A 288,358-nucleotide genomic window follows, 5' to 3' on the forward strand; every position below is an offset into this window, starting at 1 on the left:
TGGTTAGAAACTAGCACTAGTCACAGTGGTTAACTAGCACCAGTCATAGTGGTTGTTAGTAACTAGCACCAGTAATAATGGTTAATAATTACCAGTAGTGATAGTGATTAGTAACTATCACCACTGATAGTGGTTAGTAACTAGCACCACTGATAGTGGTTAGTAACTAGCACCACTGATAGTAATTGTTAGTAACTAGCACCAGTAATAATGGTTAGTAATTACCACTAGTGATAGTAACTAGCACCACTGATAGTGGTTAGTGACTAGCACCAGTTACAGTGGTTAGAAACTAGCACCATAGTGGTTAACTAGCACCATAGTGGTTGCTAGTAACTAGCATCAGTAATAAGGATTTAGAGCTTCCCTTTTATAGTAAAAAATGAGAACAGTTTTCAGTCGTGCGTTAGTTTACTGAGGACTGCTGTTGCTATTCTGTTTTGGCTACTGTTGTTATGTTTAGGTTCCTGTTGATATTCTGTTTAGGCTTCTGTTGCTGTTTCATTTTATCTCCTGTTGCTGTGCTAATTTCTGTTTGACATCTGTTGGGTTCTGTCTATCCAGAACCTGCATTACTCCTCTTATCTAGTGCTTTGTTTCTCTTGTACTTTCATGTACTTCATTGTACTATGGGAATGGAAATTACTGTTGTTGCTAAACTGTGTGCGTGTGCGTGTGTGTGTGTGTGTGTGTGTGTGTGTGTGCCTGAGGTATGTAAGCATGTGTGAATGCATGCCTGTGTACACTTGAGTGTTTAATAAGAGGTCAGTGACCACCCATCACGGCCGACTGTCATTGTTGTAGCAACGACAGAGTTTCTTTGTTGCCCTCACGTTCATTTGTTGAATGTTCGTCTCCCTCCCTCTCGCTCTCTCTCTCTCTCTCTCTCTCTCTCTCTCTCTCTCTCTCTCTCTCTCTCTCTCTCTCTCGCTCTCTCGCTCGCTCGCTCGCTCACGCGCTCCCTTTCTGCTGTCTGAGTTTACTGTCTGGGAGGGTCTGTAAGAGTTGCAGTGGTTGGAGGTGATGTTTGAGAGTGAGAGAGTTACAGTGGTTGGACGTGGTGTGAGAGAGTTACAATAGTTGGGGGTGATATTTACGTGGTTGTAACTAGTCTGGGATCATAACATCACTAATAACAATCTCGCAGTACAATAATTGTTGTTCCTTTTAATCAAAACACTGGTCCTCCTTCCTTACACCATGTATCCTGACAGCATGTATCCTGACACCATGTATCCTGACAGCATGTATCCTGACAGCATGTATCCTGACAGCATGTATACACTGACACCTGTATGTCTCTCTCAGCGTATACATGCTGACAGTTTACTTTAATCCCTATTTTAGGGATTAAAGCATTCTTGACTGGTGGTGCAAAGATTATCTTGCAGCCTTCATGACGCTAGTGTAGTCGATAGGCGTGAAACCTCCCAGTAACCAGGCAGACCGTGTTCTTCTGACAGTGTTATACCATCAGCATACACCATTGTTCTGCCAAGTTCTTGTATACAATTGTTCTACCATGTTCTTGTACACCATTGTTCTACATGTCCCTGTTCACTCAGCAGTAAATAGGTACCTGGGTGTTAGTCGACTGGTGTAGATCGCATTCTGGGGACAAAACCTAATTTGCCCGAAATGTTCTGCAACGACTGATCTCAGACAGGGTGGCGGGGGGCGTTAACCCCCCCGAAACCCTGTCCAGGTATAACCAGAGCTTTCTATATAGTACGTTACTGATGTCAGCTAAGTCTGTATAAGTTGTATCATGTACTTGTAGAAATAAAGGTTGTTATTATTATTATTATTATATGATGGGATGTAAGAGAGTAAAGTAGCCAGGTACTCCTCTTACAACGTAGCTGTCACATAGCGTATTGTAGCTATTTAAAAGATATTGTGCATTAAGATATTGTGTGTGTGGTACAGGTGATCCACTGCTCCGGGTACCTGAAGATCAAGCATTATACTCTGGACATGGCCCCTTACGACAGCTGCTACCAGAACGTGGGTTTGGTGGCCGTGGGTCACTCTCTACCACCCTCCGCCATCACAGAGATCAAGATGCACTCCAATATGTTTATGTTCAGAGCCTCGCTCGACCTTAAACTCATCTTCCTCGACGCCAGGTCAGTCTCTTGACGCCTTTAAACGTTCGCTGTTCACTGTTGTTGCTATTGTGTTGTTTTTAAATGTTGAGAGGAGTGTAGCGTCTACCTTCCCTCCCATCTAGTGTGTTCCATCTCTTAAACACACTTTCTGTCTCTTGACAGAGTGGGAGTGCTTACAGGGTTCGAGCCTCAGGACCTGATAGAGAAGACACTGTACCAGTACATCCACGGCTGTGACATGATCCATATGAGGTTCTCACATCACATGTGTAAGTTGCAGCCTTCACCCATCTTCAAGATTTGCTCACATCCTCAATAAGTGTTCACTCATATTCAATAAGTGTTCACTCATATTCAATAAATGTTCACTCATATTCAGGAATTTTTTATTTTCTTAAGAATTGTCTACATATTCAATATAGGTTCAATGTGTTAGTTACCATTTGGTCCTAGGCACATGTCAATTAGACACTAGGCCTGTTATATGTGCGTGCATGTGTGTGTGTGTGTGTGTGTGTGAATATATATATATATATATATATATATATATATATATATATATATATATATATATACGTATACGTCGTACCGAATAGGTAAAACTTGCGAATCTGGCTTAAATACCAACGCTCTTGCCGAATAAGCCAAACGGAAATTTGTGTATGCAATAATTTCGCAAAAATCATTCTGAACCTAACAAAAATATATTTCGTTGTGTTTATTATTGTAAACTTATCTAAAATATATTTAGTTAGATTATGCTAAATTAAATTGCACTTGCTACAAAATTATTCATTTTTACATTAATTTAAATGAAAAAATCTTTAAACATATAAGAGAAAATTTATATATATATATATATATATATATATATATATATATATATATATATATATATATATATATATATATATATATATTTTAGATGACTGGTCAAAGAATATTTGGTTTAATGTGTTCACTCAGTTCATCTGTGTTCAGTGATAACATACGTTCAGTTGTTATGCTCGGTTTTTATTTGTTCATTGTTTGCGTTTGGAATTGTGCATTCATGCTTCAGTCACTGTGTGTGTGTGTGTGTGTGTGTGTGTGTGTGTGTGTGTGTGTGTGTGTGTGTGTGTGTGTGTGTGTGTGTGTGTGTACACGTTACCCCTCTCGTCCACCTACCCAAATACCCAACCACCTATATACCTACCATCTCCAAACCCACTTCATCTACCCATCTATCCACCTGCATATCCACCCACCTTCCTACATAACAACCACTACATAATTCACTTGTATGACGTTACAGTGCTGATGAAGGGACAGGTTACTACAAAATACTACAGGTTCCTGACGCGTGATGGAGGCTGGGTGTGGGTACAGACCTACGCCACAATAGTACATAATTCTCGCTCCTCCAGACCCCACTGTATTGTCGCTGTCAACTACGTCATCAGGTACGATCCTTGTAGTTATGTAGCCAGTTTGGCTACAGCAGCATTCTCAGGCTTTGGTATTTTGTATGTTACATAGTGGGAGTACCCGCAGTGTGCTGCTGTATTATTCAGTGTGATAGTTACTTAGTGGGAATAGCTAATTATGTTTTCAGTGTCATATTCCATCACACAGGATGGTGTTTCACTGTCATATTCCATCACACAGGATGGTGTTTCACTGTCATATTCCATCACACAGGATGGTGTTTCACTGTCATATTCCATCACACAGGATGGTGTTTCACTGTCATATTCCATCACACAGGATGGTGTTTCACTGTCATATTTCATCACACAGGATGGTGTTTCACTGTCATATTTCATCACACAGGATGGTGTTTCACTGTCATATTCCATCACACAGGATGGTGTTTCACTGTCATATTCCATCACACAGGATGGTGTTTCACTGTCATATTCCATCACACAGGATGGTGTTTCACTGTCATATTCCATCACACAGGATGGTGTTTCACTGTCATATTCCATCACACAGGATGGTGTTTCACTGTCATATTCCATCACACAGGATGGTGTTTCACTGTCATATTTCATCACACAGGATGGTGTTTCACTGTCATATTCCATCACACAGGATGGTGTTTCACTGTCATATTCCATCTCACAGGATGGTGTTTCACTGTCATATTCCATCACACAGGATGGTGTTTCACTGTCATATTCCATCACACAGGATGGTGTTTCACTGTCATATTCCATCACACAGGATGGTGTTTCATTTCATTAAGAAATCTGTCTAGGCTGGCAGACTTTAGCCAGGATTGCTAAGAAAGGGAATTGAGGAATGTAGAGAAGAATGAAGCAGTAGGGGACGGTGGAGAATATAGCCCTCTGGGAGGGGGTATAATTATAGCGGGTGAGGGAGGGGTATAATTCCAAGATGGCGGCACTGACTATTTTAATATATTGCTTTACTAAGATTTTTAATATCTCGCTCAAGTCTCCTCCAATTTTGAGGGAGAGGGAGGTCAATGCAATAATTTTTTATGTTCATATATATTTGCGTGGTTGTTTCTCACGTGATTGTTGAAGTAATTCTTGTGTTTAACTTATTTCTATCATTTATTATTACAGAGTTAATACTATAATGTGTTGTAATGTGTGTATATGTGCAGGTGTACTTGTGTACAGGGGTAGCGATGTGCAGGTCTAGTTGTGTACAGGTGTAGTGATGTGCAGGTCTAGTTGTGTACAGATGTAGTGATGTACATATGTAGTGATGTGCTAGTGAAGTGATGTGCAGGTGTAGTTGTGTACAGGTGTAGTGATGTGCAGGTTTAGCTGTGTACCGGTGTAGTGTACATGTGTAGTGATGTGCAGGTCTAGTTGTGTACAGGTGTAGTGATGTGCAGGTCTAGTTGTGTACAGGTGTAGTGATGTGCAGGTCTAGTTGTGTACAGGTGTAGTGATGTGCAGGTCTAGTTGTGTACAGATGTAGTGATGTGCTAGTGAAGTGATGTGCAGGTGTAGTTGTGTACAGGTGTAGTGATGTGCAGGTTTAGCTGTGTACCGGTGTAGTGTACATGTGTAGTGATGTGCTGGTGTAGTTGTGTACAGGTGTAGTGATGTGCAGGTCTAGTTGTGTACAGGTGTAGTGATGTGCATTTGTAGTGATGTGCTAGTGAAGTGATGTGCAGGTGTAGTTGTGTACAGGTGTAGTGATGTAGTAACATGTATACATTTGTAGCAACGTTTTGGAGTGTACAGGTGTAGTAACATACAGGTGTAGAGATGTATAAGTGTAGTAATTTGTGTATAGGTGCACTGTAGTAAGTTGCGTACATGTGTAATAACATGTGTACAGGTGTAGTAATTTGTATACAGGTGTAGGGATATAGAGGTGTAGTAATTTGTATACAGGTGTAGGGATGTACAGGTGTAATAACATGTATACAGGTGTAGATGTACAGGTGTAGGAATGTACAGGTATAGTGGTGCACATGTGTAATTACTAACAATGTTATGTACACACAGTGAGGTGGAGGTGAGGGAGGGTCGCTTGTCGTGGGAACAGGTGGGTGGGGGTCATGGGGAGGAGGGGGGCAGCTGGGGTGAAGCAGGGGGGATGAAAGGCATGGGTGGGGGGCGGTTAAAGTGCCGCACCTCCCCCTACCCCTCCCCCGCCCCCACTGACCCCCTCCATGAGGTGCTGGAGGGGCCAGGAGCTGCAGCCATCCATTACTCCCCCTCCCTGGGCCCCCCACCCCTGGCCGCACCCCCCACCCCCTACCCGGACCCCCGCCTGGCCTGCTACCCCCCCGCCTACGACGTCTACGACGAGAGGTACGTCAGAGGGGAGACCCAGCAGTATGCGGGCTGCAGCGCCCCCCTGGAGGGGTTGAGTGGGGGCGCCGCCCCCTCCTGCCACTACAAGAGCAACAGTGGGTACGAGGAACGACCCTGGAGTCAGGGGTCAGGCAGCAGCTCCGCTTCGGACGACCCCAGACACGACTATACTACACCTGCCAACACCACCACCCCTGCCACGCCCACCCTCACCACGCCCATGTACCCACTGCACGACTACTACGCCCACGACAAATTCTATGCCACTGACAAGCTGCAGTACGCCGCAGCTGCGGCTGCCGCAGCCGCAGACAAGACGCAGTACACAGATAAGCTTCAGTATTCAGATAAGCTTCAGTATGCGGGCGTGGGCGGCACGGGCGGCACGGGCGGTACGGGCGGCAGCTGTGTGAGGGGAGTATACAGCTACGTGGATGCCGCACTCAGCACGCCCACAGAAGCCGCAGCCGCAGCCATGACGAGCAAGACGCACGTCCTGCCGCAGCCTGGCTACACGTCAGTCATCGTAGACACGCAGCAGTACTACGCTCAAAACGAGTTTGTGCACTAGACACCTCCCCAACCATCCCCACACCTCCCCAACCATCCCCACACCTCCCGAACCTTCCCCACACCTCCCTAACCCATCTCACACCTCAAACCATCCTCACACCTCCCCAGCCCTTCCCACACCTCCCAAACCATCCCCACACCTCCCCACACCTCCCCAACCCTTCTACACCTCCCCAGCCCTTCCCACACCTCCCCAACCCTCCTCACACTCCTCCCAACCCTTCCCAGCCCTCCCTAACCCATCTCTCACTCCCCACACCTCCCCAACCCTTCTCACACCTCCCCAACCGTCCTCACCTTCCCACACCTCCCTAACCCTACTCCCACACTTCCCCAAACCTCCCCAACCCTCCTCACACACCTCCCAACCCTTCCCACACCTCCCCAACCCTTCTCACACCACCCCAACCCTTCCCACACCTCCCCAACCCTTCTCACACCTCCCCAACCATCTCCACACCTTCCCGTCTACGCACACACCTACTCAACCCTGCCCACAACTCCCCAACCATCCCCACACCTCTCCATCCTCAACCCTCTTCACAACTCCCCAACCATCCCCACACCTCTCCATCCTCAACCCTCTTCACAACTCCCCAACCATCCCCACACCTCCCTACGTACTTCGCCCAGTTCTCACAATCACCCTTGTCAGCCCTCTGTAACCAGTGTCACTACTGTAACAAATGTCACTGTTCTAACCAGCATCACTGTTGTTACCAGCGTCACTGCTGCAATTAGCACCAGAATGCTGTAATCAGAATCACTGCTGCAACTAGCGTCAGAATGCTGTAATCGTCAAAATGCTGTAAGTGGAGTCTGCTGTAACCAGTGTCACTGTTGTAACCAGTGTCACTGTTGTAACCAGCGTCACCGTTGTAACCAGCGTCACTGTTGCAACCAGCGTCACTGTTGTAACCAGTGTCACTGTTGTAACCAGCGTCGTCACGGTACAGTTTAATACACCTGTACCTCCAGCACGTGCAGAAGCAACTGTCAACATCCTCCACTGAATTATAAGTATCCTTCACTAAACTTTCAGTATCCTTCACTGAAGTAACTGTCGGCATTCTTCAGTGAGACAAACACGTGTGTTTGCTTGTCACTGCTGCTTGTTCGTAGACGGAGGTTCAAGCCTTCACCACTCCTTGCGGAAAATGAATCACACAGGCTCAGCTATTTATAAAATGCAACTTGTAATAGGAATTATAACTACTACGTGTCACCCCTCTTACTCAGAGAACACAATTTCCCACAAAAAAATGGGGAAAAGTTAAAGAAAACGGGAATTGGTTTACTAATAAGAGAAAACGGGAATTGGTGTAGTAATTAGTGGAAACGGGAGTTGGTGTACTAATCAGAGAAAACTAGAATTGCTGTACTAATGAAAGAGAAAACGGAATTAATGTACTAATCAAAGAGAAAACGGAATTGGTTTGCTAATCATAGAGAAAACAGGAATCTTTGTGCTGAGAGAAAAACTGGAATTTGTGTACTAATCAATGAAAGAAACCGGGAATGTGTCCTAATCAAGGAGAAAACGGGAATAAGTTCTTAATGAGAGATCGGGAATTGATGTGCTAATCAATGGGAAAGCGGGAATTGGTCGCTAATTAGAGAAATTTCACAGCAGTCTGTTTGCTAATCGTGTAACATCTTAGAATAAACAGAATTCTGTTGTATTCAATGTCTCAGAACACGGGAAACTGCCTGGTTTAGTTAGTAAGAAAATGGGAACTGGCATGTCGAAGGTAACTCAGGTTGCCACAACAACGTAGCAAAAACAACAGTTATCATGATCACAATAACCGGAAAACAAATGTGGTACAATTAATAAAAATGTGGACCAATGATAGAAAAAGTTGAACTCTCGTATCCAATTCACTGGATTATAAAACCTCCAATAATGGAAAATTTGAACCTCGTACCCAATTTATTTTAACTATAAAGAAAACTGAAAATTATTTTGAACGATAAATAAAGAAAATAAAAATGTACTAAATAAAGTGCATTGTGAAAATACGAGGAAGCGGTTCTGTTTTTTACCCATTTATGTTATTTTTAATTCAGTAATAAAATTAACTCTTATTGGCTGTGCCTTCCGCGCGGTTCTGAATGTTGATTAACTCTCATTCCACTCGTTATAATCTCTTGCATTATTATGGAGGGTAATTATCATCAATGCAGTGGTTATTTGCATATCACTGAGGCGCTGGTTGCCCTTCACAATGGACGGTGATGAGGCAGTTCCGCTCACAGAGGACGTGTTAAACTAGTCTAGTGCTTGTTGTACATCTGAGTGGTGATTCTCACTCATATTGGGTCTCTGAGTGGCGGTTATTATGTAGACTGGGCCTCTTGAGTGGTAACTCACTCTCATGCTGAACAAACTGAAATCCTGGTGGGTAGAATGTTCAAACACAGGACGATTTTGAAGCGTTTTACAAACACAAACTCCTAACTTATACCAGTGCTATATCTAGTCATGAAATTAATTATTACTTTAGTTCACCAATCACGACTCCGGTGTGATTTATTTGGTCAAGAAAACTGACGTGAGTGCCACTAACCACTCTGTCACAGATACGTCATTCAATCTCATTCCAGTTCACCAATTAGGCTTCAGACTTGCCTTGATGGAAAAGATGTAATAACCCATCACCAGTGTTGTTTACATACTTAACGAAATATTTTAGGCCAACGAAAAATATACTAGTCGACCTATTGGCCCATCTTATCACCACTGAAAACTTTCAACATTACGAGGCTAAATGAGACTGTTGAAGATCCATAACATTCAACATTGTTACTACGGTAAAGGAATACATGTGTTGATACTGACCTACGCAGTATATATACACTGAGAGGTGTATGTTTCTCAGTGTATATATACTGAGAGTTTAAATCCTATTTTAGGGAATGACAGTATTCTTGTCTGGTGGTGTAAAGTTGATGTGGTCTTAACCACAGTGTAGTCAATAGGCTTTAAACTCCTGTTGGTCAACCAACCAGTGGAGGATGTTGAAAATTATGGACAGTGGAGGACGTTGAAAATTATGAACAGTGGAGGACGTTGAAAATTATGAACAGTGGAGGACGTTGAAAATTATGAACAGTGGAGGACGTTGAAAATTATGAACAGTGGAGGACGTTGAAAATTATGAACAGTGGAGGACGTTGAAAATTATGAACAGTGGAGGACGTTGAAAATTATGAACAGTGGAGGACGTTGAAAATTATGAACAGTGGAGGACGTTGAAAATTATGAACAGTGGAGGACGTTGAAAATTATGAACAGTGGAGGACGTTGAAAATTATGAACAGTGGAGGATGTTGAAAATTATGAACAGTGGAGGACGTTGAAAATTATGAACAGTGGAGGACGTTGAAAATTATGAACAGTGGAGGATGTTGAAAATTATGAACAGTGGAACATTATTAACGGTGGAACATTCTTGAGTGTATTTGACAAATATCGTTTATGCAGATACAATTATCGTGTACCTACAGCAACTGTCGTGCATCTGCCAACTACGATCCTGTACGATATGGCAGTTATCGTACATAGACAGCAGATATTGTACGTCTGGCAATTATAACCCTATGCGACATGGCAGGTATCGTACAGTAGATCATTATCGTACATCACGGTGCACTATTTTGCATCTGTCAACTACGATCATGTACGATGTTGCAGTTATCGTACTTAAAATGTACATTATTCACATCGTGCATCAGGCAATGCCCAGGAGTACATCGTTTCAGCGGACACAAAATATCGTACATCCGGCAACATTCCCAATGTATTTTTCCCTTATGGTCCCTAAAATGCATACTTTTTATATAGTTTTGTATATGGATCTATGTATCTATAATGAAATCCTAAAACGGGCATTATATTTTGTCACTATTTTTTTTCCTCCCCAGACGCGAGTGTTGTATTGTTACCAAGTGAATCACACGATTTTTGTACATAACGATAAGCAGAAATTGTTTTTGACGTTAGTAACGAGTGAAGTTAATAGCGCGCGCGCGCGTGTGTGTGTGTGTGTGTGTGTGTGTGTGTGTGTGTGTGTGTGTGTGTGAGAGGGTCACTGGACCTTCCTGTGTCTTGTACAGTATCCACAAGTTGTATATATTGTAAAATATCAATGTCACATTAATAAAAAAAAATAACTTTTTTGGAAAAAATGTTAGTATGATTTTCCCTGCCTATTGAGTATATTAGAATTAGAGGCTCTGAGTTGGAGTCAAAGATATACAACAGAGGCATTAAGGAGCCTGCAGCGAGGTCAAACATCTTCAGGACCAAGTGTTTATAGTGAAACATATAGGTGAGCAGTAGATAAGGGCAAAGAGGTTTTTATAGCAATTATGGATTTGGAAAAGGCACATGACAGGGTGGACAGGGGGGGGGGGGGATGTGACAGATGTTGCAAATGTGTGGAATGGGAGGAAAGTTATTGAAAGCATTGAAAATTTTTTACGAAGATAATGAGGTTCAGGTTAGAGTATGTAGGAGAGGAGATTATTTCCCAGTAATAAAAGTAGGGTTTAGACAAGGCTGTGTGATGTCACCATGGTTGTTCAATATATTTATAGATGGGGTTGTAAGAGATGTGAATGCTCGGGTGTTGGCAAGAGGCGTGGGGTTCAAAGATAAAGAATAACACAGTGGGAGTTGTCACAGTTGCTCTTCGCTGATGACACTGTGCTTTTGGGAGATTCTGAAGAGAAGTTGCAGATGGTGGATGAGTTTGGTAGAGTATGTAAAAGAAAATTAAAAGTGAATATCGGAAAGAGTAAGGTGATGAGGATAAAATTAGGTAACGGAAGATTAGATATCAGATTGGAGGGAGAGTATGGAGGCGGTGAATGTATTCAGAGACGGGTCTATGAAGGGTGGGGTGAATCATAGAACTTACGAGGGAAAAAAGGTGAGTGGTGCACTAAGGAATCTGTGGAGACAAAGAACTTTGTACATGGAAGCATAGAGGGGGAATATATGAGAGTAAAGTTATACCAACGCTCTTATATGGGTGTGAAGCATGGGTGGTGAATGTTGCAACAAGGAAAAGGCTGGAGGCAATGAGCTGTCGTGTCTGAGTGCAATGTGTGGTGTGACTATAATGCAGAGAATTCGTTGTTTGAAAATTAGGAAGAGGTGTGGGATTATCAAAACTATTAACCCCTCCTCAGCCCTCTGGATAAGGTGGTTCGGACTTCGAGAGTGTATAAATCTGTAGTGGAGGGAAGGCGGGGTAGAGATCGGTCTAGAAAAGGTTGGAGGTAGGGGGTAAAGGTTTTGTGTGCGAGGGCCTTGTAATTCCAGCAATCATGCGTGAGCGTGTTAGGACCGAATGGAGACAAATGGTTTTTAGGACTTTACGGGCTGTTGGAGTGTGAGTAGGGTAATATTTATGAAAGGATTCAGGGAAACCGGCAGGTCGGACTTGAGTCCTGGAGATGGGAAGTGCAGTGACTGCACTCTGAAGGAGGGGTGTTACTGTTGCAGTTTCATAACTCTAGTGTAAGCGCGCCTCTGGTAAGAGTGATGGAGTGAATGATGGTGAAATCTTTTTTTTGGGAGGCCACCCTACCTTGGTGGAAACGGCCGATGTGTTATATATTATATTGTGCCGAATAGGTAAAACTCGATTTTGATTCAAATAGCAACGCTCTTCTTGCCGAATAAGGCAAGCGAAAATTTAGTGTATGCAATAATTTCGCAAAAATTACTCAACCTAACTAAAAAAAAAAAACCGTGTATTATTAAATGTTTGTAAACTTATCTAAAACATTGGATTAGGCTAAATTAAATTGCGCTTGTTATAATAAGGTTAGGCAAGTTTTCTAAAGTTCTTTTGGTACAAAATTATTTTTTCATTAACGTAAATGAAAGAAATATCTATAAACGTATAAGAGAAAATTTTAGAAAGTACTTAATTTTAAACGAGTTCTTGCTGATTGACCAGTTTTACCTAATATATGTACACAGTCACTAATGCACCCAGAGGTGTATTTCTCTCATTGTAATGACCTTAGTGTAAGAGAGGCTTTAAACCCCTTTAGCCAACCAATAATACTTAGTCTACTAGTAATTATTACTCGGGTTAACATATGGTTTAGTTATACAATTGTTATATATTAAACCTTCACGATAAGTTCCTTGATGCCGGTAAGGAGCTCTTGATCCAAGGAATTAATCTCCCCTTCCATGGATCGACTTATTTTTCTGGCACTGTGTGGCTCCTACGGATTTAGCGCTGATTATTCCTATTAAGAAAATTGGACACAGTAACGATGATAATTACCGTGTTAGACTAATAATTGAGCACTAGTAATTACTTTGCTGAAAATAACAGAAGACTACAATTATCTTATGTCAGTAATTATTAAACTAATAATTACAGACTTAAAATAACCGATGACCAGTGATGATAATAAGGTAATTGAATACAAATTTTCTACTCCGCTTTATCCTAGTAATTTATTCAAATTGGTCTAACTGACCCGTACGTTTTTAGCGCTTTTCATATTCAGCTTTAATATACTGGTGTTAATTTAACAATGTTGTATATTGCTGTAATAGTATTTATAATAAATTATAATATACATAAATGACAATATGACGGCATCAACACAAGATATATGTATATATATATACAGTACACTGTATATCTCGGTGTGTATACACCAAAGTATGTTTATCTCTAGGTGTATATACACCAAAGTATGTTTATCTCTAGGTGTATATACAAGCGGGCTCCGCTTTAGTGCTTTGCTAATACAGCGGTTTGCAATTATGCTCATTCTTCATTTAAGGTAAGTAATGTGTGTACTGCATATACATTTTTTTTAGGCCTAGCTATATTGCTCATTGAAGGTGATAGTGTGAACATGTTATCAGACATACGCATTTGACAAAAAAAAAAAGTTATGATTCACTTTACAGCAGCGATGTTTGCTTTACAGCAGCAGCCCGGCACTTAACCTGCTGTTTCAGTGGGGTCTTCCTGTATACACTGTCTCGGTGCAAACATACAAACGTATAATTTCAGACTTCAGTGTATATATACAGAGGTAGTTGTATCTGCTTATGTACAGAGTATGAACGTTAACAGTTCTACAAATGGTGCAGTCTTAATGACCCTCGTGTAGTTGGTAAGCTTCACACCCAATTAACCAACAAGGTAAACAAAACTCTTCCACTTCGCTTCAGAAAATAATACATTTTTTTCCATTCCATTATAATTGCCGTTGTTTAAAATTTGTGAGCCACGCAATTAAAGCAAAGGATCTTTTATTTATTTTACAATAAAAGGTCACATTGTATGTAAATCAATTTAATAATTTAAGTTTAAGTTTTCCGCGAATAGATATTCGCGCTATTGGTAACACGTAAAATATATACACGTTATTAACAAGTATTACTTTTAAATAGCCCCCCCCCCAAAAAAAAAAATGCAAAATACAAAATTATGACTTAGTATTACATTATCTTACGTAAAATGAAATATGAAATTTGTGCATATGCTGAAATTTTATTATACCTAATCTTAAAATATTCTTGTCCGATGGTCAAAGGTTATTTATGTACAGCCTAATAATGATTATGTAGTTTGTAAACCTGAAACTCCCATGAAGTAACCAACTGCCAGTGACATTAAGTTCAGTAATTATTTTCTAAGCGAAACATTGTTCTTAAAGATTTGTTGGGTCTGGATTATTAATCACGTGACATTTTCTCATAATTATGATTTGTAAACAGACGCTGTTTTTGGTAGTAATACGAGTAAGTTGAAACATTCGTATTAAATAGTTATTAACTACCAGTTACTGTTGTAGATACTATTCTAGTTACCAACTAGTTGGTATTGTAGATACTAAACACCCAGTTACTGTTCTAGATACCGACTTCCAGCTTGTTTACAAACTACCAGATTGTATCTAGAATAGCCTGGTGGTGGTACCCAGGCTAGGGTAGCAGCCTGGTGGTAGTACCCAGTATTACAGTTTTGGTAATCGGGCTTTCTAGGGGAATCTAAACCAATCGGCCTGTAGTATAATTAATGAACTAGCCTATTACCAAAACTTCAGTATGAATATAGTCCGGGAGTACAAAAACCACATACAGTATTTTTTAATCTTTACTAGTAAAGATTTTTTGCACGAAAAAATATTTGATTTGTAGCGAAACAAAATAGTATATTCTTTTGCATTGTTATCACTTTACAATAACTATATAGTTATAACCCTACCTACCCCGTGTCACAAGACCCTTTGTGTCTTAACAGGCCTTCTCTCACACGACACCCTTTTCTGTGTCATGATACTCCTGTCACAAGACTACCTTTTGTACAGGGTTATCCCCTCAAGGAAGGTTCCTTGATGTTGGTGAGGGGCTCTTGATTTAGAGAATTAGATCTGTGCTCCAGTTCCCCGAATTAAGCCTGAATGCCTTCCACATCCCCCCAGGCGCTGTATAATCCTCCGGGTTTAGCGCTTCCCCCTTGATTATAATAATAATGTACAGGGTTACACGACACCTTAGTAATGGCATGTGATTTGTGTTACACCTTTCACCTGTGTTATTACCGACAAACTCACGACACCACCTCGCCTGTGTCTCACACGTCGTGGGATAGCCAGCAGGAAACAAAAGTCCAGCCGGTGCGTGTCAAGCAGTAGTGAACAGTCTCTGCCTGAGGCCGTCAGGTGAACTTAGTGGACTCTCATGCAGTGGTGAAGACACACTTTCTGAGGCTGTCAGGCTCATTGAGCGGTGGTGAACACTCTGTGGTAAATACACTCTGACTGAGGCCAGCTGAGCAGCCCCCTACATTGGGCGTGCTGACGTCACACAGGGTACTGCCGACCGGTAACAACCATAGCAGCACCCAAGTGGTCAGCCAACCACCTCCCTTTATTAGTTTCTTTTCTGAGTTCACAACAACCCACCTGGTGGTGGTACTCATGTTAAACTAGCAGCTTGGTGGTGGTGCTCAGGCTAGGCTAGCAGCTTAGTGGTGGTGCTCAGGCTAGGCTAGCAGCTTAGTGGTGGTGCTCAGGCTAGGCTAGCAGCTTAGTGGTGGTGCTCAGGCTAGGCTAGCAGCTTAGTGGTGGTGCTCAGGCTAGGCTAGCAGCTTAGTGGTGGTGCTCAGGCTAGGCTAGCAGCTTAGTGGTGGTGCTCAGGCTAGGCTAGCAGCTACCAAGCTGCTAGGTTAGCACCCTGGTGGTCGTACTCAAGCTATGCTAGCAGCCTGGTGATAGTACTCAGGCTTGGCTAGGAGCCTGGTAGTGGTACCTATGCCAATCTAGCAGCCTGGTGGTGGTAGTAACCAGGCTGGGCTAGCAGTCTAGTGGTAGTACCCAGGCTAGGCTAGCAGTCTAGTGGTAGTACCCAGGCTAGGCTAGCAGTCTAGTGGTGGTAGTGCCCAGGCTAGGCTAACATCCTGGTGGTATAGTACCCAGGCTTGGCTACCAGCCTGGTGGTGGTACCTATGCCAAGCTAGCAGCCTGGTGGTGGTAGTAACCAGGCTGGGCTAGCAGTCTAGTGGTAGTACCCAGGCTAGGCTAGCAGTCTAGTGGTGGTAGTGCCCAGGCTAGGCTAGCAATCTAGTGGTAGAACCCAGGCTAGGCTAGCAACCTGGTGGTAGTACCCAGGCTAGGCTAGCAACCTGGTGGTAGTACCCAGGCTAGGCTAGCAGTCTAGTGGTGGTAGTACCCAGGCTAGGCTAGCAGTCTAGTGATGGTAGTACCCAGGCTAGGCTAGCAGTCTAGTGGTGGTAATACCCAAGCTAGGCTAGCAGTCTAGTGATGGTAGTACCCAGGCTAGGCTAGCAGTCTAGTGGTGGTAGTACCCAGGCTAGACTAGCAGTCTAGTGATGGTAGTACCCAGGCTAGGCTAGCAGTCTAGTGGTGGTAGTACCCAAGCTAGGCTAGCAGTCTAGTGATGGTAGTACCCAGGCTAGGCTAGCAGTCTAGTGGTGGTAGTACCCAGGCTAGGCTAGCAGTCTAGTGATGGTAGTACCCAGGCTAGGCTAGCAGTCTAGTGGTGGTGGTAGTACCCAAGCTAGGCTAGCAGTCTAGTGATGGTAGTACCAGGCTAGGCTAGCAGTCTAGTGATGGTAGTACCCAGGCTAGGCTAGCAGTCTAGTGATGGTAGTACCCAGGCTAGGCTAGCAGTCTAGTGATGGTAGTACCCAGGCTAGGCTAGCAGTCTAGTGATGGTAGTACCCAGGCTAGGCTAGCAGTCTAGTGGTGGTAGTACCCAAGCTAGGCTAGCAGTCGAGTGGTGGTAGTACCCAAGCTAGGCTAGCAGTCGAGTGGTGGTAGTACCCAAGCTAGGCTAGCAGTCTAGTGATGGTAGTACCCAAGCTAGGCTAGCAGTCTAGTGATGGTAGTACCCAGGCTAGGCTAGCAGTCTAGTGGTGGTAGTACCCAAGCTAGGCTAGCAGTCTAGTGATGATAGTACCCAGGCTAGGTTAGCAGTCTAGTGGTGGTAGTACCCAAGCTAGGCTAGCAGTCTAGTGATGATAGTACCCAGGCCCGGCCAGCTGCCTGGCAGGGCTGGCTGTCGTATCGACCGACCTTTTAATATAAAGGTGCAGTGATGATTCTCTCTCCCTGTCCACCGACTGTCCCGTCCTTCCTCCTTGTGGCTCATACACAAATTAAAACATATTTTGGTGGAACTTTCCTGTATATAAACAACTGCCAAAACCTCCAACCTAAAAGACCCAGTTATTTATCTGAAAGAAATCGAAATAAGTCTGAAGACATAACTATTTTCTGTTTACATTTTCTTGTGGCGTTAATGAGGCCGTCTGGCCTTGACTTTAGCCTGTTTTTTAATTGAGTAAAATTAGATTCATCAGTAGTGTACTGTTACCTTATTTTTTTTTTTGTGGCAATTACATAGTGGGAACAAGAGTGAGGAGTGTTTCACTGTTACATTCCATCACACAGGATGGTGTTTCACTGTTACATTCCATCACACAGGATGGTGTTTCACTGTTACATTCCATCACACAGGATGGTGTTTCACTGTTACATTCCATCACACAGGATGGTGTTTCACTGTCATATTCCATCACACAGGATGGTGTTTCACTGTCATATTCCATCACACAGGATGGTGTTTCACTGTCATATTCCATCACACAGGATGGTGTTTCACTGTCATATTCCATCACACAGGATGGTGTTTCACTGTCATATTCCATCACACAGGATGGTGTTTCACTGTTACATTCCATCACACAGGATGGTGTTTCACTGGCATATTCCATCACACAGGATGGTGTTTCACTGTTACATTCCATCACACAGGATGGTGTTTCACTGTCATATTCCATCACACAGGATGGTGTTTCACTGTCATATTCCATCACACAGGATGGTGTTTCACTGTTACATTCCATCACACAGGATGGTGTTTCACTGTCATATTCCATCACACAGGATGGTGTTTCACTGTTACATTCCATCACACAGGATGGTGTTTCACTGTCATATTCCATCACACAGGATGGTGTTTCACTGTTACATTCCATCACACAGGATGGTGTTTCACTGTCATATTCCATCACACAGGATGGTGTTTCACTGTTACATTCCATCACACAGGATGGTGTTTCACTGTCATATTCCATCACACAGGATGGTGTTTCACAGTTACATTCCATCACTGTTACATTCCCACATTGCCCAAATAGACTATAGCCCTTACGGGTCCAGTGCTTCCTCATAGATATAATGTGAGGATAAAGCTTTTCCTTTAGCAGTGTAAATATTTTACGTTACGAGATTGTGTAAAAGATTTACAAACTTTCTAAATGTTGTTGACGTTAGACGTTAGAGTATGTGTTATAGTTTACAAGAGAGAAGACTGTGTCAATTATACCTCGAGTTCATTTACAAATTTTATGAATATCATTTACGCTGGAGTGTCGTGTAAACAAAAGATTGTTTACAACAGAAGGTGAGAGAGTGAACTCTCTGCAGGTATATTTCACTTATATATTTTCTACATGCTTCAGATAAGATTTGTTGGGATTTTTAACCCCGGAGGGTTAGCCACCCATGATAACCCAAGGAAGTCAATGCGTCATCGAAGACTGTCTGATTTCCATCTTGTCCCCCAGGATGCCACCCACACCAGTGCATTAACACCCAGGTACCTACTTAGTGCTAGGTAAACAGGGACAGCCGGTGTAAGGAAACATGACCAACGTTTCCACCCGTGCCGTGGATCGAGCCACGGATAATGTGAGGCGAGTGCGTTGCCAACCGACCCACGGGACACCGTATGAATGTTAGAGTTTGCCGAGCGAAAGAAACTCGAGGATTTACTTTGGGATGTAAAAATAAATAAATCTGAGTGCCCTTGGTGACGGCAAGAAATAAAACTCTTCCAGAATTTTAGTAAACTTATTCATCAGGCCACAAAAAGCGAAGACTCAGAGCAGCAAATTATGAATCCTGACGTAGTGTTAGAACCCTTAGGGCACGCTACCCTCACGGCCGGACCGTACCCTCAACATGGACCTTATGCTAGAGGGGCTGTGAGGGGGAAATGTTTCGCGATTGTTAAGGGGAGGGTTATGCCCATCTTGCTCGGGTGGAGGGTTGGGTAACCATGGTAACAGCACGATGCATGGTAGGTGGCGGGGGGAGCATCAGGGGCCTCCTGTCACCCATCGAACTGTCAACAGTGTAACGGGGAAGTACGATGGTGCGTCCGTATCGTAGGTTCAACTATGTTCATCCCCGGAGATGGTAGGTTCAACTGTCTTCATCCCCGGAGATGGTAGGTTCAACTGTCTTCATCCACTGAGATGGTAGGTTCAACTGTCTTCATCCACTGAGATGGTAGGTTCAACTGTCTTCATCCACTGAGATGGTAGGTTCAACTGTCTTCATCCACTGAGATGGTACGTTCAACTGTGTTCATCCCTGGAGATGGTAGGTTCAACTGTCTTCATCCACCGAGATGGTAGGTTCAACTGTCTTCATCCACCGAGATGGTAGGTTCAACTGTCTTCATCCACTGAGATGGTAGGTTCAACTGTCTTCATCCACTGAGATGGTAGGTTCAACTGTCTTCATCCACTGAGATGGTAGGTTCAACTGTCTTCATCCACTGAGATGGTAGGTTCAACTGTCTTCATCCACTGAGATGGTAGGTTCAACTGTCTTCATCCACTGAGATGGTAGGTTCAACTGTCTTCATCTCTGGAGATGGTAGGTTCAGCTGTGTTCATCCACTGAGATGGTAGGTTCAACTGTCTTCATCCACTGATATGGTAGGTTCAACTGTCTTCATCTACTGATATGGTAGGTTCAACTGTTTTCATCCACTGAGATGGTAGGTTCAACTGTCTTCATCTCTGGAGATGGTAGGTTCAGCTGTGTTCATCTCTGGAGATGGTAGGTTCAGCTGTGTTCATCCCTGGAGATGGTAGGTTCAACTGTGTTTATCCCCGGAGATGGTAGGTTCAACTGTGTTTATCCCCGGAGATGGTAGGTTCAACTGTGTTCATCCCCGGAGATGGTAGGTTCAACTGTGTTCATCCCCGGAGATGGTAGGTTCAACTGTGTTCATCCCCGGAGATGGTAGGTTCAGCTGTGTTCATCCCTGGAGATGGTAGGTTCAACTGTGTTTATCCCCGGAGATGGTAGGTTCAACTGTGTTCATCCCCGGAGATGGTAGGTTCAACTGTGTTTATCCCCGGAGATGGTAGGTTCAGCTGTGTTCATCCCCGGAGATGGTAGGTTCAACTGTGTTTATCCCCGGAGATGGTAGGTTCAACTGTGTTCATCCCCGGAGATGGTAGGTTCAACTGTGTTCATCCCCGGAGATGGTAGGTTCAACTGTGTTCATCCCCGGAGATGGTAGGTTCAACTGTGTTCATCCCCGGAGATGGTAGGTTCAACTGTGTTCATCCCCGGAGATGGTAGGTTCAACTGTGTTCATCCCCGGAGATGGTAGGTTCAACTGTGTTCATCCCTGGAAATGGTAGATTCAACTGTGTTCATCCCTGGAGATGGTAGGTTCAACTGTGTTCATCCCCGGAGATGGTAGGTTCAACTGTGTTCATCCCCGGAGATGGTAGGTTCAACTGTGTTCATCCCCGGAGATGGTAGGTTCAACTGTGTTCATCCCCGGAGATGGTAGGTTCAACTGTGTTCATCCCCGGAGATGGTAGGTTCAACTGTGTTCATCCCCGGAGATGGTAGGTTCAACTGTGTTCATCCCCGGAGATGGTAGGTTCAACTGTGTTCATCCCCGGAGATGGTAGGTTCAACTGTGTTCATCCCTGGAGATGGTAGATTCATCTGTGTTCATCCCCGGAGATGGTAGGTTCAACTGTGTTCATCCCCGGAGATGGTAGGTTCAACTGTGTTCATCCCCGGAGATGGTAGGTTCAACTGTGTTCATCCCCGGAGATGGTAGGTTCAACTGTGTTCATCCCCGGAGATGGTAGGTTCAACTGTGTTCATCCCTGGAAATGGTAGATTCAACTGTGTTGATCCCTGGAGATGGTAGGTTCAACTGTGTTCATCCCCGGAGATGGTAGGTTCAACTGTGTTCATCCCCGGAGATGGTAGGTTCAACTGTGTTCATCCCCGGAGATGGTAGGTTCAACTGTGTTCATCCCCGGAGATGGTAGGTTCAACTGTGTTCATCCCCGGAGATGGTAGGTTCAACTGTGTTCATCCCCGGAGATGGTAGGTTCAACTGGTGATAAATAACTACAATATTTAACGGGTGATTCATCTTAGGGTCAGGATAGTAACTTGAAATCTTTGGAATCCCCGCCAACTGGAGAATGACTCGCCTGATCAGTTTCAAACCTTCATCACTGATGTGGTTTCCTGAACACAAGGCTCACGTTGTTTTTTTTTTTCAGTAAAAATGATTCTCCTAATTGAATTTAAAATATTATTAGCGCCACTTGTTATAACAAGGATGATAACCCATAAGTTTAGTGCGAATAGGTGGAAATTGGAAATTTTGAAATAGTTAAAAAAAAACTTGGAATATTTGGAACCAGATCAATTCCTGGAGAATGCCCTTTCTGGTCGGTTTCAAACTTAATCATTGATGAGCTTTTATTAAAACACAACTTGTCAGTGTGAATTTCGTTTTTGTATGTTATTTATCTGCATTTAGGAATTGTAATTAGAATGTTGACTTCCTTGGATCGAACCTAATTGCCTTCCATTCCCCTAAGAGCTGTTTGATCTCTACGGGTTAGCGCTCCACCTAAAAAACATGAATTTAATAATGTAACAGAGTATTGTGGTTAAGTAATTTTGCATTGGTGTAAGACATGGCATTTTTCAATGCTGCAGTGAGGTGGCGGCTGGAGGCAGTAGAGATGTGCTCCCAGGATAGTGGGTGGCATTAGTATTATACAAAGACTAAGAAGTGGGCAAATTAGGTTGATATGATGGGTACAAATCAGGAGACATAGGAGAGGCTGCCGAGATAGTTTATTAATTTAGACATGTCGAGGCAAGGTAGGATTTTGGAAGAAGCGTATAAATCTAGGGTGGATGGAAGGTGTTGGGGACCTCACATGAAGGGTTAAGAGGAGGATTTGCTAATCCTGCAGCATGTGTGTTGAGTGGAGACACGTAGTTGTGCTGCTGGACTGTGAGCAAGGTAACTTATATGAAGAGATTCAGGGGAACTGGTTAACCGAACTTGTGTTCTGGTGGTGGGATGTACAGTGTGGTGAGGCTACCTGGAGTATACCTGGAGGGTGTTCCGGGGGTCAACGCCCCCATGACCAGGCTGTGGTTTGGTGGATCATTTGCATTGTGATGTCTGTGCACTTCTGGAAAGACATCTATTGATTGACTGTGAGTGTTTCCTTCTTTGGACCAGCCTGTCTTGTTGGGAAACAGCTGATTTGTAACCCGACTCTCAAAAGTGATTTTGATTTCAAGCTTAATACTAAGATATTCAATGATATGGACCAGAATTACTTTGTTGAAAGTCTGGAGCCGAGACAAGTTTGACTCTACAATTCTCCTCTTTATATAATTATTATATTTAGTGTGCAGATTTCAAAATCTATATTGTGGTTACAGTCACGTATACGATGGAACACAGCACTGTTTTTATTACATGTTCCAACGTCTCTTGTAGTCTTGCACCACGTTATTAAAAATTTGACCCGTTTTTCACACTTCGAGAGCCTGCATGCAGGCTGGGAAGCACACACTTTTTTCTCAACGCTATTCTTGGCTTTAGGTTTGTCATCTTGCTAGTGTTATCAGTAAGCAACATCAGTGCCCACATTGATTCAAATCTTATATTTTAGTTTTTCATAACTAGCACGAAACATGTACTAAAATACTCCTTTAGGAGTCTAAACTGCATGATAAAAGATTTATGTGGTAGCAAAACAAGTTCTGAGGAAACATAGATAATAATACAACAAGACTAGCTTGGAAAGGTTTCTTTGACCTCATTTCTGGTAAAGAATTAACGTTGCAACTGATAAATTTCAATCTTATTAAGTTTAAACTATCCACTGCTATTGTCAGTGGAGTGTGTAGGTGCCAGTCTCCCAGTATGTGTCTTCTGGATGGCTTTGTAGGCTTTGTAGGCTTTGTAGGTACAAATTTCTTAACTTTCTTACCTAGTTAATAAACTTGAAATTGTTGGGTTCTGTACTATAGCTGAAGAACACAGCTTCTGGCTAGCTTAAGCTTTCAATAGTGATGTGTGTTACTCAAGCTTCGTCTTATATTAAATAGATTGTGTTCCATGAAATAAGTGCAGAATGTTTCCTGACAGGAAGTCAGTGAGACGTTATCGGATTATTTACATCACAGTGTAATTTTTATGTACCTGTGACATCTGCGTGTCCTCAAGGTCATTGCTGACACAGACTCCCTCTTCGACTTCTTGACACCAACAAATTTAAAACACAACCGTTGATTATACTTCCTTTAGCACTCCTCACCACCTGACAAACTCTACCCTTCAGCGTCGTGTGACCCTGAGGGGTTCAGCGCTTAGTTTTGATTATAACAGTAATCAAGGCCATTGTAACAATTTTCTATGTAGGTAACCAAAGCCTAAATAATAGTTACTGAACCTTTAATCGCTGGTCAGTCTTAGTTGGGAGTGATTTTGAGTTGTGTAGGTCACAAAATGTCATTTTTTATTGAAGAAAATAAAATAATTTAGATACTAGTTTTGATAAGCTAATTTGTGAGTTCATCTGATTGGCTTGAACCTAATAACTTGATAGTTCATTTTCCGAGTGTTCGAACTTAGTGTATTATGGGATACTGATCTATGCGAGATAACTACAGGATGCTTCTTCAGTTCGGCTTTGAACTTGTAAGGCTGGTCTTAATAATCAGCTCTGTATGACCCTGGTGGGTTTAGTGCTTAGTTTTGATTATAATAATCTTATAATAAATATAATACGCTCTTCATTTCAGTATGATACAAAGATTATTACTATTAAGAAAGATCACCTTTAGAAGTTCAAAGCTGAACTGAAGAGGCATTCTGTAGTTATCTTGCGTGTCAATATCCCGTAATATACTAAATTTGAAGACGCTTATGGAAAGTTTGAATTTGTGTTGGGCTGTGTTTGTCCTAAGTTGTCAATTTTTATTAAAGAAATTGGGATGTTTCTGTGATAACTTGTGGATGCCTCTAACTCTATCACTTGAAAACCTCAACGCTAATATTTAGCTGCATTATAAATTTACGCCACATTCCGCACTATACCTTATGCTCTAACCATACAATAGAACGGAAAAGTAATGTTAAGGACCCGGGAGTGATAATGTCAGATGATCTCGCCTTCAAAAACCACAACAATGTATCAACCTCATCCCCTAGGAAAATGATAGGATGGATAATGAGAACCTTCAAAACTAGAGACGCCAAGCCCATGATGATTCTCTTCAAATCGCTTGTACTCTCTAGGCTAGATGCTGGATAGCCCTTGTGGCTTAGCGCTTCTTTTTGATTATAATAATAATCTCTAGGCTAGAATACTGCTGTACACTAACGGCCCCCTTCAAGGCTGGTGACATTGCAGACCTGGAGAATGTACAAAGAGCTTTCACGGTACACAGTTGAAGGTCCTTGATCTGTATTCCCTGGAACGCAGGCGGAGATACATGATAACATACACTTGGAAGGTCCTGGAGGGATTGGCACCAAACGTGTAAAAGACTCGGCAGGAGATGCAACATTCCCCCGATGAAAAGCAGGGGCGCCATGAGTACATTGAGAGAGAACACAATAAGCGTCCGGGGCCCCCCGACTGTTCAGTTGCCCCCCAGCATACATAAGGGGGATTACCAATAGACCCCTGGGTGTCTTTAAGAAGGCACTGGACAGGCACCTAAAGTCAGTACCTGACCAACCGGGTTGTGGTTCGTACGTCAGCTTGCGTGCGGCCAGCAGTAACAGCCTGGTTGATCAGACCCTGATCCACCATAAGGCCTGATCTCAGACCGGGCCGCGGGGGCGTTGACCCCCGAAACCCTCTCCAGATAAACTCCAGGTATGAACTGAGGTAGAGGGGGCTCGGGTTATGCAGTAGGGGGATACTTTTGTTGCATCGTGTGTCGACTCAAATATGTCTAGTTTCTATGATTATACACAGGTGCATATCCCAGAGTATATATACAGAGGTGTATGTGTATCTACAAAGAGATGTATTTCTCTGTATATACAAAAAAGTGTATATGTGTATATACAAAGAAAAGCGTATGTCTTTGTACTTACAGAGAGATGTATGTCTGTGTATATACAAAAGGAGGTGCATGTGTATATCTAGAGAAGTGGATGTATCAGTATATGCACAGGGATGTATGTTTCAGTGTATAAACACAGGTGTGCTTCTCAGTGTTTATATAGAAGTGTGTTTTTCGATGTATATACACCGAGAGGTGTATGTTTCTATATACACACGTGTGCGTTTCTCGGTGTATATACAGTGAATTGTATATCTGTGTATATACAGAAAGGTGTCTGTTTATACAGAGAGGTATATGTCTGGGTATATAGTCTGCTGAGATGACTTTAATTTCTATTTTAAGTATTAAGACATTCCTGACTGGTGGTGAACAGGCTACATGCCTCATGTAGTAGATAGGTTTTAGAACCTATTTAAGAAAGGCAGGTCGTGTAATAGACTTCAAGCCTAAATAAGCGACTAACCTCAGTGGACCTGTCAGAAGAGTGAGAGTTTACTCGAAAAAATATTGGAATGTCAGCAGCCATGGCGTGGCGGCCAGCTGGGTGCAGCAGCGTGACGGGGGGAGCATCTCTCTGTGATTTCTGCACTCGGGGCACACTGCTGGCACTCTGACTGCACGCACTCGACAGCTTGATGGTTCAAGAAGCACTCGAGGGCGCCTCGCATTCGTATAACGTACAATAGAAGCCATGACGACACTATTAGTGGAGGATCTCTCACTGCAGCGTTGAAACACGAGGTTAGTCTTCCGTATTTTTTTTATACGCTCTCTTAATTTTACTGTGTGGCTCTGCCGGGTCTAGCGCTTTAGTTGATTACTGTATTACTGTATTATCTTGTGCTGTATAGTCCTTGTGGCTTAGCGCTTCTTTTTTATTATAATAATAATAATAATGTATTATCTTGTAATTTTGCGTGTGAATATCTTAAGCTTTGTAAAAAATATTTTACTAAGTTGAGGAGGATTGTTTACCCCTCAAGCTGTATAGCCCTTGTGGCTTAGCGCTTCTTTTTGATTATAATAATAATGTTTACCCCTCAAGGGAGGTCCCTTGATGCTGGTGAGGGGCTCTTGATCTAGGGAATTGGATCTGTGCTCCAATTCCCTGAATTGAGCCGGAATACCTTCCATGCCCCCACATGCGCTTTATAATCCTACGGGTTTAGCGCTCCCCATGATTATAATAATGAGGATTGTTTACAAGTGAAGTAATGTTGATAATTATTCCGTTTGTAAATGATATTCAAGTTAAATGTCAGAGCATTTACTCCCTCAACTTGTTTTCTCGAGTTAGTTTAGGTAAAAAGCCTAATATTGATAAATATTTGACTAAAATTAGGATATATAAGCCGTGAGGTGTGTGTGTATATGTATAATACGAATACGTATCTGCGTATATACACCATGAAGTATACATACATCTAAGTGTATGTACACCGTGAAGTATACATACATCTAAGTGTATATACACCGTGAAGTATACATACATCTAAGTGTATATACACCGTGAAGTATACATACATCTAAGCGTGTATACACCGTGAAGTATACATACATCTAAGTGTATATACACCGTGAAGTATACATACATCTAAGTGTATATACACCGTGAAGTATACATACATCTAAGCGTATATACACCGTGAAGTATACATACATCTAAGCGTATATACACAGTGAAGTATACATACATCTAAGTGTATATACACCGTGAAGTATACATACATCTAAGCGTGTATACACCGTGAAGTATACATACATCTAAGTGTATATACACCGTGAAGTATACATACATCTAAGTGTATATACACCGTGAAGTATACATACATCTAAGTGTATATACACCGTGAAGTATACATACATCTAAGCGTATATACACCGTGAAGTATACATACATCTAAGCGTATATACACCGTGAAGTATACATACATCTAAGCGTATATACACCGTGAAGTATACATACATCTAAGTGTATATACACCGTGAAGTATACATACATCTAAGCGTATATACACCGTGAAGTATACATACATCTAAGCGTATATACACCGTGAAGTATACATACATCTAAGCGTGTATACACCGTGAAGTATACATACATCTAAGCGTGTATACACCGTGAAGTATACATACATCTAAGTGTATATACACCGTGAAGTATACATACATCTAAGCGTATGTACACCGTGAAGTATACATACATCTAAGCGTATGTACACCGTGAAGTATACATACATCTAAGCGTATATACACCGAAAGGTGCGTTTATCTCGGCGCATGCACACATTTATGTACACTGAAAGGTGTACGTGTTTCGGTGTATGTACACGGAGAGTCTGTGACTGGGCAGGTGACCCTTAATGACCCTCGTGTAGTAGTACTCAAACCCAGTGAACTACCCAAGAACTCAACCGTGGGTGGGGGTGTATCATGGGCCAAACCGTCAGAACTGGTCTCAACACTACTGTTAAGGCTGGGGCACAGTGTTGAGGCTGGGGCACAGTGTTGAGGCTGCGGTACAGTGTTGAGGCTGCGGTACAGTGTTGAGGCTGGGGTACAGTGTTGAGGCTGGGGTACAGTGTTGAGGCTGGGGTACAGTGTTGAGGCTGCGGTACAGTGTTGAGGCTGCGGTACAGTGTTGAGGCTGGGGTACAGTGTTGAGGCTGGGGTACAGTGTTGAGGCTGGGGTACAGTGTTGAGGCTGGGGTAGTGTTGAGGCTGCGGTACAGTGTTGAGGCTGGGGTACAGTGTTGAGGCTGGGGTACAGTGTTGAGGCTGGGGTACAGTGTTGAGGCTGGGGTACAGTGTTGAGGCTGGGGTACAGTGTTGAGGCTGGGGTACAGTGTTGAGGCTGGGGTACAGTGTTGAGTCTGGGGTACAGTGTTGAGTCTGGGGTATAGTGTTGAGGCTGCGGTACAGTGTTGAGGCTGCGGTACAGTGTTGAGGCTGCGGTACAGTGTTGAGGCTGGGGTACAGTGTTGAGGCTGGGGTACAGTGTTGAGGCTGGGGTACAGTGTTGAGGCTGCGGTACAGTGTTGAGGCTGCGGTACAGTGTTGAGGCTGGGGTACAGTGTTGAGGCTGGGGTACAGTGTTGAGGCTGGGGTACAGTGTTGAGGCTGGGGTACAGTGTTGAGGCTGGGGTACAGTGTTGAGGCTGGGGTACAGTGTTGAGGCTGGGGTACAGTGTTGAGGCTGGGGTACAGTGTTGAGGCTGGGGTACAGTGTTGAGGCTGGGGTACAGTGTTGAGGCTGCGGTACAGTGTTGAGGCTGGGGTACAGTGTTGAGGCTGGGGTACAGTGTTGAGGCTGGGGTACAGTGTTGAGGCTGCGGTACAGTGTTGAGGCTGGGGTACAGTGTTGAGGCTGGGGTACAGTGTTGAGTCGGGTACAGTGTTGGGGCTGGGGTACAGTGTTGAGGCTGGGGTACAGTGTTGAGGCTGGGGTACAGTATTGAGGCGGGTACAGTGTTGAGTCTGGGGTATAGTGTTGAGGCTGGGGTGCAGTGTTGAGGCTGGGGTACAGTGTTGAGGCTGGGGTACAGTGTTGAGTCTGGGGTACAGTGTTGAGTCTGGGGTATAGTGTTGAGGCTGGGGTACAGTGTTGAGGCTGCGGTACAGTGTTGAGGCTGCGGTACAGTGTTGAGGCTGGGGTACAGTGTTGAGGCTGGGGTACAGTGTTGAGTCTGGGGTACAGTGTTGAGTCTGGGGTACAGTGTTGAGGCTGGGGTACAGTATTGAGGCTGGGGTACAGTGTTGAGTCTGGGGTACAGTGTTGAATCTGGGGTAAAGTGTTGAGGCTGGGGCACAGTGTTGAGGCTGGGGTACAGTGTTGAGGCTGGGGTACAGTGTTGAGGTGGGGCACAGTGTTGAGGCTGGGGTACAATGTTGAGGCTGGGTACAATATTGAGGCTGGGGTACAGTGTTGAGGCTGGGGTGCAGTGTTGAGGTGGGGTACAGTGTTGAGGCTGGGGTACAGTATTGAGGCTGGGGTACAGTGTTGAGGCTGGGGTACAGTGTTGAGGCTGGGGTACAGTGTTGAGGCTGGGGTACAGTGTTGAGGTTGGGGTCCAGTGTTGAGGTGGGGTACAGTGTTACTTACATATGAGGCTTTCTAATATATTGTACCAAGTGTGAATTTAGTTTTATACTTACACTAAGACGTAGAATTATATACGCAATAAGACTTATAACTATACACTCGCATTAAGATGTAGAGTTATACACGCACAAAGACGTATAACTATACACTAAGACGTAGACTTGCATATCAAAACGTAGAACTGGGGGAGATGTGAATGAAGTGAGTATACTTAGGGGAAACATGAATAACTAAAGGGGATGTAAATAGCGTGTTGAAAATATGGAGCCAAGACAGGACTCGGCAGTGGATTCAAGTTAGACAAATTTAGATTTAGGAAATATGTTGGGAAGTACCAGATTGGCACGTGACCCCTAGGGCTCTTGATCCAAGAAATTGCCATCATTCTCCCGTTCCCCGGAATAAATTAATATCGCATTCTTTATGACGCTTATGGGTTCAGCGATTTCCCTTGAATATATTACAGTAGGATAATATGTGAAAAGTTGAAGAGGAAATTGAAGAAAATAGTGGAGAAATGCAGACGAATAGAGGAAGAGGAGAAGAAAGATTAGTAGTGTAACTGGATAATGAAAATTAAGAGAGACCAAGAAGTGGGGAAAAAATAAATTGTGAGAATGATGAAGGGGAGACGGAGAGGAAGGAAGCAGGAAAGGGAAGGAGGGTGGAAGTAATGGAGGAAGCGAGGAAGGAAGAAAATGAAGGAAGGGAGGAAGAAAGACAGACACAGACAAGAGCTACAAAGGCAGCCAAGAGCAGTGTTCGATTTTCTCCCCTCGTTGGTGAGGATGATAAAGCACGTCGTGTGTGTGCCTACGTACGAATTTATTCCGTGTAACTTTCTTCCCCTCCAGTGCCTGACACTGGAGGGGGGGGTGCCTCATCATCCAGTACTATAGGAACTTACCCAGTGCTGCTTCTGTTAGTGGCACCGTGGTCTTAAGGTGTAAGTAGATCGCGTGGGAAAGTGCCACTTCCCTTACCATCATACCACTGGTCACTTTCCCTTTATTTGTGCAACCGGTCAGTCCCACAGCTACTTCCCTTAACGAGATGTTGGAGCTGTCTTGTTGCTTCTTTGACAGTAATTTTTTTCGGACTAAATAGCGGCCATATTTACTCAACCCCCCCCCTCCCCGAAGAATAGGTAAAAGACGAGTGTAAATCTCTTCTAGTAACTCGCTGAACGGAGCGGAGATCCAACCCAGGGCAGCCCAGACCTAAAACTATTAGGCTACACTGTCCAGTGCATTTAATAGTACTAATTGCAATGTGGTAACTGCTGCAACATTAACAGGGTACTGAACCATCTGACTGGAGCTGGTATGTCTGGTTGCTTTGGTGCTACTGGAGGCTGTACAGTACAGATCATGGAAGTGGTGATTGGTGTACAGCTTTCTGGGTTCTTTCATAGGTTAAATAAGCATCGTAGGTACTGTCGTAGGTGCTTCTGTTAATTCTGGGAATGCTATCCAGGGGCACTTGCCCTAGGTAGAAAAGTACGTGATTCCTGGGGAGGGGGGGAGGGGGGGAGGTGATACTGCTGGTTGTATAAAAGGAACACTTTGGCAACGTTGAGTAACTTTATCCACAATAAAGTTACCTCACGTTGCACAGCTGTCTTTTATACATTTGTATTCCTTGTATCACTGGTGGTGGTGGCGGCCGGGGTGTTGAAACTTAGCTTGCGGGCTACTGATTTTTCTTTTTATGGAATGTTCTCTTTCCATCTTTCCCTTCTATCCTATCACTTGTGTGACAGGATAGAAGGACCAACTTGGGAGTCTTAACTAAGTACTTATTATGGTAATGCTTAGTCAGCCTCTGTCAGGCAATATTTACCTTCAACCCGGCTATGGTGCTGATTCAGGATCCTTCTTCCCCGCCTTGCCTTACAGGAAGCCTTTTAAGCTGCCATAGATGATGAACCCTCACTGGAATGATTGACGATATCTTCATTGTCTTACTGAAGTTCCCCAGCTCAGGCTAACACATTTCAACAGCATGTATGTGATTTATCCTGTGATGGAATATGACAAGAAAAACATAAGCTTTTGCTCCCACTGTATAACTGTCAAATAAAGTAAGATAGCAGCAGATAGCCCGGTGGTGTGCTTTGCCTAATATTTACAGAAACGTTAATGTGAGAACTATTTTAGGTTGTGGTGAGATAGTTAATGCTTCCCTTCATGACAAATTACGGGACTCGGGTTGCCATAAATTTTAAGAGACATACCACAGAGAAAGAAGTAGGTTATAAATTTTTTGAGAGACATTTGAGGCAGAAAAGTATATTAGGCTGTTTACTGGCTTTGTAGGGGGTGAACAGACAGCGTACCGTTGTCGGCGTACCGGTGTCGGCGTACCGGTGCCTCTGGTGACACAAACATTAGTAAAGACATTAACGAGTCGTTTCTCCACGTTAGGTTAATAAACATCTTAGGAATAAGATCAAATTTGTAATTATCCGATGCTGAGACGTCCATGGTGACAGTGCGACCTGCCGACGCTGAGTCATCCATGATGACTGTGACCTCCCGACGCTGAGTCATCCAAGGTGACAGTGTGACCTCCCGACGCTGTCATATTGCGACTGGGTTTCTCCGATTTGACTCAGGAGATCGTATTAACAGGATTATAAACAAATGACAAAACGGGTAGTGCTTGAACCTACGGCAGGTGAATCTTAAAAATCACAGGCCAGTGCGCTAGCCTGTGTTTGTGGTCACAGTGGTGGTCCATGTTAACCTCCCTTTTGGTGTATAGAAATATACTTAGTTGGATGACCTCCAACAGTGTTTTTTTTTGTCTTAAAAGCTTAGTTTTTTCTTTTGTGGGATGTGAAATCTCATTCCATATCCTTATGTAATGTTTAAGGCGCCTGAAGTTTGAGCACCGGAGTGGTAAGTGCCAACTTCACCGAACACTTGTGTGTAGCTTGTGGTCCAAAATTAAACTGTGTCCATTCCCCTACGGGATTGCTACTTTATCACAGGGCAAGTTTGAGGAGATAGGAAGCGCACACGTGTAACTAGTTTCAAGAGGCGAGTAAGTAGGTGTTGTGCGATCTGACCTGCCTTATGCTGCATTTGTTTTCGCAAAGAATGAGTTTGGTGTGAGGCGGGTATGATGGTGCTTGACCTGTCCACTGTCTGTATCTAGCTAAGGTCAAACAAGTATTGCAGAATGGGCATCTTTATGGTCCTGCAGTTGCCACCAAACACTCGGATGGTTATTTTCATATACCTCTACATTAACCCTGGGGCCGTTACTATGTTTAGTGTCTCGATGGTCTTCGTTATGTCTGGAGCTAAGAGAAGCTAAACCTTTTGCACTCGACCACAAACTCGGCAGCACTTGGGTATTTGATCCTCCTCCTCCAACAGACATCATCATTTTGAGATGAACTGAGCATCAGGCACACCTCAACGATAGCCACTTGCTAGCAGGTGCTCCTGTCTTCTTGAGTAGCTTGTGACGTGCTAAACAAGTGTCTCAATCTTCAACTTGCTAGTTTTCAAAACCATTTTCATCGTATATTTTAACAGTTTACCCTCGGTTTAGACCTTTCCACCTGCGTTAATTATGACATTTTATTATATTTACCAAGGTTCCTAAAGGGTCCTCGGTGAACCTTACAATTACCGAGGTGCCATTATGGACCTCGGGGAAACTTTCAGGAGTGTCTTTTGACATTAATGAGGTGTTTAAATAATGTTGGTTATTTTAACTTGGTACAAGAACCTTTGTGTTAGTGTTCGTTGTTTTTATTTGTTAATTTTATCCGTTTGTGTAATGTATATAGTTCTATAGCAGTTAATGCTGAGTGGGCTACGTGGTCAAAGTGCTAGTATCACTAGTATTACCACCACATGACCACACGCAGTACTTTACTATGACTCAGGCTTCTTGTAGGTAGTAGGTTGGTAGACAGCAACCACCCAGGGAAGTACTACCGTCCTGCCAGATGACTGAAACAGAAACCTGTAACTGTTTTGCATGATGGTAGGATTGCTGGTTTCTTTTTCTGTCTCATAAACACGCTAGATAACAGGGATATCTTGCTACTCCTACTTACACTTTGGTCACACTTCACAGACACGCACATGCATATATATATACATACATCTAGGTTTTTCTCCTTTTTCTAAATAGCTCTTGTTCTTCTTTATTTCTTCTATTGTCCATGGGGAAGTGGAAAAGAATCTTTCCTCCGTAAGTCATGCGTGTCGTATGAGGCGACTAAAATGCCGGGAGCAATGGGCTAGTAACCCCTTCTCCTGTAGACATTTACTAAAAAAGAGAAGAAGAAAAACTTTATAAAACTGGGATGCTTAAATGTGCGTGGATGTAGTGCGGATGGCAAGAAACAGATGATTGCTGATGTTATGAATGAAAAGAAGTTGAATGTCCTGGCCCTAAGCGAAACAAAGCTGAAGGGGGTAGGGGAGTTTCAGTGGGGGGAAATAAATGGGATTAAATCTGGAGTATCTGAGAGAGTTAGAGCAAAGGAAGGGGTAGCAGTAATGTTGAATGATCAGTTATGGAAGGAGAAAAGAGAATATGAATGTGTAAATTCAAGAATTATGTGGATTAAAGTAAAGTTTGGATGCGAGAAGTGGGTTATAATAAGCGTGTATGCACCTGGAGAAGAGAGGAATGCAGAGGAGAGAGAGAGATTTTGGGAGATGTTAAGTGAATGTATAGGAGCCTTTGAACCAAGTGAGAGAGTGATTGTGGTAGGGGACATGAATGCTAAAGTAGGAGAAACTTTTAGAGAGGGTGTGGTAGGTAAGTTTGGGGTGCCAGGTGTAAATGATAATGGGAGCCCTTTGATTGAACTTTGTATAGAAAGGGGTTTAGTTATAGGTAATACATATTTTAAGAAAAAGAGGATAAATAAGTATACAAGATATGATGTAGGGCGAAATGACAGTAGTTTGTTGGATTATGTATTGGTAGATAAAAGACTGTTGAGTAGACTTCAGGATGTACATGTTTATAGAGGGGCCACATATATATATCAGATCACTTTCTAGTTGTAGCTACACTGAGAGTAAAAGGTAGATGGGATACAAGGAGAATAGAAGCATCAGGGAAGAGAGAGGTGAAGGTTTATAAACTAAAAGAGGAGGCAGTTAGGGTAAGATATAAACAGCTATTGGAGGATAGATGGGCTAATGAGAGCATAGGCAATGGGGTCGAAGAGGTATGGGGTAGGTTTAAAAATGTAGTGTTAGAGTGTTCAGCAGAAGTTTGTGGTTACAGGAAAGTGGGTGCAGGAGGGAAGAGGAGCGATTGGTGGAATGATGATGTAAAGAGAGTAGTAAGGGAGAAAAAGTTAGCATATGAGAAGTTTTTACAAAGTAGAAGTGATGCAAGGAGGGAAGAGTATATGGAGAAAAAGAGAGTGGTTAAGAGAGTGGTGAAGCAATGTAAAAAGAGAGCAAATGAGAGAGTGGGTGAGATGTTATCAGCAAATTTTGTTGAAAATAAGAAAAAATTTTGGAGTGAGATTAACAAGTTAAGAAAGCCTAGAGAACAAATGGATTTGTCAGTTAAAAATAGGAGAGGCGAGTTATTAAATGGAGAGTTAGAGGTATTGGGAAGATGGAGGGAATATTTTGAGGAATTGTTAAATGTTGATGAAGATAGGGAAGCTGTGATTTCGTGTATAGGACAAGGAGGAATAACATCTTGTAGGAGTGAGGAAGAGCCAGTTGTGAGTGTGGGGGAAGTTCGTGAGGCAGTAGGTAAAATGAAAGGGGGTAAGGCAGCCGGGATTGATGGGATAAAGATAGAAATGTTAAAAGCAGGTGGGGATATAGTTTTGGAGTGGTTGGTGCAATTATTTAATAAATGTATGGAAGAGGGTAAGGTACCTAGGGATTGGCAGAGAGCATGCATAGTTCCTTTGTATAAAGGCAAAGGGGATAAAAGAGAGTGCAAAAATTATAGGGGGATAAGTCTGCCGAGTATACCTGGTAAAGTGTATGGTAGAGTTATTATTGAAAGAATTAAGAGTAAGACGGAGAATAGGATAGCAGATGAACAAGGAGGCTTTAGGAAAGGTAGGGGGTGTGTGGACCAGGTGTTTACAGTGAAACATATAAGTGAACAGTATTTAGATAAGGCTAAAGAGGTCTTTGTGGCATTTATGGATTTGGAAAAGGCGTATGACAGGGTGGATAGGGGGGCAATGTGGCAGATGTTGCAAGTGTATGGTGTAGGAGGTAGGTTACTGAAAGCAGTGAAGAGTTTTTACGAGGATAGTGAGGCTCAAGTTAGAGTATGTAGGAAAGAGGGAAATTATTTCCCAGTAAAAGTAGGATTTAGACAAGGATGTGTGATGTCACCGTGGTTGTTTAATATATTTATAGATGGGGTTGTAAGAGAAGTAAATGCGAGGGTCTTGGCAAGAGGCGTGGAGTTAACAGATAAAGAATCACACACAAAGTGGGAGTTGTCACAGCTGCTCTTTGCTGATGACACTGTGCTCTTGGGAGATTCTGAAGAGAAGTTGCAGAGATTGGTGGATGAATTTGGTAGGGTGTGCAAAAGAAGAAAATTAAAGGTGAATACAGGAAAGAGTAAGGTTATGAGGATAACAAAAAGATTAGGTGATGAAAGATTGAATATCAGATTGGAGGGAGAGAGTATGGAGGAGGTGAATGTATTCAGATATTTGGGAGTGGACGTGTCAGCGGATGGGTCTATGAAAGATGAGGTGAATCATAGAATTGATGAGGGGAAAAGAGTGAGTGGTGCACTTAGGAGTCTGTGGAGACAAAGAACTTTGTCCTTGGAGGCAAAGAGGGGAATGTATGAGAGTATAGTTTTACCAACGCTCTTATATGGGTGTGAAGCATGGGTGATGAATGTTGCAGCGAGAAGAAGGCTGGAGGCAGTGGAGATGTCATGTCTGAGGGCAATGTGTGGTGTGAATATAATGCAGAGAATTCGTAGTTTGGAAGTTAGGAGGAGGTGCGGGATTACCAAAACTGTTGTCCAGAGGGCTGAGGAAGGGTTGTTGAGGTGGTTCGGACATGTAGAGAGAATGGAGCGAAACAGAATGACTTCAAGAGTGTATCAGTCTGTAGTGGAAGGAAGGCGGGGTAGGGGTCGGCCTAGGAAAGGTTGGAGGGAGGGGGTAAAGGAGGTTTTGTGTGCGAGGGGCTTGGACTTCCAGCAGGCATGCGTGAGCGTGTTTGATAGGAGTGAATGGAGACAAATGGTTTTTAATACTTGACGTGCTGTTGGAGTGTGAGCAAAGTAACATTTATGAAGGGGTTCAGGGAAACCGGCAGGCCGGACTTGAGTCCTGGAGATGGGAAGTACAGTGCCTGCACTCTGAAGGAGGGGTGTTAATGTTGCAGTTTAAAAACTGTAGTGTAAAGCACCCTTCTGGCAAGACAGTGATGGAGTGAATGATGGTGAAAGTTTTTCTTTTTCGGGCCACCCTGCCTTGGTGGGAATCGGCCAGTGTGATAAAAAAAAAATGATCACAAACAGTACTTTACTATGACTCAGGCTTCTGGTATCACCAGTATTACCACCACATGATCACAAACAGTACTTTACTATGACTCAGGCTTCTGGTATCGCCAGTATTACCACCACATGATCACAAACAGTACTTTACTATGACTCAGGCTTCTCCAGAAAGCTCACTGGCCAGTTGCAATACTCGGCAAACTGAGTCTCCCTCAGTGACTACGATCAACTCCTTCACTCTGTAGACAGTGTTGATATACGCCCCCTTCTCGACCTCCTCCTCCTCCTCATTGTAGGCCTAAGTTGTTTCTTTCCTCTTCCGTTTGAATATAGTTCTTTTACGTGACATTTTTGGACGGCAAACATGGTTCAAGCTCCATAGGCTTCAACTAAGTCAAGTTTGAGAACGTACTGGTTAACTAGTTGATAAAATTACCTTAGCTATCCTAACCTCACTTGATCCAGAAATTGTTTCCAAACTCTACACAGTGAACAAATACTTTAACATAAATATACACACACGTGCACAGTTAAAGACATTAATAAAATACGAGTTGTTGGGAATTTTAACCCGGAGAGTTAGGCGCCCAGGATAACACAAAAAGTCAGTGCGTCATCGAAGACTTGGCTTATTTCCATTGTGGTCCTTCAATCTTGTCCCCCAGGATGCTACCCACAACAGTTGACTAACACCCAGGTACCTACTTACTGCTAGGTGAACAGGGACAGCAGACGTAAAGACACATGCCAAATGTTTCTAGGAGGCTTATCGCCACTAGTGGCTTCAGTACTGTAAGAATTGTCTAGGTAATGATGATTAACTTGCAAAATGTAGGCAAGACCTTCATAGTTCTCGGACTTGATATGGTGCCTCATACCATAGCTCAGCGTCAGCCATCAACACTGTAAGAGGTAAACATCCATTATGAACCGGAACTTGAGAATCCTTCCATCGCTAGAGTACATATGTACGTTTGTCTGTCTAGTGGCTCTCAGGAAGATACGTGAGCAACGTTATGTTTAAGCTTGACGACCTCGAGATGCTTGACTGAGGGAACTCTTCTCAACTCAGGTGAGCTACCAGATACTAGTCTTCTCTATCACCTCGGGACTTTCTCCAGCTTGTGTATATGCTTGATCAAGTGTGTGTGTGTGTGTGTGTGTGTGTGTGTGTGTGTGTGTGTGTGTGTGTGTGTGTGTGTGTGTACACACACGGACGTGCGTGCTTGCCTGACTCCCGAGGGCTATCAGTGTCCATATGTAAACACGACCCTCCACTGGTACAAACATGCACCCACCCACCCATCAACCCCCCGACTCGCCATTCACCCCAACCCTCCCCAACACAATGACACAGTACAAGCTGGCTTCATACATGTCTTCAAGTGTAAATACCACACAGCTAATTCATAGCACTGACGAGACACTAGCCCAAAGTCAGTCTCTCTGTGTCTCTGTCTGTCTGTCTCTCTCTCTGTCTGTCTGTCTGTCTCTCTCTCTGTCTGTCTGTCTGTCTCTCTCTCTCTCTCTCTCTCTCTCTCTCTCTCTCTCTCTCTCTCTCTCTCTCTCTCTCTCTCTCTCTCTCTCTCTCTCTCAGCACATTCTGCACCTGATAAAGCATAATGTCTAGAAGTTCACAATAAGACTGGCACCGTGCATAAGGAAAATGTACTACTTGCAGACACTAGAATAACCAACTCGAACGACTTTGGGAAAGTGAAGGCTCGGAGGAGCTATGATGACAACGTAGGAGATACTTAAGAGAAAGTAACAAGCGGATATGAACACATATGGAGCAGTGGGACTTTAGAATGTACTTCATTAGAATGAGCTGCATGAGGAAATATTGAAAGCGAACTTAATACACAGCTTCAAGAAAAAATATAACAGGGTTCAGTGGGACGATCGATGGTAGGGGTTAAGGTGGTAAGACCAGGATAAGACTCGACCCCCGCATATACACACACGACTCGCGCAGCTAGGAGTGAAACCAGTAGCGGCCTGCAGAGGCGCAGGGCCAAGAACTGAGACTCTACCCTTGCATCAACAATAAGGCGAGTACAATTAGGAGAGTACACCGCTAGGAAGAGTGAATGAAGGTGAAAGTAAGGGGCGAGCCACCACACGAAGGTGGGGAGGGAGAGAGAGAGAGAGAGTACAGTGAAATTGGGAGAAAGTGAGAGAAGTAATTACCTTCAAGGATGTTTTAATGACGTTAGCGTCGTTAATTTCTGGCGCCATGATAGTCCGGTGAGGTGGGAAGATGCAGTAACATTGGCCACTCGCAAATTAAAGAGAAACTTAGCAGATTAAACTATAAATGACGTTTCGGTTCATTCTGCACTATTATCAAATCACAACTGTTTGTCATTGGTGACTTAAGAATGATCTGTTACAGCTACTGGGGAGGAGAGAGAGGGAAAGAGGGGGGGTGAGGCAAGCGACTACTAGGAAGACATACTAACAGGTGGGGAGACCGGCAGGTATGCGGCAGTTAGGAAGGCATGCTAACAGGCAGGCGGCAGCTAGGAAGACATTCTAACAGAAAGACAGGCAGGTGGCAGCTAGGAACGCATTCTAACAGGAAGACAGGCAGGCAGGAAGACATAAAGAGGCTGCAGACGCAAGCAGGCAGGCATGCAAAAAGGCAGGAAAAGGAAGACAGACGGGGAAAATACAGAGAGGTAGGAAGACAGATGCAGTCGGCAAATCAGTCTACCAAGGAGGTAGGCCTCACGATGCTGGCTTACCTCAACATAGTGTCTGGCTTATCTCTGAGTAGCGCTTCATGACTTTTCCGACTTAAATACCCGAGGTATTTCTCTTTTCTTCAAAATTTGCTTTTGGAAGAATTTGAAAAGGATCCCTTACTGGATCCTTTGTGTCGTTCCTGCCAGGTGCATTGCTGCAGTTAACTTCTCACCTTAAGGCGAGGTGAACATTCCAGTAGTGGAAGTACCGCTGGAGAGACTGCCTTCACAGACGCTGGTGGTGACTGCAGGTCCAAGACCCCAGTCATTCGTTCGGGTTTCCCATAACCCAGTATTAACTGAATGATATTTACAGTGCTGGTTCTTCCTCTCTAACAGGCCTTTTTGTTAATTTTTACTTGGGTAATACCGAGAAAGGTATACCATTGGTAGTGCAGTGTATGGTACTGGTGGTTTCTCAGGACGGTGGCACTGTTGGTTACGTTGCTAGGAACGTCGGAAATCTGTGATGGATTGTCATCACTTTTCATTACACTACAATGTGTTTCGGTCCCATTTTCTATCTTTTTACCATTTTTTTTTCAAGGATACGCAAGGGGAGCTTCCCCATCTGCAGGTCTCTCAGGTATAGTTAATACTACATCTGCCCCCACGACCCCTTTTAGAGACGTAGTTCATTAGACATGTGCAACCTCTGGGTATCTTTATTGTAGACGTTTCGCCATCCAGTGGCTTTGTCTTTGGTATATAGTTCTTCTGTAAGCCAGTTATGTCCTTGAATTTGTATTCATAAAGCCACTGGATGGCGAAACGTCTACAATAAAGATACCCAGATGTTGCATATGTCTGATTTTCACTTGGTTTGTTGTTTGGTGTCTTCCACAAAGGCGATGACAGCGTGGCTGTGTTAGTGTCCTCCGTGGCTTTTCTTTGTGGAAAATGGTTAGCGCGCACTATTCTCGATCTTGTATGCAGCCTATCTGCCCCCTCTCGCTCGCTTGCTCCTCATATATTGCTAGGTGGGGGTGATCACTTGTAACAATGTCAGGTAATGTTTCTGGGGTATAGTCCTTGAACTGCCACAGAGATGAACCTTCCCATCGTAATATAATTTAAAATTAATTTTTCAGTGTCATGTTGTGTAATCAACTGTGCACCGGTATCTGTGCTTATGTTATCATGTGGAGTAGATCACCTCTTCTGTGTAGAATACTGTGGCATGCTAAGAGTACGCTACATTTTATTCGGCATGTCACACACCCATATAGGCATACCCTCCTGACCAGCAAATTAGTTGGAGTATAGTGAGTGGGGCCTCCCTCATTATGTTAGCACCTTGGTTCACCCAGCCAATGACAAGGAAGCCCACCAAAGTCGTGAAGCGATGTGGTACATTCATGAATCAACTTTGGCAGACTTACCTTTAAATCTGGTCGAAGGCGGTTCTCACTGTCTCTTGCTTGCAATTTGCCCTTAATGTACATATCCTGTATAAATATTGTACATAATATTGATTGCTATTTAGTAAAGGATATAAGTATTTACTCTGCTGCCTCTTGCTGGTTCCTCGTTTCTTCCTTGGTTATAGTGCTACAACCAGGTGTACAGGTCACTAAACTACACATGTTCGTAATATAGGAGCCTGTCCTGAAGTCTTTGTTTCTGCATTGTCTCTGAGCCTGCCTACAGTATTGCGTTGCAAATCTGCAAAGTCATTGTGTGCTACTGCTTTGTGTTGCGTTGAGTGTATTGCAAAATTAGCGTTTGTTAGTGCTGGTAGGTTATGACATCGACTTGTGCTAGATGATTTGTCGCATTGGTGACTGAATATACCCTGCAAAACTTGCCCAGACTATCTCTACAGCGCTGTTGGCATATTTTTTTTTTTTATTTTATTTAAAATACAATACATAGCTTAACATAAAAACCCTTAAACTAGGGTTGATACACATTGTATATAAACACATTTTGAAAACAATCTCTCAGAACGTACAATAGCAAATAAACACAATATTAACAAACACAAGAGGTTACACAATTATACTAGAAAATATCGCTTGTGACAAAACATAACATTAAGAAAATGGGCAATCTTAACCCTATGTACACAAGAACAACAACAAGAACATAACATGTAGGTGACCCCTGTAGCAGGTTCAATAATATAAATAAAACCATAATCCCTTCGGTATACACTATTTACATAATATACTGGGACATTGCCAATGCACAATACAATACAATAAGAAGAATAGTATGATAAATATATAAATATATCGGTTACTCACAACCAACACAAATAATCTATAACCGAAAGAACCTACATCACAATCTCATGATAAAACAAAGTACATACTCGCCTTACCACAAGTCTTACGAGTCAGCCACAAAACTAGAAAAAGCCATAATCATTCCGCACTCATCTACAGGCTATACACATTATATAACATAGCAATAAAATGCTCGGTACAAACACACAAAACCCCGTTTGCCAGGCCATAGCCGAAAGGTACATCAAGTACTTCAACAAAGAAAGAAGGCAGTAGACTCTGACTTAAGACATCTATAACACATATAACTTCACCACCACATCCACTCACACAACCACATTTTCCTCAACCACGCATTACACAGATACACACAGTAAACCAGCCGTTGTGCATACCCAACCCCGGAGACAAGCCCGTTCCATCCCCTGAAATTCAATCCCCCCCCCCCCCTTTCACAACGTTAACAATGCTCTCACACTCATACTACGGTACCCTGCTGAAAAAGCCTGGTCCCAGCCACTTCCATATATTTCCCGATTATAACACAACGTTCTATAAATGGTCCCCGCCAACACCCTTTTGCGCACCTCCCAATCCCCATTCCTTCTCATTGCCCAGGATACAAAAACAAAATCCGCAATTATATACGTGATTGCACGTTGCACAGGCGCCTCGACGCCTCCCACGTCCAAACTTAACGCCCTCAATACTAATATCCCGCCTCCTCCCACTGTCCTCAGAACCTTACCCATCCATTCCCTGATACTCCCCAAATTATCACAAAAATACACTACATGAAACGCAGTCTCCTCATCCCCGCACACCCGACACGCGCCCTCCACCATCAACCCTCTTTCCTTAAGTGCAGCACCCGACGGCAGTATACCATGGAGAAAACGGAAAAATACCTCTCGCACATTTGGACGCACGCGCATCAACCGTAATCTTTCCCATATATCCTTCCACGCATACATAGGGTAGATACTCTCAGCCTTCACGACTACCTTCGTCCTTACAACACGCTCCAAAACACCCACTCGAACTTTATTAGGGTCCCGTACATGCAGCAACGCCCGCAACACGTCTTCACACACTTTCATCTCCGACCCTCCCCACCACATTCGCACCTCTTCATGCAAGCCATTCACGCCCCTCCCTGCATGACCCCGCACACGGCGTAACCCCCACTTCAAATAAATGCACTTGACTCTTAACCGTAAATCAATCAACCCCAATCCTCCTCTGTTGACCGGTAAAGTAACCACACTCCTACTCAACCATTCACACCCGGAACCCCAAAGAAAATGGAAAACCCTCTTTAACAGCCTCGTAACATCCGGACCTGCTAACGGATATACCGCAGCCACGTGCCAGACTTTACTGTATAACAACACATTCACAACAATCGCACGCTGATGTACTGTCAAATGAGTTGGTCTCAACCCATCCAATCGCCCCACCACTCGATCCACAACAAGTCCAGAATTAACCATCCTCGCCTCTCTCGCACTACGCATATACACTATTCCACACACTTTTATCCTGTCCACCATATTCCAACGTACATTCCTTCCCCAACTCTCTCTTCCCACCCAATCTCCTAAGACCAGTAATTTTGATTTTTCCACATTAACTCTTAACCCGGTAACCCCCGCGAAATTATCAATAACATCTCCAACCGCACGTAAACTCCTCTGCGTTCGCACGAGTATTGTCGTGTCATCCACATACCCTATTATTCCCTGCACTCCACTTCCTACTCCCCAATCCACCTCCATACACGCTTCCACCTTTCTATAGAAAGGGTCTGTTAAACAGGCAAACAACAATTGAGACAGGGGACAACCCTGCCTAATACCCCGACCCATGGATACCCACTTCCCCAATTTCCCATTTACTTGTACACACACTCCCACACCTGTATACAATGTCTCTGCCCAACGTACCACCTCCTCCCCAAAACCCTGCCTCCTTAATATATACCACAACACCTCACGTTCTACACTATCATACGCCGCCTGCCAATCTAACGCTAAGACACCCCCCCCCCTGCTCCCCTCCCGACCCTTCCACAAAATTCTTTATAATACTATGCCCGTCATACATCGTCCTCCCAGACACACCATATTGTCCTCTCGCAACCACTCTATCCACCACACACTTCATCCTATTTCCTAAAATTTTTGCAAAAATCTTATAATCAGCACACAGCAATGATATTATCCTAAAGTCCCGCACCGTGTCCTGTTTCTTACCTTTTGGCACTAAAACCACAACCGCAGTTCCTTGCAACCTGCCCATCCTCCCCTCCCTTTTCATCGTATTCATTAGTTCTACTAAGAAGGACTTCAACACATTCCAATGGCTCACATAAAACTCGCAGGGCAAGCCATCCAGACCTGGAGCCTTACCCCGTGCCATCCCCTCCAAAGCCCTCCACACCTCCCCTTCTTCAATATCCCCCCCCAACGCCATGCGATCACTGCTACTTAGCACACAAGATACATTCTCCCCCAACCTCCCGAAAGCCTCCCCATCCACTCCTACACTCAGTAAATTTTTTCCAAACCACCTATCAACGTAATCACTCATTGCCTCCGTTGTTCTTAACTCATGTCCCGCCCTATATCCACCTAAGTCCTCATGTACCACCAGCCTATCAATTTCCATAGCCATACGTCGCTGCCTCTGTCCCCTTAACACACAGGCCGATGGTCGGTCACCCCACACCGCCTCTTCAATTCCACCCTGCACTCTCACCGCATCAAATCTATCATTCTGCAAATCACGAATCCTTCCTTTTAACAACTCGATTTCCTCCATGGGATACTGCCCTGCCTGCACGCCCCTCTCATAACAACTTTGCAACCTACCCTCGAAATACTGCTGCAACCCGTACGTCATCCAACCCTGGTACTTTCCCCATCGCACATAAAACTGCCGGATCCTCTCCTTAGCTACCCCATCCCACCACCCCAGCAAGTCACCCACATCCCTACCCTCTCCCCACAAATTCTCCCACATTGTCCTAAAATCTAACCCCGCCTCCTCCACCCCAAGAAGTCTCACATTTAACTTCCAATACCCTGGATACCTCTTAGGTAAGCTGGCCCAAGTCAAGTCCGTATAAACAGCTCTATGATCCGTGTAAACAGCTTCCACCGTACGCACACACATCACTCGCACACTTCTCGTCACATATAACCTATCGAGCCTGGCCGCGTATCCCTGTCTATGAAACGTATGCTCAACCATTAGGTCCCCACCTCCAATAACATCCCTTAACCCCACGCCCAGCAAAAGATCCCTTAGGCTAACCAAAAAACACCCTGCCCCCCGTGGCTCCACATCCTTTCTACGTACTATACAATTCCAATCACCGCCCATGATTGTTACCGAGGGAAGAGATCTCAAATAATAAACCAAAACATCACGCACAAATTCATTCTTCACCCGTACATCACGCTCCGCCGGCGCATACACACAAACCACTGCCAGTCGCTCACCTCTCCACCATCCATCTACCCGGAGTACCCTACCCTCCTCCCCTCCCTCACATCTAATTACAACAAACGGGCTTGTCTCCCGAATCAGAATTCCAACCCCACCTTTCAAACGGTCCGAATATGCCACAAACACACGATATCCGTCCACATTCAAATCCCGACCCGCCTTAAAGTTATGCTCCTGCATGAATACAATATCTATGGCATGACGCCTCAGAAACCCCTGGAGCCACAAACGCTTCACATTCATACACAACCCATTTACATTCACAGTCATACACCTGAAACCTTCTTAAGGGGTTTTACACGCTGCCCTGTAACTCCTTTCATAGACACGTCACCAGCCTTCCTATTTTTCCCACCATGCTCACCACAGTGAGCTCTATTCCCTCCCCGGTCGAACACCTGACCGGACACACCTGTGGCGCCTCCACTCACCACATCAGCCCACGGTTTCTTCCCCGGTCTTTGCGCCGGGGTCAAGACATCATCGGAATCAGAGTGCGTTGCCGCCCTCTTCCGCCGAACACTCTCTGCATCCATGGTCTGGTCGGGGGATGCCTCACAATGCACCTCCGCCGCCACCTCGACCACGGTCACCATTCCCGTAGAAGAGGCACCTGCAGTCAGCTGGCTGTCTCTCCTCTCGTCCTCACTCTCCTCAGGTCCCACCACCGATTGTACATCATCTCCAGCTCTCTTCGTCTCCAAAAACTTTTCCGTCAACTGCTCCAGAGCCACATCCTCTGCTCGTTCTCCTCCACTCAACTTGGTCTCCCCTTCCACCAAAGCGGAGACTGTAGATTCTACAGGCATCGATGGGCTCGACCCCACCGTCGGGAACTCTCTCTCCACCTCCTCACTCCAAGACGAACTATGGCCCTTTACAGGCGTCCCGCTGGCAGGCCCCGCCTTCGGGTCAGGCCCTCGCTCCGTCCTTCTGTCTGCAACCTGTCGTTGCTGCTGCCTCTCACACTGTGCTGCCATATGGTCATAAGCACCACATAGCCTGCAGGTCTTGCGCTGCCCTGCGTAATACACCATCACTTGCGTCCTAAAGTCGTCCAGGATGACAAACGACGGGATGGGATGCCTCAGCGTCATCTTTAGGTTGAACGTACCCTCCGGCCAGCCGGCGTACGCCCCATCCACCCAGGTACCTGCCATTGCCAGATGCACAGTACCATAACGTTCAAAAACGTTCCGTATATCTGCCTCGTCAGCTTCGAAAGGCACGTTGCGTACCTTCACCCAAGTGTAGTGTCGCGACACGTCAATTAAACGAACTCGTATTGCCGAGTTTACGTCCACACAGCCATCTTGATACTGCTCCACCAGGCGCTCATACACTGCCGTCGATCGTAGCTTAACGAATATTCGGTAAGCCCCGTTGAGCGATACTCCATACAAATCTTGATCAGCAATGCCGTATGTGTCGCGAATAATCAAAGGTAGAAGCACCTGTGCGGACTGAGGCGTAATTACACCCCGCACTAAATCAAAGCACACAGTGTTGACGCGCCTTCTGACAGTCTGCGCCATCTTGTGAAAATCAATCTGCGCAGGAAGGCCTCTCAACCAGGAGCGTGTGCGCAGCACAACCTCACGGCAATAAAGCGATGAGGTCAATGTGCTGTTGGCATATTGCTCGTTCTATTGGTATAGAGTATCAACGAAGTCTTACTTCTGCACAGCTTCTTGAGTGTATACGCAACAAATTAAGGTTTGACTTGTGTAACATGACGTTCCATCTAGAGATTTCAACTGCTACAGGAACTATTTATCGCCAGTCCTCACTTTGGTACCTTCGTAATTGGGAAGGACAAACTCCGGAGCAACAGGGGCACTATCCACCTGGGGAAACCGTTGGCGAGTCAGTGTTGTAGCGCTTGAGTTGGCTAAACTCGATCTTGAACATACCAGGGAGCAACGTGCCTTTGCTAAGAAGGAATTTGATGGAAGGAGAGGAGACATATTCAGCATACTATGGATGACAGTTTCAGTGTTAAATCTGTGTAGCTAGTACCTCGGTTTTTCTGAGCCTGAACAATTTTTCGAGCCTTTCGAAAATCAGGCTCGATCTTTGCGATGGTCTCTCGTCTTATGCGTTGGGCATTACGGTTGCAACCGGATAACATATCCGTTTGTCATATTGCCGGCAAAGATAATGTGCTGGCCGACACCCTCTTCAGATTATAACTTCTTAGGATGATTTAGGGAAAAATGGGTAGTAAGCTCTTTTTTTTATTATTCCTTATTGCTATAAAGTAAAATTTGAGTAATAATGGCCGAAATGTTTTATTTTTTTAAGGTGGGGACACTTTCCTTCCGTTAGCAAGTATCTTGAACCTAGGTTAGCCCTACTGTCTGTTGTCTGACTCTAAGGTCGAGCCTGACTTGAAAGTCCCTTTCAGTTGAGCAATATCTGAAGCGATGTGGTACACTTGTCAATCAACTTTGGCAGACTTTCCTCCAAGTCTGGTCGAGAACGGTTCTTACCATGTCTCTTGCTTGAAATTTGCCTTTCTGTACGTATCCTCTGTAAATATTGTACATGTTATTAATTGCTCTTTGGTGAAGGAAATAAGTGTTTACTCTCTGCTACCTTTTGCTAATTTCTCGTTTCTTCCTTGGTTGTCCTACAACCAGATGTGCAAGCCACTAGACTACACCTATGTTCGTAATAAATATATTGCCCCTTCTATATGGAATACACCAATAGTGGAGCAATCAAGACAACAGACGTTGTATGACTTGTATTTCCTTCACCAAATAAGCAAGCTGGTATTTACAATATGTACACTATTTACAACATGTACAGTAATATAAGATAAAGTGTACAACATGGTGATTAAAGGAGGCAAAAAATGCGAAAGCCAGAGAAAGCACCGTGATCGACCAGCAGCCCAGACTCTCTACAGCATTGCTGGCGAATTTCTCGTTCCATTGGTATAGAATATCAACGAACTCCTGCTGCTGCACAGCTTCGTGAAATTATTCGTAACAAATAGAGGTTGAAGCGAGTAGCATGGCGTACCAAACTGAGGTTGCTTTTGCTACAGGGGCTATCACCGCTTCGGCTCCTTCGTAATATGGGAGGGCTGACACCGGAGCAACCAGACCAGCTTGCTTATTTGGTGAGGGGAATACAAGTAATATAACTTCTGTTGTCTTTTGATTGCTCCACTAGTGATCTCATTACGACAAGGTGCGCAGTGTTAGTAATAGTACATCCCGTCACGCAGGATGGTTTTTCAGTGTCATATTCCATCACACAGGATGGTGTTTCACTGTCATATTCCATCACACAGGATGGTCCATACCCCCGGCCGGGATTGAACCCGCGGTCATAGAGTCTCAAAACTCCAGCCCGTCGCGCTAACCACTAGACCAGCTAGCCACAATAAGATTCATCCAACTAGTTGGATGAATCTTATTGTGGCTAGCTGGTCTAGTGGTTAGCGCGACGGGCTGGAGTTTTGAGACTCTATGACCGCGGGTTCAATCCCGGCCGGGGGTATGGTTTATTTGCAATCGTGTCATTACGATTTCTTAAGTCACACAGGATGGTGTTTCACTGTCATATTCCATCACACAGGATGGTGTTTCACTGTCATATTCCATCACACAGGATGGTGTTTCACTGTCATATTCCATCACACAGGGTGGGTCAGACTGTTAAGATGTGTCAGTCAGAGGTGGCAGACTTCAGTAGGTCAGTGAGGATATCGTCAAGTATTTCATTAAAGGTTCAGCTACGACACCTTCAAGGGTTTCCTTCCGGCACAGCTGCAGTGACTATCACTTGGCAACTACCATCTATCACCGTGGTCTATCCCAAACAGGAGAAATGGAGTTGTTGGTAGTTATGGTGATGATGGTAGTTATGGTGGTAGTCGTGGTGATGGTGGTACTCGTGGTGATGGTGGTAGTTATGGTGGTAGTCGTTTTGGTGGTGGTCGTTATGGTGGTAGTTGTGGTGATGGTGAATCCTGGTAACTGTGGCAACAATGACCACCTCAGGTTACTAACCGTTGAAATTCAACTTGCATTATCCTCAATTCATCGTAAATTAATTCAAGAGGTCGCCTAGGCGCGTGACCTGAGTTGAACCCACTCCATCGACCAATCATAACCCCCCCACCACCCCTCTCTCGTGCCGACGGTGACGTCACTTCACTGCCAACCACTTAGCTGTTGAGAACGACGTCACGTCAGCGACGACTGACCAGTCGGAAGCAAGGACGAGCGCGGCGTCACCCTGCAGGGGGCCAATGAGCATCGTGTGCGGGAACGTGCTGTGTGCGGGGAACGTGCCTTGGCAGGGAGCACTGCGGCGGCGGCGGCGACGGTGGCGGCGTGTTCGGGACTGCGGCGGGGAGCTAAGACGTGACAAAGTTGGGGTGTGGTGGGCCGCGCGTGCCCCGACACCAGAATAAGGGACCACGGCCAGAATTTAGCTGTTAAAGTGACCTTGAACCACCAGATAAGGGTCACCAAGGCCATACTTAAACATTCAACTTCTATAAACTTCTATGACAAATAGTTTCCTTAATACCTTAATGTTTACTTTACCTTTTTTTTGTTTAAATCGTCAAGTTACCTTGTTTGTTGTTTTAATGAGGAAGAATGACCCATTCTGGTTTGGTTACTTGTTTTTACGCTACACAACTTACTTTAGCAGTAACAAAATTTTAACATGGAAATGTAATATTGTCAACTTAGTAACTGTGTCAGGTTAAGTACTTGTTGGTGTTGCTAGTCATTGTCTGGGTGACCACCTGCCTTCATCTACACTCTACACTAAACCATTAATATTAGTATCTCAACAACAGAATATATTGTTTTAAATGGTAATTTTTAATACAGTATTTCCACATTAAAATATACGGTAAGACCGCAGCTTCAACACCTGGTAATTGTTACTTATTATCGTGTTTCTTTCGTCTCCATTTTTCCCTCGTCAACAATGTATATATACGGAGATTGTCTGATTCTTTTATTTGTATACCGGGACCATTGACAGTTTTCCGGGTGAGCGCCTGCGTGTGAACGCCTGCGTGTGAGCACCTGCGTGTGAACGCCTGCGTGCGAGCGCCTGCGTGTGAGCACCTGCGTGTGAGCACCTGCGTGTGAGCGCCTGCGTGTGAACGTCTGCGTGTGAGCACCTGCTTGTGAACGTCTGCGTGTGAGCACCTGCGTGTGGGCGCCTGCGTGTGGGCGCCTGCGTGTGAACGCCTGCGTGTGAGCGCCTGCGTGTGAGCGCCGGCGTGAACGCCTGCGTGAGCGCCTGCGTGTGAACGTCTGCGTGTGAGCACCTGCGTGTGAGCGCCTGTGTGTGAACGCCTGCGTGTGAGCACCTGCGTGTGAACGCCTGCGTGTGAGCACCTGCGTGTGAGCGCCTGCGTGTGAACGCCTGCGTGTGAGCGCCTGCGTGTGAACGCCTGCGTGTGAGCGCCTGCGTGTGAGCGCCTGCGTGTGAACGCCTGCGTGTGAACGCCTGCACGTGAACGTCTGCGTGTGAGCACCTGCGTGTGAGCGCCTGCGTGTGAACGCCTGCGTGTGAACGCCTGCGTGTGAGCACCTGCGTGTGAGCACCTGCGTGTGAACGCCTGCGTGTGAGCACCTGCGTGCGAGTGCCTGCGTGCGAGCACCTGCGTGTGGGCGCCTGCGTGCGAGTACCTGCGTGTGAGCACCTGCGTGTGAGTACCTGCGTGTGAACGCCTGCGTGTCAGCGCCTGCGTGTGAACGCCTGCGTGTGAGCACCTGCATGTGGGCGCCTGCGTGTGAACGCCTGCGTGTGAGCGCCTGCGTGTGAGCACCTGCGTGTGAGCGCCTGCGTGTGAGCACCTGCGTGTGAGCGCCTGCGTGTGAGCGCCTGCGTGTGAACGCCTGCGTGTGAGCACCTGCGTGTGAACGCCTGCGTGTGAACGCCTGCGTGTGAGCGCCTGCGTGTGAACGTCTGCGTGTGAGCACCTGCGTGTGAACGCCTGCGTGTGAGCACCTGCGTGTGAGCGCCTGCGTATGAACGTCTGCGTGTGAGCACCTGCTTGTGAACGTCTGCGTGTGAGCACCTGCATGTGAGCGCCTGCGTGTGAGCGCCTGCGTGTGAGCACCTGCGTGTGAGCGCCTGCGTGTGAACGCCTGCGTGTGAGCGCCTGCGTGTGAGCGCCTGCGTGTGAACGCCTGCGTGTGAACGCCTGCGTGTGAACGCCTGCGTGTGAACGTCTGCGTGTGAGCACCTGCGTGTGAGCACCTGCGTGTGAGCGCCTGCGTGTGAACGCCTGCGTGTGAGCACCTGCGTGTGAGCACCTGCGTGTGAACGCCTGCGTGTGAGCACCTGCGTGCGAGCGCCTGCGTGTGAGCACCTGCGTGTGGGCGCCTGCGTGTGAGTACCTGCGTGTGAGCGCCTGCGTGTGAGTACCTGCGTGTGAACGCCTGCGTGTCAGTGCCTGCGTGTGAACGCCTGCGTGTGAGCACCTGCGTGTTGGCGCCTGCGTGTGAACGCCTGCGTGTGAACGCCTGCGTGTGAGCGCCTGCGTGTGAACGTCTGCGTGTGAGCACCTGCGTGTGAGCGCCTGCGTGTGAGCACCTGCGTGTGAGCGCCTGCGTGTGAGCGCCTGCGTGTGAACGCCTGCGTGTGAAAGTCTGCGTGTGAGCACCTGCGTGTGAGCACCTGCGTGTGAGCACCTGCGTGTGAACGCCTGCGTGTGAGCGTCTGCGTGTGAGCACCTGCGTGTGAGCGCCTGTGTTGGCTACCATCATCTTAGTTCTTCATATATTTTTAAAGCTACCTTAATTTGTGTATTTTATCCTGTCAATTTAAATCTAATTATACTCTAATTCTTGTAAACAACTTATATAAGACCTTAGTGCAATTACAATTGAGAGTCTTGTTCCTTTATTATATTAGATTAATCACAGTTTTACTCTAGCTCATTCTAGCTCAATACATAGTCAATACCAAATTCACTATACTAGACCGTAGTGCAATTACTAGTGAGAGACTGGTGCTATTTGTAATTTGTATTTTTATATTATTAGACTAAACCTAGTTGTACTATAGCTCTTTCTAGCTCAATACATAGTCAATACCAAATTCACTATATTAGACCATAGTGCAATTACTAGTGAAAGACTGGTGCTATTTTTAATCTGTATTTTTATATTATTAGATGAAATTCAGTTGTACCATAGCTCATTCTAACTCGGTACATAGTCAATACCAAATTCACAATATTAGACCATAATGCAATTACTAGTGAGAGACTAGTGCTATTTTTAATTTGTATTTTTATATTATTAGATTAAACCTATTGTACTATAGCTCATTCTAGCTCAAAACATAGACTCCACAAAAGTCATTATTAGACCTTAGTGCAATTACAAGTGAGAGTCTTGTTCTATTTTGAATTTGTATTTTTATATTACTAGTTTATACCTAGTTGTACTTTAGTTCGTTCCAGCACAACACATAGACAACATCAACTTCATTATGTGTAGTAGTGACTATACCCTACATGACCAAAATACTCTAGCTATATACTTGTCCAAACTTCCTACCACTACAGATATCAGTACTAGAACTCAACACACAACTCAGGATATAAATAACCATAATTTAAACCTAGAAGATGATTGATCACGTTGACCCTGATCTAAACCTCCATAATCTGACACCCAATCAAAATCAATTGGAAAGTAACTGCCTTTATTACACAGCATCACAAGCCACCACTATCCTAAACAATGCTAAAAGTCTATCAGTACTTAACTACAACATCAGGTCCTTAAGCAAACACTATGATGACCTCCTAGCACTCCTTGAATCACTAAAGACACCCTTCTCCTGCATTATTCTTACTGAGACCTGGCTTAAGCAGAACACAATAGATATCTACCCTCTACCAGTCTACCAGGATACACAGCAATTCACAACTGCAGACCAAACCAAGTTGGGGGTGGTATTGCAATCTATTACTCTAACCAATTATCTTGTCTTAGCACCACTTGCTTTAGTGATGAATATGGGGAATACATTTTTGCTAATTTTACTGTAAAAAACCTTAAGACGCCTATAACAATCGGTGCCATTTACCGGATACCTCACACAAACATCCCAAATTTCAGTGAAAAATTAAAGTCACTAATAACAGACAAATGAATAAGCACCACCTTCTCTTAGCTGGAGACTTCAACATCAACCTTGGCTTACTAGATGATCAGCCTGTAACTGATTTCATCAACAATATGAACAACACACTTCTCATACCAACAATAACTAAACCAACCAGGCTCACTGAGACAAGTGCAACCATAATAGACCACATATGGACCAATATACTAGCCCCCCTTAAATCAGGGATAATCACAGATAGCACTACAGACCACTACCCTACCTTCCTCCTGACAAACATTAGTAAACCACCACTTGAATACAAAGTCTCATTTAGACTCCATGACGAGGCCTCAGTAAGGAAGTTCACAGCTGACCTAGAGACTGTTGATTGGCCTACAGAATTCTCCAAGGCCAATGGTATTGATGACTGGACAGACATTTTTCTTAACAAATTACTTAGACTATACAACAAACATTGTCCTATAAAAACAAAACAGATCACAAACAAACGGCTTGGTTGCCCATGGCTAACCAGCACCATTCTGAAATCCATTGACAAGAAACACCAATATGAAAAGCAATATAGACAGGGCTTAATACACAAAGATATTCTTAAACACTATTCATCAGCTCTCACCAAAGTAATAAAGAAAGCCAAACAACTATACTACTCCAGCAGATTCACAGACACTAGAGGAGATATAAAAAAGACCTGGAAAACACTCTCTCAGATTCTAGGGACCCACAAACTGAGAAAAACCAAGAATATTGTCCTAACTAAACCTAATGAAACACCACTACATCCCACTGACACAGCTAACAAGATAAACGACTTCTTCTCAACCATAGGATCTAATCTCGCCAGTAAAATCCCACATACCAATGCCCATGCCGGGGACTACCTAGATGGGAATTTCCCTAATTCCTTCTATCTTGCACCAACTGAGCCCACGGAAGTCACTGAGATTATAAAGTCACTTAAAAATAACTCGGGGAATCTGTCTCATGTCCCACCATTACTGTACAAGCGAGCGGCCCATGTCCTTTCGCATGCTATTTCATTACTTTTTAACAAGTCACTAGAGACTAGCACCTTCCCGAAACTACTCAAGATGGCAAGGGTTACACCAATACATAAAGGTGGTGACCCTACAGACTTAAACAACTATAGGCCAATATCTAACTTACCATTGCTATCCAAAATCTTTGAGAAACTCGTGCACAGGAGACTGTATTCATTTATAACGGCTCAAAACATACTCAACCCCTGCCAATTTGGATTCAGGAAAAATAAAAGCACTAATGATGCAATCATAAAAATGCTAGATCTGCTTTACACAGCATTGGAAAATAAGGAATATCCACTAGGAATTTTTATTGACCTAAGAAAAGCTTTTGACACAGTAGACCACGACATCCTACTCCACAAACTTGATCATTACGGTATAAGAGGCCATGCGCTTGCTTATATCAAATCTTACATTACTAATAGGTATCAGTACGTCACCATTAAAGACACAGCATCAGCAACACGGCCACTTGATACTGGAGTTCCGCAGGGAAGTGTCCTTGGTCCCCTGCTCTTCCTCATATACATCAATGACCTTCCAAACGTATCCCAACACCTGATGACACGACTTATGTCATCTCTCACCCTAATCTTGCCACCCTCAACACCATTGTGAATGAGGAGCTGATTAAAATATCGACTTGGATGACAGCCAATAAACTTACGCTTAACACTGACTAAACCTACTATATTATGTTTGGTAGCAGAGCAGGAGATGCACAAATTAACATTAAGATTGACAACACTCTAATTACCAGAAATAATGGGGGCAAATTCCTAGGCTTATACCTTGACAACAACCTGAATTTCAGCACCCATATCCAGCATATAACCAAAAAAGTATCCAAAACGGTTGGGATCCTCTCCAAGATACGATACTACCTGCCGCAAAATGCCCTTCTCACGCTATACCACTCACTTATTTATCCATACCTCACCTATGCTATTTGTGCTTAGGGATCAACTGCAGCAACACACCTAAAGCCAATAATAACCCAACAAAAAGCTGCAGTAAGAATAATCACTAAATCCCATCCCTGGCAACACACCCCCCCACTCTTCATAGACCTAAACTTACTCCCAGTTCAGTACATCCACACTTACTACGGTGCAATCTACATCTACAGGGCCTTAAACTCTAATATCAACCTTGACCTAAAACGCTTTCTTGATAGTTGTGACAGAACCCACAGGCATAACACCAGACACAAACATCTCTACGACATTCCCCGTGTCCGACTAAACCTTTACAAAAATTCAATGTATGTCAAAGGCCCTAAAATCTGGAATACCCTACCTGAGAACTCTAGAACTGCAGACACATTCATCACCTTCAAAACTACCATTAGAAAACATCTTATCTCCCTGATACACCCCGTCAACTAACTACACGAATACCACCTGGTGGTTCACACTTACACTCACTCACTCATTTGACCATAAAGAGAAATATTAATCTCAATCTTAAAATAATGAATCCTGTGATACTCCAATACTGAAACTATGTACTGTGCCAAAACAAAAGCATTCACATTGCTAAACTCACAAACTAGTATTTAGTCACTTAGCCATAATACCAACTTACCTCATAATTTGTAATATTTTACAATTAAGAATAAAACTAAGTCTGCCCGAAATGCCTAGCCATGCTAAGCGTTCTAGTGGTACACTCTGTAATCACAATTTTACTACATGTAAACCACACAATAACCAAATTTCTGTAAACTCAGCATTGTAATCCTTATAGAGAATAAACTTTGTAGCCACAACAACGTGACGCTCCAGCAGTACCTTCCACTTGGCTACACTAGCACTGTAAGTTTCCTTTCGTCGCGAATGGTACCTTGATGCATGCGTGCGCGTGTTTGTATACGCAATTAACAATTGTAGCTACAGAATTAAAGCTATGTTCCGAAATTCGTCAACCACTTTGTGAAGAAAAGTCTTGTATCCTTTCTGCTCATTTTTTTTTTTTTTTTGTATTTACAAGTGTGGCCTCTTGTTGTCGTAGTTGCAGGAACTAAGTCTTCTTGATCTACTCTTTCATGTTTTTAATGACCGCAAGTACGTTTATCACGTCTCTTCTCATCCTGTTATCAGCCAGCATGGACGGCTTTAATAATCTTTCAGCATCTCATTTTCAGCTCTGACAGCCATTATGTAAATTTTCTTTGATCTTTTTGTTAATATTTTCACTTTTTTAGGTGTGGGCAGTACACAACTGCTACTTATTCCACTTTTGGCCTAACATATTTTAAATAGTTTTTAACATTTATGCATATATATATATTTGAAAAGTATTTTATAGTGAGCCAGCGTAGTATACGAGTTTCACAATTTCGTGTATATGATCTTCCGGTGATAATTTTTCATTAACTTGTAGGTCCCTCTATGAAATATTTTCAATATTTGGTCAGTCTGTATTCTTCATATGGCTTGATTTCACTTTCTCTCATTTCCATTACATGGCATTTATCTAAATTAATCTAGTCAGTTTATTAAAGCCATCTTCTAATTTAATAAATTTTGTTTATTTTACTTAACATTTTTGCAGCATCCATAAACATTTATTTTTGTTATATTCATTCTGGCAAGCACAATTATCATGCAGGGTAACATTTGTAAATTATCCGGGATAACCCCAAAAAATCATTGACTTCCATTCAAGTCCTTGTATTTTTTCCCTTGGCAATAATGTCAGGCTAGATATTTACTTTAATCTACACTTCATCCTGTACAGTGTATATCATTCTACAGTCCATACTCTTAATAAACAGAGGATATCACTGTTACTAAGACAGTCAAATAGGTGACTGTTTAACAAGTATTAAACAGTGTTAGAACAGTCATCATCTGACTTAGATATTTTTACTGTTTTTATTGTTAACGTATTTTAAGTTTTTATGACCTTTATTTTGTATTTCATTTATTGGCGTTGTGGTATGTTATAATTTGGTTAATTATTATTGACAAATGACAGTCTAACCTTACCTTACTTAACCTAATTAACTTAAGTAGAGGAAGTTGCTGTAAACCGTATGTGAAAAATCCGTTTAGAATTTGCGAGGATGGGTTGCCCTCTACTACGTTATGGTAGTGTTGATTAGTAACTTGGCCTTAATGTATTTATAATATGGAGATTTATTGCTTCCTCGGTTGTAGAGTAGATTTATGGTGCTAGGAGGTGTTCCCAGTAGTTTACGAAGTTGTTCTCTGGGCATGAGCAAACAAATCTTTGCGTGCTGGCTGTGACTTGAAAGCACTGAGTGCTTATCCGGTATAAATAACGATATTAGCTAATGAACATCTTGAGCCACTACACAGAGCTTTTAACAGTTATACAACAAACAGGTTTTACAGTGACTAGCAATTGTTTTTTTTTAACACCTTGCCCGGAATGCTCAGCATATCAGCGGCTTTCCATGGGTACTATTAAATGTTATCCAGTCTTGTAAAAGTATATACTGTATCTTGTGGAAATAAGTTTGTTTAGCATAGTTCTCTGACGAGGGTCGTAATGTGATCTGTGTATATACACAACTTTGATGTGTAATGTTATACGATATTAACACGATACACACGAATACAGCTATATGGAACCATTATTATTAACGTTTTTCCAACACCGTGGGCTTTGTCAAGTCACGAACAGATGAACCTGGTAGGAGGTGAGGAAATATTGTAGCAGTGAGGTGAAGAACATGTGATGCGAGTCAGGTCTTATTGATTCCCCAGCATTAAGTATTTTTCTGGCAAGAGGTTCACCTAAGTTGTAGAAACCGTTGTTCTGGTTGACAGTGTTGAAAATAGTAGAGTGTAGAATTCTATTTTCGAGTGCCATCATTGTTGACAACAGGTTGTGAACCTGTCCAGTTTAACAGGTGGTAGTGTGAATTACGGTGTGTTCCGCAGGTGTTATCGTGACTCACGAAATGGTAATAACACGATTGGAGCCCATGCTAACCTTACAGTATATAAAAATACCTAGTTGGATGAATCTTATTAGCGTCAGCTGGCCCTGTGGTTAACGCACTGGCCTGCAAGTTTTATGACTCTCTTGCAATGGGTTCAAACACCACCCGTTCCGTGTTTCTTTTATTTTTTATGCAGGCGTTTTTAAGGTTATTTTGCTGGCATATTGATGTTCTCAAATGCATTAGTGAAGTTTTTCGGAAGTCGCACCTACGTAGATTGTCAACATTGGTTGCCTGGGATTGTGTATACTCCTGCAATAATTATCCTGGTTGTATCCTCGAGTCTGTACTCAACATCTTCACTGTGAACCAAGAACAACGGTTTCTGTAACCTAGCAGAATCTCTTGCCTGAAAACTAATACTGAGGGAATCAGTGTGACCTGACTTGTCTCACTTGCTACCCCGTCACTGCTACTCACATTATTGCTACTCGCTACATATTTTATTCGCCTTATACCGGATTTGTTTGTTTGCTAGTTGATAGTCCTCTGTGGGTTTTTTTTTTTTTGTTACCATATAAACAGACTTTAATTTTTGTATTGAAATTCAGTTTTTTTTTGTTTTTTTGTTTTTATTATTGTGGAGTCGATAGTGTAGCTTTAATGATTCCCGTGCAGTCGACAGGCTTGAAACTTCAATGTGTCCCGGGGTGGTACACGAAGCGTCACCTTCGTTCAGTGCCAGAGTGGCGTATATCGGGTAAGCTCGCTCGCTGCCTTCTGTTAATCCCCTTTACTTCACAGATAAAGAGCGGTGGCAGCGGCAGCAGCTTTCCTGCCTGTGACACTGCACACAGGAAATAAAATCTCGAATGGCGCTCGAGTTTTGGTGTTTCATGTTGGAAGTCTTCATGAATCAGTTCTTGTGTGTGTGTGTGTGTGTGTGTGTGTGTGTGTGTGTGTGTGTGTGTGTGTGTGTATGTGTGTGTGTGTTGGTGGGTGTCTGGGTGGGTTGAGAGGGAGCCAAGGTATGGTACATGTACACCAAACATACTAGGTTTTGAAATAAGAAATGGTATAAAACTCTTAACTTAAAGTTTTGACTATTTTTTTTATTTTAGCGTTAGTCAAAAATTTAAGTTGTATATTGGAACTTCTATAAAGGAACACACAATAAGAGACATACTGGATATATACCGTCAGGCTCGACGACATGGTAAACAGTCAATAGCTTGTATGTATGTATGTATATATATATATATATATATATATATATATATATATATATATATATATATATATATATATATATATATATATATATATATATATATATATATATATATATATATATATATATATATATATATATATATATATATATATATATATATATATATATATATATATATATATATATATATATATATATATATATATATATATATATATATATTATATATATATAATATAGTAGCTGACAGTGGCCAGGTAACAGCAATATTGTTGAACACTCCTGCATATAAATGGACTTAGAAGAATACAGTAGGTAGGTAACAACGATGGGACTCAACACATGCAAGTATTAACTAACTAGTTAGATGTCAAGGTTACTAGGAAAAAAAATGTCTCCTCTTCGTGCTGTTATGTAACACACTGAACGAGGAGATCCAGGGGGCTCTGATCTGTAGTACCTAGCTGGATGCTGGTTGGAGGTTAGCTAGGTTCCTAGCTGGATGCTGGTTGCAGGTTAGCTAGGTTCCTAGCTGGATGCTGGTTGGAGGTTAGCTAGGTTCCTAGCTGGATGCTGGTTGCAGGTTAGCTAGGTTCCTAGCTGGATGCTGGTTGGAGGTTAGCTAGGTTCCTAGCTGGATGCTGGTTGGAGGTTAGCTAAGTTCCTAGCTGGATGCTGGTTGGAGGTTAGCTAAGTTCCTAGCTGGATGCTGGCTGGAGGTTAGCTAGGTTCCTAGCTGGATGCTGGCTGGAGGTTAGCTGGGTTCCTAACTGGATGCTGGTTGGAGGTTAGCTAAGTTCCTAGCTGGATGCTGGTTGGAGGTTAGCTAAGTTCCTAGCTGGATGCTGGCTGGAGGTTAGCTAGGTTCCTAGCTGGATGCTGGCTGGAGGTTAGCTGGGTTCCTAACTGGATGCTGGTTGGAGGTTAGCTAAGTTCCTAGCTGGATGTTGGTTGGAGGTTAGCTAAGTTCCTAGCTGGATGCTGGCTGGAGGTTAGCTGGGTTCCTAGCTGGATGCTGGCTGGAGGTTAGCTAGGTTCCTAGCTGGATGCTGGTTGGAGGTTAGCTAAGTTCCTAGCTGGATGCTGGCTGGAGGTTAGCTGGGTTCCTAGCTGGATGCTGGCTGGAGGTTAGCTAGGTTCCTAGCTGGATGCTGGTTGGAGGTTAGCTAGGTTCCTAGCTGGATGCTGGCTGGAGGTTAGCTAGGTTCCTAGCTGGATGTTGGCTGGAGGTTAGCTAGGTTCCTAGCTGGATGCTGGCTGGAGGTTAGCTAAGTTCCTAGCTGGGTGCTGGCTGGAGGTTAGCTAGGTTCCTAGCTGGATGCTGGTTGGAGGTTAGTTAGGTTCCTAGCTGGATGCTGGTTGGAGGTTAGCTAGGTTCCTAGCTGGATGCTGGCTGGAGGTTAGCTAGGTTCCTAGCTGGATGTTGGCTGGAGGTTAGCTAGGTTCCTAGCAGGATGCTGGCTGGAGGTTAGCTAAGTTCCTAGCTGGGTGCTGGCTGGAGGTTAGCTAGGTTCCTAGCTGGTTGGAGGTTAGTTAGGTTCCTAGCTGGATGCTGGTTGGAGGTTAGCTAAGTTCCTAGCTGGATGCTGGCTGGAGGTTAGCTAGGTTCCTAGCTGGATGCTGGCTGGAGGTTAGCTAGGTTCCTAGCTGGATGCTGGCTGGAGGTTAGCTAGGTTCCTAGCTGGAGGTTAGCTAGGTTCCTAGCTGGATGCTGGCTGGAGGTTAGCTAGGTTCATAGCTGGATGCTGGCTGGAGGTTAGCTAGGTTCCTAGCTGGATGCTGGCTGGAGGTTAGCTAGGTTCCTAGCTGGATGCTTGGTAAGGTGCTAGCTAGATGCTAACGTGGATGTTTGGTAGGTTGCTAGCTGGATGTTTGGTAGGTTGCTAGCTGGATGTTTGGTAGGTTGCTAGCTGGATGTTTGGTAGGTTGCTAGCTAGATGCTAGCTTGGACGCTAGCTAGGTTGCTAGCTGGAAGCTAGCTAGGTTGAGTCCTCTACCTATTCTCCTGGACGGTGCCTGAGGTATGACTGTAGACTGTCATGGGGGACATGTAAGTGCCGGTAACTTGCAATAGTATTTATGTCGAGTGCTCATTCTCATTACTTTTCAAGTACGTCAGTTATATGTTTGTTATTGTGTGTTATGTATATGCATGGGTTTGAGCGTTGAATGACTTGCACGGTCTCCGTGATCTCTCCGTGCTTGTCACATCTATTGCACTGCTGTCCTCGGTACGGACGCCTGTTGATGACTCTAGCTGATTTTCTTGAAGCAGCATTTGGTTTATGCTTTAAGGATCAGTATGCAAGTGTATCACAGTAGTGTATTACGTAAGTGTATCATATGTATCACTAGAGTGTGGCACTGGTGTTAAGGTGGCTGAAATGTGCTAGTGTGTAGTGTCACTTGTGTTCTGTGATGTGTGTTCACACCTGGTGCTGACCAATGTTGGCAGTCTTTGACACCTGAACCACTGTGATGTTGGCAGGGCCCTGACACCTGGACCACAGTGATGTTGGCAGTCTTGACACCTGTACTTGATAAAGCTCTGCACAGTGAAATAAAGCTTAATAAAGCTTTACAACGGTTAAACGTTACACAGCTTTGTACGGGAGAAAAGTTGCTTGGTAAGGCTCTACACAGCGAAATATTCTCTATAAACGCTTATTCTGCAGCATTTTTTCAATTAATATTGTCGGCAGTACGACATATGGCAGTTCGAGATCAACCGAGATTATTGTGCGAATGAGAGAATGTAGGAAGTCGAGGAGGAGGAAGAGGTCGAGGAGGAGGGGGTCGAGGAGGAGGAGGAGGAGGTCGAGGAGGAGGAGGAGGTGGAGGTGGAGGTGGAGGAGGAGGAGGAGGTCGAGGAGGAGGAGGAGGAGGAGGAGGAGGAGAAGGAGAAGGAGAAGGTCGAGGACGAGGACGAGCACGAGCATAGTGTGGTGGGAGTGGGACCTGTTGGTTGTGTCAGGAAAAGTGACCGGATGGTAGACACAGCAGTCAATATGCCTCCGTTGTCAACATGTACACCAGAATAAGAACAACCTATGTGTGTGTGTGTGTGTGTGTGTGTGTGTGTGTGTGTGTGTGTGTGTGTGTGTGTGTGTGTGTGTGAGAGAGAGAGAGAGAGAGAGAGAGAGAGAGAGAGAGAGGGATAGATATCTCCTAGCTTGTAAATAAAGTTAGGAATGCTTAACCTAACTTTGTGTCAAAAAAGACAGAGAGCAAGAGCAAGGAAGGTCTCCTTCAAGATAATATGAGAGGATAAGTAAGGATAGCAGTATGACCTTTGGTTCTCTTGTCTTCCAGGGTTGTGTAGTTTAGTTCCTAAGTTCCACAGTAGCAACAAGTTGATGAATAAGACATGCGCAACACCTAGGGTTATTGGGGAAATCTTTCGCTAGCGCAGCAGACTTTTTAGTTGAATGCAAAGACATTTCTGCAATAAAGATAACCAAGTGTGTGTGTGTGTGTGTGTGTGTGTGTGTGTGTGTGTGTGTGTGTGTGTGTGTGTGTGTGTATGTGTGTAGTCTTCCTTAGTCAATTTCCTTTACTTCTACGGATGACCTTTAAGAGGTTCCCTTATTGTTTTTTCTTCCAGCTTTTCGATTTTATTTCATAACTCTCGAACACCATTACCTTTAATTTCCGAGAGTTTTTCAAAAATTTCAACATTAGTTCACGTTAACGAGGACCAAGTTCTTGGACTAAATGAAATGTTCAAGTCGCTTATAACCAAAGTTGTTGAACTCATTCGCAGCATCCAGGAATGCCTCAGATAACTTCCAAAATCCTCAGTGGCTGAGCTCACCTCCACAAAAGGTGCCAAAAATTTCACCGACGGTGGAGAGTGAAATTCAGCAGTGTTGGTGCAGATCTGACTATTCTGTGTGTGAAATAGTGTGAAAATTTCGTCCCCTTTTAAATTACGTTAAATAATTTTTAATTTGTCTTCTGAATGACTGTAATATTTAATGGGTGATGCGTCTTATCGTCAGGATAGTAACTATTAAGTCTGGTTTGCTTGCAGCCACATTTGTTGACCTAGTGAAGTAGTAGCGAAAAACTTGGAATCTTTGGAATCGTCGCCATAACTGGGGAATGACTCGTTGGATCGGCTTCAGATTTTCACCACTTGTGTAGTTTCCTGAACACAAGACTCACTGCTACTTGGTGTCATAAGTCCCAGTTTTATTGAACAGTGATATTTAGTTTATACTCAATAAACATGCTTCCTCTGACTTCAAAGAATTATTGACGATACTTTCTACAAGAATGATGATAACTACAAGAATGATGATAACTACAAGAATGATGATAACTACAAGAATGATGATAACTACAAGAATGATGATAACTACAAGAATGATGATAACTACAAGAATGATGATAACTACAAGAATGATGATAACTACAAGAATGATGATAACTACAAGAATGATAACTACAAGAAGGATGATAACTACAAGAATGATGATAGCTACAAGAATGATGATAACTACAAGAATGATGATAACTACAAGAATGATGATAACTACAAGAATGATGATAGCTACAAGAATGATGATAACTACAAGAATGATGATAACTACAAGAATGATAACTACAAGAATGATGATAACTACAAGAATGATGATAACTACAAGAATGATAACTACAAGAAGGATGATAACTACAAGAATGATGATAACTACAAGAATGATGATAACTACAAGAATGATGATAACTACAAGAATGATGATAGCTACAAGAATGATGATTACAAGAATGATGATAACTACAAGAATGATAACTACAAGAAGGATGATAACTACAAGAATGATGATAACTACAAGAATGATGATAGCTACAAGAATGATGATAACTACAAGAATGATGATAACTACAAGAATGATGATAACTACAAGAATGATGATAACTACAAGAATAATGATAACTACAAGAATGATGATAACTACAAGAATGATGATAACTACAAGAATGATGATAACTACAAGAAGGATGATAACTACAAGAATGATGATAACTACAAGAATGATGATAACTACAAGAATGATGATAACTACAAGAATGATGATAACTACAAGAATGATGATAACTACAAGAATGATGATAACTACAAGAATGATGATTACAAGAATGATGATAACTACAAGAATGATGATAACTACAAGAATGATGATAGCTACAAGAATGATGATAACTACAAGAATGATGATAACTACAAGAATGATGATAACTACAAGAATGATAACTACAAGAAGGATGATAACTACAAGAAGGATGATAACTACAAGAATGATGATTACAAGAATGATGATAACTACAAGAAGGATAACTGCAAGAATGATGATAACTACAAGAATGATAACTACAAGAATGATAACTACAAGAATGATGATAACTACAAGAAGGATAACTGCAAGAATGATAACTACAAGAAGGATGATAACTACAAGAAGGATGATAACTACAAGAAGGATAACTGCAAGAATGATGATAACTACAAGAATGATAACTACAAGAATGATAACTACAAGAATGATGATAACTACAAGAAGGATAACTGCAAGAATGATAACTACAAGAATGATGATAACTACAAGAAGGATAACTACAAGAAGGATAACTACAAGAAGGATGATAACTACAAGAAGGATGATAACTACAAGAAGGATGATAACTACAAGAAGGATGATAACTACAAGAAGGATGATAACTACAAGAAGGATGATAACTACAAGAATGATGATAACTACAAGAAGGATAACTGCAAGAATGATGATAACTACAAGAATGATAACTACAAGAATGATAACTACAAGGATGATAACTCTACAAGGATGATAACTCATAAGTTTAGTGCAAGTAGCTACAAATTAGAAATTGCACTGAATAGTTAAAAAAAACAAATTGGAATTGTTGTAATCAGATCAATTACTGGAGAATGCCCTTTCAGGTCGGCTTCAACCTTTCACCCTCGGTGGACTATTAAAATACAATCTGTCACTCACTTTGAAGTGAGTAAATTTTAATTTACAAGTTTTATTAAGCAAATCATTTCTCATGTAATAACTAGAGAAAGTCTCTTCTGATGGATCGGCTTCAAACCCTAAATGCTGGTGTATCTAACAGGAAGTATTTTTGTATTTTGTGCTGTGCGGGGAACTATTTTAAAATTTTATGAAATTGTAATTTCTGCAGAATTATAGAGAATTTTATATATACTGTAAGAAAAGAAAACGGGAAAATAATTAAAATCTTCTATTTTATGTTAATTTTAAGTTAACGATGTGAGACTTTTTCTGTCTTTCGGAACATTCTCAGCCACATTTGTGTTTTTCACATTCTGGTTTATTACTCGAGAACGCCTTATTCGATCGACTTCAAATTTACAACACTTCTGTAATGTATCTTGAACAATATTCCACTGTGTATCTCAGTAGTACAGACGATCAACCTGAGTGTCGTTATTCCCTACGTACACGAAAGGTATTGAGAAATCCTCAAGTATCATTTGTAACTACCAATTCAGATTTGCCTCAAATACAGCATGAGTTAGCCAGTGCAACAGAGTTTGATCCTCCCAGAGATGACACCCATTCTGCATATGTCAATCTCACCCTAGCAGAGTTGGGGTTAAATGTAAATAACCTGTACAGATGAATAATTACAGTATCAACTTATCAGTATTCAAGAAATTTTTTTTTGTGTTCACGTTCTCTCCGAATTCTGAGATTTAAGTCTAGATTTGAGTGCACCGAATCTGCCTTTCTGTTAAACATTTCTTTCTTTGTATATATTTCTTCCTCAGAATCCGTAGATCACATAAATACAGATCGATCGATCAATTTTTTTTATCACTTCTATTGTGTAATCCCAACGTTGAGTTTCATTCGATGAGTTGTGCTATATTATACCTTATAATGCATTACAGTTTCAATTATGTAAGCTTCCATTCCAATATTCTACTTATGTATGTTATAATGTTCAATTGTTGTGTACTTTGACATTGTATAGAATCAGCCCAAGCCGTACAACTGCCGTCTCTAGTTTGTAGTAGCTGTATGTTGGGACGACATACGTTAGCGTCGCCGAGCTCTCAGTAGTACCAGTTACCAGTAACCAGTTACCAGTAGATGACTCACTACCAACCGTCTGTGTGAATCACTGACTGTTATTCATGTTGCTGCTGACCATAGCATATTTTTGAATGCCTTACCCGCTAGGCACTAGTGGGTCAGTCTGAGATAGGGAACAGAGAGAGGCAGGTCGGCTGTTGGCGCTTCTCATACTTTCCGTTATGTATTATACGTACTACCAGCCTACGTGAGTATTTTTACCCCATCCACGTTATCGAACCCACATGACATGTATAGGTCACGTAGGTGTACGTAACACTGACCTATACGTAGGTCATTCCAATATTTTGTTTCCTTGTGACAGGTAGAGACAGACTCCTGGCATCACCTTCAGAATTTCAACACTGGTGTAACCTACTGAGGAAGTTGCTATATTTAATGTGATGATCGCATTTTACCACTTTTAATATTGCACTGTTTGCCTTGATGGTGATGAGCTCTTGATCCGAGGAACTGCATTTATCTTCTCTTTGCTTGGATCCAATTTGGATTAGGGTTAGCGCTTTCCATTGATTAAAATATATGAATGAATAAGTGAATGGTATCAATCTTTAATGGCTGATACATCGTATGAAATGGAATATTTCGTGGGTTTAGGCTGTGTAGGCACAAATTTTGTTCGATTTTGTAAAATAACTGGAAAATGCATCTTCTGGTTTGTGTGAAATAATTAAAGAATGTTTTTCAGATCAGAAATCTTACTTTATTTGGTTATCCTAAGTTAAATCAACTTAATGTTCTGTAGTGTGTATAACATTTGTGTCCTCAAGACCAGTGTTAACAATTGTTAGTTATATATATTAAGCTTTCTTATAATTTACTTTATTAAAAGTCGTTACGTCTTAGAGAAAAGTTTGGATTAATTTTGGTTGCGTAGAACAACTGAAAATTGAAATACTATTTTGAAACGATAATTTCTGAGTGTCGCATCTGATTACTTCAAGCTTTCTAATAACTTGGTAATGCAACTTCTGAGCGGCTTCAAGTTTGATTTGCTTGTGTGTGTTAGCATATTGGTTTCTGAATTAAATTTGGGCTGTGCTAATTTACAATTTTTTTACAGAACAAATTTGAACATAACTTTCCGTATGAGAATTTATGAATACCTCTTCTGATTCCCCTCAGATCGTCAATGTAAATATTAAACTGCATTATCAACTGACGCCGCACTCTGCACTATTCCAATCGCCTGCACTGATGCGCAGGGGAGTATGATTATGTAACACGGGGATACCTTTCTCGGATGTCGCAGCGGCCGATATACAATCTAGTTGGTGTTACTGTTATTTTTTATTTAAAAACCATTAGAACAGAAACTGATGGTTCGTGTGTTGTTTTTTTCAGACTTATTACATCTGCATAACGTGTTGAGCAATGTGTTAGTGGTTTCCTTGACCTGTACCAGCACTGTGTATACACTATCTTCCTGACTCCAACTTGGGCATACCTAATACAACTTAACTTTGAAGTTACTTTGGCTTGGTGAAGGTATTTTATTTATCATTATAATTCGTTTTATTGTTATTGTGAATAAATATGGAATCACAATTCCATGTTTATTACTTTAAATAATAATAATGTAGTTAACTGAAATCCCGACAGTAAGAAAATACAGGATGGAACTTTTGAAATATTCAGACTGGTAGATTTACTGAAGCATTAATATATATTTTTTGGAGATTTATCTTTTTCCAGAACCCATCGTTAAATATACTCGTATATTTGTAGTTAAGACCACAGGTTTAATATATGAAGCACCGAGGTTAGCTAGGCATCACTCCAAAATATTAAAGACCCCAGGAGACCGACCACCGTCCATGGTTGATTTGCGACTGAACCCTCCCTGCGAAATAATGGGCGTGGCTTAACTCCCGTGGGAGGAGTTTGCTCCCTGCTCGAGTGGTGATTGGCTGCTCCGCAGGCCCGTCTCCTAACTCTGGCGATGATTGGCTGGCCCGCAGCGCATCTCCCAGCCCACCAATTAAGTCAACAAGAGGGGAGCATCACACACAGTTCTGGTTTCCTATTGGCGCTCCAGAATTTACCCGCGAGTTTTTTTTGGGTGCCAAAGACTAAGTCCTAAATTCCTATTGGTTGCTGACGATTTACCCGCCAGTTTTTCCGCACTCAATCTCTGAACTGTTTGTTAAAGTGCTGTTCGCTCTTCATTCTTTTGACCAGCGGTGGACTTATTAAAGATGCTACATAATGACCACGCTGATGAATTTCTCAAAATTTTGCCATTATGGTAGGTTTAGTCCAGCCTGGATAGTGTGTGTGCGCGCGCATGTGTATATAGAGGGATAATGTGTATGTGGAGTACGTATTTATATGTATTGGGAGTAGAGGTTGGTGTGTGGTGGGAGGACAAACTAAATAACCTTTCTCTGACATTCAGTTTGAACTGAGGTGAAGAGAAAGTTTGCGGTAGAGGCGAGAGGTGGGTGAATGGTGACTCCGGGTAGATGGATGACACGACCACGCCAGGAGTGGATGATGTCTCCGGGGAGGTGGATGACATTACCACGCCAGGAGTGGATGATGTCTCCGGGGAGATGGATGACACGACCACGCCAGGAGTGGATGATGTCTCCGGGGAGATGGATGACATGACCACGCCAGGAGTGGATGATGTCTCCGGGGAGATGGGTGACATGACCACGCCAGGAGTGGATGATGTCTCCGGGGAGATGGGTGACATGACCACGCCAGGAGTGGATGATGTCTCCGGGGAGATGGATGACACGACCACGCCAGGAGTGGATGATGTCTCCGGGGAGATGGATGACACGACCACGCCAGGAGTGGATGATGTCTCCGGGGAGATGGATGACACGACCACGCCAGGAGTGGATGATGTCTCCGGGGAGATGGATGACACGACCACGCCAGGAGTGGATGATGTCTCCGGGGAGATGGATGACACGACCACGCCAGGAGTGGATGATGTCTCCGGGGAGATGGATGACACGACCACGCCAGGAGTGGATGATGTCTCCGGGGAGATGGATGACACGACCACGCCAGGAGTGGATGATGTCTCCGGGGAGATGGGTGACATGACCACGCCAGGAGTGGATGATGTCTCCGGGGAGGTGGATGACATTACCACGCCAAGAGTGGATGATGTCTCCGGGGAGATGGGTGACATGACCACGCCAGGAGTGGATGATGTCTCCGGGGAGGTGGATGACATGACCACGCCAGGAGTGGATGATGTCTCCGGGGAGGTGGATGACATGACCACCACGCCAGGAGTGGATGATGACTCCAGGGAGATGGATGACATGACCACGCTAGGGATGGAGGAGGCAGCATGTAAACAACAGGATGACATGACCACGCCAGGGGTAAATGATGACTCCAGGGAGATGGATGACACGACCACGCCAGGAGTGGATGAGGCAGCATGTAAACACCAGGATGACATGACCACGCCAGGGGTGGATGATCCCTGGGAGATGGATGACATAACCACGTAAGGGGTGGACGACGTCTCGAGAGATGGCTGACATGACCACGCTAGGGGCGGCTGAGGCAGCGTGTAAACACTATGACGTGACCACCCCAAGGGTGGATGAGTCGGCGTATAAACATTGGATGACATGACCACGCCAGATGTGGATGAGCCGGTGTTTAAACAATGCATGATGAAAGGTGGATGCTCAAAGTGGGTTACATGTACACAGTGTCTAGGATCATGGGGGAGGTGGATGGGGAGTGGATGAAGTGGTAAACATTAGACGGGTGAACAAGTAACGATGCACATGGAAGATGGATGAAATAGTCGAGAATTAAGAGGATGACTGAAATACGAATGTGAGTGGATGAAGTAATACAAAGAATAAAGGAGGATAGGGGAAATGTGGATGTGAAGTAGTGGTGGTGTAGGAGACTGTGTTGGTCTCGGTCTCACATTTGAAACCCGGGTCTCAGAAATTGGAAACCCAAGATGCAGATATTGTTTTAGATATGTTTAGCGCCGACAGTGGTATTAAAATTAGTGTCTGAGATATACAAGAACTCCTCTTCAGTTTGAATTCAAAGCACGTGTTTCTTAGTGTAACTTTTGAATTGGTTTTGGACTGCGGTCCTGGATGTGGTGGAGTGCGCACGACTGCTGAACCCTGCCTTGAGTATCGCTGGAAATTATACCCGTTTTGTTCCTGGCAGGCTTGTCTCCCTCATACACAGCTTGCTGGGTCAGGACGCCATAACTCAGATCTCTATTTTTTTCGCTCTGTGGGTTTCTAAGGCCTCGGGAAAGCCTGTTGCTGACTTAAGTGTAAGCATCTGGGTGTGTTGGGGTTCAGACGTGGGGTCTACCTGACCTGACTAGGAACCTTTCGTTCCCTGTGTTGTTCCCGAAGGGAATTCTTGTTCCTTTATAATTCCCTCCAAGCTTTGGATACTATTCCTTCCTCAGAAACTGGGCACTACTATTTCCCGGAAACTGTTAGTGACCTTCAAAACCACCAGCAACACAACCGCAACCTTGCGCATAGCTCTTCTCTGCGGCGTTTAAACAGTGGTTGTAGGAGAGTAGATGCCTTGACCATCATTCTTGAATTCATCCACCCCGTTTTCTTTCCCTGGAACTTTTGTCCTCATCCTGCACTGGGTATGCAGAGTCACCAGTTGGAAGATATCCAGGCCGACCACACCGGGGAACCGCATCATATCATACACTGGCCACTGTTGGGCAATTGTTAGTGCATGTTGACTCGCATGGCGAGGTGTGGGGGACCTCTGGCTTTGTCGAGGTTTAAACAAGGAGCTTAACTAGATCTAATTGGGAACTTACTGATTCGTGTTTCTATCCCCGGCATGGCTGGACATGTTTCCTTACACCTGTTGCCCCTGTTCACCTAGCAGAAAGTAGGTACCTGAGTGTTAATCGAATGTCGTGGGTGGCATCCCCGTCCGTGGTATGGTTTGTTTGCAATCGTGTCATTACGGTTTCGTGAGTCATGTTAACGGCTTTGAGGGGACTTGAGCTAGAGTTCGTCACGGCCACGCTAGCTGGAGATTCGTCTGTAAAAACTTGCATTTGTGGTCACAGTGGTGCCTATGCTAACCTTCCTATAGTGTATAAATATACCTAGTTGGACGAATCTTATTGTGGCTAGCTGGTCTAGTGGCTAACGCGACGGTCTGGAGTTTTGAGACTCTCTGATCGCGGGTTCTATCCCCATCCGTGGTATGGTTTATTTGCAATCGTGTCATTACGATTTCGTGAGTCACACACTGACTTAATTGGGTTATGCTGGGTAGCTAACCCTACCCCGAGTTAAAAATGTGAGCAAAATCTTATTCTCTCATAGTTGTCGCCTGAGAGGTTAGTTTACTGTGCACCCGCAGCTCATGTGAGCGGTAGCACAGAAAACAGAGTTACAGAGGTCACAGTGTGTCTTTGTCAGACTCAAACTGTGCATTGCTAGAAAGGAATGTTAGTCATTTCGCATTTTACAGTTACTTCATATAGTTGTTGTATACAGTACAGTAAAGAATACAATATCAAAGTTATTTCCTATTGCCATTAAAAAATTGATCATAGCTGGGTTGCAATCGCTATAAAGGCAATATGTTCATTTAGTCGATGCAGAATGTAGATACAACTTCAACATTTCAGATACCTTGTCATTAACAATGAGGTGTTTTGCCATATACTTTAAGGTTTGCATCACGGTGTCCCCTCAGGGAAGGTTTCTTGATGTTGGTGAGGGGCTCTTGATTTAGGGAATTGGATCTGTGCTCCAGTTCCCCGAATTAAGCCCGAATGCCTTCCACATCCCCCCCCCAGGCGCTGTATAATCCTACGGGTTTAGCGCTTCCCCCTTGATTATAATAATGCACCAAGGTGTCTGAAAGGTAGGATGTTTAAATATTATGATATAATGCTCCAGTGTATGGCCCTGTCTCTGTCCACACACTATATTTTTTTTTTTTTGTCATTGACATCTCCATACAAACCGTATTGGCAGAGATACTTATAGCCTAAACTTAGTGTAGCAGCAACAGCTGCTTGCAGTCCACTGATCTTGTTACTTTCTTGACACATTTCATTATGATGGGTAATGGATTTGTTAGTTTCTATCTGTACATGAACGGTATACATTACCGACAAGTTGAAAAATTAGACACATGTGCAACATCTGGGTATCTTTATTGTAGACGTTTCAAAACATGTCTTAGAATTTGTGTTGATAAAGCCACTGGTTGGCGAAACGTCTACAATAAAGATACCCAGATGTTGCACATGTGTCTAATTTTTCATCTAGTTTCTATCTGTACTGTTCTACTTCAGGCTCGTTTGCAGTTTCTTTCTGATAAATAACGAAAAAAGGGCACAGTACCGTGACTGGAACAATATACAACCCGCACATAGAGAGATGAGCTTACGACGACGTTTCGGTCCGACTTGGACCATTTACAAAGTCACACTAACAAAAAGGAGATAACGAGGGAGTATATATATATAGTATATAAGGGGCTTAACCTTTAATTTTCATACAGTCCACACTATTTTATAATTTACGATTATTGGTATTAATGTTTAATATTGTAATTATTAATTTTAGGTCAAACTTTTTTGTGAGTAGTAAAGGGACGGGCATTGAAGGAGTGACAGTTCCGTTACCTACTCTAAGTCCCATTTACCTCACCCAAATTATTTACATGTAATAATTCAGGTAATACCCTGTAAACCTCATGCAGGTATTTTCTCACATTGTTTTGATCACCAGGCAGCAGCATCAGTCCTATTATGACGTTAATTTCATGTATTCAATCAACACTTCCACATATATTTAGTATTTTAGTAGTTATAGTGTGACAAAGTCACACTAACACTAAAGGAGAGGAGGGAGTATATATAGGCCAGCAGACATTGACAGGAGCAAGATAGTGGTGGTGGTAGTAGTAGTAGTAGTAGTAGTAGTAGTAGTAGTAGTAGAGTCAGTCAAATACTAAGAGGAGCACTGTAAGGGAGCTAGGGGCCCACAGAGGGTAGGAGCAAGAACACAGAGGGGGAGGGAATAATAAAGGACAAATACCCAAGGCAGAAGAAAGAAAACCCAGAGGAGAAAGAGGAAAGGGGAAGAGGGAGAAAGGTAAAAAGAATCAAGTTAGGTTACGGGTGTTCTGAAGTTTGGAGCATTTTACAATGTCATGGGAAAGGAAGGCATCAACAGAGATAAAGCCAGGACTAAGATTCATACAAGGAAAGTTGTGTATAAGGGAGGATTCAACCCTACTTCTAACTTTCACAGTCGCTGTCTGGTTGAATCCTCCCTTATACACAACTTTCCTTGAATATCATCAGCGGGCAGCAGTAACAGCCTGAATGAACATTAAAATGGTATAAAATACCGACAGGTTGTTAGGTAAGACATATATGCAACAGTTAGGTATCTTTATTTCGAAACGTTTCGCCTACGCAGTAGGCTTCTTCAGTCGAGTACAGAAAAGTTGATAGAAGCAGAAGATACTTGAAGACGATGTAATCAGTCCATCACCCTTGAAGTTTTGAGGTGGTCAGTCCCTCAGTCTGGGGAAGAATATTGTTCCATAGACTGAAACAATGGAACAATACTCTTCTCCAGACTGAGGGACTGACCACCTCAAAACTTCAAGGGTGACGGACTGATTACATCGTCTTCAAGTATCTTCTGCTTCTATCAACTTTTCTGTACTCGACTGAAGAAGCCTACTGTGTAGGCGAAACGTTTCGAAATAAAGATACCTAACTGTTGCATATGTGTCTTACCTAACAGTAACAGCCTGGTTGATCAGGCTCTGATCCACCACGAGGCCTGGTCACGGACCGGGCTGCAGGGGCATTGACCCCTGAAACCCTCTTCCAGGTATACTCTAGCGTAGCTGATTGTAATAGTGCTAGGGGTATCTGGTAGGCATACTATCAAAGATAAGGTACTACGTTCCACAATCAGCTCTCCTGGCACTGTATCATACACTCATATACCCTTATCTTACATATGGAATTTGTGCATGGGGATCAACAACATCCAGTCACCTAAAATCCCTCATAACCCAGCAAAAGGCAGCAGTAAGAATGATAACGAATTCCCACTCCCGCCAGCATACTCCACCAATTTTCAAAAGTCTGAATCTGCTCACCATTAAGAACATCCATACTTACTCATGTGCCTATTACATACACAGAACAATACACGCAAATATAAACCCTCCACTCAAACTTCTCCTCGCCAACTTAAACAGGACACATGACCACAACACAAGACACAGATCTCTTTTTGATATATCTCGTGTCCATATCACACTGTGTAAAAACTATGCACATAAAGGGCCCTAAAATATGGAATTCAATACCAGAATATATTAAAGTAACCCAGTCTGAAAATCAGTTTAAGACTTCTCAAAAGCCACTTAATCACCCTAGACTAAATGCTAAATACTCAGTACACACATACTCACCTATGTACTCCCACATCATAACTTCAACAATCACTTTGAGCTGTATAGTCCTTGTGGCTTAGCGCTTCTTTTTTGATTATAACAATCACTTTGAACCTTTTATCCATTGTTGACAGGAATATAATTGAACCATTGTTTTCACAAAAAAGCATTTTAGACTGTATGAATATATCCTTTGTCTTATACAAATTTAATTCACTTATAATTAATAATCTACTGTTCAACTATGAAACAATTACTGTCCTACTGTACAACTATGATAAAATCCTTAGTGTTAAGTAGTCTATAAGCCAATAATGTTAAGTTGGCCCATAATGTCTAGGCATAATAGAGGCTCTCTTTGCATTGCAACCCACTATTGTAAATATAAAATCTCAATGTACTGTTTGCAAAGACGTAAAATAAATAAATAAAAATAAATAGATTTAAGTAGGGCGTTGACTCTTAACATTTTTCCCTGGAAAGAATAAAAATACACAGTACCGTAACTGGAATAATACACAAATAGTTACTGGTCCAAGTCGGAACGAAACGTCGTCATAAGTTTCATATAATATTCCAATGTGTGGGTTATTTGTGTATTTTTCACCCGGAGTCTCGGGAGGCATGGCTCAGTGAGGCGCAAGTTTTAGTGGCCCGTAACAACTCAAGACTTAGAGCCGGCGTACTGTTGCTAGATTAAGCTACAAGTAATGATGATGTTGGTGAGGGGCTCTTGATTTAGGGAATTGGATCTGTGCTCCAGTTCCCCGAATTAAGCCTGAATGCCTTCCACAACCCCCCCCCCCCAGGCGCTGTATAATCCTCCGGGTTTAGCGCTTCCCCCTTGATTATAATAATAATAATACAAGTAATGAATTGGTTGGACCTTTGCTGTGAAATATTGCGCTTCGATGCTCACTACATTTTGGGTTAATTTAAAATAGATTTAGGCTACTCTTGAAATAATTGTTACTTTTTGCTTTCTGAGTTACATCCGGTTTCAGGAAGCTGCATTGAGAACATCAGCTTATCTAGACGCCTTCAAACTGATAAATGTTGGGAAAACCTCTCCAACTGATACCTCTAGCAGGAAGACGGTGGCTATTAAGAAGTTACAGCCTTAAGAGAATCTTATGTTTTCAGACTGTAGCTCGATTTCTAGAGCGCTCATCTCGCATATTGAGGTCCGTGGTTTGATCCCCGGTACGAGTGGAAACATTGGGACGTGTTGCCTTAAGACACCTGCTGTCCCTATTCACCTGTCAGTAACATAGCTACCTGGGTTTTAGTCTACTGGTGTGGGTCGCATTGTTATTCTCATAAGTAGTAGTAGGTACGTCATTGATGTTGGCTAGGCCTGTATACCTTGTATATGTACTTGTAGAAATTAAAATTATTATTTTTATACATTATCTTGTGATAAATGCATATCTAGAGAGCTTTATGCAATGTAGTCTGACCATGCCAGTGAACTATATTTTACGAAGCTAGTCCTGAGTGAATTTGAAAAGAGGAATATGCTTTTTCTCAGAAGCAGTAGAGCTTTGCAATTTGCTTAGAAAAAATCTGTTCACTGAAAGTGTAAGCCCTAAGTAAGTAATTTCTCCTGTTTGCGGATTGTCAGGCAGAAATAAATACATGATATGAATCACAAAGGTCTACTTTATATATGAGAGTCAATTAATCCAATACAGTGTGCTCTCACCACTATTCCACATGGGTGAAAGCTTTAGTAATGGTCTCAAGCGAGGATAGTTCAGGTGCAGCAGCATCGTCTGGCAATTCTCCCAAGAAGAAATTCAAAATTGAGCAGAAATACAAGAGATCCTGGGAATCTGAGCCAGACTTCGAAGGATGGCTCAAGTCCACCTCAAAAGGGTCGCCGCTGTTAGAATATTGTAGTGCTTGCAATGGTAATATTTCTGTTAGTTCTGGAAAAAAAAGAGGCACAAACATTCAGTTGGAAGAAAATATATTCAAAACTGCTGCACTGAAAATATAACCTACTTTGCTTAACATGCCTTCAGTAAGTGGCAGAAAGAAAAGGATGATGTCCTGAAAGAATGTAATAAAGTTGGTAGAATTACCGACAATATGTAAAGTAAAAGGACACAAGTGCAACTAATGTGACATTTTTATTGTGGCAACGTTTTGCTCTCCAGGAGCTTTATCAAGCCGTTACAAACAGTACATGTATGTATGTATAATGTTCGCCAAGACCAGGGTCCTGGCACGGGTCTTAATCTTGAAATGACCCGTCTCTGGCTCCTGAAGAATTGATTCTTCACTGTTGCAGCATATGCTGCTCAAGCACTGTTCCGGACAGTTCAGCTAGTGTGCCTCATAAGAGACTGAGGTTACTCCATCTCAGCTGTTTCCTGAGCTGGGGACTGGGCTCTGTCCGCTCTGATAATCTGCAGATTCATGGCATCCAATGTTTCCTGCTCTGTCAGTAAGCACACCCTCAGGAGTGTGCTGATCATCTGCCAGAACATGCTCTGTTGTTCCGTGGAGGTGATTGTGTTGCAGATAATATCCGTGAATGCCTTGATGAGTGTTAAGAGATCCTCTCTGTTGAGGGCCTGCGTTGTCGGTGGGTTCGAAGCAGTGGATATTATCTGGGCTGTTGTAATCCGTGGGGACTGCTGAGGGTTGTATTTCTTCACTGTGCACACCGTGGCCTGTTGCTGTATGCCAAGTTGTGTACCCGGCATCTGCTGATGAAGTGCAGCCACAGCCCGCATAGTGGCTGTGCCTGGCAAGGAGGCCGGTGGGGGCTCGTGAAGTGCTGTCTACTGATTGCATTGCCCAGATGTTTCCTGTTGGCGCCGCTTGTTCCTAATGTTTTTGTTTCTTCGTTGCGGTAGTGGGGGAGGATACTTCTGTTCATGACGCCTGGTTGAGTCTTCAAGGGCCGGAAATTCCTGGGCATTGAGTTGGGTTGCCTGCAGTATGGCAGGATTCTCTGCACCCATCGTCTGCTGAGGGTGATGCTCTGCTGTAGCCTGCTGTCTCGTCGTTGGTGTCTTCCAGGCCTCACGAATTCTAGTGAGCCTCTCAGAGCATCGAGAGTTTCAGGCATGGTGTTTCTGCCTGCAATTCGGGCATCGTGGAGTGGGTGGCAATGCATTCTTCAGCTTGGTGATGCATTCCTCTGTAGGGTGGGGCTGGCTGCAGACACCGCAGATTACTCTGTTCGGACAGAGTGCACCCAGGTGTCCGTAACGCTGGCACTTGAAACAGCGAACTGGTTCTGCCGTGAAGGTCCTGACATCGTACCTGCCCCAAGAACCGAGGTCCAGCTGGGATGGCAGTGGTCCTACATGCTGAGTGAGGACCTGCCGGGTTGGTGCGTTGCCTGCCGATTTTGCCTTGAGACGCTGAGCTGACACGACACTGGGGTGAGCTGCTACTGCCTCGATGGGCATCATCAGTGGGTATCGCATCACTACACCCTTGGTGACCTTCTGCCGAGAATCCAGTTCCTCCAGGGGGAAGGAGCGGTCTGTCTCCATGACTTTCTTCAAGGTGATATGCATTTCCCTGTTGATAGGAGTCAGTATTGGTTCTCCCCTCAGGTTGAACCATATCTTGAACCTCAGTTTGTGCCATGTTTCCAGGTGTGTAACCACGCCATAGAGGGTTTTGTGTTCCCCATAAGCCTTTACCTTGAATCTGGAAGGTGATTTGAGCTGGTTTACCTGCTCCTTGGAGGGACGGCGTGCCTTACTGTTCACATTGATCCATCCTCCGTATTCTCTGGCTGCATGGTTAGGCTTGTCAGAACTGGAGACTTTTCCTCTGATGGCACGGAGTGGTCTCGCAACTTCTTCGCTAGGACTGCGCTCCACATTTCTAAATCCGAGTCATCCGTCGTGTCCCTAGAACATTGTGACCTCTTCCTTTCGGCAGAAGCCATGTGTCTGTCCACGTGGTGCTGGACTGTGATGCTGGTACAAACAGTACATGGACACAGAGGGTATATATAGGCTCAGAGTGAGGTGCAATAATAGTGGTAGTAGTAGTGAGATAAGTTGTAGTAGTAGTAGTAATACAATATGTAGAACAATTTACTCGCATAAGAGTAAAAGGATATAAAAGCTGTAACTTGGGTAACAAAAATAACTGTTTCTAATACAATTAAACAAAAAGGCAGCTTCACCATCTCTGAAGTCTTAGCAAGAATCCTCCTGAAAACAGTAAACCCTGCCATCACATAGTCTCTCCTGTTAATAATACACATAACACATTAAATTAAAACAGGCCTTCTCTATCCAGCCTCCAATAGAAATATTTGTCTAACCTATTTTTATGTTCCCCAAGTTATAGCTTTTATATCCTTTTACTCTTGTGCGAGTCACTGTGTGGCGAAACGTTTCCTCAATAAAGATACCCAGGAGTTGCACATGTGTCTAATTTATCAACATGTCGGTTCTCTGAACCATTCATCTACGAGTCAATTGTTCTACATATTGTATTACTACTACTACTACTACTTATCTCACTACTACTACTACTACTACTACTACTACTACCACTAGTATTGCACCTCACTCTGAGCCTATATATATCCTCTGTGTCCATGTACTGTTTGTAACGGCTTGATAAAGCTCCTGGAGAGCGAAACGTTGCCACAATAAAAATGTCACATTAGTTGCACTTGTGTCCTTTTACTTTACATACGTCCTGAAAGAAAGTGACATTAGATTGGCAGCATTTATCTATTAGCACTGCATGACCCTTGTCGGTTTAGCGCTTTATTATTTGATTATAATTATTATCTTTTAGCATGATTTATCTATAGAACTGTTGAACACATACTTGAACTCATCCGAGCAATATGTGTGGAAAATACTGTATATATTTTCCGGAAATACGGTAATTTATAGGTAAATAGATGGCCTATACTATATTTAATAATATTTGTCATAGAAAACGGAAAGCCTGCGTCTGGGCAGGAGACTCGCCATCTTGGTTTTGAATTTTGTACAAACGTTGGTGTAATGGGAAGAATTTTTCGTGCTCTAGAGGTTAAAATTGTGTTGACACCTCTCAAATAGGAGGCGAAATTGGTGGATGTGCATTCCTGCATAACTTGAGATATCAGACGACTGGACAAGACAGCTCCAGAACGTCAGATAAGCTCTCTAGATTTGTGTGTAATTCTGGCCAGCATTATTTTCATAGATTTAGTTAGAGTGAGGTTTTCTGAGTATGATACACATTAATCTCCAGTCAAATTGGTGAGTGATATTAAGATATATTTTCCTTCTGTTATGTAATTGTGTATATATATAACCATTTATTATTTTTAATATAGAGTCCACAAATTTATATATTTACCAGTATTCCTGGTGTATGTATATTTCATTTAATTAATAGGTTCAGAGCAACTTGTGGTTATGACAGTGGTAGGTATCGAAGGGGGACATTTTTTGCGACCTAAGTGTCCCAAATTCCTACTTGTGTATGTAACATTGATAAATAATAATTATCTTTGTTATCATTTACTGTTATATACATAATTAGTTACATTCAGATAAATGCAATTTTCCACAATATGTCCAGATTCTGAAATTGCAAATAATTTGAAGTGTGCATGCATCATAATGCTGCTTATAACAGATAATAAATTTTATTCGGTATAAGGACATTTTGGTGTCTCATGGTTCGGTCGGCAATGCACTCACCTCATGTTCAGTCCCCGGTGTTTACCTGGAGTTTACCTGGAGAGAGTTCCGGGGGTCAACGCCCCCGCGGCCCGGTCTGAGACCAGGCCTCCTGGTGGATCAGAGCCTGATCAACCAGGCTGTTGCTGCTGGCTGCACGCAAACCAACATACGAGCCACAGCCCGGCTGATCCGGAACTGACTTTAGGTGCTTGTCCAGTGCCAGCTTGAAGACTGCCAGGGGTCTGTTGGTAATCCCCCTTATGTGTGCTGGGAGGCAGTTGAACAGTCTCGGGCCCCTGACACTTATTGTATGGTCTCTTAACGTGCTAGTGACACCCCTGCTTTTCATTGGGGGGATGGTGCATCGTCTGCCAAGTCTTTTGCTTTCGTAGTGGGTGATTTTCGTGTGCAAGTTCGGTACTAGTCCCTCTAGGATTTTCCAGGTGTATATAATCATGTATCTCTCCCTCCTGCGTTCCAGGGAATACAGGTTTAGGAACCTCAAGCGCTCCCAATAATTGAGGTGTTTTATCTCCGTTATGCGCGCCGTGAAAGTTCTCTGTACATTTTCTAGGTCGGCAATTTCACCTGCCTTGAAAGGTGCTGTTAGTGTGCAGCAATATTCCAGCCTAGATAGAACAAGTGACCTGAAGAGTGTCATCATGGGCTTGGCCTCCCTAGTTTTGAAGGTTCTCATTATCCATCCTGTCATTTTTCTAGCAGATGCGATTGATACAATGTTATGGTCCTTGAAGGTGAGATCCTCCGACATGATCACTCCCAGGTCTTTGACGTTGGTGTTTCGCTCTATTTTGTGGCCAGAATTTGTTTTGTACTCTGATGAAGATTTAATTTCCTCATGTTTACCATATCTGAGTAATTGAAATTTCTCATCGTTGAACTTCATATTGTTTTCTGCAGCCCACTGAAAGATTTGGTTGATGTCTGCCTGGAGCTTTGCAGTGTCTGCAATGGAAGACACTGTCATGCAGATTCGGGTGTCATCTGCAAAGGAAGACACGGTGCTGTGGCTGACATCCTTGTCTATGTCGGATATAAGGATGAGGAACAAGATGGGAGCGAGTACTGTGCCTTGTGGAACAGAGCTTTTCACCGTAGCTGCCTCGGACTTTACTCTGTTGACGACTACTCTCTGTGTTCTGTTAGTGAGGAAATTATAGATCCATCGACCGACTTTTCCTGTTATTCCTTTAGCACGCATTTTGTGCGCTATTACGCCATGGTCACACTTGTCGAAGGCTTTTGCAAAGTCTGTATATATTACATCTGCATTCTTTTTGTCTTCTAGTGCATTTAGGACCTTGTCGTAGTGGTCCAATAGTTGAGACAGACAGGAGCGACCTGTTCTAAACCCATGTTGCCCTGGGTTGTGTAACTGATGGGTTTCTAGATGCGTGGTCCCTAAAGTTCCAGAGGACAGATCCAGCATGGCCGTATGGGATGGCTGAGCTGGATGGCCCTTATACCCCACCCAAACAAATAGCATTCTCTCTCGTTGGCATGGATTGTTGGTAAGGTTATTTAATTTATAGATTTACTCTTCAGGGAAGGAGTAGGTAGTTTTGCTGGTAGTACACTAATATTAGGATTATTGAGACAACTGTAGATAATAATAATGTAGACCTAAGACCTTAACATAGGTAGTAATAGGCCGATAATGTAGGCAAACACTAGGATAAGTTAGCTAGGGAGAACTGGCAGCCCTAGCTTGAATGACGAGGCGCAGGTCACAAAGACAGAATAGCGTCCTTCTTAAGACAGACACCAACTGGACAAGACGTGCCATGATCAGCAGACGGCGCCCCCCACGTGTCTTCACATCTGAGACCTGGGGAAATCTGGTAGAGGCACCTCGATGTACCGTAAATGACCTCCGTCAGGCCCATACAGTAAGACAAGACCTCCACTTTTATCTCGTAGATTTCTGGCCAGTGTCTGGGGAGATTGTGAGTGAGTTGATCTGTGGGCCTGTGTTGCAGCTGGCAGAGCATGCCCAGTAAGTACCAGTGTCTCAGAGCAGTCTGGAAGCTAGTGTCTGAGTCTGCATAGTTATACTAGGGGATACATACCCTCTTGGATATAGGAATTTCTGAGGTGCAGGCAGGACACTAATTAGGATTGAATATTGCAGGAATTAAGGCACCCGGTTGCATGTGGTTTCTGAGGGGAAGTCCAAAGGGGCTAAGGCTAAGCTTAGGGAAGTGAAGATCAGGATATATGCTGCAACACCAAGTAAGTTAGTCCTTTATACGTGCATGCAGGCGAGTTTTCTTGTAACATCAATCATTTGTGAAAATCTGTCCTATAAGCCACTTGTGAGGCTGAGGTACCGACCTCAGAGCTCGGTGTCAACAGAGTTTGCCAGGGTAGGCGACTCACTTGGAGGCAGTCCACACAAATTTTCACAAAAGTGGTCCTTCGAAAACCGTGATGTGGAATAGCTAGGTTAAACTGTCATAGCTAGGCCACAGTTAGGAACCAGTTTAAAAGTTAGGTTAAGTTAGCACACCCAGGCCCAAAGTTACACAGAGGCTAGGCCAAGCTGACTATACACAGAAGTTGTTATTTGCAGTAATTTACAGGCAGGCCAGGTAGGCTAGAGAAGCTTGTGAATTTAATTATTTACAGTGATTACAAGTAATCCAGAGTAGGAGACTTGTGTGTCAATTACTTACAGTGGATTTGCAAGGTAGCCACAGTTAGGCTAGGCTTGTACAATATTTACAACAGTTATAGTAGCTAGGACAGATTTAACCTAGTTATTATTTACAGGGATTTCTAAAGCTAGGTTAAATTAAGCTATAGCACACTAGTTAGGTTAGGATTTACCTTATCCAACCATCCACGCTAGACAGAGTAAATTGGGCAGTTAGGCCAAGCTATTTACATACATTATTCATTTACTGTTTCACAAGTTGAATTGTTGAATTTACTTGTGTTTACCAAGTGATTTTAATTTGTATACTGCATTTTTATTGTGTGATTTTCATTGTCTTTGATTCATTTTAATGTGGGATTTGTGAATTGTACCTGAGACTAGGTTAAGTCCTGTAATTATTTGCTTACATTGTACAGGAAATTGCTAGGTTAAGCTTTCACATCGATACACATTTCAATTGGGATTTGAGAGCTAACAGTGTACATTTTTTATTCAGAGTAGAGTCAATATAATAAAGGGAGTTGTTAAGCTTGTTGAGAAGCCTTAAGACTCGTTCATTCTTGCCTAATACCGTTCGTGCTGTGGGGTGGGCTAATTGAAGTACAAATTAGTACCGTGATCTTAACTAAACCGCAACTATGGTAGGTGAAGATGAAGTACCAGCTGTCCCTGCTCTAAGTCAATTAAAGCGGTCTATGGGAGCCTATAAGGGGCGCCTGAGCAAAGCATGTGAGGAGTGTCGTACGGTCAGGCAAGATCAGGACGTAGACTGGGAGGAACTAGATAGTTGCCTGAAACCTTTGGAGCAAAGACTGGAGGCCTTTGAGAGATCATTTATCCTTTATGAGACAGAGGCCTATACTACAGGTGAGTCTGAATATACAGTCGAAGTAGCACGGACGGACTATGACGAATGAAGGGCAGAGTGTAAAGCAGAGATGAGACTCTGCAGGCAGTTAAAGACTTTGAAGGTCGGTACAGCAGGGGCAGCAAATGTTTCAAGGAACATGAACAACAGCACGCCTGTTAATGTGTTGCCCAGATTGCCCCAGTTGAATTTACCAACGTTCGACGGAACCTTAACAGAGTACATTGCTTTCTGGGATCAGTTTAAAGCCCAGATAGATGACAGAGACGATTTGTCAGATGCCGTCAAATTACAATATTTACGTTCACAGCTCAAGGGTAAAGCCTTGGACTTGGTCCGGCATTACCAAACCACCGACACCAATTACCAACATGCTAAAGACCAAATAAAGGACACGTTTGGCAACACTGAGGAGATAAAGGTAGCTATACTTTATCGGTTGTTGGATCTAGAGGCTTGTCGCCATGATCGTCAGAGCCTAGAGAAGTTCCGAATCGAAGTTATGAGTTTGACGAATAGTCTTAAAGATTTACGTGATTGGGGTAAGTCGGAATGGTTCATCAGTCAGGTGATTCAGAGGAAACTGGCTGGCACTACAGTGCATGAGTTACACTTAAAATATCTTACGAATAGGTTCACGATACAACAAATCGTTGAGGGGTTGGGAGATTTCGTTTCTCATTTGAGTATAGGTGTGAGAGAAGAGTCACCACCATCGCCACATAAAAACCCAGACAGTCACTCAAAGATCTCAAGAGATCAGTCTAAAGCTCGTACGACTAACGTTGGAGTGTGCTATGGTAAAGAGGTGTCTAAGGTAAGAACCTCTAAGCAGAACCTTAGAGGCACTCATGCCAGAATATGCGTGTGTTCTGCGAAGGCGAACACTCTAGCACGAGTTGCCCGGAGTATACAACACTGAGCAGTAGGCAACAGAGACTAAGGGAGTTGAGACTCTGCTTCAAGTGTTGTGGGGAACACTATGCGAGAAGACTGTGGCACCCAGCTCAGTGAGTGTCGAGTCTGTTGCAAAGGTAAGCACCATACTGCACTATGTCCCAATAATTTAAGGGAACCCCAAGCTAGTAGGGATATCTCTCAGGTAGAGATAGAAAGTGAGTCCGAGCCTGAAATGGTAGCCAGCGTGATTAGTGGGAGTGAAGTCTCTAATCCGAGTGAGAATCATGGAGGTGCTGCCCTACCTACAGTCATGGCAAAGGTTGTGAGTGGGCACAGGTCCGAAACAACCCGATTATTCTTTGACCCAGGAGCACAAGTATCCTTGATAACAAAGAAGTTGGTGGCTAAATTAAAGTTGAAGGCCACAAAGAAAGTTAGTATGATGTTGGGAGGGGCTGTAAGTCAGGTCCCACCCAAATCTTATGATGTGGTGGATGTCACAGTCAAATTAGGTGGACATCGCAGAGACATTACAGCCTTGGTGGTAGAGACATTACCCAGGGCAATTACAGCGAGAGGTCTTGCTGCAGCAGCTAGGCGATTGAAAGACCTTGACGTGAAGCTGGCAGACCAGGGAATTACCACTGACACAGTCAGAGATGTAGGTATCCTGGTGGGAGCCAATCATATAGATGACTTCCTGTCTACACGACGGACGTTTAAGGAAGGAATTGGTTTATACAGATCCCCAGTAGGATACATCATAGGCGGCAGGATTCCACCTGAATTCCCTGCCACGCCAGATAGAGGAGAAGCTGTCCCCATGATAGCTGGGGGAGTAGTGATAATGAATACCAGTATACACTATGAACCGCCAGGGAGGCTGAACCAGGTAGGTAGTGACGAACACTCGGCCACCTTGGGAAAACACTTTTACAAGGTACGTAAAGAGGGAGATAGATTGCTATTAAATCCAGGGAACCTCGTAACAGTGGGAGGAAAGGCTACCAAGGCATGTGGGCCACTGGGTGGGAAAGTACGGAGCCACTCAGTCAAAGCTAGACATACGAAAGACGCTAAAGTTAAAGGAAAGGGTGCTAAGACCACTGGAACCAACAAGTTTACACCCCCAGAGGTCCACACGGGAAACTGGACGGTTGAAGTTAGACCGGAGTCTGCTCGACGAGAGTGGCCGGACAGCACTCGTGTCCAGGGTCCGCTGTGGGGGCCCGTGGAAGGTGAACTTGATTTAGACTTAGCACCTACCTTCGCCGGCGGGAGGATGTGGAAATTTATTTGGTCCCTAAAGTTCCACAGGACAGATCCAGCATGGCCGTACAGGACGGCTGAGCTGGATGACCCTTATACCCCACCCAAACAAATAGCATTCTCTCTCGTTGGCATGGATTGTTGGTAAGGTTATTTAATTTATAGATTTACTCTTCAGGGAAGGAGTAGGTAGTTTTACTGGTAGTACACTAATATTAGGATTATTGAGACAACTGTAGATAGTAATAATGTTGACCTAAGACCTTAACATAGGTAGTAATAGGCCGATAATGTAGGCAAACACTAGGATAAGTTAGCTAGGGAGAACTGGCAGCCCTAGCTTGAATGACGAGGCGCAGGTCACAAAGACAGAATAGCGTCCTTCTTAAGACAGACACCAACTGGACAAGACGTGCCGTGATCAGCAGACGGCGCCCCCCATGTGTCTTCACATCTGAGACCTGGGGAAATCTGGTAGAGGCACCTCGATGTACCGTAGATGACCTCCGTCAGGCCCATACAGTAAGACAAGACCTCCACTTTTATCTCGTAGATTTCTGGCCAGTGTCTGGGGAGATTGTGAGTGAGTTGATCTGTGGGCCTGTGTTGCAGCTGGCAGAGCATGCCCAGTAAGTACCTGTGTCTCAGAGCAGTCTGGAAGCTAGTGTCTTGAGTCTGCATAGTTATACTAGGGGATACATACCCTCTTGGATATAGGAATTTCTGAGGTGCAGGCAGGACACTAATTACGATTGAATATTGCAGTAATTAAGGCTCCCGGTTGCACGTGGTTTCTGAGGGGAAGTCCAAAGGGGCTAAGGCTAAGCTTAGGGAAGTGAAGATCAGGATATATGCTGCAACACCAAGTAAGTGCAGGCGACACCAAGTAAGTTAGTCCTTTATACGTGCATGCAGGCGAGTTTTCTTGCAATCAACCCGGGCCCTCAATCATTTGTGAAAATCTGTCCTATAAGCCACTTGTGAGGCTGAGGTACCGACCTCAGAGCTCGGTGTCAACAGAGTTTGCCAGGGTAGGCGACTCACTTGGAGGCAGTCCACACAAATTTTCACACCCGGCATGGGTGGAAACTGAATATGTTTCCTTACACCTGCTGTCCCTGTTTACCTAGCAGTAAGTAGGTACCCAGGTGTTAACTGTTGTGGGTGGCATCCTGGGGGACAAGATTGAAAGACCACAATAGAAATAGGAGTGACAAGACAGTCACTGATGAAGCACTGACTATACTAGGTTATCCTGGGTGGCTAACTTTAATGTTGGGTTAAAAATCCGAAAAAAAAAATCTTAAATTATTGTACTTCGAGTTATACGTAATTTGCATCAGTATCATCTAGCAACACAACCCCTCAAGGAAGGTTCCTTGATGTTGGTGAGGGGCTCTTTATTATTATTATTATAATCAAGGGGGAAGCGCTAAACCCGGAGGATTATACAGCGCCTAGGGGGGGATGTGGAAGGCATTCAGGCTTAATTCGGGGAACTGGAGCACAGATCCAATTCCCTAAATCAAGAGCCCCTCACCAACATCAAGGAACCTTCCTTGAGGGGGAGGGGCTCTTGATTTAGGGAATTGGATCTGTGCTCCAGTTCCCCGAATTAAGCCCGAATGCCTTCCACATCCCCCCCTAGGCGCTGTATAATCCTTCGGGTTTAGCGCTTCCCCTTGATTATAATAATAATGGCAACACTGAGAGTGTCCTGACTCCTGGTGTTCAGGTCTGGAGTCCACCAAAACTAAGTTGGGGAATTAATGTTCCTCTTTCTCTTGGCCTGGCTGGCGAAGCTTTCGCTTCACACGCTGAGGGTCCGGGTTCGATTTCCGGCAGGGTGGAAACATTCGACGCTTTTCATTACACCTGTTGTCCTGATCACCTAGCAACTAGGTACCTGGGTGTTAGTGGACTGGTGTGGGTCGCATCCTGGAGGACAAGATTGAGGACCCCAGTGGAAACAAGTCCTCGATGACGTACTGCCTTTTTTTTTTGGGTTATCCTGGATGGCTAACCCTCCGGGGTTAAAAATCCGACCAAAATCTGTTCTCATTCTCGACTATATTTGGGGAATATTTTTCCCCCGAACTCCGGTTTGGAAGGGCTCAATAAAGCGTCATTTTTGGTGGCCCAGAATAACCGTAAAAACAAGCACTAGGACCTCCACCTCGCGCCTCCGGAGATTGTTCTCTCTCTCGTAGTTGTTAAGTGTGTGACTGGTTGTCATATGGGGTTAATAAGGAGGTAAGGTCACCTGTTAATACTACACCTGGGTGTGTAGACACGGTGTGCTGGGAAGCATGGCTACCCAACAAGGACACCAATGGAAATAAGTCACTTTTTGAAATTTTAGGGGTTATCCTAGGTAATTTACACGGTAGGACAATTGTACTTGTGCCTAAATATGCTGTATAGCCCTTGTGGTTGAGCGCTTCTTTTTTATTATAATAATGATGTGCCTAAATAAATTTACTAACCCCATCGACCACAGTGGAAGTATATTTAGGTACAAGTACACACCAGTACGGGTTTAGCACCTCCCCCTTGATTATAATCATAGATACAATTAGGTTAAGATAAGAGATAAAATTTTGTTGGGATTTTTAACCCTGGGGTAAGGTTAGCCACCCAGGATAACCCAAGAAAGTCAGTGTGTTATCCAGCACTATCTTGTCTTATTTCCATTGTAATCCTTCAGTCTTGCCCCCCAGGATGCCACCCACACCAGTGGACTAAGACCCAGGTACGTACTTACTGCTAGATGAACAGAGAAACTGGTATTAAGAAACATGCCCATTGTTTCCACCTGTGCTGGGGATTGAACCATGGACACTTGGTGTATGAGGAGAGTGCGGTGCCCATCCCGTTAGGGGTTCTTGACTTTCTTGGGTTATCCTAGGTTACTATGCATGATAATTGCAATCTAAATTTGTATAACTACTTATGTGTACCTGTACCTGAAAAAACTTCCTGGGAGTGTCTGCATGGTTGCAATTCTTATGTAACAAATTGCCAGCAATAACCCCCAACAAGTCAATGATTTATTTTCATTGGGGTCCTTGTACCTCCATGGGGCTCCTTGGTGCTGGTGAGGGAGTCTAGAGGGACCTTATTAATAAGGTAAAGTATTGAATAATTAAAATTTACCACCCAATAACCCATGTCTAGTTTTAAGTAGTCTAAGCATTAGGAATGCCCCGGCATGTTAGTGGCTTCCTTTGTACTTAACAACACTTTATAAAATGTAAATCACACATTGTAACCTTTGCAAAGAAATAAAATTTTGTTTTGGTTTGAAGTAGGATTTTGGTCAGTTTCCTTGGATCAAACTGGGTTGCCTTCCACTCACCCAGTGCTGAATGATCCCTTGTGGGTTTAGGGCTCCCACAAGTTTGTAATACAAATATGTATACTAAATTTGCTGTGGAATTAGGTCAGTTTTAACATATAATCAGTGGGGAAGTGTTAAATACTGAAGGGTCATACAGCATCTGGGGAATGGGAAATCAGGTTTGATCCAAGGAAGAGGGGGATAGGTCCTGGTCCTTGGATAACAAGACTTTCACTGGCTTTGAGGCACATATCAAACCTTTCAGAGGTTTTATTGTGATAATAATAATTAATATTTTCACTTCAAATCAACATACAAACATAATTTGAAAGCCCCATAGTATACACAGCATTTTGGGCTTAAGTGGGTAGTATTATACCTACCTTGTAAGTTTATTTAGGTACAGGTACATGTAAGTACAATTATCATACATAGTTTAGCATATGTGCAAATTACATAGGATAACCCCCAAAAATTAGGTCTTTATGCTGAAGTGACTAAGTGGAAGCAGCTTTGGCCACAGTTGAAGGACCCAGATTTGATCCTGGGACAAGTAGAAGCTTTTGGTATGTTTCCTTACACTTGTCACCCCTGTTTACTTAGCAGAACAGTAAGTAGGTGCCTGGGTGTTAGCAGACTCTTGTGATTCCCATCGTAGGGAAGTGGCTTTCTTGGGTTATCCAAGCTACTAATTTGAATAGTCTTATTTTTGACATATTTCATACTGACATCTTCAGGAAGACTTATACAAAGCCTCCTTACACCTGACTGCATAGCAGTCAGGCTCATAGCTTGAGCAAATTTACAGATAATGTGGAGGCTACACCTAGAGTAGGCTATCAGTTATTAGCTTAGGTATAGGTTTAATTTATAAGCATAAGTAGTACAGCACCACTTGAATGGTGTACCATATGGGTTATATAATGCTTGGGGAATGAGAGGCTTTCAGGGATGAGAGGAAAAGTCCAGTTCCTTGGACCAAGATCCTCTTACTTGCATCAAGGTGCTCCTCTAGATGTGGGGGGGGGGATGTTTCCTAATCATCATTTATATACACAGCAGCATGACTGATTATTTTGCTTCTTAAAACCCCTTCAAAAATCTTGATAATGTAGCATGATTGATTATTTTGCTTCTTAAAACCCCTTCAAAAATCTTGATAATGTAGGATGTTAGGGTTGTTAGTCTATAAATTTTGCATTGCTTACTACCACCTTTGTGGAGTGGGGCAGTATCAGTGGTTTTTAATATCTAGGATGACTCCATTGTCTAGGCTTCTCCATAGCATATGATAGGCATTTCATGCAGTTCTTGACAAATACTGAGCTCTACAAGTCTGGACCTGGGGCAGAATGCATGGGCATACAGTCTGGCTTCTTCAAAGTCAAGTGGGGTTAGTTACATCAGAAATTAGGGAGATGTATGCAGCATTTTATGTCTCATTCGTGAAGAACTAGTTTAGGTCATCAATTTTTAGGCTGATTAGTGGCTCATTGAACACTGAATCATACTTAGACTTAAGTATTTCACTCAGTTCTTTATTGCCATTGGTGTATGTTTCATCTCCTTTAATTAAAGGCCCAATACTAGATGTTTTTGACCTGGATTTTGCATACAAGAAGTATTTTGGATTTCTCTCACTTTCACTTATGACTAAAATTTTAGTCCCTGTTTCTGATGGATTCTGTGATGATTTGAAATCAACATTTTCTAATTCTCTAGCCAGTGTTTCTTTTTGTTCTTCAGAGTGTCTGCTGCCTTTTCTTTTTCTTACACAAATAAATTTTACAGGCTAAGAGCTGTTATCCTACCTCAGCTCATTTCAAAGCCCAGCCCTATCTAAGGTACACTACCACCCCCCAGGATGTGACCTTAATCAGTTGGCTAACACCCAGGTACATACCTGTTTATTGGTAGGCGAACATGGACAGCAGGTGCAGTGAAACATGCCCAATGTTTCCATCAGGCCAGAAATCGAACCCCGGACACTCAGTGTGAGTTGAGTGCGCTGCCAACTGAGCCACAGGACACCTTTGAGGAGCTTTGTTACTCATTATCTTTGCTGATTATGACTAGTGGGTATGCATGTCTGAATTTCTTTTAGGTTGTAGTCTGAGTTTACTGTCTTTGACACTTCATAGTCCCAAACCAGGTCTTCATAATTAGTGAATATAAGGTCTAAAGTACAGGTGCCATCCGACTTATGACCAAGTTCGGTTCTGAGAAACCGTTCGCAAGTCAAAATGGACATAAGTCGAGCTTTACTACTGAATATCAACATCACATTTTTGTAATGACTTTATTTTATTGTTTTATTTTGGTATTTCATGTTTTACTTTACTTTTTATGCTGCTAGTGCTGTATTTTATACTGTAAGGTTTAGGATAAACACTGTGTACAACACAAATAGTTGTTTATTTCCCAGAAATTTGACTCCTGAGTCACATGATTTCATCGTCTACCCGTCCTCATCATAAGTAGAGGTTGTTTTGATAAAGACCTGCCTCGCATCAGCCAGTAGACCGTCTACAGTGTTCCTCCATTCTTATGTTCTTATGACATTCCTCAGGTCACGTGCGTCACATCTCGCTCTCCGCATATGTATATAATGTCTTTCTACCTCTGTATGTTAGAAGTGATCAAGGTCCCAGGACCGAAACGTTTTCTAATAAATATGTTATAGTGTTTGCTTACATGTCTTTCTAAACCAACTTGTCGGTATTTATTACCAAGGTTTATACCATTCCTATCTATAACATGCTCACGCATGCTTGCTGGAAGCCCAAGCACCTTGCCCACAAAGTTTCCTCTAACCCCTCCCTCCAGCCTTCCTTCCCCTACAGATTTATATGTTCTCCAAATCATTTTACTTTGTTCCAGTCTCTAAATGACTAAACCATCTCAACAGCCCCTCTTCAGCCCTCTGACTAACACTTTTAGTAACTCCACACCTCCTCCTAATTTCCACACTACGAATTCTCTGCATAATATTTACACCACACATTACCCTTAGACAGGACATCCCCACTGCCTCCAGCTGCCTCCTTACTGCAGCATTTACAGCCCATGCTTCACACCCGTATAAAAGTGTTGGTACCACTATACTCTTGTACATTCCCTTCTTTGCCTCCATGGAATAATGATTTTCATCTCCACAGATACCCCAATGCACAACTCGCCTTTTTTCCTTCATCAGTTCTTTAGTTAGCCTCATTCTTCATAAACCCATCTGCTGACAAGTCAACTCCCAAATACAGTGGACCCCTGGTTAATGATATTTTTTCACTCCGGAAGTATGTTCAGGTGCCAGTACTGACCGAATTTGTTCCCATAAGGAATATTGTGAAGTAGATTAGTCCATTTCAGAGCCCCAAACATACACGTACAAATGCACTTACATAAATACACTTACATAATTGGTCGCATTCGGAGGTGATCGTTATGCGGGGGTCCACTGTATCTGAAAACATTCATTTCTTCCATACTCCCTCCCTCCAATGTGATATCCAGTTTTTCTTTATCTAAATTGTTTGATACCCTCATCACCTTACTCTTATCTATGTTCACTCTCAACTTTCTAGCTTTACACACCCTCCTAAACTTGTCCACTAGCCTTTGTAACTTTTCTTTAGAATCCCCCAAAAGCACAGTATAATCAGCAGAAAGTAACTGTGTCAATGCCCATTTTGTATTTGATTCCCTATAATTTAATCCCACCCCTTTCCCCAACACCCTAGCATTTACTTTTTACAACCCCATCTATAAATATGTTAAACAACCATGGTGACATTACACATCCCTGTCTAAGACCTACTTTTGTAGATGAATGGTTCAGAGAACCGACAAGTTGATAAATTGGACACATATGCAACACTTGGGTATCTTTAATGAAGAAATGTTTTGCTACACAGTGGCTTCATCAGTCCATACAAAGGAGAATCGTGAAGAACAGGAGGAGTTTGAGGTAATCAGTCCCTCAGCCTTGAGTCGATGTAATCAGTCCATCAATCTTGAAAAGAATACAGCATATGTGTGAAGACGTGGCTTATATACTGTAGGCAGATGATGAGATGCAGCGGTCGTAGGTGGTAACACATTTGTCCAGTGTGGAAGTAGGTCTTGCCCAAGGGTTAGGCAAGTGAAGAATTCCCAAGTATTAAGATCCCAACAAGTTACAGTGTCAGACAGGATTGTAGATGAATGGTTCAGAGAACTGACAAGTTGACAAATTAGACACATGTGCAACACTTGCGTATCTTTAATGAGGAAACGTTTCGCCACACCCAAGTGTTGCACATGTCTTAATTTATCAACTTGTCGGTTCTCTGAATCATTCATCTACAGTCCTGTCTGACACTGCAACTTGTTGGGATCTTAATACTTGGGAATTCTTCACTTGCCTAACCCTTGGGCAAAACCTACTTCCACATTGGACAAATGTGTTACCACCTACGACTGCTGCACCTCATCATCTGCCTACAATATATAAGCCACTTCTTCACACATGTGCTGTATTCTTTTCAAGATTGATGGACTGATTACATCGACTCAAGGCTGAGGGACTGATTACCTCAAACTCCTCCAGTTCTTCACGATTCTCCTTTGTATGGACTGATGAAGCCACTGTGTGGTGCAACATTTCCTCATTAAAGATACCCAAGTGTTGCACATGTGTCTAATTTATCAAGACCTACTTTTACCGAGAAGTAATCTCCCTCTCTCCTACACACCCTAACCTGAGCCTCACTATCCTCATAAAAATTCTTTACAGCATTTAGTAACTTACTACTGTACCTATTCCATATACTTGCAACATCTGCCAAATTGCTTCCCTATCCACTCTATCATATGCCTTTTCTAAATCCATAAATGCAATGCATAAAAAAAAATCAACAATATTGAAAGGAATTTTATCCTGGAATTCAAGTAAATGTGCAGTTCAGATGTTTGGAACTGCTTTATGTATATAGCACACAATTTATTTGACAATGAAATTCACTTTGTTTTACCTTCAAAACTTATTTCTATCTTCAAAATGCCCATATTCTGAACTCTGCCAAATAATTTTTTTTTTTTTTAATTTGGAATCTCAGAAATTTGGAATTGTTTTTACTATTGGTAAAAATTTGATTATGTATTTAAGAAAATACACTATTTTTAATAATGTTACCCTCCATCTCCCCAAAAAAAAGGTTGTTAAATAAAATGTTGAATTAGGCACATTTAAAAAAAATGATTGCAATTTACCTGGGTTTGTTTTTTAATTTTTTTAGTTCTGCTCTTTCAGAGGAGCCTTAGGACAAGCTTTTCTGGTAACTGTATAATCACTCTACTGTATTTACAGGTGGCCATGATGAAAAGACAGTTTTCAACAGCGGTATCAGACTTTGTACTGGCCCTTTCTGCCTTGTGGGGATTTCGAATGTTACATGAGGATCCTCACTCCGAACATCAATTTGGCAAATGGTGGTTCATGCTTGTGACAATGGCATCTGTCCTTGGTGTGGTGAGATTTGGTGCATGTGAGTATAGTTGTGCATAGATTTTTTGAATGTATTTTTAGGCTTGCTGTAAGAATACTAATTTTTTTATAAAGTAAGCCACAGTAAGAGCAAAGCTGGTCACTCAGTAGTATTAGGCTCCTGTCTAAAGTCATTGTCTTCTTTGGGAGTAGATATGATTTTCTGGGCCCCCTCTGTTTGCAGTCTCTTGATAAATTGATGAGAATTGTAGTACAGAAAAAAAAGAAAAGATGTTATTCATTTCACATTTCTCACACACTATAAGCTCTCAGGAAAAGAAGCTAATTGAAACCCCTCAACTTGTCTTTGTCATGATGGGAAATGAAATGCATAAGATTGTTTTTTAGTGAGTTTATGGTAAATCTTAAGTTTTAGTTATTAATCTACTGTATTTTAAGAACTAGGAAGTCAAGAAAAGGAAGTGAGCTGTGTATGGAAGAGTCAGCAGAGTTAACATTTTCTGAGGTTTTTAAAATTGAATTTTCTTGGTTTAGTAAAGAGGATGTTGTTCACTGTGTTGCTGGAATGATGTCAGACAAATATCTCACAGGAACTTTATGTAGAGGTTTGCAAATACTATAGCACTTTTGGGGACCCCTGTTGCCATGGCAAAGTTGTTTATAACAGATAATGTTATAATAGATCTAGGTAGTAGGTTGGTAGACAGCAACCGCCCAGGGAGGTATTACCGTCCTGCCAAGTGAGTGTGAAACAAAAGCCTGTAATTGTTTTACATGATGGTAGGATTGCTGGTGTCCATTTTACTGTCTCGTGCACATGCAAGGTTTCAGGTACGTCTTGCTACTTCTACTTACACTTAGGTCACACTACACATACATGTACAAGCATAATATACATACCCTTCTGGGTTTTCTTCTATTTTCTTTCTAGTTCTTGTTTATTTCCCCTTATCTCCATGGGTAAGTGGAACAGAATTCTTCCTCTGTAAGCCATGCATGTCGTAAGAGGCAACTAAAATGCCGGGAGCAAGGGGCTAGTAACCCCTTCTCCCATATAAATTACTAAATTTAAAAAGAGAAACTTTCGTTTTTCTTTTTGGGCCACCCTGTGTTGGTGGGATACTGCCGGTTTGTTGAAAAAAAAAAATTATAAGAGAATAGTAAACCCTCAGTTTAACCCTTAAACGGTCCAGACAGATTGACGTTCAAATCCATAGTGCTCCAAACGTAGATCTACGTTTTTTTTTTACATATTTTCGAACATAACAAAAAAACAAACGTAGGTAAAAGTTTTTTTTACACATTTTCAAATGAAAAAAAAAAAAGGTGATCTACATTTTTTTACATACTTTCAAATGTTGAAAAAATGTATATATACGTTTGGACCATTTAAGGGTTAATAATTTTGGAAATGCGGGACAAAACCTGCCGGGTTATTTAATTGAAAAACGATGGACGAAGTCGACTTATTACTGACATCTCTTATGATCACAGCAAAAGAATTCTGTCACTTCACTACTGTCACCATTGTTGGTCACCTTCTCCCTTTTGTTAGTCAGTTAAATTAAGGGTTTACTGTACAGTAATTGAAATTTGAGAAGAGTTTGGAGAGGTTTATAAAAATAAGGGAAGAGCCATAGCTGGTCTCAATTTTTTTTTTGGGGGGGGGGGGGGCGGAAGGGGGGAGTAAATCTGTGGCGTAGTCTGTAGGGACGTTAGTACATAGTGATGTGTTGCTGAGTTTGGCATGTTTCATGCTTGTGTTGATGTTTCTAACCCTGTTAAGCAGGTAATGCTGAAGGTGAGTATTTTTGATGGTGTCCAGTAGTTTGAACATGTGCTTGGATAGAGTACCTGCTAGGCTCTGTGGAGCACTGCCAATACTAGATGTTGTGTTAGTTTCATAGGAATGTTCACTTCATGGGTTTTAGATTGTTCATACATTTTGTATGGTCTAGGATCAGGAATAAGGTAGAACAGAATCTTTCTCTGTTTAGACCATTTTGTATGTTTTTTACAACTTGGTTTGTGTGATTCACGAAATCTTAATGACAGCATTGTGAACAACTTGTCAAACAGATGAATACTATTATTAATCCAGCATGGTACATTGAAGGATGCAGTGCCCTTCTAGTTTTAGAACTGGGTTGCCATGGGTTCAAATTCTCTGTTCGGTGAATCAGTGTGTGTGACTTGTTCATGTGTGTTGTGACTGTCTAGAAGTTTCTGCATTGTTTGTATGTAGCTTGTGCTCAAGATTACTTTCTCCTTCCTTATTTGCATTGTGATCTTGATGTCTGTGTCCTCAGTGAGTATCTCAAACTCTAGAATGTAGACAAGCACATATCCAAACTGCTGGTCATCATCAGCAATGCTCACCTTCAGCATTCTGGTGATTTTATCCGAGTTAGAAATGGCAGCGTAAGAAACCATTAACTCGCCAGTCTCAACTTCACATCACTCTTTACAAACATCCCCACAGACCAGGCCATAGATTTTCTCCAAAGAAAATCAAGACCAGATGTGGATCTGCCATGACAAACTTTTATAGACCTCGCCAGACTTTAAATTTCAACTACATTACCCGTTTTTATCATATGTTGCAGGCAGACATTTGGCATAGGAATGGGGTCCCCAGTATGTACCATACTTGTGAACTTGTGTAAATTCTCTGGAGACAGTTTTCTTTCTGTTTTTCTCCTATCAGTCGTCACTTGGCTATGCTATGTGGATGATGTCCTCCTTGTTATGCCTAGAGGATCCAGCTTTGTAAACCTCAGGAATTGTCTTCACTCTGTTGAACATTCCATAAAGTTCACTATTGAAGAAGAGAGAAACACACTTCCCTTTCTAGACATCCTGCTTATTTAAACAGATCAGCAACTAAATTTAAGGTTTACTGTATACCAATTGAAAAATGATTTTATATGCTTCTTCCACCATGACATGTAGACAAAATGAATGGTCTTAATTGATTTGTTTTTGAGAGTTTGTGGTGTGTGCAGCCCAATTTTTTTAGAGGACTGTGACACCACCTTACACGCTGTTTCCATCATAGTTCGTCCAAGAAAGAAATCTTGGATGAACTATGATATTTCAGGCCAAGAAAAATCTGTCTACCCCCAAGGAAGACTTTGACTTCGATAGGCTCCTTTTATTTCTAATGGGAAACACCCTAGATCTACTCATCTAGTCATTGAAGAGAAATGATACATCAAAAACCATTTGCAACATTATCAGACCTAGATACACAACCAAACAGTAGCAGTGCTGGTGCATATACCATTCCATGTGCACTGATAAACAAGACAGGAGAAAGTCGGAGAACTTAGACACCAGAATTCAGAAACACCACTATGTTTCAACCGTAATGCAAACATGCAAATCTTTTGGTGTGGAAAGTTGCCAAGCTTAGAAAGAGCCAAAATGAAAAGATGGTGTTATAAGACCCTTGGCATTCAATAATTTGCATGGGAAACACTTGGCTAATAATCTGACTTCAAGCCTAATTAATGGACCAATAGGCCAGTTGCAGTCCTACACCACCCACATCATCACTCGATATATAATTTTTGCAACACATTAAACAAGTATAAATATACATGTATATATATGTTTTTTAACAACCGGCTGTATCCCGCCGAGGCAGTGTGACCTAAAAAGAAAACCAGAAGTTTTCTTTTTAAAGTTTGTAATGCAAGTATATATGTACATGTAAAAAAAAAAAAAAACATTCCTCTGATGAATATTTAACTCGGGTCAACCCCGAATGAAATGTAATCATAATGACATGCTTGGTCTGCTGACTGTCTTCATAATCATACTTCTCGGCATTACTCCTTTATGTCCTGTATAAATATTTATAACTTTATTCAGCTTATAGAATATATAAACTTTTTAACAGCAATGTTTTATAATATAAACTCGATTATACATTGTCCAGTAATTTTAAGCTATTGTATGGCTGCCCAAAATACTCAGAATATCATGTTGTCTATTCCTACACCAAATGTATACTGTCTCATAAACATGCTGGATAACAGGGATATCTTGATACTTCTACTTACACTTAGGTCTCGCTACACAGGCATGCACATGCATATATATATATACATGTATACATCTAGGTTTTTCTTCTTTTTTCTAAATAGCTCTTGTTATTCTCATTTTGTCTGTTGTCTGTGAGGAAGTGGAAAATAATTTTTCCTCCGTAAGCCATGCGTGTCGTATGAGGCGACTAAAATGCCGGGAGCAATGGGCTAGTAACCCCTTCTCCTGTAAACATTTACTAAAAAAGAGAAGAAGAAAAACTTTATAAAACTGGGATGCTTGAATATGCGTGGATGTAGTGCGGATGACAAGAAAGAGACGATTGCTGATGTTATGAATGAAAAGAAGTTGGATGTCCTGGCCCTGAGCGAAACAAAGCTGAAGGGGGTAGGGGAGTTTTGGTTGGGAGAAATAAATGGGATTAAGTCAGGAGTATCTGAGAGAGTTAGAGCTAAGGAAGGGGTAGCAATAATGTTGAAGGATCAGTTATGGAAGAAGAGGAGAATATAAATGTGTAAATTCAAGGATTATGAGGATTAAAATAAAGGTTGGATGCAAAAAGTGGGTCATAATAAGTATGTATGCACCTAGAGAAGAGAGGAGTGTAGAGGAGAGAGAGAGATTTTTGGAGATGTTAAGTGATTGTATAGGAACCTTTGAACCAAGTGAGAGAGTAATTGTGGTAGGGAACCTAAATGCTAAAGTAGGATAAACATTTAGAGAGGGTGTGGTAGGTAAGTTTAGGGTGCCAGGTGTAAATGATAATGGGAGCCCTTTGATTGAACTTTGTATAGAAAGGGGTTTAGTTATAGGTAATACATATTTTAAGAAAAAGAGGCTAAATAAGTATACAAGATATGATGCAGGGCATAATGACAGTAGTTTGTTGGACTGTAGTGGTAGATAGAAGACTGTTGAGTAGACTTCAGGATGTACATGTTTATAGAGGGGCCACAGATATATCAGATCACTTTTTAGTTGTAGCTACAGTGAGAGTAAAAGGTAGATGGGATACAAGGAAAACAGAAGCATCAGGTAAAAGAGAGGTGAAGGTTTATAAATTAAAAGAGGAGGCAGTTAGAGTAAGATATAAACAACTATTGGAGGATAGATGGGCTAGTGAGAGTATAGGCAATGGGGTCGAAGATGTATGTTAGAGTGTTCAGCAGAAGCTTGTGGTTACAGGAAAGTGGGTGCGGGAAGGAAGAGGAGTGATTGGTGAAATGATGATGTAAAGGGATGATGTAAGGGAGAAAAAGTTAGCATATGAGAGGTTTATACAAAGTAGAAGTGATGCAAGGAGGGAAGATTATATGGAGAAGAAAAGAGAGGTTAAGAGAGTGGTGAAGCAATGTAAAAAGAGAGCAAATGAGAGAGTGGGTGAGACGTTATCAACAAATTTTGTTGAAAATAAGAAAAAGTTTTGGAGTGAGATTAACAAGTTGTGGAAGCCTAGGGAACAAACGGATTTGTCAGTTAAAAATAGGAGAGGAGAGTTATTAACCCTTTCAGGGTCGCCAGGCCCTCTCCGAGACTTGTTCTCAGGGTCACCAAATTTTCAAAAAAAAAAACTATTTTTTCTTTTGAAAAGATAGAGAATCTTTTCCCGATCATAATAACACCAAAAGTATGAAATTTGATGGAAAACTTATGGAATTATTCCCTAGCGAAGTTAGCAGTCTCGACAGTGTTTACGCATTGGCGATTTTGCCCACTTTGAGCCCTATTTTCGGCCAATTCCAGTGTACTTGTTGACAAAAATCGTAACTATTTCGCTAGAACCCCATTTTTTCTATTGGATGAGTACAAGAAACCACCCATTTACCGTTTTCAACTATCCAATAAAGTGGTCAGAATTTAGCAATTTTGCCAATTTCACACAAATTTCAGAAGATGTCAATTTCCGAATAGGGTCCAGAATAAACAAGAAAGACATTCCTGGCACTAAAATAACATTTCCTCTGTTCATTAGTCACGTCCCCAGGCCCCTCTTACATTTCTTTTGCTTTCCACTTTGAATTTTTATTCTCACAAAAAATAGAAGATTTACTGTTATGCAGACTATTGCATTAGTGTAGAAATGGTATAAATAATATCAGCGCACTTGTGAGAGAATATTAGACTCACCAGTTGGCGTGTATTGGACGCGTAGCATGATTTGTTTACTTTTGAACTTTGGTAAAAATCGAACATTTCTGCTACTTTGAGCTCAATTTCAAGGTACTTTTCATTGTAAAACCAGTCAAAATCATCTCAATTTCTGTAATATGTCTTCCATTCTATAAAGTGAGACCAGGAAAACTAAAATACAACAATAAATACCATATGAAAATACAGTGCAAAATCGCTGTTTTAATCCAAAAACACGGTCAAAGTTTTTTTTATCTCATTACGCACTGTGTGCTGCAGGATTTTTTTTATACTGCGCACACTGGCCACATAGACCCATTCTTTCATATGTAGGCCTACCAGCTTTCTCTCACTAGATTTGAGGGCGCTAGAATTTAGGCGTACTAGTACGTCAAAAACCCTGGTGCGTAACCCATACTAGTACTTCCGAAACTCTGAAAGGGTTAAATGTTGAGTTAGAGATATCGGGAAGATGGAGGGAATATTTTGAGGAATTATTAAATGTTGATGAAGATAGGTAGGCTGTGATTTCGTGTATAGATCAAGGAGGAATAACATCTTGTAGGAGTGAGGAAGAGCCAGTTGTGAGTGTGGGGGAAGTTCGTGAGGCAGTGGGTAGAATGAAAGGGGGTAAGGCAGCTGAGATTGATGAGATAAAGATAGAAATGTTAAAAGCAGGTGGGGATATAGTTTTGGAGTGGTTGGTGCTATTATTTAATAAATGTATGGAAGAGGGTTAGGTACCTAGGGATGGCAGAGAGCATGCATACTTCCTTTGTATAAAGGTAAAGGGGACAAAAGAGAGTGCAAAAATTATAGGGGGATAAGTCTGTTGAGTATACCTGGTAAAGCGTATGGTAGAGTTATTATTGAAAGAATTAAGAGTAAGAAGAAGAGTAGGATAGCAGATGAACAAGGATACTTTAGGAAAGGTAGGGAGTGTGTAGACCAAGTGTTTACAGTGAAACATATAAGTGAACAGTATTTAGATAAGACTAAAGAGGTTTTTGTGGCATTTTTATGGATTTGGAAAAGGCGTATGACAGGGTGGATAGGGGGGCAATGTGGCAGATGTTGCAGCTGTATGGTATAGGAGGTAGGTTACTGAAAACAGTGAAGAGTTTTTACGAGGACAGTGAGGCTCAAGTTAGAGTATGTAGGAAAGAGGGAGATTATTTCCCAGTAAAAGTAGGCCTTAGACAAGGATGTGTGATGTCACTGTGGTTGTTCAGTATATTTATAGATGGGGTTGTAAGAGAAGTGAATGCAAGGGTCTTGGCAAGAGGCATGGAGTTAAAAGATAAAGAATCAAACATAAAATGGGAGTTGTCACAGTTGCTTTTTGCTGATGACACTGTGCTCTTGGGAGATTCTGAAGAGAAGTTGCAGAGGTTGGTGGATGAATTTGGTAGGGTATGTAAAAGAAGAAAATTAAAAGTGAATATAGGAAAGAGTAAGGTTATGAGGATAAAAAGATTAGTTGATGAAAGATTGGATATCAGATTGGAGGGAGAGAGTATGGAGGAGGTGAATGTATTCAGATATTTGGGAGTGGATATGTCAGTGGATGGGTCTATGAAAGATGAGGTGAATCATAGAATTAATGAGGGGAAAAGGGTGAGTGTGAGCAAAGTAACATTTATGAAGGGGTTCAGGGAAACCGGCAGGCCGGACTTGAGTCCTGGAGATGGGAAGTACAGTGCCTGCACTCTGAAGGAGGGGTGTTAATGTTGCAGTTTAAAAACTGTAGTGTAAAGCACCCTTCTGGCAAGAGAGTGATGGAGTGAATGATGGTGAAAGTTTTTCTATTTCGGGCCACCCTGCCTTGGTGGGAATCGGCTAGTGTGATAATAATAATAATAAAAAGGGTGAGTGGTGCACTTAGGAGTCTGTGGAGACAAAGAACTTTGTCCTTGGAAGCAAAGAGGGCAGTGTATGAGAGTATAGTTTTACCAATGCTCTTATATGGGTGTGAAGCATGGGTGATGAATGTTGCAGCGAGGAGAAGGCTAGAGGCAGTGGATATGTCTTGTCTGAGGGCAATGTGTGGTGTGAATATAATGCAGAGAATTTGTAGTTTGGAAGTTAGGAGGATGTGTGGGATTGCCAAAACTGTTGTCCAGAGGGCTGAGGAAGGGTTGTTGAGGTGGTTCGGACATGTAGAGAGAATGGAACGAAACAGAATGACTTCGGGAGTGTATAAATCTGTAGTGGAGGGAAGGTGGGGTAGGGGTCGGCCTAGGAAAGCTTGGAGGGAGGGGGTAAAGGAGGTTTTGCATGCAGGGGGCTTGGACTTCAGCAAGCATGCGTGAGCGTATTTGATAGGAGTGAATGGGGACAAATGGTTTTTAATACTTGATGTGCTGTTGAAGTGTGAGCAAAGTAACATTTATGAAGGGATTCAGGGAAACTGGCAGGCCAGACATGAGTCCTGGAGATGGGAAGTACAGTGTCTGCACTCTGAAGGAGGGGTGTTAATGTTGCAGTTTTATAAACTGTAGTGTAAAGCACCCCTCTGACAAGACAATGATGGAGTGAATGATGATGAAAGTTTTTCTTTTTCAGGCTACCCTGCCTTGGTGGGAATCGGCCGATATGTTAATAAAAAAAAAATAAATAATAAAAAAAATGATTTTAATCAAGCTGAATTATATGCTGTATAGTGAAACAGTTGAATAATTACCATTTTTTCCTTCCTTCAGTGCTGCCAAGTTATCGGGCCACAGTAGTAAGGTATCACACCAATTTTTCATGGCTGTGTAGGGCCATCGGTATTCCCTGCCTGGCAGCTGAAATCTGTCGTACTTATAAATTCGTCACTGCTAGCCAGGTGAGTGTTCTTTTCTGTGATTGCTGTTTTTGGATTAGTAATAATGGTAAAATTATCAACAAAATGTTAGGAAAATGGACACAGATGCAATTAATGTGACATTGTGGCAACATTTTGCTCTCCATAGCTTTGGTAGGTAAGACACATAGGCAACAGTTAGGCAACTTTATTCCGAAATGTTTCGCCTACACAGTAGGCTTCTTCAGTCGAATACAGAAAGTAGGCAGGAACAGTAGAGATGTTCCTGCCTACTTTCTGTATTCGACTGAAGAAGCCTACTCTGTAGGCGAAACGTTTCGGAATAAAGTTGTCTAACTGTTGCCTATGTGTCTTACCTACCAACCTGTCGGTATTGTATACCATTTTGATATTCATCCTGTCAGACACTGCAACACAATGGCATCTTGCTACAGAAAACACCTTGGACAACTTCTACAAGTGAGAATTGTTAGATTTGAGAGGGACCTGACCTCTCAGTGGCTACATTCTCACTACTACTACTCTGCACCTCTCCTTCCGACAGTATTTAAGTCTCTGCACTGTTGCTTGATCTTCAGATAGTTCCTGACCATCGAACTGAACTTCTCCAGGCTGAGGGACTGACAACCTCAAATCTACGACTTCAAGGGTGATGGACTGATTACATCGTCTTCACATCTCTACTGTTCCTGCCTACTTTCTGTATTCGACTGAAGAAGCCTACTGTGTAGGCGAAACGTTTCGGAATAAAGTTGCCTAACTGTTGCCTATGTGTCTTACCTACCAACCTGTCGGTATTGTATACCATTTTGATATTCTCCATAGCTTTGTAACGTGTGACAGAACTCTGGAGAGCAAAACATTGCCACAATAAAATGTCACTATAGTTGTATCTGTGTCCATTTACCTAATATTTTTGGATTGTAAGAGTGATTATAGAATGAGTTTGCTTGGAAATAAGAGTTGATGTAAGTTAGGCTGACACAGAGTTGACTAATGGACAGTTTGAAGGTACTACAGCCTCTCTTCACTTAATGATGGAGTTCCATTCCTAAGACTACATTGGTAAATGAATTTGTTGCTAAGCAAGGAGCATAATATAATGGTAGTGCATTTGTCAACCATCTTTGATATTTTAATGTCACCTTTGCACAATTTATAACATTTTTAGTATATTTTTAAATGTTTATACAGTAGTGTACTGTATATTGTAATACACAGAATAGAGGAAATCAGCTCTAATATTTAGGTATGCATACTGGTCAGAGATCCCATCGTAAGTCTGAGTTGTTGGTAAATGAGCACGTCGCTAAGTGAGGAGATACTGTACTCTTTGTGATCAGTGAAACTGCTTATACTTTTATAGTATATGTTGCTTTTTTTTTCAACTTTGTTGAAACACGGGTTGCCATAACTTGTACATATTATGTCCATACACACCTCTCTCCTGTATACTCCTTGATTGCATTCATTGACCGGTACATTGGTGTAGTAACTGACGGTTTTCTTTACACAGCAAATTGTTATTCACTCTAATAGCTCTGCACTTGTCTCCTCTTCATAAGTGCTGGCAGTATTCCTTGTATCCATATTTGTTTCACTGCCTGAGATTTGTGGTTCACTTTATAGGCTGGAGAATGTAGATTGTCTATTTCTTGGTTGTGTCTGGAATGTTAATTTGATTAGTCCCAGTGGATGAGAAGTATATGTTGAGCTTATTTACTGTATCAATAACTGTGAGTGAAGGGTCAGTGTTTTAAAAGTAGGATATGTTTATTCTTTGGTACCTTATTTGATCTTGGGATATTGGAGTTTTTCAAGCTGCATGCCTTTTGTTAACTGTTTATTAGATTTTTTTTTTCCAGTTAGACTGGAAAGTGTTGCAGTTTTTTTTTTTAATTTAACCCTTTGACTGTTTCGGTTGTATATATACGTCTTACGAGCCACCGTGTTTGACGTATATATACTCAAAAATTTTAGCGGCTTCAAATTGAGCAGGAGAAAGCTGGTAGGCCCACATGTGAGAGAATGGGTTTGTGTAGTCAGTGTGCACCATATAAGAAAAATCCTGCAGCATGCAGTGCATAATGAAAAAAAAAACTCCGACCGTTTTTTTGGATTAAAACGCCGACTTTGTGATGCATTTTTGTATAGTATTTATGATTGTATTTTCGTTTTCTTGATCTCATTTGATAGAATGGAAAACATATTATAGAAGTAGAGTGGTTTTGATTGGTTTTACTATGAAAAGAACCTTGAAATGGAGCTCAAAGTAGGGGACATGTTTGATTTTTGCCGATGTTCAAAAGTTAACAAATGATGTCATTGTCCAATAAATGTCCAACTAGCCATTCTTATATGCAGTCATGAATGGGTTGACATTATTTATACAATTATTACAATATTGCAATAGTCTGCATAACAGTAAATCTTCTATTTTTTGTTTGAATAAAAATTCAAAATAGAAATCAAGAGTAATATCAGAGGGGCCTGGAGACATGACTGATAAACAAAGAAAATATTATTTTAGAGCCAGAAATGTCTGCATTGTTCATTCTAGATCCTATTTTGAAATTGGCATATTTTTTAATTTGCGTGAAATTGGCCAAATTGCAAATTTCTGACCACGTTACTGGGCAGTTGAAATCAGTAAATGGGCAGTTTCTTGTACTCAATTGATAGAACAAATGGAGTTCTAAAGAACTAGCTATGAGTTTGGTCGACTGGAACAATGGAATTAGCCAAAAATAGGGCTCAAAGTGGGCGAAATCGCCGATTTGTAAATATCGCCGAGGTCACTAACTTCGCAGGAGCGTAATTCTGTAAGTTTCCCATCAAATTTCGTTCTTTTGGTGTCATCACCATTGGGAAAGGATTCTCTTATCATTTCATAATTTTTTTTTTTTCTTCAAAAATTTTTCGACACCAGGAGACACCTCAGGATTTGGGGTTTCGACAGTCAAGGGGTTAAGACTAGCCTTAGCCTATACTTAGTATCATAGTCATGTTTCTGGTTGATTCATCTAAATGTGCCTTTAGTGAGCCATCGGTTCCTTTGGCATTTGGTGTGATGGCTTTGGTTGTCAAAAACAGTATTATGCATTGTTATTGTTGACTTTCATTGAGAAAGTTATTTGATCTTACACAACACAAATAACCCACACATAAGAAAATGAAACTTAGGATTACGTTTTGGTCAAACTTGGACTATTACTAGTCATGCAAAAGTGTGAAAGGGAAGGAGTTACAAAGTTAATTCATTCCAGAAGGCTGGTCAAGTGCCGATACCAAACGAATTTGTTCCCATAAGAAATAATGTAAATTAGATTAGTCTGTTTCAGACCCCCAAACATACACTTACAAAAGCACTTAAAAAATACACTCAAATAATTGTTTGAGTTGGGAGCTGTTTGAAACTCAAGGTACCACTGTATTAGTATTGTTCACTTCTTTCTCATCTACAGAAAAAAGTGGACACCATTCTCAGATTTCAAACCTGCATAAAATCTGTTGTAATACATAAATTCCTGTGGTACCAGCATCCATTACGTGTATAGCATTTCTAGTGCGATTGCCCATCAGTCAGCCTCCTGGCACTGGCTCCTTTCTTCCTATTTTCTTCCCAATAATTGTTTCATATATGCTGGATCAGTAATGATAATCATACTCAATATACACCACCTCTGTAATGCTCATTTCATTTTGGAAAAAAAGTTTTTAGTGTATATCACAAATGAAATCAATGTCTACAAACTAATTCATGGTGTCAGGATATATTTCTGGTCACTTATTTTTCCATTTATTTGATGTGCTGGATCAAGAGTTTAACTAAACAGTACTCAGTATGTAAGTTTCCCAGTGATACTCATTACAAAACAAGTTTATATTAATTGTCTTAATCAGTGTCTGTTCACAAACTTCTTCATGGTATTGTATCGCTGAAGCAGGTTTGGTTTCCTTATTTACGGTCTGTCTTTATTTGGTCTCTGCCCATAGGATCATTTACTTTCTCTGATTCTTATTGTTGAAGGGTACCCTAATTACTGTATTTCAGCTTTGCTCCTCAATTCTTTACTGGCATTAATCAAAATTAGTTTACAATATAAAGTACAGTGGTCCCCCGCTTTTCGTAGTTCCCGGCAATCGTAAAATTCGCCAATCATAGGGGTATTTTCGTATAAACATGGACTCGCTTTTCATAGGTTGACTCGCGAGTCGTAGTTCGTCCGGGACGCGTACCCACAGCGTGAGCCAGGGCGGCAGCCAGTCTGGCATTGTTTACCAGTGAGCGAAGGTCCCCTCACGTGCTCCAGCAAAATATTTTATAATATTCCATTTATTTTAGTGCTTGAAAGTACTAAATAAGCTACCATGGCTCCAAAGAAAGCTCCTAGTGCCAAGCCTGTGGTAAAGAAGGTGAGAAATACGATTGAATTTAAGAAAACCATCATTGAACAATATGAAAGTGGTACAAGTGTGGCCGAACTGTCCAGGATGTATAAGAAACCCTACACAACCTTATGTTCCATAGTGGCCAAGAAAAATGAAATAAAGGATGCTGTTGTTGCAAAGGGAGTAACTATGCTGACAAAAATGAGATCACCAGTACTGGAAGAGGTTGAGAAGTTATTATTGGTGTGGATAAATGAGAAACAATTAGCAGGAGATACTCTTATGACTTCGTTTATTTGTGAAAAGGCTAGGCAGTTGCATGAAGATTTGGTAAAGAAATTGCCTGCAAATAATGGTGAAGTGAGTGAATTTAAGGCCAGCAAAGGCTGGTTTGAGAAATTTAAGAACCGTACTGGCATACACAGTGTGGTAAGGCATGGTGAGGCTGCCAGTTTGGACCACAAGGCGGTGAAAAATATGTGCATGAATTCCAGGAGTACATAGAGGCTGAAGGACTGAAACCTGAACAAAGTGTTCAATTGTGACGAAACAGGCCTCTTTTGGAAGAAAATGCCAAAGAGGACCTTCATTACACAAGAGGAAAAGGTAATGCCAGGACACAAGCCTATGAAAGACAGGCTGACGCTAATGTTCTGTGCTAATGAAAATCCCAGAGTGTTCAGGAAAAACAATGTTATGAAAAGTAAATTGTTTGTGTTTTGGAAATCTAATAGTAAGGCATGGGTCACGAGGGAAATTTTCGTCGAGTGGTTCAATGAAGTGTTTGGCCCTAGTGTGAAGGAGTATCTCCTGGAAAAGAAATTGGATCTCAAGTGCCTGCTAGTAATGGACAATGCACCTGCTCATCCTCCAAACTTGGATGACCTAATTTTCGAGGAGTTTGGGTTCATCACAGTAAAGTTCTTGCCCCCGAATACCACTCCTCTCCTCCAACCCATGGACCAGCAGGTTATTGCAAACTTTAAAAAACTCTACACAAAAGCAATGTTTCACAGGTGCTTGACTGTGACCACAGACACTCACTTGACCCTAAGGGAATTTTGGAGAGAACACTTCAGCATCCTCCACTGCATAACCCTTATAGGTATGGCTTGGGAGGGAGTGACTACCAGGACTTTGAACTCTGCCTGGAGAAAATTGTGGCCAGATTGTGTCAACAAGAGGGATTTTGAAGAATTTGGGACTGACCCTAATGAGCCTTTGTCTGTTGTAAAATCAATTGTGGCACTGGGAGTTCCATGGGGTTGGATGTGAGTTTGGAGGATGTGGAAGAATTGGTGGAAGACCACAATGAAGAGCTCACCACTGAGGAGCTGCAAGAGCTTCAGCAGGAAGAGCAACACATTGCAGCTCAGAATCTTGCTGCAGAGGAGGAGGAAGAGAGATGGAAGAAGGTGCCTTCTTCAGAAATTAAAGAGATTTTTACTATGTGGGGTAAGATGGAAAGCTTTATGGAGAAACATCACCCTAACAAGGTTGTTGCAAGCCAGGTTGGCAACATGTACAGTGACAAAGTCTTGGGCCATTTTAGGGAAGTGTTAAAGAGACGCCAGAAACAGAGCTCTCTCCACAGTTATTTTGTGAGACAGGACTCCAGTGACTCTCAAGGTGGTCCTAGTGGCATTAAGAAACAGAGAAGAGAAGCAACCCCAGAAAAGCAAATGGTACCTGAGGTGTTGATGGAAGGGGATTCCCCTTCCAAACTATAAACAATCCACTCTCTCTCCTCCTCCAGTCTCCCATACACTAAGAAGAATCTCCAATAAAGGTAAGTGTTATGCTGTTAATGTTTCATTCATCATTTCCCATTGTATTGTTTATGTACTACATGTATATTTCATGTTAAAAATTTTTTTGCTTTAATACTTCTGGGTGTCAGGAACGGATTAATTGTATTTACATTATTTCTTATGGGGAAAATTGATTCGTAAATCGTAAATTTCGTTTATAGTAATGGCTCCAGGAACGGATTAATTACGAACAACGAGGGACCACTGAATAATAAAAAATAACAGATCTTCAGACCTGCACACTACATGTAAGCAACTTTCAATGTTATATTTTATATTTATAACTGATGTGCCCTAGGTAGTAGGTTGGTAGACAGCAACCACCCAGGGAGGTACTACTGTCCTGCCAAGTGAGTGTAAAACGAAAGCCTGTAATTGTTTTACATGATGGTAGGATTGCTGGTGTCCTTTTTTCTGTCTCATAAACATGCAAGATTTCAGGTAAGTCTTGCTGCTTCTACTTGCACTTGGTCACACTACACATACATGTACAAGCTTATATATACACACACCCCTCTGGGTTTTCTTCTATTTTCTTTCTAGTTCTTGTTCTTGTTGTTTATTTCCTCTTATCTCCATGGGGAAGTGGAACAGAATTCTTCCTCCGTAAGCCATGCATGTTGCAAGAGGCGACTAAAATGCTGGGAGCAAGGGGCTAGTAACCCCTTCTCTCAAATAAATTACTAAATTTAAAAAGAGAAACTTTCGTTTTTCCTTTTGGGCCACCCCGCCTCGGTAGGATACGGCCGATGTGTTGAAAGAAAGAACTGATGTGCATTTTTTTTTTTTTAACATGCTTATCTCCCACTGAGGCAGGGTGACCTGAAAAAGGAAATGAAAGTTAAAGAATAAAATGGCACAATACAGTGACTGGAACAACACACAAACGACTCGTAAATGGTCCAAGTCAGACCACAGCATGGTTGTGGGCTCCTCTCTCTTATGTGCGGGTTGTTTGTGTGAAATGAAAGTTTTCCTTCTTTTTACATTCGTAATTTATACATAAGGGATTATTAGCCCCTTGCTCCTGGCATTTTAATTGCCTTTTATGACATGAATGACTTATGGAGGAACACACAAACAAAAACTTTTTTCTACAAGATGGAGTGTAGTATTTTATGCAAAAGAGGTGATTGACATATAGAAACCCTCTCGTTATGCAAAGCATTGCAGGTGAAGGGCACTTCATTTCCTTGAGGAGAATATAAATATTGTTTATCAAAGTTTTACCATGTGCTGGGGCTACTTTATTGATTGTTTCTCAAACTGGTTGTTTATTAAATAATTTTTCATAATGTTTTGAGAGAACATTAGCCTCAAATTTATTTTAGCAATGCAACAAAATGTTTACCAAGTCACCACACATGACACCTGTAGTCACATGCCGGAATATTTGTTGATCATCTGAAAAAAATTAACAGTGCAGAATATGGTATTTTAAAATCTCTATGGTTTTGGGGAAATTCTAGTACATTTTTGAGTGTTTAGTGTGTTGACATTTCTAAAGAGTTTATTTATTTGTTTGTATGCTATTTCTATTTTTTCTTTTACATTAAGTCACTTAGACTGCCACTCATTTCTAATAATTTTCATTAAATGTGTTCATCCATTCTGAACCCTTTAAAAGTGAGCAATGATTAATTTTACAGTACTATTAACACTAGCTAAGTTTTTCTTATTGTCTTTCTTCACAGTTATTCCTGTTAAGTGCAGTGACAACTTTTATAAACTCATCATTAAAGAGTCGCCATAAAGACCAGCTAACAGATATGGTCAGCACTGCCTCTGTGGTAGCTATACTTGCATTATCTGTGACAGGTATGTACTCTTTGTCATGCAGGGGTCACTTGTAACTATTATAATAGTTGTTCATAACAAGTGTGCACTAAATCTTATTGTGAGAAATTTTAAAACATTATCTTCATCATAATTTGTACCTCATGTGCTTTAGTATAGATTAAGATTTTAAGGCCAATTTGTTCGGTAACTGTAGCAAAGCACAGAGAGAAAGAGGAACACAGCAGTACAACTTGCTGTGCACATCAGGTCATACTCTCCTACTTGGTATATTCATCTACATCAAGTGCTGTACAACTATGAAATAATTACTGTCCTACTGTACAACTATGATACACTCCTTAGTATTAAGTAGACTGTAAGCCAATAATGTTAAGTTGGCCCATAATGCCTAGGCATAATAGATGCTCTCTTTGCATTGCAACCCACTATTGTAAATACAAAATCTCAATGTACTGTTTGCAAAGACATAAAATAAATAAATAAAGTAAATGCTTTACTTCTCTTATAAGAACAAAAAGGAAAGAAGAGCAGTGTCTACTGGACCATGCTGTCCTCTTCCAAGTCTCTCGTTCTCCTTTCCACTCTTCGTTGTATTTTTCTTGCACATTGGTGATTAATCAAATGTAGAGAACGTCAACTCTGTTTATATTCTGTAATACAAGTTATAAATATTTTACTCATGTGATTTGAAAGACCCATTTAAAGCTAGCTGTAGGTTTATTATATATTATTTTTTGTAAGATTTTTATGAGACTTGTGATGACTTGTACATTAAACTTTCTTATTGTGTGACACTACACAAAAAAAATTTGTGTGAACTCGATTGAAAGGTTAATTTTCTGTACAGTGCTTGAAAAAGCCTTGATAATATGCTCTGTAAATATCAAAGCATCAAGTGCTCAAACTTTGGGCCCAATTTGGGCCCTGTCACCCATGCCACCTTGCCTTGTAGGGTGTTAATCAGAAAATTTTATTTATTCTCATCACCCTATCTCATCTCTGGATATCAACCATGGCACCCAAGAGGAATATTAGTGTTAGAGATGTCAAGAAGAGGAAGAGTGACAGATGATATCAAAGTGTTAATTTAGATACATTTAGTACTTTTGAGTTGGTGCATGTGTGATGAAGACTGCACTCACTTTTGGTGTAAGAAAGTTCAACTTATGTACTATTAATGACAATGAAAAGAGAATAAGAACTTATGCAATGAGTACTGCAGATTTTGACTGGGTGAAAAGATTTTGAGGTCAATACAGAAGTGTAAAGCAGATTGAGATGCATTACAGTACACCCATCACCTACTGATACCTCTGCATCCACATCAACACGAGACCTGCACCCATCTGCTGCAGCCCGGTAGAATCATATCAATCTTCACACACTTCCATGTCAATAAGCAACAATAACTTGAATGTAAGGTAAGATAAGTTGTATTAACCCTTTGACTGTCGCAAGCCCCTTTCTGAAACTATCGTTCTGTGTCGAAAAATATTTAAAAAAAAAAAAAAAAAAATTCTTGTGAAATGATAGAGAACTTTTTCCCGATGGTAATGATACCAAAAGTATGAAATTTGTTCGAAAACTTACAGAATTTTGCTCCCGCGAAGTTAGCAATCTTGACGATATATACGCATCGGCCGTTTCGCCGATTTTGAGCCCTATTTTCGGCCAGTTCCATTGTTCCAGTCGACCAGACTCATAGCAGTTTCTTTAGAACTCCATTTTTCTATCAACTGAGCAAAAGAAACTGCCCATTTACCAATTTTAACTACCCAATAAAGTAGTCAGAAATTGGCAATTTGGCCAATTTTACACAAATTAAAAAAGATGCCAATTTCAAAATAGGGTCCAAAATAAACAATGCAGACATTCTAGGCACCAAAATAACATATCCTCTGTTCATTAGTCATGTGTCCAGGCCCCTCTTATATTACTCTTGCTTTCTATTTTGATTTTTTATTCACACAAAAAATAGAAGATTTACTGTATTGCAGACTACTGCATTATTGTAAAAATGGTATAAATAATATCAGTGCACTAGTGAAAGAATATTAGACTCCCCAGTTGACATGTATTGGACATGTGGTGTGATTTGTTTACTCTCGAACATTGGAAAAATCGAACATTTCTGCTACTTAGAGCTCAATTTCAAGGTCACTTTTGTTGTGAAACTAATAAAAATCACCACTATTTCTGTAATATGTTTTTCATTCTATCAATGAGACCATGAAAACGAGAATGCAACCATAAATGCTATACGAAAATACACCTCAAAGTCAGCGTTTTAATTAAAAAACAGTCAGTTTTTTTTTCTCATTATGCACTGCGTGCTGCAGGATTTTTTTTATACAATGCGCACTGACCACACAGACCCATTCTCTCACATGTGGGCCTACCAGCTTTCTCCTGCTTGATTTGAAGCCAATAGAATTATTGAGTATATACAGTGGACCCCCACCTTACGATGACATCACGTTACGTTACATCCGCCTTATGATGGCATCACATTACGTTAAATCTGCCATACGATACATTTGAACGCAAAAATTTTGCCTTGCCTCACGCGATTCGTCCAGGACACGTCCCACGTGTGGCCTCAGCTGCCCCGTGGGTGCCAGTGTTTACGAGCCAGCCAGTGCGGTCGCATCCACCCATACATTTGGTACATTTCATATTATCACAGTGTTTTTAGTGACTGTAGCTGCAAAATAAGTCACCATGGGCCCCAAGAAAGCTTCTAGTGCCAACCCTGCGGTAAAAAGGGTGAAAATTACTATGGAAATGAAGAAAGAGATAATTGCTAAGTACGAAAGTGGAGTGCGTGTCTCGGAGCTGGCCAGGTTGTATACCAAACCCCAATCAACCATCGCTACTATCGTGGCCAACAAAACGACAGTCAAGGAAGCTGTTCTTGCAAAAGGTGCAAGTTTGTTTTCAAAACAGAGATCGCAAGTACTCGAAGATGTTGAGAGACTGTTATTGGTGTGGATAAACGAAAAACAGATGGCAGGAGATAGCATCTCTCAAGCAATCATATGTGAAAAGGCTAGGAAGTTGCATGACGATTTACTTAGAAAAATGCCTGCAACTAGTGGTGATGTGAGTGAATTTAAGGCCAGCAAAGGTTGGTTTGAGAGATTTAAGAATCATAGTGGCATACATAGTGTGGTGAGGCACGATGAGGCTGCCAGTTCGGACCAAAAAGTGGCTGAAAAATATGTGAAGGAATTCAAGGAGTACATAGACAGTGAAGGACTGAAACCTGAACAAGTGTTTAATTGTGACGAAACAGGCCTGTTTTGGAAGAAAATGCCAACAGGACCCACATTACTCAGGAGGAAAAGGCACTCCCAGGACATAAGCCTATGAAAGATAGGCTTACTTTCTTGATGTGTGCTAATGCTAGTGGTGATTGCAAAGTGAAGCCTTTATTGGTGTATCACTCTGAAACTCCCAGAGCGTTCAGGCAAAACAATGTCCTCAAGGCTAATTTGTGTGTGCTGTGGAGGGCAAACAGTAAGGCATGGGTCACTAGGGACTTTTTCTATGACTGGTTACACCATGCATTTGCTCCCACTGTGAAAAATTACCTAATGGAAAATAAATTGGACCTTAAGTGCCTCCTGGTATTAGACAATGCTCTTGGTCATCTTTCAGACTTGGCAGAGCGACTTTCTGGGGACATGAGCTTCATTAAGGTCAAGTTTTTGCCTCCTAATACCACTCCTCTCCTGCAGCCCATGGACTAGCAGGTCATTTCAAACTTCAAAAATACACAAAAGCTATATTTCAAAAGTGCTTTGAAGTGACCTCAGACACTCGATTGACTCTAAGAGAGTTTTGGAGAGATCACTTTAACATCCTCATTTGTGTAAACCTTATAGGTAAGGCTTTGGAGGGAGTGACTAAGAGGACCTTGAACTCTGCTTGGAAGAAACTATGGCCAGAATGTGTAGACAAAAGGGATTTTGAAGGGTTTGAGGCTAACCCTGAGAAGCGTATGCCAGTTGTGGAATGAATTGTGGCATTGGGGAAGGCCTTGGGGTTGGAGGTTAGTGGGGAGGATGTGGAAGAGTTGGTGGAGGAGGACAATGAAGAACTAACCACTGATGAGCTGCAAGAGCATCTTCAACAGCAAGAGGCCAGACCTGAGGAAACTGCTTCGGAGGAGGGGAGAGAGAAATTGAAGAAGTTGTCTACTTCAAAGATTAAGGAAATGTGTGCAAAGTGGCTTGAAGTGCAAACCTTTATGGATGAAAATCACCCTCACACAGCTATTGCAAGCCATGCTGGTGACTATTACAAGGACAATGTTGTGAACCACTTTAGACAAATCATAAAGGAATGAGAGGTACAGAGCACTATGGACAGATATGTTGTGTGACAGAGGTCCAGTGACTCTCAAGCTGGTCCTAGTGGCATTAAAAGAAGAAGGAAAGTAACCCTGAAGAAGGACTTGCTACCTAAAGTCCTAATGGAAGGGGATTCCCCTTCTAAACACTAACAACTTCCACACTCTCCCCTCCTCCCATCCCATTAATCATCACCAGATCTTCAATAAAGGTAAGTGTCATGTATTCTATTCTTAGTAGAATATTAACTGTGCATGTCTTCAGTTTGTGTCTATTAAAATTAATATTTCATGTGGTAAAAAAAAAAAAATTTCATTGTTTGGGGTGTCAGGAACGAATTAATTTGATTTCCAATATTTCTTATGGGGAAAATTAATTCGCCTTACGATAATTTCGGCTTATGATGAGCTCTCAGGAACGGATTAATATCATAAGGCGGGGGTCCACTGTATACGTCCGAAACACTGGCTCGTAAGACATATATATACGGCCGAAACAGTCAAAGGGTCAATCTCTACCTGGTAGAATTAAAAAGAAAGTAGTTTGCAAATACAGTATTGATGTCTGTGGAACATAACCCTATTTTTTCCTGTATATTTCACTTCTTATAAAACCATTTTCCATAACATGGTGATTTTTGGGAGGACATCACCCACATTGAGTGGGTTTCCTTTATATAGCAAGATTTTATTTGTATTATTTTCAAGGCTTTATTTCATTTATTATCTGTAAGTTGCTCTGGTTATTATAAATTTTATCTGTGCTTTTGGGAGATTCTTAAGAAAAGTTACAAAGGTTAGTGGATGTGTTTGGGAGGGTGTGTAAAGGTAGAAAGTTGAAGGTGAGCCTAGATAAGAGGTGATGAGGGTATCAAACGATTTAGATAAAGAAAAATTGGATATTGCATTGGAGGGAAGGCGTATGGAAGAAGTGGATACGTTCAGATATTTGGGAGTTGACTTGTCAGCTGATGGGTTTATAAAGGATTAGGTTAACCATAGAATTGATGAAGCAAAAAAGGTGAGTGGTGCATTAAGGTATGTGGAGACAAAAATAAAAGTTGTCTGTGGAGGCAAAGCAAGGAATGTACAAGAGTATAGTGGTACCAAAACTCTTATGTGGGTGTGAAGCATGGGTTGTAAATACTGCAGCAAAGAGGAGGCTGGAGGCAGTGGAGATGTTGTGTCTAAGGGCACTGTGTGGTGTAAACATTATGCAGAGAATTCGTAGTGTGGAAATTAGGAAGAGGTGTGGAGTTACTAAAAGTATTAGTCAGAGGGCTGAATGGGGTTATTGAGGTGGTTTGGTCATTTAGAGAGAATGAAACAAAGTAGAATGACTTGGAGAGCATATAAATCTGTAGAGGAAGGAAGGCAGGGTAGGGGTTGTCCTAGGAAAGGTTGGAGGGAGGGGGTAAAGGAGGTTTTATGGGTGAGGGCCTTGGACTTCCAGCAAGCGTGCTTGCTGGAAGGAGTGAATGGAGATGAATGTTTTTTGGGGCCTGACAAGCTGTTGGAGTGTGAGCAGGGTAATATTTTGTGAAGAGATTCATGGAAACCAGTTAGCCCGACTTGAGTCCTGGAGGTGGAAAGTACAATGCCTGCACTTTAAAGGAGGGGTTTGGATATTGGCTGTTTGGAGTGGTATCTAAACTCTCATATCTGGGCCCCTCTACAGAGACAGATTATGTGAGTGATGGTCAAAGTTTATCTTATTTTTGGGTCACCCTGCCTTAGTGGGAGATGGCTGTTGTGTTAAAAAAAAAATTGAGATGGGACATACCTACTATTGTTTTAGTCATGAAGCAGCAAAGTAGGAGACATCTAGTGTGCAGTAGAGGCACATCATGAATGGAATTCAACTCCCTTGAAAGTATTATCTATGAATACTCTTTTATTTTTTGCATAAAAATTAAGTCTTAAATTCTTGACCTATACTCATTAGCATATTTTCTTGATAGTGGCTAAAATGATTTTTTTTTTTTTTTTTTTTTTTTTTTTATTATCACACTGGCCGATTCCCACCAAGGCAGGGTGGCCCGAAAAAGAAAAACTTTCACCATCATTCACTCCATCACTGTCTTGCCAGAAGGGTGCTTTACACTACAGTTTTTAAACTGCAACATTAACACCCCTCCTTCAGAGTGCAGGCACTGTACTTCTCATCTCCAGGACTCAAGTCCGGCCTGCCGGTTTCCCTGAACCCCTTCATAAATGTTACTTTGCTCACACTCCAACAGCACGTCAAGTATTAAAAACCATTTGTCTCCATTCACTCCTATCAAACACGCTCATGCATACCTGCTGGAAGTCCAAGCCCCTCGCACACAAAACCTCCTTTACCCCCTCTCTCCAACCTTTCCTAGGCCGACCCCTACCCCGCCTTCCTTCCACTACAGACTGATACACTCTTGAAGTCATTCTGTTTCGCTCCATTCTCTCTACATGTCCGAACCACCTCAACAACCCTTCCTCAGCCCTCTGGACAACAGTTTTGGTAATCCCGCACCTCCTCCTAACTTCCAAACTACGAATTCTCTGCATTATATTCACACCACACATTGCCCTCAGACATGACATCTCCACTGCCTCCAGCCTTCTCCTCGCTGCAACATTCATCACCCATGCTTCACACCCATATAAGAGCGTTGGTAAAACTATACTCTCATACATTCCCCTCTTTGCCTCCAAGGACAAAGTTCTTTGTCTCCACAGACTCCTAAGTGCACCACTCACTCTTTTTCCCTCATCAATTCTATGATTCACCTCATCTTTCATAGACCCATCCGCTGACACGTCCACTCCCAAATATCTGAATACATTCACCTCCTCCATACTCTCTCCCTCCAATCTGATATTCAATCTTTCATCACCTAATCTTTTTGTTATCCTCATAACCTTACTCTTTCCTGTATTCACCTTTAATTTTCTTCTTTTGCACACCCTACCAAATTCATCCACCAATCTCTGCAACTTCTCTTCAGAATCTCCCAAGAGCACAGTGTCATCAGCAAAGAGCAGCTGTGACAACTCCCACTTTGTGTGTGATTCTTTATCTTTTAACTCCACGCCTCTTGTCAAGACCCTCGCATTTACTTCTCTTACAACCCCATCTATAAATATATTAAACAACCACGGTGACATCACACATCCTTGTCTAAGGCCTACTTTTACTGGGAAATAATTTCCCTCTTTCCTACGTACTCTAACTTGAGCCTCACTATCCTCGTAAAAACTCTTCACTGCTTTCAGTAACCTACCTCCTACACCATACACTTGCAACATCTGCCACATTGCCCCCCTATCCACCCTGTCATACGCCTTTTCCAAATCCATAAATGCCACAAAGACCTCTTTAGCCTTATCTAAATACTGTTCACTTATATGTTTCACTGCAAACACCTGGTCCACACACCCCCTACCTTTCCTAAAGCCTCCTTGTTCATCTGCTATCCTATTCTCCGTCTTACTCTTAATTCTTTCAATAATAACTCTACCATACACTTTACCAGGTATACTCAGCAGACTTATCCCCCTATAATTTTTGCACTCTCTTTTATCCCCTTTGCCTTTATACAAAGGAACTATGCATGCTCTCTGCCAATCCCTAGGTACCTTACCCTCTTCCATACATTTATTAAATAATTGCACCAACCACTCCAAAACTATATCCCCACCTGCTTTTAACATTTCTATCTTTATCCCATCAATCCCGGCTGCCTTACCCCCTTTCATTTTACCTACTGCCTCACGAACTTCCCCCACACTCACAACTGGCTCTTCCTCACTCCTACAAGATGTTATTCCTCCTTGCCCTATACACGAAATCACAGCTTCCCTATCTTCATCAACATTTAACAATTCCTCAAAATATTCCCTCCATCTTCCCAATACCTCTAACTCTCCATTTAATAACTCTCCTCTCCTATTTTTAACTGACAAATCCATTTGTTCTCTCGGCTTTCTTAACCCTTTGAGGGTCGACAGGAACTCTCCGAAACTCGTTCTCAGGGTCGGCCAAATTTAAAAAAAAAAAATAATTATTTTCTCTTATGAAAAGATAGAGAATCTTTTCCCGATCATAAAGACACCAAAAGTTTGAAATTTGATAGAAAACTTACGGAATTATGCTCTCGCAAAGTTAGCGGTCTCGGCGATGTTTACGCATCGGCGATTTTGCCCACTTTGAGCCCCATTTTCGGCCAATTTCACTGTACTAGTCGACAAAAAACATGAATATTTCGCTAGAACTCCATTTTTTCTATCGAATGGGTGCAAGAAACCACCCATTTATAAATTCAACTATCCAGTACAGTGGTCAGAATTTAGCAATTTTGCCAATTTCACACAAATTTCAAAAGATGCCAATTTCCGAATAGGGTCCAGAATAAACAAGAAAGACATTCCTGGCACTAAAATGACATTTCCTCTAGTCATTAGTCACGTCTCAAGGCCCCTCTTATATTCTTTTGCTTTCCACTTTGAATTTTTATTCTCACAAAAAATATAAGATTTACTGTTATGCAGACTACTGCATTAGTGTAAAAAATGGTATAAATATTATTGGTGCACTTGTGAAAGAATATTAGACTCACCAGTTGACGTGTATTGCACACTTGGCACGATTTGTTTACTTTTGAAGTTTGGTAAAAATCGAACATTTCTGCTACTTTGAGCTCAATTTCAAGGCACCTTTCATTGTAAAACCAGTCAAAATCATCTCAATTTCTGTAATATGTCTTCCATTCTATAAAATGAGACCAAGAAAACTAGAATACAACAACAAATACCATACGAAAATATACTGCAAAGTCGCTGATTTATTAAAAAAAATAGTCAAAGTTTTTTTTTCTCATTATGCACTGTGTGCTGCAGGATTTTTTTTAGACTGTGCACACTGACCACATAGACCCATTCTTTCATATGAAGGCCTACCAGCTTTCTCCCACTAGATTTGAGGCCGCTAGAATTTATGAGTACTAGTACGTCAAAACCCCCTACGCGTAAAACGTACTAGTACGACCAAAACCCTCAAAGGGTTAACTTGTTAATCTCACTGCAAAACTTTTTCTTATTTTCAACAAAATTTCTTGATAACATCTCACCCACTCTCTCATTTGCTCTCTTTTTACATTGCTTCACCACTCTCTTAACCTCTCTCTTTTTCTCCATATACTCTTCCCTCCTTGCATCACTTCTACTTTGTAAAAACTTCTCATATGCTAACTTTTTCTCCCTTACTACTCTCTTTACATCATCATTCCACCAATCGCTCCTCTTCCCTCCCGCACCCACTTTCCTGTAACCACAAACTTCTGCTGAACACTCTAACACTACATTTTTAAACCTACCCCATACCTCTTCGACCCCATTGCCTATGCTCTCATTAGCCCATCTATCCTCCAATAGCTGTTTATATCTTACCCTAACTGCCTCCTCTTTTAGTTTATAAACCTTCACCTCTCTCTTCCCTGATGCTTCTATTCTCCTTGTATCCCATCTACCTTTTACTCTCAGTGTAGCTACAACTAGAAAGTGATCTGATATATCTGTGGCCCCTCTATAAACATGTACATCCTGAAGTCTACTCAACAGTCTTTTATCTACCAATACATAATCCAACAAACTACTGTCATTTCGCCCTACATCATATCTTGTATACTTATTTATCCTCTTTTTCTTAAAATATGTATTACCTATAACTAAACCCCTTTCTATACAAAGTTCAATCAAAGGGCTCCCATTATCATTTACACCTGGCACCCCAAACTTACCTACCACACCCTCTCTAAAAGTTTCTCCTACTTTAGCATTCAGGTCCCCTACCACAATTACTCTCTCACTTGGTTCAAAGGCTCCTATACATTCACTTAACATCTCCCAAAATCTCTCTCTCTCCTCTGCATTCCTCTCTTCTCCAGGTGCATACACGCTTATTATGACCCACTTTTCGCATCCAACCTTTACTTTAATCCACATAATTCTTGAATTTACACATTCATATTCTCTTTTCTCCTTCTATAACTGATCATTTAACATTACTGCTACCCCTTCCTTTGCTCTAACTCTCTCAGATACTCCAGATTTAATCCCATTTATTTCCCCCCACTGAAACTCTCCTACCCCCTTCAGCTTTGTTTCGCTTAGGGCCAGGACATCCAACTTCTTTTCATTCATAACATCAGCAATCATCTGTTTCTTGTCATCCGCACTACATCCACGCACATTTAAGCATCCCAGTTTTATAAAGTTTTTCTTCTTCTCTTTTTTAGTAAGTGTCTACAGGAGAAGGGGTTACTAGCCCATTGCTCCCGGCATTTTAGTCGCCTCATACGACACGCATGGCTTACGGAGGAAAGATTCTTTTCCACTTCCCCATGGACAATAGAAGAAATAAAGAGGAACAAGAGCTATTTAGAAAAAGGAGAAAAACCTAGATTTTTTTTTTTTTTTTTTTTCAACAAGTCGGCCGTCTCCCACCGAGGCAGGGTGACCCAAAAAAGAAAGAAAATCCCCAAAAAGAAAATACTTTCATCATCATTCAACACTTTCACCACACTCGCACATTATCACTGTTTTTGCAGAGGTGCTCAGAATACAACAGTCTAGAAGCATAAACATATAAAGATACACAACATATCCCTCCAAACTGCCAATATCCCAAACCCCTCCTTTAAAGTGCAGGCATTGTACTTCCCATTTCCAGGACTCAAGTCCGACTATATGAAAATAACCGGTTTCCCTGAATCCCTTCACTAAATATTACCCTGCTCACACTCCAACAGATCGTCAGGTCCCAAGTACCATTCGTCTCCATTCACTCCTATCTAACACGCTCACGCACGCTTGCTGGAAGTCCAAGCCCCTTACCCACAAAACCTCCTTTACCCCCTCTCTCCAACCCTTTCGAGGACGACCCCTACCCCGCCTTCCTTCCCCTATAGATTTATATGCTTTCCATGTCATTCTACTGTGATCCATTCTCTCTAAATGACCAAACCACCTCAACAACCCCTCTTCTGCCCTCTGACTAATACTTTTATTAACTCCACACCTTCTCCTAATTTCCACACTCCGAATTTTCTGCATAATATTTACACCACACATTGCCCTTAAACAGGACATCTCCGCTGCCTCCAACCGTCTCCTCGCTGCTGCATTTACCACCCAAGCTTCACACCCATATAAGAGTGTTGGTACTACTATACTTTCATACATTCCCTTCTTTGCCTCCATAGATAACGTTTTTTGACTCCACATATACCTCAACGCACCACTCACCTTTTTTCCCTCATCAATTCTATGATTAACCTCATCCTTCATAAATCCATCCGCCGACACGTCAACTCCCAAGTATCTGAAAACATTCACTTCTTCCATACTCCTCCTCCCCAATTTGATATCCAATTTTTCTTTATCTAAATCATTTGACACCCTCATCACCTTACTCTTTTCTATGTTCACTTTCAACTTTCTACCTTTACACACATTCCCAAACTCATCCACTAACCTTTGCAATTTTTCTTTAGAATCTCCCATAAGCACAGTATCATCAGCAAAAAGTAACTGTGTCAATTCCCATTTTGAATTTGATGAATTAGATGTATGTATATATATATATGCATGTGCGTGTCTGTGAAGTGTGACCAAAGTGTATCTGGAGTTTATCTGGACAGAGTTCCGGGGGTCAACGCCCCCGTGGCCCGGTCTGTGACCAGGCCTCCTTAGGTCAGTGTCCCAGGATGCGACCCACACCAGTCGACTAACACCCAGGTACCCATTTTACTGATGGGGAACATAGACAACAGGTGGAAAGAAACACGTCCAATGTTTCTACTCTGGCTGGGAATCGAACCCAGGCCCTCGCCGTGTGAAGCGAGAGCGTTAACCACCAGGCCACCAGAGGAGTAGCAAGATATCCCTGTTATCTAGCGTGTTTATGAGACAGAAAAAGAAACCAGCAATCCTACCATCATGCAAAACAGTTACAGGTTTCTGTTTCACAGTCATCTGGCAGGACGGTAGTACTTCCCTGGGTGGTTGCTGTCTACCAACCTACTGATTTAGCTTCCAAAATTGGTGTATGAATTTTTGGGGGGAAGGATCATGGTAACAAATTTGGAAACTGACAGTTTACTTGATATATTTTTTTATATAAATTTCTTAATTCATCATGCCTGTGGCATGCAGAGTACGTAACCTTTATTCGGCGCATGTACACACCCTCATTGAAAGGCTATCTCCCCCAACCAGCAAACCAGGTACTAGGGTTGATGATGGGGCCCTGTCGTTTAATCAGTACCCAGGTTCCAGCCAATGAGAAGATGGTTTTGGCAATCGCAGAGGTGATGTGGGTACCACTCACCTGTCTGCCCTTGTCATTCCCATTCTAGAGCTGGTTCAAGTACGGTCTGCTCTCGAGTGGCTTCTATTCTGCCTTGCTTACCGTGGAGTGCACTAATACCTGTTGTTGTACGTAGTGTATATAGTGTACATACTTCTGTTCTAAATTGGTGAAGGATAATACAAGTCAAAAGTTTTTCTTTTATGTTTATTTTGCTCCCTTTACACCCAGGATAACAGGCCTTTGGGACTCCTGGGTTGTAATATGGGTAGCCTGTCCGGGATCTGGAGCTGGACTTAAAGCATGGGTTGAGCCTAGGGTGATGCTGGAAGCAGGAACATTGTGCAGCTTGCTGTCTAGCATTGCATTAGCTTTGCCCACGCTTTACAAACTTTGCATGTCAATTGCCTTGCTATGGTCAGCCTTGCTATTGTATGATTGTTCTACAGCTCACTACTAGCTTGTTCGGTGTGCTCGCTTTGCTACGGTCAATCTTGTGTGAAGATTTTGCAGTCAGCTTTGCTATTGTGTATCACCTTGCAAGCATATGTGCGTATTCTGCAGTTTTATTTTGCATAGCTAAGCATATCCTGCAAATAACGTGTTACGTTTGGGTACAAGTATTCTGCAGTCGTACTGTGCATAGCTAAGCGTGTTCTGCAAATAACGTGTTACATTGGGGTATTCTGCAATCGTACTGTGCATAGCAAATAACTTATACATTGGGGTATGCCACCTAGACGAGTCAGACGTCTGGTGTCGGCATATACTTTATTTAACTTGCCTAAATTGTCCCTACAGTGTTGTTGGCAAATTGCTCGTTCTATTGGCATCGATTACGAACGCAATCTCACAGCTGTGCAACTGCGTTCACTGATCACCGACAAACTTCAGGAAGAGGAGATGGCACATCAGATTCCTCCCTCTACGGGAGCCAGGAATAAAACCCCGATGTTCTCGCCGGAGGAAAATGATACATCAATGGAGCAAAATCGTCAGTCTCGTGCAACAGGGTTGTCTGAAAGTGAATCAGCTGCGTTGGCACTTGAGTTGGAGAAAATCAATCTTGAGCAGACAAGGAAACAGAGGGCATTTGCCAAGGAAAAGTTTGATAGGGAAAAAGAAAGAAGGCAGCTTTTACAAGTTGTAAATGACTTTAGTTTACAGATAGTAGTACAGCTTGTTCTGCTTCAATGAGGCAGAACCAGAACAATTTTTTGAAACTTTCAAAAATCAGGCTCGAGCCATGAGGTGGCCAGAACAGCACTGGGCGTCGTTGGTTCACACAGCATTGTTTGGTAAGGCACAGGAATTTACGTCAGTGTTAAATGACACTGATTTTTCTGATTATAAAGTAGTAAAGACCACAGTTTTGGGAGCATATACATGTATCCCAGCTAAGTACAGAAAGTCATTTAAATTAGGCAGATGACAGCTTGGTCAATCCCTGGTTGCTTTTGTGCGACAGCGGACCAAAGCATTTACCAGCTGGTATAAAGCAAGTGGTGTTGCTACTTTCGATGATCTCCTGCAGCTTATTCTGGTTGACAACCTGCTGGAGTCTGGGACCAGAGGTTAGTCTTTCTGCAGGATCGTGACTTAACCACTGCATTGGAGGTAGCCAGGTTGGCTGATACCTCTGAAACTAACCGCTCCTTGTCCAGGCGGTCCCATCTCCCTTTTCAACAGTCTGGCATGAGCAGAGATCATCAACATTGGAGGATGAAGTGCCAGCTGGAGGGAGAACGTCTACGTCAGCCAACTAAATCACCTGGTGAGCCACACTACTCAACTTATGGTCCACCTGGTGAGAGACAAACCACTCAACATGGTGCAACTCGGCAACAATATCCAGAGAGACACCAGCCAGAGCAACACCAGTTGCAACGTCAGCAGGGAGTTAAGGGCAAGCCTGTCATCTGCTTCCTCTGTAATAAAGTAGGTCACATCCGTCCCAACTGCCCCCACAAACCCCAACCTATTGGGAAAATCTATAATATCCCTAGTAACATGTCCCTGAAAGAAGTAGAGAAAGGGATGGCCCCTTATTACTTCAGGAAGACTCAAAAACAACTGAAGTCAGAACCTTTAGAGATACTGGAGCATATTGCTCTCTTATAAGAGAGGGAGTACTTCCCCTTTCCAAGAACACCTCCCTGCAATCCTCTGTTTTGCTGGAGCCATTCGGAGGAGCAATATTTTCTGTCCCCTTGCTTAGAATTTATGTACAGTGCAAGTATTACACTGGATACTTGACTGTATCCGAGGGATTCCCCCATGAAAGATGCCTTGTTATTACTGGGTAATAACATTACCACTGCTAGTGTATGTCCTGAACCCATAATGATTAACCCTTAAACTGTCCAAACAAATTTACGTTCGCATGTGTAGTACTCCAAAAGTAGATCTTCGTTTTTTTTACATGTTTTCAAATGTAAAAAAAAAAAAAGAGATCTACGTTTTTTTACATACTTTCAAATGTTGAAAAAACGTAGATCTACATATGGACAGTTTAAGGGTTAATTCTTCTCCGGTGTTGGCCATAACTCGGGCAACATCCCAAGGGTTGTCTGTTGAAAATGCTGACCTATCCTTGGACGACTCTGATCTTGGAATAGCCAATTTGTTTTACGAGGAAAACTGGCCAGGGCCTCGTAAATTAAGTGAACAGACCCAGATCAAGCCTTCCTATTCCAGGGTTGCAGGATTGCCAGATATCTCTGTTTCCATGCCCGAGGGACTGTTCTTCCGGGAGGAACAACAAAAGGATCCTTCTTTGAATTTCACTTTTCAGGCAGCCATGGGTAAATCCTTTTCACATCATCTGGTCAAGTATGAACTTAAAAACTACTATTTGATCTGCACTGAGACTGGTAAGGAGATAGAGGGCTGGCAACTGTCAGACAGGTTAGTGGTTCCAACAAAGTTTAGACCTCAAATATTGAATATAGCTCATTATACTTCATTAGGAGGTCACCTAGGAATTACTAAAACATTATGTAGAATCACAAAAGAATTTTATTGGCCAAAATTAAGGCAGGATGTGAAGAATCATATCCGGTGTTGCCGAGAATGTCAGCAAGTTGGGAAACCTGGACATTCCATTAAACCTGCACCTCTCCAGCCTATACCTGCTGATGGAGAACCTTTTGCAGATTTAATTATAGATTGTGTAGATCCACTACCTAGGTCAAAGTGTGGAAATCAGAACTTATTTACCATTATGGATAGAGTAACTAGATATCCTGAAGCAATTCCCATGCCCAGTATTAACCCCTTCAGGGTCCAAGGCCAAAATCTGAAGTGGTGCTCCAGTGTCCAAGAAATTTAAAAAAAAAAAAATGATTTTTTCTTACAGAATTAACCCTTAAACGGTCCAAACTTATATATACGTTCACGCGCGTAGCGCCCCAAACGTATATATACGTTTTCTTTGCCATTCATTCAACATTGCAACAATAAGCCTGAGTCACCTAGACATGAGAGAATGGGTGTGTGCACTCACTGTGTTCCATATTAAAATGATTGGGGATGCCTGGGTACCATATGCTCTTTTTTCCTTTTAAAAGAAAAGATTTTTTTTTCCTCAAAAAATTTGGGGCGCTACGCGAGTGAACGTATATATACGTTTGGACCGTTTAAGGGTTAAAGAGCATATTTTTGTGAAGGTAATAAGACAAAAAAAAAATTCTGATCAGTACTTACCGAGATACAGTGCCGAGAAGTTTGTCCAAATTGAGCTGGTGGCGGCAACATCAACGATTTCCACATACGCGCATTACTTTATTTAGCAGTTTTTGTAGTTTTTTCTTTTCTTTTCCAATTTCTTCCTTTTCCTACTAACATTTGGGGCCTGAGAGACCAATACTGTATATAATGTATATATATAAACTCACTGTATTGAACACAATAACCGCACTAAAGTTATTATCATATTATTGTTTACCACTGTTGTTTATTACAATAAACATGCACAAATCTTGTATAATACTAATGTTCTATCATATATTTACAATCACTGGACATGGTTTTAGAACTGCTGGAGCTTGTGGAACTCCTTGAAACAAGGCACCATGCACAGAGGCACCTTACATTCCTCACACATAAACCGAGTGTCTTTGCGTCTTTGTTGCCGTCGTTTTGTTTGTGCACAGACGATGCAACTCTTCTGAGCAAATTTCTTCTGAGTTGAAGGAAGCTGTATTATGAAATGATCACCTTCCCTCCTCAAACACTTGGGTATACCCTGAGGAGTTCGAGAACCTTGTTGTATAGCAGGTGTTCTTACCTGGTACTTCATTATGAGTTGTCTGACAACAGACAAACAGAATTCACCATACGGTGGTCTGTTACCAGTCTTCATTTGGTACATATTATATGCATTGAGCATTGAAATATCCATGAGATGGAAGAAAAGTTTCATGTACCACTTGTGTAACTTTTTTTCGAACACAATCAACAAAACCAATCTGCATGTCACATTTGTCAACCAAGCGCATGTTTTGTGTATAATCAATCACTGTCACTGGTTTTCGAATATGTTCATTAGTCACTCGATCAACTTTGCCACTGTCTTGCATTTCATTACGGTGAATGGTTGTCAACAATGTGACATCTTGTTTGTCATGCCACCATAATGCCATGATGTCATTGGCAGTAAACACCTGCATGTCATTACCACGAGCACCTGCGTTGAGCCTGGGCATATGTTTATGATTAGAACGCACTGTGCCTCACACATCTGTCTTGTTCACTCGCAAGAAATCACTGAGTAATGGGCTTGTGTACCAGTTATTGGTATATAATGTATGCCCCTTACCAAGATAAGGTGCCATCACAACTATAGGCCAATATCAAACTTACCATTGCTATCCAGAATCTTTGAGAAACTCGTGTACAGGAGACTGTATTCATTTATAACGTCACAAAACATACTCAACCCCTGCCAATTTGGATTCAGGAAAAATAAAAGCACTAACGATGCAATCATAAAAATGCTAGATCTGCTTTACACAGCATTGGAAAATAAGGAATATCCACTAGGAATTTTTATTGACCTAAGAAAAGCTTTTGACACAGTAGACCACAGCATCCTACTCCACAAACTTGACCATTATGGTATAAGAGGCCATGCGCTTGCATATTTCAAATCTTACCTTACTAATAGGTATCAGTATGTCACCATTAAAGACACAGCATCAACAATACAGCCACTTGATACTGGAGTTCCGCAGGGAAGTGTCCTTGGTCCCCTGCTCTTCCTCATATACATCAATGATCTTCCAAACATATCTCGACACCTGAACCCCATTCTCTTTGCTGACGACACGACTTATGTCATCTCTCACCCTAATCTTGCCACCCTCAACACCATTGTTAATGAGGAGCTGATCAAAATATCGACTTGGATGACAGCCAATAAACTTATGCTTAACGTTGACAAAACCTACTACATTATGTTTGGTAGCAGAGCAGGAGATGCGCAAATTAACATTAAGATCGACAACACTCTAATTGCCAGGCATAATGAGGGCAAATTCCTAGGCCTATACCTTGACAACAACCTGAACTTCAGCACCCATATCCAACACATAACCAAAAAAGTATCCAAAATGGTTGGGATCCTCTCCAAGATACGATACTACGTGCCGCAAACTGCCCTTCTCACACTATACCATTCACTTATATATCCATACCTCACCTATGCTATCTGTGCTTGGGGTTCAACTGCAGCAACACACCTAAAGCCAATAATAACCCAACAAAAAGCCGCAGTAAGAATAATCACTAAATCCCATCCCTGGCAACACACCCCCCCCACTCTTCATAGATCTAAACTTACTCCCTGTTCAGTACATCCACACTTACTACTGTGCAATCTACATCTTCAGGACCTTAAATTCCAATATTAACCTTGACCTAAAATGCTTTCTTGATAGTTGTGACAGAACCCACAGGCATAACACCAGACACAAACATCTCTACGACATTCCCCGTGTCCGACTAAACCTTTACAAAAATTCAATGTATGTCAAAGGCCCTAAAATCTGGAACACCCTACCTGAAAATTCCAAAACTGCAGACACATTCATCACCTTCAAAACTACCATCAGAAAACATCTTATCTCCCTGATACACCCTGTCAACTAATAATACGAATACCACCTGGTGGTTCACACTTACACTCACTCACCCATTTGACCATAAACAGAAATATCAATCTCAATCTCAAAATAATGAATCTTAACTAGTCATAAGTTGGCCTGTGATACTCCAATACTGAAACTATGTATAGTGCCAAAACAGGGGAGACATGATAACGACATACAAGATACTGCGGGGAATAGACAAGGTGGACAGAGATAGGATGTTCCAGAGAGGGGACACAGGGACAAGGGGTCACAACTGGAAGCTGAAGACTCAGACGAGTCACAGGGACGTTAGGAAGTATTTCTTCAGTCATAGAGTTGTCAGCAAGTGGAATAGCCTAGCAAGTGAAGTAGTTAAGGCAGGAACCATACATAGTTTTAAGAAGAGGTATGACAAAGCTCAGGAAGCAGAGAGAGAGAGAATCCAGTAGCAATCAGTGAAGAGGCGGGGCCAGGAGCTGAGTCTCGACCCCTGCAACCACAAATAGGTGAGTACATTGCTAAACTCACAACTAGTATTTAGTCAGCCATAATACCAACTTACCTCATAATTTTGTAATATTTTAAACTTAAGATTTAATATAAGTCTGCCCGAAATGCCTAGCCATGCTAGGTGTTCTAGTGGTACACTCTGTAATTATTATTTTACTACATGTAAACCACACAATAACCAAATTCTGTAAACTCAGCATTGTAATCCTTATAGAGAATAAACTTTGAATCATGCTTCTCACTACATCACCTGAGATACCCAATAACATCTTGGTATCTTTCAATGTTTTACTTCCCGTGTATACAACAATATCCAATACCAGGCCACTGTCACAGTCACAGAGTACAAACAGTTTTATACCAAAGCGTTTCCTCTTGCTCGGTATATACTGCTTGATTGACAGCTTACCTTTGAACAAAATCAAAGACTCGTCAATTACAAGATTCTTGAATGGATAAAAGTATATGCTGAACTTTTGTTTGAGATACATAAAAACATTTCTAATCTTGTATAACCTGTCACTTCTGTCAGGCCTGGTTTTGTCAGAGAAGTGCAGCATACGTAACAGTAAGATAAACCTGTTCACTGGGATGATTTCACTGAAGACTGGGGTAGAAATTAGCCGATCTGTGGACCAGTATGCTTTTATATTATGCTTATAGACATGAGACATAAGCATTATTGTTGCAAAAAGCAAATACATTTCTGCAACAGTCGTCTCTTTCCACCGGTGTAGTCTTGACTGTGGTGATATGATCGTATTTGCCGTACTCAAAATACTTATTACTTTCCCTGACAATAGTTTCCATCAGTGGCTGGTCAAAGAATAATTCAAAGAATTCCAGTTCATTGGCCGTGGTTCCAAGGGGACAAGTAGGTAGAATTCCACTTTGAGAGTTATCATAGTGGTGGGGCTTGGGAACAAAATTGGGATTTTGCTGCCAATCCCAGATACGGTTTGCTGGTGGATACTGGACATCATAGGCTGGTTGTGAGGTTAGTTGTGGTTGTGGTGGGCTGGTGGCTGACGCTCCACTTTGTCCTTGAACTGAGGAGTCAGCAACGTGGGTCCCAGCCTGGGCTGGTGAGTCACGCATGGCCGTGCCACTACCATCACCACTACCACCATCTGCTGATGCCTGTGGTCTATCCATGCCAAGTGTAGCCACATCATCCTCACTATCACTATCTAAACCTGGTGTAGGGCCACGGGATGTACTCCGTCCCCTGGGCACAGCATAGGGTACACTACCTGAGCGCATGCGGCGGCGTACATACCGACGCTTCACTGGTGAATATGATTCCTCGCTATCACTACTTGAATGATCGTCAAGAGCAATAAAATCACAATCCATCATCATTACTGAAGTCAGAGGCCTGGCCACGCGAAAATAATAGTTTTCTCTTGCGTTGAGGTACAACTGACCATGACTGAGGAGTGCCCACACCAGAGGTAGAAGGTTGAGGATCGTCAGGGTTTTCTGCACTATTATGAATATCCTGGTCATTCCTTTTGGTCACTAACTGATCAAAGCCAAAGAATTCGTCTTCATTTCCACTTCCATCAGTGTCAGAACTATCAGATAGGAAGAGGAGAGTCCCAATTTTCCGTGGAGTGAGAGCTGCCTTGCGACGAGGCATGGTGAACAAAGGTAACTGAGCCGGTGTTCCCACAATGCTATGCGGGCGCCTAGATTTTTTGTTTATGGCGCGCACCCACCACGCAGACCCGTTCTCTCACATGTAGGCCTATGAGCGCTTTCGCGCTAAATTTGACGGCACTAGAATTTTGGCATAGATCTACGGTTTGGACACTCAATGTGAAGCCGTAGATCTATGGGACGGACCCTGAAAGGGTTAATACTAAAGCTATTCTCAAGGCTTTAACTAGATTTATTTCTTGTTTTGGCATTCCTAAAACTATTCAAGGTGATCAAGGTACTAACTTCACTGCCAAAGCATTCCAGGAAGCATTAACTAGGTTAGGGATAATCCACAACTTATCCACTGCCTATCATCCTCAGTCCCAAGGCACCTTGGAAAGATTCCATCAGACGTTAAAAACCACGATGAGAACTTTTTGTATGCATTTTCCTACAGACTGGGATGAATCACTACCTTTGTTGCTGTTTTCAATAAGAGAAATTGTGCAGGAGTCTACTGAGTATAGTCCGTTTGTGCTGATCTTTGGGGACAATGTACGAGGTCCTCTTAGGGTGCTCAGAGAAGGATGGATGGGAGAAGGCGTTAGCTCAACACTCTACAACCCGTCTTCAAGGTTGCAGGTGGCACATCAGTTAGCCAAGGCTAACCTAAAGGCAGCTCAAAATAAGATGAAACAGAGGTATGACAAAAATGCACAATTCCGCTCCTTCCATCCAGGAGACAAGGTGTTGGTGCAGGAGCCTTTACCTGGCTACACCTTGAAAACTAGATTTATGGGACCTATGCAAATTTTAAGTAAATTATCTGATGTAAATTATGTGGTATCTCCCCTTGATAAGACCTCAAAAACTAAAACTAACCACATTAATCAATTAAAATCTTTTCATACACCAGATAAAGTCCCAGTAATGACTCTGTCCTCTACCTCTGAGGACAACTCTGACTCTTTGCACTCTATTTCTGAAATTAATGTCAAGCTTCCAAACTCTGTCCTCCTCAAGGACCCTAGCCCTTTAATGGTGGGGCTATCTGAAACTCGAGCAACAAGTTTAACTGCGCTTCTACAGTCATACCCTGATATTTTTTCGGATGTGCCGAAAAAATGTACGTTAGGTTATCATGACGTAGATGTGGGAAACTCTAAACCTGTTAAACTCTTCCCCTACAGAGCTAATCCTGAAAAGCAGAAGCTACTTCAGCAGGAGGTAGAATTTCTGTTAGAGCATGGGTTAGTGGAGGAGTCATCTAGTCCATGGGCTTCACCATGCATCCTTGTTAAAAAAGCTGATGGAGGTTTTCGTATGTGTACAGTCTACCGTAAGGTGAATGAGGTCACAATCACAGATGCTTACCCTCTTCCTTTTGACTGACTGTATGTGGAAAGCATATAATGTGTATTCATTGTAAATTATCCAAAGTTTTTGTAGATCAACAGAAGTGGCCTAAAAGTGTATTGTAACAAAGACCCATCATTTTATTGTACGAAAGCTGTTTTTTTTCCTTGAGTGTACCAGCCATTTATTTATTTATTTATTTGTTTAATGTCTTTGCAAACAGTACATTGAGATTGTGTATATACAATAGTGGGTTGCAATACAAAGAGAGCCTCTTTTATGCCTAGGCATTATGGGCCAACTTAACATTATTGGCTTACATTCTACTTAATACTAAGGAGTAGTACATCATAGTTGTACAGTAGGAAAGTAATTATTTCATAGTTGTACAGTAGAATATTAATTATAAATGAACCAAAATTTGTATAATACAAAGATATACATATTTTTATTCTAAAATGCTTTTGTGAAAAACAATGATTCAATTATATTCCTGTCAACAATGGATAAAAGCTTCAATGTGATTGTTACAGTTATGATGTGGGAGTACATAGGTGAGTAAATGTATACTGAGTATTTAGCATTTAGTCTAGGGTGATTAAGTGACTTTTGAGGAGTCTTAAATTGATTTTCAGACTGGGCTACTTTAATATCCTCTGGTAATGAATTCCATATTTCGGGGCCCTTTATGTGCATAGAGTTTTTACACAGTGTGATATGGACACGAGGTATATCAAAAAGAGATCTGTCTTGTGTTGTGGTCGTGTGTCCTGTTTAGGTTGGTGAGGAAAAGTTTGAGTGGGGGGTTTATATTTGCGTGTATTGTTCTGTGTATGTAGTAGGCACATGAATAAGTATGGATGTTCTTAATGGTAAGCAGATTCAGACTTTTGAAAATTGGTGGAGTATGCTGGCGGGAGTGGGAATTTATTATTCTTACTGCTGCCTTGTGCTGGGTTATTATGGAGAAGACCCGGGCCGGAAGTACCGGCGAACCTCTAATGAATGAATTAATGGTGATTGGATGTTGTTGATCCCCATGCACAAATTCCATATGTAAGATAAGGGTATATGAGTGAATGGTACAGTGCCAGGAGAGCTGATTGTGGAACGTAGTACCTTATCTTTGATAGTATGCCTACAGTCTTGGAGATTTTCTTGGTGATTTGTTGTATGTGTGTCCGGAACTTAAGGCTACTGTCAGGGTGGATACCTAGGAATTTTCCCTCTCTGAGTCTTGTGACTGATGATCCATTTAGCGTAATGTTAATTGGATCATTTGCAGCTTTGTTTCCAAACTGAATGAAATAGGTTTTATCAGTGTTCAGGGTAAGTTTGTTAGTCATCATCCAGGCAGATATTTTCTGTAATTCAGCATTGACTGTGTTTGCTAGTATGACTGCGTTTGGGTGGGAAAAGACATATGTAGTGTCATCTGCAAATAATATGGGTTTGAGTAGCTGTGATGCATTCGGTAGATCATTGATGTAGATGAGAAAGAGGAGTGGTCCAAGGACGCTTCCTTGTGGGACTCCTACTGTGATTGGTTGGGTGGAGGAGTTTGCATCATTTGCATACACATATTGAGTTCTGTTACTAAGGTATGACTTTAGGTAGTTGAGGGAGTGGCCTCTGATACCATAGTGCATTAATTTGGAGTACAGTAGTTCATGGTCGACTGTATCGAAAGGTTTACGTAAATCAATGAAAATGCCCAGCGGGACTTCTTTCTTTTCAAGTGCAGTATATATTAGTTCTAGCATGTGTATGATAGCGTCATTTGTGCTTTTATTATTCCTGAATCCAAACTGACAAGGGTTTAATGTGTTGTGTGGAACGAGGTAGGAATAGATCCGTCTATGAATTAATTTTTCAAAGATTTTAGAGAGCATTGGTAAGTTAGATATTGGTCTATAGTTATTCAAGTCAGCTTGGTCACCTCCTTTATGGATCGGAGTGACCCTCGCTATTTTGAGGATTGTTGGGAAGGTAGATGATTCACTGGATTTGTTGAAGAGTGTTGCAATAATTGGTGACAATACTTGAGAAGCTTTTTTGTACTTAAAAGAAGGCAAGCTGTTTATGTCTCCTGCCTTGTTTTTAAGAGTGTTTATGATGAGCATAACTTCAGTGGGGTTGGTTGGAGCTAGGAATAGCGTATTTGGGTAGGTTCCTATGAGGCAGTCTGATGGACGGGCGTTTGTGCTTGGTACGTATTTTGTTTGCTAGATTTTTTCCTTTGGTGGAGAAGAAAACATTAAGTCTGTTTGCTGTTTCAGTTGGAGTGAGTAGGGGTTCTTCTGATTTTGTTAGTTTGATTGCTTTGTTTTTGGATAACATTTTAGTTCCAAGAATTTCAGATAGAGTTTTCCAGGTTTTTTTCATATCTTTGATATTATGTAATCTATTTTCATAATACAATTTTTTTGACCTTATCAGGCTGGTAAGTGCTGACGAGTAATTTTTTGACTGTTCTCTAGTTATTTGACCCATTCTATACTGTTTTTCATATTTGTGCTTTGTGTTAATGGATTTGAGGATGCTTGGTGTTAGCCAGGGATTGTTCAGTCTCTTTGCTGTGATCTGTTTAGTTTTTCTGGGGCAATGTCTGTTATAGAGGCATTGGGCTTTTTTTAGAAAATTATTTATATTCATTCATATTGCCAATCGATGTTATTTATAGCTGCTATAAAGTTGTTAATTGCTGTCTCGTTATGTAGTCTGAAGGTTACTTTAGTAATGTCTTGTGGTAGTTTGCCCAGATTAGTTATGAGAAAGGTTGGGTAGTGGTCTGTAGTGTTGTCTGCGATTATGCTGTCTTTCGTGGCTTCCCAATCTTGGTGGGAGATAGCCAGTGCCTTAAAGAAATTTTGTTCTGACTTATTCAATTCAATTCAAGTTTATTCTCTATAAGAGTTACAATGTGGGGTTTACAGGATTTGGATATTGTGTGGTTTACATGTTGTAAAATACTAATTACAGATGGGGCCACAAGGACACCTAGCATGGCTAGGCATTTCAGGCAGACTTAGATTAATTCTTAACATTAAATCCTTACAGATTATGGTGACTACATTATAATTTGTGAGTTTAGCAATGTGGATGTTTTTGTTTTAGCACAATACAAAGTGTCTATATTGGAGTATCATAGCCAAACTTATGACTAGTTAGAATTCATTATTTTAAGATTAAGATTAGTATTTCTGTGTTTATAGTCAGTGGGTGAGTGAGTGTAATTGTGAACCACCAGGTGGTTATCATGTAGTTAGTTGTCAGGGTGTATCAGGGAGATAATATGTTTTCTAACTGTAGTTTTGAAAGTGATGAGTGTGTCTGCAGTTCTAGAGTTTTCAGGTAGGGTGTTCCAGATTTTAGGTCCTTTGAAATACAATGAATTTTTGTAAAGGTTTAGTCGGACACGGGGAATGTCATAGAGATGTTTGTGTCTGGTGTTATGCCTGTGGATCCTGTCACAACTATCAAGAAAGCATTTTAGGTCAAGGTTAATATTGGAATTTAAGGTCCTGTAGATATAGATTGCACAGTAGTAAGTGTGGATGTTCTGAACAGGGAGTAAGTTTAGATCTATGAAGAGTGGGGGAGGGGGGTGTTGCCAGGGATAGGATTTAGTGATTATTCTTACTGCGGCTTTTTGTTGGGTTATTATTGGCTTTAGGTGTGTTGCTGCAGTTGAGCCCCAAGCACAGATAGCATAGGTGAGGTATGGATATGTAAGTGAATGGTATAGTGTGAGAAGGGCAGTTTGCGGCATGTAGTATCATATCTTGGAGAGGATCCCCACCGTTTTGGATACTTTTTTTGTTATGTGTTGGATATGGGTGCTGAAATTTAGGTTGTTGTCAAGGTATAGGCCAAGGAATTTGCCCTCATTATGTCTAGCAATTATAGTGTTGTCGAACTTAATGTTAAGTTGCGCAACACCTGCTCTGCTACCAAACATAATATAGTAGGTTTTGTCAGTGTTAAGTGTAAGTTTATTGGCTGTCATCCAAGTCGATATTTTGAGCAGCTCCTCGTTAACAATGGTGTTGAGGGTGGCAAGATTAGGGTGGGAGATGACATAAGTCGTGTCATCAGCAAAGAGAATGGGTTTCAGGTGTTGGGATATGTTTGGAAGATCATTGATGTAAATGAGGAAGAGCAGGGGTCCAAGGATACTTCCCTGCGGAACTCCAGTATCAAGTGGCTGTATTGATGAGGCTGTCTTAATTGGTGACATACTGATACCTATTAGAAAGGTAGGATTTGAAATATGCAAGCGCATGGCCTCTTATACCATAGTGGTCAAGTTTGTGGAGCAGGATGCCGTGGTCAACTGTGTCAAACGCTTTTCTTAGGTCAGTAAAAATTCCTAGTGGATATTCCTTATTTTCCAATGCTGTGTAAAGCAGGTCTAGCATTTTTATAATTGCATCATTAGTGCTTTTATTTTTCCTGAATCCAAATTGGCAAGGGTTGAGTATGTTTTGTGCCGTTATAAATGAATACGGTCTCCTGTGCACGAGTTTCTCGAATATTTTGGATAGCAATGGTAAGTTTGATATTGGCCTATAGTTGTTTACATCTGTAGAGTCACCACCTTTATGTATTGGCGTAACCCTTGCTGTCTTGAGTAGTGTCGGGAAAGTGCTAGTTTCTAGTGACGTTAAAAAGTAATGTAATAGCATGTGAAAGGACATGGGCCGCTCGCTTGTACAATAATGGTGGGATGTGAGACAGATTCCCCGAGTTATTTTTAAGTGACTTTATGATCGCGGTGACTTCCGTGGGCTCAGTTGGTACAAGATAGAAGGAATTTGGGAAATTCCCATCTAGGTAGTCCCCGGAACGGGCATTGGTACATGGGATTTTATTGGCAAGATTAGATCCTGTGTTTGAGAAGAAGTCGTTTATCTTGTTAGCTGTATCAGTGGGATGCAGTGGTGTTTCATGAGGTTTAGTTAGGACAATATTCATGTTTTTTTCAGTTTGTGGGTCCCCAGAATCTGGGAAAGTGTTTTCCAGGTTTTTTTTATATCTCCTCTTGTGTCAGTGAATCTGCTGGAGTAGTACAGTTGTTTGGCTTTCTTTATTTCTTTGGTGAGAACTGATGAATAGTGTTTAAGAATATCTTTGTGTATTAAGCCCTGTCGATATTGCTTTTCATATTGGTGTTTCTTATCAATGGATTTCAGAATGCTGCTGGTTAGCCATGGGCAACTGAGCCGTTTATTTGTGATCTGTTTTGTTTTTATGGGACAATGTTTGTTGTATAGTCTAAGTATTTTGTTAAGAAAAATGTCTGCCCAATCGTCAATACCATTGGCATTGGAGAATTCTGTAGGCCAGTCAACAGCCTCTAGGTCTGCTGTGAAATTCCTTATTGAGGCCTCGTCATGGAGTCTAAATGAAACTTTGTTGTATTCGAGTGGAGGCTTACTAATGTTTGTTAAGAGGAAAGTTGGGTAATGGTCAGTAGTGCTGTCTGTGATTATCCCTGATTTAAGGGGGGCTAGTATATTGGTCCACATGTGTATTCCCCATATTCATCACTAAAGCAATTGGTGCTAATACAAGATAGTTGGTTAGAGTAATAGATTGCAGTACCACCCCCAACTTGGTATGGTCTACAGTTGTGGATTACCGTGTATCCTGGTAATGGGTAGATATCTATTGCGTCCTGCTTAAGCCAGGTCTCAGTAAGAATAATGCAGGAGAAGGGTGTCTTTAGTGACTCAAGGAGTGCCAGGAGGTCATCATAGTGTTTGCTTAAGGACCTGATGTTGTAGTTAAGAACTGATAGACTTTGAGAAGTGTTCAGGATAGTGCTGGCTTGTGATGCTGTGAGATATAAGCGACTATTGGCAGAAAGGTGGGCTAGTGCAAAGATGAGTAGTGGGGGGGTTGAAGAGGGTTGGAATAGTTTTAAAAATGCAGTATTAGAATGTGGGGCAGAAGTTTGTGGTTATAGGAGGGTGGGGGCAGGAGGAAGGAGGAGTGATTGGTGGAATGATGAAGTAAAGGGTGTGATAAAAGAGAAAAAGGTAGCTTATGAGAGGTTTTTACAAAGCAGAAGTGTTATAAGAAGAGCAGAGTATATGGAGAGTAAAAGAAAGGTAAAGAGAGTGGTGAGAGAGTGCAAAAGGAGAGCAGATGATAGAGTGGGAGAGGCACTGTCAAGAAATTTTAATGAAAATAAGAAAAAATTTTGGAGTGAGTTAAACAAGTTAAGAAAGCCTAGGGAAAATATGGATTTGTCAGTTAAAAACAGAGTAGGGGAGTTAGTAGATGGGGAGATGGAGGTATTGGGTAGATGGCGAGAATATTTTGAGGAACTTTTAAATGTTAAGGAAGAAACAGAGGCAGTAATTTCATGCACTGGTCAGGGAGGTATACCATCTTTTAGGAGTGAAGAAGAGCAGAATGTAAGTGTGGGGGAGGTACGTGAGGCATTACGTAAAATGAAAGGGGGTAAAGCAGCTGGAACTGATGGGATCATGATAGAAATGTTAAAAGCAGGGGGGGATATAGTGTTGGAGTGGTTGGTACTTTTGTTTAATAAATGTAAGAAAGAGGGGAAGGTACCTAGGGATTGGCAGAGAGCATGTATAGTCCCTTTATATAAAGGGAAAGGGGACAAAAGAGACTGTAAAAATTATAGAGGAATAAGCTTACTGAGTATACCAGGAAAAGTGTACGGTAGGGTTATAATTGAAAGAATTAGAGGTAAGACAGAATGTTGGATTGTGGATGAGCAAGGAGGTTTTAGAGTGGGTAGGGGATGTGTAGATCAGGTGTTTACATTGAAGCATATATGTGAACAGTATTTAGATAAAGATAGGGAAGTTTTTATTGCATTTATGGATTTAGAAAAGGCATATGATAGAGTGGATAGAGGAGCAATGTGGCAGATGTTGCAAGTATATGGAATAGGTGGTAAGTTATTAAATGCTGTAAAGAGTTTTTATGAGGATAGTGAGGCTCAGGTTAGGGTGTGTAGAAGAGAGGGAGACTACTTCCCGGTAAAAGTAGGTCTTAGACAGGGATGTGTAATGTCACCATGGTGGTTTAATATATTTATAGATGGGGTTGTAAAGGAAGTAAATGCTAAGGTGTTTGGGAGAGGGGTGGGATTAAATTATGGGGAATCAAATTCAAAATGGGAATTGACACAGTTACTTTTTGCTGATGATACTGTGCTTATGGGAGATTCTAAAGAAAAATTGCAAAGGTTAGTGGATGAGTTTGGGAATGTGTGTAAAGGTAGAAAGTTGAAAGTGAACATAGAAAAGAGTAAGGTGATGAGGGTGTCAAATGATTTAGATAAAGAAAAATTGGATATCAAATTGGGGAGGAGGAGTATGGAAGAAGTGAATGTTTTCAGATACTTGGGAGTTGACGTGTCGGCGGATGGATTTATGAAGGATGAGGTTAATCATAGAATTGATGAGGGAAAAAAGGTGAGTGGTGCGTTGAGGTATATGTGGAGTCAAAAAACGTTATCTATGGAGGCAAAGAAGGGAATGTATGAAAGTATAGTAGTACCAACACTCTTATATGGGTGTGAAGCTTGGGTGGTAAATGCAGCAGCGAGGAGACGGTTGGAGGCAGTGGAGATGTCCTGTTTAAGGGCAATGTGTGGTGTAAATATTATGCAGAAAATTCAGAGTGTGGAAATTAGGAGAAGGTGTGGAGTTAATAAAAGTATTAGTCAGAGGGCAGAAGAGGGGTTGTTGAGGTGGTTTGGTCATTTAGAGAGAATGGATCAAAGTAGAATGACATGGAAAGCATATAAATCTATAGGGGAAGGAAGGCGGGGTAGGGGTCGTCCTCGAAAGGGTTGGAGAGAGGGGGTAAAGGAGGTTTTGTGGGTAAGGGGCTTGGACTTCCAGCAAGCGTGCGTGAGCGTGTTAGATAGGAGTGAATGGAGACGAATGGTACTTGGGACCTGACGATCTGTTGGAGTGTGAGCAGGGTAATATTTAGTGAAGGGATTCAGGGAAACCGGTTATTTTCATATAGTCGGACTTGAGTCCTGGAAATGGGAAGTACAATGCCTGCACTTTAAAGGAGGGGTTTGGGATATTGGCAGTTTGGAGGGATATGTTGTGTATCTTTATATGTGTATGCTTCTAGACTGTTGTATTCTGAGCACCTCTGCAAAAACAGTGATAATGTGCGAGTGTGGTGAAAGTGTTGAATGATGATGAAAGTATTTTCTTTTTGGGGATTTTCTTTCTTTTTTTGGGTCACCCTGCCTCGGTGGGAGACGGCCGACTTGTTGAAAAAAAAAAAAAAAAAAAAAAAACTTTCCAATAGGTTTTGATTGTGTGTTAGATTATGGAGGTTTAGATCAGGGTCAATGTGATCATTCATCTTTTAAGTTTAAATAGTGGTTATTTATATTTTGTATTATGTGGCGAGTTTTAATACTGATTTCTGTAGTGGTGGGAGGTTTGGACAAGTATATAGCTAAAGCACTTTGGTCATATAGAGTATAGTCACTAATAAACATAATGAAGTTGATATTGTCTGTGTGTTGTGCTAGAATGAGCTAAAGTACAACTAGGTGTAAACTAATACTATAAAAAAAAAATTACAAATGGCACCAGACTCGCTCTTGTAATTGCACTAAGGTCTAATATAATGAATTTGGTGTTGTCTATGTATTGAGCTAGAATGAGCTTAAGTACAACTAGGTATAAACTTATAATATAAAAATACAAAATAAAATGATACTTGCAATTGCACTAAGGTCTGATAAAGTTGTTAACAAGAACAAGAGTATAACTAGATATAAATTGACAAAATAAAATTGACAAATTAAAGTACCAAAAGAATAATAAATAAAAAATAAAAATGGCAATGACTTGGTTATAATATGATAGTAAGATGGTAGACAGGTACACAGGTACAAAGGATAATATTAAGGTTGGATTTGAATATACAAACTTGAAAGTTTGGCAACAAAAGGTTAAGAAAAGTATAAAATAATGATTAATGCACAAAAGTAAAATTGACTGGTAGTAAATATGGTGTTTAAAAAAAAAATTAGCAAGTAATAATGATTACAAAAACGATTAATTAATAAAAATAAAATGAAAAAGTAATGTTTATTTCAAGTATTAAATTTTAAGAACAGTTATTTGGATTCAATATTGCACTGGTAGTTATACTAGAGGTTATTTGGCAGTACAAGGTATTTAAGAGTACTCTAAGATAGTAAATGTGGTATTAAAACAGGTTATGGTAATTAGACAAGTAATGGTAATTAAATGATGTCAAAAATGTTAAGAGTAAATTGTACCGATAGTAAAAATGGTATTTGATTATTAATTTTAGTAAGTAATATCAATTAATAATATTTAAAGGTAGTAATATGGATAGAGTAAGTATCAATTCAGCTAATATTTAAGCAAACAATAGTAAATAAGAAAATTACATAAGGTGACTTATGCTTACAAGTAAAATCACATAATGAGGTAGTTGATTATTTAATTACTAAGAGATTGTACTAAGACATTTAAACAATAATGGTGCAAAACTTACACTACACTACGTAGGCTTTTAGGTTGGACATTGTTTAGTTATTCTCTGTAAGATTAGTATCCCTGAGAAATCGTGATAGATCATTCTCGTTCGTGATTGTGTACAGTTGACCTACATTTGTTTTCCTAACTAGAATTTTCCCATCCCGTGTGAAGCATTGGTGTATTGCGTCATTATTCTCCCGCTTCAGTTTTCTGACTATACAAAAGGTTCTGACGTTTTTTGGTAAGACACTCGTTTATGTATACCTCTTTCTTTACTTTAATAGATGCAATTATTAAGTCTTTTTTCCTGTCATGTGAGTGGAATCTAAGCATAACACTTTTTCTACCATGGGATCCTAATAACCTGGCTTCCTTTATTTCTGACTCTGGTACTGTAACTTTTGTTTGGTCCTCTATGATCTGGAGAGTAATTTCTTTACTGTTTGTTTGGTTCATATCACTGGGAAAAAGTGGACTGTTAACTATTACTGTGTCCGATAGTTTATCTTGCTCAGTTTTATCTTCTTGGAGAGCAGTCACTGAACTGGTTATCTAAGTTGTTCTTCCATTCTTTTACTGCTTCTTCAACCTTTGTATGGCTATCTATGACTGTTTGGATGGTCTTGCCATAGTTAGTCATTCCTGGTGTTGATAACTTTTGTTCAAGACTGAGGATTTTGTTCTCGAGTTGTGTCATCCTGGTGTCTTGTTTTGTTAGCGTCTCTCGAAGATTCATATTTTCAATAACTAAGGTGGAGATGCATGACTTTAGGGTATCTAGATCGTTGGTCATATCTGAGAGACTACTTGGTAGGTTGAATCCGGGGAAGAGAGAAGTGGTTGGGGTGGAGGCAGCCATGTTTGTTGGTATTGTTATGGTGTCGCCTTGAGCGGTGGTGAGAGGGGTGGTAGGTGAGCCGGCGTCGTCCTGGGTACACTTGTTAATTAAATACAGTGGAACCTCAAAAATCGAACTGCTCTCAACACGACCAATTATGTAAGTGTATTTTTGTAAGTGCTTTTATAAGTGTATTTTTGAGGGTCTGAAATGGAATAATCTAATTTACATTATTCCTGATGGGAATAAATTCATTCGGTAAAGGCACTCGAACAGCCTTCTGGACCGAAGAAAGTTCGATATTTGAGGTTCCACTGTAGTTGATTTTTCAGTGTTTTCTTGCTGGCCTTGGTGCTGTTTCCTCTGAGATTTCGCCTCATAATACTACAGGAATTGTTGTAGTTAAGAAGAGGTTGTAGTTATACAAAGCTTAGGGTTACGTTGTTCGGCTGGCAGCGGGGTGTTGCTTTGGGTTTGAGGGCAGTCTTCCTTCCTTCCTTCAAACTACTACTACTTTCAGCAAATCGGCCTTTCACCACCGATGCAGGGTGGCCCAAAAAGAAAAACAAGTTTCTCTATTTAACTTTAGTAATGTATACAGGAGAAGGGGTTACTAGCTCCTTGCTCCCGGAATTTTAGCCGCCTCTTATGACACGCGTGGCTTACGGTGGAAGAATTCTACTCCACTTCCTCATGGAGATAAGAGGAAATAAACAAGAACAAGAACCAGTAAGAAAATAGAAGAAAACACAGAGGGGTGTGTGTATATATATATGCTTGTACACGCATGTGTAGTGTGACCTAAGTGTAAGTAGAAGCAGCAAGACGTACCTGAAATCTTGCATATTTATGAGACAGAAAGAAGACACAGCAATCCTACCATCATGTAAAACAATTACAGGCTTTTGTTTTACACTCACTTGGCAGGATGGTACTACCTCTAATATTCAAACTTATGCCTTTTTAATTATTGTTAAAAATATATAGTCTGTTTTTTATTTTAATAATTTGGTCTCTCTTAGTTGTAGTGCAGTATAATCACTTGTGTAATATACTTGTGTCTTTACAGGTGGCAATACTATGCATATAGCAGCTGGAATTTTCTTCATAATGTCAGCACTGGTGGGATCCGAGGGATATCTTCACCTGCTTAACTTGCCATGTGTAGATGTGTTTCATTACTTGTTGGTGGCTGTCAACTACTGTGTGGCTTGGGGCTTCAAAACTGAAGTGTAATTTAAGACTTCAAGAAGACCTCTTATGACACATTGCCAGATGTTGAAACTTGTCACTACTGCCTCGACTGTGGAAGATAAGACTATTGCAAAGTTTGATTTTTTTCAATGTTCATCAATCAATAGTTATTGTTTCAACTTTTAGATTGGCTATACTTAAAGATACAGTTTCTTTTTAGAGGTTTGTTCATGGATGCTTCTTGGGAATATAAGACCAAAAGTAAATATATATTGCATTTATAGGAATCAACTTACATGAGTAAGAGAGAGGAAAAATTTGATCTGTATATGGTAGTCTTGATTAATGTGCAAGTTACTTTCCTGAAAATTGGCATGTAATGTAAGCTCGCAATAGTTAGAATGAGGAACATATACAAAAAATGGGTTATGTTCTCTGGATCACAAAAAAAAAGCAAAGCTGTTATTTTTTATTGGGTTAAAAATTCAAAAAGGAGACATTTCATCTTAAATTTGGGTTGCTGTTGCTTGTTAATATGCAAAATGTGTGGAGAGGTTTGGTATGGCCCAGCACAATACCTGTACGAACAAATGGCAGGCAGTATGAGGTACCAACATTGTTAAAAATAAGCCAGATGTCCTTACCAAAACTTACATTAATGTGCCAGACCTGTACCAAACAAATATATACTAAAGATGAATGCATTTCAGAAAGTAATAACCAAGAGAATCCCAGTGCTGTAATAGAAACGTGTCATGGTTGTTGTTTTTTAAGAGCTGCGATGGCTTCAGCCAATTGTCATTCTTCTAGTAGTGTAGAGGGGCAATAGGACTCATTACAGTAAGCTGTAGTGGCCCAACTTGGGGTAAATAGAAATGCTTTTCATGGTTGTGTCTCAAATTAAAACATCTTTCATGTCTGTACTGCAGTCAAGATCACACCTTCAGTATATAACTTGGTCGTTTATTACATTTTTTCATTAATATTAGTCACTAACTTGTTCAACAATTTTTTAAGTAGGATTAGAGTAATTCCATGGTCGTTAAAGACATGGAAATGTGTAATTACAAGGTTATGAGTTACGAGCCTTTCTGCACCACCTCGGAGTTTTTTTTTTTTTCTCAAAATTTACATAGTGAACGATCATTCACAGTTCTACACTTTGTACTTTGGTGTAATAATTCATTTGTACTTTATTGGATTCTACTGCATTTAGATGTCAGTCTGAGGTCCTCTTCAGCAAAAGAGGACTTTAGACAGAGGTTTAAATCATCATCATCATTCAATGCACTGGCTGTATTCCACCGAGGCGAGTTGACCCAAAAGGAAAAACGAATCCTTCTCCTTTTGCATTTAGTAACGTATAAAGGAGAAAAGGTTAAGAGGTTTAAACCTACAGAAGAATTTTTTCCTAGCTTTGTCTCGATGAAGGTTGATTCATGCTATTGGTAATTGTTCATAACAAACCATACCATGGGTGGGGCTTGAACCTGCGGTCAGAGAATCGTAAAACTCCAGACCGACACGTTATCCGTTGGGCCAGGTGGGTACAATAAGATTCATCCAGTTAGGTATATTTATACACCATAGGAAGGTTAGCATAGGAACCACTGTGACCACAAATGCAAGTTTTTACAGATGGATCTCTTGCCAGCATGACCATAACAAACTCTAGCTCAAGTCCCCTCAAAGCCATCAGCACATCAGTCTGGAGTTTTATGACTCTGACTGCGGGTTCATGTCCCACCCATGGTATGGTTTATTTGCAATCGTGTCACTACGATTTCATGAGTCATGTTCATAACACTTTGATGCTCCACAGTATATTGACTTGCTCACATGAAAATTTAAATATTGAAAAATGAAGCTCAAATCAAGGAGATAAGTTAAAATTTGAAATTTTTTGAAAAATATAATGCAGTGAAAATGTAATTATTCATTAGTATTTTCATGTTTCAGAAGTTAGTAATGAAGTACAGTTTTATGTGACTTTTGTGGTGCACCTTGGAATGTTTTCTGCATCAATGTTCAGTGTTTTTGTCGAAATGCGTGTTCATTAATTTTTTTCTTGTTCGTGGGAAATGATCCAACACATGTGTACAGTGAATGTAAAGACACATGAGTGAGCTCAGAGAGAGCTAGAATTTAGCTTTAAGTAAAACCTGGTTTTGAGCAGACATGTGTTTTCATAGTAGTGTTGGTACAGTAGCCCCTTCTTTAGCATAGGGGCTATTTTACTAAAAAATTGACCTGTAAAATAAAAATGTGTTAAATACAGTGAAAAAAAATAGTTTGTTACAAGCATCTCAGTTATGTCCCCATTCCTTCCTTCATCTTGTCAGTAACATTATTAATCAATGTGGCATGCTGTTAACTAAGTACAAGCTTGCTAATAAGTGGTTCGGCCCATGGTACAAGTAAATGCATTCTTCTTCTTCTTTCAACGTACCAGCCGTATCCCACCGAGGTGGGGTGGCCCAAAAGGAAAAACGAAAGTTTCTCCTTTCAAATTTAGTAATATATACAGGAGAAGGGGTTACTAGCCCCTTGCTCCCTGCATTTTAGTCACCTCTTATGACACGCATGGCTTACGGAGGAGGAATTCTCTTCCACTTCCCCATGGAGATAAGAGGAAATAAACAAGAACAAGAACTTGAAAGAAAATAGAAGAAAACCCAGAGGGGTGTGTATATATATGCTTGTACATGTATGTGTAGCGTGACCTAAGTGTAAGTAGAAGTAGCAAGATGTACCTGAAATCTTGCACATTTCTTTCTTTCTTTCAACACATCAGCCATATCCCACAGAGGCGGGGTGGCCCAAAAGATAAAACGAAAGTTTCTCCTTTTACATTTAGTAATATATACAGGAGAAGGGGTTACTAGCCCCTTGCTTCTGGCATTTTAGTCGCCTCTTACAACACGCATGGCTTATGGAGGAAGAATTCTGATCCACTTCCCCATGGAGATAAGAGGAAATAGACAAGAACAAGAACTAGAAAGAAAATAAAAGAAAACCCAGAGGGGTATGTATATATATGCTTGTACATGTATGTGCAGTGTGACCTAAGTGTAAGTAGAAGTAGCAAGACGTACCTGAAATCTTGCATGTTTATGAAGCAGAAAAAAGGACACCAGCAATCCTACCATCATGTAAAACAAGTACAGGCTTTCGTTTTACACTCACTTGGCAGGACAGTAGTACCTCCCTGGGCGGTTGCTGTCTACCAACCTACTACCTAGGGTAAATGCATTCATAATTGTAAAATCCACATTTATTGCTGAAATTTTACCCCACAAATAGGAACCTACCTTCACCAAATAAGCGTATACTAAAGATAAATGTATTTTATAAAGTAATGGGGAAAACTGTTTAGGGTCATGTCTGGGAGGCTGGTGAGGGCTCATGCCTCTTAACTTCCACCCCAGGAAATATTTGAGACTTTGTAGAATGTGCTCTCCAACATGACAGTACAAGTGTAAATTGTTTGTATAGGTTTAATTTGTGATCTGTACATAAGGCGCTAATAATACCATGTTAACCTGTAAATGGTCCAAACGTATATATACGTTCACTACCCCAGTGCCCCAAATATTTTGGAAAATAAAAAAATAATTTTTTTATAGAAATAAGGAGCACATTTTTCTAAGTGTTACAAGATAAAAAAAAAAATTTAGGGTCAGTACTTACCCGGATATGAGGGCATGAAGTTGGCACTTGGTGATCACCTGACTACAATATGGAGTCCTGCTGCTTTCAGAAGTGTTGACGATATACCTTTTTTTCTGGTTTTCATATTATATTTTATAATTTTTTTGTTCTCATAATTACAATTTATAGTAGTTCTTGTCATTTCATGACCAATCATTGTTCTGACACTAACATTAGGTACTGAAATTGTACTCACATTGTCATAAACACATTGACTGGTGAACATTTACACCTGCCTTGGTCATTCACTATTGTCTAGGAATATATATAAAATATTTATAGGTCCCAGCAATGTTTTGGATACATGAGAGTATAAAAGAAGAAGGAGGAAGAAGAAAGAAGAAATTCCCTTGAAGCATGATGTCAGTGACAAGCATCCGGGAGGACATCGATAAGAGTTTGATAAGGGATGACGTTTGATGAGCATCGGCATCTCTGTCTCTGCTTATCTGTCTCTCTCTCAGAGAGAGCCACTGTGAACCAACAGGTATTCTTATGCATTATATCTACTAGCACAGTATAGCACTTCGGATAATTGTATTTGTGTGTACCTGTGAGACAGAGATAAGAAGAGATAGGCAGAGACAGAGATGGGTAGACAGACAGGTAGACAGAGACAGGTAGAGACAGATAGACATATAGACAAAGATAGACAGTGACAAATACAGATAGACAGACACTAAACTTAAGGTTAATATGACATTACATCAGTGAATCCTTGGTGTTTGCCGCACTGTTTGCTTTAGCTGGTGCTCATTTTAACTGGCGCTCCTACAAGGTACTAAGTGGTCCCAGAATTTTTTGATATGGTACATAGCGAGTGTAAAGACCCATTCTATGCTGACCAGGCATCTCAGACCAATCGTGCCAAACTTGGAGGCAGGAAAAATAAAACATATAAGTTTGGGGCACTAGCGGTAAGAACGTATATATACATTTGGACCATTTACAGGTTAAAGAAAGTGAGGAGGAATTAGACTGCACCACATGCTCGTGTATGTGCCCATCTGTCTGTACTCGCCTATTTGTGGTTGCAGGGGTCAAGTCATAGCTCTTCTCTCACCTGGGTTTTTGCCCATGTGTGTGTGTATGCTTGCCTGTGTCTGAATCAGAGTCCAGGCCCCTGGTCTAAAACTCGTCCACAGGGTCCAAGAATTAACCCTTTCAGGGTCCACAGGCCCTCTCAGACTTGTTCTCAGGGTCCCCCAAATTTAAAAAAAAAAAAAAAAATATTTTTTCTTATGAAAAGATAGAGAATCTTTTCCCGATCATAATGACACCAAAAGTATGAAAACTTACGGAATTATGCTCTCGCGAAGTTAGCGGTCTCGACGATGCTTACGCATCGGTGATTTTGCCCACTTTGAGCCCTATTTTTGGCCAATTCCAATGTACTAGTCGACAAAAATCATAACTATTTCGCTAGAACTCCATTTTTTCTATCGAATAAGTACAAGAAACCACCAATTTACTGATTTCAACTATCCAATACAGTGGTCATAATTTAGCAATTTTGCCAATTTCACACAAATTTCAAAAGATGCCATTTCCAAATAGGGTCCAGAATAAACAAGAAAGACATTCCTGGCACTAAAATAACATTTTCTCTGTTCATTAGCCACGTCCCCACGCCCCTCTTACATTCTATTGCTTTCCATTTTGAATTTTTATTTTCACAAATAATAGAAGATTTACTGTTATGCAGACATGCTATAAATAATATCGGTGCACTTGTGAAAGAATATTAGACTCACCAGTTGATGTGTATTGGACGCTTGGCATGATTTGTTTACTTTTGAACTTTGGTAAAAATTGAACATTTCTGCTACTTTGAGCTCAATTTCAAGGTACTTTTCATTGTAAAACCAGTCAAAATCATTTCAGTTTCTGTAATATGTCTTCCATTCTATACAATGAGACCAGGAAAACTAGAATACAACAATAAATACCATACGAAAATACAGTGCAAAGTCGCTGTTTTAATCCAAAAACATTGTCAAAGTTTTTTTTTCTCATTACGCACTGTGTGCTGCAGGATTTTTTTTATACTGCGCACACTGACCACATAGACCCATTCTTTCATATGTAGGCCTACCAGCTTTCTCTCACAAGATTTGAAGGCGCTAGAATTTATGAGTACTAGTACGTCATGGACCCTGGTGCGTAAGCCGTACTAGTACGGCCGAAACCCTGAAAGGGTTAAAAAAAAAATACATGTATATTTTTTCTTGTGAAATGGCAGAGAATCTTTTTCTGAAGGTAATGAAACAAAACTACGAAATTTGATGGAAAATTGATGAAATTATGCTATTTTGAATTTTGTTGCATCAGCGATATTTACACATTGGCGATTCTGCCCACTTTGAGTCCTATTTTAGGCCAGTTACATTGTTCCAATAAACCAAATTCTTAGCTATTTCGCTAATACACCTTCCATTTTAGCAGCCGAGCACAAGAAACTGCCCAGTCAACTATTTCAACTACCCAAAAAAGTGATCAGAAATTGGTAATCTGTCCCTTTTCACACATTTCAGAATATTTCAATTTCAGAATAGGTCCAGCTACGTTTCCAGGCTTTACACATGAATTCCATTTTGATTTTTTATTCACACAAGAAAATAGAAGATTTACTATTATGCAATATTGTAATTATTGAATAAATAATATCAGTGCCTTTGTGAATGCATATTATAACCCCCAGTTGACACATTGGACGTATGATGTGATTTGTTTACTCTTGAACGTTGGCAGAAATTGAACCTTCCCTTACTTTTAGCTCAATTTTGAGCTATTTTCAATTCTAAAATTAATCAAAATCATTTCTACTTCTGTAATATATCTTTCATTTTATCAAATGAGACCAAGAAACCGTAAATGAAACCATAAAAACAATATGAAAATAAACTGCAAAGCTGCTGTTTTAAACCAAAAACATGGTCACAGGTTTTTTCATTATTCACTGCATGCTGCAGGATTGTTTTTACGTGGTCCACACTTACCACATAGACACATTCTCTCGTATCTAGGCCCAAATTTACCGCTCACAGCTTATCTGAGTGAGCTGAGCTCATGCTGTAGAACAATGGCACAGACCCTCAAGTGGTTAACTGTGCTATATTATCACCCTCGTGCATATTATTAATATAATATTTTCGTGGGAAAGCTAAATCTGTAAATGTCATACAACATTTAGTTAAAGGAAGATAATCAAGTTTGATTCAAGAAAGGAGATGGTACCTACATTGCCTCGAGTTCTTCGCCATCATCAAGGCCGCTCCTCATAGGGCCCTTATGCTTAGATCATAATAAATGAAATTTTTAAGGTAAATTTTGATATATAGTGCAGTGTTGAATAGTGAAAAGTATGAGGTCTCACATTGTCTCTGCAGTTGGTCATCAGCTGAGCTTCAGTATAGTGAATTGTGGGTGCTGGGGGGCCATCATTAACCCTTTCAGGGTCGGCAGGCCCTCTCCTAAACTTGTTCTCTGGGTTGGAAATTTTTCGAAAAAAAAAATTATTTTTTCTTATGAAATGATAGAGAATCTTTTCCTGATCATAATGACACCAAAAGTATGAAATTGATGAAAAACTTAGGGAATTATGCTCTCGCGAAGTTAGCGGTCTCGACGATGTTTACGCATCGGCGATTTCGCCCACTTTGAGCCCTATTTTCGGCCAATTCCAATGTACCAGTCAACAAAAATCATACCTATTTTGCTAGAACTCCAGTTTTTCTATCAATTGAGTACAAGAAACTACCCATTTACCGATTTCAACTATCCAATAAAGTGGTCAGAAATTGGCAATTTTTCCAATTTCACACAAATTTCAAAAGATGCCAATTTCCAAATAGGGTCCAGAATAAACAAGACAGATGTTCCTGGCACTAAAATAACATTTCCTCTGTTCATTAGTTATGTCCCCAGGCCTCTGTTATATTTCTTTTGTTTTCCACCTTGAATTTTTATTCTCGCAAAAAATAGAAGATTTACTGTTACGCAGACTACTGCATTAGTGTAGAAATGGTATAAATAATATCAGCTCACTTGTAAAAGAATATTAGACTCACCAGTTGACGTGTATTGGACACATAGCATGATTTGTTTACTTTTGAACTTTGGCAAAAATCGAACATTTCTGCTATTTTAAACTCAATTTCAAGGTACTTTTCATTGTGAAACCAATCAAAATCATCTCAATTTCCGTAATATGTCTTCCATTCTATAAAATGAGACCAGGAAAACTAGAATACAACCATAAATACCATACGAAAATAAACTGCCAAGTCACTGTTTTAAACCCAAAACACGGTCAGAGTTTTTTTTTCTCTCATTATGCACTGCGTGCTGCAGGAATTTTTTTTATACCGCTCACACTGACCACGTAAACCCATTCTTTCATATGTAGGCCTACCAGCTTTCTCTTGTTAGATTTGAAGGTGCTAGAATTTATGTGTACTAGTACGGCACCAACCCTGAAAGGGCTAACTATTGCTAGGTAAAGAGCAGTAGCAGCAACAGCACCAGCTGTAACAAGACTTATCCATATGTAAAGTCTAGTTTTCTTAGACCACCTGTGAAGGGTAAGAACTATTTTTTCATCATCAGCTCAGGAATTCTCTAGATATAAATGTATATCTAAGTGTTGAGCAGTCACCTGCCTGGATGAAAGACAAGCTACTTAAGTCATTCATTCTACCATGATCTTTCATCTGTCTTGACACAGGTGTTTTATGCAGTTTAAGCTTCATGTGATAAAACATTTTGGGGAAATAATAAAATGCACATTATAGCAAAGGGTACAGTAAATTAATACTGTTTTTAATAAATGCATAAATTCAAGAATCTTCTATAGTCAGGTTTGTTCCAATACATCCTTCACCTTTATATAAACTTTTTCTCTTTTTAATCAATCCCCAGTATATATGACCATTGTAGATTTACTGCCTGAAAACACGCACAGTCATACAAGGCATGTTGCAGTTTTTGAACTGTGCTATTGGCATGCCTCTGGCAAGACAGTGATGGAGTGAGTGATGATGAGTGTTTCTTCTTTTTTGTGTCACCCTGTGCAATTGTGAATTCTAGGTTAAAATGTTCATGTGCACTGAATTTTCTTTATCAAGTATTCTGATACACTACAGGAGTTCTGGAAAACATTAGTTAGGTTGAGAGATGTGTGTGTAGGACTTGGCTAGGATATGGGAAGTGGAGGTGGGCCACCACTTGTGACCATCCCTCTGTATGGCAGCCACATACATGTTGTACCAAAGCTTTTGATTTTTATTTTCTTGAGAAATTTTCATGTGCAATATAGTACTGCAATTTCTTCACATTAAGGGTTTGTTGGTTACTTTTTATGGAAATTGAATAACAAATTGTTATTTAGTATATTCCTGCTTATTCATAATAGAAAAAGTCCAAGGTGGCTTTTGTATGTAGAAGCCATGCTATTTTTTTCTGTATTTAACTCAAAATAGCCAACCTGCTGTTGTCAGCTGTCTCACTTGGTGAAATTGGTGTCTACCCCATGCAATGTTATGAAAATATGAATGAGCCAAATCTTCTGCTGTGAACAGGACAAAAATATTGCCACATTTCATAATCGATAGTATTTTTAGTATTTCACATTAACTTTATTGATATATAAATTCTGTCCTGGTTGGAAAATGGACTGATGTAAATGATCCAGTGATTAGATACTTTTTACACATAACTGACGTCTTGTAGTCTGAAGAAAGGTCGGGATACTGTAACAGGAACAATTTACTTTTAACCTGCAATTTGGAGAGTAAACTCAAGATGGCATTTCAGTCTGTCACAATTGAGAGAAAATTGGTAAAAGTTGGAAGACTTGTCAGATGAAGAGAGGAAGAGAAACTGAAGAGAGATCTGGTGGAGGGAAGGAGTGAAGAGAACAGAAATGTATCGTATAAAGGTGAGGGAGAGGATGGAAGATAGGTTAGTTGAAGAGAAGAAAGAGGTGGAGGAAAAGCTAGGATGGTGGCAGACTTGGAATGGAACACATTCCTCACATGTACTGTAGTGGGTCAGTTGGTGTGAGTTTGAGTTTGGGTTTTGTAGGCTCTCTTTATCTTATTCTTGAAGGGAAAGATAAACAACTTTATAAAAAAATTGTCTTTGGTACAAACTGGTGCATATTGCATTCATTTATTACTATGCTTAACAAAATTAAGAAGTTATCAGAGTAGTTTGTATGTTTCTGTATAGACAACCCAACCATGTAGCTATTGGCAAGGCTTCTTTGTGCATCCCTTATTTGTGTGTTCCTGTGGGTAACTCAATCTATGCAATTGCTTTTTGTTACTAACTCTTCTCCATGAATCCCTAATTTCTCTTATGTCACAGCTTTAGGTGCTGTATTGAAATCTAAGTTACAGTATCAGTTTCTCCATTAATATGGTAAATATTACATTGTCAGGTAAAGGGAAATGATGGAGGTTTCATCCTCCTTGAACTAATCACTGGGCAAGCTGCCCATTCATCTTTACATATGTTAAACAATGGGGATATCTTTTGTTTTTTGTTAACATATTCCTTTTGCTGCATCATTAGGTAAGCATTGTGCAACACTTGTTACAAATTTATGTATTAATGAATCTCAAAACTTGACTGTTAAATTGCCTAAAGTAAGTTAACTAGTCTCAGAGGAGAGGTTTGTATATTACACTGGTCCCCAGAATTAAGTAATAATCGGATTAAGTAACGTTTTTGCTTCAAAATATTGGCTCGGTTAACGACACTGAACTCGGTAAGTTATTCGTCCCGAATGTGTCCGCGTGCTGTGAGCGCCCCGGACACTCCATTCCCAGCCAGTGAGGACGATTCCACGCGTACATGCGATAAATTTTGTATTATTCAGTTGTTTTTAGTGCTTGTAACTGCTAAATAAGCCTCCATGGGCCCAAAGAAAGCTTCTAATGCTAGCCCTCTGGTAAAGAGGGTGAGAAACACTATTGAATTCAAGAAAGAGATCATCGCAAAATACGAAAGTGGAGTGCGTGTCTCCGAGCTGGCCAGGTTGTATAACAAACCCCATACAACCATCTTGGTCAAGAAAAAGGCAATCAAGGAAGCTGTTGTTGCGAAAGGTGCAAATGTGCTTACAAAACAGAGATCGCAAATACTCAAAGATGTGGAGACTTTGTTATTGGTGTGGATCAACGAGAAACAATTATCAGGAGATGGTGTTATGCAGTCAGTTATATGTGAAAAGGCAAGGCAGTTGCATGATGATCTCATCAAGAAAATGCCTGGAACTAATGCTGATATTGGTGAATTTAAGGCCAGCAAAGGCTGGTTTGAGAGATTTAAGAATTGTAGTGGCATACACAGTGTGATAAGGGATGGTGAGGGTGCCAGTTCTGACAAAAAAGCGGCTGAAACATGTGTTCAGGAATTTAAGGGGTACATAGGGGCTGAAAAATTAAAACCCCAATAAATGTTCAATTGTGACAAAACAGGCCTTTTTTTTTGGAAGAAAATGCCAAAAAAGGACCTACATTACTCACGAGGAAAAAGCACTCCCAGGACACAAACCTAAGGAAGACAGGCTAACTCTCGTGTTTTGTAGTAATGCTAGTGGGAATTTGAAAGTGAAGCCTTTACTGGTGTATCACTCTGAAACTCCCAGAGTGTTCAAGAAAAACAGTGTCATCAAGAGTAAATTGTGTGTGATGTGGAGGGCAAACAGTAAGGCATGGGTCATGAGGGACATGTTCCTTGATTGGTTCCATGAGGTGTTTGGCCCCAGTGTGAAAAAATACCTCCTGGAAAATAAATTGGAACTCGAGTGCCTCCTGGTAATGGACAATGCTCCTCCTCGTCCTCTAGACTTAGAAGAGCGAATGGTGCCGGAGTTTCGTTTTATCAAAGTGAAGTTTTTGCCTCCTAATACCACTCCTCTCCTCCAGCCCATGGACTAGCAGGTCATTTCAAATTTCAAAAAACTGTACACCAAAGCAGTGTTTCAAAAGTGCTTTGAGGTGATCTCAGACACTGAATTGACCCTAAAAGAGTTCTGGAAAGATGACTGCAGTATCCTCAGTTGCATAAACCTTATAGGTAATGCTTGGGAGGGAGTGACTTGCAGGACTTTGAACTCTGCTTGGAGAAAATTGTGGCCAGAATGTGCACAAGAGAGGGATTTTGATGAGTTTGGGGCTGACCCTGAGGAGCCTATGCCAGTTGTGGAATCTATTGTGGCATTGGGGAATAACATGGGGTTGGATGTGAGTTTGGAGGATGTGGAAGAGTTGGTGGAGGACAACGATGAAGAGCTAACCACTACAGAGCTGCAAGACCTTCAGGTGCAACAGCAACAGACCACAGCTCAGGAATTTCCTTTAGAGGTGGAGGGAGAGAGATGGAGGAAGGTGCCTTCTTCAACGGTTAAGGACATTTGTACAATGTGGACAAAGGTGCAGGCATTTATGGGTGAACATCACCCTGACACAGCTGTTGCAAGCTGTGCTGGCAGCATCTACAATGACAATATTGTGTCCCATTTTAGGGAAATCTTAAGACACCCCAGAAACAGAGCTCTCTGGACAGATATTTTGTGCGACAGGGCTCCAGTGACTCTCAAGCTGGTCCTAACGGCATTAAAAAACAAAGGGAAGTAACCCAGGAAAAGGAGTTATTACCTGAAGTCTTTATGGAAGGGGATTCCCCTTCCAAACAATAGTACACCTCCTCCTGTCTCATCAATCATCAATAAGTCTTCAATAAAGGTAAGTGTTATTTTAGTAATGTTTTACACAGCATGTCTCGTTGTTTTCTGTGTAGGAAATGTATGTTTCATGTAAAAAAATGATTTTGTTTAATACTTTTGGGTGTCTGGAATGGATTAATTGGATTTCCATTATTTCTTATGGGGAAAATTGATTCGGATTAAGTCAGATTCGGTATAAGACACTCTCTGGAACGGATTAATTACGTCATCCCGGGGTCCACTGTATGTGTATACAGCCAATGTGCATTTTACTTTAACTCTTTCAGGGTCAACAGGCCCTCTCAGAGACTTGTTCTCAGGGTCGGCCAAATTTAAAAAAAAAAAAAAAAATTCATATGAAAAGATAGAGAACCTTTTCCCGATCATAATGACACCAAAAGTATGAAATTTGATGGAAAACTTACGGAATTATGCTCTCGCGAGGTTAGCGGTCTCGACGATGTTTACGCATCGGCGATTTTGCCCACTTTGAGCCCTATTTTCGGCCAATTCCAGTGTACTTGTCGACAAAAATCTTAACTATTTCACTAGAACTCCATTTTTTCTATCGAATGAGTACAAGAAAACACCAATTTACCGATTTCAACTATCCAATACAGTGGTCAGAATTTAGCAATTTTGAAAATTTCACACAAATTTCAAAAGATGCCAATTTCCGAATAGGGTCCAGAATAAACAAGAAAGACTTTCCTGGCACTAAAATAACATTTCCTCTGTTCATTAGTCACGTCCCCACGCCCCTCTTACATTCTTTGGCTTTCCACTTTGAATTTTTATTCTCACAAAAAAATAGAAGATTTACTGTTATGCAGACTACTGCATTAGTGTAGAAATGCTATAAATAATATCATCGCATTTGTGAAAGAATATTAGACTCACCGGTATTGGATGCATAGCATGATTTGTTTACTTTTGAACTTTGGTAAAAGTCGAACATTTCTGCTACTTTGAGCTCAATTTCAAGGTACTTTTCTTTGTAAAACCAATGTCTTCCATTCTATAAAATGAGACCAGGAAAACTAGAATACAACAATAAATACCATACGAAAATACAGTGCAAAGTCTCTGTTTTAATCCAAAAACACGGTCAAAGTTTTTTTTTTTCTCATTACGCACTGTGTGCTGCAGGATTTTTTTTATACCGCGCACACTGACCACATAGACCTATTCTTTCATATGTAGGCCTACCAGCTCTCTCACTAGATTTAAGGGCGCTAGAATTAGGCGTACTAGTACTTCAAAAACCCTGGTGCGTAAGCCGTACTAGTACGGCCGAAACCCTGAAAGGGTTAAACAAGAATTTGATCATTTATACAGTACTTACCAGCACTGTATGCTGCAAACCATAATATTGAATTATTGTTTATGCATATTCAGTGATGCATACTTTTTAAGCATTTATTGTTCCGGTGTTAAAATATACTTTTAGGACACCATTTTTCTGTAATTTATGTTATGACGACCAGTATGACTTGAAAACATAAATGGAGTCTGATACTATGTAAAGAACATAATGTTTATTTAACCACTGTATGGGTGGGGTTAGAACCTATGACAAGTGAATTGTAAAACTCCAGGTCAGAGAATGGGTACTAACACCACCCATATAGTGGTTTGTCAGCAATCTTATTGGTAATAACATAAGTTATTTTGCTCTGAGTTTAATGAAGTATGTAATTGTATCATTCTCTGAAGTAAAATTTAGGTACAGTAGACCCTTATATTATTATACGGTAGTTACATTCCTGAAAATGCCATGTTAGATAAACTGAAGAACTTATGGGGAAAATAGGGTTACGTTCCTGGGAGCCCCCCAAAAAGCCAAACAACTGTATTTTTAAACCTCCAGATCTTACAAAAATTAACCCTTTCAGGGTTGGTGCCATACAAGTATAGCTTGCACGCTTGAGTTAGTGCCGTACTAGTACGCATAAATTCTAGCGCCTTCAAATCTAGTGAGAGAAAGCTGGTAGGCCTACATATGAAAGAATCGTTCTGTGTGGTCAGTGTGTGCAGTATAAAAAAGTTCATGCAGCACAGTGCATAATGAGAGAAAAAAACTTTGACCGTGTTTTTGGTTTAAAACAGCGACTTTGCAGTGAATTTTTGCATGGTATTTATGGTTGTATTTTAGTTTTCCTGGTCTCATTTTCTAGAATGGAAGAAATATTACAGAAATTGAAATGATTTTGATTGGTTTCACAATGAAAAGTACCTTGAAATTGAGTTCAAAGTAGCAGAAATGTTCGATTTTTGCCAAAGTTCAGTAGTAAACAAATCATGCCACGCGTCCAATACATGTCAACTGGTGAGTCTAATGTTCTTTCACAAGTTTCTGGAGTTTATCTGGAGAGAGTTCCGGGGGTCAACGCCCCCGCGGCCCGGTCTGTGACCAGGCCTCCTTAGGTCAGTGTCCCAGGATGCGACCCACACCAGTCGACTAACATCCAGGTACCCATTTTACTGATGGAGAACATAGACAACAGGTGGAAAGAAACACGTCCAATGTTTCTACTCTGGCTGGGAATCGAACCCAGGCCCTCACCGTGTGAAGCGAGAGCGTTAACCACCAGGCCACCAGAGCCCAAGTGCGCTGATATTATTTATATGATTTCTACACCATTTCTACGCTAATGCAGTAGTAGTCTGCATAACAGGAAATTTTCTATTTTTTGTAAGAATAAAAATTCAAAGTGGAAAGCAAAAGAAATATAACAGAGGCCTGGGGACATGACTAATGAACAGAGGAAATGTTATTTATGTGCCAGAAATGTCTGTCTTGTTTATTGTGGACCCTATTTGGAAATTGGCATCTTTTGAAATTTGTGTGGAATTGGAAAAATTACCAATTTCTGACCACTTTATTGGATAGTTAAAATTGGTGAATGGGTAGTTTCGTGTACTCATATGATAGAAAAAATAGAGTTCTAGCAAAATAAGTATAATTTTTGCCGACTGGTACATTGGAATTGGCCGAAAATAGGGCTCAAAGTGGGCGAAATCTCTAGCTTTGCAAGAGCATAATTCCGTATGTTTTCCATCAAATTTCATACTTTTGGTGTCATTTTGATTGGGAAAAGATTCTCTATAATTTCATTAGATTTTTTTTTTTTTTTTTTTTTGAAAAATTTCTGACCCTGAGAACAGGTTTAGGAGAGGGCCTGCCAACCCTGGAAGGGTTGAAGTGAATATGTAATTGTAGTTCATTGTCATGATGTATTATGTTGTTTTTACTGCTTAAGACTACAAATGCAAAAGAAATAACAATATTTCTTACCGTAAATTGTGGGTGCTGGTGTTTGTGGATGATTGTGAAGAGAGTGGAGAGTTATGTTGTGGTCCTACTGGGCTGAGGTGGATGGTAGAGGTTCTGGTACTGAAGTCCATGGTTGTACTGGAGTGTGCATATATTCTGTAATGGATTTTCTGGGCTATTTTACCCTGCAGTACATTATACAGCTGACAGTAAGGCATCAGCTGCTCTAAACACCATATCAGAGCACAGCTTCTAGATTTGTCAGGGTCCTCTTCTGTGAAAAAGTGTAACTTTAAGTCAGTCAAGTCAGTTATTCATCACACAAACTCCTATATTTATCTCACTTTTTAATTGTACAAACTTGCACTTCGTTAACCCTTTCAGGGTCCAGAGGCCGAATTTCAAAAGGTGCACCAGTGTCCAAGAATTTTCAAAAAAATTATTTTTTTTATTTTTTCTTACAAAATGGTAGAGAATCTTTTTCTGAAGGTAATAAAACAAAAAGTACGAAATTTGGTGGAAAACTGACGAAATTGTGCTCTTGCGAATTTTAGTGTGTCTGCGATATTTACGCATTGGCGATTTTGCCAACTTTGACTCTGTTCATTAGTTACGTTTTCAGGCTTTACAAATGAATTCCATTTTGATTTTTATTCACATAATGAATTTTTATTCAAACCAAAAAATAGAAGATTTACTGTTATGCAATATTGTAATGTATAAATAATATCGCCACATTTGTGAACGTATATTAGACCCACCAGCTGGTGTGCATTAGATGTGTGAGGTCATTTGTTTACTCTTGAACATCGACAAAAATTTAACATTTTCACTACTTTGAGCTCAATTTCAAGCCATTTCCAATAGTAAAACCAATCAAAATCATCTCTATTTTTGTAATATATCTTCCATTCTATCAAATGAGACCAAGAAATTGCAAATACAACTATAAAAAACATACAAAAAACACTGCGAAGTCGCTGTTTTAATCGAAAATTATGGTCTAAGTTTTTTCCTCTCATTTTGCAGTGTGTGTTGCAGGATTTGTTTTATGTGGTGCACACATACCACATAGATGTATTATCTCATATCTAGGCCCAAATTTACTTCTCACAGCTTATCAGAGTGAGCTGAGCTCAAGGCGTAGATCTACAGTTTGGGCCCTCAACGTAAAGCCGTAGATCTACGGCACAGACCCTGAAAGGGTTAAGGCCATAAGGCTATATCCACCACACATGAGTCACTCAGGCTTGTCGAATATTTTGATTTTCTTTGTAACTCCAAGACTTAAATGCTTAACCCTTTTCTTGCCACTTTCAGCCACCAATCCTCCTCAGAACCTGAAATCACTTCTGTAGACAATAACTTGTGTAAACCAAGTTACTGACTTTGTCTGCCCCATTTTAACCTCTGACCTCCATATGACCTTGACTTAGGAACTAACTTCTCCAATGATGATTCACGGATCATCTTCGTGCCAAAAGGCAGAGCATCTCCAAACCCAGAGAATGGCAGATAAGTGATGAAACTGAATTTCCGCAAACATCCCAATCACATTAGGAAGAACGAAGAACAACCTCTTCCACTAATGGAGTCTCCCAAACACAACAATGTAAAGATTTTTTTTCATTACAATGACTCCCTATGCATATCTGTGACCACAGGCTAGTACAAGAAATTGTGACCCATATTGGCCAAGACATCTACCTCCACCCTCTAAGAAGTGGGATGTGCATTCAGTTAATTATACTGTACAGTTCACCCAGTACAGTGGACCCCCGGTTCACGTCATTAATCCGTTTCTGAGAGCTCATCGTAAAGCAAAATTATCGGAAAGCGAATCAATTTTCCCCATAAGAAATAATGGAAATCAAATTAATCCGTGCAAGACACCCAAAAGTATGAAAAAAAAACTTTTACCACATGAAATATTAAGTTTAATGCAATAGAATAATTATATTAGCAATAATAAAAATAGAATAAACACAATAGAATAATTGACACTTACCTTTAATGAAGATCTGGTGATGATTGATGGGATGGGAGGAGGGGAGAGTGGCAAAGTTTTTAATGTTTAGAAGGGGAATCCCCCTCCATTAGGACTTGAGGTTGCAAGTCCTTTTCCGGGTGTTACTTCCCTTCTTCTTTTAATGCCACTAGGACCAGCTTGAGTCACTGGACTTCTGTCGCACAACATAACTGTCCATAGTGGCCTGTACCTCTCGTTCCTTTATGACTTTCCTAAAGTGGTTCACAACATTGTCAGTGTACAGGTTGCCAACACGGATTGCAGTAGCTGTGTCAGGGTGATTTTCATCAAAAAAGGTTTGCACTTCAAGCCACTTTGCACACATTTCCTTAATCTTTGAAGTAGGCAACTTCCTCACTTTCTCCATCCCCTCCTCCGAAGCAGTCTCCTCAGGTCTGGCCTCTTGCTGTTGAAGATGATCTAGCAGCTCATCAGTGGTTAGTTCGTCATTGTCCTCCTCCACCAACTCTTCCACATCCTCCCCGCTAACCTCCAACCCCAAGGACTTTCCCAATGCCACAATGGATTCCTCAACTGGCATAGGGTTAGCCTCAAACCCTTCAAAATCCCTTTTGTCCACATATTCTGGCCACAGTTTCTTCCAAGCAGAGTTCAAGGTCCTCTTAGTCACTCCCTCCCAAGCCTTACCTATAAGGTTTACACAATTGAGGATATTAAAGTGATCCTTCCAAAACTCCTTTAGAGTCAATAGAGTTTCTGTGGTCACTTCAAAGCACCTTTCATACATAGCTTTTGTGTAGTTTCTTGAAGTTGGAAATGACCTGCTGGTCCATGGGCTGCAGGAGAGGAGTGGTATTAGGAGGCAAAAACTTGACCTTAATGAAGCTCATGTCCCCACAAAGTCGCTCTGACAAGTCTGTAGGATGACCAGGGGCATTGTCTAACACCAGGAGGCACTTAAGGTTTAATTTCTTTTCAATTACCTGGAGACCTGGAGAGAGTTTCGGGGGTCAACGCCCCCATGCAAATGCATGGTGTAACCAGTCATAGAAAAAGTCCCTAGTGACCCATGCCTTAGTGTTTGCTCTCCACAGCACACACAAATTAGCCTTCAGGATATTCTTTTGCCTGAACGCTCTGGGAGTTTCTGAGTGATACACCAATAAAGGCTTCACTTTGCAATCACCTCTAGCATTGGCACACATCAGAAGAGTAAGCCTGTCTTTCATAGGCTTATGTCCTGGGAGTGCCTTTTCCTCCTGAGTAATATAGGTCCTGCTTGGCAATTTCTTCCAAAACAGGCCTGTTTCCTCACAATTAAACACTTGTTCAGGTTTCAATCCTTCAGCCTCTATGTACTCCTTGAATTCATGCACATATTTTTCAGCCGCCTTCTGGTCTGAACTGGCAGCCTCACCATGCCTAATCACACTATGTATGCCACTATGTATTCTGGCCTTAAATTCACTCACATCACCACTAGTTGCAGGCATTTTTTCTAATTAAATCCTCATACAACTGCCTAGCCTTTTCACAAATGATCGCTTGAGAGATGCTGTCTCCAGCTATCTGTTTTTCATTTATCCACACCAGTAACAGTCTCACAACATTTTCTAACACTTGCGATCGCTATTTTGTAATCACAGTTGCACCTTTTGCAAGAACAGCTTCCTTGATTGCCGTTTTCCTGCTCACTATAGTAGAGATGGTTGATTGGGATTTACTATACAACTTGGCCAGGTCCGACACACGCACTCCACTTTCATACTTTGCAATTATCTCTTTCTTCATTTCAATAGTCATTAGCACCCTTTGTCTCGAAGGGTTGGCACTAGAAGCTTTCTTGGGGCCCATGGTGACTTATTTTGCAGAAACAAGCAACAGAAACAGTGATAATATGGATAATATGGAATGTACTGAATGTATCCTTAGATGCGCGCACACTGGCTGGCTTGTAAACACTGGCACACACGGGGCAGTTCAGGCCACATGTGGACACGTCTCGTACGAATCGTATCGCGTACCGGGTTTTGTTACGGGAACCAGGGCAGTTTTTTGGCGATATAATGCTTCAGATACCGGATTTATCAGTTACCGGTGACTTTGCGAACTGGGGGTCCACAGTATATATTAAATATGGTTTGTATTTTTTGTAGGTCAGTCTTAAATTGCTCAACCAAGACATGTTTCAGGTCCTGGAGGTGTTGGTTTTTCAGTGGTAGACCTTCACTTCAACACAGTCCTCAGTAATACTACAGAATTATTCCAGACACTACAGTACATGTATATATTGCTAACTTGAGTTAGGTATAATTTATTGCATCCAGTTGAAGAAAATACGAAACAAGAATATTTGTAGGATGTGAAATTATGTATCTATCAGTCTATTTAAACTATTCAGCTTTCCCAAAATTGTATAAATCCATATATGTAGGAATGTATAGTTTGTTTTATATAATCTGCCTATTTTCACATTTTATAAACCATAAAGGTAGTTATTACGACTATTGCATTTTTTTTCCTTAGATATGAGAATTACCGCAGCAATGTCTTTGGATGATGCATTAGTCAAGTATTTTTGTTTTATATATATTTTTTTTTTCAACAAGTCGGCCGTCTCCCACCGAGGCAGGGTGACCCAAAAAAGAAAGAAAATCCCCAAAAAGAAAATACTTTCATCATCATTCAACACTTTCACAACACTCACACATTATCACTGTTTTTGAAGAGGTGCTCAGAATACAACAGTTTAGAAGCATATACGTATCTGGAGTTTATCTGGAGAGAGTTCCGGGGATCAACGCCCCCGCGGCCCGGTCTGTGACCAGGCCTCCTTAGGTCAGTGTCCCAGGATGCGACCCACACCAGTCGACTAACACCCAGGTACCCATTTTGCTGATGGGGAACATAGACAACAGGTGGAAAGAAACACGTCCAATGTTTCTACTCTGGCTGGGAATCGAACCCAGGCCCTCACCGTGTGAAGCGAGAGCGTTAACCACCAGGCCACCAGATACACAACATATCCCTTCAAACTGCCAATATCCCAAACCCCTCCTTTAAAGTGCAGGCATTGTACTTTCCATTTCCAGGACTCAAGTCCGACTATATGAAAATAACCGGTTTCCCTGAATCCCTTCACTAAATATTACCCTGCTCACACTCCAACAGATCGTCAGGTCCCAAGTACCATTCGTCTCCATTCACTCCTATCTAACACGCTCACGCACGCTTGCTGGAAGTCCAAGCCCCTCGCCCACAAAACCTCCGTTACCCCCTCTCTCCAACCCTTTCGAGGACGACCCCTACCCCGCCTTCCTTCCCCTATAGATTTATATGCTTTCCATGTCATTCTACTTTGATCCATTCTCTCTAAATGATCAAACCACCTCAACAACCCCTCTTCTGCCCTCTGACTAATACTTTTATTAACTTCACACCTTCTCCTAATTTCCACACTCCGAATTTTCTGCATAATATTTACACCACACATTGCCCTTAGACAGGACATCTCCACTGCCTCCAACCGTCTCCTCGCTGCTGCATTTACCACCCAAGCTTCACATCCATATAAGAGTGTTGGTACTACTATACTTTCATACATTCCCTTCTTTGCCTCCATAGATAACGTTTTTTGACTCCACATATACCTCAACGCACCACTCACCTTTTTTCCCTCATCAATTCTATGATTAACCTCATCCTTCATAAATCCATCTGCCGACACGTCAACTCCCAAGTATCTGAAAACACTCACTTCTTCCATACTCCTCCTCCCCAATTTGATATCCAATTTTTCTTTATCTAAATCATTTGATACCCTCATCACCTTACTCTTTTCTATGTTCACTTTCAACTTTCTACCTTTACACACATTCCCAAACTCATCCACTAACCTTTGCAATTTTTCTTTAGAATCTCCCATAAGCACAGTATCATCAGCAAAAAGTAACTGTGTCAATTCCCATTTTGAATTTGATTCCCCATAATTTAATCCCACCCCTCTCCTGAACACCCTAGCATTTACTTCTTTTACAACCCCATCTATAAATATATTAAACAACCATGGTGACATTACACATCCCTGTCTAAGACCTACTTTTACCGGGAAGTATTCTCCCTCTCTTCTACACACCCTAACCTGAGCCTCACTATCCTTATAAAAACTCTTAACAGCATTTAGTAACTTACCACCTATTCCATATACTTGCAACATCTGCCACATTGCTCCTCTATCCACTCTATCATATGCCTTTTCTAAATCCATAAGTGCAATAAAAACTTCCCTACCTTTATCTAAATACTGTTCACATATATGCTTCAATGTAAACACTTGATCTACACATCCCCTACCCACTCTGAAACCTCCTTGCTCATCCGCAATCCTACATTCTGTCTTACCTCTAATTCTTTCAATTATAACCCTACCGTACACTTTTCCTGGTATACTCAGTAAACTTATTCCTCTATAATTTTTACAATCTCTTTTGTCCCCTTTCCCTTTATATAAAGGGACTATACATGCTCTCCGCCAATCCCTAGGTACCTACCCCTCTTTCATACATTTATTAAACAAAAGTACCAACCACTCCAACACTATATCCCCCCCTGCTTTTAACATTTCTGTCATGATCCCATCAGTTCCAGCTGCCTTACCCCCTTTCATTCTACGTAATGCCTCGCGTACCTCCCACACACTTATATTCTGCTCTTCTTCACTCCTAAAAGATGGTATACCTCCCTGGCCCATGCATGAAATTACCGCCTCCCTTTCTTCCTCAACATTTAAAAGTTCCTCAAAATATTCTCGCCATCTACCTAATACCTCCATCTCCCCATCTACTAACTCCCCAACTAAGTTTTTAACTGACAAATCCATACTTTCCCTAGGCTTTCTGAACTTGTTTAACTCACTCCAAAATTTTTTCTTATTTTCATTAAAATTTCTTGACAGTGCCTCTCCCACTCTTTCATCTGCTCTCCTTTTGCACTCTCTCACCACTCTCTTCACCTTTCTTTTACTCTCCATATACTCTGCTCTTCTTATAACACTTCTGCTTTGTAAAAACCTCTCATAAGCTACCTTTTTTTCTTTTATCACACCCTTTACTTCATTCCACCAATCACTCCTCTTTCCTCCTGCCCCCACCCTCCTATAACCACAAACTTCTGCCCCACATTCTAATACTGCATTTTTAAAACTACTCCAACACGCTTCAACCCCCCCCCCCCCCCACTACTCATCTTTGCACTAGCCCACCTTTCTGCCAATAGTCGCTTATATCTCACCCGAACTTCCTCCTCCCTTAGTTTATACACTTTCACCTCCCTCTTACTTGTTGTTGCCACCTTCCTCTTTTCCCATCTACCTCTTACTCTAACTGTAGCTACAACTAAATAATGATCCGATATATCAGTTGCCTCTCTATAAACATGTACATCCTGGAGCCTACCCATCAACCTTTTATCCACCAATACATAATCTAACAAACTACTTTCATTACGTGCTACATCATACCTTGTATATTTATTTATCCTCTTCTTCATAAAATATGTATTACTTATTACCAAATCTCTTTCTACACATAGCTCAATTAAAGGCTCCCCATTTACATTTACCCCTGGCACCCCAAATTTACCTACTACTCCCTCCATAACATTTTTACCCACTTTAGCATTGAAATCCCCAACCACCATTACTCTCACACTTGATTCAAAACTCCCCATGCATTCACTCAACATTCCCCAAAATCTCTCTCTCTCCTCTACACTTCTCTCTTCTCCAGGTGCATACACGCTTACTATAACCCACTTTTCACATCCAATCTTTATTTTACTCCACATAATCCTTGAATTAATACATTTGTAGTCCCTCTTTTCCTGCCATAGCTTATCCTTCAACATTATTGCTACTCCTTCTTTAGCTCTAACTCTATTTGAAACCCCTGACCTAATCCCATTTATTCCTCTCCATTGAAACTCTCCCACCCCTTTCAGCTTTGTTTCACTTAAAGCCAGGACATCCAGCTTCTTCTCATTCATAACATCCACAATCATCTCTTTCTTATCATTTGCACAACATCCACGCACATTCAGACTTCCCACTTTGACAATTTTCTTCTTCTTATTCTTTTTAGTAATCTTTACAGGAAAAGGGGTTACTAGCCCATTGTTCCCGGCATTTTAGTTGACTTTTACAACACGCATGGCTTACGGAGGAAAGATTCTTATTCCACTTCCCCATGGATATAAAAGGAAAAGTAATAAGACCAAGAACTATTAAGATAAAATCAAAGAAAACTCAGATGAGTGTGTATAAATAAACGTGTACATGTATGTGTAGTGTGACCTAAGTGTAAGTAGAAGTAGCAAGACATACCTGTAATCTTGCATATTTATGAGACAGACAAAAGACACCAGCAATCCTACCATCATGTAAAACAATTACAGGCTTTCGTTTTACACTCACTTGGCAGGACGGTAGTACCTCCCTGGGTGGTTGCTGTCTACCAACCTACTACCTATGTTTTATATATACGTATGTACAGTATAATAAAAACACGCCTTGGCACGTCTGATGTGACGTGAAAACCCACTTCAAATCAAACATAAAAACCACACCAGTTCTGTGCTTTGCAATCACATTATACTTTTTTGAGTCAAACTATCCATATACAAGTCCACTACTCACCCTAACTCTCCCTCTGCAAGTGTGTTAAAGGAAGGAGTCGGCTTGAAAGATGCTTCTCATTGGTGAATCTGATATAAAGCGAGTTATCAGAGTTAATTTTTCTTGATGCAGTGCTTCTGGGAGATTTTGAAGAGAGATTGCAAAGGGTGGAGGAGTTTAGAAGGAAATTAAATGTGAACATAAAAAAAAAGCTGGTAAATGTAACAGCCTAGGTTATGAAAGATTAGACATCGGGTATAGGCGTGAATGTGTTTAGGCATTACAGAGTCGATGTGCTGTTAGATGGGGGTATGAAACGTGGTGAATCTGATTAAATGAGGGGGGAAAAGTTTAGAGGTTGAGATGTCTTTTGGAGTTCATCAGTGGAGGTAAAACAGGAATGTACCAGGGTAAAGTGATGGTTGTGGGGCATAATCTTTCAACACTTCAGCAAGGAGTCAGTCTTCTTCTTCTGTTGGGTTTCAGGGCCACTGACAGCATACGCCATACTGAGTGTCTGTGGTTCGATCCTAGCACGGGTGGAAATGTTGGGCATGTTTCCTTAAACATGCTGCTCCTGTTCACCTAGCAGTAAGTAGGTACCTTGGTGTTAGTTGACTGTTGTGGGATACATCATAAGGGGTGGTAGTAACCTTATACTCTATTTTTTACACTGATGTGTAAAAAATAGAGAAGTTTGCCATCCCAGTGGAGTGTTGCCTGAGGCTGTTACAACTTCGTTAATGCTGTGGCATCAGAGTGGTAAGGCATCTGGATTTTCATGATAATTCAGTTCAGGGCCAGGTTGGTGCTAGTGTTTGTCTTGTCCAGGAGGCTGGCAAACTAGGAAGATGAGGATCAGTTTGTGGCTAGAAATCTCAGGGGTTGCTTGAAGAAACAGTATATTTGGATCTACTGGCAATGGGCTCTTGATCTAAAGAAATGGACCTATTCTCCTCTTCCTTTGATTAAATCTGATTGTCTCCTATTCCACAGGTGCTTTATAACCAATACAGGTTTAGCAGTTATCCCTAAATGCAACATAATATACTATATGGGCTTCCCTGAGAAGAGAGGCTTCTCATCCTGATAAGGAATGCTATTACTGCCAGAGGATGACTTTGCAGTCTCCACAGTGTCCATCTCGGCTATTGATTTCCATGTAACTACAGGTACCATCCGACTTACGATCGAGTTCGGTTCCGAGAAACTGGTTGTAAGTCGAAATGGACGTAAGTCGAACCTTACTACTGAATATCAACATCACATTTTTGTAATGACTTTATTTTATTGTTTTATTTTGGTATTTCATTTTTTACTTTACTTTTTATGCTGTTAGTACTGTATTTTATACTGTAAGGTTTAGGATAAACACTGTGTACAACACAAACAGTTGTTTATTTCCCAGAAATTTGGCGTAGAAAACAAAGTCGTAAGTCGAATGGTCGTATGTCGAGAAGGTCGTAAATCGGATGATAGGTGTATTTACCTAGCAATACAGCTAGCTGGTTAAGTAGGTATTTTCATATTTTGTTAGCCTTATACATGTACAGTAGGGCCCCACTTATACGGTGGGTTAGGTTCCAGGCTGTTGCTGGAAAGCAGACATCGCCGGAAGGCAGAACTCCATATTTTTCCATTTATAAATGCATATAAATGCCAGACAACAAGTTTACACTAAATTATATTAAGTTAGTAATAGAACTAGGCATTAAAAACACACAAGGTAAAATACAGTCACAGTAAATTCATTACTTATCTTAAAGTATTTGTAATCTTAATGTAGGGAGAGAGGTGAGTAGTGCTTATTTGTAGGAAGTCAGGTGCAGGTAGCCCAGGTGTAGGTAGCCCTGGCTCCCCGTCTCATACTTAATATACAATATTTAAAACATCCCAGAGAGGTAAAATGCACAAACAGTACACTCATTATTTACCTTAAAATATGTGTAGTCTTAATATAGGAAGAGAGGTGAGTAGTATTTATTTGTATAAAGTCAGTGTAGGTAGCCGGTAGGTGTAGCCCACCTGGGCTACACCTACCGGCTACCTACACTGTGGCCCAGAGCCATATTATTAACATCGACATGCCTTGTTCACTGAATTTAATCATTTCTAGCAACTACCTTTAGATGCCATCATAAACGAAGGTAGAAGTAATGAATAATTCATGCCGAAAATTGTAAACAAAAGCGGAGTGAGGGAGTGGCTGGGCCAAACGCAGATTCATACACGTTTTCTCTGATGGCTGAGCAGAGGAAACGTAATGTTGTCCCTCCACCCGGCTACCACACAGCTCCACAAGTATTATTATCAGAGCACACATAAAATATGCAATAAATGCCAGACAACAAGTTTACACTAACTTATATTAAGTTAGCAATAGAAATAGGCATTAAAAACACAATAAAAGGTAAGATACACACAGAGTACACTTATTACTTACCTTAAAATATTAATATTAATGTGTGAGAGGTGAGTGGCAGGGTGTTTATTGAATAAAATCAGAATGGCACACCATCATCCTCTAACTTGGCACTTAAAGCAAGAGGCTTATGACTTCTCTTTTTATCACAGCTAACCTTAGACGCCATCGTCAATGAGAGCCAACTAGTTAACGAAAGAGTAAATGAGAGAGAGAACGAGATACAGAGTTGAGACAATGTAAGAACACAAACTGAACAGGTAGTGGACGATCACTTGGTCAGGCGAAATAAATGCGTATTAATATGTGTCTACTTTTAGTTCATTCACGTCCATTTGTAAGAGTTTGTAAAACATTTACCTCAATATTTTTTTATTTTAATAATAATTACCTCACAATACAAATACTCTTACATTGTGTACAAGTTGTACAAATTAGTTCAGAATAAACAAACAGCAACACACCATTTTTAGAGTGAATGAAGATAATAATATTAATAATAATAATATTATTATTTATATTAATAATAATAATAATAATAATAATTATTATTATTATTATTATAAAAAGCACTAAACCCACAAGGGTCGTGAATTGCTATACATAGAGTAAAGGCATCCAAAAAGAATATATTGATGTAAAATAAGACATTTAGTGTGCCCAAGAGTGATTATTATTACGTAGTATTGGAGTCATGAGTAGAGAGAGACTTAGCGATTTTAATGTGTACCTGCACACCAGCACAGTGTGTAAGTATATTTAGGTACAGGTACACATAATTATAATTATCAGAGTACATATAAAATATGCAGTAACTTTAAAACACTTGAAATTTTGGAAAGTTTCCTGACATAATAGATGTGGTCACGGAAAATATAAACAAACCGGGTGGGGGGCGCCGTATTTGAAAGACCGCTTGCCATATAGCAAATTTTGGTCATAATTTGACATCACTGTAAGGTGAAACGCCGTAAAGCGGGGCCTTGCTGTATATCTACTAATTATAATCCCTGTGGGTTCAGCACTCTCCCCATAATAATGAGATCTGCTAATCTGCTAGCTTTATAGTATTCCAGTGTTTAATACACCAGGGCTTAATACACAAAGATATTCTTAAACACTATTCATCAGTTCTCACCAAAGTAATAAAAAAAGCCAAACAACTATACTACTCCAGTAGATTCACAGACACTAGAGGAGATATAAAAAAGACCTGGAAAACACTCTCTCAGATTCTAGGGACCCACAAACTGAAAAAAAAACAAGAATATTGTCCTAACTAAACCTAATGAAACACCACTACATCCCACTGACACAGCTAACAAGATAAACGACTTCTTCTCAACCATAGGATCTAATCTCGCCAATAAAATCCCACATACCAATGCCCATGCCGGGGACTACCTAGATGGGAATTTCCCAAATTCCTTTTATCTTGCACCAACTGAGCCCACGGAAGTCACCAAGATTATAAAGTCACTTAAAAATAACTCAGGGAATCTGTCTCATGTCCCACCATTACTGTACAAGCGAGCGGCCCATGTCCTTTCGCATGCTATTTCATTACTTTTTAACAAGTCACTAGAAACTAGCACCTTCCCGAAACTACTCAAGATGGCAAGGGTTACACCAATACATAAAAGTGGTGACCCTACAGACTTAAACATCTATAGGCCAATATCAGACTTACCATTGCTATCCAAAATCTTTGAGAAACTCGTGCACAGGAGACTATATTCATTTATAACGACACAAAACATACTCAACCCCTGCCAATTTGGATTCAGGAAAAATAAAAGCACTAATGATGCAATCATAAAAATGCTAGATCTGCTTTACATAGCATTGGAAAATAAGGAATATCCACTAGGAATTTTTATTGACCTAAGAAAAGCTTTTGACACAGTAGACCACGACATCCTACTCCACAAACTTGACCATTACGGTATAAGAGGCCATGCGCTTGCATATTTCAAATCTTACCTTACTAATAGGTATCAGTATGTCACCATTAAAGACACAGCATCAACAACACGGCCACTTGATACTGGAGTTCCGCAGGGAAGTGTCCTTGGTCCCCTGCTCTTCCTTATATACAGTGGACCCTTAACCAGCGATGGCATCGATTAACGATAAATCTGACTAGCGATACATTTAAACGCAAAAATTTTGCCTCAACTAGCGCTTAAAAACCCGACCAGTGCTATTCGTTCCATACCATACGCGTCCACTTTGGCCTGAGCGCGCCTCACTTGTCCCTTGGGTGACAGTGTTTACAAGCCAGCCAGCCACCGCGGTCGCTTCCAAACATACAACACCTGGAACATTTTATATTATCACAGCCTTTGTAGTGATTGTACCTGCAAAATAAGTCACCATGGGCCCCAAGAAAGCTTCTAGTGCCAACCCTACAGCAAAAAGGGTGAGAATTACTATGGAGATGAAGAAAGAGATCATTGCTAAGTATGAAAGTGGAGTGCGTGTCTCTGAGCTGGTCAGGTTGTATAATAAACCCCAATCAACCATCGCTACTATTGTGGGTAAGAAAACGGCAATCAAGGAAGCTGTTCTTGCCAAAGGTGCAGCTGCTGCTGCACCACAGTCAGCTGTTGTTGTTGCTGCACCACCATCAGCTGTATTACTCGAAGATGTGGAGAGAGTGTTGTTGGTGTGGCTTAACGTGAAACAATTACCGAGAAACCATTAACCCCGGAGGGTTAGTCACCCAGGATAACCCAAGAAAGTCAGTGCATCATCGAGGACTGTCTAACTTATTTCCATTGGGGGTCCTTAATCTTGTTCCCCAGGATGCGACCCACAACAGTTGACTAACACCCAGGTGAACAGGAAAAAATGCCTGGAACTAGTGCTCATATTGGTGAGGGTAGTGGGGAGGATGTGGAAGAGTTGGTGGAGGAGGACAATGAGGAACAAACCACTGATGAGCTGCAAGATCATCTTCAACAGTAAGAGACCACACCTGAGGAAACTGCTTCGGAGGAGGGGAGAGAGAAATTGAAGAAGTTGCCTACTTCAAAGATTAAGGAAATGTGTGCAATGTGGCTTAAAGTGCAAACCTTTTTTGATGAAAATCACCCTCACACAGCTATTGCAAGCCGTGCTGGTGACTATTACACTGACAATGTTGTGAAACACTTTAGGATAAAGGAATGAGAGGTACAGGCCTCTATGGGCAGATATGTTGTGCGACAGAAGTCCAGTGACTCTGAAGCTGGTCCTAGTGGCATTAAAAGAACAAGGGAAGTAACCCCAGAAAAAGACTTGCTACCTCAAGTACTAATGGAAGGGGATTCCCCTTCTAAACACTAACAAGATCAACGGTCTCCCCTCCTTCCATCCCATCAATCATCACCAGATCTTCAATAAAGGTAAGTGTCATGTAACTGTGCTTGTCTTCTTCAGTTTGTGTGTATTAAAATTAATATTTCATGTGGTAAATTTTTTTTTTTCAATACTTTGGGGTGTCTTGCACGGATTAATTTGATTTCCATTATTTCTTATGGGGAAAGTTAACTTGACTAACGATTATTTTGATTAACGATGAGCTCTCAGGAACGGATTAATATCGCTGGTTGAGGGTCCACTGTACATCAGTGATCTTCCAAACGTATCCCAACACCTGAAACCCATTCTCTTTGCTGACGACACGACTTATGTCATCTCTCACCCTAATCTTGCCACCCTCAACACCATTGTTAATGATGAGCTGATCAAAATATCGACTTGGATGACAGCCAATAAACTTACTACTATTATGTTTGGTAGCAGAGCAGGAGATGCACAAATTAACATTAAGATCGACAACACTCTAATTACCAGACATAATGAGGGCCTATACCTTGACAACAACCTGAATTTCAGCACTCATATCCAACACAACCAAAAAAGTATCCAAAACGGTTGGGATCCTCTCCAAGATACGATACTACGTGCCGCAAAATGCCCTTCTCACACTATACCACTCACTTATTTATCCATACCTCACCTATGCTATTTGTGCTTGGGGATCAACTGCAGCAACACACGTAAAGCCAATAATAACCCAACAAAAAGCTGCAGTAAGAATAATCACTAAATCCCATCCCTGGCAACACCCCCCCCCCCCCCCACTTTTCATAGATCTAAACTTACTCCCTGTTCAGTACATCCACACTTACTACTGTGCAATCTACATTTACAGGACCTTGAACTCCAATATCAACCTTGACCTAAAACGCTTTCTTGATAGTTGACAGAACCCACGGGCATAACACCAGACACAAACATCTCTACGACATTCCCCGTTTCCGACTAAACCTTTACAAAAATTCAATGTATGTCAAAGGCCCTAAAATCTGGAACACCCTACCTGAGAACTCATGAACTGCACACACATTCATCACCTTCAAAACTACCATTAGAAAACATCTTATCTCCCTGATGCACCCCGTCAACTAACTACACGAATACCACCTGGTGGTTCACGCTTACACTCACTCACCCATTTGACCATAAACAGAAATATTAATCTCAATCTTAAAATAATGAATCCTGTGATACTCCAATACTGAAACTATGTACTGTGCCAAAACAAAAGCATTCACATTGCTAAACTCACAATCTAGTATTTAGTCACTTAGCCATAATACCAACTTACCTCATAATTTGTAATACAGTGGACCCCCGCATACCGATTTTAATCCATGCAAGAGGGGTCATTGTTATGTGAAATAATCGGTATGCGAATGAATTTTCCCCATGAGAAATAATGGAAATCAAATTAATCCGTGCAAGACACCCAAAAGTATGAAAAAAAAAATTTTTTTACCACATGAAATGTTAATTTTAATACACACAAACTGAAAAAGGCATGCACACTTACATGACACTTACTTTTATTGAAGATCTGGTGATGATTGATGAGATGGGAGGAGGGGAGAGAGAGTGTTAGTGTTTAGAAGGGGAATCCCCTTCCATTAAGACTTGAGGTGTCGAGTCCTTTTCTGGGGTTACTTCCCTTCTTCTTTTAATGCCACTAGGACCAGCTTCAGAGCCACTGGACTTCTTTCGCACAACATATCTGTCCATAGTGGCCTGTACCTCTCGTTCCTTTATGACTTCCCTAAAGTGTTTCACAACATTGTCAGTGTAATAATCACCAGCACGGCTTGCAATAGCTGTGTGAGGGTGATTTTCATCAAAAAAGGTTTGCACTTCAAGCCACTTTGCACACATTTCCTTAATCTTTGTAGTAGGCAACTTCTTCAATTTCTCTCTCCCCTCCTCTGAACCAGTTTTCTCAGGTCTGGCCTCTTGCTCTTGAAGTTGATCTATCAGCTCATCAGTGGTTAGTTCTTCATTGTCCTCCTCCACCAACTCTTCCACATCCTCCCCACTAACCTCCAACCCCAAGGACTTTCCCAATGCCACAATGGATTCCTCAACTGGCATAATCCTCTCAGGGTTAGCCTCAAACCCTTCAAAATCCCTTTTGTCTACACATTCTGGCCACAGTTTCTTCCAAGCAGAGTTCAAGATCTTCTTAGTCACTCCCTCCCAAGCCTTACCTATAAGGTTTACACAATTGAGGATATTAAAGTGCTCTCTCCAAAACTCTCTTAGAGTCAGTTGAGTTTCTGAGGTCACTACAAAGCACCTTTCAAACAGAGCTTTTGTGTACAGTTTTTTGAAGTTTGCAATAACCTGCTTGTCCATGGGCTGCAGGAGAGGAGTGGTATTAGGAGGCAAAAATTTCACCTTAATGAATTTCATGTCCCCATAAAGTCGCTCTACCACGTCTGTAGGATGACCAGGGGCATTGTCTAACACCAGGAGGCACTTAAGTTCTAATTTCTTTTCAGTTAGGTAATCTTTCACATTGGGGGCAAATGCATGGTGTAACCAGTCATAGAAAAAGTCCCTAGTGACCCATGCCTTACTGTTTGCCCTCCACAGCACACACAAGTTCTCCTTGAGGACATTCTTTTGCCTGAACGGTCTGGGAGTTTCAGAGTGATACACTAATAAAGGCTTAACTTTGCAATCACCAGTAGCATTGGAACACATCAACAAAGTAAGCCTGTCTTTCATAGGCTTATGTCCTGGGAGTGCCTTTTCCTCCTGAGTAATCTAGGTCCTGCTTGGCATTTTCTTCCAAAACAGGCCTGTTTCATCACAATTAAACACTTGTTCAGGTTTCAGTCCTTCAGTCTCTATGTACTCCTTGAATTCCTGCACATATTTTTCAGCCGCTTTGTGGTCCGAACTGGCAGCCTCACCATGCCTTATCACACTATGTATGCCACTACGCTTCTTAAATCTCTCAAACCAACCTTTGCTGGCCTTAAATTCACTCACATCAGCACTAGTTGCAGGCATTTTTTTAATTAAATCCTCATGCAACTTCCTAGCCTTTTCGCTTATGATCGCTTGAGAGATGCTATCTCCTGCTAGCTGTTTTTCATTTATCCACACCAATAAGAGTCTCTCAACATCTTCCATCACTTGCGATCTTTGTTTCGAAAACACAGTTAAACCTTTGGCAAGAACAGCTTCCTTGATTGCCTTTCTGGTGCCCACAATAGTAGCGATGGTTGATTGGGGTTTCTTGTACAACCTGACCAGGTCGGCGATACGCACTCCACTTTCATACTTATCAATGATCTCTTTCTTCATTTCTATTGGAATTCTCACCCTTATTGGTGTAGGGTTGGCACTAGAAGCTTTCTTGGGGCCCATGGTCACTTATTTTCCAGAAACAGCACCGAAAACACTGTAATAATACGAAATATTCCGATTGTATGCTTGGATGTTACCGCGGAGGCTGGCTGGTAAACAATGGCACGGGCGGCACATGTGAGGCTGGCTGAGGGCGCACATTGGACGCGTCTCGGACGAAAATCGGTGAGCGGGTTTTTAAGCGGTATGCGAGGCAAAATTTTTGCGATTAAAGCAAGCGGTATGCGGATTAATCGTTATGTGGTGCCATCGGTATGCGGGGGTCCACTGTATTTTAAAATTAAGAATTAAACTAAGTCTGCCCAAAATGCCTAGCCATGCTAAGTGTTCTAGTGGTACACTCTGTAATCATTATTTTACTACATGTAAACCACACACTTACCAAATTCTGTAAACTCAGCATTGTAATCCTTATAGAGAATAAACTTTGAATTTGAATTGAATTGAATTGAATTTAGTTCACTTACTGTACCAAATAATTGACATAAATTTTTATCTAAAAAATGGGGACAAAAGTTTTGCTAAGGTAAACACTTCATGTTTAATAATAATTAAAGATACGTACTGCATAGGAGAATGTTGTAATTTATATATATACTTTAAGAATACCTGTATTTGAATAAATTTGAAGTTGAATGAGAGAGCAACTTTAAGAAATAAATGATACTTAAATTTATAGAAATTAACTACTTACAAACTTTAAAAACGTTAAACATTTGAAGTTCACAGTATCAATAGTGTATCATAAATACTGCAGCACTGTATAACCCTAGTGGGTTTAGCACTTAGTTATGATTGTAATAAATAATCTTTAATGCTAACTAAATTAAATCCAAATGTTGGTTGGACTTTCACAGCCTTTTACAGGTCTGTGATGGCTACTTGGGTCATCACATGAATATAGTTTCTGTAACGAACCAGCAGTCCTGGTATAGATATCAAAAAGAGGATAATTGGAGACCTACATAGTAACCCAAGTAAGGAAATGTCCTTTACTTTTATTAATTTTTTCCAGAGAGAGAGTCAGTGTACTCTAGTGACAGAGCTCAAGTGGCCTTGTCTGAGAGTAAGATCATTCCTTAAGTGGATCAGCAGTCCCCCACACAACCATCTCGGATTTACCTTAGATTTTACTAAAATATGCAATACAGACACAGAGGCAGGTAGGCAGAATTGATGGACAGTTGGACTACAGAGAGACCTGGACAGGCTGCAGGCCTGGTCCAGCAACTGGCTCCTGGAGTTCAACCCCACCAAGTGCAAAAGTCATGAAGGTCAGGGAAGGGCTAAGAAGACTGCAGAGTACAGTCTAGGGGCCAAAGACTACAAACCTCACTCAAGGAAAAGGATCTTGGAGTGTGTATAATACCGAGCACATCTCCTAAGGTGACCATCAACCAAATAACTGCTGCAGCATACGGGCGACTGGTGAACCTAAGAATAGCGCTCCGACATCTTGGCAAGGAGCCATTCTGGACTCTGTACATTAGGCCCATATTAGAGTAGGCAGCCCCATTTTAGAACCCTCACCTGGCCATGCACATCAGGAAACTAGATAAAGTGCAAAGGTTTGTAATGAGACTAGTCCCAGAGCTATGGGGGATGTCCTATAAGGAGAGGTTAAGAAACCCTAAAAAGACATATGATAAAGCTTATGGAGCAGGTAAAGAGTGGACCTAGTGGCAACCAGTGAAGAGGCAGGGTCCAGGAGCTATGACTCGACCCCTGCAACCACAATTAGGTTAGTTCACCCCACCATCCCACAACATAATTTGATTGGTACAAAGAAAGCCACTATCATGCCAAGGCATTTTGGGCAGACTTAACCTAATGCTTATAGATTACTTAAGTCTAGACTGGTGATGAGTGGTAGATTTCAAATATTCAGTATTTTACTACTTTATTAATATGAGTAAGTACAATTTATGATAGAAACATACATTTTTAAGTTTACTCTATTATTAATATGAGGTAGTCATTACATACATTTTTAAGTTTGTAATAATGGCTTAATAGTTAAGGGACAATAAAATATTTGGGCAAGTTGCTTTAAATTTGGTTAGAGTTTAGCATAGTATGGGTATGGTGGTTATTGAGAGATGAGGTGATTTTTGAGTATGTGTAGTCCTAAATTGATTTGTGGGGGACCTCTTGCTATTATGAGCAAAGAGTTCTAGATCTTCAGGACCTTTATGTGCATTGCATTTTTGCACAGTGTGAGACAGACACAAGGGATGCCAGAAAGTGTTTTGTGCCTCGTGTTATGCCTGTGTGTGCTGTTAAGGCTGTCTAGGAGAAGTCTGAGTGGAGAGTTGATATTGGAGTTGAATGTTCTGTATATATAGTAGGCACAATAATAAGTGTTTACCTGGAGAGAGTTCCGGGGGTCAATGCCCCCACGGCCCGGTCTGTGACCAGGCCTCCTGGTGGATCAGAGCCTGATCAACTAGGCTGTTACTGCTGGCTGCACGCAAACCGATGTACAAGCCACAGCCCGGCTGGTCAGGTACCGACTTTAGGTGCTTGTCCAGTGCCAGCTTGAAGACTGCCAGGGGTCTATTGGTAATCCCCCTTATGTATGCTGGGAGGCAGTTGAACAGTCTCGGGCTCCTGACACTTATTGTATGGTCTCTTAACGTGCTAGTGACACCCCTGCTTTTCATTGGGGGGATGTTGCATCGTCTGCCAAGTCTTTTGCTTTCGTTGTGAGTGATGTTCGGTACTAATCCCTCTAGGATTTTCCAGGTGTATATAATCATGTATCTCTCCCGCCTGCGTTCCAGGGAATACAGGTTCAGGAACTTCAAGCGCTCCCAGTAATTGAGGTGTTTTATCTCCGTTATGTGCACCGTGAAGGTTCTCTGTACATTTTCTAGGTCAGCAATTTCACCTGCCTTGAAAGGTGCTGTTAGTGTGCAGCAGTATTCCAGCCTAGATAGAACAAGTGACCTGAAGAGTGTCATCATGGGCTTGGCATCCCTAGTTTTGAAGGTTCTCATTATCCATCCTGTCATTTTTCTAGCAGCTGCAATTGATACAATGTTATGGTCCTTGAAGGTGAGATCCTCCGACATGATCACTCCCATGTCTTTGACGTTGGTGTTTCACTCTATTTTGTGGCCAGAATTTGTTTTGTACTCTGATGAAGTTTTAATTTCCTCGTGTTTACCATATCTGAGTAATTGAAATTTCTCATCGTTGAATTTCATATTGTTTTCTGCAGCCCATTGAAAGATTTGGTTGATGTCCACCTGGAGCCTTGCAGTGTCTGCAATGGAAGACACTGTCATGCAGATTCGGGTGTCATCTGCAAAGGAAGACACAGTACTGTGGCTGACATCCTTGTCTATGTCAGATATGAGGATGAGAAACAAGATGGGAGCGAGTACTGTGCCTTGTGGAACAGAGCTTTTCACCGCAGCTGCCTCAGATTTTACTCTGTTGACTACTATTCTTTGTGTTCTGTTTGTGAGGAAATTATAGATCCATCTACCAACTTTTCCTGTTATTCCTTTAGCACGCATTTTGTGCACTATTACGCCATGGTCACACTTGTTGAAGGCTTTTGCAAAGTCTGTATATATTACATCTGCATTCTTTTTGTCTTCTAGTGCATCTAGGACCTTGTCGTAGTGATCCAATAGTTGAGACAGACAGGAGCGACCTGTTCTAAACCCATGTTGCCCTGGGTTGTGTAATTGATGGGTGGCAATCTTGCTTCTTAGGATCCTTTCAAAGATTTTTATGATATGGGATGTTAGTGCTATCGGTCTGTAGTTCTTTGCTATTGCTTTACTGCCCCCTTTGTGGAGTGGGGCTATGTCTGTTGTTTTTAGTAACTGTGGGACAACCCCTGTGTCCATGCTCCCTCTCCATAGGATGGTAAAAGCTCGTGATAGGGGCTTCTTGCAGTTCTTGATGAACACGGAGTTCCATGAGTCTGGCCCTGGGGCAGAGTGCATGGGCATGTCATTTATCGCCTGTTAAAAGTCATTTGGCGTCAGGATAACATCAGATAGGCTTGTGTTAACCAAATTCTGTGGCTCTCATAAAAAATTCATTTTGATCTTTGACTCTCAGTCTGGTTAGCGGCTTGCTAAAAACTGAGTCATATTGGGACTTGCTCACTCATTTCCTTGCTGTCATCTGTGTAGGAGCCATCTTGTTTAAGTAGGGGCCCAATACTGGACGTTGTTCTCGACTTTGATTTGGCATACTAAAAGAAATACTTTGGGTTTCTTTCGATTTCATTTATGGCTTTTAGTTCTTCCCGCGATTCCTGACTCCTATAAGATTCCTTTAGCTTAAGTTCGATGTTTGCTATTTCTCTGACCAGTGACTCCCTACGCATTTCAGATATACAGTGGACCCCCGGTATTCGATGGCATCGGTATTCGATAAATCCGGTATTCGATGCATCTTAACGCAAAAATTTTGCCTCGGTATCCAATTGAAAACCCGGTATTCGATACGATTCGTACGAGACGTGTCCACGTGTGGCCTGAACTGCCCTGTGTGTGCCAGTGTTTACAAGCCAGCCAGTGTGCGCGCATCTAAGGATACATTTGGTACATTCCATATTATCACTGTTTTTGGTGCTTGTTTCTGCAAAATAAGTCACCATGGGCCCCAAGAAAGCTTCTAGTGCCAACCCTGTGGTAAAAAGGGTGAGAATTAGTATGGAAATTAAGAAAGATTTTGAAGGGTTTGGGGCTAACCCTGAGAAGCCTATACCAGTTGTGGAATCCATTGTGCCTACTTCAAAAATTAAGGAAATGTGTGCACAGTGGGTTGAACTGCAAACCTTTATGGATGAAAATCACTCTAACACAGCTATTGCAAGCCGTGCTGGTGACTATTACAATGACAATGTTGTGGCCCATTTTAGACAAATCATAAAGGAATGGGAGGTACAGAGCTCTATGGACAGATTTGTTGTGTGACAGAGGTCCAGTGACTCTCAAGCTGGTCCTAGTGGCATTAAAAGAAGTAGGGAAGTAACCCCGGAAAAGGACTTGCTACCTCAAGTCCTAATGGAAGGGGATTCCCCTTCTAAAGACTAATACCATCCACACTCTCCCCTCCTCCCATCCCATCAATCATCACCAGATCTTCAATAAAGGTGTCATGTAACTGTGCATGTCTTCTTCAGTTTGTGTGTATTAAAATTAATATTTCATGTGGTAAAAAAAAATTTTTTCATACTTTTGGGTGTCTTGCACAGATTAATTTGATTTCCATTATTTTTTATGGGGAAAATTGATTCGCTTTTCAATATTTTCGGTATTCGATGAGCTCTCAGAAACGGATTAATATCGAATACCGGGGGCCCACTGTATTGGCCTCTTTTAGCCGCTCTGTTATTCTTTTCCGTCACCTGTAAAGGGAGCACCTGTCTCTTTCTATTTTACATCTACTCCTCCTTTTTCTTAGAGGAATAAGCCTTGTGCATACATAGAGTGCCACCGAGTTAATCTGTTCTAGGCATAAGTTGGGGTCTGTGTTGCTTAGTCTATCTTCCCAGCATATATCGGTTAGGACTTGGTTTACTTGGTCCCACTTTATGTTTTTGTTATTGAAGTTGAATTTGGTGAATGCTCCCTCGTGACTAATCTCATTATGTCAGTCTGGGGCTCCGCGCATACATGTCTGAACCTCGATTATGTTGTGATCTGAGTATATTGTTTTTGATATGGTGACATTTCGTATCAGATCATCATTGTTAGTAAAGATGATGTCTAGTGTATTCTCCAGTCTAGTAGGCTCAATTATTTGCTGGTTTAAATTGAATTTTGTGCAGAGATTTAAAAGCTCGTGTGAGTGTGAGTTCTCGTCAGAGATGCCTCCTGGTGTTATCACTGAACAACATTATTTGCTATATTCCTCCATTTTAGGTGCCTTAAGTTGAAATCCCCCAGGAGCAAGATGTTGGGGGCAGGAGCTGGCAGATTTTCCAGACAGTGGTCAATTTTTAACAGCTGTTCCTGGAACTGCTGGGACGTTGCATCCGGAGGCTTGTAGACTACCACAATGACTAGGTTTTGGTTCTTGATCGTTACTGCTAAAACTTCCACTACATCATTTGAGGCATTAAGCAGTTCTGTGCAAACAAGTGACTGCAATGTACAGGCCAACCCCCCCCCCCTTTTGCCTGTTCACTCTGTTGCATCTGTATAGGTTGTAACCTGGGATCCATATTTCGTTGTCCAAGTGATAACTTATGTGGGTCTCTGTGAAAGCCGCGAACATTGCATTTGCCTCTGCAAGCAGTCCACGGATGAAAGGTATTTTGTTGTTCGTTGCTGGCTTTAGACCCTGTATATTTGCAAAGAAGAATGTCATCGGACTGGTGGTATTGTTCGTACTGGGGGGGGGGACTTTTTTTCCGGCATTAGTATCTGTATCTGTTGGTTTGGAGTGGAGGCCATCGACTGTGGTTCCACTCCAGGAATGACTGGATTTGGTGTATGATTTCCGCCATTTCCTGCCAGTTTTTTTTTCCTTCTTGGCACTAAAAAACCTCTTCTCTTGAGTGGCTGTGGCTACCCAGGTTTTCCCATGGCCTGGATGTTTTGTATCTTTTTGTCCCCTTTAGGTGGTGTGCCTGGCAATTTAAGTTATAGCACCGTCTTTCCTGTACTGAAGAGGGACACATTTCAGGGTGAAAAAGCTTACAGGAAGGGACTTTGCATTTTCCTGTTGTCATATGGGCACGGCATTTTCTAGGGTGGTCATAGTTGCACATCCCATCTGTTTTTCCAGATTTCCCATGCCTGCAGATACCAAGTGCATAGTATGTGCACAGGCTTGGTTTCCGTTTGCCTTGGGTTTCTGTGACTGTATTCCCTGTTGGTGCATGTTTACCTGTGTCGTTCCTATCCTCACTAGCACTAACAATGGAGCTCTCACCAGTTGTTTTTGTATATTCATAGTTTGGAAACGACAAGGAGGTGCGGGATCACCAAAACTATTATTCAGAGGGCTGAGGAGGTTGTTGAAGTGGTTCAGACATGTAGAGAGGATGGAAGGAAATAGAATGACTTTGAGAGTGTATAAATCTGTAGTGGAGGGAAGGTGGGGTAGGGGTAGGCCTAGGAAAGGTTTGAGGGAGGGGGTAAAGGAGGCTTTGTGTACAAGGGACTTGGATTTCCAGCAAGCATGCATGATACTGTTGGAGTGTGACCAAGGTAACATTTACGAAGGAATTCAGGGAAACCAGCAGACCAGACTTGAGTCCTAAAGATAGGAAGTACAGTGTCTGCACTCTGAAGGAGGGGTGTTAATGTTGCAGTTTTGTAACTGTAGTGTAAGTGCACCTCTGGCAAGACAGTGATGGAGTGAATGATGCAAGTTTTTCTTTTTTTGGGATACCTTGCCTTGGTGGGAGATGGCTGATATGTTAATAATATGTAATAAAAAATAATTTTGTATACAGTGGACCCCCGGTATTCGATATTAATCCGTTCCTGAGAGCTCATCGAATACCGAAAATATCGAAAACCGAATCAATTTTCCTCATAAGAAATAATGGAAATCAAATTAATCCGTGCAAGACACCCAAAAGTATGAAAAAAAAAATTTTACTACATGAAATATTAAGTTTAATGCAATAGAATAATTACAATAACAATAAAATAATTGACACTTACCTTTAATGAAGATCTGGTGATGATTGATGGGATGGGAGGAGGGGAGAGGTGTTAGTGTTTAGAAGGGGAATCCCTCTCCATTAGGACTTGAGGTAGCAAGTCCTTTTCTGGGGTTACTTCCCTTCTTCTTTTAATGCCACTAGGACCAGCTTGAGTCACTGGATTTCTGTCACACAACATATCTGTCCATAGTGGCCTGTACCTCCCGTTCCTTTATGACATTCCTAAAGTGTTTCACAACATTGTCAGTGTAATAGTCACCAGCACGGCTTGCAATAGCTGTGTTAGGGTGATTGTCATCAAAAAAGCTTTGCACTTTAAGCCATATTGCACACATTTCCTTAATCTTTGAAGTAGGCAACTTCTTCAATTTCTCTATCCCCTCCTCTGAAGCAGTTTCCTCAAGTGTGGCCTCTTGCTGTTGAAGATGATCTATCAGCTCATCAGTGGTTAGTTCTTCACTGTCCTCCTCCACCAACTCTTCCACATCCTCCCCACTAACCTCCAACCCCAAGGACTTCCCCAATGCCACAATGGATTCCTCAACTGGCATAGGATTCTCAGGGTTAGCCTCAAATCCTTCAAAATCCCTTTTGTCTACACATTCTGGGCACAGTTTTTTCCAAGCAGAGTTCAAGGTCCTCTTAATCACTCCCTCCCAAGCCGTACCTAAGGTTTATGCAATTGAGGATATTAAAGTGATCCTTCCAAAACTCTCTTAGAGTCAGCTGAGTTTTTGTGGTCACTATAAAGCACTTTTGAAACATAGCTTTTGTGTACAGTTTCTTGAAGTTTGCAATAACCTGCTGGTCCATGGGCTGCAGGAGAGAAGTGATATTAGGAGGCAAAAACTTGACCTTAATGAAGCTCATGTCCCCACAAAGTTGCTCTGACAAGTCTGTAGGATGACCAGGGGCATTGTCTAATACCAGGAGGCACTTAAGGTTCAATATCTTTTCCATTAGGTAATTTTTCACAGTGGGGGCAAATGCTTGGTGTAACCAGTCATGGAAAAAGTCCCTAGTGACCCATGCCTTACTGTTTGCCCTCCACAGCACACACAAATTAGCCTTGAGGACATTGTTTTTCATGAACACTCTGGGAGTTTCAGAGTGATACACCAATAAAGGCTTCACTTTGCAATCACCACTAGCATTGGCACACATGAGAAGAGTAAGCCTATCTTTCATAGGCTTATGTCCTGGGAGTGCCTTTTCCTCCTGAGTAATGTAGGTCCAGCTTGGCATTTTCTTCCAAAACAGGCCTGTTTTGTCGCAATTAAACACTTGTTCAGGTTTCAAGTCTTCACTGTCTATGTAATCCTTGAATTCCTTCACATATTTTTCAGCTGCTTTTTGGTCTGAACTGGCAGCCTCACCATGGCAAATCACACTATGTATGCCACTACGATTCTTAAATCTTTCAAACCAACCTTTGCTGGCCTTAAAATTCACTCACATCACCACTAGTTGCAGGCAATTTTCACAAATGATCGCTTGAGAGATGCTACCTCCTGCTATCTGTTTTTCATTTATCCACACCAATAACAATCTCTCAACATTTTCTAACACTTGCAGTCGCTGTTTCGTAATCACAGTTGCACCTTTTGCAAGAACAGCTTCCTTGATTCCCGTTTTCCTGGTCACTATAGTAGAGATGGTTGATTGGGGTTTGTTATACAACCTAACCAGCTCCGACACACGCACTCCACTTTCGTACTTTGCAATTATCTCTTTCTTCATTTCATAAGTCATTAGCGACTTTTTTCTCGAAGGGTTGGCACTAGAAGCTTTCTTGGGGCCCATGGTGACATATTTTGTAGAAACAAGCACCAAACACAGTTATAATATGGATAATATGGAATGTACCGAATGTATCCTTAGATGCGCGCACACTGGCTGGCTTGTAAACACTGGCACACACAGGGCAGTTCAGGCCACACGTGGACACGTCTCGTACGAACCGTATCGAATACCGGGTTTTCAATTGAATACCGAGGAAAATTTTTTGCGATATAATGCATCGAATACCGGATTTATCGAATACCGATGCCATCGAATACTGGGGGTCCACTGTATTAACCCTTTCAGGGTCCAAGGCCCAAATCTGGAGTCACGCACCAGTGTCCAAGAATTTAAAAAAAAAAAATTTGTTATTTTTTCTTATGAAATCGTAGAGAATCTTTTTGTGAAGGTAATAAAACAAAAAGTACGAAATTTGGTGGAAAATTGACGAAATTATGCTCTCGCGAATTTTGATGTGTCAGCGATATTTACGAATCGGCGATTTTGCCGACTTTGACTCCCATTTTAGGCCAATTACATTATTCCAATCAACCAAATTCTTAGCTATTTCACTAGTATTACTTTATTCTATCGATTGAGCACAAGAAATCGCCAAGTCAACTGTTTCAACTACAAAATAAAGTGATCGGAAATTGTTAATTTGGCCAATTTAACACAAAGTTCAAAATATTCCAATTTCAAAATAGGGTCCAGAATGAACAATGTAGGCATTCCTGGCACTAAACTAACATTTCCTCTGTTCATTAGTTATGTTTTGAGGCTTTACAAATAAATTCCATTTTGATTTTTTATTCACATAATGAATTTTTATTCACACCAAAAAATAGAAGATTTACTGTTATGCAATACTGTAATAATTGTATAAATATCATCACCATATTTGTGAATGTATATTAGACCCACCAGCTGACGTGTATTAGACGTGTGAGGTCGTTTGTTTACTCTTGAATATCGGCAAAAATTTAACATTTCCGCTACTTTGAGCTCAGTTTCAAGCCATTTCTAATGCTAAAACCAATCAAAATCATTTCTATTTCTGTAATATGTCTTCCTTTCTATCAAATGAGACCAAGAAATCGCAAATACAACTATAAAAAACATACGAAAAAACACTGCAAAGTTGCTGTTTTAATCGAAAAATCATGATTTCATTTTTTGTCTCTCATTATACACAGTGTGCTGCAGGATCTGTTTTATGTGGTGCACACATACCACATAGATGTATTCTCTCATATATAGGCCCAAATGTACCACTCACAGTTTATCAGAGTGAGCTGAGCTCATGGCGTAGATCTACGGTTAGGACCCTGAACGTAAAGCCGTAGATCTACGGGACGGACCCTGAAAGGGTTAAGTAAGTTCAAGCTTTTAATGAGTGGTGGGGTGTGTTGTCTGGTGCAGGAGTTTGTGATCATCTGCATCACTGATCTTTGTTGGGTTATTAACCCTTTGACTGTCGTGGCTGTATATATACGTCTTACGAGGTACCGTGTTTGACGTATATATACTCATAAATTCTAGCGGCTTCAAATCAAGCAGGAGAAAGCTGGTAGGACCACATTTGAGAGAATGGGTCTGTGTGGTCAGTGTGCACCATATAAAAATCCTGGAGCACGCAGTGCATAATGAGAAAAAAAAAACTCCGACCGTTTTTTTTAATTAAAATGCCGACTATGTGGTCTATTTTCATATAGTATTTATGGCTGTATTCTCGTTTTCTTGGTCTAATTTGATAGAATGGAAAACATATTATAGAAATAGAGGTGATTTTGATTGATTTTACTATAAAAAGAACCTGGAAATGGAACTCAAAGTAGGGAAAATGTTTGATTTTTGCCATGTTCAAAAGTAAACAAATGATGTCATTGTCCAATAAATGTCCAACTAGCCATTCTAATATGCAGTCATGAATGGGTTGATGTTATTTATACAATTACAGTGGACCCCCGGTTAACAATATTTTTTCACTCCAGAAGTATGTTCAGGTGCCAGTACTGACCGAATTTGTTCCCATAAGGAATATTGTGAAGTAGATTAGTCCATTTCAGACCCCCAAACATACATGTACAAACGCACTTACATAAATACACTTACATAATTGGTCGCATTCGGAGGTAATCGTTATGCGGGGGTCCACTGTATTACAGTATTGCAGTAGTCTGCATAATAGTAAGTCTTCTATTTTTTGTTTGAATAAAAATTCAAAATAGAAAGCAAGAGTAATATCAGAGGGGCCTGAAGACATGACTGATGAACAAAGAAAATGTTATTTTAGAGCCAGGAATGTCTGCATTGTTCATTCTGGACCTTATTTTGAAATTGTCATATTTTTTAATTTTCGTGAAATTGGCCAAATTGCAAATTTCTGACCACATTATTGGGTAGTTGAAATCGGTAAATGGGCAGTTTCTTGTACTCATTCGATAGAAAAAATGGAGTTCTAAAGAAATAGCTATGAGTTTGGTCAACTGGAACAACAGAATTAGCCGAAAATAGGGCTCAAAGTGGGCGAAATCACTGATTTGTAAATATCGCCGAGGTCGCTAACTTCGCGAGAGCATAATTCCGTCAGTTTTCCATCAAATTTCGTTTTTTTGGTGTCATTACAATCGGGAAAAGATTCTCTATCATTTCATAAGAAAAAATAATTTTTTTTTTAACCCTTTGACTGTCGCAACCCCCAATCCTGAGGTGTCTCCTGGTGTCGCAAAATTTAAAAAAAAAAAATTATTTTTTCTTATGAAATGATAGAGAATCTTTTCCCGATTATAATGACGCCAAAAAAAACGAAATTTGATGGAAAACTGACGGAATTATGCTCTCGCGAAGTTAGCGACCTCGGCGATATTTTCAAATCGGCGATTTCGCCCACTTTGAGCCCTATTTTCAGCTAATTCCATTGTTCCAGTCGACCAAACTCATAGCTATTTCTTTAGAACTCCATTTTTTCTATCGATTGAGTACAAGAAACTGCCCATTTACCGATTTCAATTACCCAATAATGTGGTCAGAAATTTGCAATTTGGCCAATTTCACGAAAACTAAAAAATATGACAATTTCAAAATAAGGTCCAGAATGAACAATGCAGACATTCCTGGCTCTAAAATAACATTTTCATCGTTCATCAGTCATATCTCCAGGTCCCTCTGATATTACTCTTGCTTTCTATTTTGAATTTTTATTCAAACAAAAAATAGAAGACTTACTATTATGCAGACTACTGCAATACTGTAATAATTGTATAAATAACATCAACCCATTCATGACTGCATGTTAGAATGGCTAGTTGGACATTTATTGGACAATGATATCATTTGTTTACTTTTGAACATTGGCAAAAATCAAACATTTTTCCTACTTTGAGCTCCATTTCCAGGTTCTTTTTATAGTAAAATCAATCAAAATCACCTCTACTTCTGTAATATGTTTTCCATTCTATCAAATGAGACCAAGAAAATGAGAATACAACCATAAATACTATACGAAAATAGACCACAAAGTCGGCATTTTAATTAAAAAAAAACGGTCAGTTTTTTTTTCTCATTATGCACTGCGTGCTCCAGGATTTTTTTTATATGGCGCACACTGACCACACAGACCCATTCTCTCACATGTGGGCCTACCAGCTTTCTCCTGCTTGATTTGAAGCCGCTAGAATTTATGAGTATATACGTCAAACACGGTACCTCGTAAGACGTATATATACGGCCGCGACAGTCAGAGGGTTAAATTTTGCGACACCAGGAGACACCTCAGGATTGGGGGTTGCAACAGCCAAGGGGTTAACTCTTTCAGGGTCGGTGTCATACTAGTACGGCTTACACGCCAGGGTTGGTGCCGTACTAGTACGTGTAAATTCTAGCGCCTTCAAATCTAGCGAGAGAAAGCTGGTAGGCTTAAACATGAAAGAATGGGTCTATGTGGTTAGTGTGCACAGTATAAAAATCCTACAGCACACAGTGCATAATGAGAAAAAAAAAAACTCCGACTGTGTATTTTGGTTTAAAACAGTGACTTTGCAGTGCATTTTGTATGGTATTTATGGTTGTACGTATTCTCATTTTGTTGGTCTCATTTTATAGAATGGAAAAGTACCTTGAAATTGAGCTCAAAGTAGCAGAAATGTTCGATTTTTGCTAATGTTCAAAAGTAAACAGATCATGCCAAGCGTCCAATACACGTCAACTGGCGAGTCTGATATTCTTTTACGAGTGCGGTGATATTATTTATACCATTGTGACACTAATGCAGTAGTCTGCATAGCAGTAAATCTTCTATTTTTTGTGAGAATAAAAATTCAAAGTGGAATGCAAAAGAAATGTAAGAGGGGCCTGGGGACATAACTAATGATCAGAGAAAATGTTAATTTAGTGCCAGGAATGTCTGTCTTGTTTATTCTGGACCCTATCTGGAAATTGGCACCTTGAAATTGGCAAAATTGCCAATTTCTGACCACTTTATTGGATAGTTGAAATCGGTAAATGAGCAGTTTCTTGTACTCATTCGATAGAACAAATGGAGTTCTAGCAAAATAGTCATGATTTTTGTCGACTGGTACATTGGAATTGACCGAAAATAGGGCTCAAAGTGGGCGAAATCACTGATGTGTAAACATCATCGAGATCGCTAACTTTGCGAGAGCATAATTCCATAAGTTTTCAATCAAATTTCATAATTTTGGTGTCATTGTGATTGGGAAAAGATTCTCTATCATTTCATAAGAAAAAATCATTTTTATTTTTTCCAAAAATTCTAAACCCTGAAAACAAGTTTAGGAGAGGGCCTCTTGACCCTGAAAGGGTTCAAGGTCTAAGGTGATTGGCCATGATAGATCCCCAAGCACAAATACCATAGGTGAGGTAAGGGTATTTTAAAGAGTGATATAAAGTAAGGAGCACCCTTTGGGGTATATAGTATCATATCTTGGAAAGGATACCTACTGTTATATGCTGGATGTGGGTCTGAAATTTAAGATTACAGTCAAGATGGAGACCTAGAAATTTGCCCTCAGTGTGTCTTGTAATGGGTGAACCATTTGTTGATATGTTAGCTGGATATTTAATGCTTTAACAAGTCATTAAACAATTTGATTCCCCTCATCTATTAGTCCTTCATATCCAACTATGGTTGCGCTGTGTGGCTAGCAAAAACAGAAGTTTTCTGTTGGGTCCCTGGACACGTTGATGTGCAGGGCAATGAACAAGTGGATGCTGCTGAGCGGTCAGCGGTGCATGATCTTTCGGTTTCCTATAGAGGTATTCTGTTCAGAGATTTTTTTTCAGTCATCTCGACCCATCTTCGCAGTTTTTGGCAACAACGGTGGTCGGGCATGCACCATAACAAAATGCACTCTATTAAACCGCTTTTAGGTTTGTGGCCATCTTCTTATCACCGTTGCCGTTCTCGGGAGACTGCGCTCTCCTGGCTCCACATTGGCCATACTCACCTTACCCATGGGTATCTCATGGAACAACGCCCTATTTGTCTCTGTGAGGTTTGTCGGGTCACTATTTCAGTTCTTCACTTTCTCGTCAATTGCCCGGTTTACCATTGAGCTCGCAGGATTTACCTCCAACGCCACTGCTGCCCTACCGCTCTTACTTTATCTTCCCTTATTGCAGATGGCCCTGCCTTTAACTTACAATCACTTTTTGACTTTGTCAGCAACTGCTTTACTGTATGAACTTTGACACGTAGCCCTTAGCGTCTCAACCCTTTTCTCCCCTCACCTCTGATCTCCTCTCCACCTAGCTGTTTATAGCCTCAGCACTTTTCTGCCCTGCAGCGCTGTATGACCCTTCTCGGTTTAGCACTTTCTTTGATTATATGGGTGTGAAGCTTGGGTTGTAAATGCTGCAGTGAGGAGGCAGTGGAGATGTCCTGTCTAAGGACAATGTGTGGTGTAAATATTATGCAGAAAGTTCAGAGTGTGGAAATTAGGAGAAGGTGTGGAGTTACTAAAAGTATTAAAGGGCTGAAGAGGGTTTGTTGAGGTGGTTTGGTCATTTCGAGAGAATGGATCAAAGTAGAATGACATGGAGAGCGTATAAATCTGTAAAAGGAAGGCGGGGTAGGGGTCATCCTCGAAAAGGTTGGAGGGAGGGGGGTAAAGGAGGTGGTGTGGGCGAGGGGTTTGGACTTCCAACAAGCGTGCATGAGCATGTTAGATAGGAGTGAATGGAGACAAATGGTGTTTGGGACCTGATGAGCTGTTGGAGTGTGAGCAGGGTAATATTTAGTGAAGGGATTCAGGGAAACCAGTTATTTTATATAACCGGACTTGAGTGCCTGCACTCTAAAGGAGGGGTTTGGGATATTGGCAGTTTGGAGGGATATATTGTGTTTTTTTATACGTACAATGGTCCCTCAATAATATAGTCTGGCCTGAAAGTCGTCCATTTCGGAAATAGTCTTGTTATTTCGTCTAAATATTGGCCCGCAAATGGTCCGGTAACTCGCTAATAGCCCTTTGTCCCAGACGCGTACTCACACTCTGAGCCGCCTGGGCCTTCCCTTCCCAGCCAGTGTGCCATTGTTTAGCAGTGAGCGACGGTCCCCTCACGTGCTCCAGTGAAATATTTCATAATATTCCACTTATTTTAGTGCTTGCAAGTTATTTAAGTGCTAAATAAGCTACCATGGCTCCAAAGAAAGCTCCTAGTGCCAAGCCTTTGGTAAAGGTGAGAAATACGATTGAATTTAAGAAAAACATCATTGAACAATATGATAGTGGTGTACGTGTGGGTGAACTGGCCAGGATGTATAACAAATCCCGTACAACCATATCTTCCATCATAGCCAAGAAAAAGGAAATCAAGGATGCTGTTGTTGCAAAGGGGGTAAATATGCTGACAGAGTGTTCAAGAAAAACAATGTTATTAAGAGTAAATTGTATGTGTTTTGGAGATTAATAGTAAGGCATGGGTCACAAGGGACATTTTCGTCGAGTGGTTCAATGAAGTGTTTGGCCCTAGTGTGAAGAATTACCTCCTGGAAAAGAAATTGGATCTCAAGTGCCTCCTAGTAAAGGACAATGCACCTACTCATCCTCCAAACTTGGATGACCTAATTCTGAAGGAGTTTGGGTTCATCATAGTAAAGTTCTTGCCCCCGAATACCACTCCTCTCCTCCAGCCCATGGACCAGCAAGTCATTTCAAACTTTAAAAAAAACTACACCAAAGCTTGTTTGAAAGGTGCTTGAATGTGACCTCAGACACTCACTTGACCCTACGAGATTTTTGGAAAGAACACTTCAGTATTCTCCATTGTGTAAGCTTGGGAGGGAGTGACTACCAGGACTTTGAACTCTGCTTGGAGAAAATTGTGGCCAGATTGTGTCCACAAGAGGGATTTTGAAGGGTTTGAGGCAGCCCCTGATGAGCCTATGTCAGTTGTAAACTCTATTGTCGCACTGGGGAGTTCCATGGGGTTGGATGTGAGTTTGGAGGATGTGGAAGAGTTGGTGGAGGACCACAATGAAGAGCTAACCACTGAGGAGCTGCAAGAGCTTCAGCAGGAAGAGCAACAGATCGCAGCTCAGAATCTTGCTGCAGAGGAGGAGGAAGAGAGATGGAAGAAGGTGCCTTCTTCAGAAATTAAGGAGATTTTTGAAATGTGGGGTAGGATGGAAAGATTTATGGAGAAACATCACCCAGAGAATGATGTTGCAAGCCATATCGGCAACTTGTACAGTGACAGAGTCTTGGACCATTTTAGGGAAGTTTTAAAGAGATGCCAGAAACAGAGCTCTCTGGACAGTTTTTTTGGGAGACAGGACTCCAGTGACTCTCAAGGTGGTCCTAGTGGCATTAAGAAGCAGAGAAGTAACCAAAGAAAAGCAATTGGTACCCGAGGTGTTGATGGAAGGGGATTCCCCTTCCAAACAGTAAATCATCCAATCTGTCTCCTTCTCCAGTCTTCCATACACAAAGAAGAATCACCAATAAAGGTAAGTGTTATTCTGTTAATGTTTGATTCATCATGTGCCACTGTATTGTTTATGTACTACATCTATATTTCATGTAAAAAAATTTTTTGTTTTAATACTTCTGGGTGTCAGGAATGGATTAATTGAATTTACATTATTTCTTATGGGGAAAATTGATTCGTAAATCGTCCATTTCGATAATAGTCCCACTTCCAGGAACGGATTATGGGCGGTAATTGAGGGACCACTGTATATACTTCTAAACTGTTGTATTCTGGGCACCTCTGCAAAAGCAGTGATTATGTGTGAGTGAGGTGAAAGTCTTAAATGATGATGAAAGTATTTTCTTTTTGGGGATTTTCTTTCTTTTTGGGTCACCCTGCCGTGGTGGGAGATGGCCAAGTTGTTGAAAAAAAAAAATACAAATATTTATTTCCTTGTAAAGCTTACAATGTATGGTTTATATGTAAGATTTTAATTACAAAGATGGCCACTATCGTGCCTAGGCACTTCAGCCTGACTAATACTAATTCTTGTGCTATTTTGATATAGTCCATATTTGAGCAGTACATTTGAACATATTATTAGGTACTTAATTAGATATATTGCCAATTCCTAATATAGCAATAGCTATATTAGGAATTGTATGTTTACAATAATTTGGATGGGTGTAGGTGTAAATTATGGGGGAATTTCAGATAACGATAAGTCTGTATTGTTGTGGATGTGTTCATGATACAAAAAAGATAATTGGGTTGTTTTCATTTGGTTAGCTGATGATTGGGTGTGTTAGGGAGATGAGAGGGTAGTTTCGAAAATGGTGGTTGAGTCTGCAGTTCTAGTTTTCAGGCAGGGAGTTCCAGATTCTAGGCTCTTTTATGTACATCAAATTTTTGTATAGGTTTAGCCAGACACTGGGAATGTCATTGAGATTTTTGTGTTGGTGCCGTGTCCGTGGGTCCTTTTGTAACTATAAAGAAATTGTTTTAGTTCTGGGTTAAAATTAGAGTTTATGGTTCTGTAAATGTAGATTGCCCAATAGGTGTGAAAGTTCTGTACGGTGAGTAGGTTTATGTCTTTGAAGAGTGGGGAGTGTGTGCTGTCTTGCATGATAATTCTTACTGTGGGTTTCTGTTGGGTTATTGGCTTTAGGCGAGTTGCTGCTGTTGATCCCCGTGCACAAATAGCATAGGTGAGGTAGGGATAGGCGAGAGAGTAGTATAGTGTGAGTAGGGCTGATTGTGGTACGTAGTAACATATCTTGGAGAGGATCCCAACTGTTTTGGATATTTTTTTGCTTGTTGGATATGGGTGTTGAATTTCAGGTTGCTGTCAAGGTGCAGGCCTAGGAATTTGCCCTCATTATGTCTAGCAATAGGAGTGTCAATCGTTATGTTCAACTGGGCAGCACCTGTTTTGTTCCTAAACAGAATGTTTTGTCAGTATTAAAAGTAAGTTTATTAGCAGTCATCCAGGTTGATATTTTTGCTAGTTCTTCGTTAAGAATAGTGTTAAGTGAGGCAAGATTACGGTGGGAGATGACATGTCATAACAATAAAGATGTTGTGAAATAGTGGGTAGATCATTGATGAGGAAGAGCAGGGTACGAAGGACTGGTACTGTGGTACTCCAGTATCCAGTGGTCTTATTGATGTGGTAAGTGTGTGGCCTCTTTTGCCATAGTGCTCAAGTTTGTGGAGTAGGATGCTGTGGTCTACTGTACCAAATGCTTTCTGTAGGTCGATAAAGAGTACTAGTGGAAATTCATTTTTTTTTTCAAGTGCAGTGTAAAACAGGTCTATCATTTTTACAATTTCATCATTTGTCATTTTGCTTTTTCTGAAGCCAAATTGGCAGGGGTTGAGGATGCTTCGCACTTTTGTAAAGGAATGTAATCTCTTGTGTATGTTTCTCGAAGATTTTGGATAGCAATGGCAAGTTTGAAATTGGCCTGTAGTTTACATCTGTGGGATCACCACCTTTGTGTATTGGTGTGACCCTGGCTATCTGGAGTAGTGCTGGTTTCTAGTGATTTGTTAGAGTAATGAAATAGCAGGTGAGAGAACATGAGCCAGATTTCCTCGTTTATTTTTAAGTGATTTAATAATCATAGTGACTTCTGTGGGCTCAGTTGGTGCAAGATAGGTTGTGAAATTCCCATCTAAGTAATCGCTTGCACGGGCATTGGTACTTGGGATTTTACTGGCGAGCTTTGATTCTGTGGTTTAAAATCTTTTATCTTGTTAACTGTATTAATAGGCTGTTGTTCGGCTTCATTCGGTTTAGTTAGGACAATATCCCTAGTTTTTTTTTTAGTTTGTGGGTGCCTAGAATATGAATGTGTGTCTTCCAGTCTTATATATCTTGTTTCAGTGAATCTATAGGAGTACAATTATTTAGCTTTGTTAGGTTGGTGAGAACTGATGCATATTGTTTGACAATAACTGTTTATTAAGCCCTGTCTATTGTTTTTCATACTGATGTTTCTTATCGATGGATCTTAGTCTGCTGTTGGTTAGTCATGGGCATCCTAGCCATTTATTCGTAATGTTTCATTTTTATAGGACAGTGTTATATAGTCTAAATAGTTTAGAAATATGTCTATCCAATCATCGATACCATTAGCCTCGAAAAATTCTGTAGGCCAGTCTGTTGTGAAGTTACTTATTGAAGCCTCGTCATGGAGTCTAAAATGAGACCTTGCATTCCAGTGGTTGTTTACTAATGTTTGTGGAAAGTGGTCAATAGTGCTGTATGTAATTATCCCTGATTTAAGGGGGGCTAGTATATTAGTCCATCTGGTTGGTTAGTTTTGTTATACTTGGTATACGTAGTGTGTTCACATTGTTAATGAAATCTGTTACTGGCTGGTTGTCTGTTAGACCAAGGTTAATGTTAGTCTCCAGCTAGGAGGTGATGCTTGTTCATTTGGTAGTTTGTGATTAGTGTCTGTGTTTAATTTATTGCTAAAATTTGGGTTGTTTGTATGAGGCATCCAGTAAATGGAACTGTCAATCTTAACGTCTTTTATAGTAAAATTTGCAGAAATGTATTCTCCATATTCATCACTATAGAAAGTGTTACAACATGATAGTTCATTGGAGTAATGTCCTGTTTACCACCGAGCTTGCTGGGTTTACCCTTCGAGTGGGGCTCTTGATGTAGGGAAATGGGTTATGTGCTCCAGTTCCCTGAATATCTTCTATCACCCCCCACCCCCAACATGCGCTCCCCCATTATTATAATGGCTGGATTTACCTCTAATGATGCTGCCACCCTACTACTCAATCTTCCCTTTGACTTAAAATAACTAAACCTTGTCGCTGTATAGCCCTTGTGGCTTAGAGCTTCTTTTTGATTATAATAATTGTCGGTTTAGTGCTTTTGGTGATTATAATTGTATATAGCTGTATCATTGAAAATAGGAATATAATTTTCCCCACTTTCTGTGAGGCACCATAAAAAATGGGATGGTATTCATAGAAAATGGGTGGGAATATAAGTAGCCTACAATTTGTTTCAACAAATTAAATAGGAATGCAAGTATACAAAAGGAAAATTAAAGTTCATTATTATTTTTTTTTTTTTTTTATTTTAAACCCATACAATTGTCACTGGCCATAAAAAAATGCTATTCATAGAAAATGGGAATACAAGTATGTACAAAAAGAAAATTAAACATTAAAACCATATAATAGTCATTGGCCTTAAAAAAAATTAAAGGGGAACAGATTGGTAATAAAACCTAAAAAAAAAAAGGATAGGGTGGGGGATGGGAAATCAGACAGGTTGATCTTGGAGTATCTTGTGGGAATAAATACCTTGGCTGCCAATACCTCTCATTGAGGGTTTAACCAACAAGATACCTTGTAGAGGATGCCAGGGGTCTACACCCCCCCACATCCCAGGCTGTTACTGCTGGCCACACACAGACAGCAGAGGTAGCAAGCTCTGTCATTTTTTCTTACCTGCAGAGCCCATCGTTTGTATGATGGCCTAACTTCACTAACGTACGTAGAACCTAGCATAACCGATTGAAGCGAAGACTGCCCCCACTGCCAGATGACTACCTACTCCAATTTAGTTTCTTCAACCACAGCAACTCCTGTACTACTATGAGACCAACTCATAGAAGAAACAGCAAGGCAGCACCTAGTAATCGACTATTCCATATGACAACCCAGCAGGACACCAGTGCCCCATCCATAGCAACACATTACCAACAACAAACATTGCCGACTCGCCTACCAACCGTGACTGACTCCCTCTCTACTACCTTCATAGGATTTAACCCATCTGATATGCTCCCAGGTATGACTAATGATCCTGACACTAAAGAATTACATCACTACCCTGTACAACAAAAACAAACCATGAAATTAAGTTACTTCACCTTGAGAATAAGATCAACAGCTAGCATCAACTGGCACAACTGATTTTGTAATAAAGTTCGTAGAATTACCGACAATATGTAAAGTAAAAGGACACAAGTGCAACTAACGTGACATTTTATTGTGGCAATGTTTCGCTCTCCAGGAGCTTTATCAAGCCATTACAAACAATACATGGACACAGAGGGTATATATAGGCTCAGAGTGAGGTGCGATACTAGTGGTAGTAGTAGTGATAAAAGTTGTAGTAAGAACATAAGAACATAAGAACGAAGGAACACTGCAGAAGGCCTACTGGCCCATGCGAGGCAGGTCCAAGTCCCTACCGGCTTAAGCCAATGCACCCAACCTAGTCAGGTCAGGTCACATTGACTCAAGGGAGGAACACGGCAACCGACCCGTTAGCACAAGCTATCAGGTCTAACTCACACCCACCCACATCTACTCATGTATTTATCCAACCTATTTTTAAAGCTACACAACGTTCTGGCCTCTATAACGGTACTTGGGAGTTTGTTCCACTCATCCACAACTCTATTACCAAACCAGTACTTTCCTATATCCCTCCTGAATCTGAATTTTTCCAACTTAAAACCATTGCTGCGAGTCCTGTCTAGGCTAGATATTATCAGCACACTATTTACATCCCCTTTATTTATTCCTGTCTTCCACTTATAAACCTCAATCATATCCCCCCTAATTCTACGTCTTTCTAGTAGTAGTAGTAATACAATATGGTAGAACAATTATTTGTTCTACCATATTGTATTACTACCACTACCACTAGTATCGCACCTCACTCCGAGTGTCAATGTATGTTTGTAATGGCTTGATAAAGCTCCTGGAGAGCGAAACGTTGCCACAATAAAATGTCACATTAGTTGCATTTGTGTCCTTTTACTTTACACAACTGATTTTGGCAAGACCCTCCAATCAGTCATAGCCAGTCACACAGATCAAATAGCTTCCCTAAACACGAAGATTGAAGATGCTGTCAAGGACTGGAAAATAAACATGAATACCCAACTGACCAATTATTTTGCCTAACAAGATAAGGCAGAGCAAGATTAGCTAGCCGATGCAGTAGTGATTAACAGTCCACTCTTTCCTAGTGAAATAAAACATACCAACTGCAAAGCTACAACTCTCCAGATCATACACGACCACCTACAGGTTAATGTACCAGTGTCGGAAATAAAAGAATCACAGTTACTAGGGAACCAAGGAAGAAAAAGTGTTATGCTCAGATTTCACACACAAGACAGAAAAAAGTTCATCTATTAAAGCAAAAAAAGATATATACATAAATGAGTGTCTCACAAGAAAACAAGAGAACCTCCTGTACGGAGTGAGAAAACTAAAACGTGAGAATAATAAAATTCACCAATGTTTTGTACGTGATGGACAAATTCTAGTAAGAAAAATAAATGTAGGATGTGTGTACTATATGTATTACAAATTAAAATTAAAGAGCAAACTTCCTTCATGATGCAAACATTACATAGTCTGACTGATATTAGTGACCAAATCATTGTACAGTGGACCCCCACCTTACGATGGCATCGCGTTACGTAAAATCCGCCATACGATACATTTTAACACACAACTTTTGTCTCGCATCACACGATTCGTCCGGGACACGTCCCACGCGTGGCCTCAGCTGCCCTGTGCGTGCCAGTGTTTACGAGCCAGGCAGTGCAGTCGCATCCATTCATACATTCGGTACATTTCATATTATCACAGTGTTTTTAGTGATTGTATCCACAAAATAAGTCACCATGGGTCCCAAGAAAGCTTCTAGTGCCAATCCTGTGGGAAAAAGGGTGAAAATTACTATGGAAATGAAGGAAGAGATAATTGCTAAGTACGAAAGGAGTGCGTGTCTCGGAGCTGGCCAGGTTGTATACCAAACCCCAATCAACCATCGCTACTATTGTGGCCAACAAAACGACAATCAAGGAAGCTGTTCTTGCAAAAGGTGCAAGTTTGTTTTCAAAATAGAGATCGCAAGTGACAGAAGGTGTTGAGAGACTGTTATTGGTGTGGATAAACGAAAAACATAGCAGGAGATAGCATCTCTCAAGCGATCATATGTGAAAAGGCAAGGAAGTTGCACCTCTTCAAGGGGGGCTCCTTGGCGTGGTGAAGAGGCTCTTGGTCTGAGGAATTAGCCCTGTCGGTCTCCTTCCTCAGACCGAACCTAATTACCCCCCAATCCCCCGTTCCCTATCCCATCCTCCCCTCCTCCTCGTCCCCACCCTTCCCTTTTGCCCTTCCTTTTTGGCCTTTGGGATTTTTTTTTTTTTTTCCCACAGGCACACTAGTTCCTAGGTAGGGGAAAGGGTACCGGGGTCCATCCCATTCCGTTGAGGTTCTTGGCGGTGGCGTAGTTTGCCGTGGAATCTGGATTGCCTGGGGATGTCCCGATCCCTCTCCGGTATCCCGGAGAGTGGCTTTGGGTGTCTCTCGGGCGACGGGTGTATATCTGAAAGCCACCTTTCGGATTCCGGGGGTGGTGGCCGAAGGAGGTATGCTTTGTGGCGGATTTCCAGCCGCCCTCTCTTTTGTTCACCGAGGTAGCTCGGCAGATGTGAGGTTGCTATCCCGGATTGCCGGTTTACTGGCATGATGGGTAGGGTATGGCACGGGTTCCATGCTGCATCTGCAGTACTTGCGGTGCTGAGGTCCTCTTGGGCGTGGAGGGAGATTTCTGGCCCTTTCATTCCTCCTAGGAACTATCCCTCCCCGGTCCCCCCTTTTTTTATTATTTTCTTTTCTTCTTTCTTTTTTTTTTTTTTTTAAAAACAAAAAGAAAGAAGTAACCTAACCATGGCAGCCCTAGTCCATGAACCTGCTACCCCCGGGCCCCTTCTTGATACTGCACCCCGTTCTGACCCCGCCTCGTCTTTGGACCACTCTTCGGACAATCCTCATGCCTCTGTACCTCTTGCCGGTGCTGTTTCCTCACCCGCTTCAGGTACTGAGGCCTCGACTGACTCCTTCAATTTATCTGACCTTCGCTCTCCTCTAACTATGCTTCTGGCCTCTCCCTCTACGGTGCGGCAATTTTCGAATCGCCGGCCCATTCCACGTCGGACCAACTCTGGTCCCACGCCTAAACGCCAACGACAATTACCTGCTGATGATACTTCTCCACCTTCTCGTTCTTCTCAGAAAAGATCGACACGTCCTTCACTTCCTTTCCACACTCCACAATGGACTAAATTCTTCACTTTACGACCGACTTCCTCTACTGCCTATCTTTCTGACCACAGTATTGGCAAGGCACCTTACGCCATGTTGGTAAAGATATTTCTTTTCATGCTCTTAAGAGCGGTACGCGCATCATCACCATATAGAATGCTACCTAGGCTCATGAGCTTTCTCGTCTTTCCCATATCGATACTGTTCCTGTCACTATTGAAAAACATCATTCCCTCAATTCTTGTAGTGGTACCGTCATTCTGCCCCATACCATAGTTCAACAAAATTTCCAGACATGTGGCACTGACATTCTTGAACAGCTGGAACTCCAAGATCTCCCAATCCTCAAGGTAGACACTTATGTTCTTCCTGCCCGCGGGCAGAGACGATACCCTAGCAATGTGGCTCGTTTAATTTTTGACAGCCGTGAACTCCCATCCTCAGTTTATGTAGCAGGACATCGGTTACAAGTTCGAAAGGTAATCCCTACACCGCAACAGTGTAGAAATTGCTGGCGATTTGGCCATCCAGCGAAATATTGCAGAGCTATCACCGAATGCCTGGTCTGTGGTGCCGATGACCATTCTAATATGTCTTGCAATCGACCTCCCTCTTGCCTTAACCCTTTCAGGGTCCAGAGGCCAAATTTCAAAGTGCGCACCAGTGTCCAAGAATTTTCAAAAAATAATTTTGTTATTTTTTCTTATGAAATGGTAGAGAACCTTTTCTTGAAGGTAATAAAACAAAAAGTACGAAATTTGATGGAAAACTGATGAAATTATGCTCACGCGAATTTTGATGTGTCAGCAATATTTACGCATCGGCTATTTTGCCTCCCATTTACCTTATTCGAGACGACCAAATTCTTAGCTATTTCACTAGTATTACTTCTATTCTATCGACTGAGCACAAGAAATCGCCAACTCAACTGCTTCAACTACAAAATAAAGTGATTGGTAATTTGGCCAATTTAATGCAAAGTTCAAAATATTCCAATTTCAAAACAAGGTTCAGAATAAACAATGCAGGCATTCCTAGCACTAAACTAACATTTCCTCTATTCATTAGTTACGTTTTCAGGCTTTACAAATGAATTCCATTTTGATTTTTAATTCACATAATGAATTTTTATTCAAGCAAAAAAAATAGAAGATTTACTGTAATGCAATATTGTAATAATTGTATGAATAATATCAGCACATTTTATTTATTTATTTATTATAAATTTGAGCACACATACAGAGGTACAAAAAAATACAGATAAGAGCAGCATGCCAAAGCCACTTATACTATGCATAGCATTACGGGCTGGCTTAAAATTAACTTAAGATTAACTAAGCAATGATGAAGTCAGTGATAAAACATTAATGTAAACAGATTACTATAAAGCACAAGTGAGTATTACAAAGACAGGTCATATGGTTGCATTCAGTCATATGAAGGATTCTGTTAGGTAGTGTATTTAAAAAATAATAAAGTTAGATTCGGTTTTAGGTTTAACATTTATGTGATATAATTGTGAGAAACATTTAAGATATACAATTTATAAGGTTCAGTTATTCAGTATTTATTTGGTTTTGGGTGAGTAAGTGATCTTTGAGTAGAGACTTGAATTTATAAACAGGTAGTGTTTCTTTTATATTTACAGGTAATGAATTCCAGATTTTAGGGCCTTTTATGTGCATTGAGTTTTTGCATAGGTGAATATATATTAGACCCACCAGCTGGCGTGTATTAGACGTGTGAGGCCATTTGTTTACTCTTGAACATCGGTAAAAATTTAACATTTCCGCTACTCTGAGCTCAGTTTCAAGCCATTTTAAGTACTAAAACCAATCAAAATCATCTCTATTTCTGTAATATATCTTCCATTCTATCAAATGAGACCAAGAAATCACAAATACAACTATAAAAAACGTACGAAAAAACACTGCAAAGTTGCTGTTTTAATCGAAAATTACGGTCTCAGTTTTTTTCTCTCATTATGCACTGTGTGCTGCAGGATTTGTTTTATTTGGTGCACACATACCACATAAATGTATTCTCTCATATCTAGGCCCAAATTTACCACTCACAGCTTATCCGAGTGAGCTGAGCTCATGGCGTAGATCTATGGTTTGGACCCTGAAAGGGTTAATTGTCATGAGGCTCACCCTTCGTACTCTCGCCGTTGTCAAGTCTACTTAAACGAGTGGGAAATCAGTTACCTCAAAGAGGCAGAAGGTCTCCCTTATGCCATGGCAGTTTCTCATCTCCGCCTCCAAGGGGGACTACCTCGTGTTTCTTATTCCCGTGTTTCAAAACATCCCCCCACTTCTGGGATCCCATCTTCTGCAACCACCTCTGTGGTTACCTCTCCCATAGTCACTCCTGTATCTAATTCTTTTGCTGTCCTCGGCTCAGACGTCCCTACTTCAACGCCTCAGTCTGATCTCGCTTCTTCATGTTCTCCCTCACAAGCCTCAGTAGCGACGAGATCTCGTATGACACCTCCTCCTAATCGTCCCTCTACTTCTCAAAAGCAAAAAAAAAAAAAAGGTCCGTTAACACCTCCTACCCATCTTCCACCTCATTTTACCTTCCCTGTCTCTGTACCTGGTTCTTCCCCTCTCACTAGCTCTGTTACAAGTGTACAGGTTCACCCTCCTCCTCGTACTGTACCTTCCTCCCCTGTTCCCTCCCAAGTTTCTTCCTCTTCTGCCACCTCCCAGGTTTCTGCCTCTTCTGTCCCCTTCCACGCTTCTCCAGTTCCCTCCACCCTTTCGCCCCCCCTACCTTGGTACAGTCCATTACAGTTCCAATCTTTACTCATCCTCCCCCTACCATTTCTAATATTGTCTCCCATACATCTCTGAATTCCGAAACACTTGAAGCAATCTCTGAATATATTGCAGAGACCAAACCATCAATGGACACTGATCCACCCTCCGTTCCTTCTCTCTCCATCTGCGCAACTCCTTTCTTTACAGTGCACCATTCCTTCGCTGCTTGAACATTTTCCACTGCCTCCGCATGTGGACTTTTCTAACCCCTCTAGTCCGTAGGAACCCTTACCTGCGGATTTCAGGTATCTTTATCATTGCCAATCATGGCCTATTTACAGTGGAATATATGCGGCCTCAGGGGTAATCAGGGTTAGCTTCAGATGTTACTCTCCCAGTTTTCCCCTGTTGTGTTTGCTTACAGGAACCAAAATTACACTCTGCTGTTATCTCTCCCATCTCAGGCTATAATTTATTGTATTCTTCAGATCCTTTTCCTGATGGGACCTTTAATGAAAGTGCCCTTCTTCTACGCACTGATATTCCGTACCATCAGCTATTTGTTCGTACTTCGCTGCATTACACAGCAGCCCATATCCACTTGCATATCTCTCTCCTTCTCGGGCATTATCTATTCCGGATATTGCCTTTCTTGTTTCGTCATTACCGCCACCGATTCTGTTACTTGGCGATTTTAATGCCCACCATTTCCTCTGGGGGGGGGGGTCTCACTGTGATTCCCGTGGCATTCAGTTAGAGGCTTTTCTTGCCACCCACCCCCTCCATGTTTTAAATACAGGTACTCACACCTATTTTGATCCTCGGACTCACACTCTCTCTTGCATCGATCTCTCAGTCTGCTCTTCCTCCGCCACATTAGACTTCACTTGGTCTGTTCTGGACTTACATGACAGCGATCATTTCCCAATCATTCTTACTTCCCCTTCATATTCACCACCTCTTTGCATCCCACGCTGGCAATTTGATCAGGCAAATTGGAAACTTTACTCACATTTAACTGTTTTTAGAGAGGTTCCTTCTTCGTCCTCCATCGATGAGCTTTTACACCTCTTCTCATCCTCCGTTTTAACCGCAGCTTCTAATTGTATACCCCAAACTTCGGGCAGGCATTCTCAGAAATGCGTGCCTTGGTGGTCTCCTGCTTGTGCTCGTGCAGTACGTTTGAAATGCACTACATGGGGCAGATACCGGTACAATAGAACCACGGAGAGACTTCTTGATTTTAAGCAGAAGCGTGCGATCACTCGCCGTGTCATCTGTGACACTAAACGCACTTGCTGGCGAGATTATGTCTTCATCATCACCTCTGCTTCCTCTATGAGTGCAGTTTCCTTGATGTTGGTGAGGGGCTCTTGATTTAGGGAATTGGATCTGTGCTCCAGTTCCCCGAATTAAGCCTGAATGCCTTCCACATATCCCCCCCCCAGGCGCTGTATAATCCTCCGGGTTTAGCGCTTCCCCCTTGATTATAATAATAATATGAGTGCAGTCTGGAAAAAAGTACGAAAACTGAGTGGTAAATATTCTGACCCGGCTCCTGTTCTGCGGGTTGCCGGTGTTGATATAGCAAACCCACTAGATGTTGCCAATGAAATTGGCAATCATCTGGTCCGTATTTCTCAGGGACTCCATCTATGCCCCTCATTTCTTTCCTCAAAGTCTGCCAGAGAGTTAGCACCCTTGGACTTTTCTTCTCTCGGAGAAGAACAGTATAATGTGCCTTTTACACTTCAAGAACTGGAGGCAACACTCTCAGCTTGCTGATCATCGGCAGCTGGGCCTGACGACATTCATATTCATATGCTACAACATTTACATCAGTCAGCCCTTGCAGTCCTATTACGCCTTTACAATCTTATTTGGTCACAAGGAGTTCTTCCACAGCTGTGGAAATCCGCCATTGTTCTCCCTTTCCGCAAACCAGGCACTACGAGACATGAAGCCTCCCACTATCATCCCATTGCTCTTACCAGTGCAAAGTGATGGAACGCGTAGTAAATAAACGTTTAGTGTGGTATTTAGACACACAACAGTCTCTCCACTCATCAATATGGCTTTCGTAAGGGACGTTCTACCATAGACCCCTTACTACGCTTGGATACGTATGTTCGTAATGCCTTTGCGAATAACCATTCAGTTATTGCCATATTTTTTGACCTTGAGAAGGCATATGACACAACTTGGAGGTATAATATTTTAGCCCAAGCCCACTCCTTAGGCCTTCGAGGCAATCTACCATCCTTCCTTAAGAACTTTTTAACTGACAGGCATTTCCGTGCTCGGGTTAATAATGTGCTCTCCCCGGACTTTATCCAAGCTGAAGGTGTCCCCCAGGGATGTGTTCTGAGCACAACACTTTTTCTCCTTGCTATTAATGATTTGGCCTCTAGTCTTCCATCAAATATTTGGTCATCACTCTATGTTGATGACTTCGCTATTGCCTGTGCAGGCGCTGTCACCTCATTACAGTTTCTCTCCAGCATGCAGTCGACCGTGTTTCCAATTGGGCCACCACACATGGGTTTAAATTTTCCAGCACTAAAACCCACCAAATTACTTTCACTAGACGCTCTGTCATCTCCGATCATCCTTTGTACCTCTATGGCTTCCGTATCCCTGAATGTGATACAGTCAAGTTTCTGGGCCTCCTCTTTGATCGTAGGTTATCCTGGAAACCTCACATTACCTCTCTGAAGGCAACTTGTCAAAGCCGGCTGAACCTTCTTAAAACCCTTGCTCATCTTTCATAGGGAGCTGATCGTCGAACCCTCCTTCTCCTACATTCCACCCTCATTTTATCGAAACTTGATTATGGTGACCAGATCTATTCAGCGGCATCTCCTGCTACTCTCTCTAGCCTTAACCCCATTCATCACCAAGGATTACGTTTATGCCTTGGTGCTTTTCGCTCTTCCCCTGTCGAGAGCCTCTATGCAGAAGCGAATGTTCCATCCTTATCCGATCGCCGTGATGCCCATTGCCTTCGCTACTATGTACGCTCTCATGATCTCCGCAATCCTTCCATTTATAGAATGGTCACTGATATTAGTAGACATTCTTTATTTGTTCGCCGCCCCTGTTTACTCCATCCCTTTTCTCTTCGCCTTCATTCGCTCTCGTCTTCTCTTCAATTACCACCTTTCTATGTTCATGTAGCATCTCACTTTTCCCTACCCCCCTGGGGAGTTCCAGCTGTTCGAGTCTGTTCTTTCTCTCTCCCTTGCTCGAAAGCCCAACTGTCTACGGTCGCATCCCGCTCTCTTTTTCTTGACCACTTCCATTCTCATTCTCATGCCATTGCTGTGTACACAGATGGCTCTAAGTCTTCTGACGGCGTAGGATTCGCAGCAGTGTTTCCGGACAGCGTCGTACGCGGGCATTTACTATCTTCGGCTAGTATTTTTACTGCTGAATTGTATGCCATCCTTGCAGCACTTATCCGTATTGCATCTATGCCTGTGTCATCATTTGTGGTTGTCTCAGACTCCCTTAGCGCTTTACAGGCTATACAGAAATTTGATACACCTCACCCCTTAGTCCTCCGTATCCAACTTTGGCTACGCCGCATCTTTACCAAGCATAAAGATATTGTTTTTTGTTGGGTCCCTGGTCATGTTGACGTACAGGGCAATGAACAGGCAGACACTGCTGCGCGGTCAGCAGTACATGACCTACCAGTTTCATATAGAGGTATTCCATTTACGGACTATTTTGCTGCAATATCTTCCCACCTTCACACCCGTTGGCAACAACGTTGGTCTACTATGCTTGGCAACAAACTTCAATCTATTAAACCGAGTATAGGTTACTGGCCGTCTTCTTATCACCAGTGTCGAGGTTGGGAGACTACTCTCTCCCATCTTCGCACTGGCCATACTCATCTTAGTCATGGATATCTCATGGAGAGGCACCCTGCTCCTCTCTGTGAGAATTGCCAAGCTCCATTATCAGTCAGCCACATTCTGTTGGACTGCCCACTTTATCAACGAGCACGCAGAATTTACCTCCATCGTCGTCTTCGCTCCACTGCTCTCTCTTTACCTTCCCTTCTCGCTGATGGACCCACCTTTCATCCGGACTCTCTCATTGACTTTTTGACAACTGACTTACTTCACAAATTCTGATACCTTCAGCCCTTTCTACTTCAATCTCTTGCTACCCTCTACCCCCGTACTATCCCCTGCCCCGCTGTTTTCTGTAACCTACTGATTATCCCTCCTCCCTTCTGCCATCCAATACCCTCACTTCCTTCCCTACCCTGCAGCGCTGTATAGCCCTTGTGGCTTAGCGCTTCTTTTTGATTATAATAATAATAGGAAGTTGCATGAGGATTTAATTAGAAAAGTGCCTGCAACTAGTGATGCGAATGAATTTAAGGCCAGCAAAGGTTGGTTTGAGAGATTTAAGAATCGTAGTGGCATACATAGTGTGATAAGGCATGGTGAGGCTGCCAGTTCAGACCAAAAAGCGGCTGAAAAATATGTGAAGGAATTCAAGGATTACATAGACAGTGAAGAATTGCAACCTGAACAAGTGCTTAATTGCGATGAAACAGGCCTGTTTTGGAAGAAAATGCCAAGCAGGACCTACATTATTAAGGAGGAAAAGGCACTCCCAGGACATAAGCCTATGAAAGACAGGCTTACTCTTCTGATGTGTGCTAATGCTAGTGGTGATTGCAAAGTGAAGCCTTTATTGGTGTATCACTCTGAAACTCCCAGAGCGTTCAGGCAAAACAATGTCGTCAAGGCTAATTTGTGTGTGCTGTGGAGGGCAAACAGTAAGGCATGGGTCACTAGGGGCTTTTTCTATGACTGGTTACACCATGCATTTGCCCCCACTGTGAAAAATTACCTAATGGAAAAGATATTGGACCTTAAGTGCCTCCTGGTATTAGACAATGCTCCTGGTCATCCTTCAGACTTGGCAGAGCGACTTTCTACGGACACGAGCTTCATTAAGGTCAAGTTTTTTGCCTCGTAATACCACTTCTCCTGCAGCCCATAGACCAGCAGGTCATTTCAAACTTCAAAAAAAACTACACAAAAGCTATGTTTCAAAAGTGCTTTGAAGTGACCTCAGACACTCGACTGACTAAGAGAGTTTTGGAAAGATCACTTTAGCATCCTCAGTTGTGTAAACCTTATAGGTAAGGCTTGGGAGGGAGTGACTAAGAGGACCTTGAACTCTGCTTGGAAGAAACTGTGGCCACAATGTGTAGAAGAAAGGGATTTTGAAGGGTTTGGGGCTAACCCTCAGGAGCCTATGCCAGTTGTGGAATCTATTGTGGCATTGGGAAAGTCCATGGGGTTGGAGGTTAGTGGGGAGGATGTGGAAGAGTACAATGAAGAACTAACCACTGAAGAGCTGCAAGATCATCTTCAACAGCAAGTGGCCAGACCTGAGGAAACTGCTTCAGAGGAGGGGAGAGAGAAATTGAGGAAGTTGCCTACTTCAAAAATTAAGGAAATGTGTGTAAAGTGGGTTGAACTGCAAACCTTTGTGGATGAAAATCACCCTGACACAGCTATTGCAAGCCGTGCTGGTGACTATTAGAATGACACTGTTATAGCCCATTTCAGGAAAGTCTTAAAGGAACGGGAGGTACAGACCTCTATACCTGGAGTTTACCTGGAGAGAAAGATTCCTGCCTCTCATCAATGAGTCGTTCTTCCTGGGGAACACAAACACATTTGTTGCACAACAAATTACCTATCTTTAATGTTACTTTAAGAATAAAAGATTTCAGTTTTCATGATTGTCATTTAATTATCCTTTAATGAACCATTCAACTGTGTCCAGCTTTCTAGTATACAACTGGCAACTGACTTCAACTGTGTCCAACATACTAGTATGCACATTTTTTCCTAACCTTCAAATTGCTTGCCACTTGCCAACATATTTTATCTCGGCATAATTCTTTGATATCTTCTGGAATCTTTCCATAACTATGAAAAATTCTAAGGCCAGAAGGGTCAACATGGATAATGACAGGTAATGACTGTCCCACGTACTAGTATGCCTAACTAGCATAAGTAAAAAGTGAAATAAGGAGCTGCTCCACCACCAGCTTCCCTACCAGCAGTGTGTGGAAGTAGCACGAAGATGACTTATTGATTTAAAATTTGTTACAATTTCATGATACTAACAGAATTCAACCACAGAGCACATTAAGTGGATTAACCTAATAAAGTCACTGACTTATTTCCATGTTCTGATGAGTATTACACCTTGAAACAATTGCAGCATCATAGGGTTTTGCTTTAAATATTTTATAATAGTCCAGAAGGTACACAGGTATTATGGACACAGTGTTTATACAACCCTAGGACATTTCCTTGAACCCACATATACTACAGCAAATAATTAACCTAGTATAACCCAATATACAATGACTTATTTTCCCGTTTTGAGGAGTGTTACACCTTAAAACAAATGTAATGTAGGATTTTGCAAATATACATACATCAGCAATTTCAAACGTTTATGAACACCCTCAAAGGCCCCCAGCAACACTTAAAAGGCCCCTTTCAAGCTCAACCTAACCAAACACTATCAAATGAGATTAATCACTTTTCCAGACTTACTGGGTCATTTCTGCAGTTTTCTATACTAATCATGGACTTCTTTTCATGAGGGGAGGTTGAACTTGCTATTACAGCATCCAATCGACTTTTTTAATTAAACTCAAAGGGATTACTAGAACACACTGCTGTCGAAAGTTTGAAGCTGATATGAAAAGGCATTTTCAGGTAATTGCAAGAAAATCCATACCCAAAGTTATTTAATGAGTAAATAGGAACAAATGCAAAATAAACCAAGTCTTTCTCCAAGTATGATAGTGTTGTTGAGAGTTTAAAGTCTATCTCAAGCAGCAGCAAAAACAGCACCACTATTTTTCCACTTAATGTACAGAAACTATTGGTTTAAACAATTAACAAATTGTGGCTTAAACAACCAAATAATAAATCTTCATCAGACCAGAACACACCAATCCTAAATATTTTAACCTTTAAACTGGGGTAAACCCACAAACAAAAGGTGCTATGTGTGGGGCAAAATCTTTAAAATTATTTTTTGTTGCAGATTACCTAGCATTTTGATAATATGGATTCTTGTTAACCAGCACCTCCCCTCCATTAGTCAGTTATAATGAAGTTTCATTGTGCTTACTTGCTGCCCACTCTGCATCCTGAGTCCAGTGATTGTTGAATTTGTGCTGTGTAATGAAAGGCCTGGCAAGACTCCACACTGGTGGTGCAGGTATGTAGGATGCAAGATGGGTGGAGGCAGCAAAGAGGTTGGTGGCCACATCTGGAGAGGCACTTATCACAAGAACTTCAAGTCCAACCTGAAAATTAATAACAATGTAATTCATATGGTTCATTAAGGCTGCAATTAACACCTACATATACCCTATCCACTCTAAAGCCTCCTTGCTCATTTGCAATCCTACTCACTGAAATAACTGACCTCCATATCAACTGCACCAGTGTTCAACGGGAAGACAACATGGCAGAAAACCTGATCAACAAAACTCCAAGGAAATGACAGGTCTGTAGGACTTTTTTCCCCTCAGTGCCAAACGAGGGAAAGAATTGAACATTTAAACATGGCTGACCGGCATCCAGCTACTGCCAGACGTACAACTAGCGAAGCGAAATTCTCATCTTTACTGACGTTCATCTGTACTGACAGTAGCATCATATCACTGTACCACCATCATATCACCCGTACCAGTGTTAACGAGAGGGAAACACAGCAGACATCGTCAAATCTACAATACAAAACTCCAAGGTTATAGGTCGGCTATCCCTCAGTGCCAGTTGTGGGAAAGAAGTGAATAGTTAAACAGACAAGGTTAATGTGTTAGTAGCTGACCTATATTCAGCTGACCAGTGTACAGTGAGAGAATCATAGCAGAAAACGCCAAATATATCTATAAACTCAAGGAAAGTCAGGTTGTAAGTGGCGTTTAATCCTTCAGTTTTAAAAATGGCTGAGTCAGCAGACCAGGTCAGGCAGTCAACAACACGACACAACCCCCGATAAATGGAATTGAGGGGATTTGGAAGGATAAAACCACTGATTAAACCTTTCTGGTCTACCAGAATGGAAAGAAGTTAGAAGTTAATAGGTGAAACAGGACTGTGAAGTGAGGCGGGAAGGGGAGTGTGTAATAAGGGGTTAACTGAAAGGGGCGTGTTTCCATTGGGGTGCTTTTTAATCTTGTCCCCCACTATACGACCCACAACAGTTGACTAACACCCAAGTAACTACTTACTGCTAGGTGAACAGGGTCAGCAGGTGTAAGGAAACAGCCAATATGTCACCCATGCTGGGGATTGAACCATGGACACACTGTGAGGCGAGTGTGCTATCAACAGAGCCACGGAATGCCATGTAAAGCAATTTATCTTTGAACAATTCAATAACATCAAACGGAGGAGCAAGGTTTCCTTACTGAGTGCACCATAAAATACAATACTTCCATTAAACATAAAGAAAATCCGTCCTTACCAGTGAAATAACCACTGGTTGGAGAACACAACATCCACTCACCAACCACAAAGTCTAGCCATACACTGTCAGGCAGGGAACGTGATGGTTACCCCCCCCCCCCCAACATCGTTCCTCGCTGTTAACACTTACAAACTTTTAATAACCACTTCACAACTACAAGATATACAGGTCTAGCTGACATCAGTGACATGCTACTATATAAAAAGCCGCTTGTTATACAGAGCATTTCTAGCAAATTAGGTCAGTTTTGTCCCAGGATGCGACCCACACCAGTCCACTAACACCCAGGTACCTATTTTACTGATGGGGAACATAGACAATAGGTGTAAGGTAACACGCCCCGTGTTTCTACCCTCGCCGGGAATCGAACCCGGACACTCACCGTGTGAAGCGAGAGCTTTAGCCACCAGGCACCAGTGATATATTCAGATATGTGTATATCACGTAATGCACATACGCCAGAAGTGTATCTCAGTATTATACACAGACATTTAACTGATCGACTATAGAAGACCACATTAAAGCCGCAATCCAAACACACTAACATCAAGATTATTATTATAGGGGAGCGCTAAACCCGTACGGGTTATACAGCGCATGTGCGGGGGGGATGGAAGGTATTCAGGTTTAATTCAGGGAACTGGAGAACAGATCGAGAGCCCCTCACCAGTATCAAGGAACTTTCCTTGAGGGATTAGCCTCGGCATCTGCCAGTTCATTTCCCGAGACAAACATGGCCCAGGCGTCCTTGTGCCATGCATGGAGATGCCTCCATGGTCTTTAGCACCACAGGGTGAAGAGGAACATACTGGGCCAGGGCAAGCAGAGCACATTAGGAATGTAAGTGCACAATGAACTGACAACAGCGAGGATTGCACTGAGCTCTGCAGCAAACACAGAGGACTCACCTGATAACCTCAGCAAAGTCAACACTGCCCTCGCTCTTAGACCCGTCAGGAAAGAACTCTACTGACAAGGTGGGTGGTTTCTCCAACACTACCTTCTGACAAGGTGGGTGAGGGTGTCTCCCCAACACCTGCTTCCTGACAAGGTAGGGATGTCTCCCCAACATCTGCCTCCTGACAAGGTGGGTGGGGATGTCTCCCCAACATCTGCCTCCTGACAAGGTGGGTAGGGGTGTTTCTCCCCAACACCTACCACCTGACAAGGCAGGAGCGGGGAAGAAGACTTTAGAAACCACCAAGAGAACTACTAAAGAACATTTCTCATTAACTTTTTTTTTACATTTATAATCAGGGACGTGTACTCATAAGCAGCAAGGTAAGCATTGCTTATCATATAAAAAAAAATTCCCCAAGAAAAATTTATCCATTAGAGCTAAATATTATTTAATTGTATATAGCATGGCACCTTTTTCTTATTTATCTTTGTTAATTTAATCCTGGTGGGAAAAGTATTTGAGAGACTTCTGAAACTATGTTAGACAAGAGTGTTTGATACTAAAAAAAAATCTGCCCCTGGAATACACAACAGTGAATCTGCAGTGACATCGTCTATCTTCCTGCTGGGTACAATGATGTATCACAGCCAGACGTTAACATACAATTATATTAACACACTATTTCTCAAATTCATGACTGTGAAATGCATTCTGATGATAAAATCTGTCCTCGGTATAATAGCTGCTGTCATTACTAAAATAAAAATTCCCTTTGCTAAATATTGGGTAGTGCAACGACGCCAATGGAAATAAGTCACTTAGGCATTTTTGGGTTATCCTAGGTAATGTACACATATGTTACTATCTATGATAATTGTACTCGTGTGGACCTGTACGTAAATAAACTTAGTAAAGCAGAACTTCGTCCCGGTGGTCCCTCCTCGACAACTACTCCGTCCAATGAGTCTCTCCCAGATCGTTGCCAGAAACACGACATAATACTAAACCAGGTTACTGTCAGATATGTAAATCTGGATTCATTAGAATTCTTAGAGCTTTTACGCTCTCCATTATGTGGGTTTGGAAAAGAATTTCCAGGGCTTGATTTTCACTCACTGTAAAGTAATTAACATTTACATGTAAGAAGAATTAAAAAATAAAACTACTACATAAGTACTGAGTTTTATAAAGCTTAAAAGAGGCTTACAATGAAGTAGTTAGTCTAGGGGAATTAATGGTCCCAGTAATTACTACATCTCAACACTTTGCTCATAACTAATTCAAACTTACTCCAGAAAGTCTCAAGATTAAATAAAAAAATATAAAACCTTTACTTTTTATTAATTGAAAAATTAATAATAATATCATTATATCTTTATTATTAATATTTCTACAAGTACATACCATATATAAAATGGTCATAATTATGACTATACTTTTTAAAGGGGTGGACCGGTAAGCCAGCGGAAGGCCTCGGTCCGATGACCAAAAGCTCCAACGGCGGGTCATCTAAGACCCACGTCTGGAAACACTTGTCCTATTTTCTGACGAACCAGACAAACCTACAAGTACATATACAGGTCTAGCTGACATCAATAACATACTACTATATAGAAAGCCTCTTGTTATGCAAAACATTTCAGGCTAATTAGGTCAGTTTTGTCCCCAGGATGCGACCCACACCAGTCCACTAACTCCCAGGTTCCCATTTTACTGATGGGGAACATAGACAACCGGTGTAAAGAAACATGCCCAACGTTTCTATCCTCGCCGGGAATCGAACCCGGACCCTCACCGTGTGAAGCGAGAGCTTTAACCACTAGGCCACAGGGCCTGGTGCTCAATAATCAAGAATTCAATTGAATTTTGAATCAATAAAAACAAATATTTATTAACATTCATACTTCAACTTCATATGAAAACATCTTAAAGTTACCATTTAAGGTAGCATTTTTTTTTCACGACGCCACTGTCTGTAATATAAAAAATAAAGTTTTCTGGGACAACGCCGGGTTGTTCCATTAGTGAGATATAGAACTTAACACACACATACCCTAGCAACTGGAAGGTGTCCACTTGCCAGACTTCAAGTAATATTTTGGATAATACCTGGAGAGGACTTCGAGGATCAACGCCTCCGCGGCCCGGTCTGAGACCAAGCCTCGTGGTGAATCAGGGTCTGATTAACCAGGCTGTTACTAACCATACCACGGGCGGGGATAGAACCCGCGATCAGAGAGTCATTAAACTCGTGAATCAGGCTGTTACTGCTGGCCGCACGCAAACTGACGTAGGAACAACAGCCCGTCTGGATTTTAGGTGTCTGTCCAGCGCCTTCTTGAAGACAGATGCTGCCATAGTGAAGAGCTCTGTCCCACAAGGCACAGTACTCGCACCTATTCTGTTCCTTATTATCATATCAGACATAGACAGAGATGTAAACCCCAGCACTGTATCATCTTTTGCAGACGATACTGGGATCTGCATGAGAGTGTCATCCACTGAGGACACAGCAAAGATCCAAGAAGATATAAACCAAGTTTTCTAATGGGCAACAGAGAACAATATGATGTTCAATGAAGACAAATTCCAACTACTCCGTTATGGAAAACTGGAGGAGATAATAACTAGGACTGAATATACTACAAACTCCAATCACACAATAGAGCGGAAAAAGGAATGTGAAGGACCTGGGTGTGGTAATGTCCGAAGACCTCACCTTCAAGGATCACAACAACGCCACTATCATATCTGCTAGGAAATTGATAGGATGGATAATGAGAACATTCAAGACAAGAGATGCTAAGCCAATGATGATGCTTTTTAAATAATTTCTCTCTAGGCTGGAATACTGCTGTACATTAACATCCCCACTCAAGGCAGGTGAAATTGCAGAGCTAGAGAATGTACAGAGAACTTATACTGCACGTATAAGTTCCATCAAACACCTTAACTACTGGGAACGCCTGGAAGCACTTGACTTGTACTCACTAGAGCGCAGGCGAGAGAGATATATCATAATCTACACCTGGAAGATTCTGGAGGGACTGGTCCCTAATATGCACACAGCAGTCACTCCATACGAAAGCAAAAGACTTGGCAGGCGATGCAACATACCCCCAGTGAGAAGTAGGGGCGTCACTGGTACACTAAGAGAAAACGCAGTAAGTGCCCGGGGCCCAAGACTGTTCAACAGCCTCCCACCAGCAATAAGGGGCATTACGGGAAGACGACCCCTGGTTGTCTTCAAGAGGGACCTGGACAGATACCCAAAGACGGTGCCGGATCAGCCAGGCTGTGGTTCGTACGTTGGATTGCGTGCGGCCAGCAGTAACAGCGTCGATGATCAGGCCCTGATCCACCGGGAGGCCTGGTCGTGGACCGGGCCGCGGCGCTTCCACCTTCAACAGACTCTTCAGCACATCTGCTAATTAGGGAAGGTGGACAACAAATTTGCTTTCACAATTATTCATAACAGCAAACACGCACTCTACCATACTTAAGCTAAACCAGGAACTGCTTCCATAAATTATTACACTTTTTACTTTTCAACAGAATTCAATGAACTGAAGCTTTAAGTCAGTAAGTTTATTTAGGCACAGGTACACATAAATACAATAATCATAAATAGTGTAAATTAATACGATAACCCCCAAAAAAGTCTAAGTGACTTATTTTCATGCGATAACTAAAGAGACGACAATTTACGCGACAAAATAAATTTTAATATAATCTAAGCAATATTTATTCCATATACAAGTTTCTTTTACACTTGCTTTCTGGAAACTCCATTCCCCTCAGTCTTCCTCAGCTATAAGTAAGGCGGATTCTTAAGTCGCTGGCACTCCCCTGCCTGACGTGGGAGGGGACGGTCGTGCTGAGGAGCCAAGAGGGACGGACACGTGTGCTATGTTTGTAAACACAAACTGGGGAAAAAAAAAACATACTGACAAACACCAACTCTTACAAAATTTAATCAACACATTGGATTTAGTGATGCAGTAAATAACAATATTTCTCTGGAAATTACACAAAATAAGGTAAATGGAGATAAAAAGTATTCAATTATTTTTAACAGATACGAGTAATTAAGCATTAATATATATATATATATATATATATATATATATATATATATATATATATATATATATATATATATATATATATATATATATATATGAAGAGGGAACTAAAAATGGACGAAACGATGAAAGTAACTGTGTCACTAAACGTGAAATCTCTGGAAATACTTTTGGTGGCAATTGGGTGAGAATGTTTGGAGGAGCCGTGTTATACTCAGGGAAGACTTGTGATCCACGCTCACCAGTTTACTCCAATCTTTGTTCTACTTCGAGGCGCTGTGAGTGATGATTATCAGATATACTCTTGTGTTGTTGTTCTGATAACTGTGTACTGATACTTTTCTTCCAGGTGTGGTGTGTGTTGTATTGCTCCAGGTGTGTTGTATTGCTCCAGGTGTGGTGTGACTTGTATTGTTAAATGTGTTGTATCCCATGTGGTGTTGTATTGCTCCATGTGTGGTGTGTGTTGTATTGTTAAATGTGTGGTATTATTCCATTTGGTATGTTGTATTGTTCAGTGTGATGTATTGGTCCAAATGTGGGTTGTATTGTTCCTTGTGCGTGTTGTGTTGGTCCAAGTGTAGTGTGCTGCACTGTTCTGAGTACTGCACTGTTCCATGTGTGTTGCATTGTTCCATGTGTGTTGTATGCTCCATTTGATGTATTGTCCCATGTATGTATTTTCATGTATAGTGTATTGTTCCAATACAACATATGGAACAATACATCACACATGGAATACAACGCACATACCTGGAGGGCATTCCGAGTTAACGCTCCCGCGGCCCGGTCCATGACCAGGCCTCGCGGTGGATCAGGGCCTGATCAACCAGGCTGTTACTGCTGGCCGCACGCAGACCGACATACAAGCCACAGCCCGTTCCCAAAGCCCCTAAATTACTGGAAGCAGTTGAAGGCCCTTGACTTGTAGTCCTCTGAACGCAGGCGACAAAGATACATGATAATATACATTTAGAAAATCCTAGAGGGACTAGTCCCAAATCTTCACACCGAAATCACTCCCTACGAAAGCAAAAGACTCGGCAGGCAGTGCAACATCCCTCCAATAAAAAGCAGGGGTGCCATAAGTATGCTAAGGAACAACACAGTAAATGTCAGGGGCACAAGACTGTTCAACTGCCTCCCAGTATACATAACGGAGGTTACCAATAGACCCCTGGCTATCTTCAAAGAGCTGGACAAACACCTAAAATCAGTGCCTGACCAGCCGAGCTGTGGTTCCTACGTCGGTCTGCGTGCGGCAAGCAGTAACAGCCTGGTTGATCAGACCCTGATCCACCGTAAAGCTTGGTCACCCCGCGTTGACTCTCGGAATGCCTCCAGGTATGTGTGTTGTATTCCATGTGTGATGTATTGTTCCATGTGTGATGTACTGTTCCATGCGTTATATTGTTCCATATGGGATGTACTGTTCTGTGTTGTGCTGTTCCATGCGTTATATTGTTCCATGTGTGATGTACTGTTCCGTGTTGTACTGTTCCATGCGTTATATTGTTCCATGTGTGATGTACTGTTCCGTGTTGTACTGTTTCATGCGTTATATTGTTCCATGTGTGATGTACTGTTCCGTGTTGTACTGTTCCATGCGTTATATTGTTCCATGTGCGATGTATTGCTCGATGTGTTGCATTGTTCCGTGTGTTGCATTGTTCCATGTGTTACATTGTTCCATGTGCTGTACTGTTCCATGTGTGATGTATTGTTCCCTGGGTTACATTGTTCCATGTGTTGTACTGTTCCATGTGTGATGTATTGTTCCCTGGGTTACATTGCTCCATGTGTTGTACTGTTCCATGTGTGATGTGTTGCATTGTTCTATGTTTCTGCTGTATTGTTCCATGTGTGTTGTATTATTCCATGTGTGTTGTATTGGTCCATGTGCGTTGTATTGGTCCATGTTTCTGCTGTATTGTTCCATGTGTGTTGTATTATTCCATGAATGTTGTATTGTTCCATGTGTGTATTCCATGTGTGTGTTGTACTGATCCATGTGCGTTGTTCATTGTACTAGTCCGTGTTCATTGTATTGGTCCGTGTTCACTGTATTGGTCCGTGTTCATTGTATTGGTCCGTGCTCACTGTATTGGTCCGTGTGCGTTGTTTTGGTCCATGTGTGCTGTGCTAACCTATATAATGTTTTGGTCCTTGATTAGTTTACTGGTCCATGTTATATTTATAAATTTATTTCAAGTGCCACAAATTTCCCCATCGGTGATTTGTTCCAGATATACTATTATATTGTACATACCCATAATTGTACCAGCCGTAATTTACATCGGTTCAGAGTCACGTCTGGCCCATCAGAGGTCAGGCCATCAGCTGACGTGACAGTACCGATGCGGTTCACTCCCGCTTGCTTGTGACTGTATTGATCCACTCTGCGGTACAGCTCTAGTGTGCTGGATCGCTCCACTTTCCTGCGAAGGCAAGGTTCGTGGAGTCTGGTCCCGTATGAGGGCAGCTGACTCAAGGACTGAGAAATGGTATGGTGAAACCGACAAGTTGTGGAAAAGACACTTATGTAATAATACTATTACCACTACGCTCGTAGCTTTCCACCTGACTCCTGCCACTACATATATTCGTTTCTCAGTTATCTCTGTATTAGGACTAAAGAAGCCACCAGTAGCGAAACGTTTCCTATAATAATTGTCCTGAACTGTAAGCAATCGTCTTTCCCACAGACTCAACTAGGCGAGTACAATTATTGCCTTTCCCGGAAGGTTAACAAGCTCTACTACTAATTCTACAACCAATATCTTTCGAGAGAGAAACTAAGAAAGAACTGGCTTTACCTGTATCAATTTTATAAACTTTATGTACCTTGTTTAGCCTCCACTGGCAACTAAGTTCAATTAGGTACGGGTAAACATAATTACAATTACACAAATGATCATACATAGTACACTATGTGTAAATTACCTAGGATAACCCAAACAAGTCAGACAAAGTGATTTATTTCCACTGTAGTCCTTGAGTTAAGCCTCCACGTGCTGTATGATCCTCATACAAGTATTAATAACGACAACTTCTTGAAATTTTCCAGGGATACAACATCCTGTCTCGCCCTCCAGGATACAAATGCGCTGTCGACAATAACGAAGAAACAGATGCAGAACCTTTAATTTGGGCAACGTTTCTCTTTGTGTAGAGCTTCTTCAAAGCTCTACACAGAGTGAAGCTTGTTCTGCAACGTATTTTCGTGTCTTTGTTTGTTAGGTAATACATCTTAATTATATCGACTAGCAGGATCATTAAGGCTACCACCTGCCTCCGTTATATGTGTCAAGTATTCTGTAATATAGTTAATGTGGGAGTATAAAATACCCGTGTTGATAATTTCGCAGTGACATGATAATAAACAACAGCATATATCCACGTCACAATGTAATATAACCTCTATGTAGTTGCTACACACACACACACACACATTATATATATTATATATATATAATATATATATTATATATATATATAATATATATATATAATATATATATATATATATATGAGTCCTGGAGATGGGAAGTACAGTGCCTGCACTCTGAAGGAGGGGTGTTAATGTTGCAGTTTAAAAACTGTAGTGTAAAGCACCCTTCTGGCAAGACAGTGATGGAGTGAATGATGGTGAAAGTTTTTCTTTTTCGGGCCACCCTGCCTTGGTGGGAATCGGCCAGTGTGATAATAAAATAAAATAATAAATATATATATATATATATATATATATATATATATATATATATATATATATATATATATATATATATATATATATATATATAACAACACTGGGACTAGCCGAGGATTCAAACCCATGTCGTTTTGCCCCGCCTTATGGTGAACAAAAATCACATGATGCTCTAACCCACAGGACCATGCAGTCCTAAAAGAATCAAGCACCCAGCAGAGCTCAGTGTTTTACCTTGATCCGAGGACATACGGTGGTATGGGTGCCTCTGAGCTAATTTCATTCTAATCCCCGTTTGTTGTACTAGCCTTCACGAACAGTATTTTATATTATTGTAACCACAAACAAGTGGTACTGAATCAATAAGCTATCTTTGGAGTCTGGACGTACCTCTGTAATCTTTTGGGATACATAATAAACGGCCCGGCCGTATCCCACCGCGACAGGGTGACCCAAAAAGAAAAACGAAAGTTTTTTTTCTTTCAATTTTCAATGGTTGTAGTACTTACTACTCCCTGGTTTAAATCATTCCACTGGTCAACGACTCTGTGAGGTGAAAATTTTCAAGTATTTCTACCGTTCTAGTTCCCCTTCACTTAACAAATGTTGCCCCTTGTTATCCCTCCTGCAGGTACTAAGAAATATATGCTTTCATGTCTTTTTTTTTTATAACCTTGTATGTGGTTATCATGTCTCTCCCCAACGTTAGAATCTTAAGTATTATTGTCCTGTCATCATATGATCGTATATGTAACTCAGCAATTTTGCAGCGGTTCTTTGGACCTTTTCTAACTTATCTATGTGTTTATTTAATATGTGGGCACCAGACTATCACTGCATATTCATTATGTGGTAAGCAGATGATTAAGACACATGTGCAACAGTTGGGTATCTTTATAGTTGAAACGTTTCGGCTACACAGTAGGCTTCTTCAGTCAAGTACAGAGGCAGCAGGTGTAGTAGTGAAATGAAGATGAAGCCTACCGTGTAGGCGAACAGTTTCAGCAATAGATACCCAATTGTTGCACACGTGTTTTAATCATCAACTTCTCGGTATTTCATACCATTTTTTTCAACATATTGTAAACAGTTTCTTAGCATTTCTTCATCCATATATTTGGAAAATGTTTCATAATTTGCCAGTGTAGCAGACGAGTTTCTCATAATTTCGTTAGTATAATCTGGTAACAATTTTGTTAATTCCTAAGTCCCTCTGATATTTTCAGTGTTTTGTCACACAGTACGTGTACAGGAGAGGCGACGGAGATCCTACCGAATGCTGATCCATTGGAGTCAGTCGGTCGGTCTCTCGGTCTCTCGGTCTCTCGGTCTCTCTCTCTCTCTCTCTCTCTCTCTCTCTCTCTCTCTCTCTCTCTCTCTCTCTCTCTCTCTCTCTCTCTCGCCGTTAGTGTCACATTAACAGCAATAACAAAGCTCAACGTGTCGCCACTGTGACTACCAACAGAGACGAGGCGCCACTAGGCCTGCATTTTATTTTTTTATATATATAAATTGACTTCATGCGGAGTGGGAGTAGAAAAAGAGACAACCTTATTCCAAAACTTATACATTTGCTTCTAAATGGTATGGTGATACCATATTCAACCCTCCCATACGAGAAACATATTTACATAAACGACACAGATGAGGGTATAAATAGCGACATAAGCAATTTTGTACAAGAATGGTATACAATACCGACAAGATGAAAATTAAAACACATGTGCAACATCTGGGTATCTTTATTGTAGAAGTTTCGCCATCCAGTGACTTTATCAATACAAGGACATAATGTGAAGAATTGTGTATGCAGAAGATAGGTAAGCAGTCCCTCAGCTTTTTTTTTTTTTTTTTTTTTTTTTTGGAACAGCACCGTAGTCTTGAAGGAACTGAAGCACAGGCTGAGGGAATAATTACCCCATCTTTTGCATACACAATTCTTCACATTATGTCCTTGTATTGTATTGATAAAGCCACTGGTTGGCGAAACGTCTATAAAGATTTGAGAGGGAAGTGTTCTCTAAATGGTGACCTCCTTTCTTTTAGTATATAAATCTCAATACTGCTGCTTAAACTTCACACTGTTCCAGACTATGGAACAGAACTTTTCTGCAGGCTGAGGGACTGACCACCTCAAAACTACGCCTTCAAGGGTGATGGACTGATTACATCGCCTTCACATCTCTAATGCTTCTGCTAAACTCCTCTGTGCTCGACTGAATAAGCCTACTGTGTAGGCGAAACGTTTCGGAATATACTTAACTGTCGCATGTGTGTCTTACTTATCAACTTGTCATATTATATACCATTTGTGTATTCACTAGCCAGACTATTCCACTTCCTGACAACTCTGTGACTGAAGAAATGCTTCCTAACATCCCTGTGACTCACCTGAGTCTTCAACTTCCAATTGTGACCCCTTGTTGCTGTGTCCCATCTCTGGAACATCCTGTCTCTGTCCACCTTGTCGATTCCTCTCAGTGTCGTCAGGTCGATTTTCCTTAACCTCTTCTCGTAGGACATACCCCTTAGCTCCGGGACTAGTCTTGTTGTAAACCTTTGCACTTTCTCTAGTTTCCTTACATGCCTGGCTAGGTGTGGGTTCAAAACTGGTGCTGCTTACTCCAATATGGACCTAACGGACACAACGTACAGGATCCTGAACGATTCCTTATTAAGATGTCGGAATGCTGTTCTTAGGTTTGCTAAGCGCCCGTATGCTGCAGCAGTTATTTGGTTGTTGTGCGCCTCAGGAGATGTGCCCATGTCATACTCACCTCAGGAGCCTTTCCCTTGAGTGAGGTTTGTAGTCTCTGGCCCCCTAGACTGTACTCCGTCTGTGGTCTTCTTTGCCCTTCCCCAATCTTCATGACTTTGCACTTAGTAGGGGTTGAACTCCAGGAGCCAGTCGCTGGACTAGGCCTGCAGCCTGTCCAGATCCCTTTGTAATTCTGTCTGGTCCTCGTCCGACTGAGTTCTCAACTTCACATCATCTGGAAACAGGGACACTTCGGAGTCTATTCCTTCCGTCATGTCGTGTGTGTGTGTGTGTGTGTGTGTGTGTGTGTGTGTGTGTGTGTGTGTGTGTGTGTGTGTGTGTGTGTGTGTGTGTGTAAGTAATCACCTAATTGTGGTTGCAGGGGTCGAGACTCAGCTCCTGGCCCCGCCTCTTCAACGAACGCTACTAGATCCTTTCTCTCCCTGCTCCATGACCATTATCATACCTCGTCTTAAAGCTATGTATGGTTCCTGCCTCCACTACATCACACGCCAGACTGTTCCACTTCCTGACTACTCTATGACTGAAGAAATACTTCCTAACACCCATTTGACTCATCTGAGTCTTCAACTTCCATTTGTGACCCCTTGTTTCTGTGTCCCTTCTCTGGAACATCCTGTCTCTGTCCACCTTGTCTATTTCACGCAGTATTTTGTATGTCGTTATCATGTCTCCCCTAATCCTCCTGTCCTCCAGTGTTGTCAGGCCGATTTCCCACAACCTTTCTTCGTAGGACATTCCCCTTAACTCTGGAACTAACCTTGTCGCAAATTTCTCTAATTTGTCTCTAATTTCTTAACGTGCTTGACCTGGTGTGGGTTCCAAACTGGTGCTGCATACTCCAGTATGGGTCTGACGTACACCGTGTACAGTGTCTTGAACGATTCCTTACTGAGGTATCAGAACGCTATTCTCAGGTTTGCCAGGTGCTCATATGCTGCAGCAGTTATCTGGTTGATGTGTGCTTCCGGAGATGTGCTCGGTGTTATATTCACCCCAAGATCTTTCTCCTTGAGTGAGGTTTGCAGTTTTTGGCCACCTAGCCTAAACTCCGTCTGCGGTCTTCTTTGCCCTTCCCCGATCTTCATAACTTTGCATTTGGCGGGGTTAAATTCGAGAAGCCAGTTGCTGGACCAGGTGTCCAGCCTGTCCAGGTCTCTTTGAAGTCCTGCCTGATCCTCATCTGATTTAATTCTCCTCATTAACTTCACGTCGTCTGCGAACAGGGACACTGTGTGTGTGTGTGTGTGTGTGTGTGTGTGTGTGTGTGTGTGTGTGTGTGTGTGTGTGTGTGTGTGTGTGTGTGTGTGTGTGTGTGTGTGTGCGTGCGTGCGTGCGTGTGTACTCACATAATTGTGGTCGCAGGGGTCGAGACTCAGCTCCTGGACCCGCCTCTTCACTGATCGCTACTAGGTCCTCTCTCTGCTTCCTGAACTTTGTCATACCTCGTCTTAAAGCTATGTATGGTTTCTGCCTCCACTACATCACTTGCTAGGCTATTCCACTTCCTGACGACTCTGTGACTGGGGAAGTACTTCCTAACATCCCTGTGACTCATCTGAGTCTTCAGCTTCCAATTGTGACCCCTTGTTTCTGTGTCCCCTCTCTGGAACATCCTGTCTCTGTCCACCTTGTCTATTCCACGCATTATTTTGTATGTTATCATGTCTCCCCTGACCCTCCTGTCCTCCAGTGTCGTCAGTCCGATTTCCCTCAACCTTTCTTCGTAGGACATTCCTCTGAGCTCCGAAGCTAGCCTTGTTGCAAACCTTTGTACTTTCTCTAATTTCTTGACGTGCTTGACCAGGTGTGGGTTTCAAATTGGTGTTGCATACTCCAGTATGGGCCTAACGTACACAGTGTACGGTGTCTTGAACGATTCCTTACTAAGGTATCGGAACGCTATTCTCAGGATTGCCAGGCGCCCATATGTTGCAGCAGTTATCTGGTTGATGTGTGCCTCCGGAAACATGCTCGGTGTTATGGTCACCCCAAGATCTTTCTCCTTGAGCGAGGTATGCATCCTTTGTCCACCTAGCCTAAACTCTGTCTGCGGTCTTCTATGCCCTCCCCCAATCTTCATGACTTTGCATTTGGCAGGTTTGAATTCGAGAAGCCAGTTGCTGGACCAGGTGTCCAGCCTGTCCATGTCTCTTTGTAGTCCTGCCTGATCCTCATCCGATTTAATCCTTCTCATTAGCTTCACATTATCTGCGAACAGGAACATTTCAGAGTCTAACCCTTCCACCATGTCATTCACATATATCAAAAATAGCACTGGTCATAGGACTGACCCCTGTGGGACCCCGCTCGCCACAGGCGCCCACTGTGATACCTCATCACGTACCATGACCCGTTGTTGCCTCCCTGTCAGGTACTCTCTGATCCATTGCAGTGCCCTTCCTGTTATATGCGCCTGATCCTCCAGCTTCTGCACTAACCTCCTGTGAGGAACTGTGTCGAAGACCTTCCTATAGTCCAGGAAAATGCAATCAACCCACCCCTCTCTCTCGTGTCTTCTGTTACCTTGTCATAAAACTCCAGAAGGTTTGTGACACAGGATTTGCCTTCTATGAATCCGTGCTAGTTGTTGTTTATAATCTTGTTTCGTTCCAGGTGTTCCACCACTAAAACTCCTGATAATCTTCTCCATGACTTTGCATACTGTACACGTCAGAGACACTGGTCTGTAGTTTAGTGCCTCGTTTCTGTCTCCTTTCTTAAAAATGGGGACTACATTTGCCGTCTTCCATACCTCAAGCAATGTGTTGAAGATTGTGGTTAGTGGCATGCACAGCATCTCTGCTCCTTCTCTAAGGACCCACGGGGAGATGTCCAGACCCCTCGCCTTTGAGGTATCGAGGTCACTTAGCAGCTTCTGCACCTCCTCCTCTGTTGTTTGTATGTCATCCAGCACCCGTTGGTATATTCCCTGTTGGTGTTTCCCTCTGTGATGTCTTCTTAAATCTCATGTTGAGCTCCTCGCATACCTCATGATCGTTACTTGTGAGTTCCCCACCTTCTTTCCTCAGCCTGATCACCTGGTCTTTGATTATTGTCTTCCTCCTGATGTGGCTGTACAGCAATTTCGGGTCAGACTTGACTTTCGATGCTATGTTATTTTCATACTGTTGCTGGGCCTCCCTCCTTACCTGTGCATACTCGTTCCTGGCTCTTCGACTAATCTCCTTATTTTCCTGTGTTCTTCGCCTTCTGTAATTTTTCCATTCTCTATTGCACTTAGTTTTTCCTCCCTACACCGTCGGGTAAACCAAGGGCTCGTTCTGGTTTTCCCATTATTTCTGTTGCCCTTGGGAACAAACCTTTCCTCTGTCTCCTTGCATTTTGTTGTTACATATTCCACCATTTCATTTACCGACTTTCCTACCAGTTCGCTGTCCCACTGAACCTCTTGCAGGAAGTTCCTCAAACCTATGTAGTCCCCCCCTGTTTATAGTTTGGTTTTTCCCATTCAACTCCTGTTATCCTCTCCACTTGTAACTCTATGTATTCAAAGCACAGAACCACGTGGTCACTAGCTCCTAGGGGCCTCTCATATGTGATGTCCTCAATGTCTAAACTGCTCAGGGTGAACACAAGGTCCAGTCTTGTGTACTCACCTATTTGTACTCACCTACTTGTGGTTGCAGGGGTCGATTCATAGCTCCTGGCCCCGCCTCTTCGCTGTGTGTGTGAGAGAGAGAGAGAGAGAGAGAGAGAGAGAGAGAGAGAGAGAGAGAGAGAGAGAGAGAGAGAGAGTATAAACCTTGGTAATATATACCGACAAATTGGTTTAGAAACACGTGAGCAAACGTTAAAAAACGTTTCGCTCCTGGGAAGTGATCAAGGTCGCAGAACAGATATGTTGTCTAATAAATACGTCCTAGCGTTTGCTCACGTCTCTTTCTAACCAGAGAGAGAGAGAGAGAGAGAGAGAGAGAGAGAGAGAGAGGCTTCAATAAATCAGTTGGTTGTATAGTTCCTGTCATTAGCTTTTATTTGCAGTAAAAAAGTCAGTCCTACCACTGCTAGAATAACATTTAAGTAGAGGAAACTCGCGTCTCTTACAAAAATACACAAGAAGTATAATTATTTAGCCGAATCAGTGTAGACAGCCTGTACTGTCTGCACAGACAGCCCATGCTGTCTGCCAGCTTAGTTCATATTTCGCGCCACTCAAGTGCTGCCATCTATAGGCCTTGCCACTTCAGTATGCCCAGACTTGCCTCACCCTCACTCACACAGCGGCCTGGCATCAAGACACAAGTACTCCCAGCTCTCTCTCGTGGCATGGCCCTGCCCGGGCCATGGGCACAAACACACAAGCCTGTGTAACCCACCACTACTTGTCAATAAACTAAGAAGCCTCCGAAGAAGTATATCATTTAACTACCCGCTCTACAGCTACCAAACACATTTATATTGGTACCAGCGGTGGTCGCAGCGTTGTGTTTACCCTGGAGAGAGGAAGGAGAGGTATGAAGTCACCTTCACTTCATCACCCTACATAAGAAGCATCCGTCTCTCAACGAGTTATCCTGATGTCGTGTCTGCACGTTTGAGCATCCAGACACAGGTACAAGCAGGATCCAGCCGAAATTTGCCGAATTTCTTCGAGAATTGTGAGTGGCGTCCCAGCGTCTCACGCTACAGCGTCCCACGCTAGTGTCCCACGCTGTTTCTCAAGTCACGTGTTCAGCGTCACTTGTATGTTGCTGTTGTTGTTCAGCTCAGCACAGCTGTTTCAGCAAGCCAGAGGTGAGTTTTGTGGTGATTTCTGCGTCCAGTGTGAGCTTCTCCACGTGTTTGTGGGTGGAGGAGGAGGAGGAATGGCCAGATGCCTGCCCTGCCATACACTCACGCACGCTCCTCGCCACCAGCCTACCATACACCACTCACCACTGCCCACTCCCTCTGCTGTGTTTTCTGCTGTTTTTCGTATGAATTCATTGCCAGTGCTGTGTATCCGAGTGCCCGAGGCCACTCGAAGCTACGTGGATTACGACGTCACGTGGGTGTGGGCGATCACGTAGACCTACAAAGCCACGTGAGTTACCAGATATCCCAGGCCTCATGCTGTGGTCTGCTGCCCGCATCACATCGACGCCACCCACGATGCTGCCCGACTTCATGACGTCACGATGTCTGCTGACGTCACCTCACGATGTCTGCTGACGTCACCTCACGATGTCTGCCTGACGTCACCTCGAGATGTCTGTTGACGTCACTGCTGCTGACGTCACCTTGCGACATCACGCCTGACATCACATGATGTCACATCGAGTGTTCTAGTAATTATTTCAGTATTGTCGAGAAGATTGAGAGAAAATATATGTCGTGTGTTAATTCCTCTTAGTCAGTGTTCTCACATTTTAGTATATGTCTTAGTGTCAGTTTTATGCGCAGAAAAGCATCATTTGCTAGTTAAGCCATGTTGTACCGTATGTACAGCGGTGTGTTTTTAAAGTTCCGTGTGTCCAGTGAGGTCTGTGGTCAGACCCTTGAATTGTACCACTAAGTCACCCGCCTGACCAGTGTTTGACAGCTGATTTCTCAGCCCTGAGCGTATGAGCCCCCTTGTACAGAAAGCTTTTATGCTCGTCGCTCGTGATGTTCTGTAGAATCGTACCTGCTACGATTCCCATCGAGATTTGTTTCACTTCACCTCCAGACCTTCAGAGTGCAGTTATATGTAGAGAAACAAGTCTGGGGACGCTTAGACTAACCTCTGCTATAACTCCAGCTGTCGAGAGATGATACTCGTCAAGCCGCAGCCAGCCCTGTCGGCAGGCGCTGTGTCAGCCTCGTGTCACAAGCTTCAGTGAGCAGCCTGCACAAAGAAGATGTCACTTTGACTGCTAGCTCTCTCACTGCAGTCTGGTGTATGATGTTACGACTCCCAGATGTTTCGCCCAGTCGTCTCTGCCACGACTTGCTCCACAACTCGCTCCACGCTCGCCGGCAGTGATAGCCCAGCGACAGTACCAGTCGAGAAGTGTCCTCCTGAGTCGCTTGCCAGAAGTCCTGCCCAGTTGCCGAGTTTTGTCGACGCCTCACTCGAGGGCACCAGCATGTCGTGCCCCAGGTTGAGTGAAAACCTGCAGCGACTCCTACGATGTCTGCTTCACCGTTCCAGAGGAGACCGTACCCTGTTACGTCACAGCTCAGCCGCAGCGATGTCTCCCGTGTTGCAGTACCTGTCCAGACGCAGGAAGGCGTGCAGTGATGCCCTTCGACGCTCACTACCTATGACCACGATGTTTAGCACACCCCACGTTTTTTTCTTCCCTCCCTGTAGGAAGTTTTTTTTTTCATGTCCATATGTATATATATGTTTTTATTTTGTGTTCTGTGCCCTGTTCCTACGAGAGAGAGACCGAGTTTCTTTTACTACCAGTATTGTCGCGTCGGGACGACGCGCGGTAGGTGGCCGAGCGTATGTAGACAGCCTGTACTGTCTGCACAGACAGCCCATGCTGTCTGCCAGCTTAGTTCATATTTCGCGCCACTCAAGTGCTGCCATCTATAGGCCTTGCCACTTCAGTATGCCCAGACTTGCCTCACCCTCACTCACACAGCGGCCTGGCATCAAGACACAAGTACTCCCAGCTCTCTCTCGTGGCATGGCCCTGCCCGGGCCATGGGCACAAACACACAAGCCTGTGTAACCCACCACTACTTAACAATAAAGTAAGAAGCCTCCGAAGAAGTTTATCATTCACACCCGATCAGTTTTCAAAATACATTATTTTTAAAAAGAACGGAAAGGATAGGAAATTACTGTACGATATTTTTACCGTGCTATACCGTAAGAAAAACACACCAGGGAACGGCACAAAATTACGAGGAGGTATTTCTTAAATGTACGAAAAACGGGAAAAATACGGTGCCGTACCGTACTGGTTCTCTGCCTTCCAGGGTGAATGTGTGCGGGAGGGTGTGTGAGGGAGGGTGAATGTGTTGGGGAGGGTGTATTGGGGAGGGTGAATGTGTAGGGAAGGGTGAGCGTGTGAGGGAGAGTGAATGTGTTGGGGAGGGTGTATGGGGGAGGGTGAATGTGTAGGGAAGGGTGAGCGTGTGAGGGAGGGTGAATGTGTTGGGGATGGTGAATGTGTTGGGGATGGTGAATGCGTAGGGGAGGGTGAATGCATAGGGGAGGGTGAATGTGTAGGGAAGGGTGACCGTGTGAGGGAGGGTGAATGTGTTGGGGATGGTGAATGTGTTGGGGATGGTGAATGCGTAGGGGAGGGTGAATGTGTAGGGAAGGGTGAGCGTGTGAGGGAGGGTGAATGTGGTGAAGATGGTGAATGCGTAGGGGAGGGTGAGTGTGGGGGGGAGGGTGTGTGGAGGAGGGTGAGTGTGGGGGGAGGGGTGAGCATGTGGGGGAGGGGTGAGCATGTGGGGGAGGGGTGAGTGTGTGGGGGAGGGGTGAGTGTGTGGGGGAGGGGTGAGTGTGTGGGGGAGGGTGAGTGTGGGGGAGGGTGAATGTGTAAGGAAGTGTGAACGTGTGAGGGAGGATGAATGTGTTGGGGATGGTGAATGCGTAGGGGAGGGTTAGTGTGTAGGGAAGGGTGTGTGGAGGGTGTGTGGAGGGTGAGTGTGGGTTACCTAGAGGTTATTCCGGGGATCAACGCCCCCGCGGCCCGGTCCATGACCAGGCCTCCCTGTCATGTGGGTTCGATTACGTGGATGGGGTAAAAATACTCACGTAGGCTGGTAGTACGTATAATATATAATGGAAGGTATGGGAAGCACCAACAGCCGACCTGTCTCTCTCTGCTCCCTATCTCAGACTGACCCACCAGTGCCTACAGGGTGAGCAGTGTTTGAAATCATGCTATGGTCAGCAGCAACATGAATAAGTCAGTGATTCACACAGACGGTTGGTAGTGAGTCATCTACTGGTACACTGGTTACTGGTAACTGGTTACTAGGAACTGGTACTACTGAGAGCTCGGCGACGCTAACGTATGTCGTCCCGACATAGAGCGAATACAAACTAGAGACGGCAGGTGTACGGCTTGGGCTGATTCTATACAATGTCAAAGTACACAACAATTGAACATTGTAACATACATAAGTAGAATTTTGGAATGGAATTTTATGTAATTGAAACTGTAATGCATTACAAGGTATAATATAGCACAACTCATCGAATGAAACTCAACGTTGGGATTACACAATAGAAATGATAAAAAAAAAATTTGATCGATCGATCTGTATTCATGTGATCTATGGATTCTGAGGAAGAAATATATACAAAGAAAGAAGTGTTTAACAGAAAGGCAGATTCGGTGCACTCAAATCTAGACTGTTAACTCTCCGAATTCGGAGAGAACGTGAACACAAAAAAAAAATTCTTAAATACTGATAAGTTGATACTGTAATTATTCATCTATACAGGTTATTTACATTTAACCTCAACTCTGCTAGGGTGAGATTGACATGCAGAATGGGTGTCATCTCTGGGAGGATCAAACTCTGTTGCACTGGCTAACTCATGCTGTATTTGAGGCAAATCTGAATTGGTAGTTACAAATGATACTTGAGGATTTCTCAATACCTGTCATGTACATAGGGAATAACGACATTCAGGTTGATCATCTGACTGAGTATCAGAGGCAGAGATTACAGGATCTGGAGGATTGTCAGAGTCTGTCACATTAGTCTGGGTTGGAACATCATTATCATCACTTACTAACTTCATATGATCTAAATGTGATTCTTTATACTGACCAGTACTAATTTCTCTAACCTTATACTTATTACCAGTGATATGTTCAACTACTCGATAAGGACCAACAAACTTTTGATCAAGCTTAGGCATTGCAGACGTTTTGTTAAAGTTAGTCAGCATAACTCTCGAACCTACTTTGATTTTGGACGGCTTTGCTCGAGTGTTAGCGACTCTTGTAAATTCTGCTGTTGATTTATGAAGTGTTTCATGGATTCTTCTAAAAACACTTTGAGCTAAGCTCGTACGAGTTTCTATGAAATCATCAGGGTTTTAATTTGGTTTTGGATTAGAATATAGCAACTCATAAGGCAAACGTTTATCTACACCATACAATGCATAATGTGGAGTGTCACCTATAGAAACATTGTAAGCAGAATTTATAGCACACTGCACATCAGGTATAACTTCATCCCAAGTTTCACTGTTGGGATTGATAGTGGCTCTCAAGACATCAAGTACTTTCTTATTGGTTCGTTCCGCTAACCCAATGCTGGCCGGATGATGAGGAACAATGGTGGATTTAGAGATCTTGTATAAGGTACACAAATTTTCAAGAATCTCATTACAGAATTCACCACCATTATCTGTTACTAGGGACTAAGGGGTGGTATGCCTGCAGATTAATGCGTTCTTTAAACGCTTTAGCTACTGTCTCTGCAGTCTTATCTGCAATAGGGACTAACTCACAATATCTGGTGAAATGGTCTACCATAACACATAGATGTTTGTTGCCCTGGAGGGAACATTGGAAATTAGTTAACAAATCTAGTGCAACTCTTTCCCACGGTTCGCTAGTAGTTGGATACACTTGGATTGGATTAGGACCATTAGCATGCAGACACTACATTTCTTAACATACTCAGAAATATCAGTTGCCATACGAGTCCAAAAGTATTTCAATCTGGCTTGTTTTACTGAACGATCCATACCAGGGTGTGCAACACCTAGTACATCGTGAACTAGCTGTAAGGCTACATTCACTAGTGACTGTGGAATTACTAACTGGTATACTCTTCTGCTAGGAGTACCCATCTCGGCTGTTCAATACAGTAATTCTTGGTTCATGACAAAGTCACTGATGGGTGCTGGTGGCTTCACAGTCAGAATAAGATCTTCCTGGAGCAGGAATCGAATCACACCAGACCACATGGGATCTGCTCGTTGAGCATTCTTTACATCTTCGGCAGTAAATGGAGGGTCTGCAGTTACTATACTAACATGTCGCGATAAGGCATCTGCGACTACATTTGACTTGCCAGGTAAGTATTCAAAGGTGGGATTGAACTCTTGGATAGTCAAGGTCCATCTGGCTAACCTTCCAGTAGGTTGTTTGTTCTGGAATAAAGGTATCAGTGGAGCATGGTCTGTCAATACATGAACAGAGTACTGATAAATAATGTCTCGGAAGTGCTTTAAAGACCATACTATTGCTAAAGCTTCTTGCTCAATTACTGTATAATTACGTTCAGCCTTTGTAAGGACTCGGCTAGCAAATGCAACTGCGTTGCACTTGCCATCAGTCTTCTGAGCTAGTACAGCACCTATGCCAATAGAACTAGCATCAGTTGTCAGATAGAAGGGCTTAGAAAAATCTGGAAATTTCAAAATTGGAGATTATTATTATAATAAAAAAGAAGCGCTAAGCCACAAGGACTATACAGCAAAATTGGAGATGTTAGCTTTTCTTTTAAAGTTTGGAATGCTCTTTCTTGACAGAAGGTCCAAACAAAAGGAGCATCTCAGTTAGAGGAGCAGGTATGGAAGAAAAATTGGCAATGAAAGATCTATAAAAACCTGCTAAGCCCACAAAGGATCTTACGGCATCAGCAGTTTTGGGAGTTGGAAAATTTAGTACTGCAGTTACTTTGGTCAGTCGCAACCCCTTTAGGAGTGACTACGTGACCAAGAAACTTGATTTCTGATCTGAAAAATTGACATTTAGACAGTTTGATCTTTAAATTGGCTTCTTCAAGCTTACCAAGTACTACATCAAGTCTTTTCAAGTGTGTATCCACGTCTTTAGACATGACGATTACGTCATCTAAGTACACCATAAGTGCATTACCTATGAGACCTCTAAAGATATTAGTCATGAGCCTTGAGAACGTGATAGGGGAGGATCATAATCCAAATGCCATACGGAGGAACTGATAATGACCTGTAGGAGTGGAGAATGCAGTTAGTTCTTGGCTGTCCTCGTGAAGAGGGACTTGCCAAAACCCTTGTAACAAATCCAGGATTGAAAAGACTTTATCTCCAATGTTACGTAAAAGATCACCCAGTACAGGAAGTGGGAAGCGATCTGGAATAGTTTTCGCATTTAACTTCCTAAAGTCAATCACTGGGCGCCAAGTACCATCCTTCTTAGGCACTAGGATCAAAGGCGCATTCCAAGGTGAATTGCTAGGTGCAATAACTCCATCATCAAGCATTTGACTGATCAATTCTTCTGCGACAGCAACTTGTGAATGAGGTATTCTGTACGCAGGTATATAGATAGGTCTAGTACCAGGTTCAAGTGGAATATGATGGGACAACAAGTTCGTTATACCCATCTTCTCATCTGGTAAGGCAATGGCTTTATGATGTTTGTTCAACAGAGTCAACAAATGCTTGACTTCATCTGGGAAGTCAGTGGGAGCTAAGTCTTTCTCCTCAACTGGTGGAACAGACTGATCCAGTGAAGTGGATGAGGTCTCCCCGGTAGAAATAGCACCGACCCACTGGTCAGGTGACAACTCATCCTCTACCTGAACAGGGTAAGGATAGTGAACAAGGTCAACAAGATTGGTATTTGCTCTGAGACGAACACTGTGACCAGAAGTGTTAGCTAGGAAGAAATGGATCTTACTATCTCTTACAACATGTAAGGATAGTTCAACAAATAGGCCTTTTACTTTGCAAGAATCAATGTCAACTAGGACGTTATCACCATCTGGAACACTAGGAACAACAATAGACTCTCTAGTGAGGGCACTAGCTGCGACAGAAACGTCTTTCTGCAGACAGCATGTGACATCAACAAGAAATGGCATTACTAGTTGCAAGTAATCGTTTTCCGACAAGGCGTCCCCTGTGGAGAAACTACTACTTGAACTAGCAGACATTGCAGGGATAGGCTCAGCACTCAAGGTAGTCAGAGCGTCCTCGGACACTTGAGGTAACTGGACACTATCTTGCAAGTCTGAAGTTGCAGGAACATAGACAGGAGTGACAGGATCACCAGTGCCTGACCGCTTGGGTACGCTAGTGGAAAATGCACTGGCCTGTAAGGACTTAATCCGAACGTCGTATTCTGCTATTCTGCGGCAGTATGGCAGATCTTGGATCCAAGCTGGTAACCCCAAAATGGTACGATCAAGTCATCAATTTGGATATGCCATCGATAAGGGTCGAGCACAATGCGTAAGTCTCGCATGGAAGCAAATCCCAGTAGGTCACCAGGGAAAGTAATCTGGTCGACAACAAGGAAGGAAGCAGTGAAGTCTCTACCTTGGATAGAAAAGGTGAGGGAAGTCCGACCTCGGACACGCAGGTGAGAACCAGCTACTCCACTAAGGGAGGCCACATGAGTCGGTTCTACGAGAAGGACATGTCGTAACTGCTTATCCCTAAACAAACTAGACTTGATAATATTGACTTGCGCACCAGAGTCCATGAACAAATGAACGGGCGCATTATGAACAGATTACTAGGAACTGGTACTACTACTGAGATCCCGATGGATCAGGGCCTGATCAACTAGGCTGTTACTGCTGGCCACACGCAGTCCAACGTACTAGCCACAGCCCGGCTGATCCGGCACTGATTTTAGGTATCTGTCCAGCTCTCTCTTGAAGGCAGCCAGGGGTTTATTGGCAATTCCCCTAATGCTTGATGGGAGGCTGTTGAACAGTCTTGGGCCCCAGACACTTATGGTGTTTTCCCTTAGTGTACCAATGGCGCCCCTACTTTTTATTGGGGGCATTTTGCATTGCCTGCCCAGTCTTTTACTTTCGTAGGGAGTGATTTCTGTGTGCAGATTTGGGACCATTCCTTCCAGGATTTTCCAAGTGTAGATTATGATATATCTCTCCCTCCTGCGTTCCAACGAGTACAAGTCAAGTGCTTCCAAGCGTTCCCAGAAGTTAAGGTACTTGACAGAAATTATACGTGCAGTAAAGGAGGAGGGTGGGGGTGAATGTGTGGGGGAGGGGGACTGTGTGGGGAGGGTGAACGTGTGGGGAAGAGTGAATGTGGTGGGGGAGGGGGACTGTGTGGGGAGGGTGAATGTGTGGGGGAGGGTGAATGTGTGGGGGAGAGTGAATGTGGTGGGGGAGGGTGAATGTGTGGGGAGATTGTGTGGGTGCGGGTGAATGTGTGGGGGGAAGGGTGTGTGAGGGAGGGTGAATGTGTGGGGGAGGGTGAATGTGTGGGGGGAGGGTGTGTGAGAGAGGATGAATGTGTGGGGGAGGGTGTGTGAGAGAGGATGAATGTGTGGGGAGGGTGTGTGAGAGAGGATGAATGTGTGGGGAGGGTGAATGTGTGGTGGGGTGAATGTGTGGGGGAGGGTGTGTGAGGGAGGGTGAATGTGTGGGGAGGGTGAATGTGTGGGGGAGGGTGAATGTGTGGGGGAGGGTGAATGTGTTGGTGGGGGTGAATATGTGGGTGGGGGTGAATATGTGGGTGGGGTGAATGTGTGGGTGGAAGTGAATGTGTGGGGGCTGTGAATGTGTGGGGGAGGGTAAATGTGTGGGTGGGGGTGAATGTGTGGGGGATGGTGAATGTGTTCAGGAGGGTGAATGTGTGGGTGGGGTTGAATGTGTGGGTGGGGGTGAATGTGTGGGTGGGGGTGAATGTGTGGGGGAGGGTGATTGTGTGGGGGAGGGTGAATGTTTGGGGGAGGGTTAATGTGTGGGGGATGGTGAATGTGTAGGGGAGGGTGAATGTGGTGGGGAGGGTGAATGTGGTGGGGAGGGTGAATGTGTGGTGGGGTGAATGTGTGGGTGGTTGTGAATGTGTGGGAAAGGGTAAATGTGTAGGGGAGGGTGAATGTGGTGGGGGAGGGTGAATGTGTGGTGGGGTGAATGTGTGGGTGGGGTGAATGTGTTGGGGAGGGTGAATGTGTAGGGGAGGGTGAATGTGGTGGGGGAAGGTGAATGTGTAGGGGGTGAATGTGTGGGTGAGGGTGCATGTGTAGGGTAGGGTGAATGTGGTGGGGGAGGGTGAATGTGTAGGGGAGGGATAATGTGGTGGGAGGGTGAATGTGAGGGAGGGTGAATGTGGTGGGGAGGGTGAATGTGGTTTGGAGGGTGAATGTGTAGGGTGAATGTGTAGGGAGGGTGAATGTGTAGGGTGAATGTGTGGGGGAGGGATAATGTGGTGGGAGGGTGAATGTGTGGGGGAGGGTGAATGTGTAGGGGAGGGTGAATGTGTGGGGATGTCAGCATAATTGCTGATCCCTGTGTTATATAGCATAGCATATTAGTATCATCCATGTGCTTTAGATAGGAGATCCCTTGTAGGCCTGTGACTTTGTGTGACGTCACGGGATGCGCATGTGTAGGCTCGTACCTCTGCCTCCCTCTCTCTCAGTCGGCGTAGACCTACAGGCGAAGACAGGCAGAGGCTGGGCTCCACATTCATCATCTCAGTCTGACAATATATGTTACCATCCAACAAGTGTGTCTACCTTCAACCCGCGATATCTCCATTTAAGAACCCCTTCGATAAATGGTGGCATCGGAGGGCCTGTAATTCTGACGATTACAGCGATTTCTGGAGATAAATTTCGACCAGCAAGACGGCCATTTCGTGTCACCAGTAGGCCTACCGACGTTCACCCCAGCCAGCTACCTCAAGCCAGCTACTCTCCCAAGCTTCTACACCATTCACTGGTCAGTCTCTTTGTATTAGTGTTTATCTGCATCACTCCCGAGGGGTTGACCCGAGTTTGCAAAATAAGCCAGCTTCCAGTCTGTGGTGGGGGAGTCAGAACAACCAAGCCCAGTCGAGCCTAGTCTACTCCATCCAATTCCTTTGACTGCCAAGCCAGCTTCCACCCCTGCTGTGCTCATCATGTGAAGTTATCAAGCTATTCTGTGTGAAGGGTTAAGATAAGCCAGCTAGCAACTAACCCAGGTGTCTTACCCCAGTACTCTAGCAAGCCACGTGAGTAGTCTTCATCGCTTGTGATTCAAGCTCCAAGCATTCCGAGTGCTCTTTTTCATCCCTGTGGTGTTGTAGTATTTCGTGGGTTTCTTTTAAGCCAGTCGGCTTAGAAATATCTTCGTGGCAGTGTGGCTGTTCTCAGTGAGACTTACGCCGTTCAACCCATAGGCCCAACACTCACGACCACGTGTGTCGCACCATTGCCGGTCTCAGCCCTGTTAACCCACAAACCCAACTACACTCACCACGCGGCCTCAGACGCCTCACTCAAGCCATTACCCACTCACCTACTTCAGTGTTTTGGTGCGCTACTAAGGGTTGTAGCACCATATTTTAAGGACCACATAGGGGGTCAAGAGCTAGTGTGTGTTTTGTGCCACCGTTAAAAAGCCTCCTGTGTGTGTCTATCGCCGATGTAAGCACAATTCTACGATCACGTGTGCAGAGGACAGCAGCAAGACCACATAAACAAGCCCCTACTCTCCACTACCATCAACCTCATTCTTCACCAAGTCGTTACAGCGATAATATTTTTTTTTTCATAGAGACATTTGCGAGTGTTGAGACATTTCTTTTGTGTTCCCAGTGATTTTTCTCTTAGTGACATTCAGTGACTCTTGATCAGACTCAGTGTTTATGTACTGATTGCATTAACTCCTTTTAGTCTCCTTAATTCAGTGTTAATTTTCGTGCTATTATTTTATGTCTGTTGTGTTGTGTGTCTTTTTATATACTTGAATTAAGTACCTTAGTGTTTTTCCTTTGTTGTGTGTGCAACATATGAGCAGTATAGAACTTGTGTTTACACTTCAGAATCACCTTGTGTTCTCAGTATTCCAGTGAAGTATTTCAGTAATTTTTCACCTCATATTCTGCATCACAACTCAGTGTTGTCTGTTATATTTTTTTTTTCTTTCCAGCTTTTGTGTATTTCTGTTTTGTTCCCTGTGTGTTGAACATTCTTGTGTTCATATTCTTTCATTTAGCCAGTGTCTAATTTGTCTTATTTCCACAGACAATAGTGCCATTATTTTGTGCAAGCAAGAAATCATTTTTTACAAAATTTTTCATACATCAAGTTTCATTGCAAGAAAATTCTAGTACTGTGTTTATGTTGATGTGTTGTATTCTGGATCACTGTAAGTGTTCAAACTTTTTTTGTTCTGTGTTTTAGCACCTATTATTTTTCATGTTTCATTGAACAAATTCACTCTTAGTGCAATTTTTAAGTTCTTCTTTTAGAGTAAATTGTTCTTTTGTTTGTTAAGTGTTGTTTAAGTGCAGTTAAGAGTTAAAGTGTTCATTCCTTGATATATTTCTTTTCTTGTGTGTGTTATAATTTTTATTATTGCACATTGACTCATTTTGCAATAATTCTTGTGCAAATATTGTGTTGCCACTAAAGTTTTTCTTGCAGAGATTCTAAGCAGTGTTTTTTTTTATTTGCAATTATTTGCAATATTGCTACAGTTTATTTCAGTGCAGTTTCATATGCTCTGTTCTGTGCATAATATTTTATTCTGTCTGTGTCATTTTATTTTATTTCAGTGAATTGTGCCTCTGTTTTATTTTTTGCACAAGTTTTATTGAGTCCATTTTATCATTTTATTGTGTATTTCCCTGTTGCATTGAAAGTAGACAACTCACTGTGCCATTCATTCAATTTCAAGTAAAAGTTGAGCAAATCAGATTTGAGTAAAGTACAAGTTCTCTTGATTTTCAAAGTGTTGTTCATTCAGTTGCATATTTTTCTTGTGTGAGTTCTTTACTTACAGTGTGACCTGTCAACTTTTAATTACTTATGCAGAATAGTTAAGCATTTTCTTCCATTTAAGCTTACTGTGTCATTCTCTATTTTTTTTTACTTATGCCTTTCAGTAATTTCACTGAGATGTCCCAGTCACTTTTGAACATTCACTTAGTGTATCATGCCAGTCAAAGTCAATATGAATCAGTCCACAGTACCAATATTCCCTTACTGACTGAAAGACAATACCTAGCCCTTGAGCAATGTGTTTGTTCTCACAGCTTGTATCTGAGATTTGTCAAAGTGCTGCGAAATGTGAAGTTCAGATTAAGTTCCTATAGATCCGTGAATTACTTATTAACGTAGCCGAGCGGTCAGGCACTAGTAACTCTGTCACTCCTATCTGTGTTCCACCTACACCTTCAGACTTGCAGGATAGTGTTCCGTTGCCTCAAGTGTCCGGGGACACTCAGACTGCCTTGAGTGCACAGCCTATCCCTGCAATGACTGCTAGTTCGAGTAGTAGTTTCTCCACAGGGGATGCCTTGTCAGAAAACGATTACTTGAAACTAGTAATGCCATCTCTTGTTGATGTGACATGCTGTCTGCAGAAAGACGTCTCTGTTACAGCTAGTGTTCTCACTAGAGTGTCTGTTGTTGTTCCTAATGTTCCAGATTGGTGATCCCATCCTAGTTGACAGTAATCAGTGCATTGTAAGAAGTTATTTCTCGAATAACTTTCACGTTGTTAACGTTTGTAAGTGTAGTTTATAGCTGATACCTCGTGTCACTGTGTGCGACTCAGATTGAATATCAGCATTGTTCACCGTGTTCATTTCTTTTCTCCTGTGCTTGCAGTTTGAGATAGTAGATTCGTTCTCCCTTGCTCATATTGCGTGTTATAGCGTTAATTTTTTCAACCGGGGAGAGTCATCCACTCCACCGAGTATGTGCATTCCTCCAGTAAGAAAGAACCGATCCCTTGTGTTCTGGTGTTTCGATTCCTGCTCCAGGAAGATCTTATTCTTACTGTGAAGCCACCAGCACCCATTAGTGACTTTGTAATGAGCCAAGAATTACTGTATCGAATAGTCGAGTTGGGTACTCCTAGCAGACGAATTAGGAATTCCACAGTCACTAGTGATTGTAGCTGTATCTTTTGTAGATACTCGTTTAGATCTCCCTCAGTCAAGGCATGTGTTAGCCTTGCAGAGGAATTCGATCCTCCCAGAGATGATAACCATTCTGCATATGTAAACCTCACCCTCGCAGAATTGGGTTTAAATGTACATAGTCTGTATAATTAGATGTCCGAGATGAATGAAATTATCATCTGTGTGTTTTGTTATTAGCTGATTAGTTTTTCAAAAAAAATTTTTTTCGTATTCACGTTCCCTCCGTATTCTGAGAATTTGACAGTAATAATCTGAGTGCACTAGATGCCTTTGCTGTTAATTTCACCTTGTATATATATATTTATTCTTCCTCAGAATCCGTAGAGTGCATGAATACAGATCGATCGATCAATTCCATCCATATTGTATAATGATTTGTTCTTATAGTTTGTAATGCATTACGTTAAAAGTGATTACGTTAACACCTATTACGTAAAACTCATGTTGTAACATCCATTATGATACCATCCATTAGTTCTAAGTTAGATATGAATTTGTTATTGTATAGAATCAGCCCAGAACCGCCTGCCTGTTCAGCCTATAGATAGTAGTGTATGTCGAGACGACATACGTAACATGACCGAGCTGTCAGCATAGTTGCTGATCCCTGTGTTATATAGCATAGCATATTAGTATCATCCATGTGCTTTAGATAGGAGATCCCTTGTAGGCCTGTGACTTTGTGTGACGTCACGGGATGCGCATGTGTAGGCTCGTACCTCTGCCTCCCTCTCTCTCAGTCGGCATAGACCTACAGGCGAAGACAGGCAGAGGCTGGGCTCCACATTCATCATCTCAGTCTGACAATATATGTTACCATCCAACAAGTGTGTCTAACTTCAACCCGCGATATCTCCATTTAAGAACCCCTGCGATAGGGAGGGTGAATGTGTGGGGGAGAGTGAATGTGGTGAGGGAGGGTGAATGTGTAGGGAGGGTGAATGTGGTGGGGTGAATGTGTAGGGAGGATGAATGTGTAGGGAGGGTGAATGTGTGGGGGTGAATGTGTAGGGAGGGTGAATGTGTGGGAGAGGGTGAATGTGTGGGAGGGTGAATGTGTGTTTTCTGGTGGGTGAATGTGTGGTCTGGAGAGTGAATGTGTAGGAGAGGGTGAATGTGTGGGAGGGAATGTGTAGGGGATGAGGGTGAATATGTAGGGGAGGGTGAATGTGTGGGGGAGGGTGAATGTGTGGGGGAGGAGAGGGGAGGGTGAATGTGTGGGGAGGATGAATGTGTAGGGGAGGGTGAATGTGTGGGAGAATGTGTAGGGGAGGGTGAATGTGTGGAGGAGGGTGAATGTGTGGGGGAGGGTGAATGTGTAGGGGAGGGTGAATGTGTTGGGGAGGGTGAATGTGTGGGGGAGGGTGAATGTGTGGGGGGTGAATGTGTGGGGGAGGGTGAGTGTGGGGGAGGGTGAATGTGTGGGTGAGGGTGAATGTGTGGGGAGGATGAATGTGTAGGGGAGGGTGAGGGTGAATGTGTAGGGGAGGGTGAATGTGTGGTCTGGAGGGTGAATGTGTGGTCTGGAGGGTGAATGTGTGGTCTGGAGGGTGAATGTGTGGTCTGGAGGGTGAATGTGTGGTCTGGAGGGTGAATGTGTGGTCTGGAGGGTGAATGTGTGGTCTGGAGGGTGAATGTGTGGTCTGGAGGGTGAATGTGTGGTCTGGAGGGTGAATGTGTGGTGGGGGTTAATGTGTGGGAGAGGGTGAATGTGTGGGGGAGGGTGAATGTGTGGGGGAATGTGTGGGGGAGGGTGAATGTGTGAATGTTATGGGGAGGGTGAATGTTAAGGGGAGGGTGAATGTGTGGGGGAGGGTGAATGTGTGGAAATGTGTAGGGGAGGGTGAATGTGGAGGGAGGGTGAATGTGTAGAGGGTGAATGTGTGGGGGAGGGTGAATGTGTGAGGGGGGTGAATGTGAGGGAGGGTGAATGCGTGGGGGAGGGTGAATGTGTGAGGGAGGGTGAATGTGGAGGGAGGGTGAATGTGTAGGGAATGTGTGGGGGAGGGTGAATGTGTGGGGGAGGGTGAATGTGGGGGGAGGGTGAATGTGTGGTCTGGAGGGTGAATGTGTGGTCTGGAGGGTGAATGTGTGGTCTGGAGGGTGAATGTATGGGGGAGGGTGAATGTGTAGGGGAGGGTGAATGTGTGGGGGAGGGTGAATGTGAGGGAGGGTGAATGTGTGAGGGAGGGTGAATGTGTGAGGGAGGGTGAATGTGTGAGGGAGGGTGAATGTGTGGGGGAGGGTGAATGTGTGGGGGAGGGTGAATGTGTGGGGGAGGGTGAATGTGTGGGGGAGGGTGAATGTGTGGGAGGGTGAATGTGGGGGGAGGGTGAATGTGTGGGGTGGGTGAATGTGTGGGGGAGGGTGAATGTGTGGGGGAGGGTGAATGTGTGGGGGAGGTTGAATGTGTGGGGGAGGGTGAATGTGTGGGGGAGGGTGAATGTGTGGGGGAGGGTGAATGTGTGGGGGAGGGTGAATGTGTGGGGGAGGGTGAATGTGTGAGGGAGGGTGAATGTGTGGGGGAGGGTGAATGTGTGAGGGAGGGTGAATGTGTGGGGGAGCGTGAATGTGTGGGGGACGGTGAATGTGTGGGGGACGGTGAATGTGTGGGGGACGGTGAATGTGTGAGGGAGGGTGAATGTGTGAGGGAGGGTGAATGTGTGGGGGAGGGTGAATGTGTGGGGGAGGGTGAATGTGTGGGGGAGGGTGAATGTGTGGGGGAGGGTGAATGTGTGGGGGAGGGTGAATGTGTGGGGGAGGGTGAAGTCTGGAAACATGAAAAGTTTGGTGGATTAAGACAAGAGTATTTTTCTTATGAAACGCATGGATTACATCCGCAGTGTGCTGTTATTCACATCCTTATATATAATATATTGTGGGAATACCCACGGTATGCTGCTAACTATACCGCTTCACACGTTGTGGATCCGGGTTCGATTCCCGGCAAGAGTAGAAACAATGGGCGTGTTTCTTCACACCTGTTGTCGCTGTTCACCTATCAATATAAAATAGGTACCTGGGTGTTAGTCGACTGGTATGGGTCGCATCCTGGGACAAAATTGACCAAGTTTGCCGGAAATGCTCAGCATAACAAGAGGCTTTCTATATAGTAGTATGTCATTGATGTCAGCTAGCACTGTATACCTTGTACATGTACTTGTAGAAATTATTATTATTATTATTATTAAATGATGGAGGAGGGGGAGAAGGGGAGAGGAGGAGCAGCAGCGAGCAACTGAGACTCAATTTCCCACCCCCACCACCAAACCATCACTAGTACACATTTATACAGAAAAAAATATATAGAATTATCAAAAAATAAAAAAAAAACACTATCGATGTGCACAGAAATATTTATAACACTGTGAATAAAAAGTATACACACCACCGGAAATAACAAAACACCAAGTATATCACCACAAGTGCACATACACAGATACAAATCTAGGTAACTAAAGAGCTGTCTTCAGGAACCTGAACAACGATTCACTTAGCACATTATGCTCAACGTACATTAGACTTGTTTTGGAGTACGTGTCACCAGCATAATATCCACAACTAGTCAAGCATATAAACGAACCAAAAAAGATCTAAAGGTTCGCAAGGAGATTGGTGTCGAAAATGAGGACTAAACGGGGATATTTATGTCACCCTACCAACACTAGATGAGAGAGCTAGGGGAAATATGATCATCACATACAAAATACCCAGATCATTAAAGTGATAGGGTGCTTGAGATAAGAGGGGGAGGCAGGGGACATAGGTAAATATGCAGACGAACACTAGGGACGTTAGAAGGTACGTATTCAGTAATAGGACGGTGAGTGAGGAGTGCATCATATAGAGAGATGCTCCAGTAAACAAAATACACACTCTTAGTAGTAGATAGAATTGGACCCTAGACGTCAGGGCTAACTAAATTCGGTCGATAAAAACTAAAGAGGAAAGACTGGGAGCCATGAATGGATCCCTGTAGATGACAAAGACACGAAAGTAGTAATCGTAATTACTATTCAGACAATGTTTCGCCTGTACAGTTCTATGGTATCCTCGAAACACTGAATATAGTTCCAAATTATTGCTGTTGTGTTTTTATCTTCTTCAAGACACTGGTGTTCACCTTTCATCTACTGTTACGAGTCAGTGTTTGAGAGGCGGGTCTCAGGTAGACGAGGGCACACCTGGAAGTTGAAAACACAAGTCACATGGATTTTAAGAAATACTTTTTTAACCCTTAAGAGTGGATCAGAGAGTGGTATGACCTAGAAAGCGAGGTGGTAGAGGCAGGATCTAAACAATTTTTAAAAATACACAGAGAACACAAAGGTACAATATCGTGACTGGAACAATACACAAATAACCCGCACATAGGAGACAGAAACTTATGAAGACATTTCGGTCCGACTTGGACCATTAACTAGCCACACACTGGATAGATAGAGCCCAGGCAGCCAGGAGTGAAACTACTAGCGGCCAACGGAGGGAAGGCGCCAAGACCTGGAACGACCCCTGCAACCACTTAGGTCAATACACACCTATGAGGCAGATGTGGAGAAACTCAATACACGGTTTCAATAGTTATATGACAAAAACGGCCGGAAATCTATAATGCCGATAAAAGTAGCCTACGAAAAGTGGGAGGAGGAGCGTAGCTTCGACCCCCCCCCCAGACAAGCACAACTGGGTGAGTACACTTTAAGTGCTCTCTAGTGTGGTAACAGGTCAAAGGTCGCGACTTAAGAACTTTACACTGCCTCCCTTGAAATGTTGGTCTCGTTAAATACCTGAATGGTGTTATCCTGTATGAAGTTATCCTGAATGAAGTTATCCTGTATGGAGTTATCCTGTATGAAGTTATCCTGTTTGAAGTTATCCTATATGAAGTTATCCTGTATAAAGTTATCCTGTATGAGCCTATACTGTATGAAGTTATCCTGTATGAGGTTATCCTGTATGGAGTTATCCAGTATGAAGTTATCCAGTATGAAGTTATCCAGTATGAAGTTATCCTGTATGAAGTTATCCTGTATGGTTATCCATGACTAGTATTATCCTGACTGGTGTTATCCTGATTGGTGTTATCCTGACTGGTATTATCCTGACTGGAGTTATCCTGACTGGTATTATCCTGACTTGAGTTATACTGACTGGTGTTATCCTGCTAGAGTTATCCTGACTGGTGTTATCCTGATTGGTGTTATCCTGACTGGTGTTATCCTGACTAGAGTTATCCTGACTAGTTATCCTGACTGGTGCTATCCTGACTGGAGTTATCCTGAATGATGTTACTAACTCCAGGTAGTCAGAAGCACGACTTGCTCCTGCACTTAACCTTCCCCAGGAGTACGTGTTATAAACGTGTATCACATGATCCCAGGAAGGGGATACTTGCCTTCCATTTGTAGGATCAAAAGTCCCCCCTCCCCCTCCCCTTGCCCCAATCACTTCCAGTGCATCAACTTAAATGAATTTCCTGACGTCTCAATTGTAGACAACTTGAGCTAAAGTCCCTGGTCATTATTCGACTACGACTGTGAAATGTTGAGCTACAACTCCTGGTCAGCATTCAACTGTGTGTGTGTGTGTGTGTGTGTGTGTGTGTGTGTGTGTGTACTCACCTAGTTGAGGTTGCAGGGGTCGAGTCCAAGCTCCTGGCCACGCCTCTTCACTGGTCACTACTAGGTCACTCTCCCTGAACCGTGTGTGTGTGTGTGTGTACTCACCTATTTGTGTGTGTGTGTGTGTGTGTGTGTGTGTGTGTGTGTGTGTGTGTGTGTGTTGGTGGGTGGGTGGAGGTGTGTGTGTGTGGGTGGAGAGGTTAGTTAGTTAGTTACCATTTTGTCCTAGGCACATGTCGATTAGACACTAGGCCTGTTGTGTGTGTGTGTGTGTGTGTGTGTGTGTGTGTGTGTGTGTGTGTGTGTGTGTGTGTGTGTATGTGGGTGGGTGGAGGTGTGTGTGTGTGTGTGGGTGGAGAGGTGTGTGTGTGTGGGTGGAGGTGTGTGTGTGTGTGGGTGGAGAGGTGTGTGTGTGTGTGTGTGTGTGTGTGGGTGGGCGGAGGTGTGTGTGTGTGGGTGGAGGTGTGTGTGTGTGTGGGTGGAGGTGTGTGTGTGTGTGGGTGGAGGTGTGTGTGTGTGTGGGTGGAGGTGTGTGTGTGTGTGTGTGTGTGTGTGTGTGTGTGTGTGTGTGTGTGTGTGTGTGTGTGTGTGTGTGTGTGTGTGTGTGTGTGTGTTGGTGGGTGGGTGGAGGTGTGTGTGTGTGTGTGTGGTGACGTGTACTTAGCTCTGTGAAGACCTGTTTGTGTGCTCTGTGAATCTGAACCAGGATGCCCTCTCTTGAGCAGCTTTACCAGCAGCTGAGAGAAGAGCTCAGAGTTGCTAAGCTGGAGATACGGCGATTAACGGAGGAGAACAAGAGGATTCGTAGTAATCCTCCAGTTGTGAGTCCCCAGGTTAAGAGGGGAGCTTGGTCAGTGGCCGGGCAACATGGAACCAAGCTGAAGATCAAGAAAACGGTTGGAGAGGCAGAAACAACGAGAAACCAGAAGACTACCGTGGAAACTTCCAACCCATTCTCGGTGCTACTTGACGAATGTGAGTGTTCTACTGGGAATGCCACAACGAGCACCAAGGAAGCATTGGCAGACGTGAGTGAGACATCCCTAGAAACCCCAACGAAGACCATCGAGAACATCTTGACGAATTCTACAAGTGATGTAATGCTACCTGGCGAATGTGAGTCGACTACTCGGAGCATCACGACGGACGACGCCAAGGAAGGTAAAAACATTGTTGTTGTTGGGGATAGCCAGATTAGGTACATGGATAGGGCATTCTGCTTGAAGGATAGAAGTAGGAGGCAGAGAGTGTGTTTTCCTGGGGCTGGGATGAAGGATATTGTTAGCCGTCTGGATGACATCATGAGAGGTAATGGGAGCAATCCTATTATCTGTCTCAGTGCTGGAGGCAACGATGTTGGCAGACGTAGGAGTGAGGACCTGATTAGCAGGTATAGGTCAGCAATAGAGATAATTAGGAGGAAGGGTGGGAAACCTGTCATATGTGGCATTTTGCCAAGGAGAGGAGTTGGAAATGAATGGTTGTCCAGAGCAATTGGTGTCAATTGCTGGCTGGACAAATACTTAAGGAAAATGCGGTAACATTCATTGACAACTGGGACCTCTTCTATGGCAGAAATGACATGTATGCCAGGGACGGGGTTCACTTATCTAGGTGTGGGGTGGGAACACTGGCCAACGCAGTGGAGGGAGCTGTTAGGTCTTTAAACTAGGAATAGTTAGTGGTATGGGTTTTTGCAGGAAAACTGTGAAGTCGCAGGGTAGTAATATGAGTACTAGGAGAACTTGTAATAGGCAAAATGAGGTGGATATTGGAAAGCCAGTGGCACTAATTGACAAGGACAGTAATAGGTTTAGTGGAATAACAGAAAGGAGCAGGAAGGGTAAAGAGAGAGGAGGGTCTTTAAATATTTATTACACAAATAGTCGCAGTGCTAGGAATAAGATGGACGAGTTGAGACTAGTTGCTAGTGCAGGTAACATAGATGTATTTGCCATTACTGAGACGTGGTTTAATTCAAATTATTATTATTATAATCAAAAAGAAGCGCTAAGCCACAAGGACTATACAGCGCTGCAGGGCAGGAAGGAAGCGAGGGCATCAGGTGGCAAAAGGGAGATGGATGAGCAACAGGTTACGGATAACAGCGGGGCAGTGGATGGTGAAAGGGTAAAGGGCAGCAAGAGACTGAACCAGAAAGGGCTGAGGGGAGTGCGAAAAGTATCATCAGAGTTTGTGGAGTAAATCAGTCGTTGTCAAGAAGTCAATGAGAGAGTCAGGATTAAAGGAGGGTCCATCAGCAAGAAGGGAAGGTAAAGAGAGAGTAGGAGAACGAAGACGACGTTGGAGGTAAATTCTGCGTGCTCGTTGATAGAGAGGGCAGTCTAACAGAATGTGGCTAATCGATACTGGAACTTGACACTGCTCACAGAGAGGAACAGGGTGCCTCTCCATGAGATACCCATGAGTAAGACGAGTGTGGCCAATGCGAAGGCGGGAGAGAGTGGTCTCCCAACCTCGGCACTGATGACAAGAAGACGGCCAGTAACCTATGCTCGGTTTAATAGAATGAAGTTTGTTACCGAGCAGAGTTGACCAACGTTGTTGCCAACGGGTGCGAAGGTGGGTAGCTATTGCAGCAAAATAGTCCAGAAATGGAACACCTCGATAGGAAATTGGTAGGTCATATACTGCTGACCGCGCAGCAGTGTCTGCCTGTTCATTGCCCTGTACGTCGACATGACCAGGGACCCAACAAAAAACAATATCTTTATGTTTGGTAGAGATACGGCGTAGCCAAAGTTGGATACGGAGAACTAGGGGATGAGATGTATCAAATTTTCGTATAGCCTGTAGAGCACTAAGGGAGTCTGAGACTACTACAAATGATGACACAGGCATAGATGCGATACGAATAAGTGCTGCAAGAATGGCATACAGTTCAGCAGTAAAAATGCTAGCTGAAGATAGTAAATGCCCTCGTACGACGCTGTCCGGAAACACTGCTGCGAATCCGACGCCGTCTGAAGACTTAGAGCCATCTGTGTACACAGCGGTGGCATGAGAATGAGAGTGGAAGTGATCAAGAAAAAGAGAGCGGGAAGCCACCGTAGGCAGTTGAGCTTTCGAGCAAGGGAGTGAGAAAGAACAGACCCGAACAGCTGGAACTTCCCAGGGGGGTAGGGAAAAGTGAGATGCTACATGAACATATAAAGGTGGTAACTGAAGGGAAGACAAGAGTGAAAGTAGGCGAAGAGAAAAGGGACGGAGCAAACAGGGGCGGCGAACGAATAAAGAATGTCTACTAATATCGGTGACCATTCTATAAATGGAAGGATTGTGTAGATCGTGAGAGCGTACATAGTAACGAAGGCAATGGGCATCACGGCGATCAGACAAGGATGGAACATTTGCTTCTGTATAGAGGCTCTCAACAGGGGAAGAGCGAAAAGCACCAAGGCACAAACGTAAGCCTTGGTGATGGATAGAGTTAAGGCTAGAGAGAGTAGCAGGAGAGGCCGCGGAATAAATCTGGTCACCATAATCGAGTTTCGATAAAACGAGGGCTGAATGTAGGCGAAGCAGAGTTCGACGATCAGCTCCCCAGGAAAGATGAGCAAGGGTTTTAAGAAGGTTTAGCCGGCTGTGACAAGTTGCCTTCAGAGAGGTAATGTGAGGTTTCCAGGTTAACCGACGGTCAAAGAGAAGGCCTAGAAACCTGACTGTATCACGTTCGGGGATACGGGAGCCATAGAGATACAAAGGATGATCGGAGATAACAGAGCGTCTAGTGAAAGTAATTTGGTGAGTTTTGGTACTTGAAAATTTAAACCCATGTGTGGTGGCCCAAGTGGAAACACGGTCGACCGCATGCTGGAGAGAAACTGCAATAAGGTGACAGTCAGCGCCTGCACAAGCAATAGCGAAGTCATCAACATAGAGTGATGACCAAATATTGGGTGGAAGAACAGAGGCCAAATCATTTATAGCAAGGAGAAAAAGTGTTGTGCTTAGAACACATCCCTGAGGGACACCTTCAGCTTGGACGAAGTCCGGGGAAAGAACATTATTGACTCGAACACGGAAATGTCTGTCAGTTAAAAAGTTCTTAAGGAAGGATGGTAGATTGCCTCGGAGGCCTAAGGAATGGGCCTGGGCCAAAATATTATACCTCCAAGTTGTGTCATATGCCTTCTCAAGGTCAAAAAATATGGCAATAACTGAGTGATTATTCGCAAAGGCATTACGAACATACGTATCCAAGCGTAGTAAGGGGTCTATGGTAGAACGACCCTTACGAAAGCCATATTGACTAGCGGAGAGACTGTTGTGAGTCTCTAAATACCACATTAAACGTCGATTTACGAGGCGTTCCATCACTTTGCAAACTGCACTTGTAAGAGCGATGGGGCGATAGTGGGAGGCATCATGTCCTGTAGTACCCGGTTTGCGGAAAGGGAGAACAATGGCAGATTTCCACAGCTGGGGAAGAACTCCTTGTGCCCAAATAAGATTGAAGAGGTGTAAGAGGACTACAAGGGCTGACCGATGTAAATGTTGTAACATACGAATATGAATGTCATCAGGCCCAGCTGCCGATGATCGGCAAGCTGAGAGCGTTGCCTCCAGTTCTTGAAGTGTAAAAGGCACATTATACTGTTCTTCTCCGAGAGAAGAAAAGTCCAAGGGTACTAACTCTCTGGCAGACTTTGAGGAAAGAAACGAGGGGCATAGATGGAGCCCTCGGGAAATACGGACCAGATGTGTGCCAAGTTCAATGGCAACGTCGAGAGGGTTTGCTATATCAACACCAGTGACCCGTAGAACAGGAGCCGGGTCAGGAGAGTATTTACCACTCAATTTCCTCACTTTTTTCCAGACTGCACTCATAGAAGAAGCAGAGGTGATGGTGGAAACATAGGCTCGCCAACAAGTGCGTTTAGCTTCACGGATGACACGGCGAGCGATCGCACGCTTCTGCTTAAAATCAACAAGTCTCTCAGCGGTTCTATTGTACCGGTACCTGCCCCATGCAGCACGTTTCAAACGTACTGCACGAGCACAAGCAGGAGACCACCAAGGCACGCACTTCTGAGAATGCCTGCCTGAGGTTTGGGGTATAGAATGAGAAGCTGCGGTATAAACTGATGTCGAGAAGATGTGTAGGAGCTCATCAATGGAGGATGAAGAAGGAACCTCACTAAAAGCAGTGAGGTGTGAGTAAAGATCCCAATTTGCCCGATCAAATTGCCACCGAGGGCTACGGGAAGGTGGTGAATAGGAAGGAGAAGTAAGAATGATCGGAAAATGATCGCTGTCATGTAAGTCTGGTAGAACAGACCAGGTGAAGTCTAGTGCAGTGGAGGAAGAGCAGACTGATAGATCGATGCAAGAGAGAGTATGAGTACGAGGATCAAAATGGGTGGGAGTACCCGTATTTAAAACATGGAGGGGGTGAGAGGCAAGAAAAGCCTCCAACTGAATGCCACGTGAGTCACAATGAGACCCCCCCCAGAGGAAATGGTGGGCATTAAAATCACCAAGTAACAGAAGTGGTGGTGGTAAGGATGAAACAAGAAAGGCAAAGTCTGGGATAGAAAATGCTCGAGAAGGAGAGAGATATAAAGAACATATTGTAAACCACTTATTCAAGTGGATACGGGCTGCAGTGTAATGCAGCGAGGTATGGACAAATAGTTGACAGTACAGAATATCATTGCGTAGAAGAAGGGCACTTTCATTAAAGGTCCCATCTGAGAAAGGATCCGAAGAATACAATAAATTATAGCCTGAGATAGGTTGGAAAACAGCCGAGTGTAATTTTGGTTCTTGTAAGCAAGCACCAACAGGGGAAAACCTGGAAAGCAACATCTGAAGCTCACCCCGATTACCCCTGAGGCCGCGGATATTCCACTGTAAATAGGCCATGATTGGAGATGAAGAAAATATCAGGAATCTGTAGGTAAAGGCACCTACGGACTAGAGGGGTTAGAAAAGTCAACGTGTGGTGGCATTGGAAGATGTTCAAGTAGCGAAGGAACGGAGCGTTGCGAAGAATGGGGTTGTGAAGATGGAGGAGAGGGAAGAGAAGGAACAGGAAGTGAATCAGTGTCCATTGAAGGTTTAGTCTCTGCAATATATTCTGAAATGGCTTCAAGTGTTTCTGAATTCAAAGATGTATGGGAAACCATATTGGAGATAGGAGGAGGAGGGTGAGTAAAGATTGGGACAGTAATGGACTGTACCAAAGTAGAGGGGGAGGGAAAAGTGTAAGGGACTGGAGATGAAGTGTGGGGGGGGACAGAAGAGGTAGAAACCTGGGAGGTGACAGAAGAGGGAGAAACTTGGGAGGGGACGGGGGTGGAAGGCATAGTACGAGGAGGAGGGTGAATCTCCACACTTGTAATAGAGCCAGAGAGAGGGGAAGAACTAGGTACAGAGACTGGAAAGGTAACGTGTGGAGGTGGAAGAAGGGAAGGAAGGGGCAAAGAAGATTTGAGCAATGTGGATTTTTTGGACTTCTGAGTAGAGGGGCGATTGGTATTAGGTGTCGTACGAGGTCTTGTCGATACTGGGGCTTGTGAGGAAGGACGCGAAGATGCGAGAACAGACTGAGTTGTAGTCGGGACGTCAGAGCCAAGGACAGCAAAAGGATTAGATGCCGTAATGGCTATGGGAGGGGTAACAACAGAGGAGGCTGCAGAAGATGGGACCCCAGAAGTGGGGGGATGTTTGGAAACACGAGAATAAGAAACACGGGGTAGTCTCCCTTGGAGGCGGAGATGAGTAACTGCCATAGCATAAGGGAGACCTTCTGCCTCTTTGAGGCAACGGATTTCACGTTCATTTAAGTAGACCTGGCAACGGCGGGAGTACGAAGGGTGAGCTTCATTACAATTAAGGCAAGATGGAGGTTGACTGCAAGATGTATTAGAATGGTTGTCGGCACCACAGACTGGGCATTCGGCCATAGATCTGCAATATTTCGCTGGGTGACCAAAACGCCAGCAATTTCTACATTGTTGCGGTGTAGGTATCACCTTTCGAACTTGTAACCGATGTCCCGCGACATATACAGAGGACGGGAGTTCTCGGCTGTCAAAAGTTAAACGAGCCACATTGCAAGGGTAACGTCTCCGCCCCCGGGCAGGAAGGACATAAGTGTCTACTTTGAGGATTGGGAGATCCTGGAGTTCCAGCTGTTCAAAAATGTCATTGCCACATGACTGGAAATTCTGTTGGACTATGGTATGGGGCAGAATGACAGTACCACTACAAGAATTGAGAGAAAGATGTTTTTCAATAGTGATAGGAGTAGTATCGATATTCGAAAGGAGAGAAAGATCATGAGCTTGGGTAGCATTCTGGACAGTGACGATGCGCGTACCGCTCTTGAGAGCGTGAAATGAAATATCTCTGCCAACATGACGCAGGAGCGCTTTGGCAATACTATGGTCAGAAAGGTAGGCAGAAGAAGAAGTTGGTCTTAAAGTAAAGAATTTAGTCCATTGTGTGGTCCGAAATTGAGCGTGGAGAGGGAGTGCTTGACGTGTCGGTCGTTTCCGAGTAGAATGGGAAGGTAACGACGGAGCATCATCAGGAGATTGACGTTGGCGTTTAGGAGTAGGACCGGAGTTGGTCCGGCATGAAATGGGTGGGCGATTCGAAAATTGCCGTACCGTAGAGGGAGAAGCCGGAAGCATAGTCAAAGGAGAGCGGAGTTCAGACAAATCGAAGGAGTCAGTCGAAGCCCCGGTACCTGAAGCGGGTGAGGAAACAGCACCAGCAAGAGGTACAGGGGCATCAGGAGTGTCCGAAGAGTGGTCTAAACACAAGGCAGGGTCAGAATGGGGTGCGGTATCAAGAAGGGGCCCGGGGGTAGTGGTTTCATGGACTAGGGCTGCCATGGTTAGGTTACTCCTTTGCTTTTTGTTTTTAAGAAAAAAAAAGAAAGAAGAAAAGAAAATAAAAACAAAAAAAAGAATAAAAAAAGGGGGGAGCGGGGAGGAATAGTTCCCAGGAGGAATGAAAGGGCCGGAAATCTCCCTCCGCGCCCAAGAGGACTCGACACCGCTAGTAGCGCAGATGCAGCATGGAACCCGTGCCATACCCTACCCTTCATGCCAGTAAACCAGCAATCCGGGATAGCAACCTCACATCTGCCGAGCTACCTCGGTGGACAAAAGAGAGGGCGGCCGGATATCCGCCACAAAGCATACCTCCTTCAGCCACCACCCCCGGAATCCGAAAGGTGGCTTCCAGAGATACACCCGTCGCCCAAAAGACACCCAAAGCTACTCCGGGATACCGGAGAGGGATCGGGACATCCCTAGGCAATCCAGATTCCACGGCAAACTACGCCACCGCCAAGAAACCTCAACGGAATGGGATCGACCCCGGTGTCCTTTCCCCTACCTAGGAACTAGCGCGCCTGTGGGAGAAATCACGAAGGCTAAAAAGAGGAAGGGCAAAAGGGAGGGGTGAGGAGGAGGAGGAGGAATGGAAAAAGGGGAGGATGGGGAGGATGGGATAGGGGAGGGGAGAATGGGGGGTAATTAGGTTCGGTCTGAGGAAGAAGACCGACAGGGCTAATTCCTCAGACCAAGAGCCTCTTCACCACGCCAAGGAGCCCCCCTTGAAGAGGGGTTTAATTCAAAAAGTCGGGACATGCCTGCAGAATGTCACATCCAGGGTTTTAAATTATTCCAAGTAGATAGAAGTGTCGGAAAGGGGGGTGGGGTGGCATTGTATGTCAGAGATCGCTTGAACTGTTGCATAAAAACGGGTATTAAGTCTGAAGTAACACATACAGAGTCTGTTTGGATAGAATTTTCAGAGGGGCATGAAAAATTAATTTTAGGTGTGATATACCGTCCCCCAAATTTAGATAGGGACCAGGGGAGACTACTATGGGAGGAAACTGTTAGGGCCACAAGGCACAATAATGTAGTAATTCTAGGAGACTTTAACTTTAGTCATATTGATTGGAATTTCTTGACTGGGAATTTAGAATCATACGACTTCTTAGAAGTAGTTCAGGATTGTTTTTTGAAGCAGTTTGTGACAGAACCTACAAGGGTAATAACCTGCTTGACTTAGTTCTGGCAAACAACGAATCCCTTGTTAATAATTTAGAAGTTTCAGAGGAACTGGGTGCTAGCGACCACAAATCAATTACATTTAGCATTGAATGGAAGTATGATAGTAGGGATAACTCAGTAACAGTCCCAGATTTTCGCTTAGCAGATTACGATGGGCTTAGAGAACACTTATCATCTGTTGACTGGGGTAACGAAGAGAGCTATCAATATGAAAGTTTTCTGAACACAATACATGCTGCTCAAAGAACGTTTATCCCTTATAAAGAAATTAGATCAAATAGAAATGACCCAAAATGGATGAATAATAGGCTTAAATATCTACTAGGGCATAAGAAAGGAATTTATAGGCGTATCAAAAGAGGCGAGGGTCATCTTATGAATCAGTATATTGACATTAAGAGGGACATTAAAAAGGGGATAAGAAAAGCTAAAAGGGACTATGAAATTAAAGTTGCTAGGGATTCTAAAACTAACCCAAAAAGTTTTTTCCAGGTATATAGAACAAAAGTCAGAGATAAGATAGGTCCCCTTAAAAATAACTATGGGCATCTTACTGACAAAGAGAATGAAATGTGCTCCATTTTAAATAATTATTTTCTCTCGGTTTTTACACAGGAAGACACTAATAATATTCCGGTAATTAATTTTTACAGTGGGCCAGAAGATAAATTATGTAACATCACAGTCACTAGTGAAATGGTTGTGAAGCAGATAGACCGACTGAAGCAAAATAAGTCACCGGGTCCTGATGAGGTTTTTTCAAGGGTTCTTAAGGAATGCAAAATGGAAGTCTGTGAACCATTAACTAATATTTTTAATTTATCTCTTCAAACAGGTGTAGTGTCTGATATGTGGAAGATGGCTAATGTAATTCCTATTTTTAAAACAGGGGACAAGTCGTTACCGTCAAATTACCGCCCAATAAGCCTGACCTCAATTGTAGGCAAATTACTAGAGTCAATTATAGCTGAGATTATAAGAAGCCATCTCGATAAGCATAGCTTGATTAATGATACTCAGCATGGATTCACAAGAGGCCGGTCTTGTCTAACTAATTTATTAACTTTCTTCAGTAAAGCTTTTGAGGCTGTTGACCACGATAAAGAATTTGATATTATTTACTTAGATTTTAGTAAGGCATTTGATAGAGTTCCGCACCAAAGACTGTTGAAGAAAGTAGCAGCTCATGGCATTGGGGGAAGGGTGCTCTCGTGGATCAAATCATGGCTCACAGACAGGAAGCAGAGAGTGTCCATAAATGGGGTTAAATCCGAGTGGGGATCAGTAACAAGTGGCGTTCCACAGGGATCAGTCTTGGGCCCGTTGTTCTTTATAATATATATCAATGATCTTGATGAAGGAATTACTAGTGATATGAGCAAATTCGCCGATGACACGAAGACAGGTAGGATAATTGATTCAAACGTAGATGTTAGGGAACTTCAGGAGGATTTAGACAAACTCTACTCTTGGTCAGAAAAGTGGCAGATGCAGTTCAATGTAGATAAATGCAAGGTTCTGAAGCTCGGGAGTGTCCATAACCCTAGCACTTATAAGTTAAATAATGTAGAACTTAGCCATACAGATTGCGAAAAGGACTTGGGGGTTATGGTAAGCAGCAACCTTAAACCAAGACAGCAATGCCTAAGCGTACGTAATAAGGCAAATAGATTACTGGGATTTATATCAAGAAGTGTAAGCAACAGAAATCCAGAGGTCATACTGCAGCTTTATACATCATTAGTAAGGCCTCACCTAGATTATGCAGCTCAATTCTGGTCTCCATATTACAGAATGGACATAAATTCGTTAGAAAACATTCAGCGTAGGATGACTAAATTAATACATAGCATTAGAAATCTTCCTTATGATGAAAGATTGAAGACTCTTAAGTTACATTCACTTGTTAGACGAAGAATGAGGGGAGACCTGATCGAAGTGTATAAGTGGAAGGCAGGTATTAATAAAGGGGATATTAACAAGGTCTTGAGGATATCTCTTCAAGAGAGAACCCGCAGTAATGGATTTAAATTAGATAAGTTTAGATTTAGAAAGGACATAGGAAAGTATTGGTTTGGAAATAGGGTAGTTGATGAGTGGAACAGTCTACCTAGTTGGGTTATTGAGGCTAGGACTTTGAGTAGTTTCAAATTTAGGTTGGATAAGTACATGAGTGGGAGGGGTTGGATTTGAGTGGGACTGCACATCAGAGCTTATTTCATGGGTAGCATTGAAAATTGGGTTGGTCAAATGTTTGTTAGTGGGATGAATTGTAAAGGACCTGCCTAGTATGGGCCAACAGGCCTGCTGCAGTGTTCCTCCTTTCTTATGTTCTTATGTTCTATATGTGGGTGCTCCTGGTCCCGCCTCAACTTCCCGCCATGTATGGAGCCTGCCTCCATTGCTTCATAGAGATCATTCCACTTTCCCACCACCCCGAAATTAAATAAATACTTCCTGACATCCCTGTCACTCATCTGTGTTGATACTAGCTGTGCTCTGTGTTCCCGTTTCTCGCTTCTCAGACAGCCTTTCCCTGTCTATCCTATCAATTCTATATGCTATTATATCTCTCCTGGTTTTTCTATCCTTTAATGTCGTTAGATTCAATGTCATTTGCCTCTCCTCACAGTTCATGCTTTTTAACTCAGGAATAAGCCTTGCTGCATACCTCTGCACGTTCTCCAGTTTCTTAACGTTTTCTTAAATGTGGGTTCCATACTGGTGGTCCGTACTCCAAGACGGACCCGACGTATGTTGCATATAGTGTGCGGAAAGACTTCTTTTTTTTTTTTTTTTTTTTTTTTTGAAGGCCGCTCTTAGACGAGCATTGGCTGCAGAAATTCTTTGGTTCATGTGAGCCTCTGGTGAAATGAAAGAGACGCTATACTCACCCCTTGGTCTTTCTCTTAAGAGTGAGATCTGCATCCTCCGTTCTCTGAGATTATACACCGTGTTTGGTCTTCTGTCCCCTTCCCCAACCTTCATGACCTTGCATTTGCTGACGTTAATTCAAGCAATCGCTTATCTGACCAATCTTGCGGCTTCTTTAGATCCATTTGCAGCTTTCCCTGTCCACGTCTGTTTTTAATTTTCTCATCAATTTTACATCATCAGCAGATATGGATAATTATGACTCAACCCCATCTGGAAAATCATTAACAAACATCTTTCTGACCTCTCCTTCCAGACAGCCACTACCTCCTTCCTCTGAGGTACTCTTTGATCCACCTCAGTACGTTCCTCGCTATTCCTGCCTGCACCTCAAGTTTTTGCCCCAGTCTCATGTGTCTTTTGGGTATGAGGTTCTTCTCTGCCTCCCGGCAAATGAGAACGTGTAACAAGTGAGGTTCCGCATGGTTCGGTATTAAGACCAATACTGTTTCTCTTATATGTGAATGACATACCAGAAGAGACTGAGTCAGATGCATCTACGTGGTGTAATTTAGAAAACGGACAAGTTGAAGAATGAGATACTTGTGCAATAATAAAGATTCCCTAATGCTGCACAAGTGTCTTATTCTTCAGATATATCTATGTTTGATGATGATTGATGATACAGACTTAATGAAGAGAATAAAAACACATGGGAACAAAGACATGCAACAAATGGACCTGTATAAACTGCAGGACTGGTCAGATAAATGACTACTGAAACTGAACTTCAGTAAATGCAAGTTATGAAAACTGGTAAAGCCGTAAGACGACCACAAACTGAGTATAGATAGAATCGGGGAACAGACCCCTGCAGACTTCACTAAAGAAGACCTAGAGGTGAGCAAGGTGCCGAGCATATCTCAAGAGACTCATCAAGCGAAGAACCTCTGCAGCCAATGCTCGTTTGGCAAATCTACGAGTGGTCTTCAGGAATCTCAAAAAAAAGAGACACTCTTGGCCTCTTTATACAACATACAGCATGTCAGGCTCATCTTGGAGTACACAGCACTTGAAAAAAAGCATGTTATTAAACTGGAAAAAGTGCAGAAGCAGAATTGAGTTTAACGACAAGGGAGCACACAAGACACAAGAACCAGGTGAGACATAATAGCGACCTACAAAATATTCAAGAGGAATTGACAGGGTATGCAGGGAAAAGCTGTTTGAGAAGCGTGAAAGAAGGTATTCGGGGGACACATCTGGAATTTAAAGGCACAGATGAACCACAGGGATGTCAGGAGGTATTTCTTCAGTCTCAGAGTTTTGGGGAAATGGAAAGATCTCAATGAAGAAGTGGTGGAAGTGTTGTGAGGGTTCGTGGAGATTTGATGGTTGGAGTTAAACAGTCGTTGGATGTTAACACATATTAGCAGGGTGTGAGAAGGGGAAGACCCAGCCTGCCTGTTGCTGCTTGGTAGGTCTAACGGGAACTGAGAGAGAGGACGAGCGCGCAGCGCTCACGGCATCACATGACGTCACACATGCTAGTCACTGAGCCTACTGAAAGGGAGTCTAAATAGTATATACATGGATGATACGATCTACAATATACTACACAAGTATAAGTATGGGGAATTCAGTAGCTATACTGACAGCTCGGTCATGTTACGTATGTCGTCTCGACATACAATACTATGCTATACGCTGAACAGGCAGGTAGCTCTGGGCTGATTCTATACAATCGCAAAAGACATATGTAACTTAGAACTAATGGATGGTGTCGTAATGGATGTTAACGTAATGGGTGTTAACATAATGCATTACGAATTATAAGAACAAATCATGGTATAATAAAGGATGGAATTGATCGATCGATCTGTATTCATGCACTCTACGGATTCTGAGGAAGAATAAATATATATTTACAAGGGTGAAAGTAATTAACAGCAAAGGCAGATCTGGCGTGCACAGATCAGTACTGTTAAATTCTCAGAATTCGGAGGGAACGTGAACACAAAAAAAAAAAAAATTCTGAAAAAAAACTGATCAGCTAATAACAAAACATACAGTTGACAACTTCATTCATCTTGAACATCTAATTATACAGACTATGTACATTTAAACCCAACTCTGCGAGGGTAAGATTTACATATGCAGAATGGTTATCATCTTCGGGTGGATCGAATTCTTCTGCAATGGCTAACATATACCTTGACTGAGGGCGATCTGAACAAGTATCTACAACAGATACAGCTACATTCACTAGTGACTGTGGAATTACTAACTGGTATACTCTTCTGCTTGGAGTTCCCAACTCGGCTGTTCGATACAGTAATTCTTGACTCATGACAAAATCACTTAATGGGTGCTGGTGGCTTCACAGTCAGAATAAGATCTTCCTGGAGCAGGAATCGAATCACACCAGACCACATGGGATCGGATCTTTCTTACTGGAGGAATGAACAAACTCGGTGGAGTGGATGACTCTCCCCGGGCACTGAGCCTACCGAAAGGGAGCCTAAATATATACATGGATGATACGATCTACAATATACTACACAAGTATAAGTATGGGGAATTCAGTAGCTATACTGACAGAAACAGATTCCATACATGGTTTTAAGAGCAGGTACAACAGGGCTCACGAGGTTACGAGGGAGTGAATCCGATCAAGCACCATGCTGAGAAAGAGGGGGAGGGGTCTGGAGCTCGAACTCGACTCCTGCAAGAACATACTGGTGAGTACCTCCCTGAAAATTGCCTCCTCCCCTGCTCAGAGAAAACAAGTAACGAAAGTTATGCAAATATTAAGATAGGTTAAGTAAATTAAGCTCGTATATATTATCTTAAATTTTACTAACTTAAGTAACTAGAACTGTTTTAGCGCAAAATAAAAAAACCTGCTTAGATAATATTAAATAATAATAATGATAATTGTAAGCCATGTATATAAAGCCATTATATTAAGCAATAAGAATAAAATAATGTAGTTACAAATAAGCTGCGCAAAACTAATTTAAATACGACCATTAAGCTCTCACCCGTCAGGCTCTTTCCTCAGGAATCTAGATTACCATCTTGATGATCTAGACTCTTAGACTTTCTAGAGTCTAGAGCCAGACCATTTGCAAAACAGGCAACGAATCCTTGATCCCGATTCTCCAGCAGTGTAGCCTAATGACCTTGACCCCCCCCCCCCCCGCTATACAATGTTGATCTGAGCATCAACACTGACTGGTCCTGCGGGAGGTTGTCCGTCAACACACTGAGAGCGGCTGCTGGCTGAGAATAGCCAGCAACAGTGTTTGGTGAAGAGTGCTTACTAAGATGTCTCAGATACCAGGTCAGTAGGTTAATGGAAGGAGGGGGTGCCTGGGTAAACAGCCATTGTTCTAAGCGTTTTTATGTGTGATTATAGTTTTACCAGCGTAGTTGGGCTGGTTAATTTTATTACTTGTGTCATTATTATTACAAAGCTAAGCGCTAAATCCACAAGGATTTTTATTATTTGTAGGTAAAAGAGATTCACGTACTGACCCATTCATGTACTGATCTAGACATTTATTAAAAAAAAAAAAAAGTCTGTATTTCACCTACAAGTTGTCGGTATCACAAACCAGTTTCACCAAATCTACATTTATCTCATTTAAAATTTTACTAAGTGTGAACTCCAATATTAGTATAGAAAATATTTATAAGAGTGTTTATCGTACTAATGATAGCTGGGAAAGACACTGCTTCTCTGCTTAAATAAATCTGCTTTACTTATATCCTCATTTAACCTCTTAGTAATGATTATCAAGTCCTTTATTATGACGCATTCCACTTTTGAATGTTGAATTTGTTTATCCTAATATCTTCCAGTTTGTTTGTCTACCTCTCTTTAGCAACTCCTCTTTGTCATGATTTATCTTTGTAAATATTCTTAGCGGTCTATTGTCATCTTTTTCATGTAATAATGTTGGTGGATTTACCAACAGTATGTTAGGTAAACGGACACATACGCAACTAATACCTTTTACTGTGGCAACATTCAAGTTTCCAGGGGTTTTGTCAAGCCGTTACGGCTCGACAAAGTTCCTGGTCTCTGACCCGGCTTCCTGGCGTGATCAGTCTGGCTGCTGGTACCCGCCGCCATTCGTCCAACTTATGAACCACAGCCCGGCACAAAATACGGGGCGGGGGACTCGAACCGTGGTCCTTGTACATACCAGGCCCAATACTGTAACGATTTAACCAGGAGCGTACAGATAAAAATGTCATTCAATAAACCATTTAGAACTGCACGCAGCCTAGCCATTCACACAAGCTAAAACAAACCCCCCAATAAAAACCTACCATTTAATAAAACATACCCCAGTAAAAAATGTTTACACAAGCACAATTAATTTCAAATTAGGTTCAATTTTACCGAAATCAATCTGAGAAAATAATTACCTGGCATATGTTAAAATGCTAGACTAAAAGTTCAGTGTGGTCAGACATGGCATTCAGGCGAACAGAACAACAGTATCAGATGACCAGGAGGAAAGCACAGGTACACACCTGCTAGCAGGTGTATGTACCCGGTTCTTAGATAATAATCTCATAATGACATTCTCGTGTAAATGAATAGGAACTGGGAGTAGGTGACTGTACGAGTTACTCCGTGTTGGAAAGACCTTGACGTGTGCGGGGGAACTCTGTCTGAAGTACAGGGGAGGGGGTGATAGCGAGGTGGCATATACATGGAGGGGGTTGGTATATGTATGGGGACGGGGTTGATATATGGCAAGGGGGCTTGTATACCTATTGGGGAGGGGGGTGTACATACACAGGCTCGTGCGTGCGTGACTCATTAATATAACTGAAGACAACGATCGACACGTATCCCTGAGCACAGAGCAGGCAAGATATACAACATTATACAATGAATCCTGAGCGGCCATAATGCTCCCATGTCATGTACGATCGTTATTTGTCCTCACTCACGCCAGGATAATGATAATGAATTTGTGACTTTGCTTCTTCAAGGTTTCTCGTGCACGATGTGTTGTCACGTGCACCTGCAGTGTTGTGCAGGTGTGTACCTCTGTGACGGTAACACCTCCAGTGTTGTGCAGGTGTGTACCTCTGTGACGGTAACACCTCCAGTGTTGTGCAGGTGTGTACCTCTGTGACGGTAACACCTCCAGTGTTGTGCAGGTGTGTACCTCTGTGACGGTAACACCTGTATTATTGTGCAGGTGTGCACCTCCTTGACGGTAACACCTCCAGTGTTGTGCAGGTGTGTACCTCTGTGACGGTAACACCTCCAGTGTTGTGCAGGTGTGTACCTCTGTTACGGTAACACCTGTATTATTGTGCAGGTGTGCACCTCCTTGACGGTAACACCTCCAGTGTTGTGCAGGTGTGTACCTTTGTGACGGTAACACCTGCAGCCTCCTATACCTCAATGATCCTAGAAGCGTATCCCCGTATTCCATAAACCTGGTCTCCTATACCTCAATGTTCCTAGAAGCGTATCCCCGCATTCCATAAACCTGGTCTTCTATACCTCAATGATCTTAGAAGCGTATCCCCGTATTCCATAAACCCAGTCTCCTATACGTCAGCGATCCTAGAAGCGTATCCCCGTATTCCATAAACCCGGTCTCCTATACCTCAATGATCCTAGAAGCGTATCTCCGTGTTCCATAAACTCAGTCTCCTATACGTCAGCGATCCTAGAAGTGTATCCCCGTATTCCATAAACCTGGTCTTCTATACCTCAATGATCCTAGAAGGGTATCTCCGTCTTCCATAAACCCAGCTTCCTATACCTCAATGCATGCAAAAGGAATAGTGGAGGTTGGTCACAAAATTCCACTATAAAAATATGCATGTGTAAGTTTATGTTTGTGCGTGTCAATGTCTGTACAAATATCCACTTTTATATGTATGCACTGTGTGTTATGTTTTTTTTCCTCGGGTAATCAGCTTCCCGCGCGTTTACTCCATTTTCTCGGAAGTAAGACTGTGGCATATTTCTTACTAGTGCACCATTATTAATGATTAGATTCAAAGGATTTTTCACAACGAACGTACAACAAAGTGTGTTTCAATATTTTTATGAAGTAACTTTTGGAATATCTCAAATATTTTCTATTACCAAATGTATTTTTTTGATCATAAAGATAAGGTATATTACATTATTTTACATCGTCAGATATTCGGGTTAGCATAGTTTTATCAGTAGGGAGTGTCGTAGTGCCAATACGTGCCGTCATGCTGCCAGTACGTGCCGTCATGCTGCCAGTACGTGCCGACATGCTACTGGAAGGGGCGTCATGCTGCCAGAACGTGCCGTCATGCTGCCAGTACGTGCTGTCATGCTACCAGCACGTGCCGTCATGCTACCAGTACGTGCCGTCATGCTACCAGTACGTGCCGTCATGCTGCCAGTACGTGCCGTCATGCTGCCAGTACGTGCCGTCATGCTACCAGTACGTGCCGTCATGCTACCAGTACGTGCCGTCATGCTGCCAGTACGTGCCGTCATGCTACCAGTACGTGCCGTCATGCTACCAGTACGTGCCGTCATGCTGCCAGTACGTGCCGTCATGCTGCCAGTACGTGCCGTCATGCTACCAGTACGTGCCGTCATGCTGCCAGTACGTGCCGTCATGCTGCCAGTACGTGCCGTCATGCTGCCAGTACGTGCCGTCATGCTACCAGTACGTGCCGTCATGCTGCCAGTACGTGCCGTCATGCTGCCAGTACGTGCCGTCATGCTGCCAGTACGTGCCGTCATGCTACCAGTACGTGCCGTCATGCTACCAGTACGTGCCGTCATGCTACCAGTACGTGCCGTCATGCTGCCAATACGTGCCGTCATGCTGCCAGTACGTGCCGACATGCTACCAGTACGTGCCGTCATGCTACCAGCACGTGCCGACATGCTACCAGTACGTGCCGTCATGCTACCAGCACGTGCCGTCATGCTACCAGTACGTGCCGTCATGCTACCAGTACGTGCCGTCATGCTGCCATTACGTGCCGTCATGCTGCCAATACGTGCCGTCATGCTGCCAGTACGTGCCGACATGCTACCAGTACGTGCCGTCATGCTACCAGCACGTGCCGACATGCTACCAGTACGTGCCGTCATGCTACCAGCACGTGCCGTCATGCTACCAGTAAGTGCCGTCATGCTACCAGTACGTGCCGTCGTGCTACCAGTACGTGCCGTCATGCTACCAGTACGTGCCGTCGTGCTACCAGTACGTGCCGTCATGCTACCAGTACGTGCCGTCATGCTGCCAGTACGTGCCGTCATGCTACCAGTACGTGCCGTCATGCTGCCAGTACGTACCGTCATGCTACCAGCACGTGCCGTCATGCTACCAGTACGTGCCGTCATGCTACCAGTACGTGCCGTCATGCTACCAGTACGTGCCGTCATGCTACCAGTACGTGCCGTCATGCTGCCAGTACGTGCCGTCATGCTACCAGTACGTGCCGTCATGCTGCCAGTACGTGCCGTCATGATGCCAATACGTGCCGTCATGCTGCCAGTACGTGCCGACATGCTACCAGTACGTGCCGTCATGCTACCAGCACGTGCCGACATGCTACCAGTACGTGCCGTCATGCTACCAGCACGTGCCGTCATGCTACCAGTACGTGCCGTCATGCTACCAGTACGTGCCGTCATGCTGCCAGTACGTGCCGTCATGCTACCAGCACGTGCCGTCATGCTACCAGTACGTGCCGTCATGCTACCAGTACGTGCCGTCATGCTGCCAGTACGTGCCGTCATGCTACCAGTACGTGCCGTCATGCTGCCAGTACGTACCGTCATGCTACCAGCACGTGCCGTCATGCTACCAGTACGTGCCGTCATGCTACCAGTATGTGCCGTCATGCTGCCAGTACGTGCCGTCATGCTACCAATACGTGCCGTCATGCTGCCAGTACGTGCCGTCATGCTGCCAGTACGTGCCGTCATGCTGCCAGTACGTGCCGTCATGCTGCCAGTACGTGCCGTCATGCTGCCAGTACGTGCCGTCATGCTGCCAGTACGTGCCGTCATGCTGCCAGTACGTGCCGTCATGCTACCAGTACGTGCCGTCATGCTGCCAGTACGTGCCGTCATGCTACCAGTACGTGCCGTCATGCTACCAGTACGTGCCGTCATGCTACCAGTACGTGCCGACATGCTACCAGTACGTGCCGTCATACCAGTACGTGCCATCATGCTGCCAGTACGTGCCGTCGTGCTACCAGTACGTGCCGTCGTGCTACCAGTACGTGCCGTCGTGCTACCAGTACGTGCCATCATGCTGTCAGTACGTGCCATCATGCTGCCAGTACGTGCCGTCATGCTACCAGTACGTACCGTCATGCTACCAGTACGTGCCGTCATGCTACCAGTACGTGCCGTCATGCTGCCAGTACGTGCCATGCTACCAGTACGTGCCGTCATGCTGCCAGTACGTGCCGTCATGCTGCCAGTACGTGTCGTCATGCCAGTACGTGCCGTCATGCTACCAGTACGTGCCGTCATGCTACCAGTACGTGTCGTCATGCTGCCAGTACGTGCCGTCATACCAGTACGTGCCGTCATGCTGCCAGTACGTGCCGTCATGCTACCAGTACGTGCCATCATGCTACCAGTACATGCCATCATGCTACCAGTACGTGCCGTCATGCTACCAGTACGTGCCATGCTACGAGTACGTGCCGTCGTGCTACCAGAACGTGCCGTCATGCTACCAGTACATGCCATCATGCTGGCAGCACGTGCCGTCATGCTGCCAGTACGTGCCGTCATGCTACCAGTACGTGCCGTCATGCTACCAGTACGTGCCGTCATGCTACCAGCACGTGCCGTCATGCTGCCAGTACGTGCCGTCATGCTACCAGTACGTGCCATCATGCTGCCAGTACGTGCCATCATGCTGCCAGTACGTGCCGTCATGCTACCAGTACGTGCCGTCATGCTACCAGTACGTGCCATCATGCTACCAGTACGTGCCGTCATGCTACCAGTACGTGCCATCATGCTACCAGTACGTGCCGTCATGCTACCAGTACGTGCCATCATGCTACCAGTACGTGCCGTCATGCTACCAGTACGTGCCGTCATGCTACCAGTACGTGCCGTCATGCTACTCGTACGTGCCGTCATGCTCAGTAAATATTTTTTTTATTTGTTGGTTGACCGATCTTACTGAAACTTTGTCACAGGTCATTAAATGTATGATTTTAAAAGTGCACCAAAAATTAACGAAATCGGACGAGTTTTTTTTTTTTACAGTTAACCTGTTCCTTAACTCTTGAAGTTTAAAAACTATAAAAATGCGAGTTTTCAACGTTTTCCGATTTTCTTTTTACTAGTTTTAAGATTGTGTACAGCCTTGTAAGATTTTTTGTTTTAAGATATTCCGGTCCGATGAAAATTCCAACGAGTCCAAGTTTAAAAAAAATATTTATTGCACTAACAAATTTAACCCCACACGGACTAGCTTAAATGGATACTATCCTGGCCGAACGATGCATCAGTTATTAAATACTGCAGCTGTTCAGAAGGGGCAGACGCGCATATTATTGATCGTGCTAAACGGGAATCAAAATTTCACACAATTTTTACATATAAAATGGTCAAATCTGCATTTACACACTTGAATTTCACTCTCCGACATCTTCAAAATCGAAGGCACCTCTTATGAATGTTTGATGCCATGACACTGAAGGTTTTGGAAGTTATCTCAGCTATTACAGAGTGGTGGGAATAGAGTTAACAACATTGGTCATACGGCACCTGTGTATGTCAATTGTTCCAAGAATCTGGTCCCCCTTACCGTACACGAGCGTTCAACAGTTGAATCCGATAGGATGAGGGGTTCTCGAGCTATTAGCTAAAGAAAATGAAAAAAAAAAAACTGGGAAAAAACTCTGGCAACAACTTAAAGGGTCCTTCAGGCATTCCTAATAACAACCTTATTTTTCCTACTCAGATTCTTACCTTATTTACATAAACACATACCTACAAACCCTTGATATGCGAGCAAAACTTCTAAGAAAACATTACTCCTTGAAGGATCGATCATACGGTAACTCCTACATCTAATTTGGTACCGATAATGGAGGGCGGAGCCTTCAGAAATAATGAACGTGATGAACTGTTCCGGCATTGTTTACACAAGGGTTATCTTCTGGGAAAAACAAACTAGTCCCGGGAAGTGCTACACAATGACGAGGAAAATAATTTGAGAATAAGAGATGTCAAGAAATATTGATATCCATCGTTACCATATACCATTCTCTCTCTCCATACTCCATACTACAGTATGTACTGGACGTGATATCCATGATCTCTCTCCATAGCTTACTATGTACTGGATGTGATATTCATGGTGGTCATACATTATTCTCTCTCTCCATAGTATACCCTGTACTGGATATGATACCCATGGTGGTCATGCATTATTTAATTTTAATGATATGCTATGTAGTGGACATGATAGCCATGGTGGTCATAAATTATTAAATTTCTTTATGGTAAGCTACACGTTGGACGTCACCTATAAATCAGTCGTAGTGTTAGTAATATTTATACTTCATATACGTACATCCTACCACTGCCACCATTGTCATTTCTCGCGGGGTTCTTGAGAAGAGTGAAGGTAGTAATGACACTAACGGAGGAGCTGTTATGGTAGTGTAATTGTAATGAAGACTGGTTAGGACTGGCTCACCATGGGTTCGAACTACCTCCTTTCTGAGAGTTGTTTACAATTTTGCTATTTGTTTTGGCGCACGACGGTTTCATTAAGGTCCTTTCTTCCTCTAAGGAACTGGAGTTACCCTCTCCTTCCTGGGATCAAACCTGATAACTCTCCGTCACTTTCTTTTCCCTTCAGCGCTAAGCCTGTACGGGTCATGCAAAGATAAGGAAATGAGAGGCAGAGTCGAACCAGAGAAAGGAAGGGTAGTTCCAATTCTTTTGATCGAGAGCCCTTCAACAGCATCAAGACATTTCCCATGAAAGGCCTTAGGGGTTTAGAGCTTCAAGAATACAGTAATTTTAGTGGCAGGTGGGTGTATGTTGATTGCATGCCTCTTCAAGTGCTTTGTTGAAGGGTCACTTTTACAGGCCAAGAGCTGTTATCCTACCTCAGTTAATTACAAAGCCCAGCCCTATCTAAAGTATACTACCACCCTCTGGGATGCCACCTACAGCAGTCAACACCCAGGTACCTATTTACTGTTAAGTGAACAGGGGCAGCATGTGTTAGGAAACATACTTAACGTTTACACCCGTGCCTGGATGGTACCACGGAACCTCAGTATACACAACCCGCATTATGTTAAGTAAAAGGACACAAATGCAACCTGTAGTAGTAGTAATACAATATGGTAGAACAATCAACTTGCACTCATGTGCAAGTTGATTGTTCTACCATATTGTATTACTACTATAACTAGTATTACTACTACCACTCGCATTACACTTCACTCTAAGCCTATATACACCCTCTGTGTCCATGTATTGTTTGTAACGGCTTGATAAAGCTCCTGGAGAGCGAAACGTTGCCACATTGATTGCATTTATGTCCTTTTACTTAATATATTCTCGGTAATTCTACTAATATTAATCCAACCCTCATTACCTTACAATACTCACTGCTACCTGCCTCTTCCCTTGTTTGACAAAATGCTGTTGTCCAGCTTTCAATAAGGTTCCTCCCCCCCATTCACTCTTTCCAATGGTATAATCACAAACACGCGTAATTCGCAGGGTGAGTATCCTGCGCCAGGTTTAATATAAGACAGGGGAACTAATGTGCCCCTTAATATCGATAGCCTACCTGTGACTTCAGGCAACTAGGTCTGATGTCTATTTCTTTTTCTCCAACTAATCATCTGTTCTTATGTGATAATATGTTCCTATAGCGTATCATATTAAGGTTTCTTGTCTTTCACTGAACTCATGTAGTTATGTGTTTATTGTGTACATGTTAATATGAACACATGTTCATGTGAGTGAGAATAAAGTGTGTAGCGTGCGTGTTTTAGTGTTTAATATGTGCACTAATATACGTATGCTTAGCGTGCGTGTAGTTTAAGTGGACAGATGTGTCCTTGCACGTGCCCCATACAGCTCACGTCTGCAATTAGCTCTAGAAAATACATTGTTTATGTCCCACTAAGTGTTTGTTGATAGATGGATAAAGGAAACGCGCTCCAGGGAGCCTTAACCTACACAGAAGAGAAAGTTCAATTTCCCTTTCTCCGGTGTAGGATCAGCATCCTTATGTACCTGACCTTCGAAAAATCTTGCGGACTCCCCCCCCCCCCCGCATAACCCTCTCCCACCCCAGTTTAAGAGTCCATATGGCAGATTTATTTTGATCTTAGTTCTTCCTAGCTTTAGTTAGAGGTGTTAGATAAGGTAGACTTTAGGAGGGTGTTAGTGTTGGAATATGGCAGTAGATGGTATATTAATTATATTCACGAGGGACCGCTAAACCTGTAAGGGTCTCACAGCGCCTGGGGAATGGGAGAAGTTTGATCCAAGCGATCTTAATCCACGTTTCTTGGATCAAGATCCCCTCACCGGCGTCAAAGCATCCCCACTGAAGGGTACAGATTAAAATTTTATACTTGAGATACAACTGACATTCATATTGTTGCCACTTAAAAAATTAGTCCGTCCCTCCCCCTTCCCCTCCCCTCCCCCCCCCCCTCCCCTCACCTCCCCCTCCCCCAGGGAAAGTAGACGCCTAGTTAAAATTATTTAACAGCCAAAATCTACGTAACTCAATATAGAATTTACCTGGAGGCGAATATTCAAATGACCCATTTTTTTTTTCACGAGTTTCTGGCGCTTCATTTTTCTTATAAACAAAAGAGAACTTAAAATTAGAGAATTTGTGATCAAGATGCTAACAAACTAAGAATTTCAGATCACGATTCTTATAATAATAATAATAATAATAATAATAATAATAATAAATCTATATTTACTGCAAGTACATGTACAAGGTATACAGACCATAGCTGACATCAATGACATACTACTACACAGAAAGCCCCTTGTTATGCTGAGCATTTCCGGCAAATTAAGTCAGTTTTGTCCCAGGATGCGACCCACACCAGTCGACTAACACCAAGGTACCCATTTTATACTGATGGGTGAACATAGACAACCGGCGTAAGGAAACACATCCAATGTTTCCACCCCTTCGCCGGGAATCGAACCCGGACACCCACCGTGTGAAGCGAGAGCTTTTGCCACCACTAACGAGCTCAATAAACCCATGATAAGACATGTACAGTCCAAGACATTTTTTTTGAGGTAACGTTTCGCCAAGAATGGCTTCTTCAGGACAAAAGATGCCACTCCTGGCGAAATGTTTCATCAGAATGACGTCAACCGTGCGTGTCTTTATCCTACGGTATAATCTTGTTCTCCAGTATCACTATACTTATCAGTGGTAAAATTGAGATCATCACAGAGCCGTATCAACAGAGAGGAAGACTCATGACACCTGAAAACAGTCAAAATCTGAAGCAAAGTTTTACTTTTCATCGGAAATATGCTCTAAACTTTTTTACGAGTAAATCGTATTACTGTAATCGTGGAAAAGTGCTTAACCCGCATCATCCATACAGCACCTGGGGAATGAGAGGTGATCAGATTTGATCAGAGGAAGGGAAGGGAAGCTATAATTCCTGGGATGAAGCGCCCTTCACCAGGATCAAGACCTCCGCCTTATTTGAAGGACAATGAAAAACGTGCTGTCCTAGCATCAACATGTTCGTTCTGGAAGACATTAAAAATGTCTATTCCACCCCCTCTCACCCCCGCAAGGACGGCTCCATTTAATGAGTGATAGTAACTCCAGCTCTGCTGGAGAGACCTTTGAAACTGCCATAGCTGATGAACCTTTAACGGGATACTTGATATCCTCACTGCCCTACTGAAGTCTCCCAGATCAGGCTGTCACATTACATCAGTCCCTTACATCAAGGGACTGCTCACGGAATCAAAAGCAGTGTTTGCAGCTTTCACATAGACCCACATAAAAGGATAATTTTTACAATGAAATATAGATCCCAGGTTATAATCTATTCAGATGCGACAGACTAAACGGGCAACAGGGGGGAGGGGTTGGCTTGTACGTCACAGAGTCGCTCATTTGCTCAGAATTACTAAACACCTCAAATTATGTAGCTGAAGTTCTGTAAGTAAAGCTCGAAAACCAAAACCTTGTCATTGTGGTTGTATACAACCCTCTGGGTGTAACTTCCCAGCAATTCCAACAACAGCTTTTGAAAATTGACCACTGTCTGGAAAATCTCCCAACTCCTGCATTAATATCTTGCTGTTGGGCATTTCAACTTCAGACACTTAAGATGGAGGAGTGTAGCAAATAATGTTTTAGCAGAAATCACTCCAGCTCAGAGGAAAATTCACACACACACGAGCTATTAAATCTCTGCACCAAATTCACCTTTAACCAGCAAATAATAGAGCCTACAATACTAGAAAATACACTGGACCTCATCTTCACCAACAACGACGATCTCATACGTAATATAACCGTATCAAAGACAATACACTCGGATCACAACATAACTGAGGTACAGTCATATATGCGCAGGGTTCCTGACCACTAAAATGTGATCAGTTATGAGGGTGCCTTCACAAAATTCAACTTCAATAACAAAAACATACAGTGGGAACAAGTCAACCATGTCCTAAATGAAACAAGCTGGGAAGATTTCCTAATCAACACAGTTCCAAACCTTTGCCTAGAAAAAATTAACTGTGCCATTTGAGGTCTGCTCAAGGCACATTCCATTAAGGAAAAGAAAGAGAAGATGTAAACTAGAAAGAGAGAGACGCTTCCTATACAGACGAAGGCGAAGAATCACAGTCCTGCTGAGAGGGGCCAGTATATCTGAAATACAAAGGGAGGCACTGGTCAGGGAAATATCAAATATCAAACTTAAGTTTAAGGAATCTTACAGGAAACAAGAATCTCGGGAAGAACTTAAAGCCATCAATGAAACTGAAAGAAACCCGAAATACTACTTCTCTTATGCCAAATCTAAGGCGAAAACAACATCCAGTATTGGACCCCTGTTTAGACGAGATGGGACCTACATGGATGACAACAAAGAAATGAGATACTCAAGTCCCAGTACGACTCAGTGTTCAATGAGCCGTTAATCAGACTCAGGGTCGACAATCCAAATTAATTTTTTATGACCGAGACTCAAAATTTGGTCACTTCAAAAATCTCTGATATTACCCTAACATCACAAGACATCGAATAGGCAATTAATGACATGCACATGCACTCTGCCCCAGGCCCGGATTCGTGGAACTCCATGTTCATCAAGAACTACAAGAAGCCCTTGTCACGTGCCTTCAGCAATCTATGGAGAGGGAGCGTGGACACAGGAGTCATTCCACAGTCACTAAAAACAACAGACATAGCCCCACTCCACAAATGTGGCAGTACAGCACTTGCAAATTACTACAGAAGAAGATCGCCAACCACCTAGATACCCATCAATTACACAACCCAGGGCAACATGGGTTTAGAGCAGGCCACTCCTGCCTGTCCCAGCTACAGGACCACTATGACAAGGTCCTGGATGCTTTAAAGGATAAACAAAATGCAGATGTAGTATACACAGACTTTGCGAAAGAATTCGACAAGTGTGACCATGGTGTAATAACACATAAAATGCGTGATAAAGGAATAACAGGAAAAGTTGGTAGATGGATCTATATCTTCCTAACAAACAGAACACAAAAAGTAATAGTAAACAGAGTAAAGTCTGAGGCGGCTACAGTGAATAGCTCTGCTCCACAAGGCACAGTACTCGCTCCCATCCTGTTCATCATCCTCATATCTGACAGAGACGGAGATGTAAGCCATAGCTCCGTGTCTTCCTTTGCGGATGACACTCGAATTGTCATGAAAGTGTCCTCCATCGAAGACACTGGAAGACTCCAAGCGGACATCAATCACATCTTTAAATGGGCCGCAGAAAACAATATGAAGTTCAGTGACGGGAAATTTCAACTTCTCAGATATAGAGAACTTGAAGATATTAAAACTTTATCAGAGTATAAAACAAATTCTAACCACACAATAGAGCGAAAAACTAATGTGAAAGATCTGGGAGTGATAATGTCAGAGGATTTCACCTTCAAAGACCACAACAATGTATCTACCCCATCTGCTAGGAAAATTATAGGATGGATAATGAGAACCTTCAAAACTAAGGACGCAAAGTCCATGATTCTCTTTAAATCGCTTGTTCTCTCTAGGCTGGAATACTGCTGTACACTACCACCTTCAAGGCAGACGAAATTGTTGACCTGGAGAATGTACAGAGAACTTTCACGGCACACATAAGCACGATAAAGCACCTAAATTACTGGGAACGGCTAAAGTCCATTGATTTGTATTCCCTGGAACGCAGGCGAGAAAGATACATGATAATATACACTTGGAAAATCGTAGAGGGATTGGTACCAAACTTGCACACGAAAATCGCTCCCTACGAAAGCAAAAGACTCGGCAGGAGAGGCAATATTTCTCCAATGAAAAGCACGGGGGCCACGAGTACACTAAGAGATAACAGTACAACTCAGGGGCCCAAGACGATCCAACTGCCTCCCAGCATACATAAGGGGGATTACTAATAGACCCCTGGCTGTCTTCAAGAATGCGCTGGACAGGCACCTAAAGTCAGTACCTGATCAGCCGGGCTGTGGTTCGTACGTCGGTTTATGTGCGGCCAGCAGTAACAGCCTGGTTGATCAAACCCTGATCCACCACGAGGCCTGGTCTCAGACCGGGCCGCGGAGGCGTTGACCTCCGAAACCCTCTCCAAGTAAACCCCAGGCTCAGCCTCCGTCATGGTATAGGACAGGGGAACAGTTACTTTTATTCCCACGGTATAATTATCACATAAAATAGGGAGGTTGCTAACTGCTGGTGTATCTAATTTTGTTACACAAAAAAAGGGGCTACGACATGCATAGCCCAGAGGCATTGGAATTTCTTCGATTTTGGTATTATAAAAAATAACTATAAAGCAAGAAATTTATTATCAAAGAGGTGGTGGGGCCTCAAGCAGACTTGCAATATTCAGACGCATGCAAGCAGAGAATGAGCGTCATGCAGTGAGCAGCCAAATTACCAGTTGTCTGGTCGGTGCAGCACACACTGCTCCACCCTTCACGTCTACTCTTTTATCAACTATTATTTGTCATTGTCCTTCCGCGTCATCAAGTCTTATTTCCTTCCGTGTTGTCACCTCTTCCATTTGTCATTTTCCTGTTTATCATTTTCCTTTCGTGTTAGCAGCCTGGTCACAGACCGGGCCGCGGGGGCGTTGACCCCCGGAACTCTCTCCAGGTAAACTTTTTCCTTCAGTGTTATCACTATTTTCTTTTGCGCTATTAACTGTCGTTTTATTTAATTTACATTCCTCCAGAATCGACAATAAGCAGATTCAAGTTTCAGATCAGCTTAAAATTAAGGGTTTAAAATTTCAGTATCTATATTAAAGATGAACAGGAGGGACGTGCATGGACAAGCCTCGTCTGACTAAAATTCAACGAAAATATTGATATCAAAAATACAGTAATTACAAATCAGTAGATTCAGCAATATGCGTCTCCGACTGATCGGACAGCCTTAAAATGAATCGAAATATATCCTAGTAGAATTTTATTAATATGATAACCAAAAACAAATTGCATATTGTCCATTAAGACCACATTTTGGTAACGATGGTACACGGGAACTAAAGACTAAAACCTCAAATTAGGCTTTGGTCACATGATGGTCATTAAGGCCTCACAGTACCTGCTTACAATTTTTTATTTCTAATTATATTTAAAGACAATATAGGAAACAGGATGACAACTGTGGATTACAGTTTTCTTCTAGATACTTCATTTTCTATATGATGTGAGAAGCTGTGCCAAACGTGATATTCAAGGAATGAATGATGGATGCCCGTCGTGTGGTATGTTTATTTTGGGTATCCACAAGATTCAGTCAGGTGGGAAGGTGGAAGAACATTAAAACATCTAACTTGTACACAAAAGTAAAGCTTTTAGCTTTTTATCTTAAACTGATTGTCGCTTTACCTTTCTTTTGATTTTTTCATCTCTTGAACTCTCGTTCCATATGCCTTAAGTGCATGTTTCCTCTCCCTGACCTACATAGAAGCGACCAACACAGCGAAGATGTTTACTGATATCCAACACAGTCTGACACTGATCATGTTTCTGTCTGGTGTGTGCCCGTGAAACACCTCCATTGTGGTGCTACACGTGTCGCTTTATAATGTAATTGTGTAAGTTTACTCTTAACACCCACCCAAAACAATAACTTAAAACCCCCTTATCTTTCTTGCCTCCCTCTCCCCCTCTCTCTCGCCTCTCTCACCCATAACCTTTCCCGCCTGTTCTCTTATGGTAAACACACTAACTACCCCTGATCTTATGGGAAAAAAATAAAACTACCCCTTCTCTCTTCGCCCACTGGCCAAGACCATAGCTCACAAAACAACGCCATGATAATGTTAAACCATCCACAAATTTACGACTTTGGTGGCGCCCGAAGAATTCAACCTACCCCCACTCAGGCTGTTTCTTCCCTCCCACGACTAGTTAGGCAAATACACACTTGCCTTAATATCTGTCCAGGGGAAAGTGGGTTGCAGGTTAAAGGGAAGGGGAAGGAAAGGAAGCAGAGAACTGGGTACATATTTATAGGTTCTTAACAGTGTAACTGATTTACATTTGTTTATATTTGCTGAAGAGGGAGAAAGAAAACAGGAATTCTGACATTGGTGAGGAAAACACTGAATTCCAACATGGTGAAAGAAATATACTTGATGAAGCATGACACACATCTACCAGATCCAGGCGAGCCGTTGCTGGAAACACACGAATGTACTACAGAACTTTAACTGACAATGATGTTTTGCCTGTGTAACAGGCGACGAAAAAAAAAGATACTGACACGAAATCGTAATAGCAGGATTGAAAACAAACCACGGAACGGATGGGGTTCGAACCATGGCGAGCAAGTCCTAACTTGCCAGGGTTCAAACCCCACCCGTTCCGTATTGTTTTTTAAACTGACATTGACTTGAAAAATCATATTTTATAGGCGAAACATCTCAATAAAAGTTCTACACTACACTGATGTCTAATACAACCACATCAAACATAAGATGAACTTTCAGAACTTGTTCAACATTGGATTTAAATTAACACCATCTTTCTCTTTCAAACAAGTACATTCCAGGACCAACTAAAGATAAATTTTCCAAGGTACTCGCAGAGTTAAAAGATGAAACAGAAGTTCAACAAAAAATTAAAAAGCTGCATAAAAAAATGTGGAGCCTACGATGTGGAGGACTTGGAGGAACTGGCGCTAGCGGTGGAGAGAGATGCCAGTCTTGGACAATACAACTCAAAATCATGGTATATAATCTCTAATATGGCGGACATCCGGATTAATGACGTCACGTGGTACGTGGGAGTACGTGCAGTGTGCCGTTACTCTGATTTTTTGGGGTTATCCTAGGTTCTCTACACATATGCTGTTAGGTAAGATAATCTGTGTAACAATTTGTGTATACCTGAATAAACTTACTTACTATTACGGGTGATAATTACATTGTGTAAACACGCATTGTGCTGCTATATACCGCTCCATATGAGTTACGATATGGCAACACTTACAATCTGCTGCTACACTATTCCATATGAATTACAATGTGGGAACACTCGCCGTCTGAGTTTTCTTCTATTTTCTTAATAGTTCTTTTTCTTTTTTAGCGTTTCCTTTTATCTCTATGAAGAAGTGGGTGAGAATTCTTCCTCCGTAAACCATGCGTGTCGTAAAAGGTGACTAAAATACCGGGAGCAAGGGGCTAGTAACCCCTTCTGGGTAAATTACTAAAAAAAGCAAAGGTGTTTTCTTCTCTGCCGGGTCACCCTACCTCAGTGGGATCCCAGATATCAGAAGGTGGTCCAAATACACAGATCAATCATCTCCTGTGTTTCTGTCTCCATGTGGATTAATATTGACAAAGGGGGGAACTATAAAAGCAATTTGGGTAATTAAAATGTAAAGGACCAAATGACATGCAAGCATTAAGCATCACGTGGATCACACTACATATATACGACCCCCCTCCCTCACGACCACATCACGCGGATCACACTACATACATACGACCCCCCTCCCTCACGACCACATCACGCGGATCACACTACATACATACGACCCCCCTCCCTCACGACCACATCACGTGGAGCACACTACATACATACGACCCCCTCCCTCACGACCACATCACGTGGAGCACACTACATACGACCCACCTCCCTCACATCACGTGGAGCACACTACACACATACGACCCCCTCCCTCACGACCACAAGACATGGAGCACACTACACACATACGACCCCCTCCACGACCACAACACGTGGAGCACACTACATACATACGACCCCCTCCCTCACATCACGTGGAGCACATTACACACATACGACCCCTCCCTCACGACCACATCACGTGGAGCACACTACATACATACGATCCCCTCCCTCACGACCACATCACGTGGAGCACACTACACACATACGACCCCTCCCTCACGACATCACGTGGAGCACACTACATACGACCCCCTCCCTCACGACATCACGGAGCACACTACACACATACGACCCCCTCCCTCACGACCACATCACGGAGCACAATGCACACATACGACCCACTCCCTTACAACACGAGGAACACACTACACACATACAACCCCCTCCCTCACGACATCACATGGAGCACACTACACACATACGACCCCACTCCCTCACGACCACATCACGGAGCACAATACACATACGACCCCCTCCCTCACAACACGAGGAACACTACACACAATCCCCTCCCTCACGACATCACGTGGAGCACACTACACATACGACCTCCTCCCTAACGACAACATCACGTGGAGCACACTACACACATACGACCCCCTCCCTCACAACACGAGGAACACACTACACACATACGATCCCCTCCCTCACGACAACACGTGGAGCACACTACACACATACGACCCCCTCCCTCACGACCACAACACGTTGAGCATACTGCACAAATACGACCCCCTCCCTCACGACCACAACACGTTGAGCACACTACACACATATGGCCCCCTCCCTCACGACCACAACACGTTGAGCCCACTACACACATATGGCCCCCCTCCCTCACGACCACATCACGTGGAGCACACTACATACATACGATCCCCCTCCCTCACGACAACATCACGTGGAGCACACTACACACATACGACCCCCTCCCTCACAACACGTGGAACACACTACACACATACGACCCCCTCCATCACGACCACAACACGTGGAGCACACTACACATACGACCCCCGTCCCTCACGACCACTACACGTGGAGCACACTACACATACGACCCCCTCCCTCACATCACGTGGAGCACACTACACACATACGACCTCCTCCCTAACGACCACAACACGTGGAGCACACTACACACATACGACCCCCGTCCCTCACGACCGCTGAAAAAACAAGCACACAATCACACTGTAGAGACACCCTCATAAACATCACACGTAACAAAACACCTACTATAATGCAACACCGTTAAACTGACCAACCAAAACACAAGTTCAGAAAACTAATTCCCAACACATTGCAACACATGAAATCATTATTATACATAGAGATTCGTAGTACATAATACTAACATCCTTTGTGTGTGTATGTAGGTGTGTGTTTATGTGTGTATATGCGTGTATGTGTAAGTAAGTTTATTCAGGTATATACAACTACAGTTACATAGAATTATCATACATAACAGCATATGTGTAGAGAACCTGGGATAACCCAAAAAAGTCAGAGTGACTTATTTCCATTGGGGTCCTGTGTATGTGTGTGTGTGTGTGTTAGTTACCATTTTGTCCTAGGCACATGTCGATTAGACACTAGGCCTGTTGTGTGTGTGTGTGTGTGTGTGTGTGTGTGTGTGTGTGTGTGTGTGTGTGTGTGTGTGTGTGTGTGTGTGTGTGTGTGTGTGTGTGTGTAGGTGTGTGTGTGTGTAGGTGTGGAGGTGTAGGTGTGGAGGTGTATGTGTGTGTGTGTGTGTGTGTGTGTACTCACCTAGTTGTACTCACCTAGTTGAGGTTGCAGGGGTCGAGTCCAAGCTCCTGGCCCCGCCTCTTCACTGGTCGCTACTATGTCACTCTCCCTGAACCATGAGCTTTATCGTACCTCTGCTTAAAGCTATGTATGGATCCTGCCTCCACTACATCGCTTCCCAAACTATTCCACTTCCTGACTACTCTGTGGCTGAAGAAATACTTCCTAACATCCCTTTGATTCATCTGTGTCTTCAGCTTCCAACTGTGTCCCCGTGTTGCTGTGTCCAGTCTCTGGAACATCCTGTCTTTGTCCACCTTGTCAATTCCTCTCAGTATTTTGTAAGTCGTTATCATATCCCCCCTATCTCTCCTGTCCTCCAGTGTCGTCAGGTTGATTTCCCTTAACCTCTCCTCATAGGACATACCTCTTAACTCTGGGACTAGTCTTGTTGCAAACCTTTGCACTTTCTCTAGTTTCTTTACATGCTTGGCTAGGTGTGTGTGTGCTCACCTATTTGCTCACCTATTTGTGGTTGCAGGGGTCGAGTCCTAGCTCCTGGCCCCGCCTCTTCACCGGTTGCTACTAGGCCCTCTCTCTCCCCGCTCCATGAGCTTTATCAAACCTCGTCTTAAAACTGTGTATGGTTCCTGCCTCCACTACGTCATTTTCTAGGCTATTCCACTGCCTTACAACTCTATGACTGAAGAAATACTTCCTACTATCTCTCTGACTCATTTGTGTCTTCAACTTCCAATTGTGGCCTCTTGTTTCTGTGTCCCCTCCCTGGAACATCCTGTCTTTGTCCACCTTGTCTATTCCACGCAGTATTTTATATGTCGTTATCATGTCTCCCCTGACCCTCCTGTCCTCCAGTGTGGTCAGGCCGATTTCCCTTAATCTTTCCTCATAGGACATTCCCCTTAGCTCTGGAACTAACCTTGTCGCAAACCTTTGTACTTTCTCTAGTTTCTTGACGTGCTTTATCAAGTGCGGGTTCCAAACAGGTGCTGCATACTCCAGTATGGGCCTGACATACACGGTGTACAGTGTCTTGAATGATTCCTTCCTAAGGTATCGGAATGCTGTTCTCAGGTTTGCCAGGCGCCCATATGCTGCAGCAGTTATCTGATTGATGTGTGCTTCCGGAGACATGCTCGGTGTTATACTCACCCCAAGATCTTTCTCCTTGAGTGAGGTTTGCAGTCTTTGGCCACCTAGCCTATACTCTGTCTGTGGTCTTCTGTGCCCCTCCCCCATCTTCATGACTTTGTATTTGGCAGGATTAAATTCGAGAAGCCATTTGCTGGACCAGGTGTCCAGTCTGTCCAGGTCTCTTTGAAGTCCTGCCTGGTCCTCATCAGATTTAATTCTCCTCATTAACTTCACATCATCTGCAAACAGGGACACTTCTGAGTCTAACCCTTCCGTCATGTCGTTCACATATACCAAAAATAGCACTGGTCCTAGGACCGACCCCTGTGGGACCCCGCTCGTCACAGGTGCCCACTGTGATACATCATTACGTACCATGACTCGTTGTTGCCTCCCTGTCAGGTATTCTCTGATCCATTGCAGTGACCTTCCTGTTATATAGTGTGTGTGTGTGTGTGTGTGTGTCTGTGTGTGTGTGTCTGTGTGTGTGTGTGTGTGTGTGTGTGTGTGTGTGTGTGCGCGTGTGTGTGCGTGTGTGTGTAGTGTGTGTGTGTAGTGTGTGTGTAGTGTGTGTGTAGTGTGTGTAGTGTGTGTGTAGTGTGTGTGGGTAGTGTGTGTGGGTAGTGTGTGTGGGTAGTGTGTGTGGGTAGTGTGTGTGGGTAGTGTGTGTGTAGTGTGTGTGGGTAGTGTGTGTGGGTAGTGTGTGTGGGTAGTGTGTGTGTGTAGTGTGTGTGTGTAGTGTGTGTGTAGTGTGTGTGTGTAGTATGTGTAGTGTGTGTGTGTAGTGTGTGTGTGTAGTGTGTGTGTGTAGTGTGTGTGTGTAGTGTGTGTGTGTGTGTAGTGTGTGTGTGTAGTGTGTGTGTGTAGTGTGTGTGTGTGTAGTGTGTGTGTGTAGTGTGTGTGTAGTGTGTGTGTAGTGTGTGTGTAGTGTGTGTGTAGTGTGTGCATAGTGTGTGCGTGTAGTGTGTGTGCGTAGTGTGTGTGCGTAGTGTGTGTGCGTAGTGTGTGTGCGTAGTGTGTGTGCGTAGTGTGTGTGCGTAGTGTGTGTGCGTAGTGTGTGTGCGTAGTGTGTGTGCGTAGTGTGTGTGCGTAGTGTGTGTGCGTAGTGTGTGTGCGTAGTGTGTGTGCGTAGTGTGTGTGCGTAGTGTGTGTGCGTAGTGTGTGTGCGTAGTGTGTGTGCGTAGTGTGTGCGTAGTGTGTGCGTAGCGTGTGCGTAGTATGTGTGCGTAGTGTGTGCGTAGTGTGTGCGTAGTGTGTGCGTAGTGTGTGCGTAGTGTGTGCGTAGTGTGTGCGTAGTGTGTGCGTAGTGTGTGCGTAGTGTGTGCGCGTAGTGTGTGCGCGTAGTGTGTGTGCGTAGTGTGTGTGCGTAGTGTGTGCGTAGTGTGTGCGTAGTGTGTGTGTGTGTGTGTGTATGTGTGTGTGTGTGTGTGTGTGTGTGTGTGTGTGTGTTGTGTGTGTGTGTGTGTGTGTGTGTATAGTGTGTGTGTGTATAGTGTGTGTGTGTATAGTGTGTGTGTGTATAGTGTGTGTGTGTAGTGTGTGTGTGTAGTGTGTAGTGTGTGTGTGTAGTGTGTAGTGTGTGTGCGTGTAGTGTTTGTGCGTGTAGTGTGTAGTGTGTGTGTGTGTGTGTGTGTGTGTGTGTTTGTTTGTGTGTGTAGTGTGTGTGTGTGTGTGTGTAGTGTGTGTGTGTGTGTGTGTAGTGTGTGTGCGTGTAGTGTGTGTGTGTGTGTGTGTAGTGTGTGTGTTAGTTACCATTTTGTCCTAGGCACATGTCGATTAGACACTAGGCCTGTTGTGTGTGTGTGTGTACTCACCTATTTGTACTCACCTATTTGTGGTTGCAGGGGTCGAGTCCTAGCTCCTGGCCCCGCCTCTTCACTGTGTGTGTGTGTGTAGTGTGTGTAGTTTGTGTGTGTAGTGTGTGTGTGTAGTGTGTGTGTGTAGTGTGTGTGTGTGTGTGTGTGTGTAGTGTGTGTGTGTAG

At 42.3% G+C, this 288,358-nt stretch overlaps 4 protein-coding genes across 17 annotated transcripts in view; 3 read left to right on the forward strand and 1 right to left on the reverse strand.

Annotated features, from left to right (window-relative positions):
* Positions 1 to 10,663, forward strand: part of sim (single-minded) — a 649,835-nt gene extending 639,172 nt beyond the window's left edge. For all 8 annotated transcript variants that reach the window (XM_070082428.1, XM_070082434.1, XM_070082426.1 and 5 more), the window contains 4 exons: positions 1,930 to 2,129; positions 2,274 to 2,380; positions 3,406 to 3,553; positions 5,588 to 10,663. In XM_070082428.1, the coding sequence (XP_069938529.1) occupies positions 1,930 to 2,129; positions 2,274 to 2,380; positions 3,406 to 3,553; positions 5,588 to 6,470 (1,338 nt within the window). In that variant the 3' untranslated portion in view covers positions 6,471 to 10,663. The remainder of the gene's footprint in view (positions 1 to 1,929; positions 2,130 to 2,273; positions 2,381 to 3,405; positions 3,554 to 5,587) is intronic.
* A 15,094-nt stretch (positions 10,664 to 25,757) lies between these two features.
* Positions 25,758 to 152,724, forward strand: LOC138852360 (uncharacterized). 3 transcript variants are annotated; one of them, XM_070082443.1, is made up of 6 exons: positions 25,758 to 25,966; positions 68,134 to 68,277; positions 95,302 to 95,479; positions 104,322 to 104,449; positions 112,326 to 112,449; positions 146,211 to 152,724. In XM_070082443.1, the coding sequence occupies exons 3-6, from the start codon at positions 95,308 to 95,310 to the stop codon at positions 146,375 to 146,377; spliced, it is 591 nt and encodes a 196-aa protein (XP_069938544.1). In that variant the 5' UTR covers positions 25,758 to 25,966; positions 68,134 to 68,277; positions 95,302 to 95,307; the 3' UTR covers positions 146,378 to 152,724. The 3 variants fall into 3 exon arrangements, with proteins under 3 accessions (XP_069938544.1, XP_069938543.1, XP_069938542.1); XM_070082442.1 differs by lacking the exon at positions 68,134 to 68,277; XM_070082441.1 differs by lacking the exons at positions 25,758 to 25,966; positions 68,134 to 68,277 and adding an exon at positions 88,716 to 88,870.
* Positions 152,725 to 214,601: 61,877 nt separating this feature from the next.
* Positions 214,602 to 288,358, reverse strand: part of LOC138852359 (uncharacterized) — a 192,686-nt gene continuing 118,929 nt past the window's right edge. For 2 of the 5 annotated variants that reach the window (XM_070082436.1, XM_070082435.1), the window contains exon 8: positions 267,044 to 267,227. In XM_070082436.1, the coding sequence (XP_069938537.1) occupies positions 267,059 to 267,227 (169 nt within the window). In that variant the 3' untranslated portion in view covers positions 267,044 to 267,058. Of the gene's footprint in view, positions 214,991 to 220,955; positions 220,990 to 267,043; positions 267,228 to 288,358 lie in introns of those variants that run through there. The other 3 variants (XM_070082437.1, XM_070082439.1, XM_070082438.1) reach the window with 3 other exon arrangements.
* Positions 220,983 to 288,358, forward strand: part of LOC128689452 (uncharacterized) — a 76,156-nt gene continuing 8,780 nt past the window's right edge. The window contains exon 1 of the mRNA XM_053777771.2: positions 220,983 to 221,103. The gene's annotated coding sequence lies outside the window, so the exon portion shown is untranslated. The remainder of the gene's footprint in view (positions 221,104 to 288,358) is intronic.

This window comes from Cherax quadricarinatus, chromosome 7 (genome assembly GCF_038502225.1).
Source record: "Cherax quadricarinatus isolate ZL_2023a chromosome 7, ASM3850222v1, whole genome shotgun sequence".
Lineage (NCBI taxonomy): Eukaryota > Metazoa > Arthropoda > Malacostraca > Decapoda > Parastacidae > Cherax > Cherax quadricarinatus.

Excerpts from the sequence above, each read along its gene's own strand:
- LOC138852360 (XM_070082443.1), top strand. The coding sequence starts at position 95,308 with ATGATGAAAAGACAGTTTTCAACAGCGGTATCAGACTTTGTACTGGCC. Across the intron at positions 95,480-104,321 it reads TGTGGTGAGATTTGGTGCAT|TGCTGCCAAGTTATCGGGCC; the intron begins GTGAGTATAGTT and ends TCCTTCCTTCAG. Across the intron at positions 112,450-146,210 it reads ACTTGCATTATCTGTGACAG|GTGGCAATACTATGCATATA; the intron begins GTATGTACTCTT and ends GTGTCTTTACAG.